The sequence below is a fragment of the Panthera pardus genome, unplaced genomic scaffold (genome assembly GCF_024362965.1).
Source record: "Panthera pardus isolate Hobbes unplaced genomic scaffold, ASM2436296v1 HiC_scaffold_24, whole genome shotgun sequence".
NCBI lineage: Eukaryota > Metazoa > Chordata > Mammalia > Carnivora > Felidae > Panthera > Panthera pardus.
Genome location: NW_026526810.1, coordinates 41,124,040 through 41,376,143, shown reverse-complemented (window position 1 = coordinate 41,376,143; position 252,104 = coordinate 41,124,040). Strand labels below are relative to the sequence as shown.

The 252,104-nt window shown below is 38.7% G+C and overlaps 1 protein-coding gene and 1 pseudogene across 5 annotated transcripts; both read right to left on the bottom strand.

The window, feature by feature from the left end:
- Nucleotides 1-56,589: 56,589 nt before the first annotated feature.
- Nucleotides 56,590-193,132, bottom strand: NEDD4 (NEDD4 E3 ubiquitin protein ligase). Of its 5 annotated transcripts, XM_019442028.2 has the most exons (30): nt 192,847-192,884; nt 177,201-177,274; nt 175,303-175,397; nt 166,600-166,678; nt 166,457-166,495; nt 141,219-141,272; nt 98,409-98,459; nt 96,826-96,887; nt 94,298-94,400; nt 88,575-88,741; nt 86,357-86,474; nt 86,098-86,265; nt 82,364-82,429; nt 79,634-79,753; nt 77,948-78,148; nt 75,290-75,370; nt 75,014-75,068; nt 74,862-74,920; nt 73,749-73,814; nt 69,706-69,935; nt 68,641-68,762; nt 68,477-68,547; nt 66,918-67,013; nt 66,513-66,586; nt 66,117-66,177; nt 63,296-63,355; nt 63,106-63,213; nt 62,392-62,488; nt 59,224-59,296; nt 56,590-58,717 (listed from the first exon to the last, which is right to left on the bottom strand). In XM_019442028.2, the coding sequence occupies exons 3-30, from the start codon at nt 175,347-175,349 to the stop codon at nt 58,615-58,617; spliced, it is 2,631 nt and encodes an 876-aa protein (XP_019297573.1). In that variant the 5' UTR covers nt 175,350-175,397; nt 177,201-177,274; nt 192,847-192,884; the 3' UTR covers nt 56,590-58,614. The 5 variants fall into 5 exon arrangements, with proteins under 5 accessions (XP_019297573.1, XP_019297570.1, XP_019297572.1 ...); XM_019442025.2 differs by lacking the exon at nt 175,303-175,397 and having other exon boundaries at nt 192,847-193,132; XM_019442027.2 differs by lacking the exons at nt 141,219-141,272; nt 175,303-175,397 and having other exon boundaries at nt 192,847-193,132.
- LOC128772952 (60S ribosomal protein L37-like) lies at nt 171,204-175,296 on the bottom strand (annotated as a pseudogene).
- Nucleotides 193,133-252,104: the final 58,972 nt, after the last annotated feature.

The following is a 252,104-nucleotide window of genomic DNA, read 5'->3' as shown; positions in this document are numbered from 1 at the left end:
TCCCGCCCGCTTGTTTAGGATTCGGGGAAAGAGGAGGCGGGTGGGGGGAGGGATGGTGTTGAGAGACGTGGAAAGGCCGGAGACTTTTCCCCTGATGGCCCCCTGCCCATCCCCCTCCTTCCCTCACACGCCGAGGCCCTGTGGAGGGAAAACTGACTATTCCCACTTCGGAGATTTGTTAGCTCGACTGGAGGCATCTCCGGGTGCTAAGCCCCATTTGGGGATGGCTTTTACCCTCCCTGCCCCCATCAGATGCAGCACTGGCTTAAAACATCTCCGAAGAGTACCCTGAAATGAATAATTAACCTTTTAGGGAGACGTTTTACTATCTGTATCTCAAGTTAGTCAAGTCCTTTAATTCATGAGAACGGTGAATACAAAAGGCCTGTCCTAAAAGTTGAGGCGAGATCAAGAGATTTCTAGATTCTCTGGGCTTGCCTTGGGGGACTAGGCTTTCCATAGACTACCTGGTTAGAAGTTAAACTGACCAGGAAAGACACAAATATTATTAATCTGTTCACATCTCTTAGAATTAAGGATAACAAGAGGAGTTAAAAGGTACATTTAAAATGTAATCAGGTTGCTAAACATATGTGGATCATAGAGAGCATTTCCATGTGGATTAGCACTTGCTAATCCAAAATTAAATCTGTGGCACATGATGAGGGCACAGGCTAAAAGCTAACCTTAATGAAATGTGCAGACAGAAATCTAGCTTTTGTCACTAAGACACCAACACACTGCCTATAGCATGTTCCCCAAATCCTCCTTATGAAAAAAAGGGGCGGGGGAGGATCAACAGTTTTAGAACATCTGCTGGGAGGGCAGCACTACCTTCCCCGGAAGCTTTCTATAATAAGGATCAGCCTGTTTAACAATTTTTAACCCGTGTAAAACAGTAATACCCTTGACTATACTGCCTCCAAAACCTAACTAATAGTTTAGATGAATTTAGAACTATTTCTAAGCATCAGAATAAAGGTTCATGGAAAGGGGAAAGTGTTTAGAGGTAATAAAACGAAATACTTGCAAGGATGTTTTAAATATCTGAAATTTACACAAATTTGCATGATACCTTAACTGTGTGTGGCTAAACTAAATTGTCTAATTGTATGACATTCTTCCTCTTGACTCCCCCTTCTCCCAGTTTCCTTTCAATTGACCCCAAGTGCTCATATTTCCTGCATAAGAATTGCTAATAAGATGCTTTTATACTCTCTTTCTTGACTAAATCAGAAGTGTAAAGGCTGGGGGTGGGGAGAGATAAGCTAAAAAGCAGGGGGAGAACTTTTTTAAAAAAAACTGCCACTTTGCCTTCCTTTTAACATTTTAATTGATCATAGAGGCCTTTGATTCCTATAGGATGGCTTTGCACCTTGAGTTGCATTGGAGAAGAACATAGCATTGCATCCACTATGAAATAAAATAATATATGTGACATGTGTAACACACACACACACACACACAATGTAATGAGATTGAACAACCCTATGGAACTTTTCTGATATATTTACTGTCCCGTGTTAGGTGGTAATAAACTTACTCTGATGATGTAATTATAGTATATTATGTAAAATTTGCAGAATACCCAAGGTCACTCATTAGTTAGTTGTAGCTGGGAGTCAGAATTCATGTGCTTTGATTTGTTTGTTGCCCTTTCTACTATATAATCCTTTCTGCCTTTAAACTTATTTTTTCTTTTTATTTTCCTTTTCCTACTTTTTTTTTGTTTTTTAACACCTATTTCTGTTGGCTTCAGAATTTATAGCATAATTCTTTAAATAACACAGTACATGTCTTCTCAGACAGGTACATTTTCCTTCCTGTATAACACTTGTCTTATATCACGTACCAGGCTGCATATACTACTCAAGGGCTTCTTACAGAGTTCTCGAGTGCTCCACAGATTCCAGCACAGTACCTTGCATTGATGAAAAACATGCTTTTTGCTGTCTCACAGACTAGAGTTCAAATTTCAGCATTACATAGACAAGTCATTTATTGTTTCAGATTTCATCTATTTAAGGGAAATAAGTATAATACCAATGGGCTGCTGTGATATAATCCATGGAAAGTAACTGTGCATAGCTCCAAAAATGATTGTAATTATTATTTAGTAAGTAAATATTCCCACTAGTGATCAATCTTTGTCCTTTCAAAGTGGGCTTAATTTTTGAATATTCAAGTTTTTAAGAGTCAAATCTGATTAATTTGTTTGGTGATTATACTGATGGCGACTCCAATGACTTCCTTCAAAAGTTCCTAAATTTGTCCCGAAAGAGATAGGAAGTGCCTTGGTATTTAATCTCCCAAAGTTTCCTGCTTGAAGGATAAATCTCGTTGAGATAAACAACTACCTTTTGCTCTAACATTCTGAAACAAGAACAATTATTCTCAGGCTGAAAAGAGTAGAGCCAAATATTTGAGAACTGAAACATGAGGGTAAGTCAAAAAAAAAAAAAAAAAAAAAAAGGATTGGTGTTTCATTAAGTAAATTCAAGTCAGCTGGCCCAACTTTGGTGGTGGGGGAGAGGGGGGAATCACATAACTTTGCCCATCAAATTATGGAGTTATACCAAATGATCTTTAAACCCTCTGATATCTGCATATTTTCTGATTCTATGAAATCCTAGGACCATTTATGTATGTTTATGAAGCAGAGAGAATGAGAAAAGACAGCAAAAGTCTATAGTTGTTCAACTTTTAACAAATATTTATTGAGCTCCTACTATGTTGATTAGAAGACCAGGCCTGGGAGAAGGATCACATGCTATGATTGTCTCATGATTTCAGAAATCACTCAGTGATGATGAGCTTAATTTTTGCCATTAGAAACATTCTGAAATGGACTATTTTATTATTTTTAATGTTTATTTTTGAGAGAAAAAAAGAGAGTGTGAGTGGGGGAGGAGCTGAGAGAGGGAGACACAGAATCCGAAGCAGGCTCCAGTCTCCAAGCTGTCATCAGTCGGCACAGAACCCGACGCAGGGCCGGAACCCACGAACCGCAAGATCATGACCTTAGCCAAAGTTGGACGCTTAAGTGACTGAGCCACCCAGGTACCCCATGAAATGGACTATGTTAAAAGAGAGTGGTAACTATTTGTGGAATTATAAAATGGTATAGCTGCTATGGAAAATGGTATTGAGTTCCCTTAAAAAATTAAAAATAGAACTTATAATATGATCCAGGAATCCTACTTTCAGGGGTGTATCAAAAGAAGTGAAAATAGGATCTTGAGGAATTATTTGCACACCCACATTCATTGCAGCATTATTCACAATAGCCAAGCTGTGGCAGCAACCAAAATGTGCATCAACAGATAAACGGATAAAGAAAATGTGGTATATACATATATATGTGATGGAATATTTTTCAGCCCTAAAAAAGAAGTCCTGTCATATGCTACAACATGGATGAACCCTGAAGACATTATGCTAGGTGAAATAAGCCAATCATGAAAGGACAAATAATGCATGATTCCACTAATATGAGGTATATAAAATAAACAAACGGGGGTGTCTGGCTGGCTTAGTTAGTGGAGCATGTGAGGCTTGATCTCAGGGTCATGAGTTTGAACCCCACGTTGAGTATAGAGATTCCTAAAAGTAAATTAAAAAAAAAAAACTGTAAAGTAATCAAACTCATAGAAACAGAAAGAGGAATGATGGTTGCCAGGGGCTAGAGGAGGAGGAAATGGAGTTGTGGTTCAATAGGCATGAAGTTTCAGTTACATAAGATGAAAATGTTCTAGAAATCTGTTATACATATAGTTAACAGTATTTTACTTCTCACTTAAAATTGTTAAGAATAAATTTATATTATGTGGGTTTTTTTTTACGACAATAAAAAAATGAGGGTTGTAAATGCATAAGGGAGGCAGTGGTGGTGACAAGGCAGAAGCCCACATTTGCTAAGAATACATATATCAAGGTAGGTCAAGAAAAAAGGAAAAGTAAAACACATCTTGATTTCAACAAGATATCTGAGCACCCATATCTCATGATATTGGAAAAATACTAGTTGGATATTAAAAGGGATTATGCAAAATCACATTTGTTTGAAGATCTACTCATTCCCACTCAAGGGCTCCATGTTGTCAACTTTCTCCCAGAAATCTTTTAAAATCTGTCTCCACTCAGTATCTCCTGTTACTGGCCATGTTTTAGCTCTCAATACCTCTCACCTGAGCCATTGCAGTAGAATGGGCTCTCAAAAGACTTCTCCTAACTCTTCCAATCTTTCCATGTTCCAATTCATTTGTATGGTGACTACCAGGTTAACTTGCCTGTGGTCAAGTTTTTCTTCTGATCAAAAAACTTTCACTGCCCCCTCATTGCCTGTAAAAACCACAGTGTTCATTAAATAACAAATGCCTTAATCCTAATGGCCCCCTGATCTGGCCTCAGCCTACCATTACAACTTTAGAGTCAATCTTTTCTTAAATGTATTCAACATTCAGGCCAAAGTGAAACTTCTGATGATTGCCTAATAGCACTTGAGTTGCCCTGACTATGAGCCTTTGCAGAACCTCTTCCCTGAACCTAAGTACTTTCTTTACCCTCACCCCCATCCTGTATTGAGAGCCTTCTAAATTTTATCTATATTTTCAGGCACAGCACAGATGTTATTTTGTCTTAAACCTTATGGTATTTTTGTGGCATGTAACTTATACATACTTAATCACTAACATTTTGAGGGGACAAATCATATCTGATTCATCTTTGTGTTCCTTAAAGTGATAAAGACACTGACTTGCAGTTAAGAGGAACTGAATAGATATTTGTTCACTGAAGAAATAATACATTACTATACTGAAATATTGATTAAATAGATGGAAAGCAATTGAAAGAAAGTTCTTGGAGAGACTAGTGTAAAGTCCAGTATTTGGAAATGAACTTTCCTAGTCTACATTTACTATCATTGGCTTGGATTAAAATACAGAGGACATATTTATGTGAATTTGCATGTAAAACAATGCATAACCAATAAGTTGCTTGATAGAATGAAAAGTTTTCTATACTTCGTAGTTGTCTCACCTGGAAACTAAGAAAAGAGGTCCTGGGGGACTCTTTGGTGAAGATTTGTTGCTAGTTATTAGTTACTGGAGCAGAAGAGTGGAAACAGGAGCCAGGAGTAACTCATAAGGCACCAGCACCGAAGTGGTCATTCCAGGGCAGGAAAGGGGAGGTGATCAAGGGTTTGTGACAAAAGAGAGCACAAGACATTTAGAACTGAATCCAAGAGCACCGGACATCCCCTTGGATATATACCAGCAATGAGAAAACTCTTAAAGGGACTGCTGAGGACTGACCATATTCATTCATTTAGCGAAGTACAGAGAATTCGGTGTGTTCTAGGCACTGATAGATGTCGCAGATAAGAAAAGTTACAAGAAAAGTATGTAGATACTGAATATTGTGATAAAGTGCAATATTTGGGATAATTTGAGAACAGAGTTTAAGAAATGTATACCCCTACAGGGAGATGAAATGGGAAGGGAGGGAACATGCTACCGAGAAGTATGAAGGATCTCAGATTTTACTCTGCTAACAGGTTAGCCTGCTACCATGTTGTGAATACTGGTAAAAGACACAAAATACCTGTCAGAGATGAAGGACAGTTTATTACTCATGGCAATAGCAGTAGCCAAAGTACCAGCAATTTTGCATCAGTTCCCTAAGCCACAAACTCCACAGGGCTGTATAAAGAGGACCAAATGTCACCTGCATATACAGTAGGTTGTATTACAGAGGAATCCTAAACTTAAGAAACCCAAACCTCAGGACATCTGGGTGGCTTAGTCGGTTAAGTGTCTGACTATGGCTCAGATCATGATCTCATGGTCTGTGAGTTCCAGCCCCACAAAGGGCTCTCTGTTGTCAGCCCAGAGCCTGCTTGGGATCCTCTGTGCCCCTCGCTCTCTGCCCCTCCCCCAACTGGTTCTCTGTCTCTCAAAATAAATAAATAAACAAAAAAAAAAAGTAAAACTGTCTTCCAAGAAAATTTAAGTATATTAAAAAAAAAAACAACAACCCCAAATCTTACAATGGGCAGTAAGCATGCCTCTCCTTTATCCCAGAGAGACACTCTGCCTTCCTCATCTATTTACTATACCAACATCCTTGAAGAGACAGGCCAGAACCAAGTGTAGGTGGTGTCTCTCTTGCAAGCTGTCCTCTCTTGTGCAGAAATGTGAGAGAACCATGAAGAATTTTCTCCCAACACATGCTTCACATAGGAGCTGATATCTGTGGTGAATGTTGAGGATGAGCAGAAGTTTTCTAGTTGGACTGGATTGTGGCTAGCCTTCCAGGGAGAAAAGTATGAATATGGCATTGAAGTATGCAAGTTTAAGATATATTCAGGAAACTATAGGTAGGTCTTTCAATTGCCACAGTGGTGAGTGGAGGGAAGAGAGGCAGGGCCATGTCCAAAGAGGCCTCATGCCATGCTAAGGAGCTTGAATTTGCAGGCCATGATTTCCCAAAGGCTGCCCTTTGGACAGTTGCCTGTAGTACACTCTTTGCTATCCACTCTGTGCCAGGCACTTTAACAATTTTATCTCACTCAATCTTCATAACTAGATAGGCTTGGTAATGCTATCCTCATTTTGCAGAAGAGCAGAGGCTCAGGGAGGTTAAGTAGCTTAGTCTGGTTCACACAGCATGTACATGACACAAGCATGATGCTCCCCCAAGTCTACTTGACTCAGATCCTCAGTCATAGAACTCTGAGTGTCCTGTGAAAAGTTGAAGAGAGAGAGAAGTGGTAGCAGAAGGTGGACAGATAGAACTATTAACAGATTCTATCAAGATAATTTTTTTTTTTTTTAAGTAGGCTCCACACCCAGTGTGGGCTTGAATTTATGACCCTGAGATCAAGACCTGAGCTGAGGTCAAGAGTTGGACTCCTAGCCAGCTGAGGCACCCAGATGCCCCACAAGATAATTTTTATTAGCCAGTAGTTGCTTCTATATTTCATATGTTCTGAAATGACACCGCTCACTGGTTCTTGCTGGCACACTTTCCATTCTCCTATCACTGTCTAAGACTACCACCTGTTTTTCTCCTTTGCATGGACCAGCAAACCACAGACAACTGGTAGAGCTGGGCTATGTATGGTGGGTGAGAAACATTTCTCTTGTTTTTTTAAACAGCATGGAACTTAACTGAGATAAACACAAACTCCTATTTTTTGGTTAGTTTAATTGCATTTGATGGACAGGAGTCAGAGTTGGGTATGAGGAACCTGACGTGCCTGCAGTTTGTGAGAAAAGACTTGCAGATATTGACCACGACTGAGCCAACAATGTGTATGGTTGCAATCATGCTAATGCAAACCTGTGATGTGTTCATACATGTATAGTGTCCATGACAAGGAAGGTGTAGTTTTACTATATGCCACTTTGTTCATATTACATGCATCTCTGAATATCACATTTTATTTTATATTATTTTTATTTTTATTTTTTTAAATTTTTTTTTAACGTTTATTTATTTTTGAGACAGAGAGAGACAGAGCATGAACAGGGGAGGAGCAGAGAGAGAGAGGGAGACACAGAATCTGAAACAGGCTCCAGGCTCTCAGCACAGAGCCTGACGTGGGGCTCGAACTCACGGACCGTGAGATCATCACCTGATCCGAAGTCGGACGCTTAACCGACCAAGCCACCCAGGTGCCCCTGAATATCACATTTTAAAAGGCAAAGTGTGACACATAGGCAGAGAATAACCAAGAGTATGAAATGTTTGGAAGCCAAAATAATAATATTAGCAAAAAAGGAATAGCTAATCCCATTTTACAGAGGAGGACACAGACCTAGAGAGGTTAAGAAAGTTGCTCAGGGCCATACAACCAGTAAGTGATAAAGCAGAATTCAGATGTAGGTTAATTCAATCCATGCTTTATTGTTTCGTGTGTATTTGTTTCTTTAACCAACACCAAGAGTGATATATCATTGGATTCACACTTGTCTTTGATCCTGTTCAAAAGTCTATGGAGAATGGATTTAACACCAGCTGAATTTTTGTTTCAGGAGTTCTCCTGCAAAGCATCTAAGAAACAGCAAGCAAAATACATGCATGCATGAAAACATGGTGATGGGATGCCTACACATAACATTTGGTGTATAAAACTTAATTATTCCCTCCTCTTTACCAATGTGCTTGTATACAAGTTCTATTCCTACACCACTTGATACAACTGAAGGAGAGGAAAGAAAAAAATTAGGAAACTAGAAATTTGAGGATGCTGAAGAGGACTGCAGTGGAGATCTATAAAGCAAGAGCAATAGGGAGGGGTGGAAAAATGTTTAGACCAAAGAAATAAAAATTGTGGAATAAATTCACAACATGACTATGGGATTTAGAAATTCCCCACCTTTGGGGGGACGTCTGGGTGGCTCAGTCGGTGAAGTGCCCTACTTCGGCTCAGGTCATGATCTCACAGTTTGTGAGTTCGAGCCCCACATCGGGTTCTGTGCTGACAGCCTAGAGCTTGGAGCCTGTCTCTCCCTCTCTGTCACTCCCCTGCTCATGCTCTGTATTTCTCTCTCTCAAAAAAAAAAAAAAAAGATTAAAAAAAAATATAGCATGTTATCTTAAAAAATAAATAAATAAATAAAAAATAAATAAATAAAGATTAAAAAAAATTTAGAAATTCCCCACCTTCTACACTGCCCTGTTGCTGATCTCCTGACCATTGAAGAGGTGTCTGTTCTTATGCTCTGTTTGGTGGATGAGAAAAAGAAAAGAGGTGATGAGGGAGGGAACACTGTGTTCTAAGATATCGGCCCCAACACCTTCATGCTTCATTAGAGACACTCCAGGAGTCCAAAGGGACTTGAGCTCTCCATTTCTAGACACACCCATGCTAAGCTTTTATTTAGTTCATTCATAAATCTTTTATGACTGTCCTCAAGCAGCACACCATGCCTCAACACCTTTATATAGCACCTAGCAAAGTGCTTTGCACACAGTGGACCAGGGGGTCCCCACATTTTCAAAAGGAGGAATAAATTACTTTTCACTTTGTCTCCTGATGAGTGGAGCAGTGCCGATAATCTGCAGTCCATTGTTGGTATATATGTGATGGGGCTGATGTGGAAATAGGCAGAGTTCACAATTAGAAGCCTCTAAATTGTGTCCACCCAACTCCCAACTCATCTGGCCAGTATTTCAAGCCCCAGGTTTCAAGGAACACCAAGCTCTCTCCACTCCTTGCCATGGGAAATGTTGATAACACACACACAGAGATGTAGTAGCAATTTCTAGCCCATAATTCACTGAGTTATGTTTTATGAACCAATGATTTTTTTTAAGATTTTTTTTTTTTTTTAAGTAAGCTCTACACCCAATATGGGGCTCGAACCCACAACCCTGAGATCAAGAGTCACATGCCCCACCGACTGAGCCAGCCAGGCACTCCTGAACCAATAATTTTCTTGATTAACTCCCGAAGGACCTCTGTAAGTTGGTAATTTAATGTTTCATTGAAAGTGCACTTTATATCAGTGGGAAACTTCAAGTCTGTCACTATATATTGGCTTGCTATTTCTCCTGCTCCTATTGTAAATAATAACATTAGTAGTATTTAGTAATTGCTGTTTACTGCCTACTGGGTGGTCATAGTTCACCATCTCTATCTAGGAGCTCATAAACCTATAGATACTTGACTAAGGCACATGTTTTCAGCTAACAGACATACATTTCTATTTCCCTAGTTTGTAAACTGTGTGGCTATCATTGCCAAGGGATACATACTATGAGAAGGTGATTAAAGGAGAATAGTTGTTGTTGTTTTTTTTTAATGTTTATTTATCTTTGAGAGACAGAAAGAGAGCACGAGCAGGGGAGGGGCAGAGCAAGAGGGAGACACAGAATCCGAAGCAAGCTCCAGGCTCCAAGCTGTCAGCACAGAGCCCGATGCGGGGCCGGAACTCACAAACCGTGAGATCATGACCTGAGCTGAAGCCGCACGCTGGGCTGACTGAGCCACCCAGGTGCCCCAGGAGAATAGTTTTAATAATTATAATTATAGACATAGAATTATTTAAAAGTTGTATAAGATTTCCAGAGATTTTTGGATAACTGAAAAGTGTTTTTTAGATCTCTTGGCTTTTAGAGTTAGAGAATAAAAGGTAAATACATGGGGGGATATGTATAAACAAACAAGTAGATTATAATTATTTTGCTTTGACTAACATTTCTCAGAAAATTTATATTCTTCAAGCTCACATTTCTCATTAAGATAACTAAGACTGATGACTTAACAAGCTACTAGTTGCCCTCTATTTTTAAAAATACTGTCTATCGGGAGCTTAGTCGGTTAAGCAACCAAATTTGGCTCAGGTTATGATCTCCGGGCTCATGAGTTCAAACCCCTCATCAGGCTCTGATTCTCTGTCTCCCTCTCTCTCTCTGCTCCTCCCCTGCTCACTCTCTCTCTGTCTCAAAAATAAATAAACATTAAAAAATAACAAAATAAATAAAAATACTGTTTATCAATAAATATTCATTTTGTAACATAGAGCAATTTTCTTATGTAGCATTTTTGGTCATAACATAACTGTGAACAAAGACCTAGTAGTGTGATGTGCTTTCAGTTTCCAAAATGAAAATGTATGAGTATATATTTTGGGAGTGGTAGGTATGACTAACCACAGGTGCTGACAAAAGTTGATCTTCCTTAATTATGTATATTTTAAGAATTGGGAGAAACTTTAATTTTAAAGCTTAGTTCTTCAAGTTGCCCTTAGGTTTGATGTCCACTAAGAAATCATATTCCCATTTGTACCAGTCACATCCCTTTGATCACTGAATGGCAGCAGCTAAGGTGGGATGGTACCCTGGATACTTAACTTTCAGTTCAAAGCTCTTGCTCTAGTGAAGGAGTGTTGATTTCTTCTCAGACTTCACAGCAGTCCCTTTACAGCCTTTTTGAGTGCAAGGGATCCTTTTCTGAGTCCCATAGAGGTTATCACCTTAAATGTTGGGAAGGAGGAGGAGCAGCCCTCTCCCTTTCCTCTTCCTCCGCCTCTTCTTAAAGAATCTTACCCGGGTGGCTCAGTTGGTTAAGCCTCCAACTTCTGCTCAGGTCATGGTCTTGAGGTTTGTAAATTCAAGCCCTGCATCAGGCTCTGTGCTGACAGCTCAGAGCCTGGAGACTTCTTTGCATTCTGTGTCTCCCTCTCTCTCTGCCCCTCCCCCAGTCACCCTTTGTCTCTCTGTCTCTGTCTCTCTCTCTCAAAGATAAATAAACATTAAAAAACAAACAAATTTTACTTAGTGCAAGGGCATCCCAACTAAAAACTTGCTATGTGTTTTTCAAGGCTGCCCTATTTCCTAATAAGATGGAGGGAAACAGAAGAACAGGGACAAAGAGCTATGAGGCCTTCCCTGGCCACGCCATCTAAGAGAGGTGTCTGCCCCCCTCCCCCTGTCTTCTCAGTCTCCTTACCCAGTCCAGCATTATGGCATATATTTATTTGTGATTTATTTCCTATTTCTTCCACTGGAAGACTTTATCTGGTTTATAGCAAGTAGATGATTTTCTGGCATATAGTGGGCATTCAGTCTCTATTAAATGAATGAATTATTTTGGAGATAGAAACAATTCACATGTTGATAGTTTAATATTAATGTCAGGAGAATATTTTTGAATGTTAACTGTTTGAAATAAACTTTTTCTCTGAGTTGAAATTCTATTATGGCAATATAAGGGGCGGCTTGGTGGCTCAGTCAGTTAAGCGTCCTACTTCGGCTCAGATCATGATCTCACAGTTCGTGAGTTCAAGGCCCACATCAGGCTCTGTGCTCATAGCTTGGTCCTGGAGCCTGCTTCAAATTCTGTGTCTCCCTCTCTCTCTGCCTCTCCCCTGCTCATGCTCTGTCTCTCAAAAATAAATAAATGTTACAAAAAATTTTTTAAATGCTCTTTTTGGGGACACGTGGATGGCTCAGGCAGTTAAGCCTCTGACTCTTGATTTTGGCTCGGATCATGATCTCACAGTCATGGGATTGAGCCCCATTGAGCTCTGTGCTGAGCGTCGAGCCTGCTTAAGACTCCCTCCCTCCCTCTCCCTAAGGCTTCCCCTGCTTGAGTGTTCTCTCTCTCAAAATAAATAAACATTAAAAAAAAAAAAAGACTAAACTATTTTTTTTAAATGCTCTTTTTGAGGAATTTCTTTCTAGAGTTATCTTAATCAATTTTGGTCTAACTGGGCAAACACATACTGTCTATTCAGGCACTCTGGTGGATTACTGGATGCTGAGAAATCAAGATGAAATTACACAGCCCCAACCCTCATGAAGCTCATATCATAACTGTGGAGACAGACATATAAACAAATGCTGATAAGGCTCTGTGATCCCTGCCCTAACAGCAGTATGTATTCTGTGCTGGAAGGACTTGGCTGGATAGGAACATGTTTAAGTGAGGGAAAAGACAATTCAAGATGGAATATAACTTAGGATGCCTGGGTGGCTCAGTCAGTTGAGGTGTCTGACTTTTTTTTTTAATGTTTATTTTTATTTTTGAGAGACAGAAAGAGCGTGAGCGAGGGAGGGCAGAGAGAGAGGGAGACATAGAATTTGAAGCAAGGTCCAGGCTCTGAGCTGTTGGCACAGACCCCGACACAGGGCTTGAACTCATGAACCTTGAGATCATGACCGGAACTGAAGTCAGACACTTAACAGATTGAACCACCCAGGCAACTGAGTGATTGATTTCAGCTTAGGGCATGATCTTAGGGTCCTGGGATTGAGCCTGGCCTTGGGGCTCCATGCTGAGTGTGGAGCTTGCTTAAGATTCTTCCTCCCTCTCCCTCTGCCCCCCACCCCACTTGCGCACTCTCCCTGGAAAAAAAAAAAAGATAGGATATAATTTAAAATATTAATTTAAATGTTATTAAAGTAATACATGTTCATAGAGTAAAAAGTCATGATGCAAATGAGCAGTTCAGTGCATCTTGCCCCTCCTGGCCAGAGCCTCCCCCTCCCTACTCCATTCTAGGCTGGTGACTATATCAGCCTGCTGCACAGCCGTTGTCCCGGGCCTCTCCTTCCCAGCTCTCCAGAGTTGGAGCTGTGTTTCCTGGATCCCATGTCATCTTCTTTCTTGCATGTTCCTTTATTTTGCTAAAGCATATCCTATAGTAGATTTCCAAGAAAGGGTGCTTGGGAGGTGTTATTTGAATCCTTGAATATCTGAAAATGCATGTTTCACTCTTTGTGCTTGATTGACAGTATGGCAAGATACAGAATTCTTGAATGAAAATCATCATCCTGAGGTGCCTGGCTGGCTCAGTCGGTAGAGCACACGACTGGATCTAGGGGTTCTGAGTTCAAGCCCCATGTTGGGTGTAGAGATTACTTAAAAATAAGATCTTTAAAAAAGTAAAGTCATCGCCCTTTAAAACTTTAAAGGCATCTACTGTCTTCTGGCATCATTTTGCATTGAGGAGGCCTATTAACTATTCTGACTTCTAATTCTTTGAGTGTGGGTTTCTTTTTTCCTTCCCCTGTGGATGTTTTTAGGATCTCTCTTTCTCAAAGGTGTTCTGAAATTTCATCATCATATGCCTTGATAAGGGTTATTTTTCATTCATCATTCTAACAAGCAGTGGGGTCTGAGTTGTAAATTTCTTGAGAGTAACAATTTTACTGACTTTTATTAGTGTGCAATAAAAGGGACAGAGGTAGAGGGAAGGAGAGAATTCCAAGCAGACTCCACACTCAGTGCACAGCCCGACATGGAGCTCAATTCCATGACCCTGAGATCATGACCTAAGCTGAAATCAAGAGTCAGATTCTTAACCAACTCAGCCACCCAGGCTCCCCAAATCTTTGTCAGATCTTAACAAAGGATTCTACAATAAGCTTCATCTATCTATCTATCTATCATTTTATGGATCTACCTATCTATATCATCTATTTTATAGAGGTGTATAAAATATATGTTAATTTATATATATTTTTATTTTATATATTTATTTATATTTTAATTTATACATTATATGGTGTTAATGTATATGATAGATATATATTATGTATAATCTTAGTATATAATGTTTCCTGCAGGTGTCTTGGATTTTATCTTATCTGGAAGTTATTTCTTATTTTAGCAACATGTGTCATCTGGAGAGGCCAGAAGTTTTCAAACCCACTAATTCTGGAGATCTTTTTGTTTAAAAGTCCTTTTTTTTTCTTTTCTTCTCCTCTCATGTTTTGCCTGAGGTAGCAAGAGGAAACTGGGTGGCCCCTTCAACACTCAGCCTAGAAATACTTTTAGCTAGATCACTTAGTTCATTAGATATATTTATTACTTTCCTGCTACTATAGGTACAGTGTTACTGAAATTTCTGCCATTATATAACAAGGATTACCTTTCCTCCAGGTCCCAGTAAAATTTTCCTAGCTTTCATTTAAGACCCCACTGTCTTCCTCCTCAGAGGCCATGAGGCTTCAATGGACAGTCTCTTTAGAGCCCTTTAGGCTTTTACTAATTCTCTCATTAAAGTCTTTCTAGTTTCTTCCCATGTGGTTCCAAATTTCTCTCATATTCTAAGTTTTTATTGTTAACAGTCCACTTTGGGGCATCAACTTCTTTACTGGTTACCTATCAATGCATAACATATTAACCCCAACTCAGTGTCCTAAAATAATAGTAGATGTGTTTTGTCTTTATAGTTTCTGTCAATTATTTTCTATGGCTGCTGTAACAAATTACCACATCGCAATGACCTAAAACAACACAGATTTATTATCTAATAGTTCTGTAGTTCTGAATTCTACAACAGGTCTGCCTGTGCTAACACAAGGGTGTCTGGTTGGCAGGATTGTCTTTCTTGGTGGATGCTCTGGGGGAGAATCTGTTTTCTTGCACATTCCAGCTTCTAGAGGCCACCACATTCCTTCTCTCATGCCCCTTTCTCCATTTTTGAATCCAGCCTAGTGGTTGAATTCTCAAACACTGCTTCACTCCGACTTCTTCTGCCTTCCTCTTCCACATTGAAGGAGATGTGTGATTACAGTGGGCCCACATGGATAATACAGGATAATATCCCTTTTTTAAAGTCAGAACTTTAATTCCATCTTCTACCTTGATTCCCCTTTGCTATGTGATATGACATATTCACAGGTTCTGGGAATTGTGACATGGACATCTCGGAGAGGGGGTCATAATTCTATTACAGTGGCTTAGAAATTCTGGTGCATTTTAACTGAGGGTCTCTCATGAGGTTGCCGTCAAGATGTCAGCTGGTCTTGGTAGATGCGCTTCTCAGGTAACTCATCAAGTTGATGTTGGTTCTTGGTGAAAGGCCTCTGTTCCTCCCAACATGGGGCTCTCTTCTACTGCTTACAAATCCTCAAAACATGACTAATGACTTCCCCTAGAGTGAATGATCCAAGAAAGCAAAGCAGAAATGGCAATGTTTTATGAGCTAGCTCCAGAAGTCACACACCAATACTTCCATCATATCCTATACATGACACAGACTAACTCTGATACAATGTCAGAGGGACTATATAGGATGTGAATACCAGAAAGTGAGGCTAATTGGGTCCTGCCCCAGTATCATACTGGGGGCAGGCGACCACCCTGCCACACCCTTCATATGAAATCCTTTCTGACCATTCCACCATACTCCTGTGTGCTTTTTTTGCCCTCTTTGGACTCACACTACCCTTTATTTCACTCATTTGTTTACCGGTTAGTTCCACTTTCCCTCATTCTGCACTCATTGAAGTTCAGGGTTATGCTTTATTTGGTTCTGAATTCTACATCCGGAACAGTATGGTTGAATTAAATTTAGTTGAGGAAAGAAGGTCTGAGAACCAGAACTTGGAAGCAAACTCTGCTCTTATAAGGGAAACTTGCTGAATTTGGATGGTACCTTATTTGAATTTGAAGACTAGCCAGAGAGAATCTTGAGATAGTGAATCCCGTGAGTAATAAGACATCTTTACAGTAAATGTGAGGAACTGGAGGGCTGGAGACTAAGTATAAATTATTTTGATTGCTCTCTTGTCTTGAAAAAAAAAATAGAAACTTGATAACTATGCTGAAAACCTGCAGTCTTTTTTTTTTTAAGTTTATTTTTATTTTGAGAGAGAGCGGGTGGGGGAGAGGCAGAGAGAAAGGGAGAGAGAATCCTAAGCAGGCACGATGCTGTCAGTGTGATGCCCAACTCGGGCCTTGATCCCAGAAACTGTGAGGTCATGACCTGAGCCGAAATCAAGAGTTGGACATTCATCCAACTGAGCTACCCAGTTCCCCTCTGCCCCCACTGCTGCAGTCTTTTTACTTGTCTATTTGGACATGGAGATTTGTCACTTGACCGTGTGATGAGAATAATTAAGGATGGTTGTTTGCCTTATTTATGTCACCTATTCTTTCTCTCCAAGCATCTCTGTACACCAGAGAGACTATTGACAATTCCTACAAAGACAAGACCTATTTGAACCCCTAAAATTTAAGTTTCCAGTCATCCTGTGTTCTCTCATTAAATAGCAGCATGATCGTTTACACGGGCACACGCCGTGTTAGTTCTGTGAGCATCCATATGAAATGTACTCAGTTTTCCAAACTGTGTATTAATCTAGACTCTTTAGAGAATTTTGTGTTAGTGAAAATTATTGTAGCATCCTGTGTTGGTGAAAATGGTTTCAAACTAGACAGCCTAGAAGCCAAAGAGACTTTTGGTTAATATGAATTGAAAGGAAAGAATCTGCCAGTTTCTGGCCAAAAGGTGACCCCTGTAAAGACATATTTGTTAGTTGTGAGTGACAGAGGTTACAGAGCCAGCCAGGATCATTTCTAAAGTGTTAAGCTGACCTTAGGTAACAAGGTCAGGAGGTCAGTAGAGGTCAGGATTGGTTGAGGAGAACTCTTTGCCTTTTGTGGAGAGCTTTTAAAGGCTTCAGCTTTCTGTCCCTCCCTCTCTTCTTTCTGGCCTCTCCCTGCATGGCTGTTTTCTAAAAGCCAGCATGATTTGAAAACTGACCCACTGACTGACCTTTCCAGCCTAGAGGCACATGGACAACCAGATGCTGTGGTTCAAGCCTCTTTCTGTTTGACAGAGTAGCCAAAATGATGAAGACTGGGCATGGGGAATCTCCTACCCATCATGCTGTAAGAATTGTTTAGTGATGGTATGGTTTCCAGGTCTTGGCATTATTTCCCTTCAGCTTCTCTAAGATTTTATTTATTTATTTATTTATTTATTTATTTATTTATTTTTGAAAGAGACAGAGGCAGCATAAGCAGGGGAGGGGCAGAGAGAGAAAGAGACAGACAGACAGACAGAATCCCAAGTAGGCTTCACACTGTCAGCACAGAGCCCTTCACAGGGCTCAAACCCACAAACTGTGAGATCATGATCTGAGCCGAAATCAAGATTCAGATGCTTAACTGAGACACCCAAGCACCCCTATGATTGGAAGTTTAAATCAGTGCATTTGATGATCTTGAGCGAGTTGTTCAATCATTTTGGGACTCATTTTTTTCTCATCAACAAAATGAGAAAGTTGGACTGCAAGATATATTCTTGCTTCTTAATTTGTTAGTCTACATAGTTAAAATACCCATGTTTTTTTGTTTCTGATTAGTAAGGAATTAAAAACAGGCCATGTTCTGTTTTCTATAATATTTCTCCAGGAATGAAGGCACTAGATTGCTCTTGTTCTTGCAGACTATTCTCTATATATAATGGTTTGTATTCTGGAAAGTAGAGTAAAACATTTTGGGCAGCTATCTCAAGTACTAACTCTGCTTTCAGCCCTAAACTACTTAAGAACTTTAATATAAGCTTCTAAGACTTTGCACATGGTGGAACGTCTGGGTGGGTCAGTCAGTTAAGCATCCAACTTCAGCTCAGGTCATGATCTCATGTTTTCTGGGTTCAAGTCCCACTTTGGGCTCTCTGCTGTCACTGTAGAGTCTGGAGCCTGTTTCAGATTCTGTGTCTCCCTCTCTTTCTCTGCCCCTCCCCCACTAGTGCTCTGCCTCTCTCTCTCTTTCAAAAATAAAAATAAACATTAAAAAACTTTGCATATGGTGTATGTTCAGCATATGGTTGTATTGGTTTCTTTAGTTGTAACTTGTATATTACTTATGTAGTACTTGGGACAATGATTTCTTATTAAAGAGACATTGTCTTTTCCACTTCTGAACCTTTTAAAGCACATTTGGGCATACATCTTTTAAAGAGAGAAATCCAGTGATTTGTTCACCTATACCTTAACAAATTCAGGGACATCTCGTCTTCATTAATCTCTCTCCATCAATTCCTGAAAAGGAAATCAGCAAGGCCTCACCATGAATTCTCTCTACTTCTTCACTTCCTCTTTACCTTTCTTTGGAAAGTCTGCTGGAATATGGGTCTAACTTTTGAATATTTTCTAGGCTTCCAGCTACAGTGACCTCAGCTCCCTGAAACCACAGTTGGCTACAGCATCAGGGTGCCCCCAGATGAGGCTGCTTTTGGAAGTCCAGAGCCTCCCACCCCCCCCCAAAAAAAAAAAAAAAAACCTGCCACAACTCCCCTCCACCCCGCCAATTCCCATGGTGTTTGCCTGTTGAGGGCTCAGGCAGGGATTCGGGCAGGGCAGTTCTGGCTGCCAGATGCTCAACTAGTTCCTTCCGCCTCCATTTTAGGAGAAAATAACCAGGGGAAGAAGAGGAAATGATTGTGTTAATGATCATGGCCTCACAAAAATCTAGTGTACATGCTGGAGGAACAGAACATGGGAAGGAAAGGCCTTGAGCACCTGATTAAGAAATTTGGATTCACTTCTATCTGATTCAACAAACATTTATGAGTAAAATTCTGTAATGTGAGCAATGTGGATGCCTAAGACACATGAGAAGTATAAGATATGGATCCACCACTCAGTGGAAGAGTATATACATACTATATATATATACAGAACTTACGTACAACCACATAAAGACACAGACGCAACACTCACAGGAATAGAGGGAAGGAAGGGAGTCATTCTCATGGGAGGACTTCCGGAAGGCTTCATGTACGAGGTAGTTATTTAGCCTGGTCTTAAAGAGTGGGTATAATTTAATGAACAGATTTTGCTGGGGGAGGTGCAGGTAGGGTAGAGGTCAGGGAGGATATTCCAGGGAGAAGGAAGAGAAAACAGCTTGAAATAAATCCCAGAGGAGGCAGCAAATGTCGAGAGGCATACAGGTAGGAATTAGTGAGTAGTTTCTTGAGCAATTAAATAGTAGTGTGAAATCATATTGAGGAAGAAAAATGTGAAATTATTATTACCGGAATGAGAGCAGGATGGAAATTTAAAGACAAGATCACTTAGGAGGTTTAAAACTATTTTTGTCAAGAAAAAATAATATATGTACATGGCAAAAACACTTTGGATCATATAGAATATGTTGGGGAAAAAAAATCTTAGTAGTTATTTAGACACTATTGGGATGAGGATAGAGGTTGGAGAAGAGAAGATAATCTCCTGCATGGGATAACACTTCTGATATTTGGGATTATTTAGGGATAAAGAAGATAATTTCCATAAAAAGCTTCCTACTATGACAAATCCCTAAATGATAGTTGCTATTATTGTTTAAAACTTTTTATGATGTTCATTGCTATTGTTATAGTTATAGGAAAAATGAGACTTGAAAGTGTTTGGCCCTGGGAAGAGAGGGAGGAAAGCATCAAACATGACCTTACAGATTTAGAGAATGCAGGTGTTGGCTCATTAGGAGTGAGGCTCAGATCTGGGACGTATAGTTCCCTATAGACCCTTCCCTTCGGGTTATGCTCTAAGTGTAACCAACTTCTTCAGTAGTCAGAAATCACTATTGTTTCACTATCAACTTCCTACCCATCTCTTTCTAAGCCTGCACCCATGCCAACCCCTTCCTTATGACTTTCCCCTCCTGTCAGTCAGAATGCACCTCTGTGTACTTACAACATGTTGCTTGCACTTTGAATATGTACATATTCGCATGTCTGCCTACCCCACTGTCCTCTTGTGGGTACCTTGCGATTAATGGGTGCCAAAGAAGCATCTACTGAAATAAAATGTGGCTTGGGGCACCTGGGTGGCTCAGTGGGTTCAGCATCCAACTTCAACTCAGGTCATAATCTCACGGTGTGTGGGTTCTGGCTCCACATCAGGCTCTCTGCTGTCAGTGCAGAACCCGCTTCAGATCCACTGTCCCCCTTTCTCTGCCCCTCCCCCATGTGAGTGTGCTTTCTTAAAAATTAAACAAAACAAAACGTGTTTTTAAAAATGTGACACATCGTGAGTTTAAAGTTAACTATAGTTGAATTTTTAATATAGATAGTGGGGATAGCCTCAAACCCCAACTGTGTAAAAATAAAAGTAAATTTACATTTCTATAAGTCATTTTTCTTAGGGTCACACAAATTTATGGGGTCTCTCCTGCTTTCCCCTGGGACTAGGTATAATTCTTGGAGGACTCAAAGAACCATTTTGTTTTGAGTCTTCCATCTACACAGCTCATGGCTGAAGTGTCCCTCATGCCTTGATTCTGTCTTCTCTGTGCCCTTCAGGCTCAAAGGAGCTCATTCTACACCCTGGTGCTGTGTGGGGCCAGGCAGCTGCTCAGACCCTCTCTGGGCTGTGCTGCCTCTTGGGTCTACCAGAAGACCAGGACATGAGTGTCCTTTGCTCTCAGCTTCCGGACACCTATCTGCAGTGTCTGTTGTCATTTACCACTGCCACCCCCCAGGCCAATTTAAAAGAGGCAGACAGGTCAAAATCTATGCTTTTTCAGGAAGCTATCTGCTAATGATTTTTATCACTGCCTGCCTCCCCAAACTGGACTCGCCTTCTTCCAAAGCAGAAACTCTTCATCTTGGTTTAAGAGTGGGAAGACTTGCTCTGATGTCAAAAGTTTTCCCTACCCTTATTAAGGCACTGGATATGTTCTGGCCTAGCTGCCCTATTAAGGCAAGAGTGGAGGTTGTAACAGGAAATACTGGGGCAGGAGAATCTTTAATATTTCAACCACACAAGCATCTGGCAATGTGGGGCTCCTGGTAGAGAAAAGAGAACCAGCAACGTAGATCTGGGAATCAAAAACATACAGTGGTGATAATGGAAATTGAGAGTGAATCCGTTTTCTCCATGTGTGTTTTAAGGAGAAAAAGAGAAATCAATCAAGTCATTTTTTGAATTAAGCACTGTGCTAATTATCCCTAAGGGACAGACAGGAAGCTTGCAATTTACTTATAAGAAGCTTTTGCCATGTGGCCCCAGGGCCTCTCTGTAGCCTTTTCCCACCACTGCCTTCCTTGACCACAGGCTTCTCAGCCCCACCCTTTGCCAGTCTGTTCCCTGAGGCTGGAATGCCTGTGAGGCTCTCTCCCTTCTTCCCCCCGCCCCGGGCCATCAAACTCATCCTTAAATAAGATCAAATGTCTTCTCCTGAAAGTTTTCCTGATGCCTGCAGTAGGATTCTCCCGTAGCTTTCTCTCCAGACGAGTTATACCAGCAACCACTGATCTGGAGAATAGGTGAGGGCAGGGGACCGAGTCTATCCCCAGCAGCTAGCACAGTGCTTGGCACATGGTAGGTACTTAGTGAATATTTGTTGACTGGAGGAATTATATATACATTCAAAGGAATTACATATATATTCAAATGTATGTTATTTATTCAAAACAAGAAAGACGTTTGAACAGTTAACAATAGTAACAGTAAACATTTGTTGTATGTTCTAAATATGGTTCCAAGCCCTTTACCTTCAGTCTTGTTTAGTCCGAGCCACAGTCCTATGAAATAAGCACAACTTTTATTTCCTGAACCTGAGCCGAAATCAAGACCCTGTGATCAGTGACAAGATCACTTTCAGTTTGGAAAATCTGTGACATAGTCAGGGGTGTGACTAAAATGCAGTGTGTGCCAGTGGTGGAAGTGACAAGAGCAGGGCTTGGGGTGGAGAAAGGTGTTCTGAAAGCCGATGCGGAGGGAAAGGCCCAACCAGGCTCACCTCCTTTCCCAGAAGTAGTCTGTGTCTTCCCTCCTCATGGAAGAAGTGGCTGAAATGCCCCCCTTTCCTCCACCACACACCTTCCACACAGTTCCTTCAGAAAGACACTTTCTGGAGTTTCTGTAGTCTCTTTGCCTTTTTAAAGACTGTACCACGTGCTACTCACTCGTACTGCCTGTCCCTGGCTACAGGATGGAAGCTGGGGACAATCTGCTAATAATGTGTTCTATTGATGCAGCCCTGGCCAGCCAGTCTTAGGGGCTGAGAGAGTGGTGGGGCCCCTCTGAGGGTGGCCGATGGCCAGAGCTAAGCAGGCTGTGGGGTGAAGAAATGGATCTCCATTTCCTTTTGTCCCCTCAGTGTCCACACATCCAGCCCATGAATCCTGCCCATTCTTCTTCCCACAAACCTTGTGTCTCTCTCCCCTCTTTCCCTCTACCTCTATCTAGTTTTTGTATTAAGTACTTGTTTGGCTTGGTACAGTCTCTCCTGTTTCCAGTTCATCTTATGCCAAGCCATCAGATTTATTATAATCACAAGTCTGGTCCCACACAGCAAGAGCCCCAGCCTTCAGACTGATCCTCTTCTTTGTCCTTCATGACAAGGAATACATTGTCATTTCCTCCTGTGTCCAGGGCCACCACCCCACCCCATCTGTATCTGTTGAAATCCTCTCAGACCTAGTTTGAATGTCAAGGGTTTTATAAAGCTTTCCCAAATATCCACAGTCACACTTAATTCTCCATGGCACATTTTGTTTGGTGCCTCTGCTTGAGCAGAAGATCACAACCAAACTTGAGTTTAGTATTATTTTTGTAAATCTGCTTCCAGCAGGTGATGAGTCCCATGAAAATAGGAATCCTATGTTTCATATTTCTCACAGAGGCTGGTGTACAATCTTCAGTGAGTGAGCACTGGGTAGCTATTGAATGTGTGAAAGAATGGAGACATGCACACAGGTAGAAAGCATGTGGAAACTAGAATATGTTCCATGGGGTTGAGCAACATGAGCCAACAATGGCTGCCTTAAGCTAATGATGGGAACATATAGTGCCAATTTTGCTGAGTCACTTGGGATGTGCCAGATGAAAGTAGTGACTTCTGTAGAGTTTTCTGCTCCTGAGCTTCCACTCTGGAACATTGTGTTTGTCTGTATCCTCCCACTCTTCAACTTTGTGAGGGAGAGGGTTGTCCTATGACCTCAGTTCTCTGGAGGATTTAAGAAGAGTTATCAATTCTCGGTTTGTTGAGCCTTTGTGTATGTGTGGATGGGAGTGATGACCTCCAAGTTCTTTACATATGGGACCAGAAACTGGAAGTCTCTGTGGGGTCTACTTTGGATTAAGAAAGAATCAGATGACTCTAGTGTGAGAAGAAGAGAACCCAGGGAGGCTCTGGGTACTTGTGAAGTGGAAGTTGTTCTCTCAAGAGTCCCTCCACGGTTATGATTTAGTGTCAACAACTTCTAGGCTCATCATCTCTCCCCTCCATACCTAACCTTCTAGGAAGGGACACTATGGGGAATTAGCCACCCCTGGATCAATCAGCTATGGCCAAGGTCACCGGGCCACTCCTCAGAGGAGTCTTTGTGAGCCTTACAGAATCACAAGAAGCATCTACCTCACAGTCAGAGATCCCTGTTTGAAAAGTTTGGCAGAAGAGAGAAGAGGGCAGAGGAAAGAACAAATTAGCCTCTGGAGGAAGCAAATGTTGGGTAAGAAGAGCTATTACTGTCCAATCCCGAAAAGTTGGAAAATTTGTTTTTAAAAAAATGTCACTGTTGTTGGATACCTGGGTGGCTCAGTTGGTTGAGTGTTTGACTCTCGATTTCAGCTCAGGTCATGATCTCATAGTTAGGGAGTTCAAGCCCCACATCAGGCTCTGTGCTGATAGCACAGAACCTGCTTGGGATTCTTTTCCTCCCTCTCTCCTTCTCTCTCTCTCTCTCTCTCAATAAATGAAAAACAAACAAACAAACAAACTTTAAAAAATGTTACTGTTACCCTTAGGACAGTATTCTAGAGACTGGAGAGGTGGAGGCTGGAGTGGCAAAAGCCTACATAACAAAGAAATAGATCTTAAACCTGCTGATTTGGATCATATATTTGAAGAACCAACTTTTTGGAAAGAGAAAATAGGGTGACAGTTGGAAGGAGGCTATAAATTCCGAGGACTGTTCTCCTCATGTTGGTGGAAACAGGAGGATGTGATTGAAATTGAGTCCTCAGGATCGGGGGAGAGAGGTGGGGGTCAAGTAAGCAAAGGTGAGGATGGAGACGTGCAGTCTCAGGGGTGGGGCATGGTCATGCATGGCATGGAACATTGTGTTTGTCTGTATCCTCCCACTCTTACTGCAGTAGTGGCAGCCTCTGAAAGCAAATTTGCCCTTGGAAGGATTTTATGTATTTTTTTAGAGAGAGAGAGAGTGCATGCGAGCAGGGTAGAGGGGCAAAGGGAGAGACTGAGAGAGAAAATCTCCAGCATGAAGCCTGATGCGGGGCTCAAACCCATGAACCCTGAGATCATGACCTGAGCAAAAATTGAGAGTTGGCACTCAACTGACTTAGCCACCCAGATGCCCGAATCCTGGTGTGATTTTAAAGAGTAAAGAAGGAATCAGAGCCAGAGCTTAGGTGGCAGTTATGATGTGTGCAAATACAGGAAGGACATCCCTCTCCCTCTGAGACCACAGGGAAGACAGAGTTTAGCTGTAAAGGCAGGCAATATGGGCACAAGCAGGGTGGGGTGGAGCTGTGCACATCGCAGCAGCCTGACACTTTGATCAGTTACCTTATTTCTTTCAAGATGGATATTTTCCTGAATAAGTTTTCTAGGGCTGCTGTAACAACATTTCACAAACTGGCTGTCTGAAACAATAGAAATTTACTGTCCCACAGTCCAGGAGCCTAGAAGTCTGAATCCAGATGTTGGTAGACGGGTTCATTCCGAAGATGAGAAGGAAAACCTGTTCCAGGCCTCTCTCCCAGCTTCTGGTGGTTTGCTGACAGTCTTTGGTATCCCTGGCTTATAGATGCATCTCTCCAGTCTCTGTCTTCATCTTTGCATGGCCCATCTTCTTGTAAGGACACTAATCATATTGGATTAGGGGGCCATCCTAGTCTAGTGTGGCATCACCTTAATTAATTACATTTGCAGCTAGCCTATTTCCATATAAGGTCATATTCTGAGTTATGGGTTGTATTCTGAATCAATGTATTTATTTTTCATGGTGGTGGGGGACACATTCAACCAATAACAGCTCCCATGTTACAAATCAGCAGACTGAGGCTCAGGGAGGCTAAATGCATTGCCCATGGTCACCTAGCTAGTGAGTCAGAGTCAGGATTTGAACCATGTCTCTCTAACTCTAAGACTGAGAGAAAGAGAAGGTTAACAGCAGTCACCGTAGGGCACTGAGCTTGAGAAGTCACAGGAGGGTTATTGACAAAAGGCCAGGCTCAATCAAACTGGAGGACATAAAATTGTCTGGGTGGGTCTTCATAGTTGGATGTCAATTGATACATTGTACTAACTCACAATATTTATGCATGTTAGGATGGGAATGGTAGTATTAGAATTTGAGAAGTCCTGCTCCAGATTTCAAGGAAAAGCGTGTGAGTAAGTACTATTTCTAGAACAGAATGTCAGAAATAAAGTAATGACAATAGCAATAACTAATTCTCCCACAACTCTTTACAATGTATATAGGGTGTTCACCCAGTGCAGTACCTGTGGCCATCCTTAATTTACTGACAAGGGAAGTAAGGCACAGAAAAAGTAAATACATGGCTTACCTGGCACCTCCCAGCTGGTGTGGAGAGGAATGGCCAAGGTTCGATCGTGTTCTCTTTTCACTGAATCCTGTTGGCTATCTTGTCCACAGAGATGAGGGCTAAAGCAGTGAGAGAACTGGGAGACATGGCTAAGAGAGAGCATATCCTAGAGAAAAAAGAGAAGAAGGACAAAGCCATGGTTGACACAATCAAAGGAACAATGGATCACACAGGGCAGAATCACAGAATCAAGGGGAAAAGAGGGGGTGCTGAACAGCATCACATGCTTGGGGGAGATCAAGAGAATGAAGCTGGAGAAAATGTCATTGGATTTGGAAATAAGCAGTTCACTGCTGGTAACCTCTTCAAGCTCTCAGGAAGGCAGTGAGAGGAAGCTGGGGTGCAGGGGTGGGGTAGAGGAAATGGGATGATGAGTGGCTCCATTTTTCATCCAGAAAGGTTGGCAGGGAAAGGGAAGAGAGAACAGGATCGTAGCTGGAGGGCACAGCAGGACCCAGCAAAGGTTTTTCCAAGGGGGAGGCAGGGGGACCTGTGCATGTCTGGAATACATCTGATTTCAAGGCTTGCCTCTGCTTCCAGATGTGCGACAGTCCATACAATAACATCTCCATCCGTCAGCTGAGCTGTAGTCCTGCTCTCACGAAGGCTTCCATGTTTACTAACGTATGCTGTTAATTTTGTCTGCCTCGTAGTGGACAGTATATTGCCTGGCACTTGTCAAAGGATTCCTTGCACTTGATTTATATCTACATTACCAATCGGCAGCATTGATTGCATAGTGACCAAGAGCTCAGTTTCTGAAGTGAGACAGACCTGGTGCTACTAGCTATGCAGCCTTGGGCCAGTTAATATCCCTTAACCTCCATTTCCTCATCTGGAAATCAGAGATCATATCTATCACAGAGTATTTTCAGTAGCATTAAATGAGCTAATCCATGCATTGTGCTTAACACAATGCCTGGAACATAAAAGCTCTATACATGCACGGCAACTATTAGTAGTCTTGGGTGAAGCAGTAAAAGCAATACTGCTACTGTCTTGTCCTTAAAATCAAAGTGGGGCATTTGTTTTTACTTTTTGCACCTCCACAGGGTACAGTGATTGCTCACAATCTCCTCTTACCCAGGATCTCCTTTAGATCAGAGACTGAGGGTGCTGAACTGGCTATACTCCACACCAGAACAGACCCCTCCCCCACTCATTCCTCTGCTATCAGGTCAGTCTGTGTGTGGGAAAAGAGATCTGAGTCCTTTTCAAACAGATCTGGGATGAAGGGGGGAGGGGAAGGAAAGAGGAGAGAAGTAAAGACACCAAATGAAACTCTTTGATCTAAAAAAAATACCCTCCGACACACACACACACACACACACACGAACACATTTGGTTTTTCTCTATCCATTCTGTGTCCAAAAACCTTCTTTTCTGAGGCCTCAGAGACAAAGAACATTACTGAGAGTATCTATTTTTATAGATATTAAAAACTGTAAAATCTAGATAAACCATCACAGCTCCTTCTTGGCCTATAAAATCATGAATGTATTAGGTGCTTGCGAGAATCACAGAATTATAAGAAACGTTTTTAACTTTTAGGAAACCTATCCATTTGGGGGAATGGATGGGGTGAGGGGTAGTGGGATGAAGAAAGGGCAGGCCTGCTGAATAGCCGCAGGCCAGACTGCCCCAGAACCCAGACAAATATAAACAAATATCCATGCCCACTGTGACTTTCTTTCAAGTTTTCCCGGCTCTTCACAAATACCACTTCCCCTTTGATCAGAGTTTCTTCTGAAGACAAGGGGGAAAGATGGAACAAGGCTTCCTGCTGCTCTCACCCCATTTTATCTCATTGAGACCCACTGCTGATTAGGAGAAGGCCACTTGGCCAAGGAGCCCACACATCTCTGCTCCTGGAATGTGCTCGCTACAGTACTCTTGCTGTCACGGGAAGAGTGATTGCCTCTCCGGAGTGTGAAGATAAACAGATTTCTCTGTCTGCAAAGCCTGTTCCCAGCACCACCTACCCACCCCTGCTCTGGAAGGACGCTTGTGGCCATCCCCCTGCTTTAAAAACAACCCCAAACTATGACTGCTCGGCCCCTGGACTCTTTGTACAGTCACATATTATTGTCATCTCAGGGTCCCTGGGGAGCGGGCGTGCTTTGCACGGGCTGCTGCTATTTGTGAGGAGGCAATATCAAGTCAAACTCGTTCAAAAATAGGTGAGCAAACAAAAAAAGGGAGAAAGGAGTATTAACACGGTAGTTCTCTGACGTTACAAGTGCCACCTGAGAATTGCTGGTAGAATTTCTTTCTAGGGTCTTACACGGATGTTGCCAAAATTTCTCTGGGACTTCCTGTTCCTATTATTTTGCAGCTGTTTGGGGACCCAGGTCTTCATGGTGGCCACCTCATCCTCCACCAGAAAAGGAGACTTTCTGAAGCCCCAGTGCATCCTCTTTGTTCATTTGCTGTGATTCAGTAGCAGGTGGGGGTGGGAGTGGAGAGCAATTACTTCTGGAAGCAACTCAAATAGTCATGTACTACATACTTACAATAGTTCAGTGAAGATGTGACATGTGAGTATTCTCACCAGTGAATAATTGTGGGAGGTGGGAGTGAGCAGGGAGCAGTGTGGTTACAAGAAGCCGTGGGCCTGCTCTCAAAATATTTCTTCCTGTTCACTGCAAGAGCAATCGTCTTTGTTGTCAGGACGATGACAGTTACCTACTGGCATGATTTGCAAGCCCGGATTTAGCTTTTCAAAGTGAAGGCTCCCCCATAAATCGAAGGAGGAAACACTGTCTCCTAATGCATTCACACATGCAAATCTCACGTCTGGTGGTGGGACTGAAAGCTCGGAAAAGCACAGCCCTCGGGCCAGGTAGGAATTTTAAACCGATAACCTTCGCATAATAGCCAATTGGGTCAATAATCCCCCAGCAGCAGGTAACAAAGGCTGCTTGATGAGTTGCAGACAGAGCCCCCTGCCAGAGGCCCCTAATGGTCACAAGTACATTCCCTGGTGTCTTCGTGCTTTTGTCCTAGAAAAACCTCTCTAGGCTCCATTGGTTCCCTTCTGGCGCCAGCTTTCCAGGCAGGTGAGGGAGGGAGGGAGCCCCAGAGAAGATGCTTCCCTCGCCTCTGGCTTCCCTCTCTTTCTGGCAGAAAAGCAGTGTGCAGAAGCCCAGGCAGAGGAGGAGGGGAAGGAGGTGAATCTGACTCCATCTTCTGCTTAGAGCTTGGGGGCTGAGTTGCTTGGCAATGGGCAAAAGCATGTCTCCAAAGATGGAAAATATTTAGTTCTCCCAACTTGGCTCCTCAGGGTAGGAAGGATAGGGAGTTTTGGGGGCTTGGGACCCCATTGCCTCGGGCCCCTAAGAAAGGAGCAGTTTTCCATCTGGTCTCATGCAAGAGAAGACAGGGCCCACCCCTAGCCAAAGATTAAGGTGTGAAAACTCAGCTCTGGACCTTTTGTGTGTGTGTGTTTGTGTGTGTGTGTGTGTGTGTGTGTCTCCTCCCTCTCTCATCAGTTCTTCCACACCCAGCACCCCAGCTTGTACTCATGCCCCAGGTCTCCGCTTGAATCCATCTCCTTTCTGAGGTCACTCTCTTCTCTTGCCCCTTCTTTAATCTCTTGATTCCTTCATATGCTCTGTCCGATTTGCAATGTTTGTATACTTGTCTCCCTCTAGACCTTAGGGCCTTTGAGGTCAGGATGATGTCTGTCCTGCTTGCCAGCTTTGCGTGTAGCAGCATCTCATAGTGTAGCAGCATCTCATAGAGTGCTGAATTAATGGAGAAATGAATAAATGCATCACGCCCAGGACATCTCCAAAGTGTTCCTTCCATTGTGCAAAAATGTCTTCTTCCTCTTCAATCCACATTCAGAGAGGGTCTTCAAAGTGTTGGGTGCTCTTGTGGAGGACAAAGAAAACAGAGGCTAATGTGTACCACACATACTGTGTGCCTGGCGCTCTGCTGAACACTTTTCGTGTACTCATCTATATATCACAACTCTGTAAAGTAAGCGTAATCCTAACAATTCCCATTTCTCAGAAAAGGTAATTGAGGTTAGGTGGCTTGCCTGAGATCACACAGCTAGAAAGTGGCAGAGGGGGGATTAGGACCCTAGTTGTACTGTCTCATCATTCCCTAACAGCAAATGGGGGCCTCCTCCCTAAAGGTCATGTTCAGAGATGGAAGGAGGCTCCAGTGTACATTACTAGATGAGCAAGGAAATTTTAGGTAAAACATACATACACATTTGCTTGGAAGAGCTGGTTCCTATCTCTTTTTTGAGTAGGCTGGCATAAGTCAGAATGGCAAATAGTTTGAGTAGCCCCTTTCAGAAATCCCTTTACATCGGACTTTATTTTTAAGAGAAAGGCAACATTCATGATAATTCACAATAAGGTGTAAAAAGCAAATGGCTTAATTTACCTTTCTAACTTGCAGAAAGGAGCTGTTGTACTAACAAATGGATGACTTTAGGAGTGACCATGCACTATCTGTGGTATGCTGATGGATGTGGACATTGCTCGCTGGGAGGGAGTGTGGAAGAAAGTAGAGGTGGGCAGAGGATGAGTGGAGGGTCTTAACAGCCAATGAGGTATAAATGCTCTGTTGAGTCTTAGGAAACCTTTGGAAGTTTTTGAACTAAAAAATGTCCATTCGCTTATTCATTCAATTGAACAAAATTGTAGCCACAGGTACTACCATGAAGAATAAGCCAATTCCTGGCCTGTGTACTCTCTTACACTGGTAGAGGAGACAAGTATATAAACAAATAACCACACACCAGCTGGACAAGTATGCTAACAGCTCTGCTCAAGCACAGAATGGAGGGCTCACTCTGTGGGAGAAGTGAGGGCTGGGCCTTCCAGGAAGGCTTCTTGGAGAAAGAGACATTGGAAGTAGGTCTTAAGAGATGTTCACTAGGTAGAGACTGAATTTTAAGTGTGAGAGTGGAAGAAGGTGGAGGACCACAAAAGGACATTTCAGGCAGAGGGAAAAGCATTATTAGCCAAGGCCCAGATGTAGAAAATAGCAAAGAATGCCAGTCTTTCGAGGTTTCGATACAACGTATTTTGGAGAAATAGAGGTAGAGAAATGGAAATAATGGTAATATAAAAAAGAAAGAAAAAGAAAAGAGGTCAGTAAAGCTGTTGGGAGCTGATGGTAAGGGCCTTGCCTGTCTGCACTGGAGTTTGAAGCTAATCCCAGCATTTCTCCCATTGCTTCCAAAGGAACACCAGTGCCCCTTGGGATGACAGTACACATTCCAGTTTGAAGGGGGCCTGTGGTCTGTCATCTAAAATGCTAATTTAAGGAATCCTTGGGTTTGACAAAGTTCATTTCATTTCACTTCCTGAATTTTCAGACTTTAATGTATTCTGAGAGTTTGTGGGTTTTGTTTGTTTGTTTTGTTTTAGCATGAAACACAATGTTTTGTTGTATAGGACACAAATATTTTTGTAAGATTTGGTAAGTCTTTGTGCTGTATTAGTCAGGGTTCTCCAGAGAAACAGGGCCAATAGGATTTGTGTGTGTACAAACACACAAATCAATCAATCAATCGATCTATTTATCCATCTAGAGATATTAATTGAACTTAAGGAATTGGCTTACACAATTGTGGGGGCTGCCAAGTCTGAAATTTGCAGACCTAGCCAGCAGGTTGGAAATTCAGGCAGGAGTTAACGTTGAAGTCTTGAGTCTGTAGGCAGAATTCCTTCCTCTTCTGGGTACCTCAGTCTTTTTTCTTAGGGCCTTCAACTGATTGGATGAGGCTCATTCCCTAGGTAATGCTGAGCTAGACCATCCTCCACTATCTTCTTTCACATAGGTTCCTTTTCTCTAGGCTCAACATAGGCCCGATCAAGCTGAGGGGCAATAAAATCATGAGACAGCTTATGATTAGGTACCAGTTGCAAGTATAGAGAAAAGTTCCCTAACCACAGAAGACAGTGCGGTGATTGTGCAATGAGGGCAGGGAAGACTTCAGAAAGTAGGCTGGAAACCAAATTGGGCCTACTTAGTGAGAACTCTGCCCCATCAGATGCTTGGAATAACCATGGTGACTATTTCCAGAATGACTGCTGGGTGCCAAGCACTGTGCCCAGCAGTTCACACATATCTTCTTCATGGTCCACGAGGGCAATGAACACAGCTCTTTTGTTCGCTGCTGTATCCTTGATGTCTAGAATGGTTTCTTGCACATAGTGACTGCTCCATAAATGTCTACATAGTACCTGAGAGGCAGACATTTTTATTTCTCTTTCATAGTGGAGGGATTTAGGGTGAGAAAGAGAAAGCGACCTGCCAAAGCCACGATGGTAGATTCAGGACTCAGACCCAGGTTCTGCTGACCTGGGACTCTCACTCTTAACTATTCTACTTCCTTGTAAAAATCTGGGCATTAAACAGGGCAGTGCCCAATACCTACAGCTTGTACACTGGAATTAATGCTAGGACATACGTACTCTGTACTGTGGAAAATTAAATCGAATAATCGAAAGAGTTCAGGGTAGTTCTTACCTTCTTCTGAAAACTACCCCTCAGCATGACCACATTGGGGATACTCAATCCTCTGGCCCCTTTTAGTGCTGTATCACACAGTGGGCATGTAGTTGCTACTCAATAATTATTTAAATATGTGTTTGTTCTTTCCATACTGCTCATTTTAATTGCATTTTTTGAATTGCTATTTAACTTTGTTGCTTATATCTACTTGTCCCACCTAGATTACAAGCTAAGTCTCTGCTGTCAGGGTTATTCTCTATCTTACCCCTCTACTGTACCCAGGCCAGGGCTGAGTACGTTGCGGGACTTTACTAGGTATAACATGAGTGGAAAAGCTTGTTGTAAAACTCTCCACAGGCAGTGTTTTCATAGTTACCCAAGGTCTCTTCTTTTCACAATTCTTTCAGTTGGTCCCTTTGTATGACCCTAGACTAGAGGCTGAGCAGGATCGGTGGGTGAGAAAAAGCCTGGTTCCTGCCCTCCAAGGGTACATAGCAGGTGCCACAGATGTGGTTATAAATACCTTAACTCAAAATAGAAAGAAAGAGATAGTTCCATTAGAGAAGCACAGATAAAGCTTAGTACAGCATGTTAGGGCAGCAAGAGATTGTTTCCAGCTGTTGAGATCAGGGAAGATGGCTTCCGGGATGTTCACTGTCTTATGCCACTCACCCCCATCAAAGAGAGGTGACCTCGGAAGACTTCAAAGGATACTGCTGACTGAGTGGATGACTAAGAACTGGAGAGCCAAGCCTGTCTGTGCCCCTTGGAGTACTTTTGCATTTACTATTTACTGCAAAGTGGAAGTCTGTTTTAAAGACTTGAGTTGGCTGGAGACAGCTCAGAGAGAAGAGGATGGAGCCACAACCCCTGGCTTTGGTAATCAAGTCAGAGGCAATTTGGGGAAGAGAAGTTTATCAAGAGGGGCGAGAGCAGAAGCTAGGCAGCAAGGGCATTGATCAGTTGGGAAAGTATAATGAGGAAATGGAGACATCCATGCATTTATTCAGCAAATATTTGAGTGCCAACTATAGGCCAGGCACTAGGATAGATGCTGGGGATACAGAAATATGCAAAACACATGTCCCTACATTTCGGGACTAGCAGCCCGAGTCCTCTTCCTTCAAGAAGATTGGAGAAATGTTATATGTCAGTTATAACTCAATCTTTAAAAAAGGAAGACTGCAGGTGCCATGAGAACTAAGAGGGTAGCACCAGCAAGTAGTTGAGGGAAGGTGTGTTTTGTTTTGTTGTTTGGTATAAAGGTGAGAGAGCCCCGGGTATGGTCTCAGGTAGAGGGGAGACAGAGATGAGGAGTTCAGAAATGCCATGGGGAGAGGGGTAACTAAGAAAGCGAAATCCTAGAGGGGATGTGTGAAATCATGCCAGCATTGTGGTAAGCACATCTTGGGAATGATCTCATTGGAGCCTCACGATAACCCTATTAGGCAGTCATTATTAGAGATGAGGAAGCTGACGTGCAAGGTCACATGGCAAGCGGGCTGAAACAGAGATGGGAAGCCAGGTTCAACTGCAAAAGCCAGGCTTTTGAGAACTTCACTGCTTTGAGGGGTTGTGGCCGAGAAGACATTAAACTGAATCTAAAACTTGCTTCAGGTGGTGGCCATTGCAATGTTTTCCAGTCCTCTGGTCAATGTTTCCCTGAGTCTTTTGCAGTTTTGAGCAGTCTAGCATGGGGAGGGTATCATCTCTCCCCACTTCAGGCTGCTCCAAGTCCATCTGCAATAATGTTCTGGTGTAGTCAGCTTGCTACCGTGGCTGACCACTCCTTCCTTGCCTCAGGCTCCCACTGCATCACTCTTGTGTGCTATTGGTATTTCCTTTGGCCTATCCCGGCACCCATTTTCCCAGCCCCCTCATTCAGTCTCTCTGTTCCCACTCAGCCCAGTGCAGGCTGTCCTAACTTAAAGCAGTGCTTAGCACACAGTAAGTGCTGTAGAAGTGATCGACAAGAAACATCATTCACTTCTAAAGCAACCAGCTTACCTAGAATATCATAAAAGCACAGGGCTGTTCAGACAAACCTAGATTTCAACTTCCCTTCTAGCACATAGAAGCAGTATGACTCAGAACAGGTTACTCATTCTGTCTGAACCTGTTTCCTCATCTAAGGACTGGGATAACACAACCTTCTTCATACACTGTAATGAGCATTAAGTGAGATAATTCATATCATGTGTTAAATGTCTCCCTCATAGTGTGTTTCTAATAAATGTTGGTTTATTCCCACTTCACATGCATTTTAATAAAGCACTACCCCTCTCAAGAGCCTGTAGGGTTGATACCCTAATCCTTAATTCGACACTGTGGGAAAGGAAGAAAATAAGACCTACAGCACCTTCCAGTTTGCCAGAAATCTGTCTGGGTTTGCTTTTCAAAATAGAAAACTCTACCTTTCATAAAGGCATTCATACACTGTAAGCATGACTTTAAAGCAAGCAAGAGAAAATAATTGCCTTTTGCAAGGACTGGGTGTGCTATTGATGACATTTTTAAAAAACCACTGCAGAATCTTCTAATGGAGTTCATTTGTTGATGGCGTCATGAGATGCCTGGTAAATTTTAGAGTAAATCTCATTAATTAGACCAGAAGAAAGCCATAACGTCAACAGGCAGGTTCTCTTTCCATAAGTAACAACAGATGAAACCGTGATAATGCTCTCACCCACATGCCACCTGCTCCCATTCTGCAGATGGTGCGGGGGCAAGAGCAGGAGGGAATGTTCTGGGATATACCACCCCCTGTCTTCCCAACCCAGTGAAACAACAATCCTCAATGACATCTACACAGCACTGTAGAACCATCATTCTGACATCCCACTGCTCATTCTACCTTTAAAACCTTGAGAGACCAAAAAGATGTGGTCACTTCTTTACAACGCACTTGGTTAGTAATGAAGAAAAATGACTTTATCTAACAAGATCTACACTGCCATCAGCGAGACTTGACTACGGTCTGTGATGTGATTTCTCTAGCAATCTAAAATAATCGGTTTAGCTCTAATAAAAGACACTAGTGAGGAAATTGTTCTTCCCGTACCACTTTTGTTTATTTATTTATTTATTTATTTATGTATTTCCATAAACTAGGAATCATAATTGTCTTTTTTGGATGATAAAGAAAATCTTGCATAGGGTCTGAAAGTAATTTTTTCTTCTTCATAGAGGATACATTCTAAATTTTCTGCTGAGGCTGGTACCAGAGAAGAAAGTTTTGACAACCTAACATTCAAAAGGTCAAAACCAATCCACAGGATAATTTGATTTAGCCCACTAATTTTCCAGCCTCCAGCCAAATAAATGTTTAGAGCTTGCACGTGTAAAACAGGGCAAGCTAGAAGCAATGGCCAATTCATCCAGTTATATCTTCACTTCCTAAATTTTAAAGTTATTTGCTTAGGAGGGAAATGGCAAGATAACTATTTGAATGTTAACTATTTCACAAAAAACAATCTACTGTTCTTTTTCTCTCCCCCTCTCTTCTTTTCCGTCTCCTTCTCCCCTTCCTCTGTTTCTTTAACTCTTGAGAAAAGTAAAAGGGTGGAAGAGAGGGAATTTTCATCTTAAATTCACTTTACATATCCAGCACTGGCCTTGGGTAAAATTAGGAATTTGGCTCTGTTGGCCGTAAGTCCTTTTCCTGTCCTGCTCTTACGGCACAAGACTGATCCTGTTCATAGTAACCCAAGAAGACTAGAAAACCACATTTTCTGGGCCACTCCAGCCTGGCTGCTGCCAGAGATCTGAGGCTGCAGAATTCTATCTGTGATCTCCTATGTGGCATTTAAACAATTGCCAGCATAAGTGGCCATTTGTGCCCTTGGAATAGCATGCAAATGGCCCATGGTAGGTGCAATTCAACAGCACGTGCTTAGTATCTGCAGTTTTGCTGTTGAGCAATGGTGAAGTTGGCTCTATGAGAGTTCTCTATTTATCTCTTTCCTAAATACTGATGACTGTCCAAAGGAAGGCAAATTTGATATGCCAGGAACAAGAACGGAAAATCTAGTCACATTTGGGAAACATCGGCACCATCATTTTAAAAGTCAGTTTAGAGGCATTTGTTAAGCAGGCCAGTTTTCAGACTCCTTGTCAAAGCTGAGGGGAGATAAACAAATGGTCAGCCCACGTCTCTGATGGAAAAGTGAATTAGTGGTGCCACCTCCTGGCAGAGACCACCTCCTGTTGAAGGCTGGGAAAACATGGCAGCCATTTTGTTTTGGGCACCAGAAAGTTCAGAGCTGGAAGAAATCACAGGGCTTGTTCTAGTCCAACCCATGAGAAGAAATTGAGACCTGGAAAAGTGACATCAAATCAGTGGCAGAGCAGAGACAGAGGAACAAAATGAACCACATCTGTTGAATCCATACCAAGGGCTGAACACTGCACAAAGCACATTACATGCTCACAACAACTCTATAAGGAAGATACTCTTCTCTTCCATTTTCCAGGTAAGAGCAGTGAGGGCCAGAAAGGCTCAGATGACAACTGACTGAGCACCCCACTACCTTTCTGGATCTTCCTAGTCACCTTTCAGACATCTGGACATCACATGGGATAGATATTAAGCCCAGGCTCCAGTGTATCTGGAAAAAATGCTGCCACTGAACTACACAGATTGTCCTGTTCACTGGTTCTGAGAACCTGAATGGAAACAGGCTGTTTCCATTGTGTGGAGCTGGGGGGAGAGGGGAGGATCCTGGGAGTGGTGGGATGGGATCTGCAGAAGGCAAGTGGTTCCTGAGATGTCAATCAGCAAATAACATTCATCAGTTACCATATTCTCTCCATGAGTTTTTCATACATGTCAGACCAGCTTCTTATTTGGACAATATGGTTCCTGTATGGAACACAGTAGAAACTAAGCAGATACTTGTTAAGTGAATTGTTCCAAAAGGAAATTTGGAGATCTCTCTATTCAGTGCTGTAACCCTCCTTCTCTACCTCTTACTCCTTCCTTCTCTTCATCCTCCTCCTCTTTCTCCTCCTCCTCCACCTCCCTCCACACACAAACCCCTCTCCAGTTCCTTATTTAACTTGATATCTCCTGGAAACTCAGTATTTTCAATAAGTGCATATCATTAAAATTATTCCTGTCGAAACTATCATCCAACAATTGCACTCCCTGATTTTTTTTTAAGTAATCTCTACCCCCAACATGGGGCTTGAACTCATGACCCCAAGATCAAGAGTCACATGCTCTACTGACTGAGCCAGCCAGGCACCCCTCCCTGATCCTCCTTCTAACCCCTTGGGCAGCATAGGACCTATCTAGGTTGTCTTCTATACAATAGCGGTCAAGTTTCCAACCAGGCTCTTCCCCTTTAAGTTAAAATATCCTTGGTTTGTTTTATGGTTTCTAAACAAGGCCCCCTCTTCTCTGGTCACACTGTGTCCCCAGAACCCCATCCAGCCTCTGGGCAGATCAGCTCCTGAGGAGTAGGACTTCCTTCTCTTGTTTAAGCTCAGGAACACCCAGGCCCAACCGTGGCTTCCCTTGGACTTGTTATGTGAGAAAAACAAACCTGTAATACCAGCTCTCTGCTGCTTGTAACTCAATACTTTCCTAACTGATGTGTAAGTACCTGCTTCATACCTGGCTCTGTGCTGGCTACATTACTAACGCCATCTCCAGTCATTGGGAGAATTCAGTAACTGTGCCCCTTCCCCAGATTGCCACCTGTAAAACAAGGGATCTGGACCTGGTCACCTCTGTGGTCCTTTTGGTCTCAGATGCCAACTCTATTGGCAGAACCACCAATAGTCCTTAGTGCCTACACTGGAGTCCAAAAGCAGTGCTGGCATTTTTCTTCAATGATTTACAGTCATAACTATTTGTTTTACATAATATTTTCCTTCCTGGAAATACTTTTCATAATTGCTCTTTTGGAAGAGAGAAAGAACAGGGTCTTGCAGAATCTGTTCCTGCTGAGTTGGAGAATCCTTAACATTCCAAATCATCTCTCCCCTCGTCATCCATTCCTCAGGACAGTGCAGAAACAAGCACCCCAGACATCAGCCACCATCACCTCCATTCTCAGAGGGAGAAGTGGGTGGGGGGGTGGCAAGGGCTGTGATGTGGGCTGTTGCCCACTGGCCACCAGGCCCCAGCAAGACAGACTACGTGGAGCATGCTGATTCCTGACTGGCCCAGTACAGCATTGGCCACTAACTAGTGCCAGAACTAGGCCTCTGTGTGTTCACCTGTATGATGGGGGGGTGGTAATGAGCTCTGCTTAGCCTGCCCTGTGAGGTTGCTTTGAAGGGTTAATGAATATTTTCAAACATTGTGAAGAGGCTCTACATGTCAGGATCAATGTAACATATTGACAGCTGTTCTTTCCGTATGATGATAATGTTTATAACCAGCATTATTATCATTGTTTGTTACAATTCAGAGTTAATTGATGTGGAATGTTGTCTTTACCCCAAATATCTACATGTGGCTAGAACATGCATTTATTTGTGCACTTACTGCATTTATCAGACCAAAGCATATGTGGTGTTTAGATCACTTAATTACTCTGGTACAAGAAGCGTTTTCTCTACTCCTGAAGGGGAAAAGCACCCCTGCAGAGTGAGTGACAGTTGCCTAGCTATGGCTGTTAAAGACACCAGTATTTCTGATTTCTACTTCTAAATCTCTGAAAACCGACAGAAGGGTTAAGGCTGAAATTCTAATTCAAGCTCAGCTTCAGGGCTTGTGGCCACCACTGTGTTCTCCAGTTCCCCTGTGGGTAATGGAGGCAGGAACTGCTCCAGTGGCTGCCACCGCATGGGAATAATCATCAAAAGGGAAAAGAGACAAAAATATTTTAATTGCCTTGTAACCTCTCCTTAGCTGTGAAACAAGGTGGCCTTTACAGCAGCCCCCCAGAGAGACTAAACACTGGGCCTGGACTGTTTTGAATGGAAAGCTATAAGATCCAAGCATTTAAAAAGAGTGTTACTCTGTAATCACCGTTGCTATTTATAGAGCTTGGCCTGCTCCACAGGCTTAGGGCCGCACAGAGAGCACCTCATGGCATTGGTCTTTACCAGCTGACCTGGCTGAGACTGGGGGTGATGTCCTGGTGGGACCTGCAGTTGGAGAAAGTCTGTGATATGACAGCCACTCACACGAGGTTCCCAGGGAGGAGAACCAGAGCTTGAATCCAGGCTGGAGACTTGTGCTGCACCAAGCCACGCCAGGAGGAAGGTGAGCAGACCAGCTGATCCCACCATCTTTCCCCTCTCTCACAGACAAAACTCTTGTAAGCTAGGATTATTCTCTTGGAAAAATACTTAATATTTCAAAATGTTTATTTATTTATTTTGAGACAGAGAGAGACAGAGAGAGCAAGAGAGCACTAGTGCAAGCAGGGGGGGGGTAGAGAAAGGGGGGGAGAGAGAGAATCCCAAGCAGGCTCCACACTGTCAGCATATGGGGGACTCTATCTTACGATCCGTGAGATCATGACCTGAGCAAAAATCAAGAGTTGGATGCTCAACGGACTGAGCCACCCAGGAGCCCCTTTAAATTTTTTTTTTTTTTTTTTAAATTAGAAGTTCTCTCCTACCAAAGTAGAACATCTCTAGAGTTGTCTGGATTCTAGCATTTTGGGACCATCCAGTGGACAACTGCCTTCCTGCTCAGTCACCTGCAAGATGACAGGCCTCTCCCATTCATACAATTTCTTAATCCCTCATTCTTAAACATGAACAGAAATCCAAGGGTCACCAGACAGTTGGTTTAAATTACATAAATGAAAAAAGCTAAACAAACAGAAAAATTGACTCCAGAGGAAACAAAGGTGATTCAGGAAACAGACTTAAAAAAAAATCTGTAAATAATATCCTCAGAAAAATGTGAGGTGATACCATGTCCTTAAAACAAGAACAGAATGTTATTCACAAAAGGAAAAAATATAAGAAGGGGGTCTTGGAAATTAAAACATGGATTGCTGAGATAGATATTTAATAGAGATTATAGAAATATAGATTTTAGAATATAGAAATATAGGAAATCTCCCAAATACTAAAATAAAACCAACACACACAGACACAAAAATAAGACACTAAGACACACACACAAAACCCCACAAAAACACTAAATATCAGAGAGAAAAAGAAAAGACATAGAAGACCAATCAAGGAGGTCTAAACTCCTAACTTCTGAATTTTAGAAAAAGGAACCAAGAATATGGAAGGGAAGAAATTATGACAGAATTTAAGAAAAATGTCTGATGCTGAATGACATTACAATGTCAATGAGTGACAGTGCAATTAAAATGGCCCACTAAGTACCTTGTAAATTTAAAAAAATGATTTACATATTCATACCAAGATAGAACATGAAAGTTCACAATACTGAGACTGAAGAATATTCTAAATGCTTCAGGGGAGACTAAAACAGAATATCCATCAAAAAACAAGAATCAGAGTGGCAATAGCAAAAGTAAATGCTAGAAGACAATGGGACAAAGACCTTACAATTCTAAGGGAAAAAGATCTTTTGTGTACCCAAAAAACTGTCACTTGAATATGAAGGTAAAACCAAAGCATTTTCAGGCAAGTAAGGACTGAAACTATTTAATTCAAAACTTTTTTTTTTTTTTAAGTGTATTCATTTGTTTTGAGAGAGAGAGAATCCCAACCAGGCTCTGCACTCTCTGCACTGAGCTCAAACTCACAAACCTCAAGATCATGACCTGAGTCAGCTGCCTAACTGACTGAGACACCCAGGCACCCCATTAAAAAAAACTGTTCTTATGAATTTACCTAAGGATATGCTCTCGAAAATGGAGGGAGCAAGTTGAGGAAGATATAAAACCTAGGAAATAGTGTAGCCAGTCTAGGAGGGACTCAAGGTTATCCCAGAGATTCCTTGTGTAAATAGTCCCCACCTGAGCAGGAAGCCAGGCATCCCAGAAAGGAGGTCTCTGGGAAAAAGGGAACTTAACAGAATACTTAAGTCATGAAGAATTTGGAAATAATTGGAAATATGATAAAGACAATTGGCAGAAGAAACAAAAAAGAAAGCTAATGAGAAATTCCAGGAAAACAGAAACCTGCGCAGAAAAAAGAGGAACTTTAATTATAGTGTATACACTATGTAAATTAGTATGAACATTATTTACCTGGTCATAACAAAATGACTGTTGCTTACTGGTTTTCAGCTGCTGGACTTAACCAATAGGTACTACAAGGAAGACTAAATGATGTTTTCAGAACAAAACGTAACTATTATGATTCTTCAAAATGGAAACCTCAAAGTCAGATGAACAGGATTAAGAGAAAGGAAGAAGACAACTGGAAGAAAAAGTAGGGGTGCTGATAGGAAGCCAATAATATTGTTTATAGTAGATGAAAGGAGAGAATAAGGTATCTTTTTTTCAAAGCTTTTTTTACATTAATTCCAATATGTTAACATAAGGTGTTATATTAAATGTATCATTTTCACTTAAAGTTATAAAACTGGGTGTCTTAGTCTGTTTGGCTGCTGTAACAAAATGCCACAGACTGGGTGGATTATAAAAAGCAGAAAGTTATTGCTCCTAATTCTGGAGGCAGCAAGTCTGAGATCACGGTGCCAGCAAGGTCAAGTGAGGGCCCTTTCAGGGTTCAGACTTCTATCCCCACATGGTAGTAGAAGCAGGGAGCTCTGTGAGATCTTTTAAAAGAACACTAATCCCATTTATGAAGGCTCCAGCCTCATGACTAATGGCCTCCCAAAGGCCTCGCCTTCTATACCAACACCTTTAGGGGTTAGGATTTGAACATATGACTTTTGGGGGGACAGTAACATCCAGACCATAGTGATGGATCAACAGAGAATTGAATATAAAAATATTGGAAGTTAATGATGGTAGGAGGTAGAATCAATGAACTATAGTGTTTATTATAAAAGGAAATAAATAAAGTGTAAATTTCATAAATCAAGGAATAGATGCAGAAACACTTTATAGATGTGGAGATGGGAAATAACTAAAACTTCTCTGGGGGTAGAACTAAGGATGCAATAGTTGTATTGATAGGAATTCAAACTACATTATTTTATATTTTGAAATAATTTTAAGCTTAAAGTTTAAAGCGCAGAGAATTCCCATGCAGCTTTCATCCAGCTTCCCTCAATGTTAACATTTTTACATAATCATAGTCTGATGACCAAAACCAGGAAATTAGCATTGATACCATACTGTTAACTAAATATAGACCTGATCTGAATTTCACGAGTTTTTCCACTATTGTCCTTTTTCTGTCTCAGGATCCAGTCCAGAACCCCACAATTCATTTAGTAGTCATGCATCCTTAGTCTCCTGACCTTTCATGATTTTGACAGGTTTGAAGAGCACTAGCCAGTTATTTTGTAGACTATCTCAAATTGTGTTTGTCTGAGGTCTTCCCATTATTGTACTGAAGTTAGGCGTTTTTGGCAAGAAGGTCACAAGTGTGCCTTCTCACTGTCTCATGTTGGGGCTGCATGCTATCGACATGGCTTCTCAAGGTTAACTTAATCACTTTGTTAAGGTGCTGCCCACAGGGTTTCTCCACTGCGGAGTTACAGTTTTCCTTGGTAGTTAATATCTTAGGGGAGATACTTTGAGAGTATGCAAATATCCCAGTTCTCTTCAACTTTTGCTCATTTTAGCATCCATTAGTGGATGTTGCCTGCAACAAGTATTATGGCGGTGTTTGCCTGATTATGAATTGCAATATCTCTCATTTATTTTACATTAATTGGAATTCTTCTGTAAGGAAGAAGCTTCCACCCATATATTTATTTATCCAATTATCTGTGTCAGTACAGACTCATGGAAATTAATTTTATTCTATGGGGAGCTCCTTCATATTGGCTCCTGTGACCTTTTGATGTCCCTGTATTAGTTTTTGTGCAACTTATTTCTGTAATTCCAAGCTGTTCAAGGCTCATCTTTAATTTTCCCTGTCCCAACCCTGGGTTCAACTATTTCTCCAAGGCTCCTTTACGGGAGAATGATGGATCTATCTTTACATATATCACAAAACATCGTTTATCATGCTACCTCCAAACTTGATCCAATACTGTAGAACTCCTTCCAGCCTTCTCCTTTTTCTTTTTGGGAATTTCCTTCTCAGACCTTGAGAAATATGACTGTCATCATCTACAATGTATTTACTTATATGTTTGTTCCATCCTGGCATATACCTTCAGTAATTTCAGAGTTGCTAATCCATGCCACTGTGAGAAATAAATATAGGAAGTGGAGGACAGCATTTATATACAGTGTCTTGAACCTTACAGTTTCCACTCAAAATACTGTTTTTGCAGCTGGGTTATTTTTCTTCTTCACTCCCTTTAGTGTAGTTATGTTATTCATTTTCAGTTCGGTTGGTTCCTATTTTACTGTTTGTGTGCCACATTGGGTTCTCCCACATCCTGGTTGATTTTAAATGTTTAATTTTGGGTGGTATGTGAAACATTACTATGGTTCTGAGTCAGAGCTTCACAAAAAGGATTATTCAGAGAACGTGGCTCCCTCCTCATCCCCACCACCCCATCCTAATTCCCCCCTTCTTTCAGCCCTTTCACACCCACCCCCTGTAGGGAAATGTATTTGTTAAGGTTGCTGCTTTCTAAGTGCCACAAACTGAGGGGTTTAAAATGACAGACCCAATTCTCACAGTTCTGGAGGCTAGACCCCATGTGACGTGTCCTCAGGGCCATGTTCCATCTGAATCCTTCCTTGTGCTTCCTAACTTCCAGTGGTTCGTGGGCAATCTTTTTGTTCCTTGGCTTGCAGATCACCCTTATCACTGCCTTCACCCTCACATGGTGCTCTCCCTTTGCGTCTCTCTCTTTACATGGTCATCCTCCTTGTACAGACACTGTCCTTACATTGGATTAGAGGCCACCCTACTTCAGTATGACCACATCTTAACTAATTCTATCTGCGATGACCCTGTTCCCAAAAAAGTTCCCATTCTGATGTCCTGGACATCAGGACTTCAACATAGCTTTTCAGGGCTGTGGGGAAAGGGGGTGGCCAGACCACAATTCAACCCACAACAGTAACCTATCTCTTTAGTTTCTGGTTTAATCTTCCCATATTTTTTTTTGTGCAAAGGCAAAAAAAATTATATAGATGCTCTTCCTCATGTTATTTTTTTTTCACTCAACAGTATATTCTATAAATCATTCCATCTCAATTTTATGGAGGTGTTCCTCATTATTTTAGAGACCTGCTTGGTACTCTATTTCATAGATGAACTACAGCTTACACAATCAGTCTCCTATGACCGAGCATTTCGATTTGCAATTACCAGCAGTGCTGCAGTGAATAACCTTGTGTCCCTATATTTTCACTTGTTGGAATTACATCCGCAGGATAGTTTCCTAGGCATGGTATTGCCGGGTCAAATTGCATTCGCAGTTCTGTTAGGTATTGCCTAATCCTCTTTGCAGCTTGCATGTCCATCAGCGTCACGTGGGAATGCCCGTCTCCCCACAGCCCACAGAGTCTATCTTCATACTGTGTCATTTTTGCCAATATCCTAGGTGAGAAGTACTTTCTCAGTATTGTTGAACATGTATTTCTCTAATTATGAATGAATTTGAACATTTTTTTCATATGTTTAAAAAATGTCATCCCCATTTTTCTATTGGGTTTTTGGTCCTTTGTCCCTTATTAAAGCATTTTCATTGAGATGTGATTCATACACCATAAAACTCACCCCTTTCAGGTGTAAAATTCAATGGTTTTTTTAATGTTTATTTTTGAGAGAGACAGAGTGGGAGTGGGGGAGGGATAGAGAGGGAGGGAGACACAGAATCTGAAGCAGGCTCCAGGCTCTGAGCTATCAGCACAGAGCCCACATGGGGCTCCAACTTGTGAACCCTGAGATCATGACCTGAGTCGAAGTCAGATGCTCAATCGACTGAGCCACCCAGGCACCCCCAATTCAATGGTTTTAATAGATCCACAGAATTCTGCAACCATCAACACAATCTAAGTTTAGGACATTGTCATCACCACAAAAACAAACTTTATGTCTTACTGTCTATCCTTCCCCAGCCCTAGGACCCACTAACCACTCTCTGTCCTTATGGTTTTGCCTAATTTTGACATTTCATTTAAGTGGAATCACACAAAGGTGTTTTTTGTGACTGCCTTCTTTCACTTAGCACATTTTCAGGGTTCATTCATGTTGTAGAATGTATCTGTATTTAATTTTTTACTGGATCATATTCCATTTTATAAGTACATCTTTTTGTTTATCCATTAAGTAGATGGACATGGGGTTGTTTCCACTTTCTTTGACTATTGTGAACAGCAACATTTATTAAAATGTCCATCTTCGCCCTAGGATTTGAGATCCCACCTTTAATGTCAACTAAATTCCCATATATACTTGGGTGTATTTTGGGGCTTCCTTTTCTATTTTACTGGTCTATTGGTCTATGTTGCCTGCCACACTTTTTTTTTAAGAGTCTATGTGGCCTGCCACTTTTTTTTTTTTAACATTTTGTTTTTAAGTAATCTCTCCACCTAGTGTGGGGCTTGAATTCACAGCCTTGAGATCAAGAGTCACATGCTCTACTGACTCAGCCAGCCAGGAGCCCCCACACTTTTATTTTATTTTTTATTTTTTTAGAGAGAGAGGGAGAGAGAGAGAGAGAGGAAGCATGAATGGGGGAGAGGTGCAGAGGGAGGGACAGAGAGACAATCTTTAAAATTTTTTTTAATGTGTATTTTTGAAAGAGACAGAAACCATGTATGAGGCAGAGGAGGGGCAGAGAGAAGAGGACAGAAGATCCAAAGCAGGCTCCATGCTGACAGCAGAGAGCCTGATGGGGGGCTCAAATCCACAAACTGTGAGATCATGACCTGAGCTGAAGTGAGATGCTTAACCAACAGAGCCACCCAGGTGACCCAGGAGAGAGAATCTTAAGCAGGCTCCAAGCTCAGTGCAAAGCTCAGCACAGGGCCCGTTCCCACAACTCTGGGATCATGACCTGAGCTGAAATCAAGAGTCAGATGCTCAACTGACTGAACCACCCAGGTGGACCCCTCCAGACACACTTAATTATACAGGATTTATCGTATATTCATCTCTTGTTCTTTTTCAAGTGTTTTCTTGCTATTTTTGCATTTCTGTTTTTCCATGTGAACTCTTTAATATCAACCTGCCTAAGAAAACTTGGTACTGCATTCAATTTTTAAATTAACTTAGGAAAAATGACATCTTTATAGTGTTGAGTCATCCTGTACAAGAACAGGAGGTGTCTTTCCATTTGTTCCGGAATGCTTTTGTGTTTGTCAGGGGTGCCAAGTTTTATTTTAAAATTGCTTTTCAATTACTTGAGGGGCTGTATGGAGTCCTTAGGAATGTGAGGACATGCAAAACTGAGACAGTGTATGCCACATTCTATGTAGAAAAAAAGACCACAATGTCTTAAGTGCTAGTATGACTCATGTAGTAAGTGATGTTTTAAAAACCTGTAGCCTGATTGTCCAATACCTTTGATGAAATTTTATCAATGTCAGCTGTACAGGGATGCTCGGGGCAGCCAGGAAATGCCAGAAATACAAGATTATTTTCTTTCTTGGATCTTCCTCTCAGGGCTCTGTGGGGAGCCAGATTTTTCCCACCTAAACCATAAAATTTCTTGAGAAAGATAAACAGTTTCTCCCTTGAAGAGGGGGAAGGGAAGGCTGATATAACCAATGAAGTCAGTGACCTGGGACACAAAATTTCAGAATAGAGCAGAGGAGAAAAGAGTAAATTTCATAGCCAGGACAACAAAGCCCTTGTATTAGAATAACCAGGCATTGGATATACTGTGGGAAGTTTACACATATGCACCCCCTCCCTTCTTATTCTCACACACACCCATAGAACACACAGAATGACAGGAAAGAAGTGATCAAGACACAGAGAACAAGGTCTGAGGGACAGAACAAAGACCCTGGCACAACCACCCTCACTAGAGGATCTTTAGCAAGCCCTCTGTGTAAGTGAAGGGTGGTGTTCTAAGCCAAAAGCATCTAGGGATATTCTATTTCTTTTTTTTTAAATTTTTTATTTACATTTATTTATTTTTGAGAAACAGAGTGAGACAAAGTGTGAGTAGGTGAGGGGCAGAGAGAGAAGGAGACACAGAATCCGAAGCAGGCTCCAGGCTCTGAGCAAGAGGTCAGCACAGAGCCTGATGCGGGGCTCGAACCCATGAAACGTGAGATCATGACCTGAGCCGAGGTCGGAATGCTCAACCGACTGAGCCACCCAGGCGCCCCGGATATTCTATTTCTAATTAGTTGTAATGTTTAACTATGTGGAAAATTTTATCCATTGCTGATACTTGTTATTTTACTACCACTACCAGTTTTAAAGCCTAAGAAGGTTACATGAACAATTGCAAATCTGGTTAGTTCCTATTGCCCATTAGCCCCTGACTCAGCGATGGACAGTGTGCATCTCATGTATCTACACCTGTTCTATCTGGACGGGAGGAAGGGTACCGGCCCTGTGACTGATATTCCTGATGTGGGGGTTGCCTCCAAACCTCACCTTCAGGTCAGGCACAGTGAGATTCAGGTGAGCTCATCAGGCCTAGGTACAAAATTCTGAAATTCTATCAAGCCTGGGTCAGGGGACCACCCAAAGAGGCCGACCTCACTTCTAGATCCAAGTCTGCTCCTAATTTACTCTGTGACCAAAGGCAAACCCTTGCTGTGTCTTGTTTTACCTTTTCGATCTGTCAGAGGAGAATAATGACGCCTGCCCTACTCACTTTCCCTGGTATTGAATAAAACGAGACAATAAATAAGAATACATTAAAGAGAATCGAAAGCACTATCTAAACGTAAGGGACTCTCTAGAGTGAGTCAGTACACTGTGCGTTCTAGCATTTCCCGGTGTCCTAATTAGGAAGAGAGGGAACAGTTAGATAGCTTTCACACATTTGTCACGGATTAAAAAAAAATATCCTTTCAGTGGCTGAGTCACTATTCTGACCACGGTATGTATGTTAGATCATTTTAAAAGGGCTGAGAAATCTGTGTTCCACCAGTTAAAGAGACTTCCATGGCCCCATAACCTGGCAAACAGACTTCGGAACAAGGCCCTCCCCACAGTGCTGGCAGGGGAGGCCAAGATGAAGAAAGCGGTTGAGTCAGAGGGAAAAAGTTATTGTCACTCTGGAAAAGATTCTGTAGACTCACACAAGTAGTGCCTGTTATATTTAACTAGAGAACCAGTATAATTAAAGAAAACCTCACATTTATGTCTGTCCCTCTTGGTGTATGCATGTTTGTTCTCTGAGTTCATGCCCATGAATAGTAAGCATCTTTTGAATAACTCAATGTTTGGAAGTATTTTGAGGCAAAGAGATTTGTGAGATACATCTACACAAAAGTCTGAAGTGAAATCTCAGGCAGATGAAATAATTCAGCGGGCCACACTGCAGCTAACACCACCACCACCACCGCTCACACCGGGAACTCTGCCCCGGCCACATCTCTTGGTCTGAGATTGATTTCAGGTAAACAGAGCCCAGGAGAAATTGCAGAGATGGGATATGGGTCTTTACAGGACCAGAGCCTCCCATTTCAGGACCCTTTTCCAAACTAGGGAAGGTGTCCCTTTTCCTACTCTATCAGTTTTGGAACAGCTCTTACCTCAGTCACTTACACATTACTATGAATCCATTTGGGGTCAGTGATCTTTTCCTTTGTATTATAATTCCAACCTTCTAAATATAGAAGTGAAAGGTCTTATTTCCTATAAAGACAATTTCAGTCATCAGCAAATGGGTGTGGGGGTCATGTCCGATTGCCCTTGAATCTCACCACTCCTGATGGGGAGGCACTCCCCCAGAGGGAACTAAATGTAATCATTTAGGTACTTGAAGGTCATTTCGGGGTATGCAGGTAGAGAGGAGGGGCTTTAATGCCTGCCCGAAGGGCTTGCCACCTTACCTGCTCCCCCTCCTGGAGTTGCCAAGGCTTCATCCACGTAGCTCTTGGGACAACACAGGCTCCAATCCTCTTCCTGCCAGCCAGCCTGTTCACCACCTCCTCTGTGCTCTTCTAGGCTCCTCAACTCATCTCCAGCCTCCACTTCCTTTCCCCCAATTCTCTCCCAAGGTCTCAGAGCCCATTCTCACCTCCCTCCTCAGGGCCCCCTGGCCTGTTTCAGCTTCTCCACCAACCCCCCGCTTCATCATGGACTTTCTAGAGCTTTCCCCAATCAGCAGTTACTCACAGTTGCTGGGGCTGGAGTGCCACGGGGTTAGCCTGCCAGCACCTGGATGCTAAAGTGAAGAAGACTGGGGAGGGGGAATCACAGATAGGGTCTCAGATGGGAGGGAGCAAACTGAAATCTGGCCTGGCACAGGGAAAATTGGGAGCAGGAGTCTGGTCATCAACAGGCATCAGGCTACAGGTGTGTGCACTGGTGTGTGTGTATGTGTGGGGGCGTTGGCACGAGGGGAGAAGCTGTTTGGCAATGATTACGGGTCCTGGAATACCCTAACAAAGAAGGAAGAAACACCTAAAAGCTTGGCTGGGGCTAGAAAAACACTACCAATTACTTTGATTATAATCTTCCCCCAATCATCCAAATGGAATCACTTATTCTATTAATTACAAAGCAGAATACAATTATCAGAAGTGGTACTTGGTAATATGGATCAGCTTTCCTATTTTGCGGCACATGTAATATGGTCTCTTCACAGGCTCTCAATTATTTGCTGATGACCTCCCAATCTCCATCCACTTTCAGATCCACGCTGCCGACCAAAGGCCCCCTTTGATATCACCAGGGGCAGTCCATATCTCCCGTTGCTGTTCCAGTGGCAGCATGAGACCTGTCTCGTTGCCCCAGTCTGGATGTCAGAGTAGTTGCAGCCTAGACGCCTGTCTGCCCTTCTTGCCCCTCTGGAAACAATAGCAGGGGCCGATTCAACCTGCCACCTCTGGCAAAGCCCACGTCTCCACCTTGGGTTCAGATGCTACTGTCTCTCTCCTGTGTCACTGGCATGTTTTCCCAACTAGCACCTGCCCCTAAGTCTTGCTACCCCAAATCGGTGGCGCAAGCTTTTGGTGCAAGTTCTTGCCAAATCACAAGCTGTTGGCTTATAATGTTTGAATAGCTCCCCCATTGTTGACAGCATATACAGTTTGGATTCCTTAGCATTGGATATAAGGCCTTTCATAATTGAGCCCCTGTTTCTCCAGCCCAATATAATTTCTGCTATTTTACTCATTGGGAGTAACTCATAATTATCTCTGGTGAGTCTCTTGTTGTATTTCACTCTTTCTTTTTCATGGGCCACACGCACTGCTGAAAATTAGAGGTTTGGTTCCAGTTCAAAGCCTTTGGCTGGACTGAGCTCTCAGCCAGAAGTTCTCCATCTGCAGTCTATTAGCCCTCCTGGTCGCATTTTGTTATTCTCCTTGCACCAGAGAAAACAAACAGATGTCTCTCCCACAGTCTCTGCCTTCCCTGCAATGTCAAAGGAGATCTTTCCCAGGTGACCCCCTGAGACCCCGTGGAGTTCCCTCTTCTGCAGTAGCCTTATCTTCCCAGTTGTCCAAACTTATTGCCACCCCCAACTTTCTGGCTATTTCTTCCTGATAAACCACCCCATTCCCTGTCCCCTTCACCCTGTCCTGGTGACAATCTTCCAAGATCTTGGATGTAGCACTTCACCCTGGATGCTGGTTTCCAGCGATTCCCATATATTTGCTTCTGCCCACAGCTTCCATGACCTTCAATACGGGACACCATAGAGGACAATGTCAGCACTAGGAAGCAGTCTTGGGTTGTGATGTGGAGATTTAGTCTCCTTCCCCATAACCCGCATCAGATTTCTCCCAAGTCATCCCTGTTAAACATATAATCTAAGTGGAAACATTGGGCTTACAGGGTGAACACAGTTCCCCTTTCAACCAGACCACCATTCTTAAGCTCCTAAATATAAAATTTGGAATGGCTACAGAGCAACTGTCTAGGATGTTGCTTTGTTTTCAGCATTTAGCTCTCCTAGAGGAACTTCTTCCAAGTGTCTGGAGTTGCCTGGAGAAAGCAAGCTAATTTAGCACATTACCAGGTGAGCCACTTCTAGCTGCTTCTCAATTCCCGTATGTTGTGTGGAAGCATGACCTAGGCCCATTGAGCCCAGTGGTAGAAGTAGCCACATACGGTTATTGGAAACGTGGCCAGTCTGGACTGAGATGTGCCATAAAGCATAAAATATATACTGCATTCCAAAGACCTAGCACCCAGAAATGAAAGATATCTCACTAGCAATTTTATATTGCTTGCACACTGGAATGGTAATATTCCTCTCTCTATATTGGGTCAAATAAGATATACTATTACAATTAAAGTCATTTATCTCTTTTTACTTTTTAATATGTGTGCTAGATGGGGTGCATGTGTGGCTCAGGTCTGAATCTTGACTTGGGCTCAGGTCATGATCTCATGGTTTGTGGATTCGAGCCCTACATTGGGCTTTGCCTGCTTGGGATTCTGTCTCCCTCCCTTTCTGCCCCTCCTTCACTTTCTCTCTCTCTCTCTCTCTCTCTCTCTCTCTCTCTCTCAAAAATAGATAATAAACTTCAAAAAAATAAATAAAATGTGCTACTAGAAAATTTAAAATTATACAGGTCACCTGTATTGTATTTCTTTTTAAAAAATGTTTATATTTGTTTTTGAGAGAGGCAGAATGCAAGTGGGGGAGGGGCAGAGAGCGAGGGAGATAGAGAATCCAAAGTAGGCTTTGGCACTGTCAGCACAGAGCCCAACTCAGGGCTCAGTCTCACAAACCATGAGATCATGACCTGAGCCAAAGTCAGACGTTTAACTGACTAAGTCACATAGGTGCCCCTGTACTATATTCCTATTGGACAGTGCTGGATTAGGTTTTGGCTCCGGGTAAGGTCTTAAATAGTCCAAAAGCTTGCAAGCTGCATGTTCCCTTTTCCCTGCCCAGACAATGGTTAAATTAGTAATTAGAGGTCTTGACAATAAATCCCAAGTTTTGGTTCACATTGTTCCCAGATGGAAAGCGGGGAGATATGTCAACTGAGTCTCTGAAGCAACCCCAGATATTCGGAGTCCTAGTAGTGGCTGAGTTAACAGAGCTTGTTGTCTTTGCTTCTCACACTTTTTTTTTTTTTGAAGAAGTAGGCAAGGATAAAACATTACAGAATTCCTTGTAGCTTAGAATTGCACAACATTAACATGTATTCGCAAGCATTACGCCATTACAATAAACAGCCATGCTATGAAAGCAAACCCAGGTGGCTACTACCCATTTATCACTGAGAAGTTGGTCATCACTTCGGAGGGCCAAACATAAGCTATTTCACTGTCATCAAGTCTGGAAGAATATTTATGCTACACTTGGGTTAAGGCCCAGTGACTGAGTATTAACAAAGTCATTAATCTGGACCGAGTTTTCAAGTCTAGCATCAGTGAAAATCCTGTTTGTTTAAACTGGGATTATCCTTAGCTCACTGTTCTCATCACCTCTCCTTAATTTGAGAGAATATGCCTGAGTTTCTCATTAATAAAATAAGAGTGTTAAAAAAAAAAACAACTCTCAGAAGTCATGGGGTTTCCCTTCATAATAATTGGTTATTTTTCACAGGATAATGTAAATCAGAACCTAAATGATGGACTGAGCATACTCATGGACCTACAGTTATGGTTTTAATTTCTCGTTAGTGTCCCAAGGAGAAAAATACCTCTGCTCCAGAGCTGGGTGACTACACAGGACCTTGTCACCAGGGTGTCTGCAGCACCCCCTCCCCTTCTCTACAGAGACCTAAAGTCCCAATGATCAGCAACTCTGGGCTATGAACAGCTTTCTTCCCTTCTCAGCTCTAAGTTGATTCGCACTTAACCTCATCATCCTGAAGCCGATTTCACTGGGAAGAATACCAACCGTTCAAACAAATAAAAAGAGCAGCTATGATTTTTTATTTCCCTTTATATAATAAGGAGGCTCCTAAGGATGAGCTGAATCTAATTTCAGGCCAATCTAACCTTGATGTCACTGAAAGAAAAAAAAAAAAAACACAAATGGGTGGCTTACCTGAGAGCAAAGATTTGTGAATTTACAGCTGCTGAAGTCAAATCCTACGGGCTGATATTAGCATTTAGTTTATCTATCTGGCACTTCATTGACAACAAATGGAAAACTGAACTGCGCAGTATAAAATTAGATATATTCAGTAGTTTTCAAGTGGTGTCTCCATAAATCTTTGCTATTCTTCACCTTTACCTTATATGGGAGGCCAAATTTCCAGTAATAGCCCCCCAACAGTTCAAGTGCCCAACCCCTGCAACCTATGAATGTGGTAAGCTCTCACTCCTTCTGTTGTGCCTATGGCACAGTCAGCTTTCAAAAGGGGAGATTATCCAGACGAGCCTAATCTACTCAAGTGAGCCTTGAAAAGCAGAGAACTTTCCCTACCTGGTGGCAGAAGAGGACATCAGGGAGATTCCAAGAATGAAGATTTTCCACACACCATTGCTGCCTTGAAGATAGAGGTGGCATCTGGAATTTAAGAGTGGCCCCCAGCTGACAGCCAGTGAGAAAATGGGGACCTCAGATGTACAGTCACAAGGAATTGGATATTGTCAACAAACTGAAGGATCGTGGAAGCACACAAGAACCCAGCTGGTTGACAGTTTGGTCTTGGCCTTGTGAGGTCCTAAGTAGAGAACCTACTGAGTCTATGTGGACTTCTGACCTACTGGAGTGAGATGATGAATGGGTGTTGGTTTTAGTTGCTAAGTTTGCGGTAATTTGTTAGGCAGCAGTAGGAAACTACTACGCATGCTGATTTGTTTGTGGGATCCCATAGCTTTTCTTACTTTGTTGTGGGTCATAATCCACCAGGTTTACAAGCTGTGTGGCCTCAGGTGAATTGCTTGTCCTTCTTGAGCCTATAAAACCTGCCTCACTGAGTTTTTATGAAGATTAAATGGGATCCACGTAAATGTTTACTGTAGACCCCAGTGCTCAGCAGGATCGCAATCAAGCTCCCTCTCTGGATGTGTATTTGTATAGTTCCCAGTGTCCCCCTCAATACAGAGCTTCCTGCACTTTATCACACAGTGCCAGGGACAGATACTGGAGGGGCTCAATACATGGGGGCTGTAGCATTTATCAGATTGTAATATTCATCAAATATTTGTTTGGGGAAATGCACATATTAAAAAGATGTATACCAGATCATCTCTGTCCTCAAGCTGCCCAAAAGTTTGTAGGAGAGAATTATGTAAAAACAAAGCATTGCAATACAGTGCCATTCATGCTAGCATATATCAAATGCTGAGGCCACAGCACCTTTCCACTGGTCTAAAGGGGGTGATTCTCAAGTGGACACGAGGGGTGAAAGCACGCCAGGAGAGCAAGCAGCGAGGAGGCTGCAGTAATTAGGGGCTGGAGAGAGGCCTGGTTTGGGGGCAACACAGGCCTGAGTGGGTTGTGAGGGAAGGTGGAACTCTCTTACATGAAGCTGAGATCAGCCTGCATTTTGTGCCAACGGGGTGTGCTTCATGCTTCCAGTTTGGGGGAGCCTTCAGAGGTTGTTTGGCAGAGTAACCCGATCAGACGTGTGTACTAGAGATGAAACACTGTGTAGGATGAAGGGCCTGCATAGGATGGCTGCAAAGGCGGACTGGAAGAACCAAACAGGCAGCTAAGTTAGTGTGAATCTTTACCTTTCAAGAAAAATACACACAAATCTCCTGGAGCCCTTTATTCATAGTGAGGCCCTGAGATTCCAACATTCAGTTTAATGTCCTTTATAAGAGGAATGTGTCTGCCCCTGATGGACTGCAAAACAAAGGTTTCCTGTACAGGGAGGCGTGGTGTGGGCTCACTGAGGACGAGCTGGTTAGCCCTGAAGGGGCAGAAGTGGAGAGGGCAGTGGCCTGACTCCCAAGGATTAAAAGCTACAGTCTGAATTTTCACACAAATAGGGGGCTGGAACAGTATGTTCCCAGGGCTGGCTTGAATTAGTTTGGGATTCCCTTCTAACTGGGAAACTTCCAGGTGCCTAGAGGAAGGAGAAAAAGATACTTGGTTCTGAATTAATACTTGAACTCCTGCTTTCATGGAAAGAAGGTTATAAATAATGGTTCGGTTACAACCTGGCTTCTTGAATGGGCAATACCCTGTCTGAATCCAGTCCATTTGTAAGTTTGTTATTATATTATCTTCTGGATCATTCACTAACAACCAGACTTTTGGAAAATGACCTGTTTGTAAAGCGGAAATTATCTGCGGTTATGAATTTATAATCATGCCAATCCATCAGATACAAATTCAAGATGCTCTTGAGAATTCCATATGTGCTGCAAAGGACTAGACCAGAAGATATGACCCAGAATACTGGCTTGGAGACATTTCTATTTAAGAATGAATCACAGTTTTTGTTTTTATTAGAATAGAACTTTATTTGTGGCATCAAGATTTTTAAAAATGATTTTATACTTTATGCAATAAATTTGATACATTAATCTTGATATATATTTACCATATGAGAAGAATTTTTAAAACAATGTTAAATGGCTTATAATCAAAACGAATTGTGTTTAACTTGATAATTATGTGGAATAATTTCAGCATTATAAATCAAAAAATGAAAACAAATACCATTTTAAATTTGAGTTAGGATGAAACGCATTTGTATTACAATTTTATGTCTATGTTAAAGTTTGATTACAGAGAAAATATAGGCTAACATTATGTGCTTATAATTTCTAGAAAAATAGAACATCCTTGCTTTATGAAAATGACCCTATTTACTCTCCAGCTGTAGATTGCATTTGAGACACTTTTCTTTCTGGGATGAGAGGCTGTGTCACTTGATACAAGGTCCTTCCAGACCATCAATCCACACCTGGAGACGAAAGGGAAGACGGTCTGTGGCTGGGAGCTGGTGGAGTGTCTGGTCTCATTGACACCTTGGGAGTCATTAACACTTTATGGGAGTTACAGGATCATCCAAGTGAATTATCAGTCAGATGAAAAGCACGCTTTGTATTTTCTCAAGCTCCTATCTGCTATGATAGTTCACAGAAATGATATTTAAACAACCATGTGGTAAAATCCTGTTTTAACAAAAATAGTTTTCACATTAAGGTCTCTATAAGGAGGACATTTCAAAATGCATTGGCCCATATTAATATTATTTTGCTGATGTGGAGAAAATGAATTCTGATGGTAAGATCCATGTACAGATAAACATATATACACACACTATCAGAGATGTTCCTACTTCTTTGTTTATTAGCAGACATTTTATTTTTAAATGAAGAGGTTCTTCTTTGGGAGTGTAGCTAGTGTGCACACCTGATTTGACAAAATCTGATGGTCAACACAAAGCACAAAGCATCTTCTGATTGTATCAGACTTTACAAAACAGCTCTCTGGAACTGACAACAGTCTTCCATGGCAATGAGGATGGGTGTGATTGTTCTCCTTTGACGGATGAAAGAACAGGAGCCCAGAGACGTTAAGTAAGTTGCTTCAGTTTAAACAGTTGTTAAGTGATAAAACTCGCACTATATCTGGTAGTCTTGCCTGAATGCTGGTTAACTCAGGTGAAGACAAAACGCAGGGTGCACTGATCTAGAGGCATTTGGCAAGTGGGTTGGCTACTGTCACAGTTGTACCTATTGTGTTGTCCAACTGAAACCAATACCAGCAGCACTCTTTTACAACTCTTGGAGTATATATATGTATTTAAGAAGATTCATAACATATATTTACAATTATTCCTAAATGACCAAGACACCATATTGAGAAATGGGTTGAGCTTTCTGCAAGAGCACTTTCTGTATAATCTTTCTAATATACGTATGAAACATATAAATACAGTCTTGGCACACTTTATCTTTGCAGGTGCCCTGGGACACTTTCCCTTTTGCCTTTTGCTTCTCACCCCTCTTTTGATTGTTTAAAAATTCATTTACACATCTATAAGTTCCTTGAGGTGAGGACTGAGCTAGATATCTTTGAAGGTCTCGGCCCTGACCCCCAGGGCCCGGCACAGTGCCAAGCACACAGCAGGCATGCAGTAACACATTTGTTGAATGCATGCACGTGATGTCTACGTACTTCAATTTGGTTAAAGTAGGATCCTACTTGTAGCATTTTTCCTAAAGAGTTTTGCATTTAGAGTAAAACGTTATCATTTTCATAGTAAACAGTATTTTTAAAAAGCATAAGAAATATGGTAATAAATTTAATACAAATTGTGCATCATGACTATTCTTTGGTTATTTTTAACAAATTATTTGGTTTTTTGACTAAAGTGAAATACTAAAAATATAAAAATGCAACTATAGAAATTAGCTTAGTCTGTAAACATAATAAACCCTGTAAACATAGATTTACTACGTAATTGTGCAAGTGTAAAGAATGACTAGAAAAGTACTATACACTTAACTTAGTTCTTCAAGGCATACTTAGAAATACTGCTCTGTGGAGCTTTTGTTTAATGTTCGAAGAAGGAATTCTTTTCCCTTAAACGCGAAGGAGTGATGACCATGCTGATGAACCATGAGGATATACAGGCAAGGCGACGGAGTTAATACTCTTCACGTTCTGCAAATTTGAACTTGCTTCACGTATCTTACAAACCACCTTGTTTAGTAAAGCTACATGTTAACAAAAGCCAAATACTTTTAAAATAAAGAAGCAAACATTTTTTGTTTTTTGCAAGTCAGTCAGTTGACTAAAAGTATAGGTAACACATTTCCCAAGGGTTTTCCAAAAATCTGGGTGCTAAGGTGCGGCAGGAAGGTCTACAAAATAATAAAGAGCTGCAGGCAGCACTAAGTATATTGCAGTTTACTCCATTGTAAAGTGTTCTTTTCCAAATTTCAGTTTTCCTTCTCAAAAAGCATCACACTTTTCACACATGACACTTATCACAAATATTTCACAGTTATCATTTCAGTAGTTTAAGAAACAACTGCCTGGCCAATACTGTAAAAGAGGTAAATGTTAAGGACAGAACTCACTATTTCAGGCACACAGGACTTATATCCTAGAGTGTGAACTCTAAAGACAGAGAGAAACAGCTGTGTAAATGCAACACATTATTTAAGAGTGAATGAAATAATGGTAAGGCTGTCATACTATTTTTTCGTATGCTTTTATATGATTTTTCCCCACTCTCTGGGAAGAAACAATGGCCCAGGTTTAGTAGTTCCCTGGAAAACCATAAGTCAAGATTTTGCTTATACAAAAGAGGCAGTGAAACACTCCAGATTGTTATTTGGAATCTAATCAACACCATCAAAACCCTGAGTGTTCTCAATTGCCATCTGAAGTTTATCCCATAATTCTTCAAATGATTCATAGGGTGGCAAGTCCAAGCGATTAAAGCTGAAAGAACAGAGAGGGAATGGTTACCACGCTGACAGACCAAAAGTAATGGTGCTACTCATGACATGCTCAACAATGCTGGAAGAGGTTTTATCACTGGGGAGAAGGAAGATACAGGACTGGACTGTAGCCATGCACTCATCCCATGAATTCTTGGTCGTGTCCTGTCAAAACCACCTTGACTTCCAAATGTCTGGGTTCATCTGCTACTTTAATCTCCAAAAGGGAATGTTCCAGCTTCTCTTGGGATGGCCCATCCTTCATGCAAGGGAGGCAATATATGGTCAACAGCTGAGACCGGCCTCTCCAATGTTCACCTACCTGGACTTCAAGCCCAGGCCTACCTGGCAAAGATACACCTGTTCCTGGGTTGGTGTTTCTGCTTCCTCCATTGCTGCTGCTGCTGCTGCAGCACAGAGCGGCTAGACCTTCTGTACCTAGACTATCTGTCACGGGAGCTTTACTCTCAGAAAACTCATTCTCTAAGTGTTTAAGAAACCACTTACCATGTATGGGCTCTTGGCAGCTTTTCAGGGGTACCCCACTGTTCAACTGTAAATGACTGTGGTCCATTTGAGCCTGTAAGGAAGAAGGGTTGCTCTGGTTTCACTCATTCTCTTATTTATTTATTTATTTTTGAGAGAGAGAGAGAGAGAGAGAGAGAATGGGGGAGGGGCAGAGAGAGAGGTAACACAGAATCCGAAGCAGGCTCCTGGCTCTGAGCTGTCAGCACATAGCCTGATGCGGGGCTCGAACTCAAGAACCGTGAGATCATGACTTGAGCCGAAGTTGGACGCTTAACAACTGAGCCACTCAGGCACCCCTAGTTTCATTTATTCTTTATAGGAATCCCTAGAATTTCACAACTCATTTTTCCAATGTAGTACTTAAACATGCAGAGAACTAATCGAGTTTCTTTAAACTTGTAAGAAATTAAGGCTCTCCTATACTTGATGGCTTCATCGTCCAGACAGGAGATAAAGATTCCCCTCCATCAGCTCGTCTATGGCCACGGTGTCTCTCTGCCTCTAGGTAGTATGTCTGGTGGTATTTTTGCTGTTTCCTAGCTCTGTGTTTCCATATACCACCTCCTTCATAGGTACAAAGAGAAAATGAGTTATTTTCTTTCTTTTTTCAGTCCCACTAAAAAAAGCTTTATTTTTTTCTGATTATATAATCTCACGGCAAGAAAATTGAAGCAATAGAGAAAAATATAATGAAGGGTATAAAAATAACCTCAAATTCCACTATTAAATCTGATTTATTAGATCATGAATCTTTTTGTGCATGTGCATGCATGTGGAATTTTGTTTGCACGTGATCATGTTATCCATGCTACATTTTTGTTTTATCATGGACACTTTCAGAAATTTTTTTTTCTTTGAAGTTTTCACTTAGCTCTTCCTTTCCCCAATTCTCAGCATCCTCCAACCACCCAGGTAATCAGTGTTAATAACTCATGTAAAACCTTCCATACTTTTCCCCATATCTTATAATCTATCCAATTATGTGTGTGAGTGTAATTGCCAGAAGCAGTACTAAGAATATTGGCTATTCTCAATATTAGTTTTCTCAAAAAGTATTGCTTTATACACACCATACATCACAATTATGTTCACAGTTAAAATGTCAGTACTTTAGTCATTGTTTTCCATAACATGGAATAATATATATTTCCCTGCCTCTTGATTCTCTCACCTTAACAATCCATTGCAAAAATTTCCTCTAAGTCAACCGATATAAACCTTACACACTTTTAATTGGCTAGATGATAGTGCATTATAATATTAACATTTTGAAGCAACTGCTACTTCTTTCTGAAAGTGCATAAGAATTTGTGTTATATTCTAATCAACCACCTCTGGCTCCATGTGTGGGATATTTCCCCCAAATTCCAAACAATTCATGAAATTGGTGGATGGCTGTAGGCCTGGACTGCCTAAAAGAGGGATGTGGAGCTAGACATGGAAGCGGGTGTTTGTCCTGCCTTGATCTTTCCCTATTGTAATTGGCTAAAGTGTAAGAAAAGAGAAAGGAAGGGAAGTCACGGGAAATCACTGCAAAGACAAATGCAAAGATATCTAACTAGGCAAGGAAGGGGCGTCCTGGTTAGGGCAAAGCCCCATTCTTCTCAGGGTGCGCGGTAGCTCTAGGCGGGGAAGTGGCAGGTGCTTAACGGGTTCTGCAAACAAATATACGTGAAGCTTAAGGAGACCAGGTTTGCTGAGGAGGAGACGGACGGGGCTGGGGGTTAGTGATCCCATCAGACAGCGGCAGCTTTCTCTTTGCATGAAAAATTCAGCTCAGTAACTACTGACGCAGCAGTTCTGACTTGTCATTCCCAGAACAATTCTAAACTTCGTTGTTGCTCTGAGTGGGACTCTATCTGAGCTATACCTTCTCTGAAAGATATTCTTCTTAAAATCTTTAAAAGCAAGTAAATGTCATTCCAATAAATAGATATTCATTGATTTGAGAAAAGGTGATCTACATCAGAAACAGTAGGGTTTTTAAATGTTTATTTATTTTTGAGAGAGGGAGAGGAGAGTGGTGGGGGGAGGGGCAGAGAGAGATGGAGAGAAAGAATCCCAAGCAGGCTCTGCATTGTCAGCACAGACCCTGACATGAGGCTTGAACCCATGAACAGTGAGATCATGACCTGAGCTGAAATTGAGAGTTGGATGCTCAACCGACTCGGCCACCCAGGTGCCCCAGTAGTTATTTTTACAAAACACACCTCTAGTGCTATGAGATATATCAACTGGAAAACAGTTTGATAGGATCTGCAGAATTTCACTTTATAGTAACTATTTTGAATATGAAAGATATGTGCAGTCTTGTCACCAGTCCTGCCATTTCCTACAAAGCTGAGGAATAGTAGTTTCATGAGATTCTCTACCCTCTAATCACTACCACATATACATGCACCACACACACACACACACACACACACACACAGAGGCAGGCACAACACACAACCACGCACATCACACATGCCAATGCACATACACATGGATTCCATGATCAAATACATTTTGGAAACCCCTTTTTTTCATAGTAAAGATTCTGAACAAGTCCCAAAGAAATCTACTCAACTTTGTTTAGTCTAGTATTTCCCTCAAATGTATTTCCCTCTTTATTTTTTTTTTTTTGTACACTTACTAACATTCTGTGGGACGTTACATGTTGCCCTAAATTATCACCCTACAGACAATGCTTTTTATGTGATGGAACATACAGTGGGAATCAAATTTAAAATTCAAGGTTGGAGGGGCACCTGTGTAGCTCAGTCGGTTAAGTGTCCAACTTTTGGTTTTGGCTCAGGTCATGATTTGATGGTTCGTGAGTTCGAGCCTGCTTGGGATTCTCTTTCTCCCTCTCTCTCTTTCTGTCCCTCCCCCCCTCCAAATAAATAAATAAACTTTAAAAATATAAAATAAAACTCAAAAGTAGAAAGTAACTCGAGTCATTGTATGCTTTTTCCTTTGGTATCTGATTAGAAGGTGTGCGTATCTTCTGGTGTACTTCAGTGTGTCTGATTAAATCATCTAAGGATCTTAATTCTTTTTACTAAGCTAAATGTTTGTATAAATGATAGAAGCTTGAAAACTAATCAGCAATGAAAAGACAAGTGGCATCACTCCATTTTTAAGTGATCTATGGAAAATCCTTACCATATAGTTCCGCAAACCCATTCATAGGCACACGAGATGTGCCAGTGACAAACTGGAGTAATCGGATTCTTTTCTCTGAATCCATCATTAGAACAGCCTGAATAAGATAAAAACAGCATTTAGGAATATCACTGGAACAAAAGTAACACAACTATCCTGAAGAATGCTGTCAGAATTTTTGGTATTCATGATCAGTTATTAAATGTACACCTTTCTGTTAGTTACATTTATGTTTATGGGTGACTATAAAGTTTCTAAAACTTCACTTCCAAGGCTACATGGTACCTCGTTAGAATGAGATCACAGTCTTCTAATGAAGTGACAAAAATATCTTCTTGGATGTGAGTCACGGCTTTTTAAAAATTACATTTACTGATATTATTGAGTTGCATACACATTTCTCTATTAGATGGAAAATCACATTTAAAGGAGCCATGCAGGAGTCCCAGAGAATACACTGTAGGTTATTACAAGTGCTCTCAAACAGTTTCTAAGTTAATAAGGAACTAAGCACTCATTGCAGCTGTTACTGCCATTTACTACATTCTGAACACTTACTTATCTATAAATACCTATGGAGGTTGGAACTACACCCAGAAGGTAGACGTATACAAAACAACATCATCGATGTTATCTCTGTGTAATCCACTAGTATGGTTAAACATGATTGAATCTATTGAAAAGTAATTTATGGAAACAGAAGCTTTCAATTACCTTCCAAAACCACTGTATCACTTGATGGTTCATACTGTAGCCATTTTTATACTTTGTGTGTTCTCTCCAGTCATTCACATCGACATCTCCCAATCCACACATAAGAAGCTACATAATAAGAAAAGTCAAACTGTAGACAAGAAAAATAATGAGTATAAAAATCCTGTTTTAAAGTAAGAATGTTTCTTACCTCTAGTTCGTTTTCATCGAAAATTTTGATGAGATCCTGTGGTATTAGTTCAAAAAATCCCTAGTAGAAAGAATGTATTTAAAAACCTGGTTAGCAGAGTCGATCCTCATTCTTATACTTCAGCTTCTGGGCTGTTACTGGAGAAATCCCACATCCACAGAGATCCCTACCACTACCCAGCCATGGCTTCTTAAGTTAACCAAGATTTCAATACTGGCAAGAAAATGTATGTGTCCACAGTCTGTTTTCTCTCACTGATTCCTCAAAACAGCTGTTGTGAAACTTCCCCACATTTCCCAAGCCGCTTCCTTCTCTTCCATCCCTTCTTTACAGCAGATAATTTTTATTTGAAAGAGAACATAGGGGTGCTTATGGAATTCCCTCAGCCTTCTGCATTCCCACGTACGAACCAGCACCAAAATCCATTGTGGCCCCCTTCTCACTCAGTGGAGACGGGTACTGCTTTCTCTCTGTGCTTTATTTGCTTCCCCAAGGGGCTCATTTCACTAAACCTCCTTCCCTTTATTATCTCACTCCTTATGCATTTACATTTATTTAAGCCTATCTACCTTAAAAATACAACAAAAAAGCAAACCCGTCTTTCTTCTCCTTACTGCCAAGTTATTACACATTACTGAACCCACCCGCTCACCCTTGTCCCTGCCTCCACCCACTGCTATCTGACCTGCCCGCCACTGCTTCCCTGAAGCTGTGCTGGAAAGAGTCAAAGACAGCTCTGGGGCTAACTCTGATAAACACTTTCTAGTTCTGTATCTTATTTGACTTATCCACACTATGATATTGTCGAACACACCTCTGTTCTTGAAACTTTGCCTGCTGTTGGTGGTTTTTCTCTTGTGCCTCTGTCTGCATTTGCTAATTTCCTTCAAAGTTTCCTTTCCTTTTTCTTTTTCTTAAAGCAATGTCTGGTCCAACTGAATTAGTCTCCAGGTCCAGGGTTATGACCCAGATATTGCTGTGTGTGTTTTTTTAAGTGTATTTATTTTGAGAGAGAGAGAGAGGGTGAGAGAGCGTGTAAACAGGAGAGGGGTATAGAGAAGGGAGAGAGAGAATCCCAAGAAGGCTTTGTGTTGACAGAGCTGGGGCTTGATCGCGACCTGAGCTGAGATCAAGAGTCTGTCGCTTAACTGACTGAGCTACCCAGGTGCTCCGAAGTCTCCTTTTCTACTGCTCATTCCTTCAATGTTGGTGTTCCCACATCTCCACGGTGGCCATCTACTTTCGCTGTTCTTACCATTCTTTCCAATTTCCCGCCTTACCTAGTCCACAGCTCCAGTGCACATAAGCAGATGATTCCCAAATCCATGCTGCCCCCCAGATCTCCATCCTTTAAAGCACACTAAGCTCCAGTTGTCCCTTTGGAATGCCATTCAAATACACACACGGCTATCTTACCACACCACCTTAGCTCCTGACTTCCTTTTTCTCACCTGGATCCCCGTAGCACCTTCCCATCTGGCCCTGCTGCTAGTCTCACCCATCTCTAACTCACTACCCACCACTTCCAGAATGGTCTAAAATGTAAATTGAATCCTGCTGTTTTACTGGAGAACAGCCTTTAATGCCACCTTCCTTCCCCTCATTCGCCTTCCACAAAAACCCCAAATTCCATCTGTTTTCAGTTTAGCAAAGAGACCCTTCATAACCTGCTATTGCTCAGCTTTCCAGCTTAGTTCTACCTCCTGCATCACCTCAACAGTGTTTGAATTGCTGGCATTTTCTCTAACATGTGCACAGTCTGTCTTATTGCCAGACTACATGTGCCATTCGTTGTGTTTAGAACACATTGCCTTCTTCTGTGCGGCTGGCCAGGTCCTCTAGGCCTTCCCTATCCCTTCCTGCACCTCCTCTTTCCCTTTTCCAGCTCTTCCCTGTGCTTACCAAGCACTTCAAGCTTGCCTCTGTCCACTTCACTCCAGATGCGCTGCCCTCTAAAGCAGGACCTATGTCTTTCTGCCTTGTGCAGCACCACATACATAGTGAGTGCTCGATACTGAATAAATTAAAAAAGTACTTGATGAATATGTAACAGAAGATTTTAAGTTAGTTTAAGAAATGAGTGCACTGACAATAGCCTAAATGTCCACCAATGGGGGAAATTTAAATAACTTACGAATTTACATTATGAATAAAATGCACCCCAAGCACAAGGAAGGGTAGTTATGCATCTTGACATGTAAGGATCTCCAATAAATATTTGATAAGAGAAGAAAGCAAGTCACAAACCAACATGTATAGTGTGATCCCGTGTAGGAAAATAGGTGGCATATTCCATTATCCCTACAGCAGTCTTTTTTTTTTTTTTTAATGTTTGAGAGAGAGAGAGAGTGCGAGCAGGGGAGGAGCAGAGAGAGAGAGAGGGAAGATCCAAAGCAGGTTCCATGCTGTCACCGCAGAGCCTGATATGGGGTTCGAACTCAAAAACCATGAGATCCTGACCTGAGCTGAAGTCAGAGGCTTAACTGACTGAGTCACCCAGGTGCCCCTCCCTACTCCCCACTCTTGACTCTTATTCACCTAAGATTGCTTAAGGTGCAGCAGTCATGACTGGAAAAAGATGAGAAGTGGGGACTGACATGAAGGGGGATTGTCAATGTTAACTGTATGCACTTCTTCAATGACTGAGTTTTAACACTGAACATCTGTCCATTTTAATATTTTTAATATAAAAATATAATGAAAAATTATTTTTAAAAGCCAGTCATCTATTAATTCTTCCCAGACATGGTGGGCCCCAATACTTGAAACTTCTGAATTTTACTTTAAAATTACAGAAGAACAAACGAAAGTAAATGAATACCTCTTTAAAAGCAGCCATTTGCTTCTGGATTCGGTTTACAAATCGCCACTGTATTACAAGACTAAAAAGAAACAAAACATTTCATTTTTTTCACATGAACCAAGGAAAAAATTTAAGATATATTTATTCCAGCTGGAAACAAAATAAATAAATAAATAAATAAATAAATAAATAAATAAATAAATAAATAAAGGCTAGGTAAGCCCAAGGCAAAAAAGTGATTATGAATGGATAATATGGCATTGTAATAGAAAGAGAAAAAAGAACACTGAGACTCTGGTGATGAAGGAAGAAAGAGAAAGAAGATACAAAAGGTCTTCCCACAAAGAACTACAAAGTTATTTCCAGTAAAGTATTTATTAAATATAATAAAATACTTACTAACAAAATACTTACTAAATATATTCCTTTTTGTTCTTGTTGGTGACAACAATTTCGGATCCACCAATTTTCAACTCATGTTGATGTGTCTGAAATTAAGCATGATATCTTGATATGTTATTTTAGTGAAAAAAATAAAATATACATATCATAGTTATACCAGAAACACAGTGTTTTAAATTAAATCCATTCACAAGCTAAGAAAACTTAAAATATTAGTTTTACTAAAATAAACATGGAATGAGTCAAATGTCAAAGAAAGCAGAAATTCTTGCTGAGACAGCTTTTGTTACTGGAAAATAAATTTAAAAACAGAGCACAGAAATGTGTTCAGAATATGAATTATTTAACTTCTAAACTTGAGTTATAACAGTTGTTGCAAAATTTATGTACCATTTTAATTAATCAAAATTTACAAACCTGTCCAAAAAGTTCTTCATCTATGACAAACCTGAGGTCCAGTTCTGTTGGATCATTTTCAAGAATCCATCTTAGTGAATTGTAATACTCACTATCCTAGATGAGGAAATTGCATATTTAAAATTTGTACATAACAAGAAAACCCATGAACCTGGAAACAAAGTATGCTGAGGGTCTGAATACTTGGACAAAAGATGAAAAGTCAGTAGGACATCTTTTCCTATACACACATGATATAAAAAGAATGCAGTAACTAGAGAGAGAGAGCATGAGCAGAGAGAGAGGGAGGGAGAGAGAATCCCAAGCAACCTCTGCACTGTCAGCATAGAGCCCAATGCAGGGCTCAAACTCACAAACCATGAGATCATGACCTGAGCCGAAATCGAGAGTCAGACGCTTAACCATCTGAGCCATCCAGGTGCCTCTGAGTGATGCCCAGTTTGAAAGTTTGAAAATCTATTTCTGTGTAGCAGCAGTGGAGGTACAGATTTTATTATCCAGTTGAAGCGTCAAATAAAATGGTTTTCTGATGAGTGCTAACTTCCATGGATACCCAGGAGCACTTAGCACCTTTCTCATATGGCCAATTGAGAGTCTGTTTAAGAAGCTATGAGCAAGTTGTTATGCATACCCGGCCCAAGTTAAAGAAAAACCTCAAATTAAATACAGAACCTCAATTAGACAACTCAAATAACCAAAATCTTATGAGTCATAAGGAATTACACCATCCACCTTGATAAGGTATCCTAAGAAAGGAATCAAAAATGTACTTGGTACCCAAGAAGAGATCTTGGAATCCATGTGTACACACAGTATATGAGGCTATTCAGTACAGGTAGCAAGGCTATAGTCAGGGCTTTAATCCTTAGGTTTCCATTTCTTTATAGTGGCCTAACCACAAGGACTGCCATTTTGAAAATATACGCCATTTATCATAAAAGATCACAATTCAAATGTTGATGCAAGAAATACATAAACTTGTTGTATATAGCACATTGAAGTAATTAGGGAGAAGTTACTGATATTGTAACACTATTTGAAATGCATCAAAAAACAAAAAAAGATGGATTGATGGACACATGGGGGAACTGATGGATAGATATGTAATAAAATAAGCCAAGTATGGAATCTTGGCGGTGGAGCACATATGTCCACTATAAAATTTTTTTTAAATATTTATTTTGAGAGAGAGAGAGAAAGAGAGAGAGAGAGCGCTTAAGTGGGGGAGGGGGGGAGAGAGAGGGGACAGAGGATATCAAGCAGGCTCTGAGCTGACAGCAGTGAGCCTGATGTGGGGCTCAAACTCAGGAAACATGAAATCATGACCTGAGCCGAAGTCAGATGCTCAACCAATTGAGCCACCCAGGTGCCCCTGTCCACTGTAAAATTTTTAAACTTTTATTATGTGTTAGAAAATTTTCATAACAGAATGCTGGGGAAAATATGTGTTTATAATTTAGAACACGATAATCTTAATTTCATCATTAAATTCTAACTTTAAAATAACCAGTTGCTTGTTAAATCATACTTTCTCCACATTATAAGTGAAAAGGACATACCACTGATTCCATATCATGAAGTGTTATTGGTTTGTGTAGCATCATCTTGTAAAATGGGCGGATGAAAAAACCTTTCAAAAAAATAAAATATATTGAAAAATGATTACCAAATGAAAGAAATAAGATAACTTTACTTAAAAAAAAGTTTTATGCTTAATACTAACCATCCAACAGTTTGCCATGATAAACTGCCATTCCCGCTACCCGGCCAATAAACTTGAAGTAAGAGAGGTGATCCTCATTACACAATCCAGAGTTTGGATTTATCTGCAGGGTATAATTATCCCTGTAAAGACAGCCACATTTAAATGCTCCTCTCCACACTTCATATAAAAATTTTAATATGACAAATAATTATAAATTAGCTCTCTCTTTTTGGAGTTGTTTACTTCTATTAGAACCACATTAGACCACTGGATTTAATGGTTTTAAAAATAGTCATTTCTGTCAAAGGGTGGAAACAACCCAAATGTTCATCAATAGAAGAATGGATACACAAAATGTGGTATTCCTCTCATGTAATGGGCCTCGAAAAGAAAGAAAATATGCTATGCTGTGGATGAACCTTAAATACATTATGCTGATGAAATAAGTCAGTTACAAAAGGAAAAATACTGTATGATTCCACTTAAATGAAGTAACTAGAGTAGTCAAATTCACACAGAGGCAGAATGGTGACTTCCAGGGAACAAGGGAATTAGTGTTTAATGGGTACAGTTTCAGTCTGGGATGATGAGAAAATTCAGGAGATGGATGGTGGTGACAATTGCACAACCTTGTGAAGGTGCTTAATGCTGCTAAACTGCACACTTAAAATGGTTAAAATGGTAAATCTCATGTTATGCATATTTTACCACAGTTTTTTACAGAGTTATTTCTGAAACAACATTAGTTATAGTCTCCCCTTTCTGGCACATTGTAACACACATTTCCTTGCATCATAGAACGTCTTTGTTACTTTCATTTTTTTTTTTTAATTATATTTTAAGGAGGGCGTGAGCAGGGGAGAGGAGGAGAGAGAGAAGCGAGCAGGGGAGGGGAGCAGAGAGAGAGGGAGAATCCCAAGCAGGCTCCACCTACAGTGCAGAGCCTGATGCGGGGCTCTTCTATCCCATGACCCCAGGATTATGACCTGAGCTGAAATCAAGAGTTGGATGCTCAACCGACTGAGCCACCCAGGTGATTTTTTTTCCTGTCATTGTGAATACAGTTATTGTGAAGATACTTACGTAGCAGAATATTCAAACAACCCATAATAAGGGTTAAACATTTCCTTTGAGATCAAGAAGAACCATTCTCTGGCCACTCCTCCATAATCTAATCCCTTTTCACCATCGAACTCAATCCACAGTCTAGCCTTGAGAAAATCTGCTCTCTTGACACCCATAATTCTCCGGTAAGAGTCCTCAAGGACAGTTGCACGGCGAAGTTTCATTTCAAATTTGTTTGGAATGTCATTCTGAAAACCCAGAGAAGACAGACGTATGCTTTAAATCAATTCAACATGATGGCAAATTTATTTCTCATGGAAATAAAATCATTGTGTTCTACCTTGTGCCCAAGACCCTTTATTAGGGAACACATGACTAGGAATATCGCCTCATATTTCCTTTATGGTATAAAAGAATTCACACATTTTTCTCTAATTACATAACAATATAGACTTTTGATTTTTATACTGGAAGAGGCAGTTACTGATAGTGGCAATAATGCTCACAATGAAGGCATTTCATGAGCAGTCGTTTCTATATTAAGTTCCAATACCATCCTGCGACCTACAGTCTAGCCAATGCCTGCTATTTGCTGCCTGCCCGTTGGTTCAGGGTTTTTCCCAACCTCCACCTTTCTTCCTTGGAGCCTCTCCTGCCACACTCATTAATAGGCACTAACATTTACAGACTGTCCCAGGCATGGTTCCCAGCATTTTAATGGGTGAACTCATTTACTCCTCATAACAACACAATGAAGAAGCTATTAATATGATCTCCATTTTATAGATGAAGAAACTGAAGACAGAAGTTAAGAAAGTCTTAGCTCTCAAGTCTCTGCTGTCTCATTGATTTTTTTGTATGTCCTTTTCTTATGTGACAAATGTAGATAACTATGCTTTTAGGCAGATCTTACTGTAAATTTTATAAAAAGATATATGAATATTTCACTCTTGAGTGCTTTGTGAACAATGTGCAAGTGGAAACCCATAAGAGAAAATTTTGTCACTTCAAAAAAAGGCAAGAGAGTTTATTCTAATGGAAAAAAAATCAATTTCACTCTTAAGATGTTTAGGGAAAATGGAAAGCCCTACAGAAACATAGTAATATAGGCAGTTTTTATAAGCAATATGAGCATAATATAGGCAGTTTCCTCTGCTGCTTACGCACTTAAAAATAAAGGCAATATTGGAGGAAAACACTTTTAGATTAGACACTAGGCATCTGTGCAGCCTAGCATTTACTGAGGGACTGCTCTTGGGCAGCCGCATGCTCTGGGCCAGACCGCATGCTATGTAGCTATGGTAATGGGGATGGGAGGTAAAAAGAATAAAAATGTGGTATAAGATATGGTTCCTTCCTCAAGGAGTTTATAATCCAGTTTGCGTGTGAGAAACAAATGTAAATGTTACTAATCCTGAGACTTGGAAGAGTAAGAAAACTGCTAATAATAAAGATATAAGCCATGTTTGGTGGGACCTAAAAGACTGAGCTATATTAATTGCAAGGGAGGTGATCCAGGAGGCTTTAAGAGCAAGTCCTGACTAGAGGGAGAGGGAGACGGAGGGAAGGCCTGAGGAGCAGCAGGCCAAGGGAAGAGCACACAGGGAAGTCTCATGTATTTAACAGCGAGAGGGAGCAGAAAGGAGGGAAGGGGTTGCAGTGAGAAGAGAAGGTGAAAAGTCACCTGGGGTCAGAGTGTAGGAAGCAGGGGTGCTGACTGGGACAACTGCTGAGCAGGGGGTTGCAAGATCAGATTGTTCTCAGAGGCTGACGGGGTGGAGTAGAGGGTGGTTTTAAAAGGAGAGACAATGGGTGCCTGGGTAGCTCAGTGGGCTAAGCATTGGACTCTTGATTTCAGCTCAGGTCATGATCTCACAGTTTGTGAGTTCAAGCCCTACAGTGGGCTCTACACTGACAGAGTGGAACCTGCTTGGGATTCTTTCTCTCCACATCCCTCTACCTCTCCCTCACTCCAGCTTGTGTGCTGTCTCTCAAAATAAACTTAAAAAAAAAAATTTTGGGGGGGTAAAATAAAAGGAGAGAGAAGAGGCACACCAATCAGTTAAGGACCCTGAAACAGACCCTGTGAGAGAGGGAGGGCAATGGAAGAGACAGACGGCAGGAGGAGCAACTTCCCTGTTTGGGCTGAGTAGTGGACCAGAGTGTGGATTCTGGGGTCAGGGTCTGGTGTTCAAATCCCAGCTCCATTTCACATATCTTTTCTAGGATTAATTTCCTCATCTGTAAGTTGGGACAATAATAATAGTCATCCCATGGAGCTGTTTCAGAACTTAATGGGATAATGCATTTCATGTGCTTAGTTGGTATCTGGCGCGTGGTGAGCTCAATAATGATTAGCCACCCTTGTTCCTAACTAACGAGATGGTAAGAGGAAAAAGTTAAAGACAACTCAGGGCTTTGCAGCGATAGTTTTTAAACATTTTTATTTGTTTTGTGTTCTGCTCTTTTGCTGTAACGTGTCTGATACGAATTTTATTTTTTAAATCCTACTAGGGACTTTTTGATAAACTAAGGATGCAGGTTCTTAGACTCTTCCTCATGCTCTTGAGTCTCTCCTTCTGGAATAACTCCATGTTTCTTAACCTTTCTTTCATGTTTTTATCTCTTTATATGCCTTTGTTGCATTCTGGGTAACTTTCTCTCTTAATCACCAATATATGTAATTTTGATCAAGCACACGAACTGTGGAGCTAGACCACTTGTCTGGCTTTGCCACTAATTACCATGGGACTTGATCACATTACCAAATCTCTCTGTGCCTCAGTTTAGTCACCTACAAAATGTGATAATAACAGTCCCTTCCTTATACAGTTAGTATAGATTTTACATGAATACATGTAAATTGCTAAGAAGAATGTCTGATATGCAGTGAGAGCCTAATAAGTATTACTGCTTTCATTGTGGTTTCTGTGTTCTGTGACCTGTTTATGAAGGCTTTGTTCCATATCTCCTGCTGCCTGGAAGACATCAACAGTTAGATACTGTAATATATTTGAAAGAGTTCAGAGTGGCAAGTGGAGAAGCTAGAGCTTCTATTCTATCAGCACATTTTCATTAAGAGTGAAAATATTTACCAGACCAATAGATCAACAGTCTTAATATCCCAAAGAATTTTAAGAAGCAGAAGACAAATTTCCAGAGGAATTTTTACACAGTCAGTATTGAAGATGAGTTTAAAAAGTTGCTGATGTTTTAGGCTTTAATTAAGACACAAAATATTTTCACTAAACAACTATTATATTTCATTCTTTGTTAAGTTTTGGATGAAAAAATCTGTTGTAGCAGACCCACCATCTTGAATCTTTGGAAAAGCAGGCTTCCGGCTTAGAACACAAGAAAGTGTAACCCAATATAGCCACCTAGTGGCAGTATTCCTAAACTGCAGGGAAAGGGGAAAAGTATGAGCCAATTAGAAAGGCATTACAAAACGGTCATCACCAACAGAAATGAAATAGATGGGCAGATGATGAGTTTAGTTCCAAATATTAAATTTGTAGTGATGGAAAAAAAAAGTATACTAAACACATCTGATAAGCAGAAGGAGACCAGCAACAAGAGCACTGTTTCAATCACAGTTGTATTTTCAAATTTTGAAGAGGTAGGTTGTATTTGAAGTTGTAGGGAATGAATAACTGTCACTGGAAAACAACAGTCCAAGCAGAAAAGGAATCTAGAGAGCCCTCCTACACAATCAGAGACCAGGCTGCGGGATCATCTCCTGAACTGCTCTTGCTCAGATTGAATCCCAAGCTCCACAAATCCCACTAGGAAACCAGGTTAGAGCTCTTTAAGAGCAAACTTTAATACTATTGTTCTATATTACAAGATATCTTGAAAAATAAGGAAACACAATATAATTGTGGTCTCTAATGACATGTAACATTGAGTAGTCAAGAAAAAGCAAGCTTTCCACATAAGAAACTATTCAAAGTTGTTAAAATAGAGAATAAATTCTCTATTTTTACTTTTAAAAGTGCATGTCCCACACTTTCAGTGTACAGAACAATCATTCCCAAGAACTCAATATAAATATAACTAACCTGCTTCTTCAACTTTCTTCGGAAGAACTCATACTTTCTTTTGTAATCCCTGGAGTAGGGCACTGCCTTGAGTTGAAAATTTTGGAAAAATAAAAAAGGTTTAGGTTGTTTTTATTCTGGAACAATTTTAAAAGTTCCCCTCTGGATATTTTATGAACATAAGTTAAAGGCATTAAAAGAGAATATTTGGAAAGAAAAAGTTTAATTTGCAGAAAAACAAATACAAAACTTTAAAAATTTTAATTTCTCTGTTTAAGATTAAATTGTATTCAGCAATTCCCACGGCTGTAATTTTCATCATGCAATATTCTTGAAATGCAAAAAGCCAGAAACAGGAAATTTCTTCCAAGTAGAGAAATATTAGAAATGAAAATTTCCATTTCTAAAGAGACCTTCAAAGTGATTTCTCCATTAAGGGAACAATTTGAAAAATGTACTTTTTCCTTGAACTCTGAGGAGTTGCCTTTTTTACCCATTATTTAAAAAGACTAAACATGGAGACTAAAGAGTAGTCTGAAAGAACAGGATATTCAATTTCACTTGTTTTTGTGAACTAGAAAATAATGAAGATCTCAAAACTAAAAATGGAATAAGTAGCTATATAAAAGAAGAAAATGACTCTCTTATCATTAAACTGACTGAAGAGCAGTATAAACATCATACACAATAATATTTATACTTAAATGTAAGTATTTTATATGCCAGTGTTTACAGTAATTTCTACCAAAAAGTTCAAGACACGCCTTTGGAGTTGGTAGGGTGCTGTCTACTTTCTCCCCTGGCACATTCTTGGCTCCTCTCTGATCTGCTGAGGATTGCCAACATTCTCTTTCAGGCAGTGGCAAGTACCAGCCTGAGGACAGGGGCCGACTGCCTTGGCATTTGACTACCTAGTCTCCTCACTAGTCTCCTAAGTGTATTGAAAGGGTAAGGACAATGAGTTTATACCTCTTTTCAAACCATTGAAACCTGGAGTGGGGGTGGTGGGAGAGGACAGAATTGCAGACGTGTTTTCCTCTCAAAGTCTGTAGGATTATGTCCTTGACCATTCACCCTTGAAAAGACAGGTGAGAGGACAATCCCATCAGAGCATACCCATATAAAGAGACTTACTGGTCCAGTTATTGCTACATTCTGCAACCGGGGATCTTCCCATTGTGTTCTTTTTATATCTGAAGAAGGTGAGAAAAAACATGTTGTTTATTAACTTGTGCAACATTCAATACTACAAAAAATAATGTAATAAAAAATCCTATTGCACATACTGTGATTAATATAGAAGATTCTTCCATCTGTATGAGTTCTTTCTTCCCATCCTGGCTATAATGAAGAATGTATTTCAATTATTTTAGAAAAGGGTTTTAGATGTATGGGCAAAAAAACAGCATTGGTTACACAGTTAATTTCCATATTCCATTCTTCATAGAAGGCATCAACACTTTAAAATAACATTACTTATAGTTGTGAAAGAACTACTGTATTCCAAAATACGAAACACTGGAGACAGCCAAGTTAGATGGCTAGCAGTTCTACAAACTTACAGGTAAAGGCCCCAGATCGTTGGAAGAATCAAGTGATGTCTTTCCTCTCAGATGAGCTGGAATTTTCAGTCTTGGATCTTCCTTTTTTTGTAGAGTAAATAAAGAAAACAACACACACACACACACAAATTTTAAAATCAAGGAAGTCAATCTGTTAATATATTTTCTAATGCCAATTGATATTTAAGATATTCTCTTTTAAAAGTCTACTTTTACTTCGTTTGCTGCATCTGTGAAATGATAGTTTAGCCTATCATTACAAAGCTGTAATCAAGACAGCATGGTATTGGCACAAAAACAGACACATAGACCAATGGAATAGAATAGAGACTCCAGAATTGGACCCACAAAAGTATGGCCAACTAATCTTTGACAAAGCAGGAAAGAATAGCCAATGGAAAAAGGACAGTCTCTTTAACAAATGGTGCTGGGAGAACTGGACAGCAACATGCAGAAGATTGAAACTAGACCACTTTCTTATACCATTCACAAAAATAAACTCAAAATGGATGAAACACCTGAATGTGAGACAGGAAACCACAAAAACCCTAGAGGAGAAAGCAGGATAAAACCTCTCTGACCTCAGCCGCAGCAATTTTTTACTTGACACATCTCCAAAGGCAAGGGAATTAAAAGCAAAAATGAGCTTTTGGGACCTCATGAAGATAAAAAGCTTCTGCACTGCAAAGGAAACAATCAACAAAACAAAAGGCAACCAACGGAATAGGAAAAAATATTTGCAAATGACATATCAGACAAAGGGCTAGTATCCAAAATCTATAAAGAACTCACCAAACTCCACACCCAAAAAACAAATAATCCAGTGAAGAAATGGGCAGAAGACATGAATAGACACTTTTTTAAAGAAGACATCCAGATGGCCAACAGGCACGTGAAAAGATGCTCAACGTTGCTCCTTATCAGGGAAATACAAATCAAAACCACACTGAGATATCATCTCACGCCAGTCAGAGTGGCTAAAATTAACAGCTCAGGAAAAACAGATGTTGGCGAGGATGTGGAGAAATGGCAATCCTCTTGTACTGTTGGTGGGAATGCAAACTGGTGCAGCCAATCTGGAAATCAGTGTGGAGGTTCCTCAAAAAAATTAAAAATAGATCTACCCTATGACTCAGCAATAGCACTGCTAGGAATTTACCCAAGGGATACAGGAGCGCTGATGCATAGGGGCACTTGTACCCCAATGTTTATAGTAGCACTTTCAACAATAGCCAAATTATGGAAAGAGCCTAAATGTCCATCAACTGATGAATGGATAAAGAAGATGTGGTTTGTATATACAATGGAATACTACTTAGCAACGAGAAAGAATGAAATATGGCCTTTTGTAGCAACGTGGATGGAACTGGAGAGTATCACGCTAAGTGAAATAAGTCAGGCAGAGAAAGACAGATACTACATGTTTTCACTCATATGTGGATCCTGAGAAACTCAACAGAAGACCAGGGGGGAGGAGAAGGGGTAAAAAAAAGTTACAGAGAGGGAAGGAGGCAAACCATAAGAGACCCTTAAATACTGAGAACAATCTGAGGGTTGATGGGGGGTGGGGGAGAGGGGAAAGTGGGTGATGGGCATTGAGGAGGGCATCTTTTGGGATGAGCACTGGGTGTTGTATGGAAACCAATTTGACAATAAATTATATTTAAAAAAATTAAAAAGTAGAAAGAAAGAAAGAAAGAAAGAAAGAAAGAAAGAAAAGAAAGAAAGAAAAAGAAAGAAAGAAAACCTATCATTCCCAGGATACAATATTCAGTTCTCAGATCTCAGAGTAGGATCAGTGTTAAAGCTTCACCTCCATCACAGAAACCATCCAGAGTACTTTGCCCTACTCTTTAGGGATTGTGTCACTACATAGGGTTCTTCTCTAAATAATAACTGCTGAATTAAAGAGGCATTAAACTAAACCACGTGTTATTTCTGAGGCCCTGAGCATGCTTTTTGGCACCTGTCTGTCAGTGTTAATTTATTAATATTTTTTTCAAGCTAGGAAGGTAAGCTCAAAAAGGTTATTAAAGTCAATTCAAATTGCTGAAAAAAGAACAAAATTCAATTTGTTTGGGTTAATTTATATACATTATTGTTTTAATATGATTTTATTACATAATTTATTAAAATATTTTAGTTTCATTAAGGTACTTGGGTCTTTTAAGTAAATTAACCAAAATCTAGTCATCTGTTCCTGATTTTCCGTAAGTTTTCTATTAGTGGTGAACCAACTGCAATAAAACTTTAAGGCTTATCTTCAAATAAAACTACTATTCTACCTAGCCTCCCCAAGGTTTTCTTGGGGAGAAATTTAATTCCCCAAGGAATTAAATGAGATATGGGTTCAAAAGTACTTTGGAACTACAAAGCAACATATAAAGGTAAAGGATTATTACTAAATATCTTCCTAAGGTTTAATGTCTAGTGAATTAAAAACAAAACAGGAAGTGTGTTTCCATGACAATCCCTAAAAATATTAAAAATGGGCATAAATATATCTTGAGAAGAAATAATACTGTTAAGAATTCAGCATATCTTAAAATGAACAGTAGGAAATGTAGGTTATATTAATGTACCCTAAAGGTTATGGAGAACTGTACATAAGAGTTAAGACTGTTGTTCTAAATTCAAACTGGAGAGTATTAAAGTTACCCAGGTAGTGGTTTTCGTGTTGTGGTCGATAAAGAAAGGCCTCCCATTTGGTGCATGCCGGACTTCCCAGCCTTTAGGAAGGAATCCTTGCTCCATTTCAGCTGGCTGGGTCACCTGCTGTGCTGAATCACTCGGGAGGACCTGTGGTTGAGGGCGTGTGGCACCCTGGCCGGGCTGCAGCTGACCTGTCTCCACGGCGGCCTAGCACATTAATTAAGTCATGTTGTCATGTTTTCCAGAGAACACACAAATAGCTGCGGTTAAAAGGGAACAACCTGCAAACATAGATCTAAACACTACAGACTCACTTTTCTCCTAAAATGTTTTGTCAAACTTTGTTTTTAAAATAACTTTTATAATTTCTCAGCTAATTCTTGAGCAGTAAGATGGTGGTCACAGTCCAAGTCTGTACTGAGGAAGCTAGGTCAGAGGGATGTGACCCAACTGCAAGGGAAGCCACGGTGCCAGTTAGAGGAGGTTGTCTCCGCTTGCCCAAAAAACGCACAAAGTGGGGGATTCCCCATATGTAGAAGTGGCTTTGAATGCTGGGCACACAAAATGAATGGCAAATATCCACTGTAGAAATGGATAATGGAAAAGTAACATATTCATATGATGAAATATTAGGCAGTTGTTAAACACACTGGATCGATATGTAAAACAGCAGGGATAGGATTTTAAAATAATGTTGCACAAAAAAAAGATTTAGAGTTATGTCATAGGACATCTTGGCAAAATTTGAAACACAGGAACATAAGCACTACTTTGCACTGATTAGTTCTCTATGTAAGTGTGTGGAAGAGACTGGAAGAACTGTGTGAGGACAAGGCAAGAAGATGGAAGTCTGCAGCCCAGAGGTGGGCCCTCACCAGGACCCATCATGCTGCACTCTCAGCTCAGCCTCCCAGCCTCCCAGCCTCCCAGCCTCCAGAACTACGAGAAAGAAATTTCTGTTTGTTTAAGCCTAAATAAATAAATAAATAAATAAGTAAATAAATAAATAAATACTGGAAGAATACCCAACAGACTTAATATGGTGTTCCCTCTGGGTAGTGGGACCAAGTGTTTGGCTAAAATGAATTTAGTTTTTTATCTGTAAGATTTTATTTTAAGAATTAAAATGTCTAGAAACAAATATGGTAATTTGTTAATGCTGGTAAATTCTGGGTGTTAAGAAGATGGGTGTTTGCCCGTTTATTCTCTGTACTTTTCAGTGTTAAAAAATTTCTCAGTAAGAGAAATGGTGATAAGATAAAATAAACTTTAAAAAAAGATAAAATAAACTTTTTTCTAAACACTTACAAGGAAATATCACCAAAGGCATTTACTGTTGGCAGGACAAAGTGTCATCGTCACAAATTTCTTAAACGGGTCCTAATCATCACTAAGATTATCTTTTAGCAAAATAATGGTCTTTAAGCATTCAAATAACAAAATGACCCAATCAACCCAAATAATTTTGATCATCAATCTGCCCTTTTATTCCCAGTTGGACTTGTTTTACATGGTAACCAGTGGTAACCACGTATACTGGAGCTCTGTAGGAAATGGTAGCCAATGCCGGCAAACAATTAGAAGATGCTAGCAGCATCCAGTATATACTACAAAGTGATGTAACAGCTTCTATAGGAATGTGATGGCTTAAATTATGTAAGAAGGCAAGTTAACAGATAGATTGCAGGGTACCTGTGCAGTGGGCTTTGTCCAGGTAGTAGTTCTGGAATTGTGATCTACGTAATATGATCTTCCTCTTTCATCTTGTTTTTCTTCCCAACCTGGTGGTAATCCAGATGAAGTAGGCAAAAGCTAAAGTGAAGAAGAATAGGAAAACTGAATATTAATTAAAAAGCAATTCTTTTAAAAGGACCACATCCTTTTCTCACTGCTATCTCTCTTTAAAATGAAGTGAGTTTTAAATTATATTTTAAGGTGTATGAAATGAAGTATACAACATTTTACTTAAAAAAAAAAAAAAGAACAGACCACGATGATGAGAGTGATGCCAACATTAATAAACCATGACACTAGTGATAACCACACACTAAATGCTTTAACACAGATCCTGTCATTTAACCTCCACACAAATCTCAATGAGATAATTGCCATTAGTAGCCCATTTTTATTTACAAGGAAATTGAGGCTTAGAAAATTGGGGTAATTTCCTAACAGATACATTGTTAATATGGAGCTGAGATCTGAACTAGGTAGTCTAACTACAGAATTTATCACCCATGTGTGCTGAGTCAAAATTACCCTGGCCTTCTTTCTGTAAGGGCTGGGGAGTGGCTACTTGCAAGTTTATTACTAATGAACAAAGAGATCTGATTATTTCCAGATTTACTTAAAATGGTCCAAATTTGGTCTTCCTTTTTGGATTCGTCAAGGTTTGGCCTGGTTTCCCAATGTGTCTTATACATAAAAACTACCATCATTGGTCTGTTCACCAGATACACTCTCCCCAGACACACGGGAGCTAGATATACGTTGCTCATAGTTATGATGAGCTGTTAAGTCTACAAAATAATGGAATTTAAAGTTGCCCAGTTTTACAAAGGTCCAATAGTGGTGGGTAGGTAAATGAAATGTATTAGATACATGTACTCAATAGAATATCATGAACTACTGAGATATTCAACCACAGCATGTTTAAATCTCAGGAACATCATGTTAAGTGAAAGAGGCCAGACATCAAACTACAATACTGTATGATTCCACTTATACGAAATTTCTAGAAAAGGCAAAAGTGTAGCTACAGAAAGCAGATGAGTGGTTACCCGGGCTGGGAGCGGGTGCTGGGACTGAGGGAACTTTTTGGGGTGATGAAGGGTTCTTAAACTTGATAGTGGTGATGTTCATACAACTGTAAAACTTTACTAAAATTCCTTCATTTGCACACTTAAAAGTGAGGGGATTTTATGGTATGCAGATTATACCTCAAGAAAACTGTTAAAAAACCTTATCGATATATTGAGAAGAAAAAGGTATGGAAATTGCTTTTCTAGTACAAATAAAAACAGAACTACATGTAAGTACAGAAGAATATAAATCACCTCTAGATTCTGTCGCTCAGTTGATGCACTAAAATTGTTTCTAGGATGAATGCCTGTCAGTCAATTAGAAATGCAACATTTCCCTTGTATGAGGACATTACAAAGCACAGAGAGAGAAATACCATGGATCTCCGCTTAAGCAGGCTCCAGTCTAATGGAGGAAGCCAGGCAAATGGCAATAGTGAGAGTGAGGCTGGTGAGGTCAGTCTTTCTGTGGCATCCACTCTCTTGTAGAGAGAGTGGCCACTGACTGGGCCAATTGCACAGGTATGCGCCCCCCCACCCCCCACCCCCGCCACCCTTCCTCAGCACAGGATTGTGTCTCTCTATTCGTGCAGGGCCACCTTTTTAGATGGATGAACCACTCTTGGGTCAAGGAAATTTGAGCCTCTGCAACCCTATGCTGGAATTTCCATAAAAGCAAAAACAATCCTCACTTTTCAAAATTAATGTGTAGACTGCCATTCAAAATTACAAATGGTGAAAAAAGGTGAGGAGACATTCTAAGTGGGGAAATGGAATGCATAAGACACAGAGGAGGAAGAGGATCAGGAAAGGGGGCCGCCTGTTTTGAAGAAAAAGCAGGGAAGGGGTGAAGGCAGCAGGAGGTTCCTGTCGGTGGATGAGGAGGAGGGTAGGCTGAGGGGGCTGGGAGCCTGGGCATTTTCATTTGGTTTCAAACACAAGCAGGGGCTGTGTAAAGGGGAGATAAACTCAAAAGTATTGAGAGTTGAGTCAGGAAAGGGATGGGGTGGGGAGGCCAAAGGGCAGTCAACGTTCAAGGCATGAGGCTGTTAAGGTCTGAGCCTGGGTCAAGGCCACGGCTGGGAACCCTACTGAGAAGGAGGCAGGGGCCTCAGTAGATGTGGACATGAGTGTGAAGGGAAAGGAGAGCAAAGGGCTGATGAACTCCACCCAACCTGGCCACGGAGCTTGCCGATACCAGTGCAGACCTGTCCACGTGACTGAGCCCCAATGTGATGCTTCATGTATGGGGAAGACACCGCTGCTGGGTGGCAGGGGCCAGTGCACAGAGTAGCGGCAGCTGGACACCACAATCTCGAATTGAATGCTGCCTGCAGACCACCTCCAGCCAGCACAGCGCCACAGCCTGGATATCACCCACGGTCACCAGTGCGGACACTTTGCTTTCTTACTGTGGGAGACAGAGTTCTCCCGTTTTGTCTCTAAAAGGTCTACCTCCCCCAGTTCCCCTCCCCTGAACCTTATCTCCAAGAACCTAGATTCTGTGCTGGATTGGTTCATTACTAGGCAGTCAAATGTTCATATTCAATGTCCAAAAAAAAAAAAAAAGTTCTTGAGTTTCTTATTTTTATTGACAATGAGGGGAGAGGATAAAACTCACCACAGGAAGTGTAGGCTGCTCCTCAAAAGTATAGGCTTGTAAGCTGCCTCTTCTGCTGGAATGATTCTTATAAAAAAGAAGAAGGAGTGACAATAGCTTTAGGTTTGTGATTTGTCTCTGAATGGCAGATAAAGTGTGGGGGTGGGCATGAGGGGGCAGAAGGAAGAGTGACCGTAGAGACTCTGTGTGAAAGCACTCAGCACTCGATACCACCCATATGCCAATACCTTCCACCTTCCGGCTCCCTCTTCTGCCCTCGGTCCTAAACTGCCTCCTGGACACATTCTCTTGAATGCCTAACAGATACCCCTCACTGTGCCCCAAACTGGATTCGGTTTTCCCCTGTCCACACCCACTGAAACCTGTTCCTTGGTGGGTATTCCTTGTTTCGGGGGTAGCACTTGAGTCCAGCTCATGGCAGATGTCAGTCAGTCAGCTGACTCCCCTCTGGTCCCTTACAGCCAGGTCAGTCACCAGATCTTAATTCGTTCTGTTTCTTTACTAGCTCCCAAATATATTCTCCTTGCACTTTTAGCTTAAGTTTTTTTTTTTATTTCAAGTTTTCATCATTTGTCGCCTTGACTATTACTGCAGCAACATCCTAACAGACTTCCCTGCTTCCAGTCTTATTTCCCTAAATGTGCCCTCCATACTGTGTGTTATAGCCAGAGAGCCTTCTACAGGGCAGATCGGGTCACATCCTTCTCTAGCTCAGAGCCCTTCAGTGACTTCTCATGGTCATTAGGGTGAAATCCATAGCACAGAACACAGATTCCTGACCTAGCTGTTCCTGAGAGTGTCAGCACTTCCCACCTCAACACCCACCTTCTGGACATTCTAGATTACCTGCTTCCCAGAAATCCCTTACTCTTTTTTTCCCTGTGCTCTTATATGCCTGCTGTTGTCACTATCTGAATTGTTTGATATTATTAAATAATAAAAAAAATTATAATAGACATATAAATTAAGTCAAAATATCCACTGTAGTAGTGTTCACAATAACACAGAATTGTAAATAACCTAAAGCCTATCAATAGGAGACTGGTGAAGTATATTAAAGGTTACTTGCACAATGGGATGATGTTTGATAATTCTATTAGTTTTAAATTTTTAAACATATATAAATTTTTTTTGAGAGAGAGAGAGCAGGGGAGGAGCAGAGAGAGAGGAGGAGACAGAATCCCAAGCAGGCTCCATACTGTGAGTGCAGATCTTGATGCAGGGCTTGAACTCACAAACCATGAGATCATGACCTGAGCTGAAATTCAAGAGTCAGCTGCTTAACCGATTGAGCCACCCAGGTGCCCCACATCTTTGTTAGTTTTAAAAGGAGTACATCTACATGTACTGAAATGGTCCAATGTCTATAATAATCTCAGGTTAAAAAAATGATATACAAATATATGTGTGTGCATATATGTTTATAAATATATAGAAAATGTTTAGCACACTATATGCCAAACCATTAATAGTGATTGAGGGAGCATATGCTAGAGGTGAGATGGAAGGTTGAATTTTAATTTTATATACTTCAATACTGTTTGAATTTTTAACTGTGGCCACAGAGTACTTTAAAATAATAAATTATGATTATTTTTTAATTGTTTAAATGTCTATTTATTTTGGGGGGGGGGAGGGGCAGAGAGAGAGGGAGACACAGAATCTGAGGCAGGCTCCAGGCTCTGAACTGTCAGCATAGAGTCTGATGCGGGGCTTGAACCCATGAATCAGGAGATTATGACCTGAGCCAAAGTTGGACATTTTACTGAGCCACCCAGGCAGTAAATTATTTAAAATAATAAATTATTTTTTAAATTAATATGCACATGGCATGAAATTAAAAAGGTACACAAAACATATGTCCTGCTCATTCTGTTCCTCTCTTCAGAGATGAGCAATGTTAGCAGTTTCCTGTTTAATCTTCAAGAAATATGATACACCTATTTATTTTGTCAAGTAGAAAATTTACAGAAATGGTAGAGTATCAAACACACTGCTCTGTACCTTCCTGTTTTTCACTGACCAATACATCTTAGGGATTGTTCCGTACAACATGTACATTCAAAGCCACTTCATTCTTTTCATGGCTGCATAGTATTTCATTGCATGAATGCCATGTGTTACTTTTGTAAACAAACAAAATAACAGGAGGAAAGGGAATAGGAGCTTCTGTGATCTATCACCAGCAAATCAATATCCTTTATGTCTTGACTGTTCCCACTCCCCTGATGAAAAAATAAAACAAAATGAGCGGAAGAGAGAATAGTCAGGTAGAAGAGAGGAGGGAAAGGGAGCAGAAAGGTAGATCTGCTCTTGGATATTCACATAGGTATTTATACAAAACTATCTACCCTGAAGCTTCTTGAAGAAGGTGCAAACGTGGAAGTCAGCAAACTTCTTCTGGTATGATCCAGATAGTTAATCTTTTTTTGTGGACCATACAGTCTCGGTTACAACTCCTCAGTTCTGTCAGTGTAATGTGAAAGCAGCCACAGGCAATACTTAAACCAACAGGCCTAGCTGTGTGCCAATACTTTAACCAGCATACAGTGCCTTGCATATAGTAGCCCTCAATAAATATTTACTGATTGAATGAAGCGTGGGGGACTGCCAACTGGAAATGACCATAGATCCTCAGAGAATAATCTCTTTCTTCCACTGAAAGGTCTCCTTTGATGATGCACCTGAGAGAACTGGACACATAGATCTCATCATGGCGGTACCTGTTGGAATACGTGCATCTGAACTCCATTTCAGCAATTTTGATAGTGGTTGCTGGAGAGAGAATGCCATCTATCCCCCTGTTTAGTCAAAGTACCTTGGCTCTTAGTCAAACATGTGTGCCAGTGATAGATGTGGTATAATTGAGAAGAAGAAAAGTAGTCCCTGACATGCAGGACTTGGCCTGTCACTCATCAGTAGGGTCAAGACAAAATCAAGACCACTTTGTCATCATGCCTGGACACAGACAAAATGTGAACACTGTCCAAGCCACAAAATACCAAATCTCTCTCTCTCTCTGACAAATATGAGAGACCGCTGCTTTTTACTAATTATAGCTTTAGCCTCACTATACATAAGATGTGAGATACCCAATCACAGAATCACTCCTGCTTCCTGACAGCAGTCAATGCAGAGCAAAGTCTTGCTTCCTTAAGCCCTCCTCAAAATCACCTAACATGAACCCAAATCCTTCAAGTCTTTTCTAATGTTCTCTTATGGGGACACTCATGGTGTGTGTTCTCCTTGCTGAAATGAGTAATATACCCAAACTGTTAATTACAAGTGTGTTCCTGGGAGTCTCTGGCAGGAAGGGACTAGTTTATGTAATGGACATTTAGACTCCAATGACTATTTGGATTATCCATGACTCTGCTCCATACTATTAGTGGAGATATTTGAAACATGAGCATACTATAAAGTCCGAAAGTCCCTAACACGTTATTACATGCCATTTAAGACAACATTTTTTTCTTATCACAAGAAAAACAATTTGTAGCTATGTGAGGTGATGGATGCTACCTAGATTTAGTGTGGTAATAATTTAGCTATAATATATATGTATATCAAATCATTATGTTGCATACCTTAAACCAATAAAATGTCGTCTGTCAATTATGTCTCAATAAAACCAGGGATAAAACACAAAATTTCACGTAAATGTTAGATACTGAACTGAATAACACATATTTTATAAAATCCTGAAGCTACAACAAAATCTAAGAGCATCTTACTGAGCTGGATACTGGCTGTCCGGTGGCTGAATTTCTACACATAGTGAGTCTGGCATTCAATTCTTCTGCAAGATGAGTTTGAACATCCAAGTTATTTGATGCCGGAGGTGATGGGAAGGCCCGATTGCTATCCATGGTGGCTTCATCTTCTCTTATAATTTCCCAGTTCTAAAATAAACAGAATCATCTTAATCCACACATACTTTGATCTATTGCTTTAACATGTGTCTATCGATAAGAACAAGAAAATCACTTCTACCTCGGAAGAGTCTCGATTATCAACACTTTCTGTCTCCTCAGATATTTGCCGCCTTGTGGTAAATGCACGTTGTGCTTGCAGTTGAATATTACCATTCTCAGCATCCGTTAGGCTGTCCCTGTATTAGAGATATACAAGCCATTATCCATGTCTGAAGACAGTTAAGATGATAGTCACAGATGCTGTGACCATTAAAAAAAAAATACATTATATCAGAATTCACTATTTGGGTCAAAGGCTATTTCAACATGCACAGACTAGGTCATGGGCACATTGGTATCTTCAGAGTACCTTATGGAATTAAGGCTTTGTGCAAATGTGTAACATGTCTGACTTTGATATTTTACTTTATCACCATGTCTATACAATACTGTTTGACATGGAAGGGCATTCAAAAATATTTGTTGAATAAATATATCTGAGAGCTTCATAAATAATTTCATTACATTATTATTTTGCCATGTTATTTATATGAGTAAAATCTAAAATAGCTCTAGAGAGATAATAAAAAAGAGGCTTTAAGAGTTACTTATACATCTTCATGAATCAGTTGGTAATATTTTCCAGAATCGATATTAAGCCAAGAGTTGAATTACCCATACAAGAATGCGGAGGGCAAAATAAAAGATCATGTAAGAAACACTATAATTAAAAACTTAATAGATTACAGATTAAATAGTATCTGGTTTTGATCATTTACAGAAATAGGCATGGTCTGAAAAATTATCATAGAAAAGGCATGTCTGAGTGTAGGAAAGTTATATAAATCAGACTGAACACCATTATCCCATTAATTAGTTTTATTATTCTAGCTATTTGAATTTAGTACAGCCAGACCATCAGATCAAGAATTTTATACAAATATTTAATAACAAAATTATTATTAATTTATTTAGTGCCATATAATCCCAGGATAGTCAAAAGATCAGTTCTTATTGTACTATTGCTGAAGAAAATTCAATTTTGACAGATGACCTTAAGGGAATGCTTCAGATTTTTTTCCCCTAAATATGTGATTTAGGCTAACTGAAAATGACATCAATGGTAGTGAAAGAAATGTATCCTGCTCAAGTCAGGCCTGCTGAGGTATGCAGTAGGACAATTTTGTAGAATTCTATAGTGCCTTCATATTTGCAATCTGTACAGATCTCTACAGAGATAGATGCTTCTGTACCATGAAGAACTATGACCACTGATTTGCTTTAGAAGGATCTGAGAACAGAAACTGTCTATGAAAGTGCTTGGACTGTATCAGACTCAAAATACCAAAGCCGAAAATTAGAAGGTTAATGGACAAATAAAAATTTTAAGTCTCTGTCAAAAAGTAGAAGACTAAAGAAAGCCTCATAAGACTGTAAGGGAGGAGAAGTGGAAGGGTATTTGATAATAAATGTGAGTAATGGGCCATTTGTAAATGTATATGTATAACATATGGTCTGATGGTAATAAAAGAAAAATGTCACTGAGGAGACATCAATTAGAATACCTCAAAGGTCATTCTATCCTTGATCTGTGTGCACTGGAAATTATGTATACACTGACCAGACTGGCAAATGAGTGTTTAACAAAAGACCCTTGTTATTCAGTCCTCTATATTTTATAAAGTAATTTATATTTATTTTTAAAATTTTTTTTTCAACGTTTTTTATTTATTTTTGGGACAGAGAGAGACAGAGCATGAACGGGGGAGGGGCAGAGAGAGAGGGAGACACAGAATCGGAAACAGGCTCCAGGCTCCGAGCCATCAGCCCAGAGCCTGACGCGGGGCTCGAACTCACGGACCACGAGATCGTGACCTGGCTGAAGTCGGACGCTTAACCGACTGCGCCACCCAGGCGCCCCAGTAATTTATATTTAAAAATAGTGTACTGTAGAAATTAACAGTTTATTATACTTTAGTAACAAGCTACAAAAATTTCCAAGATTTTTCTAAACCAGTCTAAAGAGAAAAATGTATCCTTTGTGGCTACAAAGTAATTTAAAATAAAGAAGCAATTAGAAGAGTGGCATTTGTGACTCAAATAATTTTGAATATTACAAAATCATTTAATAAAAAAACAGGATGGCATTTTAAAAGTCCTGAACCACAAAAATCCTCATATTTTTATAGTTTATGGATCCCTACACTATTATTAATCCATTTGAGATATGACTGCAAAATAAAAATCTGTGGTCAAAATGTATTCAGATTACGAATGTGAAAGTCACCAGCACATACTGAGGGGTTGGTCTTTTCCACTGTGTTCTTCTAGATTCATGGTTTACATAGTAGGTCCTTCCAAGAATATCCTGCCTCTCTTCCCATCCTGGAGGTAGAGGAGAAGGTTCTTGCTGTTGCTGCAAATGGCAAGCAGCATCCGGTTGGTCCAAAACAACCCAGCCAGGCTGAAAACCAGAGTGGTAACAATTAAGTTTGCTCTTGATCTTTTTCACCTTATAAATTATGCTGGAGGAAATTTAAAAAAGAGATTTAGCATATCCAGTTCCAGAAATTATGCAAGGACAAAATTTGCACAGTGTCTACCTTTAAGACCATAATACAAATATTTTATGATAATGAAGACTTTTTTTTCCAGCAAAATAATAACATTTAAGTTCCGCTTGAAACTTTTAACATTTTCCAAAAAAGTTTTAAAACATACCTAAGAGGAGAGAAGAACAGAACTTCTAAAAAAACAGATAATGATGGAAAGCACTGAGAAACATAATTTAAACTAGTGTAATCTTAGGCTATTCTCTAAATTATAAGCAAATGAATGAAGGACACAAATTTTGTCTTTCCTCCAGTGAAAACACCTTGTTTATAATGGAAATCAGCAACTACTGGAGACCTGAAAAAAAAATCATTAAATGAAGCTCAAATATGTATAGGCATAGCAGGGAAAGGCAAGTGATGCAGAAATAATTGCTACAGTCAACTTTCTAGCAACTGAAAAGCCATTACGATTCTCTGGTCTGATTTTTCTCTTTCTCCTATGGACCATGGAAAGGCATTTTGGTCAGGTCATAAAATAGCCAAAGAAATACAAGTTCTGTTTGTTTTCTTTGTTTCATTTAAAAGACAAGAAGACACTGGAAATTTCCTCTGATATAGTGAGGGGCAAATATACATGAAGCCTAAGCTAGGGTGGTTAGGGTAAGGAATTACTTGAAAGGTAGTAAGAGTTAATGGCATGTTTTTACATAAGAAAACTCCTAACAGAAAAGGCAGTAGTGAAAGGTCCTACTAAATACCAATAATGCTAGGAAGGCAGAAATAAATGAATAAAGAAAACTTAAAAATTCTCCTAAAGAGACATAAAGAAAGAAGTGAATGAATGAAAAGACATAATATGATCTTGGTTAGGAAGACTCAGTCTCACTAAGGTATCAATTCTCCCCAAGTTAATATATAAAGTTGCCAAGATTCCGCTAAAACTACATTACAGATTTTTAAAAATAATGGGACAAGGCAATTCTCAAGTTCAAACAGAAACACAAACAAGCAAGAATAACCACCACAGTTCTAAAGAAAAAAGAAGGGGGAGCCTGGGTGTCTCAGTTGGTTAAGCTTCTGACTCTTGGTGATCTCATGGTTTGTGAGAGTGAGCCCCACGTCAGCATAGAGCCTGCTTAGGATTCTCTCTCTCTCTCTGTCCTTACCCCACTCACGTGCATGCATGTGCTCTCTCTCAAAATAAATAAATAAACTAAAAAAACAAAACAAAACCTTACAAACTCTATACAGCTTTTAAAAAAAGGGAGTGAATATTAACCCTACTGAATAAAATATATTACAAACCACAATAATTGGTACACACATGGACAGACAGCTCAATAGAATGGATTAGAAAGCCCAGAAAGAGACTCAAATTTATAGGAATTTAGGATATGATAAAGACATTTCAAACTTGTGAAAAAAGAAAAAAATTATCTGGGTTGCTACCTTCTACCAGGATGTTATAGACTGAGCAATGTTGAAATGTTAGAAAGCAAAAACAACATGTATTACAACAAAGCTGGGGGATTTAAAAAATATAATCTAAGAGTGGGGAAGCTTTTAAGTATGAAAAAGAAGGTTGACAGATTTGATTACAAAACCCCCCAATTTGTACATGACAAAAACTACCAAATCAAAATGGAAAGAAAAATGGGAAACTGAGAAACATAATTGGTACCAGAGTAACAGGCAAAAAAATAATTTCCTTAACATATACTGTCTTTCTTTCGAAGCACTGGGTGGGGATCTAGCCCTGAAGGACAGCTATTTGCTGGCCAGCGGATAGCTTAGAAGGTAGAAGAGAATTCTTTTATGTTGGAAGGCAAAATCTGACAAGAAAGGATCAGGGAGAAGAGCTGGGAAGGAAAGGAATCTTTTCTGGCATCAGGGAGAAAAGGACAGGGGTTTCTCCAGCAAGGCTGATGTCTCTGGCTGGTCTGATGGGAGGGTTCTAGACTGAGCAGGACAGAAAGTGAACAAGGGTGGGGTGGTGGGTACGGAGAAAGGAAGACAAAGAATTTGTCTGGAAAAAAAGAGATCTGGATGGGAAGTAAAATTCACTACTTTTCTTTCTTACTCTTATTTTTTCCTTTTTACCTCTTCTATTGTTTTCCTTTTTTCCTCTTCTTTAATTTTGTTTCTTTATTTTTATTGCTCCATTCTCTTCTTTCTCTTTATCCTCTTTTTCTTTCCATCTATGTTTACCTTCCTTTTCTCTCCCCTTTCCATTCCTTTAAATGATCATAATATAGGATTTACAATCCTAAAAATTAGTCTTGTATATATTAAATCAAATTTTAGTTCTCTGGTCTTGATTTTAAAAGTATGTGAGTTGAATTTTTATATTTTGCTCTCTTGAAAAAAGTTTGTTTTTAAAAATATGGTCATTGATTATTTTTCTGTAGATCAATGAAATTTATTAATAAAAGGGTCCTCACTTCTGCTGTAAAGGATTGTAAACACGTTTAGAGCTCAGAAAATGGTAACAGAGGGTTATTTTTTTTTAATGTTTACTTATTTTGAGAGAGAGAGAGAGGGAGAAAGAGAACGAGCAGGCGAGGGGCAGAGAAAGGGAGAGAGAGAATCCCAAGCATACTCCGTGCTGTCAGCGCAGGAGCCCAATACAGGGCTTGATCCCACAGACTACATGATCATGACCTAAGTGGAAACCAAGAGTCAGTTGCTTAACCAACCAAGCCACCCAGGCACCCCAAGATTATTTCTTTAAAATCTTCTTAAAGATGTCTCTTTTAAAGGTCTACTTAGCGAATTTATGCTAAGTAAATGAGAAGGGGAAAAGCTAATTTAAAATTTTTTTTAACGTTTTATTTATTTTTGAGACAGAGAGAGACAGAGCATGAACGGGGGAGGGCCAGAGAGAGGGAGACACAGAATCTGAAGCAGGCTCCAGGCTCTGAGCTGTCAGCACAGAGTCCGACGCGGGGCTCGAACTCACGGACCGCGAGATCATGACCTGAGCCGAAGTCGGCCGCTTAACCTACTGAGCCACCCAGGCGCCCCAGGAAAAGCTAATTTAATTGAAGGCCCAGTTTTTAAAAACTTGTTTCAAGTTTGAGAAAGTGCAGTTGTACATTTGAATACTGTTTAGAAAGACTGAGTTTTCATTTTTTTTGTATAGAATGCCTCCCTATTAAACATATATCAGCTAATACTCTTCATGAAATATTTTCTAAGTGTCAATGTTATTTAATTACTGATAAGCTAGTATGTGATTGCCAACAATTTAATGGAGTCAAAGAAGGTCAGAAAGAAAGCATTTAGAGCTACAACACACATTATATGTTAATCTTGTAAAATACATACAACTAAGTCTAAAGTTGCAAAGGTACAAAAATCGAATGTTAAACAATAATCTATTACAGCCAGACTTTAACATACTAAGAAATACAAATTGCCTGAGTGAGCCACTCTTTTGAAAATGCCATTGTTTTTCTTTAAATGGTAGAATTTATATATTCACAAGCTAGATGTCAAAGACAAGACTTCTCTGGTCATTAGCTACACAGAAGATAAATAAGCATAGACTCATGTGTTTGAATTCCTAAGGCCTTTCATAAATAAACTCCTACATGCTTACATCTACTGAAATTATAAGGTGCATTCTGAGGGAACTCAAACATTGAGACCTGAGGCCACAAAATGAAGTGAAGGAACTCTACCCACAGACACTAAACTGTGAATAAGGTACCTATGATACGTGTGTGTGGGCAAAACTTGGAGCAGGTTACTAAATAATGAAATGTTGTTAAGTTTTTTTAAGTTACTAAATTAAGAATTTTCTTTCTTTATAGCAGGCATCCTTCATTTCAAACAGTATTCATTATGCAGATACCCTGCGCACCAAAACGTCAGGTAGAGAAACTTCGACCCAATAAATACGTAGAATTTTTAAAAGTGATTTTTATATAATAAGCTAGAGAAAAACTAAAAAAGAAAAGGTAATCAAATAAACAAATATAGGCTTAAGAGAGGATACCAAGTTTTTTGATTGCCCAACTAAGGGTTAACTATATTCTGTGATTTAAATAATTTTTTTCCTTCTATTATTACAGCTTTCCCCCACAAAGTAAAATCTTATTAGTGCATATAAAAAATTCCCAGAAAGCTCTCTTGCAAAAGCATGGCTTGTTCTCAAGCTTTCTGACCCAAGGTATGTGGGTATCTGAGGTAGAGTCCAGTGCTTGGGAGGTCCTTTACCTTCACGGTTCTTCTGGAGACCTAACCAGACCCTCAGCCAAAGAGGCATGACTGTTGAGGAAGGCACATGCAAGAAAACTCTCCAAATTAAGGGTGCTTGGGTGGCTCAGTCGGTTAAGCATCTGACTCTTGATTTCAGCTTGGGTCATGATCTCAGGGTCATGATCTCATAATTGTAAGACTGAGCCCCACATCAGGTTCCATGCTGAGTGTGCAGCCTACTTAAGATTCTCCCTCTCTCTCTCCCCTTCCCCTGCTTGTATTTTTGTTCTCTAAAACAAACAAACAAACAAACAAACAAACAAACAAACAAACAAACTCTCCAAAGCATATTGGTGCCAATATACTATGTGCTTTCAGTAAATGTTGTTGCTTCAGTGGGAAATTCAAGACAGGGTTCTTTTGTTCCTTTTTCAAATCATGAGTTTTTCTGCTGGAAGAAACCCTAGAGGTCATCTGGTACAACAGTCATTGTACAAATGAAGACACTGTGGTTCAGAGATATTGAATGACACACAGTCACTTGGCTCACTAGTACCAGAGCTCGGGACTAGGATTCCAGTCACTAACTCCGTATCCAATTCTATTCCAAATACATGCTCTCTGCCTCTTCCTCACTCACCCTTGATGCATGTAGCTCCGCCCAAATAGTTGACTTGGACTTCTTCATATCCTGTCATCCACGAAAATTATTAAATTCTATTTGCCTCAAATAAATATGGCCTTTTATTAGATCACTTGAATTCTTCCCCCCTCCATTCCCCTCCTTTCCTATGAGTCCTCCCATCCTCACTGCAACTATGAGAGGAAAAGTAACAAGAATTATATTTCATAAAAGAGTTCCTACTCAGTAGTCTCCTTAAAATTTCTATATATTTAGCTTACAAATAGTAAATTATATTCTTACTTTAATGGAGGAGAATATGACATGGTTTTAGAAAACCCTGAAAAAACAGAAAGAGTTGATAACTTAATTACAATAAATACTTTCATTTATAAACATCATATTCCCTATTCACTAACCTTTAAGAATGCCCTCAGTAATGGCCATTCATTATACAGAAATGTCCTCAGAGGAAAGAAATGTTTAATGAATGATTAGGTAAAATAAACAAATACCCAGGTATATAATTTTTATCGCACACATTAACTTCATTGAATAAAGTTATTTTTTCTTCAAGGTATAGTAAAATAAGAAATGAGATATTTTCTTTTCATTGAACCAAGTATTTATAAAATCTCACCTCTAATTCTTCAGTCTGTTCTGTATTATCTTCTTCTGAGCCACTGGTTTTAGGTAAATAAGTCATTTTTAATCTCAGATAACCTTTAACTCTTGATTTGTGACTGTAGAAAAGAAAATAATTATTCGCAAAACTTTAACACTTAAGAAGAAAAGCACTCATTTAACTAAAGTTTAACGAATACCTACTAGCTACTAGAGGAGACCCAAAGACAAACTCTACTACAAAAGACAGCTAGGAAAAGGAGTGGGTGGTGGAGAAAAAGTAATAGACATAAATAAATATTGTTATGAAATAAATAAGATGCTAAGGAAGTTTGAGTAAAAAATCAGGGAGAACGTGAAGGAGTTGCATCTGAATTGGTGCTAACAGATTGAGGAGGATTTTGATCCGTGGCAGTGAATGGAAAGGCATAAGAGTGGAGAAAAGACTAAAAAATGAGGAAACGATGGGAAACCTGGGGTACACCGAAGGAAAGGGTAGTTGTTGGGTTTGGCTGGCTTACAGGATACACAGAGGAGGAAGGGATGATCCAGATGATGAGGTCCACGTGAAACAAGAGAACTTTAGATTTTGTATACTCTGTGAAGCCAGAGAATTTGGCGGACAGGGAAAGGCAGCCTCAGGGATATACTTTGGGGATACTTATCTAGTCATACTCTACAGGATGATAGAAAAGTGGAGAGCAAGGCCTGATAACTGTCTGAAACCTACTGTCTTTCTTTGACAGCTGTTTGAGTCTGTCACACATTAATTTATCTATTTTATTTTATAATGTATATGAATAACGTCTTTTCATAATGAGTTGTCCAAGCTAAAGGTTGCTGTCCATTGTATTAATATTTTAAAAGTTTTAAATCTGTCTATTTGTCCCCACCAATTTCAACATCCTATATACTTAAAAAGTTCTTCCTTGTCCTAGTTTTCTGCAAAGATATTTTGGTGATTTTTATAGACATCAGTTATGTAACCAATTACTCTTTGTCTTTCTTAACAAGAAAGTCTTATCTTTATTCTATCTTTTATTGAAAGGTACTCCCTTCCCCACCCCACTTAATGCCTCCTCCCTTAATCTTTTGTACAACTCTCATGAGTTTGGAAACTAGCTTTCCTGAGTGGTCAACAGAATCCCTGATGTTTATTTCCAAGGCCACTAATGTGGCTTGTGTCTCCATTTTTTAGGGGAATGTGAACATTGACTTGCTGCTATAATGGATGGATACAGAAAATTTGCTCAAATAATGTTTTATACAAGAGTTTCTCTATAGTGACATTTTCATGTCTTTCAAACTAGACATTAAGCCTGTGGGTTTGGACTTAATGGGGCTCAAAAAGTGTAAGAATGTAGTACATTTCCTATTTGATTTCAAGTTCTTTCTGCACTTGCAGTGATAGTCCATACAGACAGAAGATATAAATTATTTTATATATATATATATATATATATATATATATATATATATATATATATTTTTTTTTTTTTTTTTTTTTTTTTTTTTTTTTAAAGAGAAAGACACTAGAAAGCATTTGAAAAAGTAACAAGCAGGCTACTAGGGCAATTAAGAGAAGAAACATTTATTTATTATTGGTATGCAGATGCCACAATCAGTTTAAAAAGAAAAGAGATTTATATTCCAAGACTTCTACAGAAGTGAAATATGTGACTTCTCTTATAGAATATAAATATTAACAGAGAGTACTGTCCCTTTTATTTTGCTTTAATAATTTATATTACAAAGAGTAAATTTTTTTAATGAAAAATTTTACTCAGTTCCCATAGTATATTTTTCTAATGTATTTTCTAGTTTAAAAAACAAGACAAATACTGTTGTTTTTGCAGATGTACTTCTTTATTTTGACTTTGACCTTTTTGACAGTAAATCAATACATCCTCACTAGATTTTACTTAACTAGGTGGCACAGAATATTAAAAGGAGTTTTTTTTTTGTAAAGGAGTTTTATTTACAGCTTAAACAAAAATTTTAACAAAACTCAAGTAACTCAGTTTACAAAAATGGAATTATGAACATGCTATTCAGGTTTTAAATTCTAGTCTTTGCTCAAATTATTTTCTCTAAATATCTGAGTTTTCTTAAATACCTGTTTTTATTAAAGTATCAAAACGTGGTTAGGTTTTTCTGAAATTGTTTTTGTGCATATCAAGTTAGATATTGCTTTTGGCTTAATTAATGCTTGTGCTTTTGAAAAGGATAGTATGACAAAATTATATATATTTTAAGATATAAAATAAATAATAAAACAGTAATGACAAATTTCCACTTTCTAGTCTGATAAATATTAGGGGGACAAGTCTTTCCTAAAGGGATATGATCACTTCTCTGTATTTTCAGAATTTTTTATACTGTGCATATATTACTTTTTAATCAGCAATAAAAAGTAAAGCTTTTAAAAATAATATTTAGAAGTAGCTTATTTACAAAGGTTTAAGCTTTGAATCTGCAAAGAGGCTACTACAAGGTATAATAATATTTTAAAAAACATTATGTTATTATTTTATATTTACTGACCTTCTTGGGTGAAGAACAAAATCCTTAAATGTATATGGTCTCTCCATTCTTGGATTTTCTGTCTAGAATAAAACAGTAAGTTTTCAAGATACATCTATAACACCAAAAACATGTACTTTTAAGGAAATATTCATGAACTATGACCTAAGCCTTGGCTGAAGTTAGAAGTGAGAAAAATATAGGTTTAGCTCATTCAATGGTTATATCTGGCACCTTGCTAGTGCTTTCACTTTCCTGAACCCTAGGAATTGCAGTGGGATCACGCCTTAATACCAAATAAGCTGAGCAGGTGCACATAGAGGGAAGAAGTGGTTACAACATAGAGGCCATCCTAGGAGAACAAAAAAGAAAACAGCCTGGAGAGCAAGACTGGATTAAATATATTATTAAAAGCTTGTGATCTCTAAAGACTATAGAGAACCAATAAATATCTCAAAAGACTGATACAGTAAAGAAGCCTTACTTGTCTTTATCAAGTTCAACAGCCCTTTGCTTTTGTTCATTTCTTTGTTACATTTTGCATTAACTACCCATTCAGTCTTGTAACTCTTAAATTCTCATGACATTATTTTCCTTTATCCCCCACCTGTTTCTCCTTGTCTGTCTTCTCTGATAGGCCCACCCTGACTAAGGGTCAATGTTTGGCTTTCAATGCTCTCACCTCTCTTACTTGGACAGCCCATCGTTCTCAGAGATTCTGCTGTCACCTGAATGTGAGAACTCTCACTCCTTCCAGCCTTTCTCTACACAATTGACTTTTGTATTTCTGTCAGCTGCCCACTTTAGGCCTTCCACTTCCCCTGTTATCTGTTGAAATTCATTATGGCCAAAAATAAATCTATCATTTTTCAAAACAAAATGGCTTTTCCTCCTACCTATTCTACTTGAGACACCCCCTTGATGTCCCAAATTCAACCTGTACTATCTTTACTTTCTGTTTATTTTTTTTTCTCAACCTCCAATGTCAGAAAACTGGCTTAATAATTTTTTATTATGAAATGTGTTCTGAATCTGTTTTCCTCTGTTGTTATATGCTTGGTCCACATTCAGTTTCATGCCCAGACTGTCGTAAATGATCTTAGTTTCTTTCTGCGAGACTAAGCTCTCTCCATTCAGCCGAATGTTTCCAAACTTATTTCCCTGAGACATGCTTTCCTGATGTCAACCAACCTCAGCAGCTGTCTATTTCTTATTGGGGTTCATGTAAGGGAGTCTTGAAAATAAAATTAAAATGGAAAACTTAGGGGCTCCTCGGTGGCTCAGTCGGTTAAATGTACGACTCGTGACTTTGGCTCAGATCATCATCACCTCTCTCTGCCTGTCATGGGGTTCTCCTCTCTCTCTCTCTCTCTCTCTCTCCCTCTCTCTGCCCCTTCCTCGCCTCTCAAAATAAATAAACATTAAAAAAATCCTTAAAAGGGAAAATTGAGATGAGTTTTCAGAAAATAATATGGTCAAGAAATTATAGAAGTATACATTTTACAAATCAAATATTTACATTTATTATATTGTAATATCGTGTATCTGTAAGTATTTATTAGAAAAAAAGAATAAATATAAAAATTAAAATCATCTATACCAACCGGTAATGGATAAAGAGGAACATCCACTTGACCTAGGAAATCATCTCTTGTCTACAAGAAAAAGAATAAAAAATAAGATTAGTAATATGCTCAACATTTTTAGAAATTTTGATGAGCTATTGCCATCATTCATGAAAAAATGTAGAAGCCTTTTTTTGTTGTTTAATCCTATGCCATATAATGTAAAATAAAAGGTAATATGATACAACTTATGGTATATTATAGAATAGAGTATACTAGACTGATCATTTTACAGATAATTATATACTCTGAAAAATTATGAAAACAGCTATTTGAAAGCACTATAGAGTTACTACAAGCAAGCAGAAATTGAAGGGGAGTCAATCTTTGAAAGAAGGAACTGTATTGGGTAGGATTCATATTTACATCGCTTTTCCCCTCGTTGTACTTCACGGTTCATATGGTGGTATGGTTAGAACTCAGACAGACATCTGACATCTTACTCATTTGAGGAAGCTGAAAACCTAGTTTGAGGCTAACAGCATAGCTAGAAAGTGAGAGGGACAATCTCTGAAAGAAAGATGCCACAGAAGTCCCTCTAAATCTATACATGAACTCTACCCAAATTCTTAGCTGATCCCTGAACTGCACGTATGAAAGGCAGTGGCTGGAAGGCTCAGCTAAGTTAACAACTTGCTAGAACAAAAATCAACACTCTCAGGGAAAGATAATAAAATTTACTATCTCAATTATGTACCACATACATTGACCAGTACACAAGTTACTAAACATGCAAAGAAACAGAAAAATGTGATCCAGTATCAAGAGAAAAAGTCAATAAAAGCTGACCCCAAGACCAACCAGATCTTGGAATCAGCAGACAGAGAAATTAAAGCAGCTATTATAAAGATGTTCAAGGACTGAAAAGGAAAATAAGATCATAATGAATAACTGGAGGGGAAAATCTCAGTAGTGAAATGGGAACTATAAAACTGAATCAAATGTATATTTTAAAACATATATAGAACTGAAAAATATAATATCCAAATTAAAGATTACGGGATGGACTTAACATGTGATTGAAGATGACTGGAGAAAAGCTCCATGAATTTTAAGATATGCCAGTAGAATTTATATAAGATGAAAAATAAGGAGGACTTATGGAAAAACTTCAAGCAGTCTCATATATGTGCAACTGGAGTGCCAGAAAAAGAGGAGAGGGAAGGAGGGAGGGAGGGGGAGAGAGAGAGAGAGAGAGAGACAGAGAGGATAGGACAATTGGAGGAAAAGTAGCCAGCTTCCCCAAACATTAAGATGTTAATCTTAGATAACTATAGCACAATGATTAGAACCAGGAATACTATTTTTTTTAGAGGAAATAGTAACACTTTTATGTATTTAATCTTCTATTCTTAGGTTTTTTAATTGTAAACAAAAACCTATATGCTTAACAATATCTGTCACCTGTAATATTTATTGAAGTATTTAAAGTAACGTGTGAAAAACCCTGACCCTCCAATCCCAGTTCCAGAGTGAACCAGGGTTAACTGTTCAGTAAACTTCTTTCAGACATTTACCTACACACATCCATTCATACACCTTTTTTTTATTAAGGTACAATAAACATACAGCATTATATTAGTTTCAGGTATACAATATAATGAATCAATGTGTGTATATATTGAAAAACAATCACTACAATAAATCTAACATTTATCACCATACATAGTTTTTTTTTTCTTGTGATGGGAACCTGTAAGATTTGCTCTCTTAGAAGATTTATAATATGCAATGCAGTATTATTTATAGTTACCATGCTATACATTATACTCCTATGACTAATTTGCTTTATAAATGAAAGTGTATACCTTTTGACTCCCTTTACCTACTTCACCCACCCCAACTCCCTTCCTATGGAAACTGGAAACTACCAACTTGTTCTCTGTAAATTAATTAATTAATTAATTAATTTATTTATTTATTTTAAGATTCCACAAATACGTGAGAGTATATGGTATTTGTCTTTCTCTGTATGACTTATTTCACTTAGCTTAACACCCTCAAGGTCCATCTATGTTGTTGCAAATGGCAAAATTTCATTCTTTTTTATGCTGAATAATATTCCATTGTGTATGTGTGTGTGTATATATATATATATATATATATATATATATATATATATGTATACCTGTGTGTATATATATATATACATCTCACATCTTCTTTATCCATTCATCCACCGATGGACCCTTACGTTGTTTCTGTGGCTTGGCTATTGTAAATACTGCTATAATGAAATGGAGGTGCAGATATCTTTTTGAGTCAGTGCTTTCATTTTCTTTGGGAAAATACCCAGCAGTGAAATTCCTAGATCATATGGCAATTTTATTCTTAATTTTTGAGGAACCTCCACACTGTTTTCCATATTGGCTGTCCCAATTTACATCATCAACAATGCACAAGCGTTTCTTTTCCTACACATCTTCATCAACACTTGTTATTTCCTGTCTTTGTGATAATAACCATTCCGACAGGTGTGTGGTGATATCTGATTGTGGTTTTGATTTGCATTTCCCTCATTATTAGTGATGTTGGGCATCTTTTCATGTGTCTGTCGGCCATTTGTATGTCTTTTTTTTGAAAAATGTCTATTCAGATCTTCTGTTCATTTTTAAAATCAGATTTGTTTTTGTTTTTGTTTGTTTTGCTATTGAATTATAAGAAAACCGGGAAGACTATTAGCTAATCTACAGATCTTACTCAAACTTCACCAACTGTCCCACTAATTTTGGTCCAGGATCTAATTCTGGATCACATACTGCATTTAGTTGTCATGTCTCCTTAATGTTTTTTAATCAGTAAAGTACCTCAGTCTCTTTGTCTTTCATAATCTTGACTCTTATGAAGAGGAATGGCTAGTTACAGAATGTTCATCAGTTTGGGTTTGTGTAATGTTTCTTCATGGTTGAATTTAGATTATGCATTTGGGGAGCAAGAATACCATAAAAGTGATATTGGCATTTTTCTCAGTGCATCCTGTAAGTAATCAATAAACACTGGCATCTTATACATTATGGACAGTTAAGGACCACTAAATATTGGAATAAAATCTGTAACTTGAAAAACAGAGACCTCCCCCCTCCCCCCAAAAAACAGAAATAAAGGAGTCAGATGAATCAGTATCAAGTCATACTGCAAGAAAAATACTTCAGAAAAACCAAAATTAATATTTCAGACATAAGAGATGAAATATCTGACAAACAATAGGAGGTTATAAAAGAAGCACTGAAAGAACAAAAAAAGAGCTGTTGGAAATTAAAAATATAACTGAAATAAAAAATTTCATATAGAGTTGGAAAATGGAGTTAAAGAAATTTCTCATAAAGTAGAATTAAAAGACTACAGGATTCCCAAAATAAGGAAATTACAGGATGAACTTAAGTCCACATCTAATTAACAAACATTCCAGAGAGAAAAAAGAGAAGGGAAGAAATTATCAAAGAAGCATTTTAAGAAACTTCCCTTGAACTTAAGGAAATGAGTTTTGGAGTGAAAGTCTCCACTAAGTATTAGGCAAAATGCATGAAGAAAAGATGCACAGCAAGGTACATCAATGTGACATTTCAGAGCACCAGAGATAAAGCAATTCTAAAAGTCTAGAGAGACACAAAACAGATCATACACAAAACTGAAAGACAAGAGAATAATGCCTTCAAAATTGTGGGAGAAAAATATTTCCTACATAGAATTCTATACCCAGCCAAAAGATCTTTAAAAATGAAGGCAGAATAAAGACGTTTTCAGACACTTGATGTTCTTAGTAAGGTAATAGAGGATACACTCCACCAAAATAAGGGAGTATATCATGGTAAGTGAAGATGCAGGAGATTCAAGATGAGAAACAAGAAAAGAGGATCCCCCAAGTCACGAGGAAGGGAACTTTTGAATAACAGTAGTGTAAGATCTACAGAAAAACCAGTACATACTGGTGCAGGAAATATGGATGGCTATAAAAACAATGCTTCCAGAGGCGCCTGTTGGTTAGGCGCCTGACTTCAGCTCAGGTCATGATCTTGTGGTTCACAAGTTTGAGCCCCACATTGGGAGCTGTCAGCGTGGAGCCTGCTTTGGATCCTCTGCCTCCATCTCTCTCTGTCCCTCCCCTGCTTGATCTCTCTCTCTCTGTCAAAAATAAATAAACATTTTTTAAAAAGGATGCTTCCATGGGGCACCCGGGTGGCTCAGTCAGTTAAGCATCTGACTTCAGTTCAGGTCATGATCTCATTTGTGAGTTTGTGCCCCACATTGGGCTCTGTGTGTACAGCTGGTAGCCTGGAGCCTGCTTCAGCTTCTGTGTCTCCTTCTTGCTCTCTGCCCCTCCCCGCCTCTCAAAAATAAATTAACATCAAAAAACCTTTTAAAATAAAATAAAATAAAATAAAATAAAATAAAATAAAATAAAATAAAAGGATGCTTCCAGAAGAACGGGAATAACATATCTACCTTATAGGGTTTTGTTAGAATTAAATAAGATAATATACCTTCAGTGCTTTGCATAATAGCCAGCATGCAATACCATCCAATGAATGTTAGCTGTTGTATTTGAAATGCTGGATTCGTTAATGAAGCCCCTGCTCCTTGTCCAGTAAAACAGTCTGTAGACATGTCAGACAGGTATGTAGAATAAAAAAAGCATGGCTGGAGATGGAAGTCTAGCAAATTAGCTTAGTTTAGGGTTCATATTCCTATTAAAACATTTTTTTTAATGTTTTATTTACTTTTGAGAGACAGAGAGAAACACAGCATGTGCAGGGGAGGGGCAGAGAGAGAGGAACACAGAATCCAAAGCAAGCTCCAGGCTCTGAGCTGTCAGCACAGAGCCCAACACGGGGCTTGAACTCACAAACCATGAGATCTGAGCCGAAGTTGGACACTTAATCGACCGAGCCACCGAGGTGCCCCTCATATCCCTATTTTAGAACCTGAGTTGATAACTTTTGAAATGAACAAATTACCTTTTAGTTATACCTTCAAGGCCAACTAGGGTTTGTTCCTGTTTTTATTGCAATTAGATGTTATACTCTGTAAATCTGATGTTTAAGAAGCTATAAATAGTAAGAAAGTAAAATACAACAAAATGTAGTAAAATCCTAACCAGGATGACTGATGAATAAACCATTGTGATTAACTGAATTATCTAATTAACTTAGTTTAGGCTTCACCAGATAAGGAAATAAAGCATTTTTTGGGTTTTTTGTTTTTGTTTTTGTTTTGGTTTTTTTGGGTTCTGTCTTATTGAATAGCCTTGCCCTTATTAAACTTAATAGAGTAAACATCTACCTGTTTGATAATTCATGATCTTGCAGTGCTTCATAAACATGGCTGTGGTCAATTACCACTAGAGTTAACACAGTTATTGAACGGGATTTCTCAACGTGGGCACTATTGACAATATGAGCCAGATAATTTTTTGTTGTGGGGGCTTGTCCTGAGCATTGAAGGATATTTAGCAACATTCTTGGATTCTACCCACTAGATGTCAGTAGCACCCCTCCACTGGTTGTGACAATCAAAAATGTCTCCTGATATTGCCAAATGTCCCCTGGGTGGCAAAATTCTCCCTGGTTGAGAACCACTACTAAAGAGGGTGTAAAACAGAATGTTTCCAACAGTGAGTAAAAGACTCTCCATTTTCAAACAACACCCTCATTGAGATACAATTCACCCACTTAAAGTATATAATCAGTTTTAGAACATTTTTATCACTCCGAAAAGAAAATCCATACCTATGAGCAGTCACTTCCTGTTTCCTCTCTCTTTTCTTAGCCTTGGCAACCATCAATCTACTTTCTGTCTCCATGGATTTGCCTACACATTTCATATAGAGGGAGTCATATAATATGTGGTCCTTTATGACTGGCTTCTTTCACTTACAATAATGTTTTCAAGGTTCATTCACATTATAGCAAGTATCCATACTTTATTCCTTTTTAATTTCTGAATATTATATTGTATGGATATATTGTATTATTTATCATCAGTTGATTGACATCTGAATTGTTCCCATTTTTTGGCTATTATTAATAAAGCTGCTATGAACATTCAAGTACAAGTTTTTGTGCTGACATGTTTTCACTGTTCTTGGGTGTACACTTAGGAGTAAAATTGCTGGGTCATATGGTAACTCTGTTCAACATTTTGAGGAACTGCCATACTTTCCAAAGTAACTGCACCATTTTATAATACCACCACCACTGTATGAGGGCTCCAATTTCTCCATATCCTTAATAACACTTATAATTTACCTATCTTTTTGATATAGCCCTCCTAGTCAGTGTTAAGTAGTATTTAACTGTAGTTCTGTTTGCATTTCCCTGATGGCCAAGGATGTTGAACATGTTTTCATGTACTTATGGTGCTCTTTATTTCTCAAAATCTCTTAACTTAGAAATCTTCCCTATAGATTCAATTTCCATTGCAGAGGCAGTGCCTGGTTACGGTGGAACAGATGAAAGAAAACATCTCATTCCATATACTGCTCCATGTTTCTTGTCCATTGACTGTACTTTGTGAACAAAAGCACAGAACAAAAATCCCACATAATGAAAATTTCTCTGTCTCAAGTAATTCTGGTATGTAAAAACACACTTCAAAAATTTCTTGCAACACATCTTCCTTATTTAAAACAAGTGATCTGAAATGAGTTTCTTAACTTCTACTTAACATGAAATGGTCCCAAAGAACTGTATTTCTAATATTAGAAGAGTGAACAAATTTTCCAAACTAAAAATCAATATTCATGGTCTGAGGAGATGGAGAATATGAAAGTGGGAATTATCCTGGAAAGTCAGGGACATATGGTTGCTATAAATATAGGACAATTAGAGGTTCTTTTTCCATTTACAAAGAAAAAGTAATAGTTTTACATTCATTCCTGTGAAGGCGAGTCAGTCTGTGATGTTCATTAATGTTTCTCTAGCCAACCAATTGTTCCAAATTCTGAATATCAAGCATTTCTTTGTGAGAGTTATTTCCTATACTTGAACTGCATGCAGCTTACTCCATAGAGCAAATTTGCATTTGGTAAAATATAAATAATTTAAAAATGCCTGAAATCTGAGTAAGAATTTAGAACAGCAGGTGATTTTAAACAGGACCATCTGTAGTGGGCACAGTTCTGTCAGTAAATACTACCTTTTCTAATATTTTAAAGATATGAATTTCAGTTTCTGAAAACAATTTTTAGAATATGAAAAGAGAAAAATCAAATTGCTGTTTTTGCAAAATTTCAATAATAACTCTAGATGGCTCTAAGTTTAGGAGGACAAACCGCTATTAACTTTAATAAGGCTGTAGAGTGGTTGAATTTCTGCTTTAAGAGAACCCAATGTTACCAAAAAAATCAGAAATTTAAAAAGAAGTTAGTGTCATAGCTTTGAAGAATACTTGCCTTTAAAAAGTTTCCATTAAATTGGAGTTACAAACCATTTCCCAGGGCAATTCTACTGTATAAAGCAAAATAATAAAGAAAGAATCATCTCCTCACAATCAAAGCCAAACATAGCCAAAGGTTTTTGCTATAATATCCAACTTTTAATTTCAATCATGTTGTTTAATCAGTGAAAATGAATTTTAGCATAAGAGACTCTTAAAAACCGAGAACAAACTGAGGGTTGATGGGGGGTGGGAGGGAGGGGAGGGTGGGTGATGGGTATTGAGGAGGGCACCTTTTGGGATGAGCACTGGGTATTGTATGGAAACCAATTTGACAATAAATTTCATATATTGAAAAAAAAGACATCAGGTTTGAAAAAAAAGAAAATGAATTTTAAACACGAATAAAAATAATTTTATATATGAAGGACTTTATAAGTTAAATATAGCATAGTTTTAGTTTTCAGACTTAGCTATCAGCACTTTTTTTTAATCAAGATGATTTTTTAAAGTAATTTTAGCAATGCCTATCAACATATCACCAGCATTCTTCATGGAGCTAGAATAAACAACCCTAAAATTTGTACAGAACCAGAAAAGACCCCAAATGGCCAAAGCAATCTTGGAAAAGAAAACCAAAGCCGGAGGCTTCACAATTCCGGACTTCAAGCTGTATTACAAAGCTGTGGTCATCAAGACACTATAGTACTGGCACAAAAACAGACACTTAGATCAATGGGACAGAATAGAGAAGCCAGAAATGGACCCACAAACATATGGCCAACGAATCTTTGACAAAGCAGGAAGGAATATCCAATGGAATAAAGACAGTCTCCTCAGCAAATGGTGCTGGGAAAACTGGACAGCAACATGCAGAAAAATGAACCTGGACCACTTTCTTACACCAAACACAAAAATAAACTCAAAATGGATGAAAGACCTAAACTTAAAGCAGGAAGCCATCAAAATCCTAGAGAAAGCAGGCAAAAACTCTTTGACCTCAACTACAGCACTTCTTGCTCAACAGGTCTCTGGAGGCAAGGGAAACAATAGCAAAAATGAACTATTGGGACCTCATCAAAATAAAAAGCTTCTGCACAGCAAAGGAAACAATCAGCAAAACTAAAAGTCAACGACAGAACGTTAGAAGATATTTGCAAATGACATTTCAGATAAAGGGTTAGTATCCAAAATCTATAAAGAACTTATCAAACTCAACACCCAAAATGCAAATAATCCAGTGAACAAATGGGAAAAAGACATGAATAGACACTTCCTCCAAAGAAGACATCCAGATGGCCAACCAACACATGAAAAAATGCTCAACATCACTCATCATCAGGGAAATACAAATCAAAACCACAATGAGATACCACCTCACACCTGTCAGAATAGTTAACATTAACAACTCAGGCAAACAGATGTTGGCGAGGATGTGGAGAAAGGATCTCTTTTGCATTGCTGGTGGCAATGCAAACTGGTGCAGCCACTCTGGAAAACAGTATGGAGTTTTCTCAAAAAATTAAAAATAGAACTACCCTACAACCCAGCAATTGCACTACTAGGTATTTATCCAAGGGATACAGGTGTGCTGTTTCAAAGGGGCACATGCACCTCAATGTTTATAGCAGTGTTATTGACAATAGCCAAAGTATGGAAAGAGCCCAAGCGTCCATCAACGGAGGAATGGATAAAGAAGATGTGGTATATATATGCAATGGAGTATTACTGGGCAATCAAAAAGAATAAAAGCTTGCCATTTGCAACTACGTGGATGGAACTAGAGGGTATTAGGCTAAGTGAAATTAGTCAGAGAAAGACAAATATCATATGACTTCACTCATATGAGGAATTTAAGATACAAAACAGATGAACATAAGGGAAGGGAAGCAAAAATAATATAAAAACAGGTAGGGGGACAAAACATATGAGACTCTTAAATATGGAGAACAAACAGAGGGTTAGTATGTAACCCTGTAAGTATGATTTTCATTTTGTGTAATTAATAAAGACTACAGTAGATTATTCTGAACTAATCTGAAGTGGACACAGACCTCAGTGACTGATTGGATGTTACAGAAGGGAACTGTGTCCTGAGTAAGCCAAAACCACATATACATTTTCTAAGACAAGATCAAAGATTCAAGATCAAAAGTGTGCATTTGAGTCAATATTTTATTTGGTGCCCATAACTACTTTCTTCACACAGCTATAGTCAAACTGTCGCTATGCAAATGTCATTCCTCTGTATAGATCACTGCAACTCTAAAAAAATGAATTGGGGTGCAAAAGAGAAACAAAAATTCATAACTACAAAAATGTTCAAAGTGTTGTTAACCATATTATTTAAATTAAGCGAAATGATCAAGAGATATTCCAGGGATCATAAAAGATGAAAGTAAAAAGAGGTGAAGCTGAGACAATAAAAGTGAAATTACCTAAAACCTCTTTCTCTGAAGTAGAATTTAAACTTTCTTTCTATTATTTATGTTAAGATGATAAACATTTTCTTGACTTGAACTCATGAAAAGTTGACATCTTGACAGCGTATTAGCACATGTGAACATCTGAGAAAAAAAGTAAAATTTTTATGAATGGGCTCATTTATAGCATATAAAAAATAAGGGACCATATATCTTCTGCTTCCAAAATTTTATAAAAACTCTCATTTTTAATGAACATCCTTTCTCTAAAAATCCATACTACGTGGACCCAGACATCCTAGATGTTACATATTTTTTAAAAATCATAAAAATGACTCTGGCTTAACTATTTTCTAACATATGCAAATCTTATTAACTAAAACTGCATTTACATAGCTTCTACTTTTCCTACTTTCATACCGACTCACTCTGTACTATGACCTGCTTATTTTAAAAGTTTTTCTGGAAGTTCAAGATTTATTGATTCAATCTTTTCAGTATGTTGAGGGGGAAATGGTGTTAGCTAAACAAACAGTATAATCTGATCTATGCTATAAAACCATAGTGCTATGGAAACTGGATGTCTTTGCTTAAAGCAAACATTCAGCGTCCCACGCTTGTGATCTAGTCGGCCGGCCAGCCAGCCAAGCCTGTCTGGTAGATTTAACTATGAGACACAAACTGTACTTGTTCTTTGACAATAGCTTCATACTGCTTGAAAATTTGAATACATGTGTTCTACAGCCTTTAGCAACTCTCCCATTTTTAAAAGGATTTTTACCTAATAGACGGCAGTAGGGAGTCAGGAGAAGCCACTGTCTAAATCAGTTTCGGTTTGAACTATCCGCCTCTGAATTCCAGTTTCTTTGGAGGTCTCAACTTGATAATCATCACAGATTGTGAAAACTGACGATTTACCTCGACACGGTCCTCTACTTTTACATGCTTTAAAATTTAGCTTATTATTTACTGTGAGAGTTTTCAAATGAAAACCATTTTTTGAAAATATGCTACAGAAAACAAGGGCTCTAAAGCAGACAAGGAGGAACAGGAATCAGACTGTTTTATTAAACATGAATAGGATTTTATAATAATTTTCAAAATTAAGACTCAATGTAGCCAACATACTTTTATAAGCAATTTATATTGTATGCCCCTAAACCAAAGGACTATAGAAGATGAGAAGAAAGTTTTGTATTTATTACAACTCCCTCCCCCGACGACTTCACAAAGGTGAAGGGCTCATCAAATTTCTCCATTGTTTCAAATTTATATTTCCAACCAAAGGAAAATTACAAGAGGACTAAATGTATAAAGTTATAATTTAACCAAGAAATACCTACCACTAGGTAACTGATAAAAGGGACAAGGCTCTTCTTTCCAGAGAGAAAAATATTCATTTCTTGATTGAAAATAAACAGACACAGAGATTCATTCTTCTGAGCTCCAATATAATATGTTACTAGTGTTTTTTTTTTTTTTTTTCTTTCTTTCTAGGAATGTCTGCCAAGCTATTAGGGAAAGAAAAAAAATAAACTTTTGAAGAGATCAAAGCTATCTCTGGGGAATTCTATCTGTAGTCTAAATGAGAAATCAGTAGATAGCTTCCACTGTTGAGAAAGATCTAGTGACTTTAATCCAAAGAAACCAAAGAGCTGTGTAAAATCTCAGATATTTAATTTAAAAACAAGTAAGTGTGAGAAGATGAACTAAAATCATCACTTTAAAATGGATAAAGGGAAGCTGTGGAAGCTGGGGAAATCGTCCAGAGGCTTCTGCTTCCACCCTTAATCTAGAGTTTCAAAGATTCAAGTTGAGTTAGTCCACTCAAGTGGTTGTCAAACTTCGGGTAGGGACTGAGAATTTGCAGTTCTTACAAGCCCTCAAGTGATAACTCTTGCTGCTGATCCAGTAGTCCCACATCTCTATTCAATTCAATTTCTAAAGAAAACCAGGAAGAGTAAACAATGATAACAGCTAAAGAAGCATGAGCAGGGCATCTAAATGTATCTATTTATTCTCCTATTTGCAAATGGTTTGCTAGTTTCAAGATAACACAATGTAAATTAAGACACTTCAAGATAACAACAGAATCCCTCTAAAAGAAACAAAAGGAGGGGTGCCTAAGTGGCTCAGTCAGTTAAGTGTCTGACTTCAGCTCAGGTCACGATCTCATGGTTCGTGGGTTCAAGCCCAGAGTTGGGCCCCAGAAACTGCTTTGGATTCTGTGTCTCCCGCTCTCTGTCTGCTTCTCCCCACTCACATTCTGTCCCTCTCTCTCAAAAATAAATAAGCATTAAAAACATTTTTTTTTTAAGTTTTAAAAGAAGAAAAAGGAGTTAGGTACTTGCATTTCTTTTTAGCTTAAATTGCAAAAAATAAAAACATATTTTCTAATTATAACAATCCTCTTTTCAAAACTTTTGAATAAACATCATTTCCCCAGTGTGTTCTGAAGAAATCATAGATCTGTTGGATACCAAAAGAGTTCAAGTTGGTCTCACAATTGGGAAACATTTAGTTAAACAAAATTCAGAAGTTTATCTCCTGTAGGACCTTAGGAACTTAACTTTCCTAGTGTGCACTGTGACATTCTAAGAGTATAGCATGTGGCATTTTATAAACTTATTTCTCAACGGGATGAGGTATCTTACAAACTGGTGAGGAACACATTTCAGAAATATTGGCCCAGAGGAAAAACTATAAATTCCTTAGTATGTGATGCTAGGCCTTCTACATTTGCTTTTCTAATTGACCTTGCAGCTTCATCTATTAATATGAGCCTACCCAGAGTACTATGCTTTTGCTGAACAAACCCTAGATTTTGCCCTCTCAAACTCACTTATGCTTCCTGGAAAGTTTTTCTCTCTCTGCCTGTGTAACTTCTACTTATGAGGCATAGCTCAATGCCATTTTATTTATTTTTATTATTTTTTAAAATTTTGTTATTTTTCTTTATTTTTGAGAGGCAGAGAGAGAAAGAGCACATGTGGGGGAGGGGCAGAGAGAGAGGGAGACACAGAATCCGAAGCAGGCTCCAGGCTCTGAGCTGTCCACACAGAGCCTGATGTGGGGCCCCAACTCACAAACTGCGAGATCATGACCTGAGCCGAAGTCGGACGCTCAACCGACTGAGCCACCCAGGCGCCCCTCAATGCCATTTTAATGGAACTTTTCTTGGTGAGACTAAATTGTTAATTTCCTCCTCTGTAATTCTTCTTCACCTTGTATCTTTTAACATATGTATAATAGTTCTCTTCTACTCCAAAAAAAGTATTAAATCATTTTTTAAAAAATTTGAAATGGCCTGACTTACTGGAATAAATCATCTTTGTATCAATCCCTCTTTTATAAAAACTAGCTATTTAGACACAGGAAGTACTCTATGACGTTGAGAGAACTTAGCAGGAAGAAAAGAGTAATAGTTCTAGCATTAGGAAACCAAAGCAGCAATGTTACAGGAAATGCTACAACACCAAAAGAAGATGGTGTCAGATTTCCCTTTTTAGGCAATGGACTAAGTCCTGCTTGCCCATTTCAAGAGGGTATGTTGGACATTGTTGGAACAAAAATCAAAAGGGTTTAAATGATCTGCTCAACTCCCTGCAATCTGACTGCCTTCTTCAACCTGGACTTGAATTTAGTTTTCTGCCACCAGTGTGATAACCTGGTAATGTTTGGGCTCCAGATTAGTTTATTGATTCCTTGCCCATGTTTCTCACTGCTTTGATGATGGTTATCTTCCTGGATCATTTAATGGCTTTCCAGACTCAGAAAAAAGCTTTTCAGCCAGTTTTCTTTGAGTTGTAAGAGGCGTCTTCCTTATGAAGGAGTAGTATGAACTCTTCCCTGCATTGTCTCTAGTCTTCCCCATCCATTCCTGACCTTTTCTGCCTTCTAGTGACCAGGAACCACTCCTATCCTTGGCATATGGAATCCACCACTTGCAATGTGCACACCGTTGGTAAAGTTTGACAAACAGAATATTTTGCATGAATCTATTATTCAAGTGCCATGAGATTACAATACTGACTTCCTATCAATACTACCCCCAAAGTAAAAAAACACATCCATGAGGTGAAATCCACACCTCATGTAGATTTCGATTCAGATAAAACTACCCCATTTAATAGTTTAAATATAATCTAAGAATGTTTTAAAAATGTTTAAAAGGAAGATTAAAAACAATTCCCAAGTTTTGTCATATTGTGCAGGGCCTACCAATGCCTTGCTCATAGTAGGAAGTCATTATTTAGCTCATTGTTTGGTCAGTTGATCCAGATTTTAGTTTAGTCATCTTTAAAGGTAACTGAATCTGAAATCTAAAAACCACTGAACTTCATACTAAATATGTTTCTTCAGTGTATTAAACAGCAGCTAGCGTTAGTGGGTCTGGAGAACACCAATGACAATTCAGGATTTACCAAAGATTTCTGACTACTTGAATGAGGTGACCCTCCTGCAAACTCTCTTGACTCAAGGCATTTCAATCATTTCAACTCTCTGATCCTTAATTAATTTAAAACCATTTTACATATGCTCTTTGCCTTCCTTGCTTAGGCTGGCCCATCAAAAGTTGGGATGGTATGTTCTATTTTTTTGTATTTCACAACAAAAAAATATTTTAAAAACAAAATTTGCTTGCTGGAGTTTCGATAGTATTTTCCCTAGTCAACAAATAGTATTAAGCAGAAACAAGGCACGGAGACTGGCAAATACTTTCAAAGATTTATTGTCAATAAAATGAATACATTAAGAGAAGACCTGAAGGCACTGGCTAAAGAATATCTCTAAACAACAAAGAAAATAACTTCTTATCAAAAGATTCCCAAAGCGTTTTTCTTCTTCTCCTCCTCCTTTTCCTTCCCTCTCCCCCTCCTCCTCTTTGTTCTTCTTCATTGTTTGTAAACCTTGGTCCAAGACACTTTCATAGTAGTAGAAATAAATGTTCTCTCTAACAACTTTTACCTTTTGAAATAATCTCTTTGAAGGTTTTAGAAAAACTTTCAGAAGTAGAAAGTGATTATTCTTAGGATTTGCTTACCTGATTATTTGATCAAGGGTAAATTGAGCTGATCTATAAACAGTTTTTAAAGTTTCCTCTGGGGTTTAAAATTCATATAATTTTTATTGAAGAATATAATGTATCAATGAAAACGAGGTAGGGGGAAGGATGTGGGTTACCGTTGTTTAAGAAAATAAGAACTTAATGGATTCCTTTAAAACCAAAATTTTCTTGCTTAAATAGCAGGTACCAGTGGAAAAAAATAAGGTCACTGAGATGTGGCTCCACTCCTTCAGCCATCACAGATACCAAGCACTGTTGCTTTAGGCACTTTCCTCAATAGACTGGAACACTGTCAAAATTATAGGGGTATCAATGGCTTGAGGCTCATAATGTAACATTCTAGAGAAACCTTGTCCAATAGAACTTTCTGCCACAATGGAAATATTATATACCTGAGCTGACCAATGCAATAGCCATGGTCACTTGCGGCCAATCACCATTTGAAACGTGTCTAGTACAGATGAGGTTCTGAATTTTAAAATTTTATTTAATTTAAATTAATTTAAAACTCCATAGCCACATGTGGTTACTCACCACTGTACTGGATTGTGGAGTTCTTGAAAATTTTTTTTTAGTAAAACAGTAGTTCTTAGTTTTAAGCTTTTAATTTTAGTTCTTGTCCTGTAATTCAGACATGTCTCCAGAGCTAACAAACTACCCCACCATACTGTATTTGGATTCATAACTATATATATTTTTTAATTAGGTTGGTTTATCATACCTAAGGAAAGGTTGAGTTAAACTTTGTAAGTATGCTACTGGAAAATAAGTCTCCTTAAGAAAAGAAGGAGAAACTGTAGCCCAGTGGGGCACAGTAGTACCCCAAAGTGACAGTGAGTGTAACTAGAAAGGTAGCAATAGCAATCAATGCTCAACTGGACTCGGTTTGTTCAAGAGTGCATGGTAGCCATCTGTTGGGAATCCCAGAAATACTGAAGAGTACTTTACAGCTGCCTGGGATCTTTTCTGGGCAGAAGAGAAGGGCTAAATCAATGAAATTTGGGTACCTGTAGTCTGGTGAATTTTTTTTTTTTATGTTTATTTTTGAGAGAGAGAGAAGGAGCACGTACATGTGCACACATGAGCAGGGGAGGGGCAGAGAAAGAGGAGGACAGAAGATCCCAAGAGGGCTCCACACAGAAATCAGCAGACCCAATGTGGGGCTCAAACTCACAAACCGTGAGATCATGACCTGAGCCGAAGTTGGATGCTTAACAGACTGAGCCACCTAGGTGCCCCAAGTCTGGTGAATCTTGAGAAAACTTAGGTTGTGTGTATTGAGTACACAGATTTGATAGGTGTCTATCAGTATATTTCAGCAGTTTTACCACCTGTCTGATAAAATTTACAAATGAAAATCCAGGAAAATATCCAAATTAATTTTAGAGGTTAAAAAAATCCTGAGTCAAATACACATTTTCTTTCAGTAAATGGAAGGATAACTATAAGAAAGATATTTTTAAAAACCCACCAGGTGCACAAATTGTTTATATGAATGATAGAAAATTGAGTTTTTATGTATATTACAAAGACAGTAACTATATATAGTAAAACCTTGGTTTGCAAGCATAATTTGTTCCGGAAACATGCTTGTAATCCAAAGCACTTGTATATCAAAGAAAATTTTGGATTGTTGTATTTTCATTTTCATTTGTTTCCATATATTTTTTAATTTCTTCTCTAATTGCCTGGTTGACCCATTCATTCTTTAGTAGGGTGTTCTTTAACCTCCATGCTTTGGGAGGTTTTCCAGACTTTTTCCTGTGGTTGATTTCAAGTTCCATAGCATTGTGGTCTGAAAGTGTGCACGGTATGATTTCAATTCTTTTATACTTATGAAGGGCTGTTTTGTGACCCACTATATGATCTATCTTGGAGAACATTCCATGTGCACTCGAGAAGAAGGTATATTCTGTTGCTTTGGGATGCAGAATTCTAAATATATCTGTCAAGTCCATCTGACCCAATGTACCATTCAGGGCCCTTGTTTCTTTATTGATCCTGGGTCTAGATAATCTATCCATTACTGAAAGTGGAGTATTAAAGTCTCCTGCAATTACCACATTCTTACCAATAAGGTTGCTTATGTTTGTGATTAATTGTTTTATATATTTGGGTGTCTCTGGATTCAGGGCATAGACATTTATAATTGTTAGCTCTTCCTGATGGATAGACCCTGTAATTATTATATAATGCCCTTCTTCATCTCTTGTTACAACCTTTAATTTAAAGTCAAGTTTGTCTGATATAAGTATGGCTACTCCAGCTTTCTTTTGACTTCCAGTAGCATGATAGATAGTTCTCCAACCCCTCACTTTCAATCTGAAGGTGTCTTCAGGTCTAAAATGAGTCTCTTGTAAACAGCAAATAGATAGGTCTTGTTTTTTTATCCATTCTGATACCCTATGTCTTTTGGTTGGAGCATTTAGTCCATTTACCTTCAGTGTTATTATTGAAAGATGTGGGTTTAGAGTCATTGTGTGTCTGTAGGTTTCATGCTTGTAGTGATGTCTCTGGTACTTTGTGGTCCCTGCAACATTTCACTCACAGAATCCCCCTTAGGATCTCTTGTAGGGCTGGTTTAGTGTTGCTGAATTCCTTCAGTTTTTGTTTGTTTGGGAAGACTTTTATCTCTCCTTCTATTCTGAATGACAGACTTGCTGGATAAAGGATTCTCAGCTGCAGATTTTTCCTGTTCATCACATTGAAGATTTCCTGCCATTCCTTTCTGGCCTGCCAAGTTTCAGTAGATAGATCTGCCACTAGTCTTATGGGTCTCCCTTTATAAAGAGTTAGAGACTGTTTATTCCTAGCTGCTTTCAGAATTCTCTCTTTATCCTTGTATTTTGCCAGTTTCACTATGATATGTTGTGCAGAAGATCGATTCAAGTTACATCTGAAGGGAGTTTTCTGTGCCTCTTGGATTTCAATGCCTTTTTCCTTCCCCAGATCAAGGAAGTTCTCAGCTATGATTTGTTCAAGTACACCTTCAGCCCCTTTCTCTCTCTCTTCCTCTTCTGGAATTCCTATAGTACGGATATTGTTCCGTTTGATCGCATCACTTAGTTCTCTAATTCTCCCCTCATACTCCTGGATTTTTTTAATCTCTCTTTTTCTCAGCTTCCTCTTTTTCCATAATTTTATCTTCTAATTCACCTATTCTCTCCTCTGCCTCTTTAATCCAAGCTGTGGTCGCCTCCATTTTATTTTACATCTCATTCGTAGCATTTTTAAGTTCACCATGACTGTTTTTTAGTCCCTTGATCTCTGTAGCAATAGATTCTCTGCCGTCCTCTATACTTTTTTCAAGTCCAGCGATTAATTTTATGACTATTATTCTAAATTCTTGTTCCGTTATATTGCTTAAATCATTTTTGATCAATTTGTTAGCTGTCGCCACTTCCTGGAGGAGAGTTCTTCCATTTTGTCACTTTGGGTAGTCCCTGTGGTGGCGCCCAACTGCAGGGCACTTCCCCTGTGCTGTCTGGAGTAACTTGTGTTGGTGGGCGGGGCTGCAGTCAGACCCAATGTCTGCCCCCAGCCCACCGCTGGGGCCACAATCAGACTGGTATGTACCTTATCTTCCCATCTCCCAGGGGCAGGACTCACTGTGGAGTGGTATGGCCCCTGTCTGGGCTACTTGCACACTGCCAGGCTTGTGGTGCTTCTTCTATGGGATTTGGCATATTAGGCGGGGTGGATCCGCAAGATGCACAGGGGTGGGAGGGGCAGGCTTAGCTGCTTTGCTGTGGGTGGTCCCCTGTGGGAGGGGCCTTGCAGCACTGGGAGGGAGGCAGACCGTGAGAGGGATGGATCCACAGAAGCACAGTGTTGGGTGTTTGCACGGTGCAAGCAAGTTCGGTGACAGGAACTGGTTCCCTTTGGGATTTTGGCTGGGGGGTGGGAGAGGGAGATGGTGCTTGCCAGCACCTTTGTTCCCCGCCGAGCTGAGCTCTGTCTTCCGGGACTCAACAACTCTCCCTCCTGGTGCCCTCTCGCCTTCCCGCTCTCCGAGCAGAGCTGTTGACTTATAACACTCCAGATGTTAAGTCCCGCTGGCTGTCAGAACTCATGCCAGCCCCTCTGCTTTTCCAAGCCAGACTCGGGGGTTCCAAAGCAAATTTCAAGAACCATTGGCTCAGTTGTGATCATGTGATGTTCAGCACCAGGTAGTACTTGTATTGCAAGACATCACTTGCCTATCAAGCTAAAATTTATTATAAATGTTTGCTCATCTTGCAGAATACTTGCAGAACAAGTTACTTGCAATCCAAGGTTTTACTGTAAACATGAAATCATAATAGCTGAGTTACTTTGCTTTCACCCTAAACTGTCATCCAAACATTTTAATATAAAGATAAGTGGGGATACCAGGATATGTTTTTTCCTTTTGTAAATGTAATATTTTGTTAAAAACATTAAAAAATAGAGATAATAGAAGATCATATGATTCCTAAAGATCAAGAATAAAATAAAAACCACATTATAACAATTTTTATAAAGTAAGGTATTTAATGTTTTCAAATATCATAAACTCATTTAAAGGAAAATATTGCTATTAGATAAAACTGTGATATCTTAAACAACTATCAATAGACCCTTTGAATAGGCCTATACCTATAAAATAAATTGAATCAATAATCAATAATGCTCCAAAACAAAGCACCAGGCCCAGATGGGTTCACTGGTGAATTCTACCAAATACTGAAGGAAGAAATTATACCAATTCTCTATAATCTCTTTTAGAAAACAAAAGCAGAGGGAGTACTTCCTAACTCATTCTATGAAGCTAGAAGTACCATAAAACCAAAATTAGGCAAAGACATTACGAGAAAGGAAACCAACAGAGTGTTATCTCTCATGAACACTGATGTAAATAGCTTCAACAAAATATTAGCAAACTGACTCCAACAGTGTATAAAAAGAGTCATACATCATAGCCAAGTAGGATTTATACCAGGTATGCAAAATTATTTCAACATTTGAAACTCAATTATTGTGATCTATCATATCCACAGGCTAAAAAAGAAAAAAATTACAAGATCATATTAATAGGTGCAGAAAAAAAATTTTACAAAACCCAACAGCAATCCATAATAAAAGTGTTCACTGAACTAAGAATAGAGGGGAACTTCCTCAATTTGACAAGTTATATCTACAAATAACCTACATCTAACATCATACTAACAGGTGAAAAACTAGAAGCTTTCCCACTAAGATCAAGGATGCCCCCTCTTACTACTCTTTCACCATTGTAGTGAAAGGCCTAGTTGATATAATAAGAAAAGGAAATAAAAAATATACAGATTGAGAAAGAAGAAACAAAACTGTCTTTGATGATATGACTGTCTTTGTAGAAAATCCATAAGACTGGACAAAAAATTCCTTGAACTAATGAGCAATTATAGCAAGGTCACAAGATAGAAGAAAAGTCAATTGTTTTCCCATATACTAGCAATTAACAGGTAGAATTTGAAATTAAAACCACAGTATCATTTATATTAGCATCCCCCAAACAGAAATACTTCAATATAAACCTAACAAAATACAAGTATAAGATCTATATGAAAAACTATAAGCCTGATGCATGAAGAATAACTAAATAGATGAAGAGATATTCCATGTTCACAGACAGCAAGACTCAACACTGTCAAAATATTGGTTCTTTCCAACTTGATCTATGGATTCAAGGCAATCCCAGCCAAAATCTCAGCAAGTTGTTTTGTGAATTTTCAAAAACTGATTCTAAAGTTTATGTAGAGGCAAAAGACCCAGAACAGTCAACAAAACAGTGAAGAACAAGAACAAAATTGAAGGAATGACACCACCTCACTATTAAACTACAACAATCCAGACAGTGTGGTAATGGTAAAAGAATAGGTAACTAGCTCTGGGGCACCTGGGTGGTTGGTTAAGTGTCCAACTCTTGATTTCAGCTCAGGTCATGATCTCATGGTCCATGAGTTCAAGCCCCATTTTGGGCATGGAACCTTCTTGGTATTCTCTCTCTCTACCCCTCCCCCACTGAAGTGCCCCCCCCCCCCCCCCCCGCTTTCTCTGTCTCAAAGAAATAAACTTAAAAAAAATAGGCTAGGCAAATAGCTCAATGGAACAAGATAGAAAGCCCAGAAATAGACTCACATAAACAGTCAAATGATCTTAAACAAAAAAGCAAAGACAATACAATGGAGAAAAGACAGTCTCTTCAACAAATGATGTTGGTATGGCTAGATATTCACATGCCAAAAAAATGAATCTAGACGCAGATATTACATCCTCCATTAAAATTAACTCAAAATGGGTCACAAACCTAAATAGAACATGTAAAACTATAAAACTCCTACAAGATAATACTGGAGAAAACCTAGATGATCTTGGGTTTGGCAATGATTAAAATATAATAACAAAGACATTATCTATGACAGAAATAATTGATAAGCTGATTTCATTAAAATTAAAATCTTCTGCTCTGCAAAAGACACTGCCAGGAGAATGAAAAGACAAGTCACAGACTGGGAGAAAATGTTTGTAAAAGACATATCTGCTGAAGGACTATTATCCAAAATATACAAAGAACACTTATAACTCAACAGTAAGAAAACAAATAACTCAACTAAAAAATGGGCTAAAGATGTTGACACCTCACCGAAGAAGATAGACAGATGGCATATAAACATATGAAAAGATGTGCCACATCATATGTTGTCAGGGAAATGCAAATTAAAAAAATAATGAGATACCATTACACACATATTAGAAAGGCCAAAATGTAGAACACTGATGACACTGAATGCTGGTAAGGATGTGGAGCAACAGGAACTCTTATTCACTGACAGTAGGATGGCTAAATAGTACAGTACAGTTACTTTGGAACATAGTTGGGCAGTTTCTTAAAAAAACTAAACTTACTCTTACCATATGATTCAGCAATCATACTACTTGGTACCTACCCAAAAGAGTTGAGAACTTAAGTCTGAATAAAAACATGCACACAAATATTTATAGCAGCTTTGTTCACAATTGCTAAAATGTGGAAGCAACCAAGATGTCCTTCAGTAGGTGAATGGATAAATAAACTAAGGTACATTCAGACAATGGAACATTATTCAGTACTAAAAGAAAAAGAAAAAAAAAAATCAAGCCATGAAAAGAAATGGAGGGAACTTAAATGAGTATTACTAAGTGGAAGAAGCCAATTTGAAAAGACAAGATACTATATGATTTCAATTATATGAAATTTTGGAAAGGCAAAACTATAAAGATGGTAGAAAGATCACTGGTTGCTAGGGGTTAGGGGATGGAGAGATGAAGAGGCAAAGTTTTTTAGTGCAATAAAGCTACTGTGTATGATACTATAATGGTGGGTAGATACATTCCATTATAAATTTGTCCAAACCCATAGAATGTATACCACCACGAGTGAAAGCTAAATTAAACTACAGACTCCGGATGATAATGATATGTCGATATGGGTTCATTAATTGTAAAAATGTATCACTCTGATGGAGGATATTGATAATGGGGAGGCTGCATGTTTCAGGGTAGGGAGTATATAGGACATCTCTGCGCCTTCTGCCTATTATTGCTATGAACCTAAAACTTCTCTAAAAACTAAAGTCTATTAAATGAAAACAACATGTATTGAGAGATTTGGAATTCTTTAGTTCACAAACTGAAGAGAAAGAACCTATCATCTTATGGCTAGAAATTGACTCTAACAATGACATAAAGTCAATAAAATAGTGTCCGAGTCACTATTTTCAATGAGGGATAAAAAGTAATAGGGCCGCCTTCTTTAGAACTACCATTTGTTGCATAAGGAGTGGCTTGTGGCCATCATATAGGACTTCCTAACTGCTAATTATCTCCTTCTGCTAATTTGCTGTATAGGTCTTATTTATTTCTTTTGTACATCTAATATTGATGTGTTTTTTTCTCCAAGAATATGCATAATCAAAATTGAGTAAAAAAAAAAAAGAATTGTGCTTTAATTTGTGATAGGGCTTTGAAAAATACTGTATTCCTTTGAAAATATACCTTGATTTTGATTTAGAGTCTTATGAAGAAGTCCTTCCCCAGATTTCTAGTCTGTATTTTCCATGGTTGACCCTTGAATAGCATGGGTTTGAGCTGTACATGTCCACTTAAGTGTGGAATTTTTTGGATAAATACAGTACAGTACTGTATTTTCACTTCCTTATGATTTTCTCAATAACATTTTCTTTTCTATAGCTTACTTTACTGTAAGAACACAGTATACAACATATATAACATATAAGATATGTGTTAATATACTATTTATTGAGAATTGACTATTTACTGTATACTGTAAGTAGTTAAGTTTTGCGGGAATCAAAAGTTATACGCAGATTTTCAACTGTATGGTGGCTGGGGAGGATCAGTGCCCCTAACTCCTACGTTGTTTAAGAGTCAACTGTGCTTTCTATTGTGTTCTTTTCATGTATTTCCTATTACTTAACTGTTAACTTGGATTCTTAAATTTATATATGATTCAGTTTGTACATATATAAAACAACAAAATATGTTACACACTGTGGTACTTTATAGTTTACAGTGCACCGTCATGTACTCTCACAATATTGTAAGGTAGATAATAATAGCTCCCTTTTACTGAGAACCAACTATCTGCCAAACAGATATGAAATTTTCCATCCTCAAGACAACTCTGCCAAGTTTCATAAATTTCATATTTCATAAACATGAAATTAAGACTCAGAAAAGCATAAGAAGAATAAGAGGAATTAATATAACTAATTCATTATAGTGTACATTTTCACTCTACTCAGGGATGAGGAAGGTGGGTATCCTAGATGTTTAAACCCTAAATGCAGATTTGTGGTGATTAAGATGGAGGTAAGGTGTAGTTTAGGTGATAAACTCCAGCTCCTAACAATAACCTTTTAGTTCTAGGTTCCAAAGGGAAAACCTCAGTTTTATTGGTAACAAATATATTATCAAAAATTATCTGATTAAAGAAACAGAAAATCCCACGACAAATAATTGACATGCTCAGCCCCAAAGCGAAATGAACATCATAAAATAGATGAAGAATTAGACAGACACAAGTTAAAGGAGATGTACCCATCTTGAGCTATGTCATTACTAAAATGACCTCGATGCCTTCGGTAGAGATCCAGTCAAAACAGTTTTAGAACTAGTGTTAATTTTGTTAAGTGTGAAATTGCACAGTAGCTTTATATATTTAAAAGGTCCTTAATCCATTACAGTTGCACTCTGAAATGTTTATGGTAAAATTATATGTTTCATGGGATTTACTTTTTAAAAACCCAGGAAAAAAAAGGAGGGGAGAATATGGATGACATGATTGACAACATGTTGCTAATGAAAGTAGGAGCTTAATGGGGGGCGCCCAAGGGGCTCATTGTATTATTCTTTATATTTTTGTATGTGTTTGAAATTTTCCTTAATAAAAAGCTTAAAAATAATTGAAAAAAAATAGGTAGTTTACAATCTTTTAGGTAGTTTATAATGGTTATTGAAGAAAAAGAATACAAGGAAACTCATAAACAGTGTTAAAGGAGATAGAAACACACAGTATGTGTTATTTGATCAATAAAATTAATCAGAAAGAGCAAAGTCATTAACAGTGTCAGGTCACAAGTCAGAAGAATAGAAAAAGAAATATTTGAAAGATACACTGGTTGTCTAATAACGTGTTTAAATAATAATCCCCAAACTTAGCTTTCACTCAACAATGGCAGTAAGAAAGGACTTGACCCGGACTCTGTCAGAGTGTAAAAGTTACTCATCGGACTGCATTCAGCTCAAGTGGAAACTTTCCTTTAGACAACTCTTCTTTTTTTTTTCTTTATGATGCTATTTTTACTAGAATAACCTGCCCCAAGCAGCTTTATCCTGTAGATTCCCCCGCTGCACGGTGGGATGAAAGTCCTTGGCTAGTGATGTAGTAGAAAAGTGCTTTAGAATATATAACAGAGCTGAGTTTGGGTCTAAATATGACATTTACTAAATTTACGATCTTGAGTAAATCATTTTAACTTTCCTGAACTTGTTCCCTTATTTCTAATACGGAGATACTCATTGTCTCAGAGAGTTTTTTGAAATGTGATATACAATATGATGTTAACTGATTTAAGCTTTCACAGATATAGGGTTAAGAGTTTTAAAAACGATATAACAGGATTTTCTCCAAGTTAAAAAAAATCATAGTTAACATTTCAAGTTCAAGTGACAGTGAGCATCCAATATTACATTCCATTAGGAGGCCATGACCATCACCTCTTCCTTTTGTCCTCTATCCAAACACATTTTTAATAGGTCTATTGTCTTCCTCAGGGTGATAATCATGTGTATTACATTTAAATAGATTGCCAAGAATGCAAAAGGTTAGGAAATATGTTAAGGAAACCACCTATTCCATTACAAAGAAGATTTAATTTAGTCTTTCTGGAAGAATCTTCACTTCTATAATATACACAATGTATATTCAGACAAAGGTATGAAAATCAGGTACCTCACTTACTGTAATTTAACGAAATTAATTACAGTACCTTAAGGATTTAGTAGGTAAATATCACTTTTAAGGCATGGTTTTACCCTGAACTAACTCAGTTTCAGAAACTAAAACAATCACCTTCATTCATAGTTTATCAAAACCATAGTTTATCACTATAGAACATAACTGGGCAATCATGTGAAGTTTTCTCTGTGGGGAAACACACTAGCCTCTGAGAAAAGACCTCTAGATACTGACAGTCAGACGTCTCCCAATGATGAAGCCTCCCAGTTTAAAGGCCCCACACAATTACAGAGCCTCCTGATCACTTGGTCGTGACTCACTCTGAAATATGAACAAACAGCCAAGGTTCACCAGACACCTGAAGGAAAATGTTCAATAACAAAGAGAAATGAAAAACAATAACAGCAAAGTGACCCAAAGGAACAAGAGACACTGTAGCACTCGCAACAAAACTTAGAAAAAGAACTTGAAGTAAAATATTCTCAAAGAAATAAGAGATTGTATTTATAAAACAAGAATAAGAATAGGGAATAATCAGAAACAAAGACAGAACTTTAGAAATTAAAATAACCAAAATTTTAAAATTAAGAAGAGAGGGAAACTTGGGGGAAATCTTCCAGAAAGTAAAAAAGGAGTCAAAGAAACAGAAAACAGGAGAGAAAAGTAAATTATAAGAGCAATCCAAGAGATGCAAACTTTGGCTCATAGGAATTCTAGGAAAAGAAAACACAGAGAAAAAGGCAGAAAGGAAATCTTCAAGGAAATTAACCTGATTTTTAACACAGGCACATGTGTTATCTTGATAAAAATTATATAGGCAATCACGTATATCAGGATTTAGGTGCTCACCTGCCTAACGTAGGTCTATGGACGTTATTATATATTATACTGTTGCACTCTACTTTTTTTTTTTAATAGATTATGCTGTCTTTCTCATCTAAATTGTAAATTCTTCAAAGCCAGGAATAATATTTGCCACTTAGGGCAGGCACATATTCTATTTCCGATAAATACTTGTCAAACTCATTTGCTTTGAAGATGACTTTAGTTTCCAGTAAGCTCTGTGATTGTTTAAGAGGGTTCAGTCTTTCAGCCTCGGTACAAAAGGTAAAGGTCATTCTTAGCTAAAACAGTTACTTGAAACCCCAGGAACAACTCTGAGAATCTAGATCTCACATCGTTTGGGATGAAATCATTTTACTAAACAATGATAAATTTAAAGTTGGTCAAACAGCCTTTGTTAAAATACCCTGACAAGTTTTGGCCCATTCAATCTTCTTTTCAGAAAACTTGATCTGAGCCTCCATCCAGACACATAGTTCTACGATACCAGTTCATGGAATATGTAGGCTATGAATCAGACTCTACTGTGGAAACTAATCCTTGAGTCACGATCATAATATTCCATTGGCATCCACCCCAGGGACAAGGTATTCATTTAAGAGTGCCACTCTTTCATGCAAAGGATGAAGCATCAAGTAGTTCCCACTCATCATTACAGTCATCTCTTAAATATCCTAGTTTGGTTATCTATTTGGACAAGGCTGTCTGGTCACCCTCATCTATCAGGATTCTACAGTCATCTCTACTCTCCCAAAGGGTCTCTTAGTTTTGGTCATTAATTTAATAAATATTTATTGAGCATGTGTTTTGAGTAATGCATTGTTCTAGGTACTGGGGATATAGTAATGGATAAGCCAAAAAGTCTCTGACTTAGGGAATTACAATTGAGTAAAGTAGAACCAAGAAAAGATTACCCATTTGTTTAATCCTTTCTCTAGAATTCTTCTCTGATCAATTCTGGAAAATTTACATTTTTCTATCTGCTTGCTTGCCCATCTATTTCTATCTCCCTTTCTTTAACTATTTTCTTGCTATGCATCCTTTTCCCCATTTCTTACCTGAAATGTTTAATATCTTATTTGGCTCCCTAAAAGCAGGCTAAGCCAAGAACAGCTACAAAGTCTATAAAAACCCAGCTACCGATAAGATTTCTTAAACTGTTCCAAAGGAAGGACAGTTTCTAAGATTTTCATGTACTGCTTCATAATTAAGAAGTAATATATACTTTTAAGCATTACAAAGTTATATATAAATGATTTCTACATTTTCTCCTTATAGAGTTATCAAAAGAACAGTTCATAAGTAAGCACTGATTATATATAGTGTTTCAATTCATTACATTAGGCCAGTGTAATATTTAAAAAATTCTTAGTGGGGCACCTGGGTGGCTCAGTCGGTTAAGCGTCTGCCTCTTGATTTCGGCTCAGGTCAGGATCTCACAGTTTGTGAGATCAAGCCCAGTACCTAGCTCTGCATTGACAGCACGATGCCTGCTTGGGATTCTCTCTCTCTCTCTCTCTCTCTCTCTCTCTCTCTCTGTCTCTCTCTCAAAATAAACATTTAAAAAAAATTCTTAGTAGTACCCTGACACTATACAGAAAAGTATATTGAAAACATTAAAAATGTTTACAAAGAGAAAGGTAGAATATACTGCTTGAAAAAGCCAAAACATTTAAGAAACATATAACATTTAAATTGAGTATTTTTCAAGTCTCATGCCAAGAGGGAAAAAATTAATGTATGTGACAATTTTAAGAACAACATAACCAGAATTTCAGCCATTATAAATTTAAGAGACTTCCTTAAGTAGAATTCCAAACATTATAGACGAATAGTTTTAAAGTCTTAAATGAAACTAAAATGTAATCCTGGAAAAATTTAATAGTTAGAATTCTGTCAGAGTCATATCAAAGGTCTTTTATAAGACAGGTAGGCAACCTTGCTCTTCAATGTTTCTTGGTCCAAACAATCTCTTCTATATTACATGGTCTCAGTCAATAATGAGTCTAAAGCCTAAGTAGATTTAAAATTCTTTGCAAATTATTTTCGCCCTGGCCACACCACAGTATACTTCTAGCTCTGCTTTATGTAAAAGTGGGAGAAGGACTCATTGGATACGTCAACTATAAACTGTATTACTGTTGGTGTGCCTGGATGGCTCTGTCGGTTAAGCATCCGACTTCGGCTCAGGTCACGATCTTGCGGTTTGTGAGTTTGAGCCCCGCGGCGGCTCTGTGCTGACAGCTCAGAGCCTGGAGCCTGCTTTGGACTCTGTGTCTCCCCATCTCTTGGCCCCTCCCCTGCTCATGCTGTCTCTCTCTGTCTCTCAATAATAAATAAATGTTAAAAATTTTTTTTAATTGTATTACTGTTCTCATAAGAGAATGGTCTTCTCAAATTCTGTTTGAGAAATTAGCAGTATTGATAGGCCTTAGAAGCGTGTTAGAAATATAGTACTATCAGGCATCCCAGACCTACAGAACCAGAATCTGCATTTTAATAAGATCTTCAGGAGATGTACATGCACATGAAAATTTGAGAAGTACTGGTCCAACTGACAACTTAAGGCATTTTCCAATTGCAATCTTCAAAGCATTAGAAGGCAGCTTGCCAACAAAAGTGTGAGAGAGAAAGGGAAAAAAGGAAACTAGTCTTGAATAATATTATTTTAGCTATAACATAAAATGTTACACACTCAGCTTTTGTAAGGGGGACAAAAGCTTAAAAAAATATGTTAAGAATGTTTCTGTACTTAACAAACAACTGAATTTAAAAGACATTGTCCATTGTACCACAAATACACTTGATGTAAATTGGTTTTTGCCTGGTAATATTTTTCTATTATGGAAAATCACAAAATGTTTCACAGTGTTATGGTTTTGTAATACACCTGCATCAAGAGAAAGCCTGATGTTCCCCCCGCCTGTCACCTCCATAGATATCCTAGAGCCTAACTAGAAACATCATGGATTTACTTGGTCAAGAAGTTCTTTGTTGTTACTAGCCCATGAACTGAACTACAACGTGCATAAGCCAGTTACCTGCTTACCCTTTCACATGCTCAGATCTGCTCTAGTTATATCTAAGTTTTATTAAATCTCAGCGTAGGTAAAATTGCTTTTCAACAATTGTTCCCATGTTGAAAGTCTTCCCTAAAATATCTCACTGAGCTGGGACACATTTTCTCACCTCTTGTTTTGAAATGCTTTCTTATACTGCTAAGTGTCTGTCTTCATCTGATTATAGTCTTCTGGTCTCACACATGGCAAACAAAGAATTCTGAACCACACACTTGAGCAATACTTCAGGTATTTCCTGGATATGCCGACAAGATCACTGGTTCCCATTCTTAGCATTCATTCACTCCTGCTAACCACCCTGCTGACCTCAACACACAGGCTGGCCACATGCAGGGACTCTGCCTAGCCCCTTCTGCCTGGTCCTGGTCCTGGTCCTGATTTCTCCCGGTCTCGCCAGTTCACTGTGACCAAATGCAAAGGGAGAGGGGACCTAGAAGAGTGAGTCCTCACAACTCCTAGGACATGGTGGGCTCCATATCCTGGAAGCAGCCTGTGACAGAAAGACAGAAATGCGTATTTTCCAAGTAGTGTGCAGCAACAGACCTTCAACCCTGACTTGCTTTCTATGTGGAATCTCTGTGTTTGTTTTGTCTCCTTTTTGGTGGTACAGAGAGTGATGAGAAAGTTAAGAATAACACTGTTCAAAATGAGCTGTGACTATTCATAGGCAGCATTAAGTTTTCTCTTCTAATGTGTTCTTTCATCTCAGATTACTGAATCTCCACTTCTGGTTTCACTGCTCATGTTCACTTATTCTGTGGTTCAAAGGTAAAAGAACAGAGATATAAGCCCTCCCCCCCCCCCCCCCCCAGAGAACAGGCCGTAATATCCTCATGGACAGAGAATTTGTCTTGTGCATTTACATCCGCCCAATACCATGTCTTCTTTATACCAGCCATTAAATACATATTGTGCCTACACTAACTCATGCCTCTTTTATGACATTGAACAGGTCTTTCTGCTTCCTTACCTGTTGCATTCTTTCTTCAACCAGGCTTTCACACTATCCTCCTGAACCCACTCTTGCTAAAGTCACCAAGGAACTCCTAACTGCCACATCAGTGGATGCATAGGCTCTGTGGTGCTATATGCTGCCCTCCTTGAATTTTCCCTTGACTTCTGGGCTTCCCTGCTCTCCTGGCCTTTCTGTCCCTCCAGTGGCTCTTTTCTTAGTCTCCTGATTATTCCTTCTTCCACTGTCTTCCCAAAGCTGGTGGTCCCCAGAATTCTGATTTACCACCCACTCCCAACTCACTTTTGTGCTTTTTAGTTCATCCTTACCTAAGGCCTTAACTAACTGGTAACTCCCAAGCTACATTTCCAGCTCTCTCTTCTCTCCTGAATCCTGATTCTGTATCTCCAACAGCCCTACTTGACAGCAGCACTTAACATATGCACTTAACACACTTAATACCACCCTCTTAATACATGAACCTAATAATGCATGATTTCTTCTTGGCCCTCCCAACCTGTCTTTCTCCTGGATTCTCTATCTTAGTTCATGACATCACCATTCACCTAGTCATCCAAATTAAGAAACTTTGGTTCATTTATAATCCACGGTGTCGTAAGAATTTATCACCTAAAAACATAAAAATGAGCACATCATACACTCTCAGATAGATTTCCTTTGCCTAACTATTGTCAGTTAGCAAGAGACACCCTGTTTTCTCTTCAGCATGAGGTACTACACCCAATGAAAGTCCAACCCACTTCTAGTGTATCACCTCCTCCTACATCCCTGGACTCCCTGTGCTTGACTCACACTGAACTATTTACGGTGTGACCCTTTCATGCCTCTAGCCTTGTAAGTGCAGCTGCTTCTGCTTAGAGCGATGATTCTCAACAGAGGTCAGTTTTGCCCCTAGTGGACACTTGGCAATATCCGGAGACATTTTTGATTATTACAACTAGAGGAGAGGGGTGCTACTGGCATCTAGCGGGTGGAGGCCAGAGATGCTGCTGAACACCTAAGGCACAAGGCAGTGCCCCCACAACAAAAAGTAAACAGCCCAAAATGTCAACAGTTCTGAGACTGGTGATCCTTGCTCTAGAATATCCTTGCTTTCTCTGCCTGGTGAACTCCAACTCACCTACCAAGACTCAGCTCAAATGTCACCACCTCTGTGAAGCCTTCTCTACCAACCAGGTCATCTCCTCCAGACAAGAACTCTTGCACCTTTTTTACTTTCTCATACACACCTCTATTTTAGCACATCACATATTAGACTGAATTTCTGCTTGTTTGTTTGTTTACCAGTGTGTCTCTATTACTAGCATGGGAGTTCCCTCAAGTAGAGACTATATTTTATTATCTTTTATTCCCAGGGCTTGGGTGAGTGCCTGGCAAATAGTAGGCACTCAGATGTGTGCTAGGTGAATGGATTAAAGAAATCATATCTATGGAGAAGTAGAAAGTGTTTCAGAAGCAAACAATTCAACTCCCTAAACAACTCTGAAGTTAACATTACAGTTTCTCAGTTCTAAGACCTATACATTCACAAGCATACATTTCTTACCAAATTTCTAAGACTGGTCACTCACAATGTTGCATCATGGTTTTAGCCAATCTTTATAAACCATATTGGATTTTATAGGAAAGTTTCAGTGTTGTTCAAAATAAATTTAACCAAATGTTTCTAAATATTCTGCTGGAGTTAATAAGGGCAGAGAAAAAAATGGAACTCTAAAACAAATATATATTTAAAACACTTATTTTAGTAAGAACAACTAAATAAATTGTTTAAATGTCTAATCTTGAGATTAGTGTTAAAGGCTTTTGAAATAATTAAGACATAGTTTTTTAAAGTTCTATTACACTAGGCTTGAACAATTTACCTCCCTGGGATGAAGCAACAGAAAATGAAGAAAAAATTTTATAACAAAGAGAATAAAACATAAAGCCAAAGTATGGGATAAAAAACATGCATGTATGTGAAGAATGAGGACATGTACAAACTTGGGCAAAATGCTAAGGTATTTTAAGTAATAGGGTAACAAAATCTCTGAGCATCCTTACAACATAACATGGGAGGTTTAGAAAACAATAGGTAGGAAAAAATATAATAATGAGTAAACCATTATATAGAGCTTAGAAATATGAAGAGTAATTTTGGTAACTAGATAAAAACTACTTCTTGACTGGGCTGACAAAATATTACACACCATGTTAAAATATCAAATATCTACTTTCAGATCAAAAGTCATTATTTCAGAAAGTATATATAAACACATGCTGGTTATTGTTATGTTCTTTGATAGCAAATGAATAAAATAAACATTATCATGCAGACTACAAAGTCCCATTTTCATTCTATTGTAAACACAGAACAGAGCCCTGTTGCAGATACAGGAAAAAGTTCTCAGTAGATTTTAAAAATTAGCCATTAATGAGCTGTTATTGTAGAGAACTAGAAACTGGATACTATGCTGCTAGAGACTGGTAGCTAAACACATAAGAAAAGAATCCGTAGACTGTCAGTGCTTTAGAAACCAGGGTCCCTGACCAAAGCAGTGATTTAATTTCATGGCTGCTCAGTACAGATAGCTGACATTACTAAATGCTACTCTAATATCAACTTGTTAAATGTGAATCCAGACTCAGCATATCAGAATACTAACCCAGACTAACTGGAGTCATGGGAAATATTTTGGGAGCTGTTTATTTATAAATGAGTTACAATATACCACTATAATTAGATTAATATATAATTATTGATAAACACAGGATTATTTCTAAAACCCCATTATTGTTGCCACTGCTAAGTTTAGAAAAAACAACACTAGCATTTTCCTCGTAAAACAACCCTTACCAATCAATTAGATCAATTTAGATCTAGTATATGTTGAATTTAATGGTCACTAGGTTGCTTACCAATACTTTTATAAAGAGTTGTTTCATAAATATTAAATGGAGGAACACTTTAAAGCTCTCCACCAAACTGCACACTTACGAACTATTTATAATCCAATAATCCCAACAAAAAATAGAATCTGCACAAAGCTAGACATTTGGCTGTCACAAAAAAAATATTTAAGTTAGCTTACCTAAATTAAATAAAACTAATAGAAGTGTATATCTTTAGCTATGCAAAAGGCATTTAGTCACACTTTATTAAAAAACATTAAAAATACCTCTTTTTCAAAAGCATCATTAATAACAAACTATAACATTACCGCAAAAATAAACTATTTTAAGGCTATTTCTATAAATATATTTATTCACAAATATTTTGAGGTTAATTATTCCTTTCAGATTAATTATTTCATTAAATGTATAATAAGTTTACAAGGTACATGTAATTCAATTAGCAAGTTATTAATATGTTTCTTTATAGTGTCACTTCATTGCTTTCTTTTGAGGGCAAAACAGTTTGATGGATTATAATCTCCTAAAAGTTGGTTTTTTTAAAGTTTCATAAATGAAATAATCCTAAAACATAGGTCAGAATTGGAAATCTAATCTTTATTCATCTTCAATAAAGTAGTTGTTTATATTAACATCTGGGCATTTTATTTTATTTATGAGATTTCAAAAGAGATAAAACTATCAACTACTTGATATTTTATTTACCTAAACCTCTTTGTCCAGATGTTTAAAAATTTTTTTTAATGTAGATATTGAGTGTTATATAAACACAGATAAACAGATAAGGGTTTTTTCCCCCCTAAACTATTATGTAGTGTCATCTAGAATTGGTTTAGCCAGAAAAAAATTTTAATTTCCTGGAATCTGGCAAGACTTTACAAATACAGAAAATTTTAAAAATCTACTTAAGTTCAAATACTTTGGAAAATCTATTTAAGTTCAAATACTTTGGAAAGACTCAATTATACAAAGAACTGTTTTGTTTAAGATTCATTAGAGTTAAATTGCTAATATAATAAATAAAATTATCAAAATAACAAATTAATAAAGTAACTAGAAAAGTATGGGAAATGCCTAGCAATTGAAACCAAATTCAAAAAATATAAAATTTAAAATTCAATATTGTTGAAAGACTGAGTTAAATTTTAGAAGGCAGTCTTAACTGGTAGCTAAAGGAAAATCTGGGTGGAAACAAAATTCCTGTGGTTAAGGCTATATACAAATGCAAATGCCATTTATCTTTCCTCTGCTTTAAACGTGCAGCATAAGAGTTTTTATCAATGTCCTAATAAATACATATATTTTAGAGAAACATTTTCTCTGTGTTCATTTGCAACAATATTTTCACATTTTTATGTAGGCTTTTTATTGTTTAATATTTTAAATAAGCATTCTATATTTTACTTAGTTTCACAATGATTAAGGAGGGAAGAATACTAAATGAACATTTTTGAAAGTGGGAATAAAATATGGAATTAGATATTAAAATGCCATGTTACTGGAGGAAAGAAATACACCAAGGTAAAAATGTTAACAAAATAAATTATTATTTAAAGCTTGTTTTTATGCAACAGAAATGTGTCATGGCCTAAATCACTTTGGAAAGTTTTTTTTTTTTTTTAATGCACATTTTCAACACTGGTAAAATAACAAATAGAGTTATAAACTATTGGGGGTTCTTCAGATTTACAAATACAAAGATTGGGACTATAAAACACTTGCTAGCTAAGGACCAGGGAAGTACATAAAACTGCTAAGTTATAATAAATTTTAACCAAATAGTCCATAAAGCTTTTCCAGAATAAATTAACATTTACCAAGACCACAGGAAACTTACCTTACAAGAATGCTTTAAAGAATTAGATAGTTTATTTGTGAAATCTCTGTTACTGTCTCTTGATAAATTATCAACTTTATCTTCATTTCCAGCTGCAAACTTTATGAGTAATTGCGATGGTCCCCCCGTAGAACAATTGTGCTTAAGGCGGGATAAACAGGAAACATTTGGATAAGTTCCTCCCAATGAAATACTTCTTTGTAAAACAGCATGATTTTTGTTGATCTGTAAATTTGGTCTTTCCAACTGTCCATTGATATTTATTTGGTAATCTACATTTTGGGAGGATGGTAAACGTGCAGATGTCCTATGCATAAGCTTACTGCACTCTGAATCAGAATTAAGCTTAATTTCTGACATCTCTGGTTTACAATCACCATTTGTTGTTTCACAATCTAACGTAGGTGCTTTTTGTTGGGTGAAATGCACCGAAACGCAAGTATATCCTTCAGATGACTTTTCACAGATAGTCTGATTCGGACTGTTATTTGCAGTAACAATTTTCTTTTGTAATGAGCCCTTCCTGTGAAGTGGTCGTATGTCTCTTACTTCTCCAGGAGTACAGATTGTTTTAGATAACCGAAGTCCATTGACAGCTGTTGAAAGAAATCCCTTAGCACCAGGACCATCTTCACTGTGGGCAAATTCACTAGGAGAAATTATAAACTGGTGTGAGGTTTGATAGGATCCTTTGCTCGGAAGAATATCTGTACTTGTTGGAGAAGTTGGTGGGGTATTTGAAGGACTCCTAGGAAAAATGACTAAGGATGAACAACGTTTTAGTGGAATTTTCGAGTTCCTGCTCACTGGCAATTTCATAATTTCTAGTCCGTGCTCCAAGTCATCCTGGACAAAGGGAACGGTACTTGGACTTCTTGAAAAAATTTCACAGGGAGTAGTATTCCTGTATGGCACACTTCTGTTGGAGGTGCTGTCGGAAGATAAATTTCCACCAAGAAAAGTATCATCAGTTGGTGGAAAAGTATAACCACTGCTGTCACTGATGATACTGTTTGTGTAGGAACCACCACTTGTGATACTTGTGCATGATCCATAATCACTACCATTGCTGCTGTAAGACCCATTCTCGCTGGTGGAACAGTTACTAAGGCTACTGCTGCGAAGGGCAGAACTGCCTACATGGTTACCATCATTCACAGCATTCAGTTCATTATCAGCCACAGCATTGTTGTAAATACCGTCCTTCAAGACACACATAAATGAAGCATCATCACCATCAGCTAAGACATTGCTAGACTGAAGACATCCACTGTACCTTGTTGGCTGTAGTGAAATCTGCAGACAGCTGCTCTTTTTATTAACGTTTTCAGGTGAAGGAACAGATGATCTTTCCTGAGACTTAACGTTTTCCTGTATTAACGGAGCTAGTGCAGTCTGTCTAGGAGTCAGCTTCATTTGAACAACGTTAGACGTTGAAATCCGTGTTGGTCTTTTGAAGCACATGTGAACATTGTTATCCAGATCATCTCCGGAGGTTTCTGACAAAGGATAAGTATTGCTTCTTCTGGCTGCAAAGTGCAATCGTAAGCTTTGTGCCATTTGTTCTCATTTCCAAACATGTTAAGGGCTGAAAGTCATAACAAAGATCTCTGTCGGGAGACAGGCTAGAAGCAGCTGCACTGCATCGAAGGAAAAAATCATTTGTGGTGCCTAAAAGAGCTCTTAAGTAGTAGTCTTTATCCTAAGTAAAACCTTAGATACCAGATATCATAGAAAGAAAAAGACGACCCATTCCCGAGACTGACGTTTCCAAATATTTTTGAATCGCGTGTAGTCAAAATGCCTTCACTTACAAAGCACTTGATTTCCAGCGACCTTTAAGCTGAGCTCAGCTGCAGCACACTGCCTCAAACACTGCCAACCTTGTTTCAATTATACCTTCTCCAATTTGCATGAATGAGTAACACAAGAACAACAATCTTCTAGCATTTCAAGTTGAAACAGTATTTTTTCACTCCAGCTCTACTAAATGAACATTTAACTATGTGAATCACAGTGCCTATACTTTCTCCAGCAGAGTTTGACCACTAATATTTTTACCCATAAGGATAGAATTACAGGAAGTTGGTAGGAATGAAACCCCATGTAATTGAGTATCAAATCAAGGATTGAATTTCCAAATAGTAGCCAGAGTAGGGAATCTCATCAAGTCAGTTGATGTAGAAAGGCATATATTCTGTTAGTTTTTTTTAATGAGTAAATTCAAACAGTTGTATAAATTTGGAAATACTAAAACTTTGAGGTTCTGAATTAAAACTCTAGCATTAAATCAAATAGATAAGTATTTTAGCTTCCAAAACCCTACTTATAAAAAGTGAAAGCTTAAGGAGAGCAATACAAAATTAGCCTAGTAATACTATTGAAAAATTGAGCATAGGTCTGAGAAAGAAAGGTTTAAGAGAAGCTGTCACCAAGCATTTTCTCCTGTAATTTTAAGGCCTTTTCCAGCCAAGTAGTACAGTCTTTAAATGATGCCATTTATATTTTGACTATTACAACTCTGCCAAGAAATAGCCTAAGCAAACATTCCTTTAAAAATATATGCAGATTAGACAGAAAAACTATACCCCAATATAGTTTGAGCACACAAGATATTTTATTCCACTGTCTCTGCAATTCATTCACTTAAGAGAGTGTTGTGGTAAGTAAAGAAGTCTAAAAAGGATTTAACACATCAAATAAACATATCTCAATGCCAATTCTGTTCTGAAAACTCTAAGAGCTCTTTGCTGGCCTCTACTGGTGTGTTGAAACAATCCATGTAGCTGTTTGATATCTAGAGAGAAATACAAACCAAGCTGCATATTTCTTTGTATAAACAAAGTCCATACTTGTTTACATTTTTGAGTACTAGCATTGCCCTCGAGGTGGAATTAGTTACTACTGCTGATAGAGCTCCCACAGTACAGAACAGTAGACTGTTTGTTCTCCAAGAGCTTGCGATTTTGTATATATATTTTTTCTGCTTTGTATTTATTTAACCTTTACTTTATTTTCAGTTTACTAGGTAATAAAAGTTTAATATTTTAATTTCTCCCCCAAATGTCATAGACCAAGTTTGGTATTCTATTTGAAAGAAACAAAGTTATTTTTAAATAATACTCTAGGGTATATTTAAACCCCTTACCTGAATTTTATAGCTGGAACTCCAGTAATAAATATATACTGGCTCATTCATAGGAGTAAAAAGTAAAATAGTTCAGTTGTTTACACCACATGGTACTACACCCAAGTTGTATTTTTCTAAGTAAGATTTTTTCCAAAGTAAAAGCAAATATGTAAAACATATACTTGCACTTTGTTTAAAAAAGAAAATGCCTTAAGATAGATCTGTTCTCAATCACAGTCTTCTAAACAGTATTTTTAATCAATTAAGATATGATAAAATAGAAATATGGAATTTGTGAAATTATATTTCTGTCTAGAATGATACAGCACTATGTTTTGGAATGTGTACAATAATTGCAAACTTCGCAATGAAATTATTATATTATTTTGGTTTTATATAATCTACCTCCTTTACGAGTTTACAGACTTCAGGAAATATTCCCTATAATCCTCTTTCCTTATAGAAGGAACAGTCCTAATCTTTTCACTTTGCCTTCAAATGACTTCAGCTTTTCTTCTTGAATTAAGTTAGGGGTCTCATAGCTTAAAGAACAAACACTTCTAATAGGCTAATTAATAGGATCTAACTGCTCATACCTGTGGCCTAAAACTTCTAGTTAAACTCCTCCGGTTGTTGATATAAAATAATGAACCTCAGGTATTTGGCTAGATAAATGTTTTCTCTTTGGTAAGCTTCTCCAGAAGCATCAGTTTCATGTCCCCTAACTAGGTATCAAGCTTCCAGACCATGAGGACGGTAGCCACACATTTCTTGGGACATTTCTGGGCTCATGCTCAGCGCCAAGTAAACACTAAGTAACACCAGAGAGGAGATTAAATGGATGGATGGTCACACTTACTCTGAGTGCCTAATGCTTTCTTTCAGGAATTTTTTTTAAAAGTTGACCCAGGGGTGTCTGGATGCCTCAGTCGGTTAAGCGTCCGATTCTTGATTTAGGCTCAGGTCATGATCTCACTGTCGTGAGTTCTAGCCCTGCAACAGGCTCTGCGCTCACAGTGCGGAGTCTGCTTTGGATCCTCTGTCTCCTTCTCTCTGCCCCTCCCTCCCCACTCCCTCAAAAATAAGTATACGTTAAAAAATAAATAAAAGTTGATTCAGCTATTACTGGAAATACTGAATATTGAAGAAAATTAAATTAAATATTGAATATTAAAGAAATATTGAAAAGCACCACAGCTGGATCGGAAGGAATGATGATTGAAAATTTTCAAAGAGGGGGCTTAAGACAAGGAAAAGTAAGGCAAGAGAATGATATGCACTTTCCAGCCTGCCAGTCTGAGTTTAAACTGTAGACAGGCTAAAGAATTTGCATTGCTGGTTCTGGGCTGGGATTGCACAGGATCTGTACCACCATTACAGCAGTTCAGTGGAGAGCCTGGGGTAGAATGTAGCCCCTTAGCCAAACAGATTCCAAAAGAGGAGCATCAATTCCAAAAGAAGAGGTGGAGAGCGGTCACACCCTCATCGGGGAGGAATCTAAGCAAGTCCTGTAGAATTTCATACTCTGGAATGAAATGGATAATATCTGAGGATTAGATTGAAGCTCAGGACCCCACATTCTGAGATGTTTGGTTATTGATTATCTACACAGAAAATAATGTGATTAAATGTCAGGGATAGACTCTGGATGACACTAATCATTGATTAGAAATTTGAAAGCCAGAGTCCACTGTGATGAACAATTGTATGTGTCAATGTGGCTGGGCTCTTTTGCCCAACTGTTTGGTCAAACAGTAGGCTAGATGTTGCTATGAAGGTATGTTTCAGATGTGATTAACATTTAATTCATGGGGCGCCTGGGTGGCTCAGTCAGTTAAGCAACCGACTTCGGCTCAGGTCATGATCTTGCAGTTTGTGAGTTGGAGCCCAGCTTCCGGCTCTGTGCTGACAGCTCGGAGCCCGGAGTCTGCTTCAGGTTCTGTGCCTCCCTCTCTTTTTGCCTCTCCCCTGCTGGCACTCTCTCTCTGTCTCTGTCTCTCTCAAAATAAATGAATGTTAAAAAATTAAAAAGAAAAACATTTGATTCAGTAAATTTTGACTAAAGCAGATTACCTTCCATAATGTGATGGGCCTCATGCTATCAGCTAACGGCCTTAAAAAGCAAAGCCAGGTTTCCTGAAGAAGCAATTGGACTTCAAGATTACAACATAGACACTCTGCCTAAGTTTCCAGCTTGCTTGCCTGCCCTACAGGTTTCAGAATCAAGACTGTGACATCAACTCTTACCTGAATATTCAACCTGTTAGCCCTGTCCTACAGATTCCAGACTTGCCAGAATCCACATGACCCAATCACAACCACATGACCCAATTCCTAAAATCAAATCTGAAGCAGGCTCCAGGCTCCAAGCTGTCAGCACAGAGCCTGACACAAGGCTCGGTCAAACTCACAAGCCATGAGATCGTGACCTGAGCCAAAGTCAGACACTCAACTGACTGAGCCACCTAGGCACCCAAGCGTACTCTTTTTCAAAACAAGTGTCACTTATATGACAAACATTTTCCACAGGACTAGAAATTATCTGCCTAAGATTTTATCCGTTGCTCTTTGTTGTACATTTCCAAAGAGTATTTGTTAGGAAAAGGATATGTTCTTAATTTTGTTGTGAATGCTATACGAGAATAAACACAAATGACATTTACAGAGGCACAGGACATTTACTGCCATACAATCAAGCCTCTTACTCTACCAATGGCTATAGTTTCTATGACATCTCAGGTGATAAGTAATACTTCAATTACCTGCTAGGACTAACAACAAATCAGAGGATTAGAATGACACACACCACCCTGTTCTAATGATTTCTTGCTCCCTTTTCCTAGTAAAGCGAGCTTCTTGAGAAAAGCTGTCTTTCTAATTGAGAGCAGAGTATCCAACAGAGTTGATACCCTAAATGGCATACCTTAATTAACATACCACAGAGGGATGTATTCACAGTGATACTACTTTAATAAATTCAAAAATATGCAAAAGGAAACTATACTCAGGGGATACATATGTATATGACGAACAATTTTTTAAGGCAAAGAAATGATAAGCACAATATTCAGGACAGTGTCTACTAAGTGCGAGGGAAGAAAAGGAGATGTGATTGGGGAGGGGAAGTGAGGGTTGTAGAGTTTGGTAATGTTCTAGTTCTTAAGTTGAGTCGTAAGTGCATAGGTATTTGTCATATTATTAAAAAAAAAGATTTATATTACATACACTTTTCTATATGTTTATTTTATGATTTAAAAAACACAAATAGTAAATTCTACCTGGTCCCATCTAGAAGGAAAACAAATCTGTAGAGACAGAAGGAAAAAAATCTCTATTCTACAGAAAATGCAAAAATACAAGCAGAAAACAAACATTTCTGCATATGACCATATCTGATAAGCAAATCTTCAACATCTGTCATATCACTCAGCCTTAAAGAGTTAGATTGCAGTTAGTGATCAGTCTCCTTTGGCAATAAAAACACCCTTTTGCTTATTATGAGGCTAATTAATATATTTTAATTTCAGTATCTTCCATTAGTAGTATAGTTATCATTTCTTGAGGGAAAAAAACATGTCATGTAGTCCAACACTAAAAACAAATTTTAAAAATCCAGTTTCTTAGTTAGCTAAGAAGTGAATGTTTCTTTTTTAGTGCCTCTGTTTAATAACTGATATGCCTTACATAACACTGTTCTTTTTTTATGTTCAAATTTTACAGGTTTAAAATATATATGTAAGATGCTAAGAAGAAGATTTGGGGATGCCTGGGTGGCTCAGTGAGTTAAGCATCCATCCAACTTTGGCTCAAAACATGATCTCATAGTTTGTAAGTTCGAGCCTCACACTGGGTTCTCTGCTGTCAGGGTGGAGCCTGCTTCAGATCCTCTGTCTCCCTCTCTCTGTCCCTCCCTTGCATGCTCTCTCTCTCTTAAAAATAAATGTACATTAAAAAAATTTTTTTTAATTTAAAAAAATTTTGAAAAGATGCGAAGGAGAAGATGTAAAATAGTATTCCTAAGAGACAAAATTAGGAAAAGGATAGGACTTCAAGATAGTCTTTAGGAGATGAGGAATCAGAACTATCATTTCACAAACATAAAATCAGCTTTAACTTTGCCCTTTTTTTCTTTGCCTCTGTAAGAGCTCGCAGTCCTTTAGAGGCTTTATCAGTGTAAAGAGGACAGTCTTCCTTTGCAGAAGAGTGGGAAGAGGAGAAGGCATGAGACACGTAAGTACATACAAGTAACAGAAGAAATCCACTGTAAGGAGGAAGCACAGGTGCAGCCGCTCAGGGAGAAGTTTCCCTGAGCCTGTGCATACCCATCAGGCCATGCTGGATGAGGGTGAGGGAAGGCAAGACAATGTGGCCAGCTTTCCTGCTATCCCATCACCTGCCACAACAGGTCTTGAGTAAGACTGTAATCTGGTGAGAACTGTCAATCAAGAGATGTGCCTGGGAGGAGAATGGAAGGGTAGAAAGTAGCACCAAGAAGGAAAAAAAAAAAGTATCCACCTCTCCTTTTTGCCCAGAGCCTCCATAACCACCCCAAGTCATCTCTCACATCACAGATTCCCAGCGTATTACCTCTGCTCTACTGAGATATACCCTGGCTTCGCATCACACTAGTGCAACATAACTTACCAATCGATTTTCATCAAATACTTCAAATAGAAGCCGGTGCTGCTGAGGATGGACCTAAGTTAAGAAAAACACAACCTTTCTTTAAAAACAAGTGAACATCAATCAACTTACCGACTCTGAGATAAATTCTTGAAAATGTTGCCATTTCCTAATTCCATTTAGGTGTATTTTAAATTATACGAGACACTTAATACAAAAGCAAACCAATCCTATGTCACCCATTTTCTAACAGCTTTACCGTAACAATGAAGTGGATTTGAGTGCTTATTTTTACATTTTTCTAAAATAGAATGAAAGAAAGGAAAATAAAATGTCAAAAAAATTATTTAGATATTTGCAAGTACTTAAAAAAATAGGTTATAGGGGTGCCTGGGTAGCTCAGTTGGTTGAGCGACCGACTCTTGGTTTAGGCTCAGGGCATGATCTCATTGCTCTTGAACTCACTGCCAGCGCAGAGCCTGTTTGGGATTCTCTCTCTCTCCCCCTCTCTCTCTGCCCCTCCCCTGTGTGCACACTCTCTCTCTTTCTCTCAAAATGAATAAACTTAAATATATATACATATATATATTTATATATGGGTTATGTTTTAACTTATTATAAATTTTATTTACTGACTTCTCATTTATCAAGGTAGAACTACCCAAAGTGGATACTGACTTTATGGAAACTAGTTCTCTGAATCCTTTTTAGTAATGACTTTATAGAACCATTTGTTGCTTCTACTACATAGACACAAGCAGTCAAAAAGTAAACACTTAGTTTTCACTTATAAATAAAAATTAATGTGCGGTATTTTATTTTTCAAAGCTGATGCTTTCATGTTTGCTGAGATATTTCGACATCGAGTTAATATCTACTAAATATCAAATATGAAGAAAATCTTTAATAATTTTTATACCAGAGATTAAGATGACATACAAAAAATTCTCACATTTAAGTTGATTTTTTCCCTATGAGAATAAATACATTACATTAAACACTGTGATATTTTAAAACTTTGGTTTACATGTTAAAAATATTGACAGTCTTCAGCAAAAGGTCCAATAAGTGTGAAAAATATATTTAGATACCTAAGCCAATGTCCAGTCTCCCTTATGTCCTTCTGAGAACATAATCTTAATTTTACCTGCAGCAGCATACTCAGGGTCACCACATTGTACCACTCTTGGGGGAGAGAGGCATTAATTTTTTAAAACTGAAGTATAGGATACATTCAGTAAAGTATAAAATTTACTAACCTTAAATACACAGTCTTATGACTTCTTTTTCTAAGAATTATCAAGAGGTAGAATTCTTTTTTTTTTTAATTTTTTTTTTAACGTTTATTTATTTTTGAGACAGAGAGAGACAGAGCATGAACGGGGGAGGGGCAGAGAGAGAGGGAGACACAGAATTGGAAGCAGGCTCCAGGCTCTGGGCCATCAGCCCAGAGCCCGACGCGGGGCTTGAACTCCGGGACCGTGAGATCGTGACCTGAGCTGAAGTCGGACGCTTAACCAACTGAGCCACCCAGGCGCCCCAAGAGGTAGAATTCTTATTTTAATCTAGGCAGACTAATTTCAAACTATATGCTCTTAATTAGTAAGTTATACAGCCTCTCAAAGTTAAAAAAAAAAAAAAGAAAATTTTGAGGTAAATGATCCAAAAAGTAAAAACAAGTAATTGTATTAACATTAAAAATATATATATTTCATAGGAGAAAGTATTAGGTAGGACTACAGGTTCAATCCATATCATTTAGTGTTTACAATGAAGATACAACTGCAATAAGCATATATAAAAAATGCCATTAAGGGGTGCCTGGGTAGCTGTGTCAGTTGAGTGTCCAACTCTTGATTTTGGCTCAGGACGTGCTCTCAGGGTCATGGGGTCAAGCCCTGAGTCGGGCTCTAAGCTGAGCATGGAGCCTGCCTGGGATTCTCTCTCTGCCCCTCCCCTATTCTCTGTCACTGTCTCTCTCAAAATAAATACATAAATAATTTTTAAATACCATTAAAATATACAAAATACATACTAGTGAAAAGAAGGAATTATTAAAAGTAAATGTGGTCTTTATTTTTGAAATTTTCATAGTGGCCTCATTTAGAGCAAGATACGTAAAGTACTCCAATGGCAAGTTAACAAAAGTTGCATTTTTTGATATTAGACAGCAAAGTTTGATACACATTTATTCAGTTAATTTACTTGGATTCTCTTCATTCTTACCAATTTTTTTTCAATTATGTTTCTATTTTTCTTAGTACTTTTCTTGATATTTGGCCCATTGAAAAAAATTGTTTAATTTTAATTTCAGTATAGTTAACATACAGTGTTATATTAGTTTCAGATGTAAAATATAGTGATTTGACAATTCTATACATTACTCACTGCTCATCTATAAGGGTACTTTAAATCCCTTTCACCCCTTTCACCCATCCTCTCACCCACCCTCCCTCTGGTAACCATAAGTTTGTTCTCTATATTTCAGAGTTTGTTTTTATTTTTTCAACTAATATCTTATTTTTTAATTTTTTTAAATTTTAATTTAAATTTTAGTTAGTTAACATGCAGTGCAATATTAGTTTCAGGAGTAGAATTCAGTGATTAATCACTTACATACAATACCCAGTGCTCATCACAAGTGCGTTCCTAGGACCAATCACCCATCTAGCCCATCAACCACCCACCTCCCTCTATCAACCCTCAGTTTGTTCTCTATTCTTTAACAGTCTTAAAAGTCTGTTTTTCTGTTTTCTTTTTTTTTCTTTGTTCATTTGTTTTGTTTCTTAAATTCCACCTATGAGTGAAATCATATGGTATTTGTCTTTCTCTGACCCATTTATTTCACTTTGCATTATACTGTCTGGCTCCCTCCATGTTGTTGCAAATGGCAAGGTTTCATTCTTTTTTATGGCTGAGTAATATTCCATTACACACACACACACACACACACACACCCCACATCTTCTTTATCCATTCCTCTATTGATGGACACTTGGGTTGCTTCCATATTTTGGCTACTGTATATATGCTGCAGTAATCACAAGGGTTCATATATCTTTTAGAACTAATGTCTTTCATATTCTTTGGGTAAATACCCAGTAGTGAAATTACTGGGTCATATGGTAATTCTATTTTTACTTTGAGGAAACTCCATACTGTTTTCTCCAGAGGCTGCACCAGTGTGCACTCCCACCAACAGTGTACGAGGGTTCCTTTTTCTCCACATCCTCATCAACACTTGTTTCTTGTGTTGTTGATTTTAGTCATTCTGATAGGTGTGAGATGATATCTCATTGTGGTTTTGATTGGTATTTTCCTGATGATTAGTGATGTTGAGCATCTTTTCCTGTGTCTGTTGGCCACAGCTTGATGACTTTTGATCTACAGATACTGTGTCATCATCACCTAGATCAAAATATCAAATGCTCCATTGTACTTTATGTATTGTTTTCTCTATAAACACCCAGGGACAAAGAGGCCAACCTACTGGCAGTCATTTGATGGGGCTTCTGGGAGAGTTCTTTAAATAGGGCTGACTCAGCTAGGAGAGATGTCTCTTTTGCCCTTTGCATTTCTCTTCCTGTCTTGGTTAGGACAGCTGACTCTCTTATAATCACACTGTGACCATGGAGCAACTACGGGGATGGGAACCCCAATCAAGGGTGAGACACCATGGGAATAGGAAAGTAGTGTAAGACAATAATCTTTTCTAAGAAGGTGTAGAGGAATTTGGGGAGAAGATGAAACTTGAGCTGAAATTTCAATGTTGGGAAGAATTTGCATAAGAAAATATAGAGAACATTCACAGCAAGGAGATCACATTAAGAAAGACATGGAGGCAGAATGAGCATGCTCTAAGGAAATCAAACTGATAAGAACATTTTTGTATTATAAAATGGCAGTGGTGCCTGCCATGACAGGCACCTGTTAAGCGTACAACTCTTGGTTTCAGCTCAGATCATGATCTCATGGTTCATGTGGTTGAGCCCTATGTTGGGCTCTGCGTTGGCAGTGCAGAGCCTGCTTGAGATTCTCTCTCTCTCCCTCTCTCTCTGACCCTCCCCTATTCATGTTCTCTCTCTCTCTCTCTCTCTCTCTTAAAAAATAAATAAACTTAAAAGAAAGTGTTAAAAAATTTTGATTATTTAGGTTAGAGCCAGGCTGAGGGCACCGAAATACACAAAAAGGAGTTAGGACATAATTGGTAGGAAAGAAAATGAAGCTTTTAAAAGAAAAATGACATGATGTAGGTCATACATAAATATTATTTTGTCAGTGATACACAAAATAAATTGGGCTGAAGAGAAACCCTGTGGGGACTGTTGCTCCTATGACTCAAGCATGAAGTGTATATGAAAGCTTTGCCTGAAACAGTCCCAGTGAGAGTAGGAAGGGAGAAAGGCCATGAAAAACATTTTGAGGAAGAAAAATCAAAAGTCTCAGTGTCTATCAAAGTAAAGGTGGATAATGTAGGTGTTTGAGGAATATTGCTAAAAAAATAGGTATCAGGTCTGATCTAATCAGACCTCTGCTGTCCTGGTTTGGCATTTAATTAATTGCTACCTAACAGAATTCTCTAATCTTACTATCTTATCTTTTTAATTTCTCTTTCCTATATAACTGGAATGACCTACCTAAAAGACTGGTTAAGCTATTTTTACTGTCCTACTCAAAAGGTGTTCCCAATAGCCTAAAGGATGAAATCCAAATGACTGAGCATGGAATGATCCCTCATGATCTGAACCCAATGAGCCTCTCCAGACACTTCTACACCCTGTTGATAGATCTAGATATAGCAGTAAACAGAGCAGAAGAAGCTGAAAACTCAAAACAATGCAGAAGGTTGAAGCAAGAGGGCAACTGCCCCAGTGAGACCATGTTTGAATAGTACTTTACCCTCTGGATGGTATACACACAGACACACACACACTTATCACACATTTTCTCTTTGTGCCTGATTTCAGTTATAGGTTTTGCAAAAATGCAACCACCAGTTTTAATATACAAAACTTACATGGGAACTAAAAATGTAACATAATTGTTGAGTGTTTATGCCTTTTATGTACAGAAGCAGTAGGTGATTTTTTCTATTCTATCACTGTTAAGTATGATTAGGTTATCAGAGATCACAGATGTATACACAGAAAAACTGTCCCTGAAGGAAAAAGAAACGATTTAGGAAATAAAAAGAAAACACTTAAAAAAATGTAAGTAGAAATGTCTGGGAAAGTTTTGCATCCATAAAGCAAAAATAGGATACTAGAAAAAGGGAACAACTAGAGAACAAAGAGGTGTTGGAAGTAAAAATGACTGTTGAGGGGCACCTGGGTGGTTCAGTCGGTTGGGTGTCCAATTCTTGATTTTGGCTCAGGTCATGATCTCTCAAGTTGTGGGATCCAGCCCCAATGACAGTGCAGAGCCTGCTTAGGATTCTCTCTCCCCTCCCTTATCCCTGTCCCTCCCCTGCTCTCCCCCCCCCCGCCAAAATAAAAAAACAATATGCTCTAAAAATGACTGTTGAATTCAAATATAAGCAACCTAAGGTACATTTGAAAAAATCTCTCAAAATGTAGAACAAAAAGCTAAGTTAAGGAAAGTATGAGAGAAAATAAAAAAGTGGATTATTTGAATCCTCTTTCAATGAAATAATTACATTCTAACACCCTAAAGTAGAAACTGAGAAAACTATGTGTGGGTCAAGTCCAGCCAGCCACCTGCTTCTTTTTGTTTTTTAAATAGCCTATGAGATAAGAATTTTTAAAATATTTAAAATGGTTATATTTTAAATGGATATATAAGTAGCTTCATAATACTCTCAATTTTTGCCTCTAGGCCCATAAACCTAAAATATTTATTTACTATATGTCTCTTAAAAAAAAAGTTTGCAGACCTGTTTCCTAAGACATTCACTGTATGTTATCTATTAATTTCTCTCCTATATAACTAGCAAGGTACTGGATAAGACCATCCTTGAAAGGTATGAGAAAACACTCAAACCATTTCCTGTGTTCTTTGGTTCACATGAGGAATTCTGGTTGAGAAAGAATTAGTCCAGGTGACTCTACAACAAACCAGTTGGAATACCCAAAATAATAATACAGAGAGAAGAAAACTATTAAAGAAATTCTTTACATAAACATTTTCAGAGCTGAAGGGAAACAGGAGTCTTTAAATTGAAATGCTTACCAAAGGCCCAGCACAATAATGGATTTTTAAAGCTGTACATACAAGGCATATCACTGTGAAATTTTAAAACACTGGATAAAGATAATTGTCAAATGTCTCACAGAAAAAGAACCACCACCAAAGGAACTAGAATCAGACTTTTCAACAGCAACACGCTGCTCAACGATGTTATCACGAAGCCATGCCCTCAAGTTTCTAAGGAAAAATTATTTTCACCCTAGAATCCCAAGAGGGGCCAAACTATCAGCCAAACATAAGTTGGCTGTTTATTCATCTGTCATAGCTTGAGGTCAGATTGGGACATGGATGTGCATGCAATTCAGCAATATGGGAATAATGGCCAGAATAACAAACAACAGTTAAAAAGTGGTTCCTCCTGGGAAGTAGGGATAGGGTGAAGGAAGATGGGGCTCTAGAGTCTACCACTTTCCATTATAGCCCCTTTATACGATCTCATTTTATTTTATTTTATTTATTTATTTATTTATTTATTTTTTAAAATTTTTTAACGTTTATTTATTTTTGAGACAGAGAGAGACAGAGCATGAACAGGGGAGGGTCAGAGAGAGGGAGACACAGAATCTGAAACAGGCTCTAGGCTCTGAGCTGTCAGCACAGAGCCTGACGCGGGGCTTGAACTCACCAACTGTGAGATCATGACCTGAGCCGAAGTCGGACGCTTAACCGACAAAGCCACCCAGGCGCCCCAATATACGATCTCATTTTAAAGCTATGTGTGAATTCTTTGATGAGATCGTGTTTTTAATTTATTAAAAAAAGGAGTAAAGCTATGGTCACAAAAAATAGTTTATAGCGTCATATTTTGGGAAGGGTAAAAGCAGGAGAGACAAAAATTAAAATGCTGATGATAGATTTTTTGAAAATCAAGAATAAGCATGTAGGTCTATAAATACATAAAACAGTAGAGAGAAAAATTTGGCAGAAGAGTAGCCAAATTTTTTCAAAGAACAACAAAGGTATTGATAAGTGTCAATTTACTCTACAGGGTTCATAAAGAATCTGAAGTAATGTTCCTGGAAATTCTACAAGTAGATGCAGGAAAAAAGCAATGCACATACATTTTTAAAACGTAGCTTTATTAAGATATATTTCACATACCATACAATTGACCCATTGAAAATGTACAATTTAATGGTTTTTAGTATTTTCATAGTGTACAACTACTGTCACAATTTTAGAACATTTTCATCACCTCAAAAAGTAAACCTCATGCCCTTTAGCAGTCACCCCTAACTTTCCCTCCACCACCCCAGTCTCAGGCAACCTCCAATCTATTTTCTGTCTCTATAAATTTGCCTATTCTAGACAGTTCATATAAATGGAATCATATAATATGTGATATTTTTTAATTGGTTTCTTGCTGCTTTTTCGAGGTCCACCCGTTTCGTAGCATGTTATCAGTACCTCATTTCTTTTTACAGCTGCAAAATATCCTATTGCATGCATATACCCCATTTTGTGTATCCATTCATCTGTTGATGGACATTTGAGCTGTTTCGACTTTTTGACTATAATGATTAATGATGCGATGAACATTCATGTGCAAGTTTTTGTGTGGACATATGATATTAGTACATCTTAAAATAAAACTGTGTAGGGGTGCCTGGCTGGCTCAGTCGGTTAAGCATCCGTCTCTTGATTTCAGCTCAGGTCATGATCTCAAGGTTTGTGGGTTTGAGCCCCACATCAGGCTCTGTGGTGGCAGTGTGGAGCCTGCTTGGGACTCCCTCTCTGCCCCTCCCCCACTGACTCTGGCTCTCTCTCTCTCTCAAAACAAATAAATAAACTAAAAAAATGTTTTAAAAGAACACTGTTAAATGAATTAGATATTTTTTATAAGCATACAGCATTATATAAATAGAAAGTATCTTGGTATTTTTATTTATGTGTTTTATGTCTCTCTACTTTCTCTATATAGCAATTTTCATCAACAAATATAAAAATAAACTATAGATACATAGCTATGGGAGGGCATCTAAACACTAAAAAAGATACATAGTGAACAATAAATCACTCTCTTATCCTTGTCCTACTCTCAGAGAAAACACAGCACTTTCTTAGGTCTTTCCAGAAGTATTTTATGCAAATACCAACATATGAGAAAGCAATTTTTTGTTTCTGTTTTAACACAAATAGGTGTATCATGCACACAGTGTTCTGTGCCTTAGCTCCTTCATTTAGCATATTTTGAAACAATGCCTTATTAATACATATACATCTGTTTCTTTTTAAATATCTGATGAGGGTTTTATTATGTGGCTATACCATAATTTACTTAGTACTTTAGGGTGTCCTCCATTTCTTCCTAGCTAACAGGATTCTGATTTTATTCAAATAGTGGATGACAATGTGTGTCAGGGATAGATGGTCACTCCCCATCCCCAGGGCCTGCATCCTAATTCTTCTAAGCGTCGTGGTAATTCCATTCTCCTTATCAAAGACTGGGTTAGAAATACATATATGAGACAATTGTAGCCCATGAGATGAGAATCAAAGTTCCGGGGGGAGCTTTTTTGAAAAGGGTACTTCACTTTTTTAAGAGACACATGTTGGAAAACTCTCTCCATTTTCTATCTACAGACATGATCGTGTGAGGCTATGATGTCTGGAGCTGCTGCAAGCATCTTGTAGCCTGGACAGAAAGCTAAGAGAATCTCAGAGAGGCTGGGTCACACATGACTGTCCAGATGCTGCAGTAACCCCATTCCTCTATGTATGATCCTTATTGTTAGAGATAATAAATGTGCATATTGTTTAAGCCAATATTAGTTGTTACTTCAAGTATGTTACTTAACCCCCTAAAGCATCCTAAATGGTACACTTCTGCAGAGAGGAGACTTCCCTAATATCTCCCTGACATTCCTGACATCATTCCCTAAATTCCCTAATATCTCCCTGGTGTTCACTCCCTAGCTTCTGGTGTTTTCCCTTTCATAATGCTCAGTACACTGGCAATTATTTTGAGAAGGATGTTCATAGGAGTCCACAGTAGACAGTGAGCTTTGTTGAGGGTAGGGACTGTGGTCATCTCATTAGCAAGCATCAGCAAAGTGCCTGGAAACAAATATAGAAAACTATCACACCAATTTTTTGTGTGTATGTAGAGGTGAGGAGTATAAATATATGCATAAAGATACATAGGAAACAATACAGGAAGATCGCACAGTGGTGGTTTTATGGTGATTAAATTACAGCTGATTGTTATTTCTCTCAATATATATATATAATACAGGGGCGCCTGGGTGGCTCAGTTGGTTAAGCATCTGACTTCAGCTCAGGGTTCATGGGTTTGAGCCCCGCATCAGGCTTTGCACTGACAATGTGGAGCCTGCTTTAGATTCTCTCTCCCTCTCTCCCTGGCCCTAGCCCATTCGCTTACACACTGTCTCTCAAAATATGTAAACTTTAAAAAATATATAATACGTATTATATATAAATATAAATAATGATACAGAAAATATTTATAATTGCTTCATTTGTCAGAATTTCCAGAACCAGAGTCTCTACTAGGCAGATAGATAAAAGGAAAATTTTGCTACTTTGAAAGGCAACTTTGACAAACAAGTAACATGCTCATAAAAGGGCTCCTCAGACTCAAACAAACACAGAGTTCACCCAGGGGTGGCGGAGTATGCACAACAGAAAGAACCTGTGTTCCCACATTTTGAGATCTATGTTTTCCTACAGAACACATGCATGAACATATACACATTACGTAAATACAGTTGGCCCTTGAACAACATGGGAGTTAGGGGTGCATTTGAAAATCTGCATATAACTTTTGACTCCCTCAAAACTCAATTACTAAGAGCTTACTGTTGACCAGAAGGCTTATGGGTAACACAAACATAAATCAAGATAATAAATGTGCTTATTGTTTTTTGTGTACCTTGTATGTATTATTATATACTGTATTCTTATAATAAAGCAAGCTGTAGGAAAGAAAATGTTATTAAGAAAATTGCAAGGTAGGGAAATACATTTATAGTACTGTACCACATTTTAAAAAAAATCCATACATAAGTGGACCCACAGTTCACACTCATGCTGTTCAAGGGTCAACTGTATAATATGATGAGTATGACTACTAAGGATACAAACGAAGCACCATGGGAATATGAGGAATGGAGTGAGCTGTCTTTTCAGATGCTCATGCACTATGCTCATACAATGTGTACATTGTTACCTTACTTGCCTGATGTTTTTCCCTCCTGTAACCTGCCTCCCTTAGTCTCATCTGAGCAACTGTAAGCGCAGGTTTCACTATAATTTGCTATTAAGCACTAACTTCAATTTGGAGTCTTTCCTGTTTGTTGACCTACTAATAACAATTCTCCACAAAAACTTTTTTTGAACCTCATGTTTTCTCAAAGATGTAAAGGCTCCCTTCAACGTCTGACCAAAATTTCCATTGGTTAAATGCCAAATAACCAAGTTTTGACTGTATTTATATTATCTCAATAAATATTTTATGTGAATACATTCAATTGAAAATATTTTGTGCTATGTATAATGATATAAATGACAAAGACAAAAACAGAGGACCACACATATAACGTCCTTTCGACAGAAAATACTAAATCACCATGTGTTGTCAGTTCTATTCTAGCTGTGATGAATCAGCATTCATCTATACAGATTTTTCTGGTCGTTCTTGCAATATATTTGCAAAGGTCTGTTGGAAATAAATGTGCAGCCTATGGTCCCAGAGTAAAGTAATGCTGGCTGAGACATTTGGTAATAGTGAAATTCTAGTAAAAGAAACAGTGAGTAAAAGACAGGAAGTTCCTAAGCCTGCTCTATCATTTAGAAATAGTCTTCTTTTTTATTTTTGTGGTAACATCTCTAATTCAAAAGTAGTACCGACTTTCAAGCATTCTTTCTAATGCTGGCTCTGATATATTTTTGGCTTTTAAAGAAGTTTTCCATTTGCGCTAAGTTAAAATTATTGCCACAAAGTTGTTCATATTACATCATCATCATCATCATCATTATTATTATTATTATATCTATAGGATACTCCTTTCATTCTTGATAATGGTCATTTGAACTTCTCTTATTTGAGCTAGCTGTAGTATATCAATTTTATTAATCTTTTCAAAGAAGCATGTTTGGTTTCATTTATTTTCTTGACTTTTTATCCATTTTCTAGTTCATTGATTCCCATTCTTATTTCCTTCCCTATATTTTGTTTTCTAAGATAGAAACTTAGATCACTGGTTTTAAGTCTTTCTTCTTTTGTATATAAGCACTTAAAGGTGTAAATTTGTCTCTAAGCACTGAATGTGCTCATCTCATATTTTGATAATGTTTCGATTTAATAATCAAGTTAAAATGTTTTGTAATTTTCCTTATGATTTCCTTGTTGATCCATGGCTTATTTAAAATTATGTTGCTTAATTTCCAAATATTTGTGGATTCCTCAGGTATATTTGTATCACTGAATTCTATTTTCAGAGACATGTTGAATCTTAAGTCTGTTAAATGTATTCAGACTTGTTTTATGGCCCAATATATAGTCTACCTTAGTGAATGTTCCATAGGCATATAAAAAGAATATGTATTCTTCAGGTATTAGATGTAGTCTTCCATACATGCTAAATTGGTTGACTGATAGGTTGTTCAAATTGTTTATGTATTTACTGACATTTTTGTCTAGTTTATCACTATTGAGAGAAGAGTGATGAAATCTTCAACTATTCTGAATTTATTTCCCTATGTCTTTCAATTTTTGCTTTATAATTTTGAAGCTCCTTTATCAGACATCTTTTCTTGATGAATAAGCCCTTTTATGATTATGAAATGTCCAATGTCCCTGCTTATCTCTAGGAATACTTTTCATCCTGAAGTCTACTTACCTAATGTTAATACAGCCATATGAGGATTTTTTTTTTTTTTGTCATGGTGTTTGAATGGTGTATCTTTTTCTGTACTTTTACTTTTATGTGTCTTTATACTCAAAGAGTGACTCCTATTAAGAGTCTATGGTTGAACCTTGCTTTTTTTTTTTTTTTTTTGGCACTTATTGATATGGTTGGCTTTACGACCATCGTCTTTCTATTTCTATTTTTCCTTCATTCCTCTTTTCTTTCCTTTTCTCTTTTTAAAAAATTATTAATCAGGTATTTCTTGGTATTTCATTTTATTTCCTTTATTGGAGTTTTACCTATAAGTTTCCATTTTAATTTTTTAGTGGCTGCTCTGAGGATGACAATATGAATCCTTAAACATCATAACTCTAATGGCCAGAGATGAGCTACTTGGATCTCTTTCAAGAGAACGTGCATTGCTGATTGACAGCTCCCGAGTGACCATGCACCTTTGAATCTACCCATTGTGTTCTCCCTGCCTACTCCCAAAGACTGGGCACAGCAGGGATTTAGAGCCTGGCCATTCATGCCCAACACAGGATTTCTCTAACAATCTTTCCTGGGAAACTCTCTGGCAGCTTGGATGAGACTTTCTCAGAACTGTGCTGCAATGTGGGGCTCTTCTTACCAATCCTTTTTCCCCTCCTTGCACAAGTGTTAGGGCTGCATGATGATCAGAAGGCTCTTCCCGTATGTGTGTCCTCCCTCTTTAAGCTTCACATGTGCTTCCCCCCAAAACCTCTTGCGTATCTATTCTCATCTGAGTGTCTGTTTCTTAGAGGACCTAAACCAACACAAATGGTATGGGTGGTAGGGTTTTAGGACCAGCTCACACTTACCTAATGGCAAGGAGCTCCCCATCCTGAGAAGAATGTGGGACCCATAATGTCACTGGCATAAGGCTGTGGCTCAATACCTAAAGACTTCTTCAGTGGTGTGCTGGGGAAATGCCCTGGCTAAAATTCAGCTTAAACTGAGTCCACTGGTTCTGTGATCCACCCAATAGTCATTTTTCTTGTTTTCAAATGTAAAATTGGGACTGACATACTGGAACTTGGATCCCCTCACCACCACTACCACCACAGTGAATCCATGGGCTTGTGGGATAAAAGCTATCAAAGTGAGAAGGCCAAGTGGAAGCCTCTGAAACTGTCCTCCCTCTGGTCAAAGTAATAAATCTAAAACAACATTGAATAGATACGACAACAAAAACACAAACAGCAAAAGAAAAAATAAACTGAACATCCTCAAAATTAAAAGCTTTTGTGCTTTAAATAATACCATCAATAAAATCAAAACACACAACCCACAGGAGAAAAATGTTGCAAATCGTGTATTTGACAAGGGACTTGTATCTGAAAATACAAAGAACCTGACAACTCAGTAACAAAAAGACAAATAATCCAATTATAAAATGGGCAAAGAATATAAACAAACATTTCTCCAAAGAAGATATGTAATGGCCAAAAAGCCATTGACCAACATCATTGGTCATCACAGAAATGCAAATGAAAACCATGAGATACCATTTTACACCCACTAGGGGGGCTAACATAAAAAGATAATAACAAGTGTTGTTGAGCACCTGAGGGGATCAGTCTGTTAAGAGTCCGACTTTTGATTTTGGTTCAAGATTTCACAGTCATGAGATAGAGCCCTGCATCAGGCTCTATGCTGGGCATGGAGCCTGCTTGAGATTTCCCCCCCGCCCTCTTTCTCCTCTCTCTCTCCCTGTGCCCCTCCCCGATGAACATACAGACATGCACTCTTTTTCTCTCTCTCTAAAAAAAAAAAAAAGAGATAATAGCAAGTGTTATCAAGGATGCGGAGAAATCAAAATTCATACTCAAAACTCATACACTGTTGGTGGGCATGTAAAGAGGTACAGCCACTTGGAAAACAGTCTGGCAATTCCTCATGTGATCCAGCAATCCTACCCCTAGGTATATACTTTCAAATGAAAATATATGTCCACACGTTACTCTTAACAGTTAAAAAGTAGAAACAACCTAGATGTCCATCAACTGATGCATGGATAAATAAAGTGTGGTTATCCATACAGTGGAATGTTATTTGGCAATTTAAAAAAATGAAGTACTGATGCACACTATAACATGGTTAAAACTTGGAAACCACGTATTGTATGAAACCATTTACATGAAATGGCTCAAAGAGGCAAATCTAAGAGACAGAAAGTAGGTTGGTGGTTGCCTGGGAAGAAGGGCAAGTGTTGGGAAAAAATGGGGAGTGACAGCTAGTGGGCATGGGATTTCTTTTTGGGCTAATGAAGATGTTCTAAAAATTGATTTTGTTGATGGCTGCACAGCTTTTTGAATACACTAAAAACCACTGAATGGTATACTTTGAGGGGGTGAATTGTATGTTATGCGAATTATATCTTAATAAAAGCTGTTTTTATAAAACAAAAATCGTGCAACCTGCTGTGAATATCAAAGATTAGTATCACTACTAAGGACCTAAATGATACATGGGTGGTTCCTATAATAGGTTCATTTAATTCTCCAGTCTGGTCCCTGCAGAATCCAGACAAACTTTGGAGAATGACTGTAGATGCCAACTCAACCAAGTTAATAGCCCCAGTCACCCGCTGGTTTCTGAGCACAAGAAGTCCAGAGTGCCCTGACTACAGCAGTAAACTGTGGTTTGATGGGACTCACTATGTCCCTTGGATTGAGTGTGCTTTCTTTTGGGAACTTGGACCTCTAACTTAGTAAAGTCCAGAGTTCTCTAGAACTCTCTAGAGCACATAATCCTTTAGTGGGTCTTTGGAAATGATGAGAAGTGGGGCCACTCCTACTTCTACCCCTTTGTTCCTGGACCCATGCATACTTTCTATTGCAGACAGAGCATCATGTTGAAGTCTCTGCTTTAGTGAATAAACTGGCACCCCATCTTTGCAGACTATTGCCTGTGCCATCAGTAGGACATTCTAGTGTGCTATAAGGTTGCTTGCTTATGGATGACGTCGCAGGTGATGTAACCAATGGATCCCATGGTCATGAGTTCATTCCTACATCTCTTTCTCTAGAAATTGAGTCCCCTGGAAGGATGAAATGTTATGTAGATTTCTATCCCTATAAAACATGCATTTTGTAAGCCCCCAGACACTTGTGCTGGCTCAGGTTCTGCAGACTGGAAAGGCAAACCCACACACAGAAGTAATTGGACAACAAATTACTGGCCTTTTCAAAATGGAAGGGGCCCAATTTAGTAAGCTTACCACAAAATGGCTATAGTCATGAAGGTTAATGGTTAGCAGTTTTATTTTCTTATAAAATATTCATTTGGTTTTGGGATCAGGGTAATTCTGGCCTCATAAATGAATTGGGACATGTTCTCTCCTCTATTTTTGATAAGACATTGTGTAGAATTAGAATCATTCATTCCTTAAATATGTGATAGAATTCAGCAGTGAAAACACTTGGGCCTTAAGTTTTCTTTCGTGGAAGGTTTTTAACTTCAAAAGCAATTTCTTTAAGAGTTGCAGAATTTTTCAGATAATTTATTTCTTCTTAAAGTTTTGGTACTATGTATCTTTAAAGGAATTGGTCCATTCATCTAAGTTACTGAATTTATGGGCACAGAATTCATAGTATCCCTTACTATCCATTTAATGTCTGTAGGTTCTGTGGCATCTTGATGAATTTACTGTTTTTTATTTGTTATTGTTTTTTGGGCTATATCTATTACTTTCTAGTGGTTGCGCTAGGGATTACAATATACATACTTAACTTTTCATGGCCCACTTAAAGTTAGTATTAAGCCTCTTGACATAATATGTAGAAACCCTATAACAAAAAGGTTACTTTACCTTCACTCATTTATATTTTGGTTGTAATATGTATTATATCTACCTAAATTATAAATCCCACTAGTGTTTTAATTTTTCCTTTCAATAGTCATAAATATTTTAAAGAACTCAAGAGGGAAAGATAGTATAATAACCAATACTTATTCTATTGCTTCTTCATTTCTGAAGTAAAATTTACATCTGATATAATTTACCTTCAACCTAAGTAATTTCCTTTAGCATTTTCTTTAGAGTATGTCTATTGGCAGTAAATTCTCTTATTTTTCCTCAGCTTAGAATACCTTTATTACACTATCATTCCTGAGGGATATTTTCATTAGATATAGAGTTCTGAGTTGACTGTTGTTTCTTCCTTTGCTACCTTAATTATGCCGTTTCATCATAGTTTCTGAAGAGAAATATTTAGCTTTTTAAGTCATTATACCTCTATACATAATGTACCATTTTCCCTGTTTTCAAATTTTCTTCATTATCTTTGGTTCCAGCAACTTGATTATGATGTGTCTGTGCATGGTTTTCTTTGCATAAACTCTCTTTGGGTTTTGCTGAACTTCTTTAGACTATAAATGCATTTCTTTCACTAAATTTGTAAATTTTGGTAGTTATTTCTTCAAATATTTTTTTCTACCAATGCCTTTTTCTTCTTCTTCGAAGACTTCAATGACCCAAATATTAGGCTCTTTTAATATTGTTTATAGGTCCCTAAGACTCTATTAATTTTTTTAATCTTTATTTTCTGTTCTTCAGATTAGATCATTTCTACTGCTTATCTTCAAGTTCACTAGTTCTTTTCACTGTTATCTTCATTCTGATACTGAACTCATTCAATGATTTTTTTAAATTTCAGATTTTATATTCTTAAGTTCTAATATTTCTATTTCATTCGTTTTTAGTTTTTAATATGTGAGAATATCTATTTTCCCATTCATTTCAAGACTGTTTACCTTCATATAATGGAGCATAATTATAATGATTATAATAGCTGCTTTAATATAATACAGCTGTTTTACTGGTAATTCCAATATCTGCATCATCTTGGTAGTGGCACTTGTTGATTGTCTCTCCTTTTGAGAACTGGTCATATTGTTGAGGTTCGTTGTACGTAAAATAATTTTAGATGTTTTCAGCATTTATTCAATGTTTATTGATTTGAATTATGTTGTTTGTGTTCAAACTTAAATATCCATTTGGTAGTGCAAAATAGGCTCATTTTTTTTATGGTACCTTCATATTTTTTAATACTATATTTACTTTTTAATTTACATCCAAGTTAGTTAGCATGTAGCGCAAGAATGATTTCCAGAGTGGATTCTTTAATGCTCCTTATCCATTTAGCCCATCCCCTCCTCCCACAACCCCTCCAGCAACCCTTTTCTCTATATTTAAGAGTCTCTTATGTTTTGTCCCCCTCCCTGTTTTTATATTATGTTTGCTTCCCTTCCCTTATGTTCATCTGTTTTGTATCTTAAATTCCTCTTATGAGTGAAGACATATATTTGTCTGACTAATTTCACTTAGCATAATACCCTCTAGTTCCATCCATGTAATTGCAAATGGCAAGATTTCATTCTTTTTGATTGCTGAGTAACACTCCATTGTGTGTGTGTGTGTGTGTGTGTGTGTGTGTGTGTGTGTGTGTGTGTTACATCTTCTTTATCCATTCATCCATCGATGGATATTTGGGCTCTTTCCATACTTTGGCTATTGTCAATAGTGCTGCTATAAACATTGGGGTGCATGTGCCCCTTCAAAACAGCACACCTGTATCCCTTGGATAAATACCTAGTAGTGCAATTGCTGTATTGTAGGGCAGTTCTATTTTTAACTTTTTGAGGAACCTCCATACTGTTTTCCAGAGTGGCTGCACCAGTTTGCATTCCCATCAGCAGTGAAAAAGAGATCCTCTTTCTCCATGTCCTTGCCAACATCTGTTGTTGCCTGAGTTGTCCATGTTAGCCATTCTGAGAGGTGTGAGGTGGTATCTCATTGTGGTTTTGATTTGTATTTCCATGATGATGAGTGATGTTGAGCATGTTTTCATGTGTCAGTCTTGTTCCTGACTTTAGGGGTAAGCTCTCAGTTTTTCCCCATTGAGAATTATATTAGTGGTGGGTCTTTCATATATGGCTTTTATGATCTCAAGGTATGATCCTTCTATCCCTACTTTCTTGAGGGTTTTTATCAAGAAAGGATGCTGTATTTTGCCAAACGCTTTCTGTTCATCTATTGAGAGGATCATGTGATGTATCACACTGATGTGACATACCACAGTGATTGTTTTGCAGATATTGAACCAGCCCTGTATGTCACGTATAAATCCAATTGGTCATGGTGAATAATTTTTTTAATGTATTGTTGGATCATGTTTGCTAGTTATCTTGTTGAGGAATTTTGCATCCATGTTCATCAGGGAAATTGGTCTGTAGTTCTCCTTTTAGTGGGGTCTTTGTCTGGCTTTGGAATCAAGATAAAGCTGGCTTCATAGAAAGAGTGTGGAAGTTTTCCTTCCATTTCTATTTTTTGTTACAGCTTCAAGAGAATAGGTGTTAACTCTTATTTAAATGTTTGGTAGAATTCCCCTGGAAAGCCATCAGGCCCTGGCCTCTTGTTTCTTGGCAGATTTTTGATTACTAATTCGATTTCTTTACTGGTTATGGATCTGTTCAAATTTTCTATTTCTTCCGTTTCAGTTTTTATAGTTTATATGTTTCTAGGAATTTGTCTATTTCTTCCAAATTGCCCATTTTATTGGCACATAATTGCTCGTAATATTCTCTTATTACTGTTTATATTTCTGCAGTGTTGGCTGTGATTTCTCCTCTTTCATTCTTGATTTTATTTATTTGGGTCTTTTCCTTTTTCTTTTTGACCAAACTGGCTAGAGGTTTATCAATTTTGTTAATTCTTTCAAAAAACCAGCTGCTGGTTTCATTGATCTGTTCTACTGTTTTTTGGTTTCAACAACATTGATTTCTGCTCTAATGTTTATTATTTCCTGTCTTCTTCTGTTTTTGGGTTTTATTGACTGTTGTTTTTCCAGCTCTTTAAGGTGTAAGATTAGGCTGTGTATCTGAGATCTTTCTTCCTTCTTCAGGAAGGCCTGGATTGCTATATACTTTCCTCTTATGACCACCTTTGATGCATCCCAGAAGTTTGGGGCTGTGGTGTTATCATTTTCATTGGCTTCCATGGCCTTTTTAATTTCCTCTTTAACTTCTTGGTTAGTCCATTCATTCTTCAGTACGATGGTATTTAGTCTCCAAGTATTTATTATCTTTGTACATTTTTTCTTGTGGTTGATTTCAAGTTTCATAGTATCATGATCTGAAAATATGCACAGTATGATCTCGATCTTTTTGTACTTATTGAGGACTGATTTGTGTCCCAGTATGTGATCTATTCTGGAGAACGTTCCATATGCACTGGAGAAGAATATATATTCCACTGCTTTAAGATGAAATGTTCTGAATATATCTGTTACGTCCATCTGATCCAGTATGTCATTCAAAGCCATTGTTTCCTTGTTGATTTTCTGTTTAGATAATCTCTCCATTGCTGTAAGTGGGGTGTTGAAGTCCCCTACTAGTATGGTATTATTATCAATGAGTATATGTTTGTGATTAATTGATTTATATATTTGGGTGCTTCTATTTGGAGCATAAATGTTTACAATTGTTAGATCTTCTTGGTGGATAGACCCCTTAATTATGATATAATGCCCTCTTCTTCTCTTATTACAGTCTTTATTTTAAAGTCTAGATTGTCTGAGATAAGTGTGGCTACTCCGGCTTTCTTTTGGTGACCGTTAGCATAACAGATGGCTCTCCATCTCCTTAATTTCAATCTGAAGGTGTCTTTAGGTCTAAAGTGGGTCTCTTGTAAACAGCATATAGATGGATCTTGTTTTCTTATCCATTCTGTTACCCTATGTCTTTTGATTGGAGCATTGAGTCCATTGACGTTTAGAATGAGTACTGAAAAATAGGAATTCATTGCCATTATGTTGTCTGTAGAGTTGGAATTTCTGGTGGTGCCCTCTGGTCCTTTCTAGTCTTTGTTGCTTTTGGTCCTTTTGGTTTTGTTTTTGTTGTTGTTTGTTTGCTTGTTTGTTTTTGCCTTTTCTCCCCTCAGAGAGTCCCCCTTAAAATTTCTTGCAGGGCTGGTTTAGTGGTCACAAACTCCTTTAATTTTTGTTTGTCTGGGAAACTTTTTATCTCTCCTTCTATTTTGAATGACAGCCTTGATGGATAAAGAATTCTTCTGGAGTCTGTTTCCGATTCTGTGTCTCCCTCTCTCTCTGCCCCTCCCCCATTCATTCTCTGTCTCTCTCTGTCCCAAAAATAAATTAGAAAAAAAAAAAAAAAAGAAAAGAAAAAAAATGGGGCGCCTGGGTGGCGCAGTCGGTTAAGCGTCCGACTTCAGCCAGGTCACGATCTCGCGGTCTGTGAGTTCGAGCCCCGCGTCAGGCTCTGGGCTGATGGCTCGGAGCCTGGAGTCTGTTTCCGATTCTGTGTCTCCCTCTCTCTCTGCCCCTCCCCCATTCATTCTCTGTCTCTCTCTGTCCCAAAAATAAATTAGAAAAAAAAAAAAAAAAAAAAGAATTCTTGGCTGCATATTTTTCCAATTCAGCACATAGACTATGTCCTGCCACTCCCTTCTGGCCTGCCAAGTTTCTGTGGATAAGTCTGCTGTGAATCTGATCTGAGGTTAAGGACTCTTTTTCCTTGCTGCTTTCATGATTCTTTCCTTGCGTGAGTATTTTGTGAATTTAACTATGATATGCCTTGTTGATGGTCAGCTTTTGTTCAATCTAGTAGGAGTTCTCTGTGCTTCCTAGATTTTGATGTCTGTGCCTTTCCCCAGGTTAGGATAGTTTTCCGCTATGATTTGCTCACATAACCCTTCTACCCCTTCCTCTCTTCCTCTTCTGGGACCCCTATGATTCTTATGCTGTTCCTTTTTAATGAGTCACTGAGTCCTCTAATTCTTAAATCATGCTCTTTTGCCTTAGTTTCCCTCTTTTTTTTCTGCTTCATTGTTCTCCATAAGTTTGTCCTCTATATCACTGATTGGCTGCTCTGTTTCATCCATCCTTGCCACCGGGGCATTCATTCGAGATTGCAGCTCAGTTATATCATTTTTTATTTCATCCTGACTAGCTTTTACTTCTTTTATCTTCGCAGAAAGGGATTCTAATCTATTTTCAACTCCAGCTAGTATTCTTATTATCATGATTCTAAATTATGGTTCAGATATCTTGCTTGCATCTGTGTTCATTGAACCCCTGGCTGTCATTTATTCCTGTTCTTTCTTTTGGGGTGAATTCCTTCATTTTGTCATTTTGAAGGAAGAAAGGGAATTAATAAGACAAAAAAATTAAAATAACAAAATTAAAAACAACACAAAAAAATCAAATAAAGGATGCTAGATCCTAGGTGTGTTTTGGTCTGGTTATTGAAAGGAGCTTGGGAGATTAGAGAAGAAAGGGAAAGATAAGAAAAGAAAAAAAAAGGAAAATAGGAAAAAAGAAAAAAAAGGAAAACGTTTGAAAATTTGAAAAAATGAATACAATGAAATAGAATAAAATGAAATGATGGAAGTAAAATAGAATTTGAAAAATTTACAAAAAAGTTAAAAATACAGGAAAAAATTTAAAAATATTTTTAATAAAAATGGAAAATAAAAACAAATTTTTTACTCTTTATGTATTCAAGAATAAGAAAAGAAAAAGAAAAAAAAATTGAATAGATGGACCAGCGAACAGACTGAAATACAATTGAAATTACATCGATTTCTCCTAGAAGACAAACTATGAGGCAATTTATAGTCCATAAACTAAGCAAGCGGAGAGACTTGTGGTGTTCCTGAAGCGTAAGGTTGGCCCAGTTGGGCAGGGCTTAGTGTAGCAGTTCCATTCTCCACTAGATGGCGCTGCTTAGCTCACAGGCGTGGATTGTTGTGTTGCATGTAGGGGTGTATGTGCATGCAGGGGATGGGAAAATGCTGTCACTAAGCTACCCAGTCTCTAGTGTCAGAGCTCTGTGCTCTCCCAACTGGCAATTGAGCACACCTCCTCTGTCTCTGGCTTCTGTCCACTCCCCGCTTTTACAATGTCCATAACCAAACAGTCAGGCTGCCAAGTGGCACCTCCCTCCTGAGTTTTATCCCAGATGTGGCTGTGTTTCCCAACCCCTCACTTCTGAGGGACTGCAGCCTTGACCCGTTCTGACCCTCTGGGGTAGGGTCTCCCTGAGCAATGGCCGGGTGCCCCCCTACTCCCAGGAATGTTCGCGAGACTGTGCTGCTGCCGATGCCCAGAGACTGTGGCTGGGTGCTAGCCTGTCCTAGAAAAAGTTCACGTGATCGTGTAGCAGCAGTGTTTCAGGGATTATGGTAAATCACAACACACATCTAGGGCCAGGCTTCACTCTTAACATCCTTGTTCCAACACCAGTGAATGTGGCTGTTCTCCAGGGTCCACTGGGACCTTTGCCTGTGGGGTGGCCACACAGACTCTACCAAATGTCCTCCCAGCAGGGGAACCACCTCTCCCCTTGTGGCCCAAGGACCCCTCGGACCTCACTCTCTGCTCCTGGGGATCTGCCCTTCCCACCAGAGAACCACTAGGTATTGAGCTATGTGGAGTTTCAGACTCTGCGCTCCCCGTTTATAGAGTTTTAATGAAATTTAAACCCTCTCCTTTCTCCCTTTTTTATTCAGTCCCTTGCGTACTCTTTCTTTTCTCTCCCACTGCTTTGGTGGGGGGATGCTTTCTTGTACTCTCTTCCTGTCTCTGTCCTCTCTTTGCAAACAAAAATAGCTCCCTGACTTCTGCAGCTCCCCTCTACCCCAGTTTACCTCTCTGTTTCACATACCTGCCAAGATCTGTGGTTCAGGTTGTGAAGATTGTTGTGTTAATCCTCAAATCAGTTTCCTAGGTGTGCAAGATGGTTTAGTGTTGATCTGGCTGCATTTCAGGGATGACAGACACAAAAAAAACCTTCCATGCTGTTCCCCATCTTGGCCTCTCCCCAGGTGCATTTTTAATATTATGTTGTGACACTCTGGATTCTGCTAAGATCCTTAATAGCTTTACAGTTGTTTATAGCATCAATGCCCTATTACTGCATCATGGCTAAAATTAGATGTGTTAATTTTTTTTTAATTCTTGAAAAAAATAATGAGATAAATATATCTCTAATGTGATAAATAATAAAAAGCTATTTTTAATGGAGAAAAGCTAGATAAACTCTCATTAAAATTGGAAACAAGACAAATAAACATTCGTCCCTATTAGGGCCAAACATTATGACAAGTACAGGCCAATCATATTAGAAGGAAAAAAGAGTAAGAGGTCCAAAAATCTTCAATACATTGAAAACACATACATTTCTAAGAAAAACACAAAAAAAAATAAGTAAAATAATAGTGAAAGTGTAAATAAATAAAACACTTAACCACTTGAGAATGTTAAAATTCTCTCCTAAGCAATATTTGTGCCAAACAAGCAATCAAAACCAGAGGTTACCAAATCTGGAATTTATTCTGGTAAAGGTAAGCCAGAAATTTAGCTTCATTTTTCCCCATATGACTATCCAGCTGACTCAATACAATTTCCTCAAGAATCTAAAATTTCCAAACTGATTTAAAATGCTATTTTCATGCCATACTAAATAGGGTAAGGGAGATCTCCTTCTCTAAACAAGAAAAACCAGAAGCACTCTAGTTGGTGCTGTTGGCTGGATTTTCAGTAACAGCTTCTCAGACATTTGCTTCAGCAATTTCTTTCCTTCCAATTCACTTTATTAAAACAAGACTAAACAAATAAAAAATCTTCAAATGTGGAATACAGAAGAGTGACTTCTGTTTTCCTGACCAAAGTCTGGTGTGGCACCATAACAGCCTGCAGACAGGCTAGTGTTTAAGGAATGGTCAGCTACGGTTGACCATTGTTGAGAGCATTAAGTAGGATGAGACTAGATGAATGTGGCAACATGGGGGTCAGTGGTGACCTTAGTAAGAGCAGTTTTATTCCAACGATGCAGGTGTGAGTTAGGTTAGAGTAGGTTAAAGAATGCATTAGAGAAGTAGACGTAGGGGCACCTGGGTGGCTCAGTCGGTTAAGCGTCCGACTTCGGCTCAGGTCATGATCTCACGGTCCGTGAGTTCGAGCCCTGCGTCGGGCTCTGTGCTGACAGCTCAGAGCCTGGAGCCCATTTCAGATTCTGTGTCTCCCTCTCTCTCTGCCCCTCCCCTGTTCATACTCTGTCTCTCTCTGTCTCAAAAATAAATAAACGTTAAAAAAAATTAAGAAAAAAAAAAAGAAGTAGATGTGATGGGGACAGCTCTTACAATGCAACTCTTATAAGAACATTGGTTATTTAAGTGAACAAAGAAATTTAAGTCCGCAACTAAAGGGGAATATGAGGCAAGGCAGGACATTTTAAGGATGGAATGTACAAATGGGAATGATCCAGCAGAGAAGGGGAGATTACTGATATGCATCTCTACCATTACTTGGAGGGTACTGATTCTGGAATCAGCAATCTGACAAATAGGTACAAAGAAGCATTGTCAATTTGAGGACCCTCCTGAGGAGTCTGAAATAACTGCTGATTTGGAGTTTGCTCTTGTGGTATAGGAAGGAAGGGTGAGGGGGACGACAGGAATGTGAATGAAGGGTATATGAAAAGAAATGCATCTATTTATTGATAGGCCCTCACCATCTCTAGTCCAGATCAGTCTATTTAATAAGTGACTGTGGAGACACAAATGTTGAATGATCTTTAGGGGAAAACACCAAAATCTGCTACATCTGAATAAGACTATCATATAGACTTTAACCCAGAATTAAAGTGGAATAAGATAGAGACACCTGGGTTGCTCTATCAGTTAAATGTCCAACTCTTGATTTCAGCTCAGGTCATGATCTCATGGTCTGTAAGACTGAACCCCATGTTGGGCTCCATGCTGACAGCACGGAGCCTGCTTGGGATTTTCTTCCTCTCTCTCTGCCCCTCTCCCACTCATGTGTGCTCTCTCTCATGCTCTCAAAATAAATAAACAAACAAACAAACAAACAAACCTTTTAAAAAAGTAGAATAAGATAATTCCAGGTTTATAATCATCTTTTACCTCTTTGTTACCTTACATACATGTTTTTTTTATAAGATAAATGGTTCCAGGACCATGTCATCATGGGATACCGAGCTTTAACACTTTTCAAATTTTTAAAAATCTAGACAATTTATTATAAGATACATTTCAGAATATGATAAATAATAGTATCATTCTAATCTATTGAAAATAATTTTTTGCTGTTTTACTGAAATAAAATTCATACTTACTCTGAATAGTATTTCTTCATTCCATTTTGGATTCAAAGTCTAAAAGACAATAAACAGAGTATAACTATTTTTTAAATATTTTTGTCATATAAAAATAAAGCAAAGTATATTAAAATTTTTTTTTGAATATTGCTACGTCTAACCTTTTTAATGGTTTTCGTTTGCACACTGGTAAAAATTCCATTCATTGGGTCATATAATGTCACTCTCACATATGGATCACTGTTAAAATAAAAAAACACATATATAATTGTTGCTTATTCCCAAACTCAGATTGCTCAACCTATAAAAATCACAGATTTTTCCTTGTTAGCAATTTCTACAATTATTTCCTACTGTTAAAGGGAGGGTTCCTTGGCAGGAGTAGGTAATAATAGTAATTTCTGCATCTTGTTGAAAAGCTAAAGTACTGTGTTAGTGAAATAGACAAAGAATTGGAAAGAAACCTTTTAATCCAATTTAGTGATTTCCAACCTATTTCGATTTTTCAAATTTTGTTCAGTTTTTATTACATTCTTTCTTCTTTGGGGTTGAGATGGTTAATTTGATTCTTAAGCCTAGCTTTGCAAGACCTCAGGTTGTTCCAAGTTATCTCAAGGGTGTAAACTGTTTTTACAAAATAAGACAAAGTGCTTTCAGTTCAAAATAATTATGTGTCATGTAACCCCTTCTACAAAGTGACATGGAAAAGAAAAATCTTGTGATACATAAGTTTGCAAAACAAAAGACTGTACACTTTACCTGTCCCTGGTCAAATTCCTCCCATTTCCTTTGGGGATCCCAAGTACTCACGATTCTCCACCACCAACTCCCCCTCCAATTTCCTCATACAACCTTACTTCTTACTTTGACAAAAATCAAAGCCATCAGACCACTCCCAAGACCCCGGTATTTATCAGAACTCATCCTTACCCCTCACCTCAGTGATTCAGGTGTTGTGCCCCTATTTGAGGCCAATTCCTCTTTGTACATGTTCTAACCACCTGCTCTGGAAACTTTTATCATCTATTTTCATTTCTCCCTTTTGTATCTTCAGCTTTTCTTTTCACCTATGTTTTTCTAGTCACATAATTATGTTTTTAAACCACCTCCCCCCCTTAACTCTTCTTCCTTCCTCCAGCAAAGTGATCTAGATTGTCTTTCCTCCCACCTCAAACTTTCTAGGAAAATAATCTGTAATAATAATAATGACTAATATTTATATAGCAATTACTCTATGCCAGGTACCATTCTAAGCAGTTTACATATATTAACTCTTAGAATCCTTATAACTGCCTGTGAGGTAGGTATGATTATTGTTTTTATTTTGTACAGAGAGATAGTTCAAATCATAGCAGATCATACAGCTACTAAGTGCAAGAGTGAGAACTGACACTCAAGCACCTGGCTTCAGAGGCCATGTTCTTAGCTACTCTAGCCCACCACCTCCCTTTCTTCATTTCCTCAACCCCCACTGCTCTTCAAAGTCTTAGAATCTGGTTGCCACCTCTTTCTTTCTAACCCATCCCTCTGAAAATGCTAAAATCACCAATTTTGCTAAAACAATCAACACTCTCCAGGCACTGATTTTGCTGGTCCTCTCTTTATTTAATACTACTGATTAGTTTCTCTTTGAAACTAATCTCATTTGCTTTCATGACACAACTCCCTTCTGGTTGTCCTTATACTATCCTGATTGTTCTCTCTCGGTTGCTTTCTTAGGATCCTCTCCTACTACCTGCCAGTTAAATACTGAAACTCCCTTAAGTATTGCCCTTGGTCCTTTATTCTCTCTACCTTTTCCCTTCACAATCTCATCCATGGTTTTAACAACTAACTGTGTACTCTCAAATATAAATGTTAAACGTAAATGTAAATATAAGTATATATCCTCAATCTCACCACCCAGCTAGACCCTGCCACCTGGCTGTTTCAGAGTTGATTTTCCCTCCCCCCACCCCCCCCTTTTTTTTTTTTTTTTTGCCTTTTTCCACATTATTTATTCACAGTCACATAGCGACATGAAGGGAATACACCAATTAGGAGTTTTTTGGAGAGAATGGGGTATGGGTGGAAGGGTGGGACTTAAACAGAAAATAATCTTATACACAGCTAGATAGAAGATTTACAGATATCTTTTTAAAAAATGGTATTCTCTGAGGGTAATGGAGTAAGATAAAGTCATCATGAACAAAATAAATTAGCAACTTCTTATTACTGCATAACCAAAAACAAAAGTCTTAGGAAATGGTTTGCAGTTTCTGTCATGATTTACAGATACTTATGTGATATATATTTCCAACATGGAAAAATAAAGACTAACACTGAGTAGTAGATTACCACAATGCAGAGGGAACTTGAACACATGAAAAGAGCTACCATCTGGTAGCAAAAATATATTTACGCTGATATTAGTATCAAGATTAAAGACACTCAAATAAGTTATGCCAATACAGCAGAACTATTATTCCTAACATCATAAGAACAATTTCTTATTACTCCTACTCATAACTAAAAAGTCTAAGAGCTCTGCCCAATTTTCAATTGGCTGTTCTATCATATTATTTTTAAATTGTAAAAGATCTTTATATATATTGTGAATTAAAGGCTTCTATCAGATACAGGTTTTGAAAATATTTCCTCCCCATCTGTGGCTTGCCTTTTCCTTTTCTTAATTGTGTCTTTCAAACAACAAGAGTTTTAAATTCTGATCAAGTCCATTTCAACACTTTCCTTCGTGTTTCATACTTTTTGAGTCCCGTTCAAGAAATCTTTGTGTACCCCAGTAGAGCACAGAGTTTCTCGTATTGTCCTCGCAGAAGTTTTATAATTTTAGCTCTTATTTTCTATATAATGTGTGATAAAGAACAAGGTTCATTTTGTGCCATACAGATAACCCACTGTTCCAGTACCATGTACTGAAAAGACTAACCTCCTTTTGAATTACCTTAATACTTTTTGTCGAAAAGCAATCAGCCATGTGTGTGTGTGTGTGTGTGTGTGTGTGTGTGCGTGCGCATATGTGTGTGTGCATTTCTATATTCTTTCTTCTATTCCGTTGAACAATTTATTTATTCTTATGCCAATGCCACTCTGTTCTGATTACTGTAGCGAGATAGTCAGGCTTGAAATTAGGTAGCATAACTTCTCCAATTTTGCTCTTTTATGAAATTGTTTTGGTTTACTCTATGTCCTTTGACTTTCCATAAAAATAATAGAATCAATTTACCAATTTCTTTAAAAGATCTTTCTGTGAGGGAACCTGTGTGGCTTAGTTGGTTAAGCATCTGACTCTTGATTTCAGCTCAGGTCATGATCTCACAGGGTCATGAGTTCAAGCCTCACATCAGGCTCCACACTGTTAGTGCAGAGCCTGCGTGGGATTCTCTCTCTCCCCCTCTCTCTGCCCCTCCCCAACTCCATCTCTCCCTTTCTCCCTCTCTCTCAAAATAAATAAATAAACTTAAAGAAAAAATCTGGCTATGTTTAAAAAAAGAAAGAAAAAGAAAAGATCATGCTGGGATTTTGACTGGGATTATGCCAAATCTACTCAATTTGAAGAGAGCTAAAACTCTAACAAAAGCGAATCTTCCAATCCATGAACACAGCACATTTATCCACTGATTTAGATCTTTGATTTCCCTCAACAATGTTTTACTGGTTTTTAAAAAAAAAATTTGTTAAGGTTTATTTATTTTTGAAAGAGAGACAGAGAGAGCACAGGAGCAAGTGTGGGAGGGGCAGAGAGAGAGAGGGAGACAGTATCCAAACACACTCCAGGCTCTGAGCTGTCAGCACAGACCCTGACGGGGGCTCGAACTTGTGAACTGTGAGATCATGATCTGAGCTGAGTCATACGCTTAACTGACTGAGCCACCCAGGCATCCCAATGTTTTATAGTTTTCGGTGTAAAGTTTGTACAGATCTTTTGTTAAAATTATTTCTAAGTTTTTATTTTTTATACTATTGTAAATTGATATTTTTAAAATTTATTTTCCAATTGTTCATTGATAGGGTATAAAAATATAATCAATTTTGGTTCACTGAGTTTGTATCTTGTGGCCTTGTACCTTATTAGGTCTGGCAGCTTTTTTTTTTTAGATTCTTTATGGCTTTCCATGTACATGATCATGTTGTCTGCAAACAGACAATTTTCTTCCTTTTTAGTCTACATTACTTTTATTTCTTCTCTTTGCCATATCACACAGCTAGGACATCCAGTACAGTGTTGAACTGACTGTAAAAGGACAAAACCTTGCCTTATTCCTGAATTTAAGTAGAAAGCATTCAGACTGTCACCACTGAGTATGAAGTTAGCTATTGTTTGTTTTTTTGTTTTGTTTTTTTTTCCACAATAACCTTAAGCACGTTTAGAACATTCCCATCTGTCCCTAGATTATTAAGAGTTTCTACCACGAAGAGGTGCTAATGATTTTTTCCTTTCATTGAAATGATCATGTATTTTTCTTTTTTTCTATTAATATAATGAACTACCTTGATCTTTTTAATGTTAACTTATTTTTGAGAGAGACAGACAGACAGAGTGTGAGGAGGGGAGGGGCAGAGAGAGAGGGAGACATAGAATTTGAAGCAGGCTCCAGGCTCTGTCAGCACAGAACCCAACATGGAGCTCAAACTCATGAACCATGAGATCATGACCTGAGCCAAAGTTGGACACTTAACCGACTGAGCCACCCAGACACCCCTTGATTAATTTTTGGCTGTTAAATGAATCCTCCATTTTATTCTTAGCTTGCTGTGATTTTTTTTTTTTTTTTTTTACCGTGAACAGGTATTGGATTTGTCAAATGTACTTTCCATACCTACTGAAGTGAAAATGTGTTATTTCTGTACCATATAAATATGATGAATTACATTGATAGATTTTTTTTTCTTAATGTTTACTTATTTGAGAGAAAGGCAGAGAGAGAGAGAGAGAGAGAGAGAGAGAGAGAGAGAGAGAGAGAGAGAGAGAGAATCCAGAGCAGACTCTGTCCTGACAGCAGAGAGCCTGATGCGGGACTCAAACTCACAACTGTGAGATCATGGCCTGAGCTGAAGTTGGACGCTTAACTGACTGAGCCATGCAGGCACCCTTGATAGATTTTTTTAAAAAAATCAGATCATTTATTATTGTGTGACTTATCGTTGAAATCCTTAAGATGAACTGGATCCTGCAACAGCTGCCTTCTTGGGTTTAGGTGTTGTTCCTTCATGAAATCCATGCTTTCATCTTCTGGGATCAATTTTTAGGTGTCTCATCCAACTAGTCCCAGTGGTATTTCATCTTTTAGCCTTGGCGCTCCAGTTGTACTTTCTCTTCCACTTGGCAGGACAGCCACATCTGCCACAGGTCAACTTCTGAAGGCAGTAGGCCTTAGAGCCACAATGGCAGCACACTATGTGCATTTTACTGTGATGCTTTCCAAATGACGACATCCCCTTTGTCATCTTGCTTCTGCGGCCAAGACCAAAAAGACTGGAAGTGAAGGCACTTCCACTATATCCTACATTGATAGATTTTTTTTTTTTTTAATGTTGAACAAACCTTACATTTCTAGGAAAATGCCTACCTGGTCATATATTGTTATATATCAGTCAATATAGGGCTACTCAGGCTTTCTATTTCTTCTGCGATTGATTTTGGTAATTTGTGTCTTTCAAGAATTTTGTCTATGTCATCTAAGTTGTGTCCAATTCTTTATTAGCATGAAGTTGTACACAGTATTCCCTTTTTGTCTTTTTCAATTCCATAGGCTTTACAGCAATCCCTCTGCTTTCATTCCCATTATGGTAATTTGTGAATTTGTGCCTTCTCTTTTGTTCTTGATCAATATAGCTATAAGTTTAAAATTTTTATTGGTCCCTTCAAAAAATAAGCTTTTGACCTCAATGACTTAAAAAAAAATTTTTTTTAATGTTCATTCAGTTTTGAGAGATAGAGACAGAGTGCAGGTGGGGGAGGAGCAGAGAGAGAGGGAGACACAGAATCAGAAGTAGGCTCCAGGCTCTGAGCTACCAGCCTAGAGCCCAATGTGGGGCTTGAACTCATGAACTATGAGATTATGACCTGAGCCAAAGTCGGCTGCTTTACTGACTGAGCCACCCAGATGCCCCAACCTCAATGATTTTTTTCTATCATTATGCATGTTCTACTTCATTAATTTCTGTCGTTACCTTTATTATTTTCTTCCTTCTGCTTACTTTGGAATTAATTTGCTCTTCTTTTTCTAATTTCTTAAGATCAGAACTCAAATCATTCATTTAGATTTTGCTTCTTTTCTAAGTTAGGCATTTCCAAACTATACATTTTCCTCTAAATATTACTTTAGCTGCATCTCACAAATTTTAATATTGTGTATTTTCATTTTCATTCTGTTCAAATTTTTTCCTAACTTCTCTTGTGATCCCTTCTCTGACTCATATTATTTAGAAGAGTATTGCTTTATTTCCAAATATTTGGGTTTTTCAAAACATCATGTTACTCATTAACAACTTTATTTGTTATCAGAGAACTTCCTATATATAATTTCAGTGTTTTCAAAATTCCTGAGACTTGTCCTAACATGGTCTATGTTGGTGAATGTACCATGCACACTTCAAAAGAATGTGAATTTTGCAGTTGTTTATTGTTTTATGGCCCAACATATTATGACTGACAGACTGTAGGGTAGCTCCTATTATCTCCACCTCCTACTTTTCATGCCCTTTGTGGTATCCTCCTCTTAAATGTGGGAAGAACCTATGCATCCTAACCAATCCTAAAATACATTATGGAAAAACTGACAAAATGTATATGATTGCATTACAAAAGACTATGTATGCTTGGGGACCCCCTCCTTTGCTAGCTTTGAAAAAGCAAGATGTTAGCTTGTGAGCTGCCATATGAAGAAGGTCATATGGCAAGGAACTTAGGGTGTCCTGTGTCTGACAGCCAGCAAAACTGAAACCGTCAGTCTGGCGGCCTACAAGGAACTATATGCTATTAATAATCACATGAGTTTGAAAGTGGACCCTTCCCCAAGTAAGTCTCAGATGAGGTCATACCCCTGGCCAATACCTTGATTGCAGCTCTATGAGAACCTAATGTAGACAACACAGCTAACGCATGAAAGGATTCTGACCCACAGAAACTATGAGATAATATGTGTGCATTCTTTTAAGCTGCTAAATTTATGGTAATCAGAGTCATGCAGAAATAGATAATACGTTTATGGGCTATGCTAGTTTATGTACTATGTCCACTTGAAAAGAATGTATACATGCAGTTGTTAGAAATAGTGTTCCTTATGTTGAAGTTGTTCACAATATTGTTCAAATTTATGTTTTTGTTGATTTTCTAATCTAGTTGTTTCATCAACTGGTGAGAGAGGTGTTAATGTCTCCAACTATGATTATGGAATTTTTTATTTGTCCTTTTAATTCTGTCCAGCTTGGCTGCAAAATATTATGTTGCATATTATCATGCATAACATTATGCATATTATTTTCAAGTTCTGTTATCAGGCACATATTTATGATTGTTTTATAATTTATTTATGATTTATGATGGTTACAGCCTCCTGTAACCTCCTGGTTACAGCCTCTTTTATTGTTATGACATGTCTGCAAATACTTTCTGGTGTTGAAATCTATTTTATCAGATATTAATAAATCTACATCAGTCTTTTTACACTTACTGTTTGTATGGCATATTTCTTTGGATGCATTTTATTTCATCTTAGCTGTGCCTTTATATTTTAGATGCATCTTTTATAAACAACATGTAATCGGGTCTTGTTTTTCAATCTATTCTAACAACCTCTGACTCTGCCTCATATTTGCCTTAGTCCATTAATGTTTAATGTTATTATTGATAAGATTGAATTTAGGTCTACCAATTTATTATTCGTTTTTTATTCTTTTCTTTCCCTCTTTTTTTTCTTTTCTTGATCATTTATTCATTTCTTGGCCTTTTAATTATTTATTTTCTCAGGAATTTCATTTAAAAATATCTTTTGGTTTTTTTATCTATAATTCTTTACATTATATTCAGTGGCTTATCTAAGTCTTACAAAACACACCCTTAATTTTTTATTCCACTTACATTTAATATTGTACCACTCTATTAAACAGGTCCATAACTGTGTTGAGGAGCAGGAACTGGTGTATTATATTAAGAATGTGCAAATTATGATGTGCTGAGTGAGGAGGAATAAACCACCCACATGGAGTTGACAGGTAGCTCCTCAGCATGTGAGCTCCTGCTTTGGGGAAGTGAAAACCTCAGGGTCATTTTGATTGAAGGCAGTTTTAATATACCCACACAAAGGAAGTAAGTCACAAGATTTGTTACTTAGAGATCCCAGAAACAGGAGGAAATGGGGGGGAGGGGTGGTGGAAGGGAAAGCAATGAGCCAGAAGAAGGGCAGTCTTCCATTACCAGGTCATGAGTGAGTAAGAGATAAAGAACAAGGTAGCAACCACCTATTACTTATAAGGTGATTGGGGTGGACGTCACTAACTTTTTGTGGTCTTAACTCTAAGTGGTTATTTTAAAAAGGTGCCCTGGAGAACACATAGGGGGAACTTGTGATAGAAATCTTAAGCTCAGGTCCTTATCTAAATGTCCAGACCCTGGGTGTGAGCAGGGTTGTCATAATGTAAAATGCCCAGGAGGCAACTAAATTCAGTTGTTTTTCTTTCATCACAATAACCCACACCTATTCCTGTCCTTTAAGCTATAGTTGTTATATATATTCCATCTACATATAACATAAATCCTGTAAGAAATGTTGTAATTTGTGATTTAAACAGGCATACGTTTTATTTTTTTTAAGTTATGATAAAAACAACATAAGGTATTTTTCATATTCCCAGATATTTACCGTTTCCTTATTCCTTTCTGAGGATCTGTGTTTCCATCTATTATCATTCTTTTTTAGCTGGAAGAACTTCCTTTGGCTCTTCTTATACTGCAGGTCTGCCAATGATAAAACCTTATAGTTTTCTTTTATCTGAAAGTGCTGTTATTTTGTCATCATCCTAAAGGACATTTTCACTGAATACAGAATTCTGGATTGACAACTGTTATTCTATTGTTGCATTTTCTTCTGGCCTCCATAGTTTCTTGGGAGAAGTCAGCCCTTAACCAAATTGGTAGTTCCCATGCACGTAATACGTCATTTTCTTCTCTTTCTTCTGTCAGGATTTTTCCTTATACTCGTCTTTCAACAGTTTGGTTATGATGTGCCTCACTTGTTCCTCCTAGTGTTATCCTGCTTGGGATTTCTGGATACTATCTATTTGTATCTTTCATCAGATTTTTAAAAATTGGCCATTCTTTTTTTTTTTTTTTTAATTTTAGAGAGAGTGTGAGCAGGGGAGAAGGGCAGAGGGCGAGAGGAAGAGAATCCCAAGCTCAACCATTATTTCTTAAAAAATGTTTTGCCTCAGGTGGCTCAGTCGGTTAACTGTCCAACTCTTGATTTTAGCTCAGTCGGTTCAGTGTCCAACTCTTGATTTTGGCTCAGGTCATGAAATCACGATTCATGAGTTTGAGCCCCATGTGTTGGACTCTACACAGATAGTACAGAGCCTGCTCGGGATTCTCTCTCTCCCTGTGTCTACCTCACCCCCACTCACATTCTCTCACTCTCTCTGTCAAAATAAATAAATAAACTTAAAAAAAAATTTTTGCCTCTTCTATTTCTAGGACTCTAACTACATGTATGTTAGACTGTCTGATATTCTCTAACAAATCCCTGAGTCACTGTTCATTTAAAAAGTTATTTCAATCTTTGTCTCTGTCATTTTCTAATTGGAAAATAATCTCTATTGATCTAATTTTAAGGCAATTAAGTTTTCCTCTTCATCGGCATTCTGCTGTCAATTCCACCAAGACTTTTAATTTCAAATATTATATTTTTCAGTTCTAGAATTATTTTTTATGGTTTCTATCTCATTCCTGAGATTTTCAATCTTTACTGGTATAATATCAAGTATAAGCATGCTATTAAAACGTGTTCCATTTTCCTGGTTCTTTATAGATCATATAATTTTCAATTATATCCTAAACATTATAAATATTAAGTTGTGGAGACTCTGGATTCTGCAATTTTCTCTGATGATTATTTGTTTTCTTTTATCATATAATTAATTATCTTATTTGGACAAGAACTACAAACCATGTTTCTTGGGCAACAACTCTTATCTCTATTCAGATCTTTTTCTTTATTTTTAAAAAATTGTTTAAAGAATGTTTTATTTATTATTTTTGAGAGAGAGAGAGAAAGAGAGAGAGACAGAGAGCATAAGTGGGGGAGGAGCAGACAAAGAGGGAGGCAGAATCTAAAGCAGGCTCCAGGCTCTGGGCTGTCAGCACAGAGCCTGAAGCGGTGCTCGAATTCACTAGCTGTGAAATCATGACCTAAGGTGAAGTTGAATGCTTAACCAATTGAGCCACCCAGGGGCCCCAGATTTTTTGACTTTAGTTGAGATGCTTTGAATCTGCTATCACATGTGTGATTCAGGGTCAGCAGATGTCCATCGGCACAGTTTGGGAACCTACTCTCTGCGTCTTTCCCTTCCAGAATCCCCAACCTTGCTATGTGATAGTTCAGATAGCAACGAATTTAGTAAAACACCAATTGGAAATATAATCATTCTGCCTTACACAATAATTTACCTATTAATAATATTATTCAATTATGCAGGAAACCAAAGTTTAGAAAAAATTAAATAACCAGTGCAGTTTTAAAATTACAAACCGACTTAATGTACTTACCTAGCTCCCAAGATATCCTTTTTGGCAAGGCCTATTCCAGCTATCACTTTGACCCTCACAATTCGGGAATTTTCCTAAAATACAAAAATTTATATACTATTTTCATGTACTTTATAACCTATCTAAGACACATACGTTTAAATATATATATATCTCAAATAAAGTATTCAGGATATTAAAATTACTTGGAGGAATCTTTTTTAAGAATTAATCTGATTAAAAAGATATGAGAGAAAATAAAAAACTATGTTGTTATTTGTGGATAACTTGATATATACAAAGAAAACACAAATAAACTAGTGTTAAACTATTACATTAAGACCTTACCATTGCTTCCAAGAAAATCTACATCCAAATTCCTAGTAGTAATATTTATCATTGTTGCTATGTACACAATAAAAATCAAGAGCTTATAATCATTTGTAATAACTATTCAAAAAGGTAATTTTTTTAAAGTTTTTATTTAAATACTAGTTAGTTAACATTCAGTGTAATATTACTTTCAGGTATACAATTCATTGATTCAACGCTTAAATAAAAAAAAAAAAAACAAACAAACACCTGGTGCTCACCACCACCAGGGCACTCCTCAATCCCATCCTATTTACCCCATCCCTACCCCCACCTCCCCAGTTGGTTATTTATAGTTAAGCGTCTGTTTCTTGGTCGTGTCTCTCTTTTTTTCCCTAGGCTCATTATTTTAAAAATCTCACTCAATAGATTGTACAGTATATAAAACTATAGTATATTGATACTGTAATATATCAAGCACTAAATATCCTAGGTATTATATACTGTTATGAGGTTTAATATAAGAATGTCTTTTGAGATACATATTGAAATACTTAGGGATAAAATGTGATAGAGTACAATTTACGTTTAAATGGCTAAGCAAATAAAATGTTGAATGTGAATGTGTGTGTGTGTGTGTGTGTGTGTGTGTGTGTATAAATAAAGGAATGAGTAAAATGTTACCAATTTGTGGATCTAGCTGAGGGTTATACAGGTGTTCATTGCGCTATTTTAACTGTCCTGTAGATTTTAGGTTGTTTGAAATTAAAAGGTGAGTAAGAAAATATTACAAAACAGAATGCTTATTTTTAAAAAATTCCCAAGTAAGCAAAACTATTAGACACTGAGAAATAAAATTAATAAGAAATGTAAAATACTTTTATGGATAAAATTATAAAAACTTATTGAAGAACACAAAAAAGACTTAAATAAATGAAGAAATTTACTGTGTTCATGGATGGAATTATTCCAATTATTGTCTGTTTTCTCCAAAGTAACCTATAAATTCAATACAATTCTAACTCCCTCACCCCCAAATTTTTTCATAGGTTTTAACAATAATTGTAAAATTCATAGGTAAGAGTAAAAATGAGTAAAGAAGTAAGCAATAACATTCAACCACTATCTTATCTTATATACAGAAACAAACTGCAACTACGTTAAAGTCTAAAAGCAAAAAAAGAATACTTTAAAATTTTCATAAGAAATTTTAGAATATTTCTGACAGTGGGGTAGGAAAGGATTTTAAAAAATACAAACTCTAATGGGAAAAGTGGTTAGATTTGATATTAAAATTATGTACCTTTTGCAAGAGAAGAGATGCCATGAACAAAATAAGAAGTCAAGGGGACAGACAAGGTGTTAGTATCTAAAATGTGTGCCACTGACAAATTACGATTATCTAGAATCCATAAAGAACTCCAAAAAACCTGGGGGTGAAATATAAACAGTCTAATACAAGAAATCATAGAGAATGTACAGTTAATACATGAAAAGATATTCAATCTCACCAGTAATCAGGGAGAAATCTAATACACTGTTGTTAGGAAGTATACATTGAAGATTCATTTTGAAGAGACATTTGGAAAACCTACTAATGTTCTAAATTAATAACTCAGAAATTCTACTTTTAGGTCTAGTCCCTAGATAAACTTTCACTCACGTACTCAAGGACATAAGCACAACAGCATTCACAGGAGTATTTCTAAGATCAAGAAATATGAAATAAGTGTTGCCCAGCAGAGAGCAACCTCATGGATTCTATTATACAATCATTCCATCAGCAAGTAGTCAGTCATATTCCCTTCTGAGCAGAGGTCTGGAAAGGAGATAATACACATATCACAGAATGTTTATTTCAATCTTCTTCTATTTCTAAATGCTTATGACCACCCTCATTCCTGGAAGTTCACTGAATAAATATGAAAATGGGAATATTCTATTAGCTCTAAAACAGATGATAAATTCAGATAATACAAAAATCTTTACAAAAGATGCTAGATAAAATATGTTTCCTCTATCCCTAAATAGAACTAAATACAGAGTTGATGGTGCAAGAAAGAAGGGAAATCCTCAGGTATCAGAAGAAAGATGGAATTAAAAACCAGAGAGAAAAATATGTGAACTGAAATTTCAGTTTTCTGCAGGGACTGATTCCCAAAAAACTGAAAACATCTGCAGTCACTCTTCCTGGAAAGTCCCACTGACTAAATAGGCCCATTAAAGGATTCTACTGGCCCCAATAGCCACATTTTCACTATACCACTTGACTGGGAAATGGCTGTGCTTTATTAGGTACTGATCTCCCACACTGAATTCTGAAAATCAGAACACTTTTCTGAGATGACTTAATAAATAAATACAAACATTTTCAAGTGGTCAAGTGTAATGAAAAGTGCCATCAGCAAATAACGTTATTTGAAAATCCCAACTTTTGTAAACACAGACAAGTGTTTATAATTTAGATATAAATTTAATCGAGGAAACAATCTGAAATAGTTAATCCATATTGGTGGAGCCTCTACTGAAAAAATCCCCCAGAAGTCTCCTGGAGAAAAATGTAACAAGCATTAATTTTAAAAATTCCAGGGGATGATAAATTATTCACAGTGACAAATACATTTGACTTTTAAACCTTCTTGCATTTCCTTCCACAAAAATCAGAACTAGTTATTTTCGATGCTGCTGGTGTTAATGGATGTGAAGCTATATTGACTTGAGATTTTGTCATAAAATTAAATAAGAAATGCCCTTTATTTTCACATTTCCATTCACATCTGTGCATTTTACAAATTAATGTTAGAAAATTGTCAAAATGGGTCTTTGCAATCACATCCATAAGCAGAAATCATACCTCACATCATCTTTGAAAATGAAGAGCATAAATGCTGCAACTAGAAACTAAACTCTTCAATACTTTTGGAAACATGATATTCAAAGTACTGTTAATAGAAACTTGGACAGTGCTCAAATGAGGAAAAAAGAAACAAAAATTAAACAACTCTTCCTTATTCAAAACGGAAACAGACCACAGCTGTTTGCTAAAGTTTGAGTTTCCCCTCCACTCCTAAGAGAGCTTTCCTGATTTTTGAAAGTGAAATGTAAAAGTCACAAATGGCAGGCAAAGGTATGTGGCTTTTCTTAATGACAGTACACAATAAAATGGTAATGTGTTATCTATGCAGGAGGCTACAGTAATTAAAAGCAGCTTTCCAGACCTGAGATTTTCTCCACAATTCATGAAAATAGCTACCAACTGCTCCTTAATCTTTTGTCAATGCCCCCATTTCCAGGAATAGGAAATGTAGAGCTGTCCTGTATCACCTGAGCAGTCATTTAAAATGTATTATTATTTTTTAATGACAGGGGCACCTGGGTGCCTCAGTGGGTTAAGCATCCGACTCTTGATCTTGGATCAGGTCAAGCCCCACCTGTGTCAGGCTCTGTGCTGACAGCAAGGAACCTCCTTGGGATTCTCTCTCTCCCTCTTCCGCCTCTCCTTGCTCCTGTGCGCATATACTCTATCTCTGTCTCTCAAAAGTGGATGGACATTAAAAAAAATACATACATATATATATATATAGAGAGAGAGAGAGAGAGAGAAAGAGTATCATTTAATGAGAGAAAATAATTATAATGTTAATTGGAAAAATCAGGATGCAGAGTGATATTTATTCTGTGATAACTGAAAAAAGATATGCAGATGGATGAAGATTAGAAGGAAATATTTAACAGCGATAATAACTATTAAAATAATGAGATGATGAAGGTTTTTGCTTTACTTCTTAAACTTTTTGTAAATTTTATAACTTTTATAAATTATAAATTTTTAAGTTATAATTTATAACTTTTTTAAGTTATAACTTTTTTATAAATTTACATTGAAGTTTTTTCTTTAAGAAAGGCTTGCCTTTTCTTCAAAGTCCAAATGCCATCTTTTCAAAAAGATTTCATAGTTGAAATGAATTTTCCCCTCTCGATGTTAAAGCCCACTTTTACAGCACTTATCACATATGGTCTTGTATCTGCGGAGATAAACGATGTGTCTTTCTGCACTATTAAAATTGTGGTATTTTGAAGCTCAGGAAACTTATCTTTTCATTATCTTTGTATCCTCTGTGAAACTCAGTAGAATACTTGGCACAGAGCAGAGGGTAACAAATTCTTGATTAACCACAAAGCTTTCTGAAGTAGCTGAAAGAAGGATTAAGGCATTTTATCAAGAAAGGAAAAGTTTGTACAGTGAGCCCAGAACACTGGCTGCCAGATCTATACCCACAAAACAGATGACTGGAAGACTTCTCTTTGAGGAAACTGAATGATGCCAGGGAGGGGAGGAACCAAATGTTGTAAGTACTTATATGTGAGAACCCCACAGTGAAATGACAAGTTCAGATAACCCTATCATGCTATACTCCAGTCAAAAGTAACTGCCTACTGTACAGAGGATGTATATTAGCAAATGATGGAATAAATTAGGGAGGAGGAAGACAAGAGATTACAGAAACAGGAGCTCCAACACAGAAAAAAAGATAAAGGGGATTCTCACAATAAGGGCAAATGGAAGCCTGCAGGTGATGGCTACACATCAGGTGTAGAGTGCAAGCAGTTCAGATAGAATGCGATGTGGCAAGAGGCTGTCTCTGACAAGAATGAAGAAAAAGGAATGGATAGCTCTATATACACATACATACACACTCAATGTCGTATATATATGACATTTACATTGAGTAGTTTCAAAACTCTGTCAGACAGTTTGCAAATTTGTGACAAGTATACAGAAAACTAAAGCAAGGGGCACCTGGGTGGTTCAGTGGGTTCACCCTCTGACTCTTGATCTCGGCTCAGGTTGTGATCTCACAGTTCGTGAGTTCAAGCCTTACATTGGGCTCTGCTCTGATGGCAAGGAGCCTGCTTGGGATTCTGTCTCTCTTTCTCTCTGCCCCTCCCCCACTTGTGCTCACTTGTTCTCTCTCTCTCTCAAAATAAATAAATGAACTTAAAAAAAAAACTAAAGCAAACAAAAAATGTGCCATAATTATAAACATGGCACAATGGTTCCAACATGAATAATACTATATTCACATAATGTAATAATATTGCATATTTATTTAACAAAAAATGACTAGAGTTGGAAGGAGGGATGTACTTTCTTTTCTTTTCTTTTTTCTTTTCTTTTTTTTTTTTTTGGCAACATGTTATATAATTTATGGTGACCATATTTTCAAAACTAAAAATCTGAACCTATGACTGCCAGAAGTTTTCTTCCTCTGGTGTGTAAATTTACTTGAAACCTGTTACAAAATTGTAAATGCTAGATCACTCTTACTGGAAAATACATAAAGTGAGGATTATCCCAGTAAGGGTGGAGTACATGACTCCTATATATTTGCTATGCATGGTCAAAGATCCTAAGAAGCGTCTGGCATTAATAACCATAATAAACTAGAATACTCAAAATCCTTAGATTTAAGAGAGAGCTGTGGTTCTCAAAGTGTATTCCCTGCACCAGTAATATGAGCACCACATGGCAATTTATTAGAAACACAAAAGTTCAGGCCCCATACCTACTCAATCAGGCAGTGGTGGAGCCAGTAGCCTGTGTTTTAACAAAAGTTGATATGCACAGGTAAAGAGCAAGAAGGTAAGAAAGGGAAGTGCTGTAGTTAATGCAGTTGTGGGACTATTTCCCTTCTCAAAAACTACCACTTTACTTATTCAATCAGTACTGTATAATTTCCAAAAAAAAAAACAGCTCATCATCACTTCACATTTTAACACTACTCTTATATGTGATGGCACCATATACGTTTATACACAAAATGCCTCTGGAAAGATACACATCAAGCTAATAACCTATACTTGTGGAAAAGATACTTTCATAAGATGTGTAGATGAATGTTCACAGTAGGTTTATTCATAAGAGCCAAAAGCTGGAAACAATGGAAGTATCTGTCAGAGGGAAAATGGATAAACATCTGGTTTATTCATACAATGGAATACTACTCAGCAATAAAAAGAATGAGTTGCTTATACAAACAACCACATGGGCAACTGAAAAGCATTACATTAGACAAAAGGAGCCACATACAAAAGTGTACACACTGTATGATTTCATTTATATGAAATTCCAGGACAGGCAAAACTAATCCATGGTGATAAAAGGTTGTCTCTGGAGAGTGAAGTGGGGAGTTGACTGGAAGAGAGCCCAAAGGGACATTCTGGAGTAATAGAAATATTCTAGATCTTTTTTTTTTTTTTTTAATTTTTTTTCAACGTTTTTTTTTTTTTAATTTATTTTTGGGACAGAGAGAGACAGAGCATGAACGGGGGAGGGGCAGAGAGAGAGGGAGACACAGAATCGGAAACAGGCTCCAGGCTCCGAGCCATCAGCCCAGAGCCTGACGCGGGGCTCGAACTCACGGACCGCGAGATTGTGACCTGGCTGAAGTCGGAAGCTTAACCGACTGCGCCACCCAGGCGCCCCAGAAATATTCTAGATCTTAACTGAGTTGTGGGTTAGACATGTTGAAAAGCACTGTACTTTGGGGCATCTGGGTGGCTCAGTTGGCTAAGCGTCTGACTCTTGATCTTGGCTCAAGTCATGATCTCACAGTTCATGGGATTGAGCCCCACGTCGGGTTCCGTGCTGACAGTGTGGAGCCTTCACAGGATTCTCTCTCTCCTTCTCTCTGTCCCTCCCCTGCTCGTGCTTTCTCTCTCTTAAAATAAATAAACTTAAAAAAAAAAGCACTGTACATCTAAGTGTACTTTAAAATCATGCATTTCACTATTTGTAAATTTTACTCCTCTCCCCGCTCCCCCCCAAAAAGAAAAAAAATCAAAATAAAGATGTTTTCAGACAAAAACAAAACCAAGGAAATTTATTACCAGCAAACACTCACTAAAAAAACTTCTACAGGATACACCTCAGGCAGAAAAAAGTGATCCTACATGGAAAGCCAGGAGATGTGACAAGAAATGAAGAAATAATAAGTAGGGAAAAAGTTAAGTATGTGAGGAACAAATATTAACATTGAAATGTCAATGATGATGATGGTGTGTGTGTGTGTGTGTGCGCGCGCGTGTGCATGTACGCACACATGTTTAGTGAGTTTCCATTCCACTGGGGATCCAATTCAAAATCCTTAATGTGACTTTCAGGCACTGCCTGCCTGGGCTCTGCTCTTCTCTCCTCTCCAGATTTATGTCCTGGCCCTGTCCTTTCTCCTCCACCATTCTAGTCTTCTTTATGTTCCTCTCCATCTCATCTTCTCCACATGTGGTTCTGTTTACCTGCAAGGCTTTTTGCCTCACTCTTCACCTGGCTAACTCCTATTCATCCTTAGGTTCAGTTTAAAGATGACTTCCTCAGGAGTGCCTGGGTGGCTCAGTCGGTTAAGCAGCCGTCTTCGGCTCAGGTCATGATCTCACGGTCCGTGAGTTAGAGCCCCGCGTAGGGCTCCGTGCTAACAGCTCAGAGCTTGGAGCCTGTTTCAGATTCTGTGTCTCCCTCTCTCTGACCCTCCCCCGTTCATGCTCTGTCTCTCTCTGTCTCAAAAAATGAATAAATGTTAAAAAAAAATTTTTTTAAATAAATAAATAAAGATGACTTCCTCAGTCTTTCCTTAGACTTTCTCCCCTCCTTCATACCATGAAAGATTAATTCATCTTTCCTATTATATGTTTTTATCTCACATTCTTTCTCCTTCATAACATTTATAAAATGTTTGTGTGATTACATAATTACTGTCCTTCTCTTCCTGTAGGCTATAAATTCAGTGAAGTCTGCCTTTCATCATTATCACCTCATGGCCTGATCCAAATGCCTTACACATAGTCACTGCTGGACAAATATTTTTTAAGCAAACACAGAATTCAAGGTCTACCTAAAACCTATTAACAACAACAACAAAAAGACAGAAGATATGGAAGAACATAAAAACAGTTACAAGTTAATTTTGCATGTTACATTTATAACCTTCCTATGAAAGAGACTCTTTCTGTTAAATTCTTTTATTTAGGCAATTATTTGCAGCAGGACACTGGAAAGACCAAGTCTTTAGTATTAACAAAATCTGAGATTCAAGTCCAGATCTGCTACCTAATAGGACTGAGTCCTTGAGCAAATCACAATCTCAGACTCCTCATCTGTAAAATGGGGATAACACTATCTACATTTGCAAAACTGATTCAATGGTTATAACTGAAGTGTGAGGGGTGTCTGGGTGGCTCAGTTAGTTAAGCGTCCGACTCTTGGTTTCAGCTCAGGTCATGATCTCACAATTTGTGAGTTCAAGACACTCATCAGGCTCCATGCTGACAGTACAGAGCCTGCTTGGGATTCTCTCTCCCGCTCTCTGCCCCTCCCCTACTCACTTTCTCTGTCTCTATCTCAAAATAAATATACTTAAAAAAATTTTTTAAATAACTGATGTATAAGAACATGTGGCCTGGTACTTGAAATACAGCAGACACTCGATTAAAGGCAGCTCTGATTATATTTAGGCTGACTCTTTTACTTTGAGGGAGGATATTTTCATTAAAACATCTTTATGCACTGGCATGATTGTTTGCATTCGTTGCCACAGCATATCTCAGATGGGGGAAGCCAAACATTTGGGTCAGGTCATGCAGTTATGATGCTGCACCACAGACATATTTATTCCTCAAGACTTCAGGAAAGTCTTATCAAAACCTCTTTTCATTTTGCTGTGTCTTTCTCCCTGCATTTATCTACAGACTTCTCCTACCTTCTGCATTTGTTTATCCTCTTAAAACTTTGATAGGATTAGCAAGGGAGCCACACAGAGAAGGGAGAGGCCAGTAACACTGATGGCCACAGAATTCAGTAGAACAGTGGGTTTAGCAACTCAAATCAGCAATCTCACATTCTCTAGGTACTGTAAAATATGAATACCAGACACAGCTAGGGGATGGTCACCCTATCAGTTGATGTAAATATCCCGCTCTGACAGATGTCAAATACCTATGCCAGATCACAGAGAATGACAGAGCCAGAATTCCATCCTAGTCAAATTCAATTTTCTATACCCCTATGCACCATAAATGACTTATTTACAGGTGCCTTCCAGCTCCAAGATTCTATTCCTATATGATATATGAATTGCTAATAGTTACCTGTAAAATATATATATATATATATATATATATATATATATATATATATGTGTGTATATATATATATATATACATATATATATACACACACATATATATATATATATATGTATATACATTTAATCCCTTCTAACCTTCTCTTCTTGGTGCAGAGGAGTCACCGTCAGGCCCACCTTAGGCAGGGGTCAGGGGAGGAGGGAGTTTCATGGAAGTGCATGGTCAACATGCTCAGCAGCATGGGGGACTAGAGGAAAAGGGAGGTGCCATACAGAGATGCATCAGTGGGTACCCAATGGCTTGGGACACAGAGGAGGTTGCACAAAGTTGCAACAGCAGTACTATGAAAGCTGAAAGTGGGGGTGCACAAGTGGCAGACAGAGAAGATGCTTGCATGATTAGGAAATTAGGTACACAAAAAACATAAGTAAATGAATTGGGAAAATATGTAAATATAGTGAGACTAAGAAAAGTAAGAATTTTCATTGGTAGAGAAGGTACTTATGACTGGAAAGAACCCTGAGGCATGATATTTTAAATTGAGAAAGTGCTATGAATTAATGCTTTTTATTTATTTACTTTTTAATGTTTATTTATTTTGAGAAAGAGAAAGCATGTGCGTGAGCAGGGAGGGGCAGAGAGCATGAGAGAGAGAAAGAATTCCAAGCAGGCACCACACTGTCAGCACAGAGCCTGATGTGGGGCTTGATCTCAGGAATGGTGAGGTCATGACCTGAGCCAAAATCAAGACTCTGGCGCTTCACCTACTGAGCCACCCAGGTGCCCCTGAATTAATAATTTTTAAATACAGATTGATATAGAAATAGGTATACATTTATTTATGTACATATATAAACACACAGTACACACACACACACACACACACACACGCACACTTAACTGTTTGCTGAGATTGCTGAAAAGCAATGACATCCAGCAGGTGTGAGCACACTGAGCACCCAGATCTTAGTGCCTGGCTTCTAAAAAGCATTTTCTACGAGGGCACCTGAGTGGCTCAGTGGGTTAAGCGTCCAACTCTTGATTTCGGCTCATGTCGTGATCTCACGGTTTGTGAGTTTGAACCCCGCATTAGGCTCTGCACTGACAGTGCGGAGCCTGCTTGGAATCCTCTCTCTCCCCTTCTCTCTGCCCCTCCCCTGCTCGCTTGCTCTCCCTCTCTCTTGCTCTCTCTCAAAAAATAAATAAAATAAACATTAAAAAAAATAAAAAATGAAAACCATTTTCTACTAAATGAAACCAATGTTCCTAGAAGAAATGGCTGGTTCTAGACAATGGTGGGCTAGGCAAAATACAAGAGGAGTCTGGAACATCTTCAGCCAGAATGTAATGAAGTGTTCAAAGAATGATGGAGACTTGTCACAATGACCTAGGAACCCCCTTAAAAAGTCTTCCTATGACCAAACTCTGACAATTTGAGCAACAAAATATTTAATGATAGTAATTAATTACAACCCATTGAATAAGGTGGAATTCTACACATCCATGCTGATGAAAATAAATGAATAAATAAATGGAGGAGAAAGGGAAAGCTCTTCTTACATAGAATGCCTATTAATAAAGATAGAAGTAAAAAAAAATAGTGGTGTTTGATTCAGGTGGAAGTCATCAATGAATGGTGAAAGTGGTGGATGGAGATCTGATGAGGAAGGACAGGCTACTGGCATAATCTCTGAAGACATCCCCACAAAAAATACAAATCATTAGGAAGGGGAAAATGGTGACATGACAAAACAGAAACCTGACAGACACCCAAATGATCAAGTGAGCAAGGTTACCATTGACAGTGATGGGACAAGTCAATATCATGTACCCCATGTACCCCCTGATGTGATGCACTGATAAGAACACAGCATCATCTCTGTGATTCCTGCCCAAAAAAGCATGACTTCGACATGGTCCTGAGGAACCAGTAACCAAACCCCAGCTAAGGAACATCCTACAGGTTGTACAGCTTGTAATCTGTCAAAAAAAGACCAAGGAACTGATAGAGATTAGAATAGACTGCAAAGACAAGTACATGCAGCATATGCTCCTACATGGGCTCCTGGACCAGAAAGGAAAAAGGGAAATATTAAAACACCTGTCAAGGATTGACGGGATCTGAAGATTGGATGGTAGTGTCATATCCATGCTTATTTTCTGGCTTAGAGGTTGGATGGCTGTTATGTAGAAGTGTTCTTGTTTTAGGAAAATACACACTAGCGCATTTAGAGGTGAGAGGGCATTGTTTCTGCAGCTTGGCCTCCAATGGTTTAGAAAAAGACTAATAAAAAGGGCAAAAAAGGATGATGGGGCAATGGTAGTGACTTGTCAATAGCAGGAGAACCATGTGAGGAGGATCTGGAGTTATTTGCACTGTGCTTCCAACTTTTCTCTTGGTTTAGAATAACTCAAAAGCAAATTGCTAGAAAATGAATTGTATGTATCCACTTCTCCGGTACCATGAAAAATAGAATGAGTCTAGAATTAAGGAGCTGCCAAAAAGGAGCAATGGCAAAAACAACACATGAAAGTTTGTGGCCCAAATGACACAGGTGCAGCTTCAAATGTGCTTCTCCTTTTTTGTGCGGTGAATAAAAGCTTGGGCACTGTGCTCCCCGGTTCAGTATGATGCCAGGGCAGATGGGGTCTGGTTCCGCTTGGCATCGGTGGTTGTCGAAGTGTCAGTAATATGCACTTCTTAACTACCCTGCTGCTGATGTGCTGCCGGAGCTGTCACCCACCCAGGGCACCCATTCCTCTACAGGTGCATCCTGTACTTCCAAACTGGCCCTGGACACTCTCAACTCTTTCCCTTTCCTTCCTTCTTCACCTTGCTTCAGTCAGCTTTCAGTTGCAGGAAACAGAAATCACTCCAGGTGTTTTGAAAAGAAAGAAGTTAATACAGGGAATTAGGCGCCTACAAAATCGTTGAAGAGCTGGAGGGGCAGGCTGTAGGCGAGGCCCCCGCAGGATCCTGAAACATCTGAGAACTGGCCTACCCAAGAAACTGCCAACTTCTGCCCCAGTCAGGAAGGTAGGTAATCAGGAGCCACCACCAGATCTGCTGGCTCTACAAACATACTGTATCTAGTCATCAGGAAGTTGCCACGACCACTGGTTCTGCAACTTCCTACCAAAGCCCCAAGATACCAGATACTGAAAATGCTTTGGCAGAAAAAGTCAATGTCTACATGACTATGCTTGGCAGCAGAAAGAGCCAAAGAAACACGAACTTATACTCCACTTCATTTCTACTTTCCACATCTCAAGTAAGTACACCAAACTGGGAAACCTATTTCAAAACCCATTTCTAGAAATGCTAAGTGCAAGAGAGTATGGGAAACATAGAGTCCAGCTTTCTAATCTCTGCATAACAGGGAAGTCCATGAAAAGAGAGTGGAAGGGTTGTTGAATTCCAGTGTCCATAGCTACCACACTCCTCCTCACCAAAGTGGGAATTGGCCTCTACTGTTAATCCCAAGAGACTGTCAGAGCAAATCTGGTATAACTTATATTACACTACTTCCTTAGTTTGTCATGCTTTATGACAAAATCTGCACGCAAAGCCAGGGCCACCTCTCACTAAAAGACATTTACATGTGGAATAATAGCTAAAATTCACTGAAAAGTGATAGAGAGGAATTATGATCTAAACTTTGGCCTACTTCAACATTAATATGCTCTTATGGTGTGACTCAGCATTTAAAAATATCAGTTAAATTCTAATTCTCCAAGCATCTTGTATCCCACGCCTGTTCGTTTTTCTTCTTGTTTCAGTTTCAAATTTAAAATAATCATCACTTTTTGCGGTAACAGAAAAGCTACCTTACTTTTAATCAACAGTAGAGGGCTGCCTATTACCAGGCTGTCTGTGAGTTCTAGAAAATAACACATCTGCAAAGTTTTTCTTCTAAAAAACAAAAACAAAACAAAACAAAACAAAACAACCAAACAGTGAGGGGGAAGCTCTTCTAAGCCCTCTTTTACTTCGTGATGAACCAGAAAATAAATGACAAATAATAGTGATGAGATGTCAACCTCTACCAGAAAACAGAAAACAAGTGATTTTTATCTTTCCCACTAGACTGTGAGCTCCTCACAAACAGGCAGGGGCCGTTTTTTTTCTCTCTGTGTCCCTGGTGGCCAGCATACTGCGTTGATACAGAACAGACAGTTAATAAATGTCTGTTGGATGAATAATCTAAATTACAGTGGAGAAGCAGAAGACAGCACTCCATCATGTCTCTTATTTGCCCATCTCACTCTCTTCCTCAATGTGGACAAAGTGGACAGAGGGAGCTGCAAGGAACTTTGAGTCCTGGGACTCACAAATGGACTCCCATCAGGCAAACAGAGTGGGCCTCAGGCCATGAAACTTCCCAGAAGTACAAATCCTTCAGGAAGCAAGTTCAGGAAAACCTCATTTCAATGGGTGGAGTTTCTGGCCTTCAGTCCCAATTGCTTACTGACCACCCACTAACAGCCATAATTCATCTTATTTCAGCTGGGTGGAAGGGTGATGTGAAAAGCAGGTAACTGAAAACACAGAATCTGCACCAAAGAGAAAACAGTGCACAATACCTTTGGCAATATTCCCTGGAAGGGAAAGAGATGAGAAATCTGGAATCAGGACCTACCTCTGAATATTAACAAGGAAAGAAAGTCCAAGGTCAGCCTGAATGGGTTGGATATCAGCTTGACGTTATCTGCATTAAACAGCTTATTGTAGCAAAGCAGGAAGACCTGACTGATAAGAAGAAAGCTATCACAGGTTCAACACTCCATTATTTTCCTCTGATCTCTTCTGCAGAACGGTAAAGGACCTCACCCGGAATATCATCTTTAGCCATAACATATTGTCTACTGTTTCTGAGGGTCTACCAAGCTGCCACCATTTTTCCACCACTGCTTTGATTCTCTTCTGGTGGCAATAACTGAGAAATTAAATTCTAATCTATCACATGATCATTCTCAAAACACTCTGAGATAACCTGCCAGCATAAACAAGTTGCCCACTGTTCATGTACAAAGAGCTGTCAAGATAAATGTAAAAGACATTTTGTAAAAGACGTTTGAAGATACCAAGTGACTAAGAGAAGGCACTATGCCAACACTCTCAAAAGATAAAATTAAGGTGATGTACTTAGATAATTGGGTCCAATCTTGATAACAGGTACTTGTGACAGCTTAGCCAGTCAACAAAAATGCTTAAATCTGATTTCCCCCCCAAACTGAACTAGTCGCTGTTAGACTATATAGCCTTTCATTTCCCACCCATTCCCATTTTGAATCAAGAATTCAGGGAAGCCACATCTCATTTAAAACGGAACAAGTCTTTCCAAATGCCCTTATTTTTAGTAAGTGTTAAGGTATAACCAGCATTAAGTTATTTCGCAAGGGACAGCTTTACCTTCTCAAATCATGGAACTTAATTTTCAAACTGGATAGCTGTGGGAAGTTCTTTAAAGTATACATTACAGCTTTATTTTTTATATATTACTGAAGACTGGTGAAATATAGCATGAACTTTCCACACTTGGCACTTGTTGCTAAACATGAAGAGAACAATCTATCTGCCTGCTTTCCCACTGCCGTCTCCAGTTAGAAGGTTAAGAACGATTTCAGATTAAAATAATAATAATAATAAATAATAATAAAATAAAAGCCAAAATAGCTAATGACCATTCCCTTGGAAGTCTTCATGTCAAAGTCCATGAAGTTAAGTCCAGCGGGCCTCTGCGAGCGGAGGCTAAACAACAACCGGGATGCTGAACTCCAGGGAAATCCGCCCCACCCCACCCCACCCCACCCCCGCCCCCCAGAGCTCACACACCCTCGGCTGGGGGTGGCAGGAAGGGGCCGGCGGGGCGATGCGCGTCCCCCGCGCACTCATGCGGCTCGCTGCCTAGCACCCCTCCTCTACACTTCCTGAAGGAAACTGACAAGGAAGGCGGCGGCTCCGGGCGGAGAGGGGTGTGGAGTCTCCAGGCTGGCGAAGAAAACGCTGCTAGCTAGAGGAAGCACTCCCCACCGCCCCCGTGCGCGCGCCGGGCCGCCCCAGGTCCCCAAGGCGCCCAGCGCGCTCCCGGGGCTCGCGCATGGGGAGGCGGGGGCTGACAGACGACCCTCCGGCCGCCGCCGCCGCCGCCGCCTCCGGTCCGGCTGGTGAGCAGCGCGAAGGGAAGCCCGCCCCGCAGCCCCTCGGCCTCCGCACCTCATCCTCCGGGAGCCCGAACACCTCCACCGCGCAAGTTGCCATTTCCGAACAGCTCCAGCAAACTGGACGCGCTTGCCCCCGCCCTGGAGTGGGAACTGTAGTGAGAAGGAGGTGGAGGAGGAGAACTGGGAGGAGGCGGGAGGAGGTGGAGGAAGAGGAGGCGGTGCTCCCCCGGCGGCGGCAGCGCCTCCCCCGGCCAGTGGGCGCTAGTGGCACTAGGAAGCGCGGCGGGAAAGAGCCCGCAGCGCCTCGGCGGCGGCGCGCCTGCTGGGGCGTGGGGGTGGGGGCGCGCGCCGTGAGGACAGCGTGCGTCAGGGGCTCGGGTAGGAGGCACGCGCGTGGCGGGGCTCAGGGCGTGGAGAGTGCGCGTGGCGGGGGCACGCGTGGCGGGGGCGCGCCGGCCGCTCCCGTCCCGGGAGGTTGGCCAACGCGCCCGCCTGTGAGAGCGGTGCAGCGCCAGGCGTCGCGTGGAGCAAGCCGTGGAGGCCGGGGGACGTCAGCCCTTCCCCTGGGAAACAAAGCTGCGGTTTTCCCCAACAACAAGTCTCACTCAGATCCGCTCCACAGCTCTGCCTCTTTCTAGACGCCTGGGATCAGGAGCGCTTAATCCTAGCTTCACCACAAGCCAAAAATCAGAGCGCGTTCTTAGTAAAGGCTGCCAATTCCAATAGAAGCTGGACCTTGGGACCTCGTGGGGGAAAGCCCAGCGTGAGCGTGGCAGCATATGGGGAGGCCTGAAGGGATCTCATCATTCCTGGACTCAGGATCTGAAATTCTCTCCTTGTGATTTTTAAACACTGTGCCAATTCATAAGCGATTTCCTGTCGTATGGTCTGTCTTTTAAGCCTACCAATGACGTCCAGCCTCCAGGCTTAACCCTCTAGACCTGCTTAACTAAGCCTTGACCTGTAGCAGCAATGGAAGGTAGCGAAAAAAGGGAGAAAAATACAATGAACTAGGACCTCCTGTGCTATGGAATAATCATGCTTATTATAGTCATGTCTGACGGATTTTATAGTTCCCTAATCACAGGAAGACTGGTGTTGAATAACAGATCTAACAAGGGAAACCTTATGAAAGATACTTTAATGTTGGTTATTCTCTAAAGCATCCAAAAGCCTTGTTTGAAAGTTCTTTAATTCTTTCTTACTCTTAATATCTGCTGGCTGCCACTCCTCTCTCTAACGCTGGATTTTTGAGATCTTTAAGGTTCACTGTTTTTCTCCTTCCATTCTAAACTCCCTCCCTGAACCTCATACATTGCCATTGGCATGGTGAGGTACAATCCTTGTAGAGATCTCAGACTCAGAGCTCAATAGTGCAAGAAATGGTGCTATATAATTTTCTGTAACCGAACTTAGTTCCTATAGGTAAGCTTCCTGTCTGCCCAGTGGTAGAAAACTTAGTCCTGATTAGTTCACTGGGTCTTCCTCAACCCTCTTTTTGTTAAGATTAATTCTACATTCTAGCCGGCAGCTGTGGTGCTACATCATCTCAGGGATGGAGGGCATAGCAGAGCCCTCATCACTCCCCGCAGGCATTAATGGAAACATTTTTCTTCCCACTGGTCTCTAATCATAGACCTCTGTATCCATTAGAGTGAAACTTGGCTGTTAGTAATCCTAACCCAAAGTAACAGAATTTAAGGGTAGATGTTACATTGTTCTCCCATTTAAGTCCAGAGGTAGGTAGGCCAGGGTAAATAAGGCTACATTGCTCCACAAAGGCATCAGAAATTCAGGCACTGTAAAGCTGGCTGCTTCGCCATTTATAGGTGTGGCCCTTATGCTCTAGTCCAGAGAGTGCCTCAGGCTCCAACCCTTACATCCTGTTCCAGGCAACAAGACAGATGAGGGGATAAAGATGGGAGTTCAGGTCTCATGCTTGTCTTTTTAAGAAAGGCTTATGGAGTCTTTTACTTAAACTCATAGAACAGAACTGAGTCACATAGCTGTATCTAAATACAGGGTAGGCTGGCAAATATAGACTGTTCTGGGGAACCTTGGGTTCTATCACTAGGGAGGAAAGGGAGACCAGTGATGGGGGGGTGGGGGGGCAGGGAACCTAGCAGTCTCTGCTACCATTTTTGCCCTCTGGCATTCACGGAGAAGTCAGCACTCCCAATCCATTTCTGGTCTTCAGGCCAGGGAATTTTAGGCTCAAAGAAGAAAACCCCATCAGGTCATCTGACCTCTCTCATTTGCTGCTGGCCCTCTGCATCATTTTTGTGGCTTCTGAGACTTGGTACCTGTCTCCAGCCTGCTTTGGGTATTCAAGCTTTGGATCACTTCTGTAGTATTGCTGACATTACACTCTGGCATGCGGTGGGGATGAGGGACACTTCTTTAAAGCTTTTGATGTAAGACTATACTTAGGATATAGGTCATCTCTGCTCTTGGATTCTCCAAGTCTGGGGATTTGTCATTCTCCAATCCTGAGAGAAAAACCCATGTGCTAGAAGGGTGTTCTTCTTGGAGATAGGCACTGTGTCCAATATTGTCTAATAAAACTTTGTGTTATGAAGGAAATCTATATCTACACTACCAACATGGTAGCCACTAGTTCACTTGGTTGTCGAGCACTTAAAATGTGGCTAAGACAAATAAGGAATAATTTTACAATTAAATTTAAAATGTTTACTTGTGGTTGGTGACTGCCATATTAGACAACATAGGAAACGTGTTCAATGTGTCTCAAATTGTAGAAAAATTTCTAAATTACATTTTGAGTACATACAAAAAGTTATAAAAATGTATAAGGTACGAAGAATAAAAATGAACACTAATGCACTCATCACCCACTGTAAGTAAAAGAATATTACCAACAATTTTTTTGCATTATCTGTGCCTTCCTATTCCATCCCCTTTCCTCCCCCTACCAAGAGATAACTACTATTCTGAATTCTGTTTACTGTTTTCTTGTTTTTTTTTAATTTTCTTATTTTTTTCCTAAAGTTTTTAAAAATTTTTTTATTTTATTTTATAAAGTGTATTTATTTATTTTGAGAAAGAGAGAGAGAGAGAGCCTGTGAACAGGGGAGATACAGGGGGTGGGTGTGGGGGAGAAAATTCCAAGCAGGTTCCACACTGTTAGCACAGAGCCCAATACAGGGCTCGAACCCACAAATGGTGAGATCATGACCGGAGCAGAAATCAAGAGTTGGAAGCTTAGCCAACTGAGCCACCCAGATGCCCCTGTTTTCTTGTGTTTTTTAAATTGTTTTACCAGATGGGTATGTATTCCTAAGTAACATATTGTTCATTTTCATCTCTTTGATCTTTATATAAATGGAATCATAAGAGGACTTCCATTTTTCTTGCCATTCTATTTGTGAGATAAATTCATGCCAAATGGTTGTAGTATTTAACTTGTTTTCACTGCTGTATGATATGCCATTGAATGAGTCTACCACAATTAATCAATCATTCTTCTGTTGTTCGACATTGGGGTAACATGTTTTTTTGTGTTTTGTTTTTAATTTGTAAACACCTCTTATTACATGATTTAGCTGTTTCAAATGTTTGCAGCACATTGTTTATTTTTTATAATTTAAAAATTTTTAAGTGTATTTATTTATTTTTTTTGAGAGAGAGAAAATGAGCAGCGAAGGGCAAAGAGAGGGGGAAGAGAGGATCCGAAGCAGGCTCTGTGCTGACAGCAGACTGCCTGATGCGCGGTTAGAACTCACAAACCATAGTATCATGACCTGAGCTGAAGTCGGATGCTCAACTGACTGAGCCACCCAGGCACCCCTGCAGTACTTTGATTAGATAAATGACAATGGTGTCTCTGAAACTTAATGATAGTTCAAAATTTGTATCAGTTGAGGAGCACCTGGCTGTCTCAGGTGGTACAGCTTGCGATTCTTGATCTTGGGGCCATGAGTTCAAGGCCCCCATTGGCCTAGAGATTACTTAAAAATTTTTGTGTCAGTTGAGATAAATGAAACATCAGATTACTAAGCTTTTCCCAATGGTTTATTATATTCAAGGACAGAATTATCTTTTATGTTTATACTTTTTTTTTTAATGAAGTAAATTCTAAAAGTTTTCTCTTATTGAAACCCAGAAAGTTTTAATTTTCTCTTTCATGCCATTTTAAGAAGTTTCAACTTTAGGGGTGCCTGGGGGCTCAGTTGGTTAAGCATCCTACGCTTCATTTCAGCTCAGGTCATGATCTCACGGTTCATGAGTTCAAGCCCCACCTGGGGCATGGGGCTCCATGCTGACAATGCAGAGTCTGCTTGGAATTCTCTCTCCCCTCTTGTCCCTCCCCCAACTCTCTCTCTCTCTCTCTCTCTCTCTTTTTTAAACTTAAAAAAAAAAGGGGAGTTTGAACTTTCCACTTCAGCAATTAAAGGCAATGCTTCCTTTTTTTTGACATTTGTTTGCTGTTGTTTCATTTTGTTTTGCTATTACACATGATGCTGCTATAGAGTCTTGTTTATGAAACATCTTATTATGCCAGAAAATAATGAAGTAATGATGGAGACATGTCAAAAGGACACAGAAGCCAGCAAAAAGAGGCTCCCACTGCCAAAAAACAGACTAACTTGAGCACCAAAATAAATTATGATAGCACCAGATTATAATCCAATAATAAATCTGATACCGTAAATCCATACTGATGTAAATTATACTAAATGAGTAAATTCAGAATTTGACAAGTGGGATTTTTACAGAGTTTGATTTATCTTTTCACAAAATACTTATTAATTACATAGGGAGAAGGGATGAACAACAGCACCACAATAAGTATTCAAACTGAAGATCAGTAATGGGGCAGAACAAAATCTTGAATCTGCTAAAATGCATTGCAGAGAACAGAGCATACCTCAGTGCTATTCCTGCCTAACTAGAATCTAATCATGATAAAGGCATCAGACATACCCAAATTAAGGGACATTTACTATAAAACAACCAGTCTGTAATTTTCAAAAGTGCAAGGACATAGAAGTCAAAGAAATCTGAGGAACTATGGCAGACAGAGATTAAAGAGACTGTGTTAGGGTTCTCCAGAGAAAGAACCAATGGGTGTATGTGTGTGTATATTGATGGGATATACATATATGAAAGAAATTTACCAGAGGGAATTGCTCACGCAGTTATGGAGGTTGGCAAGTCCAAAATGTGCAGTGTGGCCCAGCAGCAGGAGAGCTGATAATGCAGATATAGTTCAAAGGTTGTCTTCTGGAGAATCCCTGCTTGCTTAGGGGAGAACAGTCTTTTATTCTATTCAGGCCTTTAATTGACTGAATGAAGCCCACCCCACTATTAAGGGCAATCTGCTTTACCCAAAGTTCACCAATTTAAATGTAAATCTCTTCCAAAAACACCCTCCAAGTTGATACATAAAAGCAGCCATCACAGAGACATGGCACCCCACAATACCGAACCCTATTGCTATAAAAGACATTATTGAAGCATTTGCTGAAACATGAATGTTTCTGAGGATGAGGTGATTGTAACGCATGTTAACTGCCGGATTCTGATGACTGTATTGTGTTTATGTAGATGAAAACGACCTTGTTTATAAGATGTACGAGGTACGAATGTATTAGAAAGTTCATGGGCAGCAAGTCAATAAAATCTTCTTCAAAGGATCAAGAAAAAATTTTCTTTATACTTTCAACTTTTCTGTAAGTTTGAGATTGTTTCAGATTTTAAAAAATGAAATTATGCTGGTTAAAAATAAAGAAAGGTCTTTAATAAAAGGAACTAGCTAGCGCCCTTGGAGAAATAGCTGATTCTAGTACTGGGGCAAGAAAGGTACAAGATGAGCCTGAAGCATATTTTAGTGCTAGAAAGTAAAGAAATGCTGAAAAAAAAAAAATCAAGCCCACAATGATGGGGGTATATCAAAGATCTCCCAATGGCCAAAGCTGGAACAATTTGAGCAACAAAATAAAGTAGTATTGAATTATACCCAAAACAAAATAAATATACACAAGTCTATACTAATATAAGTAAATGATCAAATAAGTAGGGGAGAAGACACAAGTTTTATGTAGAATTCCAAATAATTTATGTAGATACTCAAGGAGAGGGAACATAACTCCCTACTGCTACATTGTGGGCTATGCTTAAACTTAGCGACTTTCTCCCAAATAGGACAATAGGGAAAATGGGGTGGGGGTGGGGTGGAGAAACCTGACAAACACAGCCTCAGTCAGGTGATCAAGGTCAACATCAATAGTGATAAGTCATGTTGATACTATGTACCCTTGATATGATGTGATGAACATGGCACTTTTCCTCTGTGAGACCAAAGATCTGTAACCCCAGTCTAATCAGGAGAAAAACATAAGATAGTCTGACTATAGAGACGGTCTGCAAACACCTGATCAGTATTCCTCAAAATTGTCAAGGTCCATCGAAAACAACGAAAGTCACAGCCACAAGGAGTCTCAAGAGACGGGATAACAAAATGTAGTAATATAATGTGATATCCTGAGTGAGATCCTGGAACAGAAAAAAAAGGGGGGGGGGGCACTAGTAAGAACTATGAAAATCTGACCAAAGTGCAAAGTTTAGTTAATAACAATGGATTAATATTTATTAATTGTAACAAATGTACCATACTCACATAAGATGTTGATAACAGGTGGAAGTAAATGTAGGGTATATAGGCACTCTCTATACTGTCTTCACAAATTTTGTTATAAACCTAAACTGTTCTAAAAAATGAAGTTTATTTAAAAATAAACAAATGAATAAATAAATAAGTAGATCTTAAAGTCTCAAAAAGTTTTACAATTTTCACCACTATGGTCTTGCACATATTTTACTATATTTATTCCAACATAGTTTATATTTTGTCTTTTTATTGTACAGATGGTATCTTTTAAAAATACTACATATCCTAACAGTTTATTGCTGATGTACAGAAATCCAACTGAATTTTCTATACTTATTTTAGGATTCAACAAACTTCCTGAAGTTCATTTCATCTAAAATACTTCTTCTCTTTTTTGTAGACATTCATTAACATCTTTGAATTGTTTCTTCCGTTCTAATCCTCTTGTATTTCTTTTTCTTAGTGTCCTGTCTAATACTTGGATAGACATGGTGATAACATGGGTATAATTGACATATTTCTGGTTTTAAAGGGAATGCTACTTGCTGTAAGGTTTTGGGTTTTTTTGTTTTCTTTTTTTGTTTTGTTTTGTTTGCTCTCCTTTCTTTGGTGAAGAAGTTCACTTCTATTTCTAGTTCAATAGTAAGATTATTGGTCATAAATGGACATTGGATTTTATTTAACAATGTCTTCTGTACCTCTTGAGATGGTTTTTTTTTCTTTAAATTTTTTAGAGTGGTAGATTTTGGTAAGTTATGGTAATGAGTTATGGTAAATTTGAGGTATAATAATGTAGTCTTTTCAGATTTCTACTTAATCAAATGATGATATTTCTTTTCTCCCCGTTGTCTTATGAGTAGAGTCTGAGTACCAGGAGTTTCTGTATGGTCATGGCATTGGAGGAGGGGGTCTGGTTTTCTCCTGTTCTCCTTCTGTATTGGAAATACATAGCAGTTGTCAGTTTACCTGCCATTCTCTGATTGTTGTCCCATCTCTAAGGGCTCTTCTTGTTCAGTGGCCCTCTGTTTTCCACCTTTTAGCATTGTGGAAACTTCCACATGCTGCACCCCTACTGCTGTGGAGACAGAAATCTTGGCATCTGGACTCCACTCCACTGTCAAATCACACTATACTGTCATTTCTACTGCAGCTACTGCCTCTAGGCTATGTCTGCAGGAGACCTATCTGGAGTTTCCCAACTCACAGGCCTCCTGACAGTAGTGAGGCACACCATGTTTTCTGTTAGAGCTCCTCCATTGTTAGGTATTCTACAATTGCCTTCTCCTGATAGCTCAGCAGCAAGGATGTAGGCAGGGAGTTCTTTCTCAGAGACACACATCTATACATTCTTGTCACCTCTAACTCTCTCTTCAGGGTAGGAAAACTGGCTGCTTCACATCATCTTTCCTTCTACCTAAATCAGTCCTAATGACATCAACTTTAGCTCTTGGCAGTCAAAATGTAGGCTTTTGAGGCTCAAAAAACTTTTTCTCAACTTGCTTTTCTCTACTGCGAGATTCACAGCTCTATTTTGAAACTTAGAAACTGAGCATTGACTCATCTCTCTTTTCATTTCTCTAGTAACAGCCCTCCCTGAGGGTAATAAATACAGAAGGCACTCACTGCTGCCTGGGTGTGGGGAGAGGAAGGGAGCCAGGATATTCCAGGGATAATACGTAGTTATCAACAATAGAATTTCACAATAATACTGTGCCTGTGGCACACCCTTAGCTCTTTTGTAAGTTTCACACATGTATTTCTCACTAGCTAAGTCTGCCTGAATGTCATGAAGAAACCTCAAACTTAATAGATCCCAAACTGAACTCATCATTGTCCTATATTCTGTGTCTCTGGAAATGGCATTACTATCTATCCAGGCCAAAGGCTAGAAATTTCTGAGTATCCCCAAATTCTTATCCCTCACAGCTCCCCACCCCATACCCCATCAATGTGTTAAACAGTAGAAATTCTCCCCCCAACCTCAGAGGGCTTTCTCTTGTTTTTGTTTTTGTTTTTCCATCTTATTTGTATCTATGTCTAATGTCAGCACAGTGTACCCACCATTCTGATTCTTGGCCCAGACAAGTAGGTAACTCTTTGTCTTTCTTGAGCCGCCCTCTGTCTTCTAAGGCAAAGGTTTGCGTGCAGGTCATTTATTTTTGAACATGCTGTCAAGCGGTGGTGTCCTGGACTCAGCCTCTGCTAGCTCCCCAGAACCAATTGTGCACATGTCTATACCGCTGTAGATTCATGATATCATATTGGTGGCTTAAAATTAACCACAGGATGAGTACTTACACCCCAGAAACTAGCAAACACTACACACGAGGGTAATTATTTTCTCCTGGAGAGCCAATTATTAAACATTACCAACATACTACTGATCATAGGGAACATGAATGAGGGCCTGAGAAGATAAAACAAGGAAAAGGGTAAAACCAATGCGATGGCTTTGAGTTTCTGAGTTGGATCAATACTGCTGAGTTGATTTGGGGCTCTCTGTCACTAAGGACCCCAGAAGAGCCATGGAGAATGCACCCCAGAATTATCCTCCCAGCAAAGGAGTATGTTGCACTAGTTGCCATCCCCTAGCAGGCAGGGGTTGCCTCATGGACCGTTAAGCCTCTTATTTCCAGATTTGCTTGTATGCAGAATGGGTGAGTACTTTCAGACATCTCAAGCGATGCCAGTGGCAGTGAAACCCAGGTGCAGAAAGTATGTGATACGCTAAACAATGGAAGTGGATTGCTGTCTGATTACATCTCTACACAGCTGGTTGCTGCAGCAAGGACTGAAATGAAAGTTAGGCAAGAGGATATGAGGCAGAGTGCAACAGGAATCTGACACAAGGGTTAGTGGGATAAGCTGCTTCTCCCACTGTAGGAACTGGTCTCAGGGCATTAATTAATATTTATCATCTCTCTCCTAAACCACCTAGTCTGGATTTCCCCCACCCTTGGCCAGCACTTCAATAAGTCTGGGTTGTTGCCTAGTGGTGACTCAGATTTTTATCCCCAAGGGATATGAACCGTCACTTGTATTAACCTCATTGGGATGTGGTTGCTATAATAGCCCATTTACAGCTATCATTGGACATGCAAGTATACCAAGACATGCCCAAGTGAACCCCCTGAGTCCCACACATACTTTTTCTCGTCTTTCTTTATAGTCCAAAACTAGTTCCTCACAATAATCAGAGTTAATCCCTCTGCCTCCTATCAATATAGTAACTCTTTTATTTGATTATGGGTCCACTAGCATGAGAAGCTCAAAATGACTAAGTAATAATCATAGTTTCAGTTATAGTGGAACCCTTACTGTGTCTCCTGGGAGAAGCATTCCCCTACCCCACCTCAGGAACTAGGACTTCTGATCTTGTAAGAAGAGTCTAGCCTACTTCCATTCTGGGTTACAGATCTTGATAGCTAGCTATTAGAAACATAACGCCATAGGTCAGCCATCTTACCGCCCATTGTAATAATGTCCACATCCCTCTGCTTTTCCAGAACTCTAACATTCTTATAAATGTAGTTTCATGGGGTTTCTGGGTGGCTCAGTCAGTTAAGCGTCTGACTTTGGCTCAGGTCATGATCTCATGGTTTGTGAGTTGGAGCCCTGTGTCAGATCCTGATTGCGCAGACCTGCTTCAGACCCTCTGTCTCCCTCTCTGCCCCCTGCCCCTGCTCACATGCTCTCTCTCTCAAAAGTAAATAAACATTAAAACAAATCTATTAAAAAAAAAAAAGACTGGGTCCAGGTATCCTTGTCAGGACTTTAAACCCTGAGTCAGGGGAGAATGCCCCCATGTTAATCAATTCTTCTTATCCAGGCTTTGTGGTCTGCCCTTTGCAGTTAACTCTTCAAGCTCTACTCTTGCTTATGCTCTCTCGGTTTCTGTTGGGCATGCCAATTCTTAGGTGTGTATCTTATTTCCTCCCAGAATAGGGACTATATTTCATTGTTTACACTGTGCTGCTACCTGACCCCAAAATGCATCCATTATTTATGTGGAGGAATTGATGGGACAGGATCTTGAAGAAGACAAGCTTCATCTTGAGAGACGCTGCCTCATGTAACATTTTGCAGGGTTTCTAGGTAAGGGACACTGCTCAACGCCAGCAAGGATGAAAGAACTGCTTCTGCCAGTCCAGAGAGTGCTGGGGATCTGGGTGGACTCATGTCTTGGGGCTGCCACAACAAACAGGGTGGCTTAACTGACATGGACTTATTTTCTTACAAATCTGGAGGCCAGAGGCCAAAATCCAGGTGTTGGCTGGGCTGAACTTCCTCTGGAGGCTCCAGAGAATCTATTCCTTATCTCTTCCAGCTGCTGGCAGCTGTCGGCATTCCTTGGCTGGTGGTAACACCTCTCTCTGCTCTGTCTTCATATTGCCTTATCCTCTGTGTGTCTGTTATTTCCCTCGGCCTCTATCTTGTAAGAACGCTTGTGAGGACATTTAGGGCCCACCTGGATAATCCAGAGTAATCTCCTTCTCTCAAGAGTCTTAATTACATCTGCAAAGACCCTTTTCCAGATACGATAACATTTACAAGTTCCAAGGATTAGGACTTAATATGTTTGGGTGGCCATTATTCAACTCACTACCATGGGGTTTCAAGATTCTCAGGCTCTTCCAACCAAATGTCCTCATCTGAGGTTTCAGGGTTTGGTATTTTCCCCATCAGAACTCTGACTTTGGTGTGACCAACATGTGGGGGTCATGTATTCAGTCTCCTGTGTAGTTTTGCTTACTTTACCATTAAAGCTTGGGTCTTGTTTTTAGCAGGATCTGCCTGAGAGCTGCAGGAAATACAGGACTCTTTACATGCTGCCATGGAAGCGTTCTGAATCACTACTCTCTAAATTTGCTCATGCTGGCTTTTTGCCTGCAGTGCCCTTCTGCCTCACCTTTCTTGGCAAGGCAGTTACTCATTTTTTAAGCTCCAGCTCAAATGTCATCACTTCTGAAGTCTCTCACAATTCCCCCATACAGATTTACTCTGTTTTCACAACCCTTTATTCTTACCTTAATTTTCAAGCTTTAATCAGCTGTCATTCATTTAAAAAATTATTCATACCTCTTTTGCAGGACCAAACACATTGTCTTACAAATTGTCTTCAAGAGCTCCCTGAATTGGTGTGGGAGTTCCTTGAATACAGGAACTGTGTGTATCTTACCTTTGGATACATAGTAGCCAATTAACAGGAATGAAAGTTGTTTACCAGCAATGGGGCAAATGCGTACGTAACACTCAAATTTTTACCTTACACAATGTTTATATTTATGGGTTTTATGTTGTTTCTGATTGCCATGATCCAGTTCTACAATAGAGAAGCCATATCTATACCATGAATACTGTGCACTTTGACCAAATGCTGTTGTTTGTTTTCACTCCCACATATAAAATAAACTTAAAAGTAACATTCACTTTTAGTTATAAATTGTTTGATTAAATGAAAAGGGGATTTAGAAAAAATATCAATAACTACTACAACTATATGATCTTTCTACAATGACTTGAACTTTTACTTGAAATGAGTAGCATTTAGGATTTTAAATGATATTTACCTGAATTATTAAACAGATAGAAAGGTAACAGTTCTAATTGTAAAATGTTTTATATTATTCCCTGGAAAAATAAAAGGCATTGTATTCATTGGTTCTATTACTCTAACTTTTTAAATCTGAATTAGAGAATTTATCTATAAAAGTCAATTTGAGTTAAACATTTAAGAAATTTATTTTATTTATAATATGTACAGTAAACATAATACAAATGAGAATTTCTGCACTATCTGAAATTATTCAAATGTGTGAATAAAAATAACCTTACCTTGGGATGCTTAGGTGGCTCAGTCAGTTAAGCATCTGACTTCAGTTCAGGTCATGGTCTCACAGTCCGTGAGTTCCAGCCCCACAGAGCCCAGAACCTGCTTCAGATTCTGTGTGTGTTTCACTCTCTCTCTGCCCCTCCCCTGTTGGCGCTCTCTTTCTCTCCCAAACATAAAATAAACATTAAAAAAATAAATAAACAAATAACATTGCCTCCTTATAAGACCAAGGAGACAAGTTGTCAAGCATTTAGAAACTCAATTTTATTTAAAAAGTGAACATTATCCTATCAGCAATTTGGTGTGTGTGTTGGTGTGAGTATGCATGTATGTGCGTGTAATTTTGTCTTCTTTCTTTGCACGCCACATTTCTGAGGTAACGAAGTCACTTGTAAGTCACACATGGCCTCAAATGTCTAAACCGTTGAATAAACTGTCTTCAAATTTTCTTACCAAATATAGATTAACCCCCAGTTTTGTTATTAAGACAAGGTGAGTGATAAAATGGCTTCAGGGTTTTGCAGGAAACCACTTATACACTGAACTAAAGGTCTTATCCACCTACAGACTTGTTTAACTTTTGGTTGGAGAGACTCAAGTGCAGGTAAATAATCTGCAAGCAATTTGCTAAATAAATTTGCTGCATTTCAAATCTTCTTCCTTCTCTTGCCTCTTGTTGAGGCCAAAAATAAAGTTCCTTCTTCAAAGAAGATATTTTTCAGTTTAAAACACTATAGCTGTCTAGTGAACAGTCAAAGTACAAAAACAAACTTGGCATCTCTAATTGGAAATACCTATAAAATAATAGAATTTTTGGAATAGGAGGGCATGTTTTAAATGACGGACACTGTCTTGAAGGACAAAAAGTGTTTATTGCAGAATAAATACAAAAATACTGACTATTAGGTGGCTCACTTGGTTAGGAGCCTGCTTCGGATTCTGTGTTTCCCTCTCTTTCTGTCCCTCCCCCACTCAAACTCTGTCTCTCTCTCTCTCAAAAATAAATAAACATTTAAAAAATTGTTTTTAAATACTGACTATAAAAGTAATGATCTTTTTTTCTCTGTATTCCACATAGAGCTTTTTGGTCACTCTTGTGTATAGAAATATTTTCCCTCTTATGTGAAAAGTTCATAGGAAATAATGTGAAATTTAAACAACATCGCTAAAGGGACTGCTTAAATAAATTATGGTGTATTGATACTGTATATTTCCATAAACATAAATGTATGCAACACTATGAATTATAATACAAAGAGTTGAAGGGAAAAAAAACAAGTTGTGGAACAATGTATACTGTTCACTCTCCAAGTAGCTTTGTTCATATCAAACATGTTATGTTATGTTTGGAGGGTAGGGTACTGGGATTTGGGGATTTGGTCAAAAGGACTTTAGCCTTATCTATAATGTATTAATTTCTTTAAATAAGAAATTTAATCTACTTTTTATATTATAAAGAAGTAGTTAAAACATGTTGAGACAGTGACTGAAAAATATTAACTATACAGTTAATGCTATGTTATATATGTTAATGTTAATATAAGGTTTTAATAAGAAATATAAAAGTATTAGGTAAGATTTGGTGTAAGGAGGAAAAGATAAAGCATTTAACCAAAATTACTCCTGATTCTTATTTGATGATCATATTGCAAGAATTTTAGAATTACTAAGAACGAAAGGGCTTTTTAGAATAGCTTAAAATTTCTATTGAAATGTGGAATGAAAATGCTGGTTCATGATGGCTCCAGGACACTGTCACTTAAAAAGAAGGAGTATTTAAATGAAAACTACTGTAAAGTATATATTATTTGGTTTTTACTGTCCAATGGATCTTCCTTTGGAAAACTTCCATTGCTCCCACTTTATATAATTCTTAAAGACTGCTAATCACAAGTTCCCACACTCCATACAAAGATGAGAATGTGGTCCAGGCTGGGCCAACCAAACTCACTCCTGGGAATTTAAATTTTAGGTATAGAATCTAACAAAGGATTCAAAAAATAAAAATAAAAATAGACAACCCAATAAAATACTTAAATTTTTCACAAAGTGTTTAAAATACTTAAACAGGCATTTCACAATGAAGGATATCTAAGAAAGTATTCAATGAGCATATGAACAGAAGGTGCTCTCATCAAGGAAATGCACAGAATGAGATAACACTATTCACTCACCAGAAAAGACAATAATTATTAAATGCACAACCAAGTGTTGGCAAGATATGGAACAACTGCAATTCTAATCCTCTACTGGTGGGAATGTAAATTGGCATAGTCTCTTTGGAAAGCTATTTGGCAATATTTACTCAATCTGAATATATGCTTACTTTATCACCCAGTAATTCCACTCTTAGAAAATGAAAACGTGTGTGAACTCAAAGACATGTGCAAAAACATTCATTTGTAGCTTTGTTTATGGTATCTCTGAATTGGAAACAACCCAAATATCCATTAGGAGTATAGTGTTCACTGGAGTACTATATAACAATCAGAACAAGCTATTTACTGTCATATGTAATAGGAATGATACATTATGCTCATAGGCATAATCTTGAGCAAAAGAAACAAGACAGCAAATGATTCCATTTACATACAGCTCAAAAATAGGCCCAATGAATTTGTGTGATAAAATCAGAAGAGTGGATACCTTTGAGGGATAATGACTGGGGGAGGGGGCATGAGGGAGATTTCTAGAGCACTGATAAATAATGAATGTCCTATATCTTGAACTGTGTGCTAGTTACATATTCACTTGGTGAAGATTCACTGAGGTCTACACTTAGGATCTGTGTCTTTTTATATGTTATACTTCAGTTGAAAAGGTTTATAAAATAATACCTCTAACAGAGACACACACAGATGGAAGGCAGTTAGAGCCTGGTTGTCCCAAGGCTGACCTGTAAAATACTGCCAGTGAGTTCCCACCTCAAGGTCTCCAGAACTCCAAAGCTACTCTCGTTTCTCTCTTTCCCAAGAATAGGTTGTTAAGTTATTATTTTTTTTAATTCTCTGGATCCTAATAATGAATTCCTTTCCCTCTTTTCCCTAACACACTAAGAGTTGGTTTCTTACTGAGCCCCAATTTGAGTTGCCAGGAAAAATGTTGGTATTATTCTTGAGGTAAATAGCAATGTTGAGATAGAGAGACAGGCAGAGAGAGAGAGAGGAGAGAGAGAGAGAGAGAGAGAGAAAGAGGCAAATTCCTTATAGGTAAAGTGGCCAAAAACATCTTTCTTATAAATGATAAGTGAGTGCTCTGGAATGTTTGGCTACAAGCAAGAATTTTATATAAGTGGTATTTGTACTGTATGGGAATGCCATCTAACTTAATCGGAATAAAATCCAGATCTAACATCAGAATCAAAAGAATAATATCCACATGGGCAAGAGCAGCTAGAGATGGGGGGCTGTTGCCAATTATCACTCGTGAGCACACTGACCTAAACATGCCTAAATGATCCTTAATATTTCTTAGTGCAAACAAGAAGGTCTGAATATTTAAACAGGAATGCTTAAAATTGCTAATTGACATAGGACAGTTTTCTTCAAAAGAGGGTGGATTCTGTTATAAGACAGTTCCTTTTGTTGGGGCCCCTGGGTGGCTCAGTCAGTTAAGTGTCTGACTTCGGCTCAGGTCATGACCTCACAGCTCGTGGGTTCGAGCCCCACATAGACTCTGTGCTGACAGCTCAGAGCGTGGAGCCTGTTTCGGATTTCTGTGTGTGTCTCTCTCTCCCCCTCTCCCACTCATGCTCTGTTTCTCTCTCCCTCAAAAATACATAAACATTAAAAAAAATTAAAAAAAGAAAAAACAAAGTCCCTTTTGTCCTGCTGAATGCCTTGATAGGTTTGGATATGCAAAATGAGCCTAGAGCAAAATTTGGGTTTGAAAAACTGAATTGTTCTGCATGTAGAGGCAGAAGAAATCAGAATTCCTGGTATATTCGTTGAGTGCAGGAGGGTTGAGGAAAGAAAGGAAAAGGATGACATGAGCTAGGGAGCTGGGCAGGGAAAAAATCCCCTGGTTTGCACACCCCTTTAAGAATAAGAGCCTTTAGGGGTAACTGCGTGACTCAGTTAAGCATCAGACTTTAAAAAATTTTTTTATGTTTATTATTTATTATTGCAAGAGAGAGAGAGAAAGAGAGCAAGCCGGGGAAGTTTAAAGAGAGAGAGGGAGACACAGAATCTGAAGCAGGCTCCAGGCTCTGAGCTGTCAGCAGAGTCCAATGAGGGGCTCGAACTCACAAACTGTGAGATCATGACTTGAGACAAAGTCGGATGCCCAACTGATTGAGCCATCTAGGTGCCCCACATCACACTCCTGATTGCAGTTCAGGTCATGACCTCACGGTAGTGAAATCAAGCCCTATGCAGGGCTCTGTGCTGAACGCAGACCCTGCTTGGGATTCTCTTCTTTTCTCTCTGCCCCTCCCCACTGCTCACCCACTCTTTCTCTCTTTCTCTTTCCCTCTATCTCTGCCCCTCACCACTGCATGTGCGTGCACTCTCTCTCTCTCTCAAAACATAAAGAAACATTTTTTGAAAAAAGAATAAGAGTATTTAACATTCCTCTAAATTGTTTGCAATTTTACAATATAAGCCCCAAAATCTTCAAGCAAGTTTACTAATAATGTTGTGTGTGTGTGTGTGTGTGTGTGTGTGTGTGTGTTTCAAATCAAGGAGTTGTGTTTCAGATAAACTGGACAGCAACATGCAGAAGAATGAAACTGGATCACTTTCTTATACCATACACAAAAGTAAACTCAAAATGGATGAAAGACCTAAATGTGAAACAGGAAACCATCACAACCCTAGAGGAGAATATAGGCAACAACCTCTTTGACCTCAACTGCAGCAATTTCTTGCTTGACATGTCTCTGAAGGCAAGGGAAACAAAACCAAAAATGAACTATTGGGACCTCATCAAGATAAAAAGCTCCTGTACTGCAAAGGAAACAAATAAGAAAACTAAAAGGCAACTGACAGAATGGGAGAAGATATTTGCAAATGATATATCTTATAAAGAGTTAGTATCCAAAATCTATAAAGAACTTACCAAACTCAACACCCTAAAAACAAATAATCCGGTGAAGAAATGGGCAGAAGACATGAATAAACACTTTTCCAAAGATGACATCCAGATGGCCAACAGACACATGAAAAGATGCTCAACATCACTCATCATCAGGTAAATATAAATCAAAACCACATTGAGATACCACCTCATACCAGTCAGAGTGGCTAAAATTAACTACTCAGGAAACAACAGATGTTGGTGAGGGTGTGGAGAAATGGGAACTCTCTTGCACTGTTGGTGGGAATGCAAACTGGTGCGGCCACTCTGGAAAACAGTGTGGAGGTTCCTCAAAAAATTAAAAATAGAACTACCCTATGACCCAGCAATAGTGCTACTAAGAATTTATCCAAAGGATATAGGAATGCTGATTCATAGGGGCACATGTACCCCAATGTTTATAGCAGCGCTTTCAACAATAGCCAAATTATGGAAAGAGCCTAAATATCCCTCAACAGACGAATGGATGAAGAAGATGTGGTTTATATATACAATGGAATACTACATGGCAATGAGAAAGAATGAAATCCTGCCATTTGCAACAATGTGTATGGAACTGGAGGGTATTATGCTAAGTGAAATAAGTCAGGCAGAGAAAGACAGATATCATGTTTTCACTCATATGTGGAACTTGAGAAACTTAATGGACGACCATGGGGGAAGGGAAGCAGAAAAAATAGTTTCAAAAAAAGAGGGAGGCAAGCCATAAGAGACTCTTGAATGTGGAAAACAAACTGAGAGTTGATGGGGGAGGCAGGGGGAAAATGGGTGATGGGCATTGAGGAGGGCACTTGTTGGGATGTGCACTGGGTGTTGTATGTAAGTGATGACTCATGGGAATCTACCCCCAAAACCAAGAGCACACTGTATACACTGTATGTTAGCTAACTTGACAATAAATTAAAAAAAAAAGTTGGTATGATGTTTAACAGACACCATACAGCTCAGCATACACTAGAGAATAAGATGATTCATAAACTAAACCATTGCCAGTGGTGGAAATATGAACGTGAGTACATCTAGAATTTTCTAGAAAGAAATCTAGACAAGTGCTTTGTATTTCTACAGATCCTGGAATAACGGGTTCAAGACACTCTCAGCATAATCTCATGGGCAAGGAAACTCCAATACTAACACATGGCTTACATAAGACTTTACTAAAGCTAGGAAATAACAAAAGGGAAATAAACACATCATGTAACACTAAAATAGACTTTATGGTTATGATTTACTCACCAGAATTCCCAGTCTCCTCTGTCCAGTTGACTTCATCTTGGACATATTGTTCAGGACTATACCTAGATAACTACTGTTTCAGGTAAGAGGCTTTCTACTCCAAATAACAGAAAACCAACTCCAAGGCTTGAACAGTGAAGTTGGCTCACATCACCAGAAATCTAGACATATTCAGGCTTAAGGTATAACATAATCAAGGCTCTTACCCTATTTTCTTACAGTTCTCTCAGCTCCATCCTCCTCCAAGTTTTAGGTTCTGTGCTCAGACTGACTTCTCTTAAATCACAAAATGGCTGCCAGCAGGAAATAAGGCAATGGTCTTCTTTGCCTATATTCAATATAGATAAGTAAGATTGACTTTCCATCAGTATCACTCAAATAAAAGGAAGAACTTCATTAAAAACTTCAGTAATTCAAATTTCATTTGCCACCATTGCACATTCCCATTCCTAAACCATCTGCTGGCCAGGCACAGGGTTACCATGATTAGCTTTCCTTAACCAGTCCCTACTTTGTGAGCCAAAGATGGAGTCAGCTTTCTCCAAGTCAGGAAGGCTGTGTAGGATAAGGACTAATACCAGGGCAAAATTGGAGATCAATGAGAAAGGAAGCTTGGTAAGTGGATCATGCACCAAGAATATCCACTGTATGTATTTTCTTACTTTCCTTAAATTCCTACACTACTCTTCCCCTTACTTTTTGTAATCCAATCTCTCACCTTTCAGATCTTCAACATGCTTTGCTCCTTCTCACTCTAATAAATTCTAAAAGAATAGCTTAGGCTATTCTCTTAGCCTACAAGTGCCTTCTCCCACTCCTTTCTTGGTGAAATAAAATTCATCTGTCTGCATTCCACTCCTTTGGTTAAAGCTTTCCCTCAGCCTCATACCAGCTCATGTGCCACTTCTTCCAACTCTAATTTAAGCAAAAAGAGAATACAGTCAGTTCTCATTATTTGTGGTAGTGATGTTCTATAAGGCTGCCACAAACACTGAATTAGTGGTTACTGAACCATTGCTCTCAGGAATAAACCTTTTGGTTCCAGGGAGTTCTGATCACAACATTTTCATTGGCCAACCAATAAATAGCCTTGTTTTATGTGTGTTTCTGTTTAAAGACACTTTACTTAATGTATATTGTTGAATCACTGATGTAGAATTCACAGGCAGGAGCACTATAACTGATGCCTGAAAACTGCAAAAATATGTATTTTCTCCATAAGGCATGCCACAGCCTTCTTGCGCTCAGGGAAACAATACCAAACTTCAGCACTCCCCTTGTGAGCCATTTTAAAGAGTGAAATCACCCACAAAAGGCACAAAAATGAGAAAAACATGGTACCACTGGCACAAAAATAGACATATAGATTGATGGAACAGAATAAAGAGTCCAGAAATAAACCCACACTTTTATACTCAATCCATGGCAAAGGAGGTGAGAATACCCAGTGGGAAAAAGATAGTCTCTTCAACAAATGGTGTTGGGAAAACTGGACAGTGACATGCAAAAGAATGAAACTGCACCACTTTCTTACAACGTACACAAAAATAAACTCAAAAGGATTAAAGACCTAACTGTGAGACCTGAAACCATTAAATTCCCAGGAGAAAACATAGGCAGTAATTTCATTGACATCAGCTATAGAAACATTTTTCTAGATATGTCTTCTGAGGCATGGAAGCCGAAGCAAAATTAAACTATTGGGGCTACACCAAAATAAAAAAAAAAACTGTACAGTGAAGGAAACCATCAACAAAACAAAAAGGCAACTTACTGAATGAGAGAAGATATTTGCAAATGATATCTCTGATAAGGGATATCATAAAGAACTTACACAACACCAAAAAACAAACAAATAAATAACCCAATTAAAAACCAGGCAGAGGACCTGAATAGATATTTTTCCAAGGATGATATATAGATGGTCAACAAACACATGAAAAGATGCTCAACATCACTCACCATCAGAGAAATGTAAATCAAAATTACAATGATAAGGGGCACCTGGGTGGCTCAGTTGTTTGGGTGTCTGACTTTGTCTCAGTTTGAGCCCCTTGTCGGGCTCTATGCTGACAGCTCAGAGCCTGGAGCCTGCTTCAGATTCTGTGCCTCCCTCTCTATGCCCCTCCCTCTCTCACGCTTTCTCTCTCTCTCAAAAGAAATAAACATTAAGAAAAATCACAATGGGATATCACCTTACACCTGTCAGAATGGCTAAAATAGAAAAAAAACACAAGAAATAACAAATGTTAATGAGGGTGTGAAGAAAAATAAACCCTACTGCACTGTTGGTGGGAATGTGAGCAGGTGTAGCCAATGTGGAAAACAGTATGGAGTTTTCACAAAAAGTTAAAAATAGAAATACCATATGATCCAGTAATTCCACTACTGAGTACTTATCTGAATTAAACAAAAACACTAATTCAAAAAGATGTATGCACCAGTGAAGAAATGGGCAAAAGACATGAATAAGCACTTTTCCAAAGAAGACATCCAGATGGCCAACCTACACATGAAAAAATGCTCCACATCACTCATCATCAGGGAAATACAAATCAAAACCACAATGAGATACCACCTCACACCTGTCAGAATGGCTAACATTAACAACTCAGGCAACAACAGATGTTGGTGAGGATGCAGAGAAAGAGGATCTCTTGTGCACTGCTGGTGCGAATGCAAACTCGTGCAGCCAGTCTGGAAAACAGTATGGAGGTTTCTCAAAAAAACTAAAAATAGAACTACCCTACGACCCAGCAATTGCACCACTAGGCATTTATCCAAGGGATACAGGTGTGCTGTTTCGAAGTGGCACATGCACCCCAATGTTTATAGCAGCACTATCAACAATAGCCAAAGTATGGAAAGAGCCCAAATGTCCATCGATGGATGAATGGATGAAGAAAATGTGGTGTATATATATACAATGGAGTATTACTCGGCAATCAAAAAGAATGAAATCTTGCCATTTGCAACTACGTGGATGGAACTAGAGGGTATTATACCAAATGAAATTAGTCAGACAAAGACAAATATCATATGGCTTCACTCATATGAGGATTTGAAGACACAGGACAGATGAACACAAGGGAAGGGAAGCAAAAATAATATAAAAACAGGGAGGGGGACAAAACAGAGGGTTACTGGAGGGGTTGTGGGAGGGGGGATGGGCTAAATGGGTAAGGGGCATTAAGGAATCTACCCCTGAAATCATTGTTGCACTATAAGCTAACTAACTTGGATGTAAATTAAATAAATAAAAATATAAAAAACAAACAAAAAGATATATGCACCCCTATATTTATTGCAGCATTACTTACAATAGCCAAGATATGGAAGTGACCCAAGTGTCTATCAGTAGATGAATGGATAAAAAAGATGTGGTATATACACAATGGAATACTACTGAGCCATAAAAAGAATGAGATCTCACCATTTACAACAACGTGGATAGACCTAGAGAGTCTAATGCTAAGTGAAATAAGTCAGAGAAAGACAAATAGCATATGATTTTACTCAGATGTAGACTTTAAGAATCAAGAATGAACAAGAAAAAAGTAGACAAACAAAAAGTAGACTCTAAATATGGAGAACAAACTGGTAGTTGAACAAGTGGGGGTGGGTAAGGGGATGGGTGAAATAGATAAAGGGGGTTTAGAGTGTACTTGTCTTGATGAGCACTGAGAAATGTACAGAATTGTTGAATCATATTGTATACCTGAAACTCATGTAACACCGTATGTTAATACTGGATTTAAAACAAAACAAAACAAAATGAAACAAACAAAATCTATGGTACTAAATAGATCTTAACAAGGACACTTGTTTACAGGTTGAAGCTGAAATAAGAAGGCAGAATGTGCCCCTTGTTTGACCTCAGCAGGGAACACCCATATCAGGTAACTCAATTTTTTTTTACCATTCTGCATATGTGCATGCAAATTATTGAGTTTGGTGTTACAAATAATTTTTAGCAAGTAGGCAACTTTGCAAGTAAACAATCTTTGACTGATGAGGATCAATTGTATATTGCTTGATAACTTAGAAAGGTCAAGAAGGTGAATGTGATGTCAGAGATGACTAGATCTGAAAGTTCTAGGTCTCTGTCTCTCTTTCTCCATCCATCTCCTGCCTTTTCCTGGCTTCATTGCTGAAAAAGCTCTCTCTGCCTGGTAGCACAACAGCTGCTAGTGGTTCCAAGTGCATGATTCTCAGTTTACCCACAAACACAAAAGAAAAAAAAAACCCTTAATCTTACACCCACTATGTATTTCATTTAAGGGACGATTTTACTTGGTCCTTCTTGCGCTTGTTCCCCCTTTCTGGCAGGAGGGGGTGTGTCAGCCTTCCCTGACCCACGTGGACAAGGCCCCTCACTGGGAAGAGGGATCTGTGATCAAAAGAAAGAAAATGGGCACAGGTGGGTAAAATGAACAGGGGTTAATTATAGTTGAGACATTTTTAGAATTCCCTGCAATGAAAAATGAACATTCTTTTAATTTTTAAAAAATGTTTATTTATTTTTGAGAGAGAGAGAGAGAGAGAGAGAGACAAAGCTCAAGTGGGAGGGGCAGAGAGAGAGGGAGACACAGAATCTGAAGCAGGCTCCAGGTTCTGAGCTGTCAGCACAGAACACAACGCAGGGCTCCAACTCATGGACCGCCAGATGATGACCTGAGCTGAAGTCGGACGCTTAACCAGCTGAGCCACCCAGGCGCCCCAAAATGCACATTCTTTTTTAAAAAATAATATTTAAAAAGTATAATTAAAAAAATAGCAGATCTATTCACTTGGCACACCACTCAACAAGTGTACATGTTTCAACTGAGGCAGCCACAGTTCTAAGCACTCACACTAATAACCTGTGACGTAGGTCTTATTATCATTCCATTTCATGTATCAGGAAACTGAGGCACAGAGAGTTAATGTGAAAGCATTCCCAAGGCCACATGGCTAGTAGGCAGTGGAGGCCGGATTCAAACCTAGCCAGGGCTTCATCTAACATGCTATGTCATCTCTCTCATAAAAATCAGAAAAGAATACAGAGACAACCATGCATCCGGATCAAGTATATCTTGATATTTCACCACTTTTACTTGAGAGCACTTTCTTTAAAATATACAGCCAAAGCACACTGCTCTGCCATGGGGCCATTCCTTTCCCATCTCCCCTTCCAGAGGCAACCACTACCCATGAATGTTTTTTACTTTGTGAACGTATCCATAAAGAATATGCCAATTACTCCATTTCTTGATTACACATAAATATACCACAGTTTACAAATTTGCAAGAATTTTTAACTTAGTTAAAAGGAGTTTTAACTGCTTTTTAACTTAGTATTATATATATTTTTTAAGTATACAAGTTGACACGTGTTAACTCAGGTTTATTCATTTTACGTGTTGTTTGTTATTCCATCATATGAATAAATGAGAGTTTATTCACTCCACTGCTAAGAGAGTTAGAATGATTCTACCACTTTTTGTTAATCTACTATTTTAATTATTGTAATCTCATAGTGCATCTTGACTTCTGGGTGTAGTGCAAATCCTCCTCAAAATACGTCTACTATTCTTAGACCTTTAGTCTCCCATCTGAATTTTAGAGTTATCTTCTCAGTTTACCTCACAAACCTGGCTATGGGTTTCAGTTTGATTGGGATTACAGTGAATGTATAGGTTGATTTGTGATGAATTGACATCTTAAAAGGGTTAAGTATTCCCACTTAGGAACATGGTGAACCTTTGTATTTACTTAGTGCTTCTTTAAACTTCAATAAAGACTTTAAATTGTATCAATAATGATCTTGCACATTGGGGTACGTGGGTGGGTCAGTCAGTTAAACATCCAACTATTGGTTTCAGCTCAGGTCATGATCTCACAGTTCGTGAGTTTGAGCCCAATATCAGGCTCTGCGCTGAGAGCTTGGGATGCTCTCTCTCTCCCTCTCTCTCTGCCTCTCCCCAACTCACTCACCCACACCCTCTCTCTCTATCAAAAGAAATAAATAAATAAACTTAAACAAAAAGATCTTGCATATCTTTTGTTGGATTTGTTTATAGCTATCTAACTTGATTGCCTCTTTGAATGACATCACTTTTCTTTAATAACATTTTCAAATTGTTTGTTGCTGTGCTGTGGGGATGCAATGGTTTTGTATATTGAGTTTAAATCAACCTTGCTAGACTCTCATTAGTTACTACAGTGTATTGAATTTTCAGTTTAGATAATCATATCATGTATGAATAATTAATTACCTTTTGCTTTTCCCTTCCAATCTTTATACATATTTTTTCTTATTGTCTTCTTACTACATTGGCTGGGTCTGCCAAGATAATTTTGAGAAGGAGCAATGATGCTGAGCACCAATTTTTTTATTTCCTTTGAAATATTATTTCTAACATTTTGCCATAAAATATGGTGCTTTCTTTACATTTTTTATGGCTAGGTTTTATAAAGGTAAGCAAGTTTCCTATTTGAGTGCCTAACAAGGATTTGTTTGTTTTTTTTTACTTTGCCTAACTTACCATTTTTAAATTTAATAATTGAATTTAAGAAGATATTTTTAAAATTGCCTTGAGGTTTTTTTCTCACCCTTTGGTTATTTCCTACCAACCAGATCACAGACTGTTCAGGTGGCTGATTACAATAGTAAGCATATCTCACTTATAATCAATTTGTAGAAAAACTCCTTTACTCCTGCATCTTTAAGAACATTATTTTGCTTTTCTCCTTTAACCCATTAATTTGGTGAATGTCATTAATATGCTTTCCTTGCATTTCTAGGATAAATTCTGTTTGCTCTAGGGTAAATGTAGTCACCCTTAACTACTTTGTCTTTCATAATCCACATCCAATACATTAAGTCCATTTGCAGACCCAAATGACTCTTCAAAATATATCCTTAATCTGACCATTTGTAATCATCTCTGCCATCTGAATTAAAGTTATCATCATTTGTTGCCTGGATCGAATCACTGAACCACTGAATCATTGAACCATTGTTCTCTTTGCCTCCACATTTGCTTCTCTGTAGTTGATTTTCAAGTTGCAACTGCAATAATCCTTTTGAAGTGCAAGTCAGATTATGCCCCTCCTCTGTCCAACACTTCAGAAGACTTCCCATCTTCCTTGCCATGAACACTCTAATCCTTTTGATGGCCCACATCTGCTGCTACTCTCCCCTGCTCCTATTTCCTCCAAATTAGCCCCACTGGCCTCCTTCCTTGAGCACACAAAGCACACTCCCACCTCAGGGTCTTTGCATTAACTGATTCCTCTGCCTCTGTCTGGGAAATTCTCTCCCACAGATGTGTACATATATCTCTATGTCTACATACATATACTAATATATACATATATACTACACATCTCCCACAGATGTTTACATATATCTCTGTCTACATTACATATACTAATATATACATATATACTACATATACTAATATAAACATATATATGTATATAATATATACACATATACTAACAGATGCATATATACTATACATTGATATTCTTATATACGTGTATATTAGTACTTGTCTACATATATACATGTCTACACATAGATGCCTACATATAGGTCTGCCTATATGCATATATATCCCCTCAGCTCTCAGATTTTTGCCTAAATAATACCTTTTTTAAAAATTTAATTTATTTTTTTAATTCACATCCAAGTTAGTTAGCATATAGTGCAACAATGATTTCAGGAGTAGATTCCTTAATGCTCCTTATCCATTTAGCCCATCCACCCTCCCACAACCCCTCCAGTAACCCTCTGTTTGTTCTCCATATTTGAGTCTCTTATGTTTTGTCCCCCTCCCTGTTTTTATATTATTTTTGCTTCCCTTATGTTCATCTGTTTTGTATCTTAAAGTCCTCATATGAGTGAAGTCATATGATACCAAATAATACCTTCTAAGTGAGATATTTCTGATATTATGGAAAACTGCAATCATGCTCCTTTATTCCTTTACCTTCTTCCCTGCATCATCTCCATAGCACTAATCGCCATCTAACATACTGTGTATCTGCTTATTTGTTTATTGTGTTTCTCCCCCATTAGAATATTAGCTTCATGACAGCAGAGATGTTTGCCTGTTCTGTTCCTTGTAATATCCCCAGGGCTTATAACAGTGCCTGCACACAACAGTCATTCAGTGAATATTAAATGAATGGACTATTGTTTTATTTACTGTTTGCCTCAAAATCTGCCTCCGTCTCCTCTCGTTGGAATTCAGTTTATCAATATTTTATTCGGGATTTGGGGAGCTCTGTATGTTACAGTTATCAAGGCCTATTTTGCCATTTCTCCTTCAAAATATAGTGTTAATATTTTATTTGCTTTTGTTAAATAATTAAGTGTAAACAAATACATGTTATTTTAATCTGCATTATTTACTTACTAAAAATGTGAATATTTTCTTGATTTCCTCTATATTTTTCCCTGTAATGAGCTGTTAGCTAATATCCTTACAAATGAGTTACTACATGAAGGATGCTTTGACTAGAACCTGGCATATAGTAAGTTCTGAATAAATGTTACTTGTTCTCCTTATTATTACTGTTAAAATATTTTATTCTTGTTGATTACTATGATTATCCCCGGGCCTAAAGATTTAGCCCACGGATTTATACTAAATTCCTTCTTTCTCTATTTTAATATACTTTAATTTTTAGAGTAGTTTTAAGTTCAAAGCAAAATTGAACAGAAGGTACAGCGGTTTCCTATATACCCCTTGCCCCACACATGCAGAGCCTTCCCCATTATCAACCTCCGCCACTAGAGTGGAACATTTGTTACAATTGACAAACCTACATTGATGCATCATTATCAGGCAAAGCCCAGAGTTTACATAGGGTCCATTCTTGGTGTTGTACATTCTATGAGTTTGGACAAATGTATAGTGACCTATAGCCACCATTATAGTATCATACAGAGTAGATTACACTCCTAAAAATCCTCTGTGCTTTGCCTATTCACCTCCCTTCTCCTTTACCACTAACAACTAGTGATATTTTTACTCTCTCCACAGTTTTGCCTTTGCCAGAATGTCCTATAGTTGGAATCACACAGAGTGTAGCCTTTTCGGATTGGCTTCATTCACTCAGTAATACACATTTAAGTTTCATCCATATATTTTCATGGCTTGATGGCTCATTTCTTTTTAACACCAGATAATATTCCATTGTGTGGACGGACCACAATTTATTTATCCATTCACCTGCTGAAAGACATATTGGTTTCTTCCAAGTTTTGGCAATTGTGGAATAAAGCTGCCACAAACATTCATGTACACTTTTTTTTGGGGGGGGGGTGGGGACAGAAGTTTTCCTTCTTTGGGTAGGCACCAAGGAGCACAACTGCTGGATCCAATGATGAATATGTTTAGTTTTGTAAGAAATTGCCAAACTATCTTCCAAAGGGGCTGTCCTACTTTGCATTCCCACCAGCAGTGAATAAAAGTTTCCGTTGCTCCATATCCTTGTCAGAACATCCTCATCCTACTTTTTACATTATCTCTAGGATTTCAGTTTATTCCTTTTATTAATACTTTTAAGAAGCAGACCATAAACAATTCATGTGTGCAATTCTCCACCACTGGTACAAACAATATTAATGTCAGAACCTACCTTCAAGAAAGGCTCAAAAGAGACTATGCAGTCGTGGATGTCATTAAATTGTTTACTGCTCATTTCTAGCATTAGTATATTATCTCTATCATTAATCTTGATTTCTGTTTATAAAATTTATTAAAATATTTAATTATTTTATATTTAAAAATATGCATACTATACATTGACATTCTTATATATAATATTAAGTTTTCTACATATATATATAATAGCATCTAGAATTCTTACTATTTAGTTTTTTGTAAATGGTTTGCTATTTCTATGGAGGTTTCCATAGATATTTTAATTGTACTGCATTAAATCTATGACTATGTACTGCATTAAATTTATATCCTAAATTGGAAGGATATTGTGTTTCTCACTATATTAATTATTTTCAACCAAGCATGCAACATATTGCTTCTTCTATTCAAATCTAGTTGGAAATTTGTTGAGTTAATTTTATAAATGCCTTAGCACCTTAGCATGGCTAACATATACTGGATTGCTCAAAAAAGAAGATTGATAATAAACTAAGGAAAAAATCAGAATAACATACCAATAGAAAGTTTTAAAACATAAAAATCATCTGAGTGATGATGCTAATAACACTAATTAAAATACTAATTTTACTGACTTAAATATTACCATTTCCTGAGGTAACATCATTCTATCAGTAGAGTGACTGGCACCATGGCAATCCTTGCTCTCGATCAGGTATGTCAGTGCACCGTACAACCTGTCCCATTTGGGCTAATGCTAACTCTCCTCTAAGCTAAACTGTCGTGTGGTTCAAACCTCCCTAGGTTGGGCTTGCCAGATAAATTATAGGACAGTTAAATTTGTGTTTCAGATAAACAAAAGATACTTTATTTTAATGTAACTATTCCCAAGTATTGCACATTTGTTATTTATCTGAAATAAAATTTTAACTGGATACACACACACACTGTGTGTGTGTATATTTCTAGTATCTTTCTATGATCCTGCCCCCTACCTTACACACTACCAACCGGTTTTATTTTCTAGTCTGAGTGATATATTTAGTACACAATTAATGTGCTGGGTAGTAGAGGTGAACACTTTGAGACTGGCCAAGTAATAAAAAGTGCATTTTTGAAGCATTTAAGGGCTTAAAGTCCACACTTCCCACCATATAAATAGATATGGTCAGAAGACCCAAGTCTTGGAACCAGCTGAATGGATTGTTCCTGGTTACCTATACTAAAAGGCCTAATCCTTAGTATATATGCCAAGGGATTCATTCCTTCCGTATTTCCTCCTGGTTCTCAGAGTCTTCCTTTCTTGTGCCTTCTTGGATTGTGTGAGATCTCTTATACTGGCTCAAGTTCGCTATGGAAATGTGCTTCCTATGTTCCCAACAAGCTTGTCCAACTCTTCAGGGCAGGCTCCAGCCTGTCTGTGGCTTCCTGCCATCGCTCCCCACTGCTCAGCACTCTGGCATTCCTTCCAGGCACAGTCCTGTTCTTATATTGCCCATGTGGTCTTTAAGAACTCTACTCCTCACTGCAGATTGACTGTGAGGAAGAGATGTGAAACCCCTGATATTTAGGAACTGGCCTTATGCTCAGCTAGGCCTTGGCATTCCTGTGTTGAACATAAATGATTTCACAGAATAACGATATCAGACAAGGCCACTCTGTGACCAGGATGGGTCAAGACAGAAACAAGACCATTCTGTAATCATGTCTTTACACACACAAAACCATGAATGTTGTCCAAATGACAGAAGGGACCAACCAAACATGTCTTGCTAAGAGGGATGACTGCTGCTTCTTTAACAATTACACCTTTAGCTTTACTTTAGTCTTGCTCCTTTTAGATAAGATTCATTAAGGTACCTAATCACAGGATAGGTCCTGCTTCCTGACAGCCTCCAATCCAGAGTAAACTCCCATTGTCCCTAAAATTACCTAACAAGAGCTCAAATCCTATAGGAAGTCTTTTGAAACACCCGTGGTTACTGAGACACACAGCATGGTATGGTGTCTCCCTCACCCTTGCTAGGAGTAATAAACCCTATTGTTCTGCTGCAGAGGCATTCCTGCTACTTTTTGGCTGGAGAGCATTAACCTCAGCAACCCCAATTCAACATCAGTGGTCTTCAAGGCCACTCCCAGAACTGATCAAAAGTGGCAGGCATTTTGTGATGCCCTAAACTGCATTGTGTTCCCTACATGTGCTCTTATCTATGGCTCCTGCCTCATCAGGCCTCATCTGAGCCCTACGGCAGGGCTCAGAGGTGAGTTGCAATGCCTGTCCACCTGTCAAAGGTCAGCATAGAAGCCCCATTACCATCCCTCTCACCCAGGGTCACCTGGCTATCGTGGGGTTGGTTGCCCCACTCTTAATGTTGCTGCTTTCACTATGATTGAGTGGGGCAAATAAATCTAAAAAACCTAAGCCCCTTGGGCCGTTATTCATCTCGTTGAAGAACTAGTTTAGAGCTCTATCCTCAAATCCTAGCACAACTATCTTTCCCTTGGCAGAAGCACCCAATTCTCTGTCAGTGGCCAAAGAGCAAGAAGAATGTTATACTCAGAACGTAATCAATCCAGCATTGTTTCAGGAATGTCTATATTATTAAAGTTCAGGAGCAAGGAGGCCTGTCTAGCACATGAAGCTGAAACAAGCAGCTTCAAACACCCACCAAAGTCTGGAACTTTCACCACATTGATTATGATAAAGAATGTTAAACAACAACAACAAAAAAGTCAGGCTATATGCCAAGCCTCCTTGGGAATCAGCTCTAACCATCTGAGGAGCTAAGAGGTGAACTCCTTTCTCTGGCCTCAAGTATAATACCAAAAACTGGTAGCCTAGCAGTTTGGTTGGATTCCATTTGTTTTAAATTGTGTACCTCCCCCATCTGAGAACATGAGTCCTTAGTGTCTGTTAGGGGATGTGCTTTCTTGATTTCTTCTTAGGACACCAACATTGGTTTGTCTGGAAACAGCTTCCAGAACATTTGTTGCTGGCAGTAGGGTCAGCAACAGGGTCTTGTCTATCCCTACCTAGAGAAGCTGGTCTCCCATCTTGGCCCCTGGTACCCATAACCCTAACCATTGTACCTACCAACCTCCATTTTGGTAGGACTCACCTAGTACTACCACAGGGTAGTACCAACCTGTTCCTCTGTAATCTTCCCTCAACTTTATTTTCATTTTCAGTCCTACCCAGTTTAGATTTTCTCCCCATTGACCACTTCTCTTCCTTAACTCGCTATCATTTAGTCTAGTTCTCTAGTGTTAGCAGCATTCAGTTTTCACTGCTTTTTTGGATAGGAAAGTAATCAAATCATAGGACTACTCAATATTAAATTAGAGGATCTCTAAGGTCCCCTTCAACTCTACAATCACATAATTCTTTGGAGAACTGTTCTCCCCAACTTCCACCTGCTAAGTAAATAATCCACTTAGAACTTTCACTTTAGTGGGTACTTTACTGACTCTGTTTAAAGTAAATTTAGAAGACAGAATACTGACTCAGAAACAAGTTTCTCAACTGTACTAATAGTAAAAGAATTTCAAATTAAAGCAACAACAAAGTACTGTTTTCAATTGATCATACCGACAAAGATGAAAAATACCAGTATTTCCCGAGATAGGCAAAATTAGTGGGATACTACTTTAGTACTTTCTGGTTTCTTTCTGGAAAGGAATCTGGTAATATGTATTAATGTTTTAAATGTGCATAGTCCACATTTAGGAATTTATCCTAAAGGACAAAAAGGCAAAGATGTATATAAAATAATCTTAATTGCAGCACTGCATAGAGTAGAAAAAATTCAAAATGTCCTATGTGTCCATCCATAGAGGAGGGTTAATATATTATGTGTATAATACTATGCAGATTTGTTTTTATTTTGTTTTTATTGAAGTATAGTTGACACACAATGGAACATTAATTTCAGGTATACAACACAGCAATTTGAATCTATGAATTTTTTGTGCAAGTCTACATATTATGCTGTATTCTCCATGAATGTAGCTACCATTTGTCACCATATAACACTATTAGAATTATAATACCATTGACAGTGTTTCTATGCTGTACCTTTTATCCTTGTGATTTATTCATTTCATAACTGAAAACCTGTATTTCCTGCTCCCCTTCACCCATTTTGCCCATCCCCAGCCCCCTGCTCTCCTTTGGCAAGTTTGTTCTTTGTATTTATGGGCCCATTTCTCCTCTTCATTTGTTTTTATGTGTCTTTGTTTTGTTTTGTTTTTGAGAGAGATGGAGGGAGAGAGCAGGGCAGGGGCAGAGGGACACAAAGAGAGAGAATCTTAAGCAGGCTCCATGCTGGGCATAGATACTTGGGGCTCAATCTCATGGCTGTGAGATCATGACCTGAGCCAAAATCAAGAGTCAGATGCTTAACCAGCTGAGCCACCCAGGCACCCCTATTTCTGTTTTTTTTTTTAAAGCTTATTTATTTATTTTGAGAAAGAAAGAGAGAGGCAGGGGCAGAGAGAGAGAGGGAGAGAGAGAATCCTAAGCTGTCTCCATGCTGTCAGTGCAGAGCCTGATGTGGGGCTCAAACTCATAAACTGTGAGATCATGCCCTGAGCCAAAGTCACTTAACTGACTGAGCTAGTAAGGCACCCTTCCCTGTCTCTGTTTTTAATAATATTGACCAGGGATTGTCAACCCTGGCTGCACATTTGAATCACTACAAGTATGTTTTAAAAAATCATGATTTGAGGTCCCACCTTCAGAGATTCTGATTATTTGGTCTAAAGCGAGGCCCATTATTTATATTTTTAAAAAGCGTTCCAGGTAATTCTAATTTCAAAGTCAGGTTTTAGAGTCACTTAACCCTTACAACCACTTAAGGCTTTTGTATAAATCCTAAAAGGCAAGATGGCCATGATACATTGCAGGGGAAAAAATTAGTTTCCTTATGTGTAGGTTATGATTAAACTTATTAACAAATTATATATTCATTGAAATTCAAACATTTACACACAGAGTTATCACTGAGGAGCAGAGTCCACATCTGTAGCATTTTTTTCAACCATAGTTATCTATTTCTTTTAAAATAAAACTATCCCCATTTTGTTTTTGTTTGTTTTCCAGCTTTTTGAGATATTGTTGCCATATAACATATGTAAATTTAAGATGTACCGTGTGATGATTTGATACATGTATATATTACAAAATTATTACTGCCATAAGGTTAGTTAACACCTCCATCCCTTCACATAATTATCATTTTGTATGTGTATGGAGATGTCACTTAAGGTCTTCCAAATATATAATAGAATGCTGTTAATTATATTCACTGTCATGTACATTAGGTCCCCAGAACTTATTCATCTTATAGCTGATAGTTTGTACCCTTTGACCAACATCACATTTTGCCCACCCTTCACCACCATCCCACCCCCTGTCAACCACCATTCTATTCTCTATTTCTATGAGTTTGGATTTTCAGATTCTGCATATAAATGAGAACATACAGTACTTGTCTTTCTTTAACTTATTTCACTTAGCCTGATACCCTCAAGGTTTTTCTATGTCATAACAAAAGGCAGGATTTCCTTCTTTTTTGTGGTTGAATCTCTATCTATCTATCTATCTATCTATCTACCTATCATGCTCACATTTTCTTTATCCATTCATCCATTGATGGACACAGGTTGTTTCCATGGCTGGCTATTGTAAATAGTGCTGCAATGAACATAGGGATGCACATATCTCTTAAGACAGTGTTTTCATTTCCTTTGGATATACACCCAGGAATGGGATTGTTGCATCACATGGTAGCTGTATTTTTTATTTTTTTGAGGAAACCCCAGGCTGTTTCCCATAGTGGCTGTACCAATCTACATTCCCACTGAGAGTGCACAAGGGTCCCCCTTTTCTCCACAACTTCACAAACACTTGTGTCTTGTCTTTTTGAGAATAGACATTCTAACAGGTGTCAGGCTATACTTCATTGTGGTTCTGATTTGCATTTCCCTGATGTACTTGGTATAGTGATGCTGAGCATCTCTGCACATACTTTTTGACCATTTATATATTTTCTTTCAGAAAATGTTCTACTTAAGTCCCTTGGCCATTTTTAGAAATTGGATTATTTGGGTTTTTTCCTATTGATTGTAGAAGCTCATTATATATTTTGGATATTAACACCTTATCAGATAGATGGCCTGAAAATATTTTCTACCACTCTGTAGGTTGCCCTTTTATTTTGCTGATTATTCATTTTTCTGTGTAGGTTTTTAGTTTGATAGTTTCACTTGTTTGTTTTTGCTTTTGTTGTCTGTGCTTTTGGTGTCATAGCAAAAAAGCCTTTGCCAAAAGCAATGTCAAGGAGTTTTTCCCCTAGTTTTCCTTCTAGGAATTTGACAATTTCAGGTCTTACATAAATCTTAAATCCATTTTGGATTATTTTTGTGAGTCCTATAAGATAGGGATACAACGTCATTCTTCCACATGAGGTTATCCAGTTTTCCTGGCACCATTTACTGAGGAGACTATCCTTTCGCCATTGAGTCCTCTTGGCTCCCTTGTCAGCTATTAACTGACCAAAATATCTCCATTTTTGAAAGAAAAAAAAGGCAGTGCAGGTTGAAAATACAGAGGAAAAAAAATGAAAAACTGGCCCTGGGATGGCTCCCGAATGTGAAGAGAAACTTCCACTTAAATCCAGCATTCCTAGCTGACAACAGCAAAGTATGTATTTAGAGGAAATATAGTCATCTAAGCTCAAGTCAAAGAGACTGGGTTGGCTGACTAACTCATTATGGAACCGTTCTCCATGAATTTGTGTTCTGGAGCAAGAGATAATGAAGTGGGGCATACAAATTCATAGAGGATACATCATCTTCTATTTTAGAAACTGCACGTTCAGGCAAGCATTTCTAATCTAAATTCAACATTAAAAATGTTTGAACACTTGAGGTTGCCGAGTTAAACTTTGCTATAGCTCACGTGTAGAACTTAAATATGAAGGTGGCATGGAATTTACTGAAAATCATAATTCAAAGTTTTACCACACAGTAAAATTCTTTTTAAAAATTACAATTCAAGGGCACCTGGCTGCTCAGTCAATAGAGCATGCAAATCTTGATCTCTGGGATTGTGAGTTAGAGCCCCATGTTGGGCATACAGCTTGCTTTAAAAAAACTACAACCCAATGAATCTGCATACATGTATGTGTGGTGTGTGTGTGAGTGTGAGTGTGTTTTATATACCATTGATATAAAGTCTTATTCTTTCTTTCCTTCCTTCCTCTTTTTTTTTTGACTCATTTATCAGCTAATTTACACAGGGCTAGTCTGCCAAAGAGCTGATTTCTACGTATTGCATAAACTATACTATTTGTGCATTAAAAAAAAAAACCTATTTAAACTCCCAGATGATTCATTATTTTCTTTGTTAGTTCTTTCTATCATATACAATCTTCTAGAATGATAAAAAGATTGAGGCTGTATTCACAATTAGCTTCAGCTGTCAGGAATGATGAAACATCTTCTTCCTCCCCAGGAAGGGGGTGAGCCAAACACCCCATGGAGTGAACGACAATGCTAGTGGTTCCCCTCATTTAGATGCTATGGTGCCTCTTAGCTCAGAAGAGGAAAACTGGGTTCTGGAATGGAGAATGGGATACATTTTTTGGCTTCTTTGAGGTCAGTTTTCCAGCAAGAGTTATTTTGCTTGAAGTTTTGTTTCCAAAACATGCAGACATCAATTCTCAAATATGAATCCTAAACACAAAAGTCATAAATTATGAGGGATTTGTGAGGCAATCATCCTTCATAACCATCTGTCTTTCTTTCCCTCTACTAGCATGGATAATTTGGAGTTAACTGTAGAGTTGAACTTAGAGAGTAAATCCCACATGATTTTCAGGTTAGAGGTGAGAAAATGGGAGAACAGGCAGTTCCTGTAGCTCGATGAAACATTTTATTCCATTTGCAGAAGTAAGTGCAGCTCACATGCATGACTCACATTAGAATAGTGGACTAATGTACAAAAAGCATCACGTGCTGGCAAAGTATGAGATGACAGGCAGTTATCTCTTTAGGCTGATGCAATCCTGGAATTTCCTGAATTGAAATACAATTTAGAACCAGAGGGAGAGGCCCTGGCTGTTTGGCTTTTAGCTAATTTTGACTTTTTTTTTTTTCTTTTTTAAGCATTTGTCTGTTTCCTTATGTGTGAAGTGATAATTGCTAACATTTACACTACGTCAGACACTCATTTAAACGTTTTACTCTTTTAACCTTTACAACACCACTGTGAGGTAGGCTTCCCATTTTACAGATTAGGCAACTGAGATTAAAAAATCCTGTGTAATTTTGGGAAGGAAGCGGCCAACATGGCTGAGAAGTAGGGGGAATCCATATGTCTCGCATCTCTCAACGAAGTGTAGAAGCCAAAGGACTTTGAACACCAGAGCCTGGGAGGAAAAGAGACTGAATCTACTCGGAAGAAAATGGGAAAGCTGGAAAAAAAGATAGGTGGGTAACTGCGAACTGGGGAAGATAAAAAAGACCGCATGGGCACGGAGGAGAGGGACCCCCTTTTGCGGAGAGACAAAGGGAAGAGAAAGAGTGTCTAGGGAAGTGCAGGACCGTATCTGGACAGGAGAAAGACCTCGGACTGAGACTGACAGGGATCCGATCTCTAACTGCGGGGCTTTCTTCGGACTGGGGCCAGTTCCCTGTTCGCACAACTGGGGAGGAGGGAAGCCAGCCCTGGGTGCGGTGGTAGGTCAGGGGCTCAGTCTGCAGCTGGAGAAATTGGTTCCCTCCCTGGAGGGCTGCACGATAGTACAGAACCTGGCTGCGTCCACCGCCCGCCTCCCCCTCCGCGCAGTGGCTGGGCCGAGGGCTCAGTCTGCAGGAGGATAAGGCCTCCGCTTCCCTGGAGTGCTGTGGAAAAAGACAAAGCCTGCCTGCGTCCACCGTCCACCACCCCGGGGGCTCGCGGCGAGAGCAGCAGAGTGGCTCAGTCCACAGTAGGAGGAGGCGGTCCTCCATGAAGTGCGGTGGCACAGACAAAGCCAGCCGGGACCACGTATCTCGGCACTGAGAGGTGTTTCTCCAGTGCCAGAGCGCACAGAGTGGGACCTTGAATCCTAGCCAAGCGCAGGGTGAGGGGAGTTTGCAGAGAGAGAAGGACCGCCCCATCTGCACCCGGGGCACAGTGAGGACGACTCAAACTGAGTCCACCGGGTCTGGCTCCTTGGAGAAGAGACTGGGGGATCACCATTCCGCACCCTCACCACCACCACCAAGGCAGGGCCTCAGAGATCACTCCCAGGTCCATAGTGGAGGTGGGTTCAGATTACGCCAAACCACGCCCCCTTGCACCGGGTAACTGCATATCCACCAAAGCCGCACAGATCCTGCGACAGCTCCTCCTGACAAGCATCATTGCCTGGATTAACTCTAGGTCAGTTCTGGATATATAGACATAATCTCCTCCCCCTCCCCTCCCCCCTCCTCCTCATTTCTCCTCCTTATCTCTTCCCTCCCCTAGGCTGGTTACTCTGGTCTGTCTAAACAGGCATATTTAATCCATTGTCTTGATACATGTTCCACACTTCTTCTTTACACTCCTTTCTCTCTCTCTGGAATAATCAAACCATATGGTTTCTCTCTCTGGATAATTTTAACTGTGTTTCATTTTCCCTGCCTCCTTCTTTATTTTCCTGTCTCTTTATTTTCCTTTTAGTCTCTCTGCCTAATCAATGTTTCTTCCCGCCACCCCCCCCCCCCCCACCAGCTCCTGTCATTTATCTCTTTATATGTGCTCTTCCATCAGCACCACCTCCACCCTCTTCTTTTGGTGAGATCTTTGATGATCTTCTTTGAAGGATAAAAGTCTTCCCAAACAAACAAAAACTGAAGGAATTCATCAACACTAAACCAGCCCTACAAGAGATCCTAAGGGGGGCCCTGTGAGACAAAGTACCAGAGACATCGCTACAAGCATGAAACCTACAGACATCACAATGACTCTAAACCCACATCTTTCAATAATAACACTGAAGGTAAATGGACTAAATGCTTCAACCAAAAGACATAGGGTATCAAAATGGATAAAAAAACAAGACCCATCTATTTGCTGTCTACAAGAGACTCATTTTAGACCTGAAGACACCTTCAGATTGAAAGTGAGGGGATGGAGAACTATCTATCATGCTACTGGAAGTCAAAAGAAAGCTGGAGTAGCCATACTTATATCAGACAAACTTGACTTTAAATTAAAGGTTGTAACAAGAGATGAAGAAGGGCATTATATAATAATTACTGGGTCTATCCATCAGGAAGAGCTAACAATTATAAATGTCTATGCCCTGAATTCAGAGACACCCAAATATATAAAACAATTAATCACAAACATAAGCAACCTTATTGGTAAGAATGTGGTAATTGCAGGAGACTTTAATACTCCACTTACAGTAATGGATAGATCATCTAGACACAGGATCAATAAAGAAACAAGGGCCCTGAATGATACATTGGATCAGATGGACTTGACAGATATATTTAGAACTCTGCATCCCAAAGCAACAGAATATACTTTCTTCTCGAGTGCACATGGAACCTTCTCCAAGATAAATCACATACTGGGTCACAAAACAGCCCTTCATAAGTATAAAAGAATTGAGGTCATACCATGCATAACTTCAGACCACAATACTATGAAACTTGAAATCAACCACAGGAAAAAGTCTGGAAAACCTCCCAAAGCATGGAGGTTAAAGAACATCCTACTAAAAATGAATGGGTCAACCAGGCAATTAGAGAAGAAATTTTAAAATATATGGAAACAAATAAAAATGAAAATACAACAATCCAAATGCTTTGGGATGCAGCAAAGGCAGTCCTGAGAGGAAAATACGTTGCAATCCAGGCCTATCTCAAGAAACAAGAAAAATCCTAAATACAAAATCTAACAGCACACCTAAAGGAAATAGAAGCAGAACAGCAAAGACACCATAAAACCATCGGAAGAAGAGAAATAATAAAGATCAGAGCAGAAATAAACAATATAGGATCTAAAAAAACAATAGAGCAGATCAATGAAACCAAGAGTTGGTTTTTTGAAAAAATAAACAAAATTGATAAACCTCTAGCCAGGCTTCTCAAAAAGAAAAGGGAGAGGACCCAAACACATAAAACCATGAATGGAAATGGAATTATTACAACCACTCCCTCAGAAATATAAGCAATTATCAGGGAATACTATGAAAAATTATATGCCAACAAACTGGACAACCTGGAAGAAATGGACAAATTCCTAAGCATGCACATACTTCCAAAACTCAAACAGGAAGAAATAGAAAATGTTCTTCCTAAACAGACCCATAACCAGTGAAGAAATTGAATTAGTTATCAAAAATCTCCTGACAAATAAGAGTCCAGGACCAGATGGCTTCCCAGGGGAGTTCTACCAGACGTTTAAAGCAGAGATAATACCTATCCTTCTCAAACTGTTCCAAAAAATAGAAAGGGAAGGAAAATTTCCAGACTCATTCTATGAAGCCAGCATTACTTTGATTCCCAAGCCAGACAGAGACCCAGCAAAAAAAAGAGAACTACAGGCCAATATCCCTGATGAATATGGATGCAAAAATTCTCAACAAGATACTAGCAAATTGAATTCAACAGCATATAAAAAGAATTATTCACCATGATCAAGTGGGATTCATCCCTGGGCTGCAGGGCTGGTTCAACATTTGCAAATCAGTCAATGTGATACATCACATTAATAAAAGAAAAGAACCATATGATCCTGTCAATCGATGCAGAAAAAGCATTTGACAAAATTCAGCATCCTTTCTTGATAAAAACCTTCGAGAAAGTGGGGATAGAAGAAACATACTTAAACATCATAAAAGCCATTTATGAAAAGCCCACAGCTACTATCATCCTCAATGGGGAAAAACTGAGAGTTTTCCTCCTGAGATCAAGAACACAACAGGGATGTCCACTCTCACTGCTGTTGTTTAACATAGTGTTGGAAATTCTAGCATCGGCAATCAGACAACAAAAGGAAATCAAAGGCATCAAAATTGGAAAAGATGAAGTCAAGCTTTCACTTTTTGCAGATGACTGATACTATACATGGAAAACCCAATAGACTTTACCAAAAGTCTGCTAGAACTGATACATGAATTCTGCAAAGTCGCAGGATACAAAATTAATGTACAGAAATCAGTTGCATTCTTATACACTAATAATGAAGCAACAGAAAGACAAATAAAGAAAGTGATCCCATTCACAATTGCACCAAGAATCATAAAATACCTAGGAATAAATCTAACCAAAGATGTAAGAGATCTGTATGCTGAAAACTATAGAAAGCTTATGAAGGAAATTGAAGAAGATACAAAGAAATGGAAAAACCATTCCATGCTCATGGATTGGAAGAATAAATATTGTTAAAATGTCAATACTACCCAAAGCTATCTACACATTCAATGCAATCCTAATCAAAATTGCACCAGCATTCTTCTCGAAGCTAGAACAAACAATCTGAAAATTTGTATGGAACCACAAAAGACCCTGAATAGCCAAAGTAATATTGAAGAAGACCAAAGCAGGAGGCATCACAATCCCAGACTTTAGCCTCTACTACAAAGCTGTAATCATCAAGACAGCATGGGACTGGCACCAAAACAGACACATAGACCAATGGAATAGAATAGAGACTCCAGAATGGACCCACAAAAGTATGGCCAACTAATCTTTGACAAAGCAGGAAAGAATATCCAATGGAAAAAAAGGCAGTCTGTTTAACAAATGGTGCTGGGAGAACTGGACAGTAACATGCAGAAGAATGAAACTAGACCACTTTCTTACACCATTCACAAAAATAAACTCAAAATGGATGAAGGACCTGAATGTGAGACAGGAAACCAACCAAACCCTAGAGGAGAAAGCAGGAAAAAACCTCTCTGACTTCAGCCGCAGCAATTTCTTACTTGATACATTTCCAAAGGCAAGGGAATTAAAAGCAAAAATGAACTATTGGGACCTCATGAAGATAAAAAGCTCCTGCACTGCAAAGGAAACAATCAACAAAACTAAAAGGTAACCAACGGAATGGGAAAAGATATTTGCAAATGACCTGTCAGACAAAGGGCTAATATCCAAAATCTATAAAGAACTCATCAAACTCTACACCCAAAAAACAAATAATCCAGTGAAGAAATAGGCAGAAGACATGAATAGACACTTTTCTAAAGAAGGCATCCAGATGGCCAACAGGCACATGAAGAGATGCTCAACGTCACTCCTCATCAGGGAAATACACATCAAAACCACACTGAGATACCACCTCATGCCAGTCAGAGTGGCTAAAATGAACAAGTCAGTCGACTCTAGATGCTGGAGAGGATGTGGAGAAATGGGAACCCTCTTGCACTGTTGGTGGCAATGCAAACTGGTGCAGCCACTTTGGAAAACAGTGTGGAGGTTCCTCAAACAATTAAAAATAGATCTACCCTATGACCCAGCAATAGCACTGCTAGGAATTTACCCAAGGGATACAGGAGTGCTGATGCATAGGGGCACTTGTACCCCAATATATATAGCAGCACTTTCAACAATAGCCAAATTATGGAAAGAGCCTAAATCTCCATCAACTGACAAATGGATAAAGAAGATGTGGTTTATATATACAACGGAATACTACTTGGCAATGAGAAAGAATGAAATCTGGCCATTTGTAGCAATGTGGATGGAACTGGAGAGTATCATGCTAAGTGAAATAAGTCAGGCAGAGAAAGACAGATAACATATATTTTCACTCATATATGGATCCTGAGAAACTTAACAGAAGACCAGGGGGGAGGGGAAAAGGGGGGGAAGTTACAGAGAGGGAAGGAGGCAAACCATAAAAGACTCTTAAATACTGAGAATAAACTGAGGGTTGATGGAGAGGGGAAGTGGGTGATGGGCATTGAGGAGGGCACCTGTTGGGATGAGCACTGGGTGTTGTATGGAAACCAATTTGACAATAAATTTCATATTTAAAAAAAAAACAAAAATCCTGTGTAATTGCTTTAGGTCACACAAAAGAAAATGTAGGACTCTTCTTTTCAAGACCTTTGTTTGAGCATTTTTGCCTTCTGTGCTTGAATTGTGTGTAAATCTTCCAGGAAGCCCCATTCTTGGAAAAACCATGCCCACTATGAGCTGTGATAAACGTTATATTGTCACCTCAGTAAACTCACTGCTGTGGTTATCCATTTTTCACCTTGAAATCAGAGCTTTATTTTAACTATATTAGAATTTTATTCTTCTAATAAATGATTGTGTCAGATTGCCTTTACCACTCTAAGACTATCTTCAGTGTTTTATCAGAAAAGGCCCACTCACCATCTAAGATATCTCCCAGCGTTTTTAGCATTTAAAGAGTAGGATTTACTTATTATTTGGAGTTTGAAGATTATCTTCAAATAAAAGGAAATGATCAAGTCTTAGTAATCTTTTATAGCTCATTGTTTTGTTCTGCATTTAATATTTATACAAATGAGAGGTCAGAGAAAAACACACAAGGAATATATTGGGTTGATGATTAACTTCAGGCTCTGAAAAATTAAAAATCCATATGTCCTGAACTTATCTTCATATAAGAATGGAAGAAACTTATCTTCATGTAGGAATGGGAATAAACGTGTAACAATCCTGGAGGCCATATTGATGATAGATTCCATTTGACTTTGGGTATTTTGGTGTAAAAGTTCCACCTGGTAGCTATATCAATCTAAACTACCTGTGCCTACTGGCAATTCACTAGGAAGGAAAAGAGCACAGAGCAAGTATAGATTGATTGGTCATACTTCCTACCTGGATCTCTGGTGTCCAGGACAGGCATCTCTAAAACTTCCTAGCTAAGGATAGAATTAGATCATCAGAGTTAATCCTGGCCTGAAACTCTTTTTTACTACCTCAATTTTCTCCTAACACAGAGTTCAGCCATTGCTCTCACATGTTCCTGGAGTTACTATAATGTTTCAAAGGTTAAAGTCAAGGTTCCTTGACCTCACGCATAGTGCAAGCTCATTGTCCTGTTAGGGCTTTTGGCAAGTGCTTCTTCAAAGTTCCTTTCTTATCTATCAAGACTTACCTGTCTAAAAAATTACATGTCATACCTAGACAGAACTCCTCTATTAGAACTCTTATATTAGAATATAAATTCTGGTTAAATGCAAAGTATGATTTCTAATCACATTTATGCAAAGAAACCAACACAACTGATGCTTCACTTATTGCTTATTTGAAGACAAATTCGTATCTCTCCCCACCTGGTGACATGCTTAATGTAATCAGCAGGCTTAGAATTTTAAGATGAAGTAGTACTAGAGGGCGCTACTGATGGAAAGTGAACTGATTCCCTTTCCACCTCCACAAAACCCTGGGAAATGCTCAGAAATTAAAAATACTAAGTACCTCAGAAGGCAGAGGGTAAGGTGTGTATGTGTGTATTTGTGTGAGTATGTGTGTGTGTGTGTGTGTGTGTGAGGAACAAAAGCAGACGGATTGTTGAAAGTCTGTGTAAGTAACAGTTAGAATGCCAGGTTGCCATTCACACTTCAAGTAGTCAGGCCCTCCCCTCCCCAACATTTACAACAGAAGGGACGCTTTGGAGAAATGGGATCACAGGTTCTGGACTTGAGGACATCAGGAATATAGCAAAGCGAGTATGAGATGGTATTTGAAACAAGGAAAAGTGATTTTCTACACACTTAAAGATAAACCTCTTTCTCTTCCCCCTGCTGAGTTTCAGAATAACAATAACCAGTTTTATAAACACTGGCAGGATATGGAAGGATGGACAGCTTCAGGAAAAAATGTCTGTGTCAAAGAAAAAGGTGGCTGGTCATTTGGTTGTCCTAGAGTGAAGACTACCAACCAACAAGCACTACTCATTCATATTGCTTGAAATACATATGAAAAAAAAATATATGTAAATATATATACATCATATGTGTGTGTGCATGTGTGTATCACAGTATTGCAGTCAATAATGTAAAATACTAACAGTGGATTTAACCAGAGTTTCTGAAAACACTGTATTGGAAGGATAGATTGGGAGAGAGTAAGGGAGTGTAATTCTTTTTCTACCATAATAATGGATAATTTAGATAATCTCTATAATTGATGAATAAATAGCAAAGTTTGCATGTTAATATGAAAGTAAATGTTAGAAGAAGAATAAAAGAATTAAGAGTTACATCCAAGGAACAGAACAAGATGAAAGAGGGCAGAGGATTTTTCTTTTTCTTCTATGCCTTTAATAATTATACAATATTTTTAAAACTATGGACTAATATTACTTCGAGGAAAGAGATATACTATGCAGTTAATAATAAAGTAGACCATTTCCTTTTGGCGGATAATTTTGAGAGTGGAACTTTAATTTAACAAAATACACTATAGGTAAAATAACCCTGTTTCCTTTCAGAAGGTAATAGATTGCCTTTTTTAAGAATATTTCTCATACAGGAGCTAACTCTTTAATGAAAGATGAAGAGATTTGCTGGTAAGGGAATTCTGTGAAGACATTAGAACCCAAAGAAGGGAAGTAGAAGGCTATCTTTCAGCTGATGTATCTACTCTTTTTAAATTGCCTAGATATCTTTGCACTAAGTGGCTATTTATATAGCTAGAAATTTGGGGCACCGTGGTGGCTCAGTTGGTTAAGTGTCCAACTCTTGATTTTGGCTCAGGTCATGATCTCATAGTTTGTGGGATCGAGCTTCACATCAGCCTCTGGGTGACCATGTGGATCCTGCTTGGGATTCTCTCTCTCTTCCTCCCTCTCTGCCCCTCACTCACTCATGCATGCACATGCATGTGCATGCATTCTAAATAAATAAATAAGTAAAAATTTTAAATATATATACCTAGAAATTCAAATGCTTCATTATTTAAGAATGTTGTTAGTCTATAGTCTAAGGAGACAGATATAAACTGTGGAATACTGCAAACAAAAATATTTGCAAGACTTTGGTAAATAATTTCCTCATTAACTGTATAGGGTGAAAAGATTCTTTAAAAAGTATTTTAAGAACACAGTATCTCTTCATCAATATTAGGTTATGCCCCTTGAAGAAATCAAGACCAGTCACAAATACTAAATGGAGAAAATCTAGGGTCAGGAGATTTATGAGATTTAGGTCAGAGCTTTATTATCTGCTTTTTCAGTACAAAGGGTTACATGGTTTATTTAAATACCCCTTTGAAGAAAAAACAGATCATTCTTTTTTAAATCTTATTCTCAAGGAATAACTAAACATATGACCAAAGTGGAGATCCAAAGCGACAGGCTGGTAAATAAGTCTTAAATTTATTCTATTTCCTCATAAATTTACCAAAACAAATTTTAATCCAATAAATCCATGTCTTTCCTATGAAAATGATCCCCCAGTTTAAGTAGAGATTCTCTCTACTACCAGAATATAAAGAGATCTTAAATAAGTCAGAATAACCAAATGTGATAAGGAAATCTCTTAAGTCCAGAAATTTTGATAAAGCCTTTAAATCATGATTCTGTTTAACACCATCTTTCTATAGTGGCTTTGCAAGACATGGTAGTAAAAAGTGGTTCATCAAGTATTTTAAAAGTCATGTTGTCCTTCTTGAAGAAATAGAAAGGATCAAAACAAAACTATACAATTAGCAATAGTTTCAAAGTATAACAATGTCTGTAAACGTATACTGAAATAATATTTGGAGATTTTAACCTTGGACTTGTCTTCAAAAATCATTCTACACTTCTCCACTGTCTGGATAATGACATTTGTTGTTTGATGAGGGCAAATACCACTTACAAAAAAATAATTCAAATAATTTAATTGAAGGGCTGAATGGATTTTTAAATTCACACCTAGCAAAAGAGTCTGAAGTCACAGCATTTTGGATTTGTATGAACCAAGCTTTTACATAGAAATGGCTTTGTTTTGAATTCAAAGAGGGCTTAGTTCCAAAGTTTGAATCAGATTGGAGGATCAGAGTGAGGCTTTCTAAAAATTAACCAGAGAGTAGAGAACAATACACTCTGTGACGCAGAGGCAGTTCTTCAACCCCCAGGCTGGAAAATCAAAGAAACTTCCTGGGCCAGGGAGAGGAATCAGAGAAAGAGGGAGGGGAGAGCAAGAGAATCTAAAATGTCTGAAGGGACCTGTTCCCAGCATCTTCTGGGAGCAGTCAGACCTGCAGTGGGGGAACAAGTTGATGGAGTGTGGGTCAGTAATCAGAACAGAAGGAGCTTATGCCCCATTTCCCACTCAAGACCCTAAAAAGACAGCCCCGCAGAAGGGCCACACCGCCACGGATAGCCTCAGTAGAGTAGAAACGGTACTATGATGTGTTTGGTAGATGAAGAGAGCCTGAATTGTTGGTCCTCCATGACCTGGACAAGATCCATGTTCCTAAGTGCAACTGGAACCCAGGGCACACAGACCAGGTGTGCTAAGTGGAGGTACACACAGGATAATGGGTGGATGAAAGGAGAGAAAGTTTCTTTCTTGGACTCTGAATAGTTAAAAAAAAAAAAACTGAAACTATTTTCAGTGAGATAAAGATGAAGCATTAAGCAAAATCATAAAACAAGGCATGCCGTAAGAGTGGAGGCCTAGGGGATGTTGGGGAGAGAGACAACATTTTATAGGTAGGCTTGAAAGAGAGCCCATTGCTAGTGACATGAAAGCTGAGAAGACCTGGGGCATGTTGGGGAGGCAGAGAGGAAACAAGGGGAGGTCACACTGGTCTGGGAAGAGCCTTAACTAAGAGGTGTCCATAAACTTTTCTCAGCCACAAGCCAAGGAGGATACTGCTTCTAGCAGGGAGAAGAGGGCTTTGGGTTAAAGAATCAGTCCACACTTACTGTTGTTCTTTAAAAAAAAAAATTTTTTTAATGTCCATTTATTTTTGAGACAGAGACAGAGCATGAGTGGGGGAGGGGCATAGAGAGAGAGACAGAGAGAGAGAGACACACACACAGAATCCAAAGCAGGCTCCAGGCTTTGAGCTGTCAGCACACAGCCCGACGCAGGGCTCAAACTCATGGACCGTGAGATCATGACCTAAACTGAAGTCAGACACTTAACCGACTGAGCCACCCAGGCACCCCTCTGTTGTTCTTAAGGAAAGACAGCAACTTGCCTTGTTGGTGTGAAATGAGGGCCACAATACACAATTCTACTAATGGTGGGTGACATGCATTTGGACCAGGACAAACATGATGCCCAGGGCTGTGTAATGCACATTCTGCATTCTTCTACTTGGGATCCCTGTCTAAAGCCTACCTGAAGCTTGCCTCCCATCAAAGGAGGTCTGTCTACATCATGGCTAAAGCTCCCTGGGAGCTGGAGGTCAATGGGAGAATGAAGGAAAGCCACTGATGAGGAATGTAAGGATTTTACTTAAGATCAAGACCACTGAGGTAAACCTAGAGGGCTTGCAAAGAAAGATATCAGACTCTACACAGAAGCCTTCTTGAACTGGGCACATCAGAAGAGAGTAAATTTCTTTGTGGGGACCGTGGATAATTCACTAAGAGAAGAAATGAATTTGGAATTTTGTATACTTGGAAATTATACATGAAGATTTGTTTTCTTCCCAAAAATGATCATGTTGCCCAGTGATTCTTCACTCATTAAAATGGCACTCATTGCTTCAGGGAAAGGCCCATTCAACTAAAACAAAGAAGGCCTTTGAAGGGCTGAAAAGTAGTGTATGTGTGTGTGTGTGTGAGTGTGTGTATGTGTGTGTGCATGCAGATGTGTATGTGCATGTACATGCATGTGTGCCTGTGTTCTGTGTGTGTGTGTGTGTGAGTGTGGAGTCTGTGTGTTTAAACTCAGAGTAGGCACAATTGCCTGAAACCCTGCATGTGAAATATGTTTGAAGTTTATGGTCATAATGACTCAGATGGAAAGAAATGTAATTTGTTTTTATTTGTCAATGAAAATAGAAAAAGTCCCTCATTTCTACAAGTGGTGGGAAACACTCCATCCTGCCCTTTTAAAAGAATTCAGTCATCTCTAGTTTAAAAGCTCATCTCTGGGGTGCCTTGGTAGCTCAGCCAGTTAAGTGTCTGACTCTTGATTTCAGCTCAGGTCATGATCTCACAGTTTGTGGGTTCAAGTCCTGCATCCGGCTCTGTGCTGACAGTGGGGAGCCTACTTGTGATTCTGTCTCCCTCTCTTTCTCTCTGCCCCTCCCCCACTCACTCTATCTTGCTCTCTCAAAATAAATAAATAAACATTAAAAAAATAAATAAAAGCTCATCTCTTTTGCAAAAACACCCGAAGTGTGGCAGAATATCCCACCACTAAATATGCCATTTTGGCAGAAGGATTATTTTGAACTGAAGGCAATTAAGAAGCAGATATAAGGAAAGCTCTGTTCCCTCCCCCTATTTGCCTAAAACAGGGTATCCATTCACAAAGGTGTCCCTCCTCCTCTCTCTAAAGGAAGGACAAAAGTTATTATCTGGAGACTTTGGACCCTGTCAGCCTGGAGATGTCTCCAGAGGAACCTGTATAACAAACTTTACAACCTAGACTTTATCTACCATTAGTTTCCCACATATTTGCCTCTACAGTTTGCCACCCAGGAGACTCAAGTTCCTTTTCCTGTGTCTTGTCACTTTTCTAAACGTTTTGTTCATTTGCTGAGATACTATATAAAGTCAAGTTCTAATCAGACCTTCTAGTTGCTGGGGAGGGGGTCTCCCATATATTACATGTGTGATACACATGCCAAGAATCTGTTTTCTCTTATTAATTTGTCTTTTTTGTATGGGTTCTAGCTAAGAACTCAGAAGGGCAAAAGTGAATTTATTTTTCCTCTTAATTCAAAGTCAAACTCCACATTTAGGCTTTTCTAAATCTTCCTGCATTTTGTCCCCAGTGCTGTGCCCTGAGCACAGGTGGCAGGTGGCAAACAGTCAGTGTTATATTGTAGGGAGGAGCATCTGGCCCACCTGCAACTCTACTGGCCTCTGTGCCTTGCTGGCCAAAGGTGACATACTCTCTGTTGTGTGCACCACTGGCCGGCACCTGCTTGCACCTGCTGTGTGGTCCTGCCAGCACCTGCTTGGAAGCCTGGGGTACTTCCTGGGCCTTCCCGATCAAGATGCACTGTATCCTCCGCTGGAATCCAGTCATTGCCAGTAACATCTCAGCAGTTTTGCACCCCACACGGAGGCCATAGCCTCTGGTTCTTGTTCAGGACACACCCAACCCCAGAAAACCCACAGAAGGCCACAATCACAGATTGTTTCTGTGCCTAAACACCCCACCCCACCATTTCTACTCTATTGTCATTCCTGTGTGATGTGGAAAATTCTCTAGGGTGGCATCCTTCCAGTGTTTCATACAGAACATAGCATGTGAGCTCCCAGCTCTAGGAATCTCAAGCTTGAAGCTCTTTATCCCCACCTATCCCCATTCACTGCACTCCCTCCTCAGCCTTTTCTCCAAGCTCCCCTTCCCAAGCCAGGAAGAATTTTTATTGCCCTTTTGTGTGACAGGAAATTGCCATGACCTCATGTCCTAAACCCTATGGTTTATATTAAAAACTCTAAACTTAGCCCTCCATGCTTTGAATCTAGAGATTTAAAGAGCATGTTTTAGAATTTAAAAACAAAACAAAGCAGAAGAAAACTGTATTCTATTTCAGATGGCCAGCCTTTATAGTTGGTGTGCAGATTCTGGGCCTGTTTGTCCTCCAGTCTTTCCCTGCCCTGCCCCTATGCCTCTCTGGTCTGGGGGCCTGATGCCTATAGGCCCTCATGGCAGCTGGTTCTAGCTGGCGTTAGCCCCTGGGAGACACTGGCAGTATGTGGGGCTGGGTGGGAAGGGAGAAGTCTATTTCTCTCTCCCCCAGGTGTGTCTCTGGCAGGAGATGCCTTACTCCACTGTGGACCTAGCTCCCTGTAGGCATAGCTCCCTGTAGGCATCTGTCTCTAGTTTTGCTGATGTTCATTGCTGGGTGACTTAACTTCTCTTTCGTTTCTCCCTTCCTCCATCTCCTGGGAATCCAATTATCTTTTAATTTAATTTTAATTTAAATTTAATTTTTTTTTGAGAGAGAGAGTGAGAGGGGGGAAGGACAGAGAGAGAAAGAGAGAGAGAGAGAGAATCCCACACAGACTCTGTGCTGTCACCATAGAGCCCAATGCGGAGCTCGAACTCACAAACCACAAGATCATGACCCAAGCTGAAATCAAGAGTCAGATGCTTAACCTAGGCACCCCATATGATTCCAATTATCTATGTTAATTCTTCTCTGCTGTAAATTCTTAGAGGGGTTTCTGTTTATCTGGTTAAAACCTGACTGCACGCCCAGCTTTTGAGACTCTTGCTTTTGAAATGCGCTTCAAGAGTTAAACAATGGCTCTGTATTCCTGTTGTAAAAATCCTAATCCTTCTTAAGGCAATGGAGGCTAAATTATGGGGAAAGTCACTGTCAAAGAAATGCAAAAATAAAAAAAACACATCAACAGTTTTAAAAATATCTCACTACCAAAGCATCCACAGTTCTTGGATTTATTGTATCGCTATTTGAATAGACATTTTTGCTGCCCTCATATACTCATGAGGCAAAGTTCTCAGGTGTTCCAATAATCATGATCTTTCTTGGTCCTACACTATGACTCTTACCTGTCACTTATAAGAGATTATACCTCAGTCAATAGCAAGTCATACAACTCACTCAGCTTAAGGAGGTAATGGCTCATATGCTCAGTTGTAACAAAATTAATTTATGCACAAACCAAAATGTGGACGCAGGAAAGTTTTAGAACTCCAGCGTGTAATGACTGGTAATGACCAGTCCAACAAAGATACTAAAATCTGTAGATCCAAATTGACAGATACAGAGATCACATGAGTCAAATGTCTGTGGGGCCAGACAGGAAACATAAATGAGAAAGTAGATCCTGTGTATTACAGAAGGGAGCAATGGAAACCAGAGAGTAATTGTGTTATTGAACAGGGAAGTGGTCTCTCCCCAACTTCAGCTGATTTTCCCATGTAAGAATAGGAACCTCTTGTTATGAAATTTTACAATATTTGAAGAGAAGCCAGAAATGTACATTGCATGTGAAAATCTCGTGATTTGTAAAGTAATATTAACTAACTCAAAACATTTAAAATTGTGCAAACTTAGGGGTGCCTGGGTGGCTCAGTTGGTTTAGTGTCTGACTTCAGCTCAGGTCATGAACTCTTTTTTTTCCCCCAATATTAGGCCACATGATTAATTAAGTCGCTTTTATGTTCCCAAATTACAATAGATGTTTATATTTATAAGACTACAAAAGTTACCATTGGGATTGTCTGTGCTTATAAAATACTAACTTAAAAAAAACCTGTTATATGTATCCATTAACACCAGACTGCAACGAGTTAACATAGAATCATAGGTAGTTCAAAGGTTTAAAAAGATGTTTACAATTTAAATGCATTTTTAAGAACAAAACTGATTTTTCCTTAAACCCCAAATTGTACCTTCAAATTGCAAGAAATTAACAAATACAGTGGCCAAAGGAATCTGCAGCAACTTCTCAAAATACTGTTAGCATCTTTGGGTTTGTTGAGGCTTGTCAGTAACTCACATCAAATCCTCCCAAAAGAAGATCTGATTAGATAGCTATGACTGAACAGCTTTGTGGTAATAATCCAATTTTACACATTAATTTGGTGTTGCAAATCTGCCTGAAGCTACAGGTAATGAAAAACAAAGCAAGTGTAAAATGGACCCTTAAACATTTTATACAAAGTGGAGGTTACAGTTTACATATTTGGAAATCACTATACACTGAATTACCATTATCTGAATTATCCAAAGACAAATTGCACTGTAACAGCTACAAAAGGCATAGAGTTTTGTTTTGTTTTCAAGGAGACAAGAGGGAAGTACAGAGGAGACGGGAACAACAGAGCTTCATCTGAGCTCGTGGTTTGTGAGTTTGAGCCCCACATGGTGTTCTCTGCCGTCAGCATAGAGCCCGCTTTGGATCCTCTGTCTCCCTCTCTCTCTGCACTTCCCCCACTCACGCTCTCTCTCTCTCAAAAGTAAGCATTAAAACAACAACAACAACAACAACAACAACAACAACAACAACAACACATGTCTTGCACTGGATAGGACCCCAAGTCATATAACTGGACATTATACTTTGGAGCAATATATATTATGTGTGTTCAAATAAAGCTGTCTCAACTCAAAACATTTGTGGATATTTTAGAGTTACCTCCATAACATGGCTTATTCTTTTGAATATTCTCATTCATGTGAATTATGCATTCTTTTAATAGTAGGCCAAAGTTTTGAAAATAGTCAAAATAATAATAACATGAATATCTTTTATAAACAGGGAAAAAGCAGTGCTAATGAATTCGGTTTTATTGTTTATCTGTCACTTTCACTACTCCCATACATGTTTATTTGCCATATATTTGAGTGTGAAAAATATCTCTGGTATTCTCATCGCTACCATCCCAGTTCAAGTAATGAACTCTAGTAAACCATTCCGGTAACTTCCCATTTCTCTGGGCTCCCAGCCTTTCTTATATGCTTCTTATTATGGAGCAGCTAACATGTACCTAGCACAGTGCTAGGTACTCAAAGAAAAACTGGACATTTGCATTCCAGACATTCTAGTGGATCTGAGGGCTGTGTCTTTGGGGAGGAAGGTGTCCCAACCCTGCCTGAAGGAGGAAATGGAGACTAACAGAACCTGGTTCACTGATTGAAGCCTCAAAGAAACCACTATCCCATCACAGATTGCATTAGTTATAAACTCTTTCTCTCCACATTTAAAACAATATAGCCATATACTAGATTTCAAATTTTATCTTTGCCAAGAAAACTGTACTTTTGGGTTCCTTGAACACATTACCATGCTTTTCGGGCTCTGTGTTTATTTATGCTGCACTTTCTATGTTGGCCTACTGAAATGCCAGTTGAACTTCAAAACTCGAATACTACCTCATCCATATATCTTCTGGTAATTTTTTGAGTTATTCTTTCTTTTGAGTGTCTATAGAATGTCTTGCCTGTATTTTGACATTTACATTCTGCTTTGAAATACAAATTCTTGAGTTCTTGTCTTATCCCCACTGGACAACAGGGATATCTTATTTTTGATCATCAGCAGAACCTACTTAGCATGAAGCTTTGCACAGGGTAGGCACTGGAATTTTCTTTCTTGCATTGGTGAGAAAGTGAGTTCTCCATCTAGTGGTAAAACTGAAAAATTGCATGCAACTTTTGCCTTTAACACAATTATGATTATAATACTCCCCTCGCCCCCCAACCGCCAAAAGAGTGCCTCATTGATACTACAGGTTACTTTAGCTTTAATCTGTATTGAGGACTGCATTGTGCTACTTCTCAGACATAAATCTCTGTTATACGATGGTTGATCAAAACACTTTGTGCAACAAATTCCTCTAGATGATAAAAGGTGATACAAAGAATCATATAGATCCCTTTAAACGGGTAAACTTCCATTATTAAGTCTATATGTATGTCACCATTGCTTTCTGACCCATGACATAAATATATTGGAATAAATACAGATAATCTCAGACTCTTCCAGTTTAATAGCTTGTATTTGTAGAATTTATGAACTAAAGGATTCTCTGCAAATTCTGGTTCTCTGTACAATTCTAATTATTAACCATTCAAGGACAGGTCCTGAAAAGTTAAAGTAAACACTCTGAAACGTAGGTTTTTAGAGAAGTTTTTAGAGTAGGCTTTCTAGTAAATCAGGACCTACCCAATGTTCTAGAGGTCTTACCTGACAGTTTCGGGCTGCTTGCTGCTTTTATATTACACTTCTCCTTATTCTCTCTTCCCTAGGTTTAACAGGATTTCAGGAGAGAACAGCTCTTGTCAGCAATGGTGTCCCCATGGGATGATCTTGAGGCCTGAGGAAAAGTTTGATAATTCATAAAATAGTTTGGAAACACCCCTTTTGCATTTGGTATCTTTGTTTTAAAATGGGCTTTCTGGGGCACCTGGGTGGTTCAGTCAGTTAGGTGTCTGACTTGATTTCAGCTCAGGTCATGATTTCACAGCTTATGAGTTCAAGCCCTGCATCCAGCTCCTCCATGCTGATAGCATGGAGCCTGTTTGGGAGTCTCTTTCTCACTCTCTCTCCATTCTTCCCCCATTTGAGCACTCGCTCACACTCTTTCTGTCTCTCTCTCAAAATAAATAAACTTAAAAAAATAAAATAAAATGGGTTTCCTAAAAACAAAGAAAAAAAGAAAGGTAAGGTCATTTTGACATTAGGGCTAAAATACAATGATTACATAATGTTTTTATAAGACTGATGTTTTAAAATTTTTTTTTTAACGTTTATTTTATTTTTGAGACAGAGAGAGACAGAGCATGAACGGGGAGGGGCAGAGAGAGAGGGAGACACAGAATCGGAAACAGGCTCCGGGCTCCGAGCCATCAGCCCAGAGCCCGACGTGGGGCTCGAACTCACGGACCGTGAGATCGTGACCTGAGCTGAAGTCGGACGCTTAACCGACTGAGCCACCCAGGCGCCCCAAGACTGATGTTTTAAATGCCATATAGTTTATTATGTAGACATTCATTCTAGTTCTGCTCTATTTAGTACTTTTAATTCCTAAGTAAAAATTGACTAAAAATTTGACTATAATTTTTGTGGTATGGTGGTAGATTAAATAACATTTTTCAGCTTTTCTCATCAATAAGGTAAGAAGAGACATTACTCAGTTCTCTGCTAATTCCCCATCTCTTGAATCCAGGTTGACTATTTGACTTACTTTGATAAAGGGAGGAGAGAGGTGTTGAACACTGACTTAATTACCAATGACCAATGATTTAATCATTCATGCCTAAAAACATGGAGCCTTCATACAATAAATATGGGATTCAGAGAACATCTAGGTTGGTGAATATGTCCACGTGCCACGAGGGTATACACACCAACTTTGTAAAACACAAGTTCCTGTGCTCAAGACCCTTCCAAACTTCACCCTAATTACTTCTTTGGCTGATCCTCTGTATCCTTCATAATAAGCCAATAAGAGTACGTAAAGCATTTCTGTGGGTTCTGTGAGCCATTATACAAACTCATCAAACCTGAGGAGGAGGCTGTACTAGCTTCCAATCTGCAGCCAAGTTGGAAGGAGGTGTGCATTACGTGGTGACCCACTGCTTGTGCTTGACATCAGAAGGCAGGGGCAGCTTTGTGGGACTGAGCCTATAGCCTGTGGGTCTGTGCTAACTCGGGATGAATACTGTCAGAGTTGAATTAAACTGTGGGTCACCCAGTTGATGCTCACAGAGCATTAGAGGATTGCTTGGTGTGGAAAACTTATACACTTGGTGTCAGAAATACTATGAGCAGAGAAACTGTTTTTCTTTAGCCAGGCATCTTTCAGCTCTCCATCTGGGCAGCTGAACATCTTTCCGTGTGGCTCGGGGCTCCAAGAGGGCAAAACTGAAAGTTGTACAGTCTTGTAAGACCTGGCACGGTGTCACTTCTGCTGCATTTTGTCAAAACAAGTAACAAAGCCAGCCCAGACTCAAGAGGAAAGAAAATAGACTCCATGTCTCCATGTGGGGAAGAGAAAAGCCATCTTTAATTTTTAATCAGTCACAGTCTATCTTATGGCCATAAATTATTTGCATTTCTCCTACATGAAAAGTACGTTAATCTCTGCAAATCTCCCAAAGTCTCATCCAATATGGCAGCAGCTCAGTGTTCAGAATTTCATCATTTGTTTTAGGTGTGGATGTAAATAAGGTTGCTTGAGTGTGGTTTTTCCAATTTGGAAACTTGTGAGGGCCAGGTTATCTGGCCCTCCTGCCTGAAGCCCACACACAACAGTGAGAGAGCAATAAGATATCAGCAATTGATGCCCTCATTCCCAGGGGAGGAAACTGAAGGCACATGGCAGCACGGGTCCTTACCAATTCCAAAATCCAGCCACATACGTGTTGCGAGTTCCCCTGATTTGGAGGCAGGGACTGTTTCTTGATGAGGGCCTGCTTCTTCTCCCAGCCACTGTTCTTGGCTGTTGGCTCTTTCCTCAGATATTTTTCCTTTTCCATTAGGACTGGTGCATGTTTACAGCTGAGTAATTTCTCATTCTGCTTCTTGCTCATGAAAAGTTAGGGGCTGAGAAGTCTCTTCATTTTGAATCATCTTTGTTCCTTTATTCTAAGTGTGTACAATCCCATACATTAAATTATAATCTACTTCATTGGACAAAAATCAGTCCCCAGTTGGAGATAGGCCCTGTCTATTTTGGGCTGTGAGGTGTTAAAACAGGTCTTACAACCATACCCTTTGTCTTAAGTAAGGTCATATTTTGCTGGTAGCACCCTCAGGCCATTTCTTACTCTGAAAACCCTTGGGGTCAGAACAAAGAGTTTTGTATTCCGACCCAGCAAGCTTGCAAATACTTTCTCTAAATTCTGCTTGAAAACTGAACTGCCCCTTCTTTTGGTTCATGTTTCCTTCCATATTTTATTAGAGGCAGCTAAAGAAGCAAATTAGCCCGTTTGGCATTCTACCTGGAAATATCCTTTGGCCAGATCCTCAAGTTCATTAGGTGCATTTCCTTTCCTCCACGTTTCCGTGGTCATGCTCCACTAATTGTTCCACCAACAACCACAAATCAATCTTTCCAGCCTCCAATCATAATTTTCTCACTGCCTTTGCCACCTTTCCAGCCCAGATTCTGTGGCCCAGTCTCAAAACCACTATTGTAGGTTTCTATCACAGCAACACCCCACCAACAGTAACTACTTTCTCTTTTTGTTACCTACTGCTGTGTAATAAGCCATTACCAAGTGCAATGGCTAATACCAATGATTTATCATTTCTCATGGTCCGGTGGCTTGACTGCAGTTCTGTGGCTGCATTCATCTAGGATTTTTCTGGGGCTGGACCACCCAGTGTGCACTCTTGTCCTTCAGGGTATGTGTCCATGCGGCCTCCCATCATTTGGTGGTTGAGCCTCCGTCACTTTTCAGCATGGTGGCTAGCTACCAGAGAGCCTTCTAAGAAGACAAACCCCAACGTGCAAGTGCATATCAAGTTTCCTTCCATCACACTTGCTAGTGTCCTGTTGGCTAGAGCAAGTCATACAATAAAGTTCAGAGTCAATGTGGGACATGATAACGTGGGCATGAATACTAAAAGGCAAGAATCACTGGGGGTCACTGTCTACCACATTCTCCAACTTTGTGTCTTACCTGTTTCTCCCTTGTTTGCTATGCTTAACTTATACTGTGTTCCTTGACACACAAATCTCTGCCTTGCCTCAGATACTTTGCTTTGATTTTTCTCCATCTGAACCACCAATAGTCTTCTAGTATCTGTTGAAACGTCACTCCTTCCCCGACCTAGTTGCTAGCACATTACCTTGTTCCTTTCTTGTCATCTGAAATGATCTTAAGTTTTTTAACTTGTTCACTTTTTCCTCCTCCTATCAAAATATCGGATCTGATGTTGGGGGCACAGACCTCGTCTACTTTGTTCAAAGCTGTATTCTCACCACTCCAAATAGGCCGAGCACATAGTAAGTACTTAAATTTTTCTGAACATATGATGAATACACAAATGGATGGATGAATGAAGCAACTAAATCTTAGTGAAAATGAATTTATAAGTAAATACTTTTATTTTTACAGGAAGTATATCAAAATTTTAAACACCTGTTGATTACTAAAAACCAGGAGTGATCCAAAAAAGTCTTTTTTGAGAACTGGACTTAATATTTGTGATAGCTTGCCAAAGTATTTAAAATAAGTGATATATTTGGAATTTGCTTCAAAATAATCTGGAGAACATGAGGAAATAGCCTGGGGTACAGATGAGATGAGACTGATTGTGAATTGACATTTACTTAAGTTGGGTTATGAGTACATGAAAATTCATTCAAAACACTGTTCTTTAACTTCTATATTTGTTCAAACTTTCTATAATAAAACATTTAAAAATTATATGTAGATTATGAGGTGTCTGGGTGGCTCAGTTGGTTAAGTGTCCAATTTCGGCTCAGGTCATGGTCTCACGGTTTGTGAGTTCGAGCCCCAAGTTGGGCTCTGTACTGACAGCTCAGAGCCTGGAGCCTGCTTCAGATACTATGTCTCCCTCTCTCTTTGCCCCTCCCCTGCTCGCACTCTGTTTCTCCCTCTCAAAAATAAATAAACATTTTTAAAAATTAAAAAAAAATTACATGTAGATTATTAAGGGAGTGAAGACTTAGAAAAGTCTTAGAAAGACTTAGAAAATTTTTCACAACCGTGAACTAATTTATCAATATCCCTGCTTTTCCTAATTTTAAAAAGAGATTTCTATCCTCATATGATAGAAGGGAGACATTTTTAAAGATCACCTAGAAATGTCATTGGCTACATGATTTGAGGCTTATTTAGATGTTGCATTTAACCTGTAATAGACCCCCTTTTAAGATATTCCTGGAACTTTGCACACAGAACAGATTTCTGTACAGCAAATCATTTCCCCATTGACTTCCATTCAGTTTTGAAGGCATACTCTGCTATCTCCTGCTGATTTCCCTGTCTGCTAATTAGAGCTCAAGGCAGGAGATGGGAAGTGTAGAAGCTCACATAAGCACTGGCATTTTGCCTTGATCTGCAGCTCAAGGCAGGTATCTGATGCAACAAATTTTTTTGTTCTGTGCCCGGATCAAGAATAACCAGGGAGAACAGGAGTTTGCTCCAACAGATGCCATCCTTAAGCTGACAGTCACTTTGCTTGGCTCTGATATCAGTCCAGGGAGTTGCTCATCTATTGGCAGAATTCAATAAATAAGGGACTTTAAATTATTGTGTATCTTCCAAACAAGTCTTAATTTGGGGAAATATAAAAGAAATGTGTCTTTATCTCT

Bases quoted from the DNA above. Each gene is read 5' to 3' on its own strand.
- NEDD4 (XM_019442024.2), bottom strand. From the start codon at position 135,004: ATGGCACAAAGCTTACGATTGCACTTTGCAGCCAGAAGAAGCAATACT. The intron at 82,430-86,097 runs GTAAGATGCTCT...CTTTTTTATAAG, and splicing joins GACAGCCAGTATCCAGCTCA to AATCATTCCAGCAGAAGAGG. The intron at 68,763-69,705 runs GTAAGTATCTTC...CTGTCTTTACAG, and splicing joins TTGTTTGAATATTCTGCTAC to GGATAATTATACCCTGCAGA.